The 248,569-nt window shown below is 35.8% G+C and overlaps 3 protein-coding genes across 6 annotated transcripts; 2 read left to right on the top strand and 1 right to left on the bottom strand.

Annotated features, from left to right (window-relative positions):
- The first annotated feature begins 22,034 nt into the window (after nucleotides 1–22,034).
- On the top strand, nucleotides 22,035–93,593 carry LOC148947839 (uncharacterized). 2 transcript variants are annotated; one of them, XM_089095480.1, is made up of 6 exons: nucleotides 22,035–22,168; nucleotides 37,330–37,440; nucleotides 65,943–66,100; nucleotides 74,630–74,950; nucleotides 89,447–89,670; nucleotides 91,011–93,593. In XM_089095480.1, the coding sequence occupies exons 1-5, from the start codon at nucleotides 22,044–22,046 to the stop codon at nucleotides 89,668–89,670; spliced, it is 939 nt and encodes a 312-aa protein (XP_088951606.1). In that variant the 5' UTR covers nucleotides 22,035–22,043; the 3' UTR covers nucleotides 91,011–93,593. The 2 variants fall into 2 exon arrangements, with proteins under 2 accessions (XP_088951606.1, XP_088951607.1); XM_089095481.1 differs by lacking the exon at nucleotides 37,330–37,440.
- A 10,514-nt stretch (nucleotides 93,594–104,107) lies between these two features.
- Nucleotides 104,108–158,260, bottom strand: LOC148947838 (RNA polymerase II subunit A C-terminal domain phosphatase-like). 3 transcript variants are annotated; one of them, XM_089095478.1, is made up of 10 exons: nucleotides 158,147–158,260; nucleotides 140,612–140,774; nucleotides 133,128–133,256; nucleotides 128,110–128,360; nucleotides 125,933–126,102; nucleotides 120,324–121,288; nucleotides 117,305–117,550; nucleotides 111,570–111,722; nucleotides 108,180–108,453; nucleotides 104,108–104,340 (listed from the first exon to the last, which is right to left on the bottom strand). In XM_089095478.1, the coding sequence occupies exons 2-10, from the start codon at nucleotides 140,729–140,731 to the stop codon at nucleotides 104,132–104,134; spliced, it is 2,517 nt and encodes an 838-aa protein (XP_088951604.1). In that variant the 5' UTR covers nucleotides 140,732–140,774; nucleotides 158,147–158,260; the 3' UTR covers nucleotides 104,108–104,131. The 3 variants fall into 3 exon arrangements, with proteins under 3 accessions (XP_088951604.1, XP_088951603.1, XP_088951605.1); XM_089095477.1 differs by having other exon boundaries at nucleotides 158,029–158,251; XM_089095479.1 differs by lacking the exon at nucleotides 108,180–108,453 and having other exon boundaries at nucleotides 158,029–158,251.
- Nucleotides 158,261–240,438: 82,178 nt separating this feature from the next.
- On the top strand, nucleotides 240,439–241,020 carry LOC148947837 (eukaryotic translation initiation factor 5B-like). Its single transcript, XM_089096021.1, has 2 exons — nucleotides 240,439–240,568; nucleotides 240,722–241,020. Exons 1-2 carry the CDS (start codon nucleotides 240,439–240,441, stop codon nucleotides 241,018–241,020), a joined length of 429 nt encoding a protein of 142 aa, XP_088952147.1.
- Nucleotides 241,021–248,569: the final 7,549 nt, after the last annotated feature.

Genomic DNA, 248,569 nt, shown 5'->3' with positions numbered 1-248,569 from the left:
TTCTTAGTGGGTGGAGGCGATTGGCATTCTTCACAATTTGCCTTAAAAAGAAGGGGAAGAGTTAGTATCTAAATAATTTGCCCCTTTTTTACAGAAAGAAAGTTATTAACTACAATTTTGTTTAGAAAAGTATCGCATTTTAGTAAAGGAGAAAAACAATATTCTCTCCCCCTAAATTTAGGAAAATTAACCCACCCTAAGTCTACCCTCTCATTGAGTTAATCATGTGTTTTATTCAAGTAAAAGCTATATCTTAATATCATTTATTTAAATGTTATAGTTAAAATCACTAAATGACGAAGAAGCAATTAAGGTAAGAAACAATTATATTTTCTATTTTGTCACTATCAAAAGTACTAACCCCCTCCCCAGAAAAAAATACTTGAGTGATGACCCCCGCTCGGGAATATAAAAGAAACTTAATCGAAAGAAATCTTGAAAATAATACGTATAAATTATCAAAAATATTGAATTACGTCTGCGCCTAATTATAACAATTGCCTCAAAGTGTTTTAATTTTGACGGAGAAACAGTTCCTTTTAACTTTGGCTGCCGCGTTTGTAAACACAGAGGGAAAAAGGGTGACAGCTAATTATAGGCCTCGCGCCGGAGAGCTTCGTGTCAAACCAGAGTGTGTTAATAGCACCATTGACGTAAGTAAGTAGATACTTTTATATTGTATATATAAAACTTAAAAATTAATAAATATAAAGAAGTGATAATTATTTCTTTTGAGAGAGTTTTGGTGTAAAAAAAGGTGGGGGGGGGGGGGGGGTGGGGGGGGTAGGTTTTGAGGGTAAAAGAAAATATTTTATGTATTTAATTTTGACGGAGAAACAGTGCCTTGGGACTGTGGCTGCTGCGTTAGTAAACACATAGGAAAAGGGTGATAGCTAATTTTAACCTCGCGTACAGCATTATATAAAAACCAGGTTCGTTAAATAGCAACAGTGACGGAAGTCAATGGTCGCTTTTATCTAGGATATAGACACTTAAAATTGCATAAATTTAACGAAAGAAAATTATTTCTTTTTGCTAGAATTAAGGTCGTAAACAGAGGGGGAAGGCAGGATGGGGTTTACGTAACGAAAAAAGAGCGTATTTTACACTTTTTTATTGAGTATAAACATCATATAGGGATGTTTGTATAGAGGGGGGGGGTTTACCCGAATACAGTTGAGGGTGACCACGGAAACAATTTTATTTTGAAAATAGAAATGAAAACTGAACTTACATTGCTAATTGTGGCTGCCAAGGCTTCAAGTTCATCAATAATTTCATGTGTTCTATCCATTGTGTTCTGGAACTTTCTGACAATTTAATCACATTGCTTGCCCGTTACATGCGAAATCTTAAGGGCGAATTGTTATGTAACGGGGAAAATCATATGTAAGCACGTCTCTGATTGGCTGAGAAGGAGGATGTATCCGACTCGCTGATTGGCTGAGAAGGATGCATGTACTTTCGGTTTCCTATTCCAGGACACATTCCTGTTTTTTCATTCTCACTGAGAAAACCATAAAACAGACATGAATTGCTGTTGACATCCATAAATGTGACAAAGTTCCTGTTTTTCAAATTCTCACTGACAAAAACCATTAAACATCCATGAAAAACATCAAATAAATCGAACAACACACATAACCATCCAAGAAAACATACATAAATGTGACAAAATTCCTTTTTTCAAATTCTCATTGACAAAAACCATAAACCACGTGGTTCTCGTGCTCATATATGGTGTTAAAAAAAGTTGTAGGTGGCAGCAGGGGTGGGCAATGGGGTCAATAGGGTCACTTCTACTCATGGCATCAACAGCTTAAGAAGCTGTAGTTGTCGAGTATTTTTATATTGTTTATTTTTATACCCCCCCCCCCCGCCTACGTTGTAATGCATCGTTGTAATATTTTTTTAATTTATGGATGCAATGGTAAGTTTTGGGTGAACTGTTCAAGCCCAAGGGGCTATTTGATATTTATTTTTCTATCAAGCGTCAACTTTAAAAAAAGAAAAAGTATAAGCTCCTTAAACGAAAGCTTTATAAGCGGGAGCTTGATAACACCCTTTCAAACCCTAATTAAGTCCGTGAGTCCATTAGTAGAAGTTCAGTTGAATTATGTTAGGTAAGCGAGACTTCTTGAGTTCACGTCGTTCACGTTTAGCCTATTATTACGACATAGCTGCGGCATTTTAAAAGAGGCTACTTAATATTTTAGCTTAATAATTGGCCGGTACAATATATCACTCCAGTATATGACTTGGTTCTTAGATACTTTTAAGTATCAAGGGCATCAAAATAAAAAAAAATTTTTTGTCCCTCGATCCATTTTGGGTCTTCCTATCTTAAAAATGTGATTTTTTAAAATTTAACTTACTAGTTGCTTCAAAATTGTGAAGTTTTTAGGGCAGTTCTGTGTTGACACGTTTGACTGTGGAAATAAATGGACAAAACTAATTAGTTTAATTTGACGAGGCTTTTCCTCCGTAAAAATCTACCATTAACTCTGTTGATTCCCTTAGACAACTACAGCAAGGCCGTATCCAGGGGGGTTAGGGGGTTAGACACCCCCCCCCCCCGAAATGTTTGTCCGACTCATAACAACGTAACCAAACTGAATATAAACAAATTTTTGATATGTTTTTTAAAGGTTTTTTGTAATCATAACGTCTTTTGAGTTTCCGCAGTCGAGCTGTATGCACCTCTGAAGTCCCAACCCATAATGTATGTTTCAGAGTTAAGAGTAAGCATCGGTACTGTTTTTGTTTTTAATTCTGTTTCTGTTTTTGTCTAACCTGTTTCTGTTTCTGTTTTTTTTTTTCGTTTCTGTTTTTATGAAAAACAGAAACAGTGCTGATGCTTAGTTAAGAGCAGAGTTCGATTTAACTTTCTTTCACCCCCTAGGTCAAGATTTTGGTGCCCCTACGTCAGTGACGGATCCAGGATTTTTTTTCATGGGGGGGGGCAAAATAGGCTGATCCGATAAGCTTGCGTTAGGAGCAAGTTTAATTAACGCAAACTTGTGTTAATTAAGTAAATTACCCTACTTTAGACTACTTTGAGGGGCCCTCTCCCACCGGATCCGCCACTGCCCTACGTTTTAGATTTTCCCTCAGAAGTCGATAGTTGATTCAAACCGTCATTGACGTAAAACTGATTTAAGAAATTTGTTCAATTTTTGAATGTTTTGATGCAAATATTTTTCGAAATTTTTACTAGAAAATGTTTTTGATGATTTTGAAGTATGGTTTGGTATTGGCAACTTATTCAAGTTTTCCTTTAAAAAAGGTACACATTTTGAAGAAATTGAAGAAAACATTTTTGAAGAAATTGAAGAATTTTGTGAAGAAAATGCAGATCATTCTGAATTTCAATTATGAGCTGTTCCTTAAAAATTCTAATACCCCCAATGCTCTCATATAACGCCCTGAAGCAATGGACTAGATTGGCCTCATTGTAAATAATACTGCCCCGTGTATTATGGTCACATGACTGTTTCCTCTCAAATCGTAAGCACATCAGGTTCATTTCTAAACTTTAGAAATGCCCCCCTCCCCTTTTTTTTAACATCTTACATTAAATTCCTTTTATTTTATATTTTTGAACTTTTGTGATATATTTTGCCCCGCCCGATTATATAAAAAAGAGGCAAAAGAACTGAACAGTATGAACAAATCGCAAAAACCCCAGTGGCCGCCCCTAAACACCGCCCCCTTGCCTGTTTGTACTGGCTGAAAGTAGGACGTACCATAAAAAAGAGAATTTGAACTCTGAAGGTGGAGATGGTTCATTATAATCATCAAACAACTTTATAGCCTGTCATCTGCTAAAAAACAAACAATTTTCTTCGAGTTATTTTCCTTGTCTGTGGTCAGATTTATTTTTGTTGACAATCATCAATATGAAAAAGCTGAATAACAGGTTTTACGATGTATTTGTCATTCATGGTGACATCATCGTTTCCCGAGCTGTAATAATTGGCATCGTTTCCCGTCATCTTGGAAGAAACAACTCGACTGATTTTAATACCAAATGACAGCCAACGCTTTTTCCCTGCCTTTGTCTTCTTTTTAATCTGGGTTGCAATCATAGGCATAAGGTTTGGAGGAGTCAAGGGCAGAAGTCTTTTCCAAAATGTTTCTTTTTTTGGGGGTGGGGGTCCAACGTAGCGAGATTGAAACGGTTCTACCAAAGGAAAAATAGAGATTACTCTCCTGAATTCGGTTGTGAAAAGTGTCCCTGAATTTTAGATGTGTTGCTCCTGTGACGTATTTCCGTAAGCCAATGACATCATTCCCTATTTTCTGCTATTTTTAGAGGGACAAATAACTTCGCCTTTTTAAAACCGGATTGGTTCTCCTGTATGAAATTAATTGAGTTAAAAGAACAAAAAGTAAAATTCCACGTGTCCGGCATGGAGGTTTCTTTTTGCCTGTTAAAAGGCGTGAAATTTTTCGAATCCCAAGGTGATTTATAAGCAGTCCCTTTACTTTTCCGTGATTTCTATAAAATCCTTAAACGCTGACTTTTAGTACCCTATGTATATCTATTTGTTGGGTTAACGACGCTTCTTTACTACTAAGGTCCTTGGGTCGGTCCTGCGGTGTGTTGCTGCAGCTCGAACTCTTGGTCCCATATTAGTTCCCGATCAGTTGCAGTCCTGGTTTACTTGGCTGCGAAGTGAAAATTAAACATTGTAATTGATTATCTGGAGGAGTGGGAGAGGGGAATCCACCATCTAGCCCTGTTGGCATGAAGACTATTATCAGTCTAGCTTACAGGCGCCTTCTTTGCTTGTGCGCAGAAGATGTATAAGCTTCAGCAGTCGTCCAAAATCAAAACATTCATAGCAAAAAAAATTACAATTGTAGTTTGAAGTCAAAGGTCATAACAGAACTTGGGCCAAAGAGAAAAAGAGAGCCTACTCTCTTATAGTAAAAATGAGTGCTTTAATTCCATTAAAGCACTGAGTTCGAACTCAGTTCGAACTCTTGGTCCCGTATTACCAAGCGGAGATCCAATCCACTTTTGATCCACTCTTTGATTTTGATAGATTTAAAATAATTAACCCCGCCGTAAAAAGGAAAACTCATTGGCCAAAATAGCGTATGTTAATAAATAAACTCACTTGCTTACTTACTAATGTGCCAATAATATGAGCGATTTACTAATATTAGATCCTTGGGTACTTGTATGATATAGCGCCGACCACCCCTAAGTTGTTCATCCATTGACGCATTGTAGGACGGGTTTTTTCGTTAGTTTCTTTCAGCTTAGCGTAAGACAAGACAAAGAGAAGTGACAGAATAGATGGAAAATATATAATTTAGGCTATATATTTGCACATTAAGGGTGGGGGTAAAATATTTGAACAGTTTGAAGTTATAAAACAATTCTTACTTCATAATATGCAGAATAATTGTACCCAACACATTAGGCATGCAGACCCGCTATACTTTACCTCTCCTCCCTCCCACCTAATGTGTAAATATATAGCCCAAATTTGTTTCCAAAGTAATATATTTTTATCGTACTTTGTATATTTCATTAGTATTGAGCGTTAGAGAAACAAGTTCCACTTAGATAAAAAATACGAGTATTAGGTCGGGGGTATATCATACGAGTACCTATTTTTGTACTACTGTGGGCTATAAATAAACCTAATTGCTTACTTACTAATGTGCCAATAATATGAGCGATTTGCTAATATTAGATCCTTGGAGGGGAAAATATACAAACTTTTGTACAGTTCGGTAGATAAATGAAACTTCTTTAGGAAACAAAAATTTTTTTTCGCCATTGAAACTTTGTTACAGAACCCTTCTCCGATAGATGTTGCTGTGAGTACCAATGACCCCCTCGCGTTATCCTCCAAGAAGGTTTTAAGAACCCCCTCCCCTCATAATTTTTTGCAGCCCCTATCCTCATAGATAAATTTATGGTGATATAGATAAGTCATAGGCTGCTTCCCCAAAGAATATTTAAGACTAATAAGCAAAATGTCCGAAGAACCCATATTTATAAGCAAAATTATTTTTTGTTAGATGCCCTTCTCACCAAGAATTATCGCTTGATTCCCCTTTGTACTTGATGCTATTTACATACTAGCTTGAGTAATTCCTAGCTGCTTGTGTGCATGCTGCTTAAATTACTAAGTAAAATCTATATTTCACTTTTTGTTTCAATGTTGTGTCAATGTTTAAATTTATATGGTTAACAAGCGCTAAACCACAAAAGAACCTACAAGGCAAAATTTCAATTAACGCGACTCAATTTGTTGCGTCTCTGTCTCATTTCGAAGTGGATTTGCTAAATTTAAACGTTTCCTTTCATATTTTGAAAACATATTATGCTGCCGTGTTAAAAACTTTAAACGCTGGTTTTTGGCCCAAAAAATGTTTGAATTGATATGGAAATTGTCGTTTTATCCAGCTATGGTAATAATTGAGATTAGAACCAGAACTCAATTTCAATTCTCAGGACTCAAATTGTAGTATCAGTCTCCCTTCGAATAAAATCAAAATGTCTATTTCCCATATTTTAACTAATAGTCCAAGTTTCTGCTTCAAACAATATTGGACAGTGACTTTTGACCCAGAAGCAAGTAAATCGAAAGTAGAATTCTGTCTCCATCTAGCTCTGGCGGAACTTGGAAGCTCATCTCATATAGACCACCGAGGACCATTGACCACTCTCATATAGACCATTGACCACTCATCTCATAGACCACTGAGACACTTACGGAGGGGCTCCTCCAAGAACCTTGTCTCTCCGAAATCTTGAGATACCTGTGATTTTCCATCCAGTTTCACATACTTTCCGTATAGTCTGCCTAATTTTGGCGTTATTTTTTAAGTTGCTTCACTCGCGAGGGTTGGTGGCTTACACAAAAAAAACCTTTAAAAATGCGTCAAAATTTATTTATATGCATTCTGTTGCTTTTTTTTTACGAGTGGGACAAAAATTTTTTTTTTTTTGGGGGGGGAGGGGTCTTTGTTCAACCATGGTATAATAAATTCTCAACTCTCCTGTCTTAGTTAGAAATAGTTAGCGAAGCATATATTCTCCGTCTCTTGCGTGCTAAAAGTTGCTTTTGGCTTTATAAGGTATTTGAGGTTTGTGAGTTTTGTTATGTTTACGGGGTTTGTTTTAACTTATGTTTAGTTGATCTGTCACTTTATTCTTTAGGGGAAAATCTTCCCCTAAATGGAAACTGATATCTCTCATTATTATACGGTCATTGAGTGCTATGAAAATGGTAAAAGTGGTGCTAATTCATGGAAATTAAGGGGAGGGGGGCAATTTTTTTAATCTAGAGGGACTGTCTGTTTTGTTGCTTTTTCAGTTTTGTAAATGAAAATAGCAAAAAAGCCATTTTTCAATGAAAATACCAAAAAAGGATATTTTAAAGCTAGGGAGGTGGAAAAATCTTGGAGGCACAGTACATCCACCCCCCCCAATTCACAAAACTGTTTATTTCACGTCTTGAGGACTGTGTTGAAACTTTCAGGATTTTTTTTTTACGTTGGAATAAAAGAAGTTCGAGTTTTATGTTGGGGGGGGGGAGCAAAAAACAATTTTCTCTGGTCATCACAGAAGAGAAAACACTGCGGTTTTTATTGCTTTTTATACCTGTCACCCAACCAAGACCGTATCCGAGGGGGGATAGGGGATTTGACCCCCCCCCCCCGAAACGTTTGTCTGACTCATAAAAACGTAACATAAATGGACATAAACAAATTCTGTACGAGTTTTTTGTGTACCCCCCCTACCACCAAAAAAAAATGAGTAAAACCCCTCAGGAAAAAAAATCCTGGGTAGGCTACGACCTTGCACCCAACAGAGTCTTCCGCTAATTTGAAATTAATCCTAAAACCTGTTCATGCTTCCATTTCATACTTGCACTCGCATCTTTTTTCCTTTGATCATCATTACAAAGATGCATGCCATAAAAAGAAATAATAACTATTTTTTATTTAAAAGCCGCAACTATACCCTTTCCCTTTTTATATACTTGTTATTTTTTACTAATTCATTCTAATCCGAAAGACACAACAGTCTGAAGACTACTAGAAAAGAAACCGAGGGTCGTAGGTTGACCACCTCTGGTTTATCGGCCAACAAAAAACCCAAACGTACTTATAGGAAACAAGTTTCGGAATTCCGGCCAGAATTTCTCCAACTTCCGATAAGACATATTGCCTAGAAGCACTTCAGAACGCCTACGTAATCTTAATCATTCTCATAGGAATTGCGTAAATCAGTTCCGGAAAAAAAGAGGTATGTTAAAAAATTATTGACAATATTGAAATTTCGCATAGCATCATTAGCACAGAACCAAGGCCGTATCCAAGGGGGTTACGGAGTTTGAATCCACCCCCCCCCCCCCAAAAGTGACACATAAAAACGCAACAAAATGTATTTAAACAGTTTTGTATGCGTTTTTAAAACTTTTTATTTGAACACTACCCCCTTCCCAAAGAAACATCCCCCCACCGAAGAAAAATCCTGGATACGCCCTTGCATAGAACAGAGACGGGATCGGGGGTATGCAAATCAATAAATTCCCATTTCAAGAGAACTAAAGGTTAACCAAAAAATCTTTAACATACAGCATTTGTTCCCAACCCCTGAAACACTGGTCTGGAGCCTAAACCACAGGGCCACGGTGGAAAGATAAAGGACAACGATCCCACCAATCATGCTGCACAGAACCACGCTTTTAAGTAGGCATTAGATCTCTTTCAGGGTTGGGAATTAGATGTCAGTACTAGGTTGACTCGGCACGAGGTATTCGGAAATTTGTTCATAACAATATGCGGACTAACAGAACATTGTTACAACTGTATTGTTAGGCTGCATAAACTATTAGTGAATTCACTAAACACAAATCTAAATATTACTGTAGTCCAGGACTTATAGCTCAAAAAAGTGTCGAACCCGGACAAAATTGCAATATAAACGAAAATGGTACCAAAATGATCAGACAAAAATTCTGTACAACATACTAAAAGTCCCCATATATCCGAGTGGGGCGAGTACCCGAAAAACAGGGGAAAAGGGGGAAATGCGGGGGAAAATGGGAAAAATGCTGAACATGCCCAGAAAATAGTTTAAAGTGAGTTTTCTGAGGTTTTCACATACGCTGATTGCGAAATTGACATCTAAAATTCAGTATAGAAAAAGAGTACTACGGAAAACGGGGGAACAGGGGAAAGAGGGGAGAAAAGAGAAGAATACAGGGTAGGGGTAGAAAGCTGTTTGAAAGATATTTTCTGGGGTATTCCTATCTGGTGATTACGAAATTGAGAACTAAAGTGATATAAAAAAATTGATTAACATAAAACGGGGAAATGGGGGGGGGAGGGAGGGGAAAAAGGGAAATATACAGGGTACGGGCAGAAAGCATGTGGAAATGTTTACAAATGTTAATACAGGAGATCTATAGAGGTTCGGCTACCCCATAGGTTCGGAAAAGGCAAAAAAAAAACTTGAGAAAGAAATACGGAAAGATACTGAAATTACTTTATTCCGTATTCCTCGCCGGAATACGGAAATATTGCAATTTTGTCCGGGTTCGACACTTTTTTGAGCTAAATGTCCTGGACTATATTGCCCGACGAAGTGATCGTTATTGGGCTGGATTGGCTCCAGACCTCGTCATCGAGACAGTGCTGATGAAGAGCCTAAAAACAGATGGAGGGCTGACAAGAGGAAAAGGTATAACTGAGCTTCAGAGAAACATATGGACAATGTCTATGCCAGTACTCGCTTCAGTGAATGATCTAATGCAGAAACTGACGGGCCTAGAGTACAGTTCTAGTGAACAGCACGTTACTGCAACCGCAGCACGAATAAAGAGAGATACTAAGTATCTACTGACATTTCTTGAATTCCTTCTAGAGAACTGTCCTTTCTCTAGTTCCACAGTGCTTAGAAGTATAGGTTCCGGGCTTATTGCCCAAAAAGGCGTCAATGCAGAGGATTCTAAAGCTGTAGGTGAGCTGATCTTCCAGTGCATGGATGGCCACTCCGTCGAAAGTTTTTCATTCAGGAAGAAAGACAAAGTCGTTACACTGGCATCCGATGGGAACATAAGGATAGATGGCGAGATTTTGCATATCGACCCTGCACTGCTTTTTCAACATCTTTCGACTGCTGCCCATACATCTGAAAATGACATGGCAGAAACTCTACGTTACGAACTGTGCAGTTATCCGCCCGCTTTGTTTGAGAATTCTGGCATAATGTGTCAACCAGACAAGCCTGCACTAGCGAAAGCAATATGGAAAGAAGCGAAAACAGACTCGATTCACCACCTTCCAACGTTCAATCGTGTCACTATAGTTGACGAAGGTTGTCTGCTTCAGCAAGTACCTTGGAAGATTGGTGATACTTATGATTCAATCTATGACAGCTATGTTAGTTTCGTTACTCGATGCTGTACCTCCCCTACTGTTGTCTTCGATGGATACAGCACTGGTCCAACCACGAAAGATGCTACCCACAACCGAAGGTGTAAGGAAAGCCAGCATCAAGTGATCAATTTCAGTTTAGGAATGAAACTCCAGAAAAAGAAGGAAGAGTTTTTGAGCAACTCTCAGAACAAACAGCGAATTATAAGCTACATCGGGGAAAAACTCAGAGCCAAAGGATTCGAAGTCGTCCATGCGAAGGACGATGCTGACTATATAATCGTGAAGACTGCCGTAACGAAAGCAGAAAACTCTGAAACAATAGTTCTTGGCAACGACACTGACCTTCTGATTCTACTCTTGTATCACCTCCCGCCTAATACAAAAACACTTTACTTCGAATCGTCAACGAACGCAAAAGAAGCGATAACACGGTTCTGGTGCCTCAACGAAGTTAAAAAAAAATGGGAGAAGTATCCAGGCTACTTCTGGTAGGGCACGCAACTCTTGGGATATGACACGACCTCACGAGTTTTCGAACTTGGAAAGCAAGCTGTGCTACCTCTTTTGAAGAAGAGCGAAGTGTTCAGAAAAAATTGCGAAGTGTTTCTGGATGAATCATCGTCTAAAGATGAAATTGTGAAAGCGGGTGAATATGTTCTCCTCAGCTTGTATAAAGCACGACCAAACGAAGATCTCACTAAGCTGCGACATCGAATTTTCTTGGAAAAAGTTTCTTCGTCAAATACTACGGCGTTTGTTAAGCCTGAAAGGCTTCCGCCAACCGAAGCTGCAGCTTCATTCCACTCCCAGCGAGTGCGCCTTCAGGTATCCCGTTGAAAGGGGAACCAGCTGACCTCGACCCGGCTGTTTGGGGTTGGGTCCTCAGAGACCATAAATACTCACCTGTTATGACTAATTTGGTGCCCGTACCTCAAACTCTTTTGAATGTCGTGATATGCAACTGTAAGACAGGCTGTAAGAACTCACGGTGCAGCTACAAGAAAAATGGATTAGCATGTACTTTCGTGTGCGGAGAATGTCAGGGTATCAACTGTTTGAACAGGGACAACGAGATTGTCGAAGACGAGGAACTCGACTAGTGACATCAATGCTGTGTTTTTCAAGTCAACTCTACTGCCTTAAAAAGTGCAGATTTTACCTATAGTTACTGAAGTTCTTTTTTTAGTTTCTTATTCAACGATATTGCCTTCGAAAGTACAAATTTTACCTATAATAGCTGGTTTTATACTGTGATCACTGCCAAGCGGTTGTTTTCTTTATGTTTAGTAATTCAAATGGTTGTAAGAAATGTCTGTGATTCAAGAAAGTAAAAGTTTGATACTTAAGCGAGTTATTTTGTCCATAGGCCTACTTATTAGCCATTAGTAGCTGGCTCAGGAGTCAGGCTTCCCTTCCCCTTTTCCGTTATTTCCTCCAGCTTTTTTCGGTTTTCATGGTTCTCGTTTTCTTTCTTTTATTTTAGGTGTCAGTGTCGTAATCAGAAGATAGGAAAACCCCGGAAAACACATTTCAAACTGATTTCTACCCCTGAATTCAATTGTTCCTTTTCTTCCCCTCTATCCCCCTTTTCTCCCGGTGTAGTGGGGCTCAGGTTCTGTCTTTCATTTTAGATGTCAGTTTCGGGATCAGCAGATAGAAAGACCCCAGAAAAAATATTTCAAAGTGCTTTCTACCCCTGCCCTGTATTTTTAAATTTTTTCTCCTCTTCCCCCTGGTCCCCCCGTTTTCCGTAGTACTTTTATTCTATACTGAATTTTAGATGGCAGTTTCGTGATTAGCGTATGGGAAAGCCCCAGAAAACTCACTTTGAACTATTTTCTGGGCATGCTCGGCATTGTTCCCAATTTCCCCCGCATTTCCCCCTTTTCCCCTGTTTTTCGGGTACTCGCCCCACTCGGATTTATGGGGACTTTTAGTATGTTGTACAGAATTTTTTTCTGATCATTTTGGTACCATTTCGTTTATATTGCAATTTTGTCCGGGTCAAACCCTAAAAGTCCTGGACTACTGCAGACAATTGTTGGTGGGTTTTGTGCGCTGAATTAAAAAAATCGAAGAGTAAAAACAAAAGTTGCACGTCATTTCATTATGACAGTGCAACAGCATGACAGTGCAAGCATGCCCAACACCAGAGCCTTTCCTAGGGGGAGGGGCAACTAGGGCAGTTGCCCCGGGCGCCGTGGTTTGGGGTGCAGCGGCTGGAGAATTGCTCATTTTCATCCAAGTTTTCATTTTGAGTCGTCTTTTTTTGCTTATATTTGAGTCGGAAGGGGGCCATTATTATTAATTTTTTCCTGGGAGCCACCAACACTAGGAACTTTTATGGGCAATAACAATACTGAATTGTGGCATCATGAATAGAGGCAGGTGAAGGGATGCACTGCTATGGCAGAAGGGAGACACTGCTATGGCAGAAAATATGCACTGCTATGGCAGAAAATGAAAAATGAGCCATATATAACCATAAAGGCAAAGATATGCTAAAGAAAACTGACCCGTTTCTCTGGATGCTTGAATTATACAGGCTTATCTTAGTTTTGACAAGATTTTGAAGAAATGGTACTTGTGTCTTATAGACACCACACTCAAGAAGTGAAGTTAGATTAATCAGAGTGAAATATACCAAAATATGATGAAAATATAATAGTTTAGTAGCAAAATTATGGAAACTACAACAAAGAATTATGGAAGGGGGCCGCCCAAACCGCATTATATTAACTAACCTAACCAAAATACCAACTAAATATTTCATTATAATATAGCTACAATGTAGTTTCCCACCGAGCCGAAACTTACATTATCTGGTATAAAGACCATGAAAGCCGGTTATTGTCTCATGTTCACAATACAAAATCTCGAGAGAACTTGAGCGTGGTAGCTTTAAGACACAAGTACCATTAAAGTTCACCTGGAAGGGCAAACTGGGGTCTGGGCGGGGCAGTTAGTCCCCCCCCATGGGCCATAGCAAATTACGCTCCTGGTTGAGATATTTTGTCATCTAATTATTTCTATATCAACTTGGTCCCCCTCCTCGTATTCTGTATAAACCTATTTACAATCACGTTACCTATACGGCTTGAGCTTGATAAGCAGTTTCTAACGTAAATTGACCTTTGAATACATAGCCTTTAGTGCAATTAGACGTAAACATGAATCACGTTTTTATCTTGTTTGTAAAAGCCATAGCCAGTGAGTCACTAAGGTGAGGAACTTTTTACGGTGATGATGTCACTACATATTCAGGGAGTTTTCAGTAATCCTGGTCTATTCTTGAAGTAGAGAGGTTTAATCAAGTTAATGGATAAAAAAGATAATTTACACAATAATACGACTGTGATTCATACGAGAAAACTTGAATTATTCGAAACACGTCAACCTCGAAAAAAAAACAAATTACACGAAAAATATATACAAAAACATGGGGAAGTGTTGAAAGATGTTTGTTTTAAGCGGAGAGGGGAATAACTAAAAGGTCCCCAATACTTGTTAATGTACATAATCGAAGCCACAGATACAGAGCCAGATGCCGCCTTGAAATCTGGAAGCCATTAACACTGAATACAAGCAGCATGTAATCCCTTGAACAGAACCAGATTGAATACGTGCGGGGCCCAACTGTATTTGATTTGCGGGGCCCAAGTTATATATCAAATATTTAAATAAAATATGCCTGCATAGTAGTTTACGTAAGTAAGTAGTTCATGTACGTAATGCAAGATCTCTCTAATATACGACTATCCCGATTAAATTCAATATATTTGAAATGAACTTTTACGGGCATCAGTTTTCTATATTAGAATAAAGTATATATTAAAAAAAAATAAAGTATATATTAAAAATAAATTTTATATTATACAATATTATACCCGTTAACAAATCTCATCCAGCAATCCAAACTTAAAATAAATATATTTTTAACATTTTGAATAACTCATAATATATCCCTTATCGTCAAAAACAGTTTATTTTAAATTTCAAAATCTTTTTTTGTGCATTTTGATAGTAACGTGGGGTCCTTTCAAATGCGGGGCCCGGTTGGGTCAAATCGTTCCAATCGCCCTTTTTCTGGCCCTTCCCTTGGAAGATTTTCCCCTAAAGAATAAAGTGATAGACCAACTAAACATAAGTTAAAACAAACCCCGTAAACATAACAAAACTCACAAACCTCAAATACCTTATAAAGCCAAAAGCAACTTTTAGCACGCAAGAGACGGAGAATATATGCTTCGCTAACTATTTCTAACTAAGACAGGAGAGTTGAGAATTTATTATACCATGGTTGAACAAGCAACAGAATGCATATAAATAAATTTTGACGCATTTTTAAAGTTTTTTTTTGTGTAAGCCACCAACCCTCGCGAGTGAAACCACTTTAAAAATAACGCCAAAATTAGGCAGACTATATGGAATGTATGTGAAACTGGATGGAAAATCACAGGTATCTCAAGATTTCGGAGAGACAAGGCTCTTGGAGGAGCCCCTCCGTAAGTGTCTCAGTGGTCTATGAGATGAGTGGTCAATGGTCCTCGGTGGTCTATATGAGATGAGCTTCCAAGAGATTCAGCTTACAAGATATCAGTATCAGTTAATTAATTAACTGATAGCTTGGTTTCAGTTTCAAGTACCCATTGTATAAGGTCATAGGATTGTTTTCAGAGCTGAAGATTAGCCATTGGCGGAGAGTTACCGAGATAGGCAATTATAAAGGCAGAATAGACATCTAAAAGTAGAGTTTCTGAAGTAGTAAATAATCTATTTTGTGACACATACTATCACTAATAATTAGTAGATAACGTAGTGAAGAAAATGTTGACTGTGACAAGTGTAAGTGAAGAGTGAATAGTGTGAGTTTGAAATTAAGTAGAGTATGATTTATTTCAAATTACACATTTTAAGGCAAAGTTTCTAAATATGTAGATTAAAATTGTTATTTCTATGGTGCATGCGTTCTATGGTGCATATACGGTGCATATACGCTTTATTTCTATGGTGCATATACGTTTATAGGGGTGGGGCAGGAGCTTTGGTCCCAAGTTCCTGAATCCAAAAAGATGTGCAATACCGTAAAGGGCCTGTACATGATTCTTGTTTGGGAGGGGGGGCACAAATAGACTTAAAAAAAATCAAAAGGGTGTTTATATGCATTTTTGTTGCGTTTTTACAAGACGGAAAAGAATTTCGGGGGGGGGGGGCAAGCCCAATGACCCTCCTGGATAAGGCCTTGAATACCATGTCCTAACTGTAGGGTCACTCCCCAAAGACAAATTAAGTAAACTTTCGTTACCTTAAATCTTAAATAATCTTCGTTACTAGGGAAAATCCTTATCATCATGCAAATTTAAGAGTCAAGCATGTACCAAATGTACTTTGACGGTAAAAATCTAAAAAATTGCAAAAACTGGATTTAATCAATTGGCTCTTTTTTAAGCAACTCAACAGTACTTTCTCTTTGTTTGTCTATGTGCTTTTGTTAATAATCAAAATGTCACACAAGTTCTGAAAAGAACGCTTAGTTTTACTAGATGACGGTCATATGTGACTGAAATATCTGGTATTTTTGTGAATTTCTATAAACTGTCTATTAAAAAGGATTTTATTCCTATTTTTGAACTTTTATTTTAACGTTTATAGCAAGGGGAAAGTCATAGAAATATAGTGTAGCCAAGGTTTTACTCCGAGAGGGTAAAACTGAATCAGGAGGGGGGACTCCAAATTATCATTACAGATCTGTCGGATAATTCTCTTTCTAGAGCCCAATTCGAAAAAGCAGACTATCATTACATTGGCTATTTTTGTGGACTTTGTCTTTTCAGCCATTTATATTCTTGGTAGCCTAGTCGTAAATCACATATCAGAAATGGGAACTTATGACATATTTAACACCGGGACTGATAAAATTTTCATTCGCCTTTTCTGTATTTAAGTTCAGGTATCTGTGATTCAAGCTTGTTAATATTTATCTGAGTTTTGAAAAGGGGCGTTTAATAGCTTGTGAACCACGTAGTGAACCAGTGCATCTCTGTGAGCCTTCCTAATGGAAAGGCTTTTAATCTCTTTTTTTATTTTACTGATCCAGAGTAATGTTTTTGAATGAAGCAATTTATAAAGGGCCAGTTTTCTTAGTTGCTTTCATATTTATTTATGCTACAGGAACGAAGATCCAAGGGCCATAACAATAAAAAAAAATCACATTATATCAAAATATGGCTAAAATGAAAAAGCCATTGAAAATTTTTCACGAGCTTTGTCATCACAAATCACCCATTTGTGCTCACAAGTCGAGTTTATTAGCATAAGTTTAGGTATGGTCCAGAGAAAAAATTCTAAAATTCTTTGATGATATGGGGGAGGGGAATTAAAAAATCCTTACGAGTCAAAACTAAAGTAAAACATAATTTTACCATGTCTTGGGGGGAAATTTGGCATTAATACCACATTCTTGTGACCACATAGTGTCTTGTGAACCACATAGTGTCTGGCCAAGTCTCCGTGTTGAAACCCTTCTCTTCCAAAAAATTACCCCTTCCTTATGAAAAATTTCCCTCTGAAATCACCCCCCCCCCCAAAAAAAAATCCTCATCTTAATAGGAGTTTTGCTACGCAAACCCTATTTATAGTACGATTTACTTGACATGATTGAGCTGACGTTGCACCAATTTGCAATAAGATTTAGGCCTATCCTGTTTGTTTAGTTTAAAAGTTTTTTGTTTTTTTTTACAGCGCTTATAGTTTTTGAATTAATTTTTCTTTATTCCATCCAGACCAAATAAGTCAATTAAAATCGAGAAAACTGGGCTAGAACTAAAATGATATCATTTCGGACAATGAAATCTAATTCTTGAGGCAGACACAAATTCATTAGTTAAGTTAAGGTCCTCAGAATAATTAAAATCTATTATCACTACTATTGATAACTCATTGTAGTTCACTATTTTTATTTTTCCTTCTTATTCATATTTTGGATTAAAAACAAAAAAGGGAAATTGTGATTGTGTAGGTAATGTTTTCGGATGCTGTTCTATATCGTAAATTAAGAAAACGATTTATTTTTTTCTAGCACTCTTAATTTTGTGTTGCCTAACGTTTTTTTTTTTTTTGTCGAATTCTAGGGTGCTCAAATACACAAATCTTTGCGAAAAAATGTTTATTAAAAACTGTGACTGCCAAAAAAGGAATAAAATTTTCGAATTTAGCTGCGGCATACCTTCATAAAACCGAACAATTAGTCGTGTTTGAAAACTTCAAAACATACAAATTAAAAAAAAAAACTTTAACAAATTTTTACTCAAAAGTTTGGGTAATAGAGAAAATATACATTTAATTGTTGAAATTTGGAAAATTTCTTAGTTATATCTTCTTCCCAGCTCCTCAAATAACTTTCAAGATAAAGTTTGTTGCAAATTATGGCATATGGAGCCATAAAGCTAGACCAATAGTGCCGAGAAGCGTAAGAAAACAGCATAATGGCTTTGACGCGACGACAGACATCTTTCTCATGAATTCATGAGTGTTCTAAATATTGCATTTCGTCACTTCAAGATAACTTTTAGAAGAAACAGTAGAAAGTCCTTTCCCATTTCTAAATCATTCACCACTTGAAATGTGTCTGGTTTTAAAATAAACGATCACGGCAGGTGACTCGGCGGGAGGTGTGGGGGCGCTTCATGTGAACCGTCGCCTAAATGCTACCCACAAAATTATGGCCAGCTATGTGGTTAATTATTTGTTCGTTCAAAACACTAAGGCTTACACAATGCAATTTACATGACAAGAAATAGTGCACAAATATTTTTGCACTATTTTTGTTTTTAATATTTTTAAAAATTAATTTTTATTTTCTTTATTCTTGTTTTATTTTTTATCGTATTTTTGATATTTTAAATATTCTTGTGCATAGGGAGAATAAAGCAAACACTTTCCCAAATATTTGTCACACGACCCATTCCATAGCAATTTTGCCTTACCCCCCCCCCCCGTCTGGGGCATTTAACCTGTTGGCAATCTTTCTGATCTTCCTGGAGCAGACATATAAACAGGATGCCCCCTCAGATCTTGAGATTTTTGCGATAATAGTCGCTTATCATTTTTATAGAATTTGCCTACGTTTGGCATTTTTTTTCTTTTAAATATGCCTATGCAACCCCTAAAGCTGTACGCTCTTTCTGAGATAAACTCCCACGTGTCTTCTCGATCTATATTGGACCTGGGGGGAGGTATTCGCTTTTCAAGTGGAGAAGAGCCTTGATCCTGCACAGAGGTAGATTTTATGGTCCAAAACTGTTTTAATTTTTGCCTACTTATAAGGTATGCACATGTTTCAACCTCGGGGAGGGGTCACATGATATTTTTGTGGAGGCAGTGGCGGGTCCAGGGGGGCGAGGGGGCGCCCCTACCGCAGTCTAAAGTGGTGTAATTTACTTAATTGACGCAAGATTGCGTTAATTAAACTTGCTCCTGACGCAAGTTTATCGGATCAACATATCTTGCGCCCCCCTAAAAATATCCTGGATCCGCCCTTGTGTGGAGGGGGGTCAAACCACAAGAAATGTGTATTTTTAGGTGAATATTTGAATTACTCCTGTTGGTTTTCCCCATCTGTCCTCCTCCCATCTCCCATTCTCAATGCAGAAGGACTCCTACTCCTCGTTGTGCTGATGTACGCTTATGACATGACATAAAGAAGTTGGCAGAAATATGGGTTAATATTAATGTCAAGGGAGATAAAGAGGGAGGGGGTCTTTGGACCAGCCCGCCCCTGAATTTCTCTGATTTTCTAGTCACTTCTTATATAAACTATCAAGTAAAATTGCTTTTTATTAATGCGCCCCCCCCTCTATCCACCCCAAAAAATCCTCGTATGTGCCTGCTTGTATCAATTGAGGTCGACAGTAAGTCAAATTCATCAAATTCATTTGAATTTCGTGTTAGCACTTTAGTTGTAATGAGAGTATAAGATTCAAATATCTATTTTGGTTTTGGTACTGTTCTGCACGATTTCCCGTCATTCATGGCAAAAATCCTGTGAATAGGCCTATCCATCTTTTCCGCATTCATAGTCGGAATTTTTTTGGGAGTATCTGGGAGCATGGACTCACACAACCTTTTTTTTCTGGTGGACCGTTTTCTTTGTGGTTGTCGGTGAACCGCCTTTTGCCCCCTCTTTTCGCAGATATCTGGGAGCATGGAATACACTTGCTTAAAGTAAAGGGTAGTAGACCTAAAATAATGTGAAATATTTTGAAGTTTTCCAGGTAAATCTAAGAAGAAAATAAAATTTTATGCTGGTGGCCAAGGCCAAATTGACATACTGGATACAGCGTTTGACTCCTCCCTCCCTAAATGTTTGCCCAACTCAAAAAAACGTAACAAAAACGCACATAAACAAATTTGTACCCCCCCCCCCCCCCGGGGGAATGATCCTGGGTATGGCCCTGCTTGTGGCTATTATGATTGAAACCTTTAGATTTGTTTATTCGATGTGATTCAGCTTTGTTGCCAATTACAGCCATTAGAACTATGCTAATAATTGCCAAAATCGGTTTGGGCCTATTTCATCATCAGGGGACAGTCATTAATCATCGTTGCCAATCGCCTATGTCATAAGGGTGAATAATCAATGAAGAATGATACGGAATTCAATTATTCATAACCTTCATTTAGGTTATTGGTGAATCAGTGGAGTCAATAAAAGTAATGTCATCTCATTCATTGATCTTAAAATGTGATTGGGATTGAGATGGGAAATGCCCAACGACATCTGTCGTCTTTGATTGATATCAAATCAACCGAGATCAACTACAAAATAGTTTGAGTTATTTCTCAAAAATATTGGTATTTCGATTTAATTTTCCAACATGAAAAGTGTTATTTTACCAGCATTTATTGGTTTTGGTTCCACGTATTTTTGAGCTGGTCGATACTTTCAGTTATCATATCGTGTCACCTATACTTTCACAACACTCCATGTATCAATAAAGGAATACATCTCCTGTCAGCTTTTTGTCCAAATCACAGCTCGAAGACAATAATAATCTGTTTTTTATTCTTCTCTAAAATGTGATATCGAGTATCTACCGCACATTCGAGTATCGAGTATCGCCCCACATTCGAGTATCGACACTGTGTGTCGAGTATCGATATCCCACATGCGATATCAAGTATCGCCCCATATTCGCAAGTCTTGTCAGTGTCATAAAAACATGACAACAGTTTAAAAAGGGACTTCAATTCATTTTCATGTATCGCCAATCGCGTACATAATATTTGTTGGTTACAGATTCTAGCTTTATGTTGCCCTACAGCATATAGGGATCGATACTTTTCGGAAGGTTTGCATCAGATGTCGATATCCGTTACTTCAGTATTTCCCAGCTCTAATTTTAATATCTCCCTATGTCACTGACGTTACTTATCCAAGGAATGCGCCGGCACTTGAAGTATTTTGTCAATAGCTTTGCTGGGCTACCCACCCTTCAAAGTTTTCTTTCTACTTGGTTCTAAAATCAAAATAAACTAAGCCTCTTTGCAGATTATCGGATCTTATCAGACTCGGGTAAGCCTTGGTCACTAATAACGATTGGATCGTTAAAATCGTAAATGATTTTCTGCATGTCTCCTGACTACGAGGATGGGCCTGTTTAAGGCTACTCTCTGTAATCTATGAGATCAAGGGCCGATGGTTGATCGGTACTTCACTTAGGTCAAGGCAACCATAATATGCATTGCCGTGACTAATCTCAGCTAAGAGATGAATCGACAATCCAAGGACTGAACCAATGAATGAACAATCCATATATGGTGCTACCTATGGTAGAGAGGATTCTGGTGCTTACCTACAGAGCCATGTTTTATACACTTGCCTGAATATCCTAAATTGCGAGGACAAAGAGGTGCTGTATATAAAATTAAATCTCCCTAGCAAGTCTGTCATTATTGGTACTATGTAAAATCCTCCAAATCTTCGGGTAACCAGCTACATTGAAGCCTCCCTTGATTAGATCACATAGTTTTGTCGCCATTGCTTTAATAAAAGATCTATTTATGCGTTACGTTTTATGAGTGTTTTTAGTGTTATGCAATAATGGGCTATCATAAGCTATGTATTATATATTCATGAGTTATTGAGTATTATGAGCTACTTGTTGTCGTCCTTTTTGTTAGAAGTTTAATTTTGTATTTTTTCAGTTTTCTTTTCATTTATTTCCTATACTCCTCTGTGTACATCATGTATGTATAGAGGGCATAAATAAATTATTATTATTATTATCATTATTATAAACTTTTTCCCAAATCAGTGATCACTCTACGTGAGGATCTCAGCATCCCCCGCATACATTGCTGGGATATCGGGCCCTGAGTTTTTAACAGCCTGGCGAGATGAATTTGTGATAAAAAACGCAATCCAGTACTTTCTACACCATCTTCATTCTTCTATGGCGCTAGTGTTGCTCTGCCCCATTTTTAAAACAAAGTTTTATTGCTGTAAGTAGGCTATATTTATGCTGTTCATAACCTCTACAATAGACGAGTTGTTAGCCACTGGAGATCTTGTTTGTCCAATCGTATTTCCTAAAAAAAAGAATGTTCTTTTTCAGCATCTCTATGAAATGGAGAAATGCCTTTATAAAGAGTCATTAGCGTCTTGTAGAAAAACATACTCAGAAGCATGTTTGGATAAGTCGGTGCCCTCGGATGAAAATTCTAAAAATAACCTTGTTTGCCCCAGAAGAAGGTAGGTTATATTTAATTTTATCGTTCTCGACAGCCCTTTAATAAGCGTGACTTTAAACGAACCTGAGGGTTACCGTTTTGTTGGGGAACTTGGACTTGGACCTTTTTCTATGGATTTATCATGAATGGGAAAAAATGGACTGATGGCCTATTTTTGAATGCATGCCTGGCTGTAGTGACTGAATAATTTCATCAATCAAACATGCACCTATGAACAGTCTGCGCTTAGCTAAGATATAAAACTGCTAATGTAGTCCAAATCACTGCTAATTTTTAGTTTATTTATTTGTAATTTTTTGCAACCCCTTTTCTTTGCTTATAACTTTATTAAACTTATTCGTCACTATTTTCTTTTGAGTATTTTTAGCGAGAGACGGATAAAATACTTGTTTTGGAGACAAAAAAAAGCAAAAAAGTGGAATCATTAATTTATTTATTATCTAAATAAAAATATTGTTTACTTTTGGTTTAGAGTAGTGTCAATACACGAAAATTTAGGAGGGAAGGACTTTAGCTCTCAATATATAGGGGGAGGGTTAATTTTTAAATTTTTTCAATAAAAATACCAAAAGGGCATTCTTCAATAAGAATATCCCCAAAAAATAAACCGAGGATAGAGAGGAAAACGTAGGGGGCCCATTCCCCTGACACCACCTTCATATTGACGTCAATGTAAATTACATTGGGCCCAAGGTAAAAGAAACAATTTTGGCAAAAGGACATATTTTGTGCATATAATTTGTTAACAAGTCTATGTTCTGGACTAACGCGCTTATTCTATAGGATAAACCAGAAGCAATTTAAAAAAGGAAAATTGCTCTTTTGTCAGTTTCAAATATAGGCCTGCTTAATATAATTCATAGATTTCGTATAATGCTCTTTGTTAAGTTTTGTGTAAAGGTGTGTGTAAATTGAAGATTACAGATATGACTGCGATTATAATGGGTACTACACTGTAGATAAAATTGTTATGGTAATGAACTGTTTTGTCAATAAAACTCTCTAATGTCTTAAGATAAATTGAATAAAACAAATTAATTTACATATTCAAACCATAGAATAATTTTCTTTGATTTTGTGAAGGTGAAAACAACGAGTATCGGAAACTGTTATAAGAGGAAACCCTTCCAATATTTTACCGACGATAAAATAAGTACTTATTTTTTTAATTTATTTGTTTTTTAAAAAAACATTTTCAAAGAAAGAAGTTTAAAGTTGAATCATAAAATATGTGGTTAAACTTTTTTGTAAAATAATTTAAAAAACTTTTTCCATAAAATAAGTTTTTAAAGAAAAGTAAAGAACTCCATTAAACTAGAAATGAGCAAAAATAAAATCAAATAATCTACCAAGCGTGAAATTACCACAAATCAGCATCGATAAATAAATGAAACCCAAAACGAACAGAAATTACAATAATTAACCGAGTCAAACTTAAAACGAGCAGAAGTTAACATAAGTTGGGCTCAAAACCCCTATGCCTTCCCAAGGCCAGAACACAATTTGCAATTTACTGAAAAAATTTAAATGTTTTTACTTTTATAACTATAATAAATCAAATAATACTAACATTTTGATTACTAAACATCAGTATATGTATATTAAACTGACAATGCACATTCATTTGAGTTTTTTCAGTAAAAAGCAAATTTTGTTTTGGCCTTGGGAAGGCATAGGGGTTTTGCGCCCTACTTATGTTAATTTCTGCTAGTTTTAAGTTTGACTCGGTTAATTATTGTAAATTCTCTGTGTTTTGAGTTTCACTTATTTATCAATGCTGATTTATGGTAGTTTAACGCTTGGTAGGTTATTTGATTTGATTTTTTCTATTTTTTTGTTTAATGGAGTTCTTTGCTTTTATTTTAAAAACCTACTTTGTTAAAAAAGTTTTTTTAAAATAATTTCTGTTCGTTTTATATTGACCACAGTAGACAGAATATACCATTAAGCTTATCGCAGATCATTTCTGGTCTTCGTTCACAAAAAGCTCCTCCCACTTATTTCTGCATTAACGGGAATGTGGGTTAGTCTGTTTCCGTCTGTTTCGATTGTTTCAATGCACTTTGATGGAAACAGACGTAAACAGACTAACCTGCATTCCCGCTAATCTGATTTCGCCTATGTTTATATCTGCAAAAACGTTCTCCGGAGCACTCGCACCCCGGTCCGGGTTTTTATAATGGGTGAGATAGAGAATGATCATACTGGTATATTCTGTCTACTGTGATATTGACATAGTCTATTCAGGGAAAAAGAAAATAATACTTTAAATCTTTTCGTTTTTTAAGACTTTATAGTTTGGCCTTCTATTTGTATGCTGCAGAAAATTTTTCAGCAATTAAATAGTACTGTTTAATAGGCCTTACGGGGGAGTTTATATTGAAGTGTATTTTGTTGTGTTTATTAATTGAATAAAAATTGATTGATTGATTGATAATTTAGTTTCATACCTCCTCTAGTTGCCCTGAAATGGAAAACTTGATACCATTCGCAAAAAAAAAATCTCTTTACTTTCTGTGATAGCTTGGATAAACTTACGCTATTTTGATTTGGTTAAATTTTCAGAGCTGAAAAGGGAGGGTGGGCGTGGGAGGGTGGGAGTGGAAGGGGGATTAGTTCCCCTCAATTCACTTTCGACTATTAAAAAGGGCATCAGCCCTTTCTATTTTCAATCGAATGAGCCATTTTCGAGTTCCCCCGACAACTCCTTCAATACGAAGTGCCCTGGTCTAAACAACAACAACAACAAAAAATAATACATTATACCCACTTCGATCTTTACTATAAAAAATGTCAAGCCTTCCTATCGCTTTCGAGTATTAAAAAAGGCACTAGGCCTTTCGATTTCCAATCGAATGAGCCCTTTTGGAAACGACAACGCTTTCTATAAACACCTTATATGCCCCAAGGGCATAAATTACAACCCTTACCCTAAGGTCTGTTAGGGTGGTTGTCATCCTCTAAGACCGAACTTCCAGAACTTTCAACTACGTTAAACAACATGGCTATCTCAAAATTTTTATTGGATGTGTTTGGGGAAATGGTGGGCGTGAGAGGGACGTTAGTCGCCTTCCAATCACTTTCGACTATTAAAAAGGGCACAAACCACTCCAATTTCCAATTGAATGAGCGCTTTTCGAAGTTTCTACGACAACTTCTTCCATACGAAGTGCCCTGCTCTAAAGGAAAAATTTAATAAATAATACATTGTGCCAACATCGTTCTTATATGCCCCCTGGGCATAGCTTAAAACCCTTGCCCTGAGGGTTGTTACCTCGTTCTCGAGTGTTCTCGTTCTTTACTTAGGCAGCGCGATCGCGCTGCCAATGATTATCCAACAACTTCCTATATAACCTTATATGCCCCCAGGGCATAACTTACAACCCTTGCACTGAGGGCTCTGAGGGGGTTATCATCCTAAAAGACCTAATTTCCAAAACGTTCAACTACGTTGAACAAAATAGATATCTCAAAATTTTGATAGGATGTGTTTTGGAAAATGTTGGGTGTGAGAGGGGCGCTAGTCGCTCTCCAATCACTTTCAACTATTAAAATAGGCACTAACCCTTCCAATTTCCAATTGAATGAGACCTTTTGAAGTTTCTGCGACAACGCTTTCAATAAAAACTTTAGATGCCCCCAGGGCATAACATACAACCCTTGCCCTCAGTGTTTTGGGGGAGGGGTTTTCATCATTAGAGATCTTATTTTCGAGACTTTCAAATACGTTGAATAGAATAGGTGTCTAAAGATTTTGACTGGATGTGTTTGGGGAAAAAGCGGGCGTGAGAGGGGGGTTGGTTGCCCTCAATTCACTTTCGACTATTAAAAAGGGTACTATCCCTTTGAATTTCAAATCGAATGATCCTTTTCAAGTTTCTACGACACAGGTTTCAATATAAACCTTATATGCCCCAGGGTATAACTTATAATCCCTGCCCTGAGGGTTGTGGGGGAGTGTCCTCCTCAAAAATATATTTTCTATCTGGAAATCAATTACGCTGAACAAAATGGCTATCTCAAAATTTTTATTGGATGTGTTTTGGGGAATGATGGGCATGGGGGGGGGGGCTACTTGCCCTCCAATCATTTTCGACTAATAAAAAGGGCACCAGTCCTTTGAATTTCCAATCGAATGAGCTTTTTTTGAAGTTTCTACGACAACGTCTTCTTTAAAAACCTTATATGGCCCCAGGGCATAACTTACAACCCTTGCCCTGAAGGCTGTGGGGGAGTGTCCTCCTCAAAAACATATTTTCCATCTTGAAATCAACTACGCTGAACAAATTGGCTATCTCAAAATTTTGATTGGATGTGTTTGGGGGAATGATGGGCGTGGGGGGGTTATTTGCCCTACAATCAGTTTTGGCTATTAAAAAGAGCAATTTGCCTTCGAATTTACAATCAAATGAGCCCTTTTGAAGTTTTTACAACAATGCCTTCTATAAAAACTTTATATGCCCCCATGGCATAAATTGCAATACTTTTTTGGGAAAGAGTCTTTCTCAAAAACATATTTTCTATCTAGAAGTCAATCACGCAGAAAAAAATGGCTACCTCAAAACTTTTATTAGGTGTGTTTTGGGAAATGATGGGCGGGGGGGGCTAGTTGCCCTTCAATTACATTCGGCTATTAAAAAGGGTACTAGAACTCTCAATTTCCAATCGAATGAGCCCCTTTTGAAGTTTCTACGATGACCCCTTCCATATGAAGTGCCCTGTTGTAAAGGAAAAAAAATAATGAATAGTACAGAGTGCAAACATCGTTCTTATATGCCCTCATGAAACAATTTAAATTCGTTGCCCCGAGGGTTGTGCGAGTGTATCCTCCTCAAAAACATACCTTCTATCTGAAAATTAGCTATGCTGAACAAGATAGCTATCTCAAAATTTTGATTAGATTTTTTTGGGGAAAAGTTGGGCGTGGGAGGGGGGTTAGTTGCCTTGCAATCACTTTCAACTATTAAAAAGGGCACTAGCCACTCCAATTTGCAATCGAATGGGCCCTTTTCGAAGTTTTTACGACAACTCCTTCGATAGGAAGTGTCCGGGTGGAGAAAAAATAAAAAACATTGTGCCCACATCGTTCTTTACTAATAATGATAAAAGACATGATAAAAAACAAGTTTTGTCAACTGAAAGTAAGGAGCAACATTAAAACTTAAAACGGACATAAATTTTTACGTATATGAGGGGGTTCGCTCCTCATCAACACCTCTCTCTTCACGCTAAAGTTTTTTAATTCTTTAAAAAAAGCTTCTTATCGTTCTAATTAAACGAACATAGTGTTTCAGGAGTCGCTCTTAAAGAATTGGCACGGAATTCAAACTTTATCGCAAAAAGCGAGGTGTTGAGGAGGAGCAACCCTCCTCATATACGTAACAATTTTGGTTAATTTCAAGTTTTGATGTTGCTCCTTACTTTTAGTTGAAAAAACTTGTTTTTTATTTAGTTTCTTTTCGTTTTTTTAGTAATGCCAGGAAATCTGGCTACTCCTCCACGGAAGAATCCCTCCTCCTCACGGATTTATTCTTTAGACCAGTGGTTCTCAAACTGTGGTACGCGTACCCCTTGGGGGGTACGCCAAAATTTTTAGGGGATACGCGGCCGGCCAAGAAAAAAATAATAGAGGATCCCCTTAACTCTTGGACTGGCAATTTTATTTATATTTTAGCTATAGTTTACTTAGTACCGGTAACTGGGAAGGGGTACCTAAAATTTTTTATGGGTTAAGGGTGCAGTGTCTAAGCAAATTTGAGAACCATTGCTCTAGACAATCCAATCCCAGTGAAAATTTACCGCGGACAGTTATCCTTAACATCTCCACGCGTAAAATTGATTCGGCAAAGAGAAAGCAAGACAGATAAAGCGAATTTCGTATAGGAATTCTGTCAAATTCCCCCAGTGTAAAATTTCCCCTGAAAAATTCACCCCCTGAAAACTTCCCTCTCCGAGGAGAATCCCACCAGCAGACAATTTGCCCCCCCCACCTGAAAAATATATGCATCTTTCCCAATAAAAAATACTATACGTAAACAAATGGGCAAGCTTTATTTTGATCGGACGATTTTGAGAAAAAGGTGCCATGGGAGGGGGTCATAAGAACTAAAAAGGACATTAGAACTTTTGATTTTTATTTGAATGAGCCCTCTCCCGATATTCTAGGACCAGTGGGTCGATACGATCACCCCTGGGGAAAACAGAAAACAAAAAAAGAAACAAACAACTAAACATGCATCCGTGATCTTTCTTCTGGCACAAAATACAAAATTCCAGATTTTTGCAGATAGGAGCTTCAAACCTCTACAGTAGGGTTCTCTGATATGCTGGATCTGATAGTGTGATTTTCATTAAGAGTATATGACTTAGGTGGTGTTTCCCCCTTTTTCGAAAATCAGGCAAATTTCCTGGAAAATTTACTTGTAACCTTTGACGGGTAGAATTAAACTTAATGAAACTTATTCATTGGAAATCAGCATAAAAAGCCGATTCTTTTGATATGCCTATTGGTATCACAATTCCGTATACGAACTGTTTGATTTCACTGTTTAATCCTCATTTTATTGGATATTTCCAGATTTTCCTAAACTTTATGTCCCTGACTATAAATACTAGGTGACAATGGTCAATTTCCTCCCTCACATGGTTCTGGTGTCCACGATTTTGTTTCTTTTATTTAATTCTCCTGCGTGAATAGATCCCCATATAAAAGAATTTTGGGAATTGATGGATTTACACTTCGAAAGAAAAGACATTCCATTTTTAAACGGATATTTACAATCTAAACTGAGGGGTTGCCCTCTCTGCCTTGTGATGTGCATCTCGAAATGCAATTTGTACCGCCACGCGGAGTTGCGCCATGCTGCATGGCACAACTCGTGTCCTTTCAGGCACACTTCCGCCATGCCGCGCCATCTGGTGTACAATTTGAAATAGAGCAATTAATTTAACGGACGGTAATAAAAATGCTTGTTAGATATGGCACCAAACTCTTTCGTATATGTTATAAGGGAAAATAATTTACATTTCTCTTGAAAATTCATAAAATATTCCAAGTTGTTCTTCAGCAAAATTTGAGATCGTAAGGCTTGATTTAATTACAGTGTCGAATTCTAATACGAAGATTTGTCTAGCAATATGTTTTACCGTTTAGTTGTAAAAAAAAATTCTGCCGAGCTCTTTGTCGTTCAAATTTGAATAAGCAGAGAAAACAATGGCAGATAAGAGTGTGATTACAAAAAAAAAATACGTTGGCAGGGTATACGTTAAATTAAATACTACTAAAACTACAACTCACCGCAGCACCAACCCGCCTGAGACCAACACAGCTACGCAAGATCCTCCCCCATCCCAATCTATTCAAAGCGTCTCTCTTTACACCCTCCCAGGAAGTTTCCATTTCCCTTAAATCTTTCTTTACGAAATCCTCCCACCCCAACCGCGGACGACCTGCTTTCCTTTTAGCCCTAGGAGGTTGGTCGAAAAGGACAATCTTCGTGAATCTGTCATCCTTTATCCGAAGAACGTGCCCTAGCCATCTCAACCTTTCTCACTATAGCCCTAGACACCGGGATTGAACCACACTTTTCGTACAGCCTATTGTTTCAAATACGGTCAATCAGCCGGGTACCCAAAACAATCCGTTGGCAATTTCTTTGGAAAACATCCAGAAAACCTTTCTTCCGTTTTGTAGTTTTGGAAATACTGATTTACGGAGAGAAAAGACTCCAACAGAAATTTTACGATGCCGATGATCTGTCATATTTTGATTTTTTTTCAAGTCTGTGGTGCTTAGCAATTATCAATTACCCTATTTGTGGTGACGTTAACTGATGTTTGTTGGATGACACATGCATGTATAATCAAAATTAAATAGGCACGCGTGGCCGCACCGTTATTTGTAAATAACTCTGCTCCACACAAACTATGATTGTCATGTCAGTGGACGTTTGGTAAACGGCGATGAAAAAATTTTGAAAAAAAAGAGCAGGAATTTTTATAGAGATTCCAAATATATACCTTATCGAGATTGGATAAACCTGAGAAAAGTTATGTGCACAAAATTAGCATGCTATTAGGAAATTGGATAGAAACCTCAAGTAAAACTCAATAAATGGAACATCATATTTTATCCCGCTGCAGGATCTTTCGGGTCAATGGTTGTCAATGGTTGAAACATGAAAACTGTGTGTTTTATTATTATTATTTTTTTTTATCAAGGGTGAGCGTCAGAACGTCATTTTTGTAATGATACCCAAAAAGCCTCTCAAAAAAATTCTTCCCTGTATTTGGCATAAATTTGCTGCTTACACTGAATAAACAAGTAAGCAAATATATCGAAGAAAAGAAGACTACTGTAAGGGTATGCAATAAGGTTTGAAACTTCCCATGTTTCTATTTTGAAAAAAAGAAACAACTTACTAGCGATTCTAACCAGTGGTGGTTTGTAGAACTATTTCTCAATTTTTGCACGTAAGAACGGTTCTGGCATCAAAAAGGGCTTATTGTTGATGCTTTTGTCATCTAGAAGATACTTTTTCCAACAACAGTGGCGGGCTATTTCAATAGGACCTGGACCACAAACACCACAGGGTAGAAGTACCCTCTTAGCTGCCCCCTGAAAAAAAAATCGTGGCTCCAAAACTAAATGAGCAGTACTATTTAACCACGTAAGAATTTTTCTTTTGGCTTTGTGGTACTTTTTCGAAAAAGAACAAGATCTTGAACTCCATTCTGCAGTGAACACAGATGAAAAAAAATTTTGAAGGAGGCTTGGCTGCTCGAAATTTATCATCTATTTTTGGTTTTCCCCGTTTTAAGTAAAACGTACTATTCGTTTGGTTCTGTGCCTACACTGCGCAGACCTCTCATAAGCCCAGGCCCTAGCACAGTTTTCAAACACCAAATGTGTTCGATTTGGCAGCCCCTGTGCCAACTTGCTTGGCTAGATAGTGTCGTGAGTCTTTTCAGGCATGGAGACTCCAGTCTGGCTAAGGAACTGAGCACAGTAGAAGTATATGTCACTTCTACTGTGGAACTGAGTTCAATTCGTGTGAATCTTGATCCCAAGTTGCTTTGGTCGTGACCTTACATTGCTAGTTTTTGACAATTTCATTATTAAACTGATCTATTAGCAATTAATTTAAAAAAAACAAAGTTTTTCCGAGGGAAGTAAAGAGCGAAGTTGAAACTTAAAACGGACAAAAATTATTACTTCACAGCATATTTAATATATATTAATATAACTAGTACAAATAAACCAACTAGTAATGTTTTCTTTTTTTATGCTTATACAAAACTAGCGCTTTACTGAAAACACAAAAGTCAAGTATAAAAAAACAGGATTATTCATTTAAGAGTCAAAAGTGAGTATGTAGCCTGACAACACTAAACGAATCTATAAAGCTTTTCACAGCCTTACACCAGTTGTGACATTAGGAACTTTCAGTATATTAAAATTATCTTAAAAACATAAGCGTAAAACTAAATATTTTTTAATAACCGTGAAGTAATTGAACAACATACAGAAATATTGGATTGATTTATCAAGCAGCATTTTGCTCTCACCAGCTATAATACCAATAGTGGGTAATATGCAGTCTTAAATTGTAAGAAATATGCTTTGTATCAGTTGAAATGAAGCTCAAATAAGACATAAAATGAACCCTGGAAATCCGATCATTTCTCTCTATACAAGAGTGAATTTCAAACTATGATACAAATTTTAAAGCTAGTCTATAATCCTAATTGTATCAAGATGGCCTTACTTCAAATTTGTGTACAAATTAATCATGACGTGTCCTTTTAAGAATCAAAACGAGAGCCAGTCATTGAACTGAGCCATTGTGCAGAAGTGATACCAAATTAAAATTAAAAAAAAATAAAGAAAACCCTAAAATGGATTGTTGCTTTATCTTAAAAGGGATTGATCCTAAAAGGGATTGATAATATTTTGGTTCTATGAAAATTGTCCTTAATTGGTTTGCTTTTACTGTACCAAAACTCCTATATTATTTTGTGTTTTCAGTAAAGCGCTAGTTGTGTATAAGCATAAAAGCATAGGGAAACATAATTAGTTGGTTTATTTGTACTAGTTATATTAATATATATTAAATATGTTGTGAAGTAATAATTTTTGTCCGTTTTAAGTTTCAACTTCGCTCTTTACTTCCCTCGGAAAAACTTAGTTTTTTTAAATTAATCTTTGTTAAAATTTAATGCAGAAACAACGCTGCCATGATCTTTTTTTATTTATACGGAATAATGTATGCTCATTTTAAGTTTTAGTGTCACTTCTTAGTTTCAGTTGAAAACTTATTTTTAATATAATTTCTAATTATCACCGATCTAGCAGAGATAAGACAGCTCTAAAAGAATACTGCAAACAACCTTGACAGCTAAGAAAAACTTTTAGTCTATAACATAAAGTTCATTATCCATACTTCACAAAAGAATACATTTTTTTTCAGGAACGTATGTTTTCCGATGAGCAAAAAGCTGATTTTACTCGGCCCACTTCGCCTGAAAAAGCCATATTGAAGACAGGCTTTATAAATCACCTACTGACTAGCAGAAACTAGAAGGCTACTCTAACAAAAGAAAGCTGTTTAAGGGCTCATTTAAAAGCTTATGTTAATACTTGACCACTTTTTATAAATTTGACTTGATAGCACCTTCCCACAAAGTGCACTTTCGATTGTTTCCCCAACTTTTTTAAATGAAACAAGTGCCTTTTCCAAAGAAAAGGCAATGTTATATTCCAATATTATATGTTTGTAGGTAGTTGAAGGAGACGATTTTTTTTTGTCAAATTGATCTCAAATTATAACATTCGAAAACAAAGTAAGATACAAAATAGGTCTTGGGAGGAGGTTTAGGTGCCCTCCAATCTTCACAGTCTCTTAAAAAGGACACGAGAACAAAAAAAAAAAAAACAAAAAAACAAATAGAAACGCATCCGTAATCAGTTATCTGGCAAAAACATAAATTCCACGTTTGTGCAGAAAGGAGAGCATAACCCCCACATTAAGATTATCTGATATGCTGAATTTGGACGTCTAATTTACATTTAAGATTTTTTTACTTTTTGGGGGGTGTTTCTCCCTTCTTCGAAAATAAGGCTCCCTGTTTTCAAAATCCCTTAATCCATCAAAATCCCTTTTTCTTCTGAGGCTTGGAGCCTTTGGTGGGTAGATATTAAACGTAATGAAATGTATATATTTGCAATCTGCATAAACACCCTATTCTTATCAATTGTTATCAAAATTCCATTTTTAAGTTTCGGTTTCAATTGAGCTGAGTCGCTCCTTAATTACAGTTTAACACTATGAACTGTTTGATAAAACTTATTTGGCTAACGTCCTATTTCTTAATTAATCCTGTAGCAAATCGGAGTTTTTGAAGCACGATTCATGCTATTAAAGTGTAGTATTTCTGAGTCCAGTTGAAATGTGCACCATTTTAGAAATTTCTCTTTTTTGGGGAAGCTTATTGTTCCTTTATGTGTGCGTAAAGGACTAAAATACCCTTACAGGCGTCTTCTTTTCTTTGATATATTTGCTTACTTTGTTATTCAGCGTAAGCAGCAAATTTATGGCAAATCCAGGGAAGATTTTTTTTGAAACGCTTTTTGGGCTTCATTACAAAAATGGCATTCATCTCAAAAACATAAAGTTGTTCCCACAAAAGGATTTCCGTTCTTAATTAGAAAAAATTCAATTCAGAAACCAATATATTTTCACCGGTAGTACTGTTAAGGTTAGGGTAGCATCTAAAGAAATTTTCTACCATCAGAAACTCACAAAAAATGTATTTAAAAAAAGCGATTGTAAAAGCTAAATGACAATTTGTGTACATAAATTTCTGCGTGTTCATTTTGCAGACAAGAAAGCTCAACTAATTTCAAAGTAAAAATATATTTCCTTATTTTTATAATTATCTTTTTACACTCAAAATTCAATTAGCATTCTCCTTTTTCTTAATTCAAATATTTGAATTGAACTTATACTGAACATATTACTTTCAATGGTCCTACAGTCAAAATTAAAATGATATTCAAGAAACTTCAAACTATTGTTGAAGTTCAAACCGTGTTGATTGATATAACCTATTTACGGTGAAAATTACCTTTTTTGTACTGAAAAGTACATAAATCTTAATAATTTCAATAATATGTTGGAATTCAATAAGCAAGTCACAATTCCAACAGAAAAATTGGATTTTTTTTGTGACTTGTTTGAATTAAATAAGCAAGTCACAATTCCAACAGAAAAATTGGATTGTTTTTGATTTGTTTGAATTCGAGCAAAACATTTTGTTGGAAATCAATTTTTTTTTTCCTAGTGAACCTTTTGCACTTGAGACACGACATCAAAAATGCCGTTTTTAGTGCCATTTGAACTTGATGATGTTGGAATTTATATGAAAGACGTGGATATGTACAATATCTCTTATGTGAGCTACAAAAGAGCTGTCAACGATATTCTGGTAGCCTGCTAGTGCCACCCTTTGAGAAATAGCACAAAAAGTGCCATTTTAGTGCCATATGGAACTTGCAGATGGCAGAATTTATAAAAAGCACGTAGATATGATGAATAGCTTTTGAATGAGCAATTAAGAATCTCCTGTGATGTTCTGGTAGCCCGCTAGACCTGTTTAAAAAAAAAGAAAAAAAAAAACAAAACAAAAAAACGGGAAACATCAGTGCTACCAATGCAAAAAAGTGATTTTCCTTGTTGTTCAGGGAGGGGGACTGTAACTTTCCTGTACAAGGTTTTAATCATGTTGATTCCAATGGTACACTTTTCATTTTGATATGACGCCATTTTCGAGGGATGTGAGGCTTTTTTTCGAAATCAACGTAAATTTCTTTTCGCAATAAACTTTTACTTTTAAGACGAACCTAAATATTACTTAACGTTCCTGAGTCAGTGTCAGATGGAATTTTTTTCACTAGGCAGTTTTTTTCAAAACGCGTTTTTTAAATTTTGGTTACTATGGGCTGTGGTTCGCTCTTTACTAGGTTGCAGCTGCCGCTGCAATGATGATACCTTGCCGGGACATGCTTTAAAAAAATGAGCCTAGAAAATGATTAAAAAAAAACACCAGCGGATACCGAGATCCCCGATACGATACATGCGATACAGATATGCACGATACCGATACGTGCGATATCGATACACCCGATACCACATACAGCCCTTCCCCAGGGACTATGGAGGGTCATATCATCATCAAAACCATATATATTGGACCTTTGAACTATGTTAAACAAAATGGCTGTCTCAAAATTTTTATAGGACTAATTGGGGGAGGGGGCCTGTATGTAGGGGGGGGGGGCTATTTACCCTCCAATGTTTTTGCTCAATTAAAAAGAGTACTTACAAATTTAATTCCCTTTCGAATGTGCTATTACACACTCTCTATGATGCTCTGGCCACCCCCTAGCCCTTCTAGAAAAAAAAAGAAAAAAAAGGGACAAGACACGTCAGTGCTACCCATGCAAAAAAGTCATTTTCCTTGGTGTTCAAGACGGAGGACTGTGATTATCCTAATAAAGGTTTTCGACCATGCTGATTCCAATGGTGCACTTTTTATTTAGATTTGACGCCATTTTCAAGGGGTTTCAGGCTCTTTTTTAAAATCACCATAAATTTCTTTTTGCAATAAACTTTTACTTCTAAGATTAACCAAAACAATAGTTACCATTCCTGATTCAGTGTCAAATGGAGATTTTTTTGTCACTAGACAGTTTTTTTGAAAACACGTTTTTTAACTTTTGATTACTATGGGCTGTGGTTCGCTCTTTACTAGGTTGCAGCTGCCGCTGCAACCATGATAATACGGCCAATGTAGGGGCCGCTTTATAGTGAAGTTATCTATTTTGTTGTTTCTAAGTTTAAATTTGAAAACCTGTTTTTAGGTACATCAATATAATGAAAAGGAATCAAATTTAAAAGGCTGGCTTTGAGAATGAATGCCTGAAGGTAAACTTTTTGTTCAAACGGATCTATTTATAACTCTAATCATCTATTGATGAGATTTATCCAATGAAATGGATACCAGTAGCTATTTTCGATTATCATTTTGCTCACATTTTTCATGCTAAGTCCAGGCAGACTAGTGAAACGCTTTCTAGTTTTTTTTCAGTCTGTATCTGTAATAATAGCCGGAGAAATACAGTATACACATGCAAATATATTCATGGCGATGGAGCTACAAATGGAGAGAAAGCGATGAAATTGATGGAGTGGAGATGATAATGTCGAATTTGGGGTTAGATGATGTTGAAGGGAAGTAAAGGTAAATAATATGGAATTGGACTTTATAATCTCTACCGGGGGTGCTGATCTCAATTTCGTAGCCCTTCAACCAGGAAGTGCAATGGGGGGCTGGGCGGCAGCCATCCTCTGCTATCGTACACCCTTCCTGTTTACCTTCCCCAGATTTCTCCAGGTAACCCATCTAGAGATGGTTCGACTCTGGCTGACCTTACAGAGTCACGCCACTTCCCCCCGATCTAAACCAAATAACGAGCAACACCAGGATTCGAACCCCTGTCCTCGCGGACAAAGGATTTCAAGTCTAGCGCACTAACCACTCGGCTAGGACGGCTTAAGAAATGAATCCTTGAGACACACGGGATTGAACCTGCAAAACGATTGTCGATTACATAAGTCTTCACCAAGAAGCAAAATTAGGTTTTCTGGACCAACAAGGGCTTTCTTGTTTCTACCGGCAGGGAGACTATATAAGGGTGTCTGAACTTACCCCAAATGATGCTTTTCCATTTGTCAAAACAATTGTTCTGTATGGCTAGGCTATTTTTAATTCATTGCTAGATTTCAGTAATGCTCGATTTTTATATAACTCTTTCTCCACGTTCATAGAAAAAATACACTACGTAAAAGTTAGGTTTAATCTTTTGCATCATTATTATAGTCTAGAAAAGTTGATACTAAATAGAAGAGCCATAACTGGAATTGTGAAAAATACGACACCTTTCAGGCAAAAAAGAGCCAGTTTTCAAGTTTTCATCCCCAGAAAAAATTTACGTGGGCTTCCCTTTCCCACTTCCTCCCCAAAGCGACATCATTCTCAATGTCTTTAAATGATAATTATTTTGTCCGTTGTATTTCTAAATGTTACTAATTGATTTTCTAGATGGAGTCTGTCCAGCAATAGTAGTTTGGGTGGGAAACGTTCCATATCGTCCAGTCCACTCCGGAAACAGGAAGCCTTGCAGACGGAACCAATTGATTGTCTTCCGACTAGGTTTGTTTTTGTTTTTCATTTATCTCCTCTGCGTCTAACGCATTGTTCTCATGTATTACGGGTCTTATTTTGCTTGCGGTCAGGGACATACACAGGGGAGGGGGCTCGGAGCCGAGGCCTCCCGAAATCCTAATCATCATTAATTTATTTGTACTTCTTATTCAAATTATGAAATTTGTCTTTTATTCTTGCCCCTCCCCCCGAAAATAATTTCGGTGTACCCGCCTATATGCGATTCTGTCGATGTCTCTACTTCCAGTTTTGTTTTCTGTAAGCTTGCGTATATATTTCTCTTGTAAAATATCTTCTTATTTTGAACATGCTGATGTTTATTTTGCAAACTGGTTGTGGAAATTGTCGGGATGTTTTCTTTGAATCACATGCTGAAATTTTGTAGTGTTTTTGGAAAAGTTTCTAGAAAGTCAGAGTAGTTGCACACTTTGGTGCGAAATTCGCATTTTAGACTATAAGAACCAAGCCTAAGCATTGGTGTAAATTCAATTTTTTTTTGAATTAATAGTATTTATTATTTGAATTACTTTTTTTGTTATTAGAAAGCACATAAAATGGGGTTCTCTCATCCAACATGCCCTTTTTATGTTTGAGAATTATGCTGAAAGGTATATTATACTGTTTTTATCATTCTGTATAGAAACTATACCTTTTAAATTTGTAGACAATACAACATCAAGATCAGTCTTAAGTGACCATTCACTTTATCTACGGTAGGGTGATAATTCGGTATTGATATCACTAAATCTTTTTAATATTAATAAAAAATTAGATTAATATTTTACTAAATCTTTGTCTAGATTAATAGTTTTTTTTTATAATTGAAAGTAAGAATCAACATTAAAACTTGAAACGAACATAAACTATTTGTGGGGGGGAGGCTCTCCCTTCCTCGCCCCTCGCTCTTTGCACTAAAGTCTTAAATTCTTTACAAAATACTTCTCATTCAAATTCAACGGCCCTTGTGTTTCAGCAGTCGTTCTTAACGAATTGTGACAAAAAGTGACTTTAGCGTAAACAGCGAGGGATTATGAAGGGGCACCTCATATACGGAACAATTTCTGTTCGTTTAAAATTTTAATTTTGCTTCTTTCAGAAACAATTTAGATTCGTTACCATGAAATGTTTCAGTGACTGTGCTAGCGTCAATAAAGGGAGAAAAATCAGCTTCCGTTTACTATATCAATACACAGTCTATCTCTACTAGGTCGTTTCTAAGGTTTGTTAGCAATAGGAATTTAAGAAAATCCTTCTACTGTGTGTAAGTCACGTTTTCTAAAATAAAACTTAAAAACAGCCTAATCTGCCTAACCTTAGGTTTGTTAGAAATTTGAAAAAAAGAAAATTCATCTGTTGTCTACAAGTCACGTTTTCCTAACACAACTTAGGAACAGCCTAGCAGAGTTCAGCGATTGTTGATATAGGAAATAAAACCAATCCCCTCCCCCCTTATTGGTGTATGTATAGTCACTGAAAGATCTAAAATTACCCGACGAGGCAAGAAAAACACTTGTGAAATAAGCCTAAGCCCCGAAATCAATGCCAGATTTACACCCAGTGAATCGTTCCTTTTTTGGGTACATTAACATTGTATTTGGACTCATGTTTTGAGCGGAAAGCTGTAGTGACTGGATTCTTGCCTTAGGCCTATATTATTATTGGCGTTGTCGGTCCGTTTGAAAAAAAGTATCTGATGCTCAGAACCGAGGCACGTATGCGAGAATTTATCTCAGGCTCAGGAGGGGCCGTACCTTTGGAAAACGCCAGAAATAGGGCAGTTACTTACGTATTATATCGAACACACTCAAGAAGTGAGGCTGTGTTAATCATAATGAAATATACAAAGATATGTTAAAATATAAAACTTTAGTAACAAAATTTTGGAAACTACAACAGAGAATTGTGGAAAGCAGGCCGCCCAGAACGCATTGTATTAAATCTAAATCGCATTGTATTAAAGCTAACCTAACCAACTCTACATATTAAATATTTAATTAATATATACCTGCATAGAAGTATATCTCACTCAAACTAAGCTAATTGTCTCCGAGTGCACACAGAAAACCCGGTTTTACAACAGATGAAGAACAACACTGTGGTCGACATAATACCCAAGCACCGTTGGGCAATTATGTGAAAAGTATATTATAAAAAACATAACAATATAAGTATTGTTATGATTTGTTATAAATATAAACAACTTATATCATAGGCAGTGCAATAGCTCTGCCTAAGTAAAGAACGATGTTGGCACAATGTATGGTACTTGGGCAGGGGCATTATGTGGGCCTATCTAAAAAGTCAAGTTTGGTTGATTCTAATGAAATAAAATAAAATAGGATGAATATATAATAGTTTATAAGTAAATTTGGGCTATATATTTGCAGATTAAGGGGGGGGGGAGTAAAGCAGAGCATATAATCAATACATAAGCGAACCTAGGTACCTTTTTCTCCCCCTAAACCCCAAAAAACAACAGTTTAAATATCGTAAACGCATTGAAAACCACGCTAAGCATTGCATGACTGTATAGCGAGCGATGTCTTGAATTAACCCGTCAAAAATGGGTTTTTCGTAACTGGTTTACTTGTAAAGGCCCATATAGTGCCGGCACTTCGTATCGAAGGAGTTGTCGTAGAAACTTCGAAAAGGGCTCATTCGTTTGGAAATTGGAAGGGTTTGCGCCTTTTTAATTAGCCGAAAGTGACTGGAAGGCAACTAACACCCCATCCACGCCCACCATTCCCCCAAACACATCCAATCAAAATTCTGAGATAGCAATATATTAATGGCTATCTCAAGAGGTTTTAAAAAACCTCTTTTCCATACCCCCTCTCAAGCCCACCATTTCCCCAAAAACATCCAATCCAAATTTGAGATAGCCATTTTTTCAACATAGTTGAGAGTTCTAGAAATCGGGTCTTTAAGGGCGACAACCCTCCTAAAGACCTCAGGGTAAGGGTTGTAAATTATACCCTGGGGACATATAAGGTTTTTACAAAAAGCGGTGTTCTAGAAACTTCAAGAAAGGGCTCATTCAATTGAGAATTGAGATGGCTACTACTCTTTTTAATTGTCGAAAGTGATTGGAGGGCAACTACCCCCTCCCCTCTTCACGCCCACCATTTCCTCAAACACATCCAATCAAAATTTTGAGATAGCCGTTTTGTTCAACGTAGCTAAATGTTCTGGAAATAAAAATACCCTCTAAAACTTTAATTGTTATTCAGTCGCGCACGTGATTTAGCATCTTCGATTCCTTCAAAATCGTGAAATTCTCTTGACTGGCTCGATAGTTTCTTATATTTTGTCTTTGTGCCTTCTAGGACCCCCCCCCCCGTTCAGTAAATGTTGCGGACCTTCTACGAGTATCTAAACACTTACATTCTCTATTCCCTAGTAAACTGGCTACTAGGCATTAAAACACGAGATTCAACATTATCTCGAGGTATTGCATGTCATGAATCATGCCACCTGGGTAATTCAGATGATATTTAAGATTAAAAAGATGCTTGAAGGGCAGTTAAACATGTTGACAGCTTCGGTAATGATCATAGGTTTGTCCCTCTTGAAGAATTATTTGCCGCATAAACTGTCAAGTTAAGAAAGTGAAATTTGAGTGAGTGAGTGAGGAATATGTCTCCAGAGTGAGGAAGTAGCCCTCTCCCCAGATGAGAATATTGACCTACACTGAGCATCATACTGAATTTTTGTTACAGAACGCAGCAAAAATTTGTTTACATGTATTTTCAGGTACCGGTGCATTATGCGGGCCACCGCTGGGGGGCTCAAACCGATTAATCCCCCTCACGAATACGGCCTGTAAGAAATACATAAAATATAAGACAATTTCGCCTGGGTTGATCCTGTGCATTTCTATCCAGGTTGATTGACATATTATTTTGAGCTATATTTGTGTACTACGGAGTTGCATCGTAAAGGTGTGTTTAACACTTGGTAAAAAAAACTGTACAATTTTTCTGATATAGGTTCTTCCCCATTGTGTATAGTTTTCTATTTTTATGTTTTTCTCTTGTATCTTTATTTGCTTATTCAATTATGTTTCTCACTCTTTTCCATTTATAAACGCTTCCGGGTGTGGCCCAAAAACTTTTCGATCTTTTTAGTGGTTTAAAATTTTCCACACAAGAACCAATCAAGTCTATTTGACTGTTTGTATATTTCAGTGGCTTAAAATTTCATACTGAGAACCAATTTAGATTTTTTAAGGTGGGGCTGGCCAATTGGCTGTCCTTTCTGTCATATGCCTAGTAAATAATATTGATATGAAACCATTTATTTATATCAATCTCAAACGCAATTAAATAAAAAAAAAAGTTTTTTTTAAATGAAAGTAAGGAGTAACATTAAAGTTTAAAACTAACAGAGATTATTCTGTATATGAAAAGGAACGTCCCCTGCTCAATGCTGTACTCTTTACGCTAAATTTTTTTATTGTTTAAAAAAATAAAGTTGTGAGACAGCGTCAAACTTTAGCGTAAAGAGCGAGGCCTTGAACAGAGGACAGCCCCATTTCATATACGGAACAATTTCTTTTCGTTTTAAGTTTTAATGTCGCTCCTTACTTTCAGGTAAAAAAAAACTTGTTTTTAGTTAATCTCTGAACGTTTTTGAATTAATGCTGCTTTGATTTTGGCTCACCGTACATGAATAATTAAAACAAAATTTGCATATTAATTTTCCTTTTTTGGGCTAATTGGCTTTCTCGAAATTTTGTTCAGACTTAACTTACAAATTAACTTACGTAGCGAATTTCTATATTCATATGTTTTTATTATGTATATTAGGGAGTTCGCTCCCTAGTCAATACATCGCTATTTACGCTAAAGTTCGAATTTTGATCGAATCCCAAACCCTTGAATCAAATAGACCGGTTAAATAGAATAGATATTTCTTTGTAAAGAACTAAAAAACTTTAGCGCGAAGAGTGAGCTACTGACTAGGGGGCAAGCACTCTCATATAGCCTACGCTATAATTTATGTTCATTTTAGTTTTTAATGTTGCTCCTTATTTTCAGTTGAAAAAAACTTGCTTTTTTATTTAATTTCTGCTCGCTTTTTAAATAATGCTGGGAAATCTGGCGCCCCCTTCATTGAAATGTTCCTTCCCCCAAGGAAATATCCTCCATGGAAAGATCCTCCCCCATAACTCCTACTCCGACCCCGACCCCCCACTAGAAAAAAATTCCTCCTGAAAACACCTGTATACGTCCCAATAACCAACACCATAGGTAAACAATGGGCAAAGTTTATAACTTGCAGCCCTTCCCCCGGGAACTGTGGGGGATTAAGTCATCCTCAAAGACATATTAATGAGATTTTCGACTATGCTGAACAAAATGGCTATCTCAAAATTTTGATTGGGTGACTTTGGGAAAAAAATGAGCGTAGGAGGGGGCCAAGTTTCCCTCCAATTTTTTTGGTCACTTAAAAAGGGCGCTAGAACTTTTAATTTCCATTCGTATGAGCCCTCTTACGATATTTTAGGACTACTGGATCGATACGATCACCCCTGAAAAAAACAACAACAAAAAAACAAAAAACAAACAAATAAATACGCATCCGTGATCTTTCTTTTGGCAAAAAATACAAAATTCCACATTTTTGCAGATAGGAGCTTGAAACTTCTATAGTAGGCTTCTCTGATACGCTGAATCTGATGGTGGGATTTTCATTAGAGTCTGAATTTTATATATTTGAAATCAGCATAAAAATCTGATTCTTCTGATGTATCTATTGGTATCAAAATTCCATTTTTTAGAGTTTCGGTTACTATTGAGCCGGGTCGCTCCTTACTTACAGTTCGTTACCACGAACTGTTTGATATTTAGTACACCTAAGAAGTAGAGCTTGTAAATTGGCTTACGAAAATACGTCACAAACATAAACCAATGAAATTAAAGCACTTTTCACAGTGCTATAAGAGAGGGATTTCTCATTTTCTCTCTGTTTGGCTTTAATATTGAAATAGCTTACTGCCTCAATTAATAGTTTTTTATTTATGCTTTATTTTATTTAAAGAATTTTCATTTTAAATAATGTACTAATCTTTTTTTGCTTCCTAAAATCTGATTTCTAACAACTCCGTATCCAGGGGGGAGCACCAGTTTGAGCACCCTCCCCTCGAAATTTTTGTCCGACTCGTAAAAACGAACAACAATACATATATCTAACCAAATCTATGATGTGTTTTATATATTTTTTAAAACCCCTGAACACAAATACCAAAAAAATAATAATAATCCTGGGTATGGCCTTGACTCCCATTGATCTAGTAGTAAATTGTTCTGCCGACACCATTCTTGACTCCAATACCCTATTTATAGAAAAAATTGCAAATGGTTTAATTACGCAAGCTGATGTCCATATTAGAACCCATATCCCCTACATAGGCATATATTTGAGGGGGAGGGGGGAGCTTTCGGTATGTGCAACCCTAAAACCACTAAACTATTCAGTTTTTTCTGTTAATTTCTTATATTATCCATATAATTCCCTGTTTTCATTCGAGGTTACACCTCCCCCCTCCCCGAATCTAATTCTTTGTACATGCCTGTACCTGTTTAATCATTTATTTGCATTCTTGGTGGTAGATCACCGTAATCTCATATCAGCCAGCTAAGCCTAAAACCAGCATTGATTTGGCACAATAATGATTCTCTGACGCATTTCTAGATCTATGTATTGTTAGCAGACAATGTCTTGGGCGTATCCCTGCAAAACTTATAAAGGGATTTAAAAGCATCCCATTACAAGATATAAACTGCCGAGGTTAATTCTCTTTCATCCATCTAACACGGGTTAAATAATGACCACTCCCATTGCTCTGTGAAAGCGCAACTGTTTAGGTTTTATTCTGACGTGCCGTTAAAGGTCTTCAACCAATTTCGCACATAAGAATCTATTTCGATGGGGGGGGGGGCATACACAAATAAAATGTAAAATAGGTGAAGGTACTTGTATGATATATCCCCTACCTAATGTTCTTCTAATTTGTTACTCTGATGCTCAATCTTAATGAATATAGGCTACCAAAGTAAGATAAAAATATAATACTTTAGAAACAAATTTTGGCTATATATTTGAACATTAGAGGAGATGAGGGTAAAGTATAGCGGGTCTGTATGCCTAATGTGTTAGGTACAATTATTCTGCATATTATGTAGTAAGAATTGTTGGCACCTATGTCTTATAGCCATCACACTCAAGAAGTGAAGTAAGGTTAATCATAATGAAATATGCCAAAATATGATGAAAATATAATAGTTTAGTAACAAAATTATGGAAAATACAAGAAAGAGTTATGGAAGGGGGGCCGGCCAGACTGGTATAAACACCATGAAAACCGTTTATTGTAGTGTTAGCGATATCAATTCTTAGCGTTTGGTCAAAAATGCTCCGGATAAATTTTTGCATTAGATATCTGTCGTACAGCATCACATGATTATTTTCAGATTAGTGATTGGCTAGATGTTATGGACACTTACCGATTACCGATCCTAGTTGCCTAGTTACCTGATATAAATTATCAGAGTGTGGTTACTATATAAGACACACGTACCGAATTGTTTTCTAACTTCAGACTGTCCAAACACTTTACCCCCACAACGCAACCCCCACCACCCCTAATTTGCAAATATATAGCCCAAATTATATATTTTCCATCTATTCTGTCACTTCTCTTTGTCTTGTCTCACGCTAAGCTGAAAGAAAATAACGAAAAAACTGGTTCTATAATGCGTCAATGAATGTACAACTTGAGCGGTACGGGCGTATATCATACAAGTAACTAGGTGAATTATACAGCAAATATAGGGAATTATGGAGAACTCATTAAAACTTTTAATTTTTTTGTGTATTGGTACAAAGCCCCCTCCTCGGTTACGTACTTGTCTACAACGTACCTATCCACAGAAGTAGATGCCATTTTAGCTTACTTTGAGGTGGAGGGAGGAACCATGAGCCACAGTGTATCCCTTGGGAAATTTCTATGGACAGTACTTGTATTAGGAATGTTGATTGTAACCTTGCTCGCTGCTTGCTTCCCAGTTTTAGATAATACAAATCAAAACAGGAAAAGATATTATTTGGGATAGTTCTGAACATGGCCCAAGACAAGCGTGCGTGGGCGGGCGTCTAAGTAATCACAAAGCATACCGTACTTTATCCACTAAGTTCTAACTTTTTACCTACTATATATATTGTTTATTTTTAATTAGATCTGAAAGAAAGTTGATTTTAAGCAAACACAAGGTATTTTGGCCTTTGATATTTTTATAAAAATAACTATATGCTCATTACTTTAACTAATGAGCTAGACGATTTTAATAACAGGAAGTTTCAAAGGATTGAATGGTTCGCTAATCTACGAGTCTATTGGTAAATAAACAAAGAAATGAACATAAAGACGACACACGGGTCTATGGCCAGTAAATGAAAACGAAGAGAAAAAAAAAAAAATCAAACGAATAGCGCCCGTACACAACACGGCGTCTTCAGCATAGAAAAAAAGGTACTGGTACATTATACGTAACACACGAAAGAAGTCAAGTTTGATTAATGCTAATGAAATAAAATCAAATAGGATGAATATATACCCGTTTGTCCTCTTTATATTCATTTCTTTGTTTTTTTTGTCATGACTGGTCAGTTCGACTTTAGATCTTTTAGTCTCCTGTAAATGCAAATGTTTAATGTCAAGAGAAATAAATACGTGGCTTGAACCAGGGTTGTTTTAGGTTTGGTCTAAGCCCTATGATCAAGCCCGTACCCAGGATTTTTTTTCGGAGGGTGTTTTGCAAAAAAAAAATGGGGGGGGGGGGTTACACATAAAAAGCCTCAAAAAAGCATACAAAATTTGTTTATTTCCATTTTTGTTACGTTTTTACGAGCCAGACAAACATTTCGGTGGGGGGGGGTTCAAACTCCCCTAACCCTCCCTTTGGGTACGGCCTTGCTTATGATTACAGTTACACGCCATTTAAACTTTTTTTTCTTTTTTTTTTTGGGGGGGGTCAGAAAATGTATATCTTCAATGAAAGTCTGATCCCTTGAAAGATTACTGTTTTAAACGCAAAGTATTCCGGTTTTTCCATTTAAACGTATTTCTTATGAGAATTTAAATGGGAAGTAAAGTTCTCCTGGGAATTTTCGCAACTTCTTGAAGAAGGCTTCAGACTCTCTTAAAGATTTCTCGAATTCTAGTTTAAGCAATCATTTTCATAGAAGCACGGGGCCAAATCTTTCGGAGATATCAGGAATCTTTCCGGGACTATGATCATACGCTAAAACAGGAGTTTGCTCTCTAAAATTTCGAGTTCGGAGTTTGCTCCCTAAAATTTCGAGTTCGGAGTTTGCTCACTTTTGCCTCTAATTTCCTTACAGTGTGCTTTTTTCTTGTTATGACAAACATAGCTCCCTGAAACAAATTCTGATATATTAGCCTGGGTGTGAATCCCAACAAATGGTGTTTTAGACCAAAATCTCCGGCGTTTTGCACGTTTTATCTGTTTTGCTAAAAATGTATTTATGGAGGAGGATGGGGCCTCAGACAGGTATATACACAAGAATTAGTTTTTGGGGAAGTCATTTCGGAAAAAAAGTGAAAAATTGGCAAAGTCTAGGGAAGTCCTAATGTTAAAACGCGTCGAAATCTCGAGAGAGAACTGACAATTTAGGCTTGTCTTTTGCAACACCAAAAATAGCTTGACTTCTTATCAAGCTGTGACTCTTCGTTACATGGATTTCTACAGGATTCTGGACAAGCTGGAATCCCCCCCCCCTGGAACGCCAAAAACAAACAAGCATGAAAAATTGCAGCTGTGTGTAGCATATGAACAAAGTTGGCACTCTCCTAGCAAAAAGAGAGTTACTCTAAAGTCCTTGCCCCCCCCCCCTCTCGCCGCTGAAATTTTTCTTGGTGTTCACCCATGCTACTTTATCCAACATGAACAACAAATCTGTAACTTTAATTATTCAGGTCACTTAGTACTTGGGGGTCTTCAAGTACATTCCAAAAAAACGTTTTTAAAATTTTAATTTTTTCTTTCTTAACAATTAAAGCTGTTTCACCAGCGCTGTGTTGATGCTTGAATTGTTTATGTTTTCGATTTCACTCTTTTTTAAATATTAGAAACTATTATCTCTCAGATAAACAGGTTTTAATTGAAGCCCATTTGTCCCTAAAAGAGCTGTGATTCCTTTAAACTTTTTTTCATTAGATTCAATGTGTTTAATAACTTCCTACTGTACAGACGAAGGTAGAACTTCATAAACGAGATTGTAGCCATGTCTATTAGCAGTCCTACTATTATTAAATTTGCCACTTTGTTACTGGAACTATAAGATTTTGAACTTAAGCAACTGAGTGCATTCTCCATCAATTTAATGTGCTTGTTCAAGGTACTATGATCAGTATAGATCAATATTTCAATCATATATTTCTGATCATCACAGTTGACTGGTCTCTTCAAGGAGGTAAGCAGGTGAATCTTCGAGCCAAAGCGCCCACCGACATCTCTTGATTGGTTCGGTTTTTCTTGTGATCCTCCATATTTCTCATAAAAAGTGTTCACTTTGTTTTGTATTTGCTCTCCCCATCTCCTCACTAAAACATATGTCTATGTACATGCTTGGGTCTTATCACATGACCCAAGACTCAAACTATGCTATTTTTACTCACAGGCTGATTTATGAGCTTCATGAAAGTGTCAGCCAAATCCTTATGGTCTATGTCTATTGACAGAAAATAGGTATTACTGAAGGTATTAGGAAAGTGTTTATTGAACGTTCTGAAATTGATCAAGTAACAGCTTGTCGGAAATTCTTTAAGCTGAGTTCCTTTTCCTGCCTCTTTTCGAAGAAGACGAAGCTCTTGTTTTGGGTGCCATCATAAACTTGAACTTTCTATGATGACATGTTAAAGAGAATGTACCATTGTTGCTACCCCAAAAGCAGATAAGAGGATCAGCAAGAACCCGGTAATAGTGTGATGTCTTGGCTGTGGTGTTTCATGCAAGATTAGATATCATATACGATACTGATACGGAATCAAGCTGGTGGTCGTGCAGCTACAACTCAAAAGCAGCCCATTTTCCCAACCTTTTAACGATGAAGCTGTAAAAAATGCTGGGTCAGCAAGTTGCTGCTGGCCGGATTGTTGAAATGCTACGCTGTCGAAAGTTACTAAGAAATTCTTACAATTTGTTGCTGCAACTTCCTGTGATAAATTCTTCTCATGAAAAGGACTTGAAAGTAGACCCCGAAGCCGCGCCGAAAAGTCGGCGGCGCGCCGCCGAAAACAAAAACGTGGCGCGCCTCGAAGCTTTCATCAGCGCGCTGACGCCGCCGCGGATTCTGTCGGCGGCGGGGTCACTAAAACGCCCCCGTTTTTTTTTTTTTTTTTTTTCTCTTTTTTGGTTATCGATATCGACCTCCGGGCTTCAACTCTCATCCCGGCTAATCTGTTTCTTAAAGATAAATACTGCTCGCCATGTATATCGGTTCGTAGGAAGGAGAAGAAGAAATTTTTCTTTAAACAAAAATTCTACCTTCCACTTTAAAATTCTGTTCATTTTCTTTCTGATTTTTCGGATGAAAAGAGGTAGGTAAAAGAACATTAGGAAATTCAGGATGTTATCATAGGCAGCGCAATCGAGCTGGCTAAGTAAAGAACAAAGTTGCCGCAATGTATTATTTATTTAATTTTTTTTCCATTCCAAGATACTCCGTATCGAAGGAGTTGTCATCGAAACTTCGAAAATGGCTCATTCGATTGAAAATTGGAATGGCTAGTGGAATAGCCCTTTTTAATAGTAGAAAATGATTGGAACGTAGCTAACACCCCTTCCGCGCCCACCATTTCCCCAAACATATCCAATCAAAATTTTAAGATAGCCATTTTGTTCCGAGTAACTGATTTCCAGAGAGAAAACATGTTTTTTGAGGAGGTTACTCTCCCACAACCCTTAGGGCAAGGGTTTTAAGTTATACCCTAGGGGTACATAAGAGCGATGTTGCCAAAATGTATTATTTATTAATTTTCCTTTTAGACCTGGGTACTTCGTATCGAAAAAGTTGCTGTAAAAGCTTCAAAAGGGCTCATTCCATTAGAGACTGCAGTGGCTTGTGCCCTTTTTAATAGTCGAAAATGATTGGAAGACAACTAACATTCCTTCCAAGCCCACTATTATTCGAAACAAATCTAATAAAAATTTTGATAAAGCCATTTTGTTTAACGTAATTGAAAGTTCTGGAAATTAGGTCTTAGATTATGACAACCACCCTAAAAGCCCTTAGGGTAAGGGTTGTAATTTATGCCCTGAGGGCAAATAAGGTATTTATTGAAAGCGTTGTCGCATATACTCGAAAACGGCTCATTCGATTGGAAATCGAAAAGCCTAGTGCCCTTTTTAATATTCGCAAGTGATTGGAAGGCTTGACATTTTTATAGTAAAGATTGATGTGGGTATAATGTATTATTTTGTTGTTGTTGTTGTTGTTTTAGACCAGGACACTTCGTATCGAAGGAGTTGTCGCAGAAACTTCGAAAAGGGCTCATTCGATTGAAAATGGAAAGGGCTGATGTCCTTCTTAATAGTCGAGAGTGATTGAAGGTAAACTAATCCCTCTCCCGCGCCCACCCTCCAATTTGCTTTCATGTTTAAAAAGTAGATGTTGGTTTAAGATTAAATAAAAATGCACTGTGTTAATGCTAATTACCAATAATGCATCTCAGCAGTATCCCAAGAACGGCTGAGGGTATTATGTTCAAACTTTCGGGGCTTCTTCTGCTCTTAAAATTTGACCAAATCAAAATAGCGTAAGTGTATCCAAGCTATCAAAGAAAGTAAACAGATTTTTTTGCGAATGTTATCAACTTTTCCATTTCAGATCAACTAGAGAATGTATGAAACTAAATTAAACACTACTATTTGATTCCAGATTTTTAAGAGGGTATGTGCTGTTAAAAATTGCTGAAATTTTTTTTCCAGCATACAAATAGCAGGCCAAACTATAAATTCTTAAAACAGACGAAAAGATTTAAGGTATTATTTTCTTTTTCTCTGAAAAGACTATGTCAATATAAAACGAACAGAAATTAATTTAAAAACTGTTACCACAAAATAAGTTTTTCAAGAAAAGTAAAGAACTCCATTAAACAAAAAAATGAGCAAAATTAAAATCAAATAATCTACCAAGCGGAAAACTACCACAAATCAGCATCAGTAAATAAACGAAACCAAAAACGAAGAAGAATTAAAATAACTGCCCAATTCAAACTAAAAAGAAACAAAAATCAACATAAGTTCGGCTCAAAATCCTTCTGGCTTCCAAAGGTCAAAATATAATATGCACTTACTGAAAAAAAATACAAATGAATGTGCATTGTCAGTTTAATAAACATATACTGATATTTAGTAATTAAAATGTTAATATTATTTGATATATTAAAGTTATAAAAGTAAAAACATTTATATTTTTTTAGTAAAGTGCAAATTATGTTCCGATAATCTAGGTCCTGGCATCGCTGGTTATTTGGTATGGAACGATGGTCAGTGACGTGAATATGTAGGCTCCGCCAGAGTCGAACAGCTCTAAGTGGGTACCTGAAGAAATCTAGGGAAGGTAAACAGGAAGGGTGTGTGAAAGCACATGATGACTGGCCCCCAACCAACCATTTCAATTCCCGGCTTGAGGGCCATGAAACGGACATCAGCACCGTTGGTTTTGACTTTAGAGTCTAGTACTGTATCCCTTTTCTGTCTCTTATTCTTGCGGTTTCTTGAATATATATTGTATCTTCATTGCCTGTGTTTTTAGCTAAACCTCAAGTGTATTAATTGAGCCATTCTGATCAAGTCCTCTTGGATTCTCCAAAAGATTGACAAGTTCACTTTGAACAAAAAGTCTAACCAAGACTTTGCACATTTATTAGTATTATTAACAAAAATTAAAAGATTGCCTGACTAGTCTTCCAAAAAGATAATAGAAAAGGTCAAAATACAAAGTAATCCATTCTTATCTAATCCTTCTGTTGTTCCGTTGCCGGAGATATTCCAGACTACATTATTGTAAATGAGAAATCGATCTTTGAACTTTCCTGTCTGACCTGGTAATAACTGAAAAACCGTTTCTGACGTGTCTCCAAGTATTTCAAGTATCTAAACGCGTTTTTGCATTAAATGTTCACGAATATTTGTGTGACTGGAATAATCAGACATGCAATTTATCAATGTAACTAGCCTAAGAGCGACAGGTACAAGAAAGAAACAAAAAATGTGGAATATACTCTTTTGCGAAGACTGAATAAGAATAATTGTGCATTCCTCTTTAAAAATCACTAAAGCCCCCTTACCCTCCTCCTCCAAAAAGCTTTTACTGAAAGTGTCACCTCTATTCCTCGACCGTGAGGCAAAACAGGTTAAACTTACCAAACCACGTAAGGATTCATCACTTTTTAATGGAACCTACTGACTGTTTGCAATCTAATGAGAAATACTCGGTTGCCTTCAGGCATCGAAGCCAATTGATTGAAAACCAATTGACTGATTGCAAAAAATGCTCCAGATAAACTCTCGCATTAGATATCTGTCGTACAGCATCACATGGTTATTTTCAGATTAGTGATTGGCTAGATGTTATGGACACTTACAGATTAAAAAGTAAGATACAAAATGGATTTGAACAAAATCAAATTAGTGTCGCTGTAGGAACGAACAGGGATGCAAGAAAAAAAAAACAAAAAAAAAGTTTCGTCTTGTTCTAGATCCTACCATTTAATAACGTGAAATGTTCACGAATATCTGTGGTACTGGATTAGCAAAGCACACAAGAGATCAATACACTTGAACCGATGAAGCTGATATAAAAATAATTGCTGTATTGATGCAGGACTGGACACGGTTGCAAAAAAAAACACTTTGTTGTGTTCTCATACGAGTATTTGTGACAAGGCCGTATCCAGGGTGGGGGGTACCCGGTTTGACCCCCCCCCCGAAATTTTTGACTGAGTCAAAAATAAGTCGAAAATTAGTAAAATCTAGGTAAAAATCCGTATAATTAGTCGAAAACTGAGTAAAAAATTAGTAACCCCCCCCCCCCGAAAAAGTAAAAAATTAGTACCCCCCCCCCCGAAAAAAAATCCTGGATCCGCCCTTGATTTGTGACATTGAAATAGTAAAGCATGTAATACATTCGAATAAATTAAGTTGATTTAAAAATTGAAAGTTCTCGTTGTATTGAGGAGTGACCATATCTATTTTACTTTAAATTTTTAACTTGATCTAGTACTAACTAAAAAAAAGAAGAAAGTTTGGTGTGTTTAAAAATGTTTTAATTCCTAAAGATCGGTACTATGTCTAAAAATATGGGATAAAAAACATACAATAGATCAATACAGAATAAATGAAATTGATCGAAAATTAAAAGATGATATTTTTTCCACTCAGGTGTGAACAGTTTTACCACACTTATTTGGCTCTATTTACCGTGTCTGACTTGGTAGTAACTGGAAAAAAGTTTTCCGTGTTCCCGAATGTTTTCAATTCCCAGATGTGGAATAGCATGTACTGTTCACGATTATTTTTGTGACTGGAATAAAATATAAAACCTACAGTAGATCAATACACTGAAATAAATGGGGGCTCATCTAAAAGTAAAACGAAGTCACTATGCTGGTGAAGGAAAGAACAGAGTTGCCGTATCTATTTGACTTTAATTTTCCCATCTGACCTGTTATTGACTGAAGACATATATTTATTGTGTTCTCGAACGTTTTTAGTTTCTAAATTCGGAATATATTCGGAAATACTTGCGAATGTTTTTTGTAATCGATCCAGTATGTATAATAAATTCTTAAGTAAGACAACTTGATTTAAACAGAATCTGGTACTTAAGTGTTATAGCGGACAGGTATTGTTCTAAAATCCGGGACACACGCATCGAGAAAAGCAAAAATCAGATAGCCATTACCTGGTAATTGAATGTCTGACGCAGCATAAACAAGGGTTTCTCATTCCTGTAACTATATCTAAACTTAAGTTTTTTGGGGTTTAGAGGAAAAAAGGTACCTAGGTTAGGTTGAATTCCGTATTTAATGTATGCTATGCTTTACCCCCACCCTCAATGTGCAAATATATAGCCCAAATTTGTTAATAAACTATTATGTATTCATCCTATTTTGTTTTATTTCATTAGCATTAACCAAACTTCACTTCTCGCATGCGTCCCGGATTTTAGAACAGTACCAGCGATCACACTAAAGAAGTGAAGTTAGGTTAATCCTAGTGAAATATACCAAAATATGATGAAAATATAATACTTAAGTAACAAAATTATGGAAAACAACAGAGAATTATGGAAAGCAGGCCGCCTAGAACGCATTATATTAAATACCTAACCCAACCACCTCTATATATTAAATATTTATTTCAAATATACCTACATAGTTAAAGAACACCCTAGACGGTTGATCATTTTGATCAAAAGCTTCCGTCAATCAATTGATTAAAACATGATTGACCAGTCTAGGAACCGATTGAATCATTCAAACTTTCTATCAATCACCAGCAATGCTTGACTCAAGCGTCATACAGGTTCCTAGACTGGTCAACGGCGGCTTGGCCCGTTGTTAGATGACGTTGGCCTGGCTTGGCCCGTTGTGGGCTCCCAGTTATATATATATATATATATATATATATATATATATATATATATATATATATATATATATATATATATATATATATATATATATATATATATATATATATATATATATATATATATATATATATATATATATATATATATATATATATATATATATGTATGTATGTATATATATATCGAACTGGCATAAAATGCCACGAACAGAGAACTGAGAAATTGTTTCAATAACTAGGATGATAACAGTGCAAATATTCCCACTAGATACCACTACTAAAAACTCACTAAATGGCCAAGCGGCCTACGTAGGTAAATGGCCAGGCCAACGTAGCTACACATGCCCCACCTCCACTTGAGTACATTCAAAGCTTCAGTTTTAATACAAGAAATTAGAATATTAATGCCCATTTAAAAAGGCAATAGACACGCGACCCCCCCCCTAGGATTCATAAAGTGTTAGAATAGGTTGAATTAGGGTAAAAGCGTGTTTTTATATATGTTTTATAATCACAAATAACAGCCTCTTAGCAGCACCATTCACTTGGCTAATATACTACTGGTAGAACTGAGTCTGGCCTTCGTTCAATTTTTATAGATCTGTTTGAAAGGACATTACTAAAATTTTACGTCAATTATCTTGTTCCAAATGTTGTCAAACCGAGTTGTTTTTTTCTAAGATTTTTCCCTAGTTACCGTATATCCAGGTGATTTCCTCTTAATTAGAATACATAAAGATCGTAATTTGGGTTTCTTAGGAATTCTTACTGGCTAAAACCTTCCTTTAAAGCATCATAATACAAGAAAAAGCCAAACAACGACAAAAATAAATGTGGCAGATCCCCTCGCCCCCTGGATCTGCCACTGGAACGTGGATGGATTATATAATTTAGCCTTGTTCCACTTTAGTTCCACCTTAGGGAGTACACAGTTGCCCAAATTTGTACAAAAAGTTTGCAAGTGCAGTAAATCTGGCTTTAATGGAAACTGTGCATCTTGAAAAGGTGCTTCGACAAGGATATCCGCGTACCCCGTTATTGTATGAATTTGTACACCCATTTTACAATACTTAGAAGATAGGTTAGAAGAGCTGACTCTGGCACCCCCCCCCTCCCAGACTTCGGAAACAAAAAACTTTTTTGGCAATTCACGGTCAATGAAAGAAAATAACATATATTTCGGTTGAAACATCCGCTTTGCCGTTTCAATGCAAAAAGAATAAAAAAAAGTCGATTAAGATCCACAAAATGAAATCAAACGACAGTCCTTAAAAAATAATTCAAAACATAGTCATCTTCTCAGATAAACAATAAGACGACTGAATAATGAACCCAGGGTTGCCACCGAAGGCAAAATACAATATCGTTTCCTGGTAGAAAAAAAAAAACACCAAAAGACAAACAAGTGGTGGAAAAGAATAGTATAGCGAATACATCAATATCTATCAAGTAAAGCAATTAGGATAGTGGCGTTTACGTCTTGTATCTGGTAGCAAGTTGCACTTTGTCAGACACTATCACAATTGCCCTCGTAATCTAAGCCTCATGTACTTAGGTTTAATGGAATTGAAACAGTATTTTCACTCGAAAATGCCTGTTGTCATGCATGTCCCAACATCTACATGAGTGCAACATCAAACAATTCATCTCAGCATTCTGAAATCTGCTGGGTAAAAATGTTTAAACATGGGTATTTTTGGCGTTCAGGAATGGGTGTTCAAGGACAATTATCAACCCCTTTTTCCCGAAGTTCAATCAAATTCCAGGGCGAAGGTTGGAAATATTTGTGACACTATCCAGCGAATGCATTTTAAACCTATATTTTATTTCACATATATTTTAATTCACCTGTATTTTAGGTGAATATATGCTTGCTATTGATATTTGCATATTTAGGTGTCTTTATAAGTGGCACTGATCTCTACTAGTCTCCAGACCGAAGAGAAGCAGGTTTCATACCAAATAGCTCTTAAAATGCCATATTAACACAAATTTTTTCCACAGCAATAATTAAAGTCCTCATTTTAAGTGTTCATTCCCAGATACTATAGACTCTTAGACATCAAAGACGAAGAGGAAAATTGGGTTCAAAAATGTTTCTTGGTTTTAGGTTTAGGTAAAATGATCGCCTGGCAATAACCTCCACTCCCTAGAAGACCTATACAGCATCAACTACTCCAACTCAACTAAGCTCAACTCAACTGCTGATCCCTCTAATTTTCATTTTCTTCTTTAGTGTTTTTTTTTTTCCTGTCAGCACTTCCCGTCATAAAACCAAGAATTCCATTAAACCAAAAATGAACAAAATAGAATCAAATAATCTACCAAGGATACAACTACCACAAATCAGTATCAATAAATAAATGAAACCCAAAACGAACATAAATTAAAATAAATAATAGTCAAACTAAAAACGAACAGAAATTAATATGAATAGGGTTCAAAACCCCTATGCTTTCTGAAAGCAAGAATATAATTTGTGTTTACTGAATAAATTTAAATAAATTTACTGGAAAAAATCTGCATTGTCAGTTTAATATACATATGCTGATATTTATTCCTTAAAATCTTAATTAATTTTGATTTCTTAAAGTTATAAAATTGAAAACATTAAAACATTTTTTTTCAGTAAATTCTACTTACTGATATATCTTACTTACTTTCTACTAATAAAAAAGGCACTAGTCTTTTCATTTCCAATTGAATAAGTCTTTTTTGAACTTCCTACAACAACCCTTTCTATAAAAACCTTGTATACCCCCAGGGCATAACTTACAACCCTTACTCTGAGGTCTGTGGGGGGGGGGGGTTGTCATCCTCAAAGACCTAATTTCCAGTCCTCTCAAGTACATTCAACAAAATGCCTATCTAAAAATTAGTACTGGATGTGTTTGGGAAAATGTAGAGCGTGAGAGGGGGGACAGCTGCCCTCCAATAACTTTCGACTATCAAAAAGGGCGCTAACAGTTTCAATTTCCAGTCAAATGAACCCTTTTTGAAGTTTCTACAAAAACGCTTTCTTAAAAAGAACTTATATGCCCCCAGGGCATAACTTACAACCCTTGCCCTGAAGGCTCTGAGGGGGTTATCATCCTCATAGACCTAATTTCCAAAACTTTCAGCTACGTTGAACAAAATGACTATCTCAAAATTTTGATTGCATGTGTTTGGGGAAATAGTGGGCGTGAGAGGAGAGTTAGTTGCCCTCCAATCACTTTCAACTATTAAAAAGGGCACTAGCCATTTCAATTTCAAATTGAATGAGCCCTTTTTGAAGTTTCTACGACAGCGCTTTCAATAAAAACCTTATATGCCCTCAGGGCTTAAATTACAACCCTTGCCCTGACGGCTGTGGGGGGAGTGTCCTCCTCAAAGACATAATTTCCAGTTTTTTTCAACTACGTTGAACAAAATGGCTATCTCAAAATTTTGATTGGATGTGTTTTGGGAAATGGTGGGCGTGAGAGGGGGGTTAGTTGTCCTCCAATCACTTTCGACTATTAAAAGGTTGAATTTCCTTAGAATTTCCAATTGAATGAGCCCTTTTTGAAGTTTCTACGACAGCGCTTTCAATGAAAACCTTATACTCAGGGCTTAAATTACAAGCCTTGCCCTGACGGCCGTGGGGGGAGTGTCCTCCTCAAAGACATAATTTTCAGTTTTTTTCAACTACGTTGAACAAAATGACTATCTCTAAGTTTTGATTGGATGTGTTTGGTGAAATGGTGGGCGTGGAAGGGTTGTCTTCCAATCACTTTCGACTATTAAAAAGGGCACAAGTCCTTCCAATTTCCAATTGAATGAGCCCTTTTTGAAGTTTCTACGACAACTCCTTCGATATGAAGTGCCCTGGTCTATAACCAACCAACCAAAAAAAAAAATATATAATTAAATAATACATTGTGCCAACAACGTTCTTTACTTAGACAGCGTTATTGCGCTGCCTATGATGATCTCTATCTCTTTCTCTTTCCCTCTCTTTCTCTCTCTCTCTCTCCCTCCCTCTCCTCAACCATTAGATTATTTGTTTGAAATTTTGCTCCCCTAAAATTTATGCGCCCGGGGTTAGTGTTTCTCTCCTGAAACCGCCTCTGTCTCTCTCCTCTCTGATTCTATTTTTATCTCTCTCTTTTTTCTCTCCGCCTCTTAAAAAAAATCCATAAAAAAAACTTCAATGGACTCAAACTAATCAACTGTATCTGTGTTCTTTTATTTCAATTTTTTCCACAGGAAACCAATTTTGTTTAACTAGAGTAAATATTGATACACACGTCAAATTAGGGTCGTATTGATAGCGGTTTCGTAATGTATAGTTTGTATTTAAGATAACGCAGGGTGCGTTCCATCCTGAACTCTCAACTATTCCCCAGTAATTCTACCATCTTCATGAGAATATCGACACATAAGCACTTTTTCACTTACTCTTAGAATGTTATAGAGCTAATTATTTAAGCTATTGGAAGTGGCGAAAGCAAATAAAAGATTTTAGGCCTTGCAACAGACCAATAATTACAGCATTTATTAGGCTCATGTGTTTTTGCAATTCGTTCACTTTCATTAGATGTGTCTTTTTAAATATTTTGTCAAAAAAATCATTTTATTTTAAATATTTTGTTTTGGTACTTAAAAAGGCTCTAGATATAGCAATTTCCTTTAAAATGAGCCCTTGAACAGCTCTCTGTGATGTTTCAGTGCCCCACTAGCGGTGGAAAAAAGAGGACACATAAGTGCTGCCCATGCAACAAAGTGATTTTCCTTGTTGTTCAAACCAGGGGACTGCAATTCTTCTTGAATGGTTTTCGGTCATGCGATTTCAATGGTGTACTTTTTGGTTCAGTCCAACACTTGTTTAGGGGTTTCGGATCAGATTATTTTTCGGAAGTACCAAAAATTTGTTTTCAAAATAGTATTTTACTGTTAAGGCTAATAGATATAATAGTTATCAATCCTAAATCAGCTACAAATGGATCAACAGCTTGTTGTTGGATCAATTTTTTTTTCTGCTAGTTTTAGGATTTTTTTTTATCCTCTGCGCTTGCAAAAAATACTTTTCTAACGCATTTTTAAGAAGTTTTAATCAAAACCGCAAAAAAAAACAGTCCCATTAAAATGTCACAAATGAAAATAAAGAACCTTTTCGATATACATAGTAGAACTGTTTCTAGAGTTGTTTTTCAATGCAGGTCTACCCTGAGTAGTTACCTTAGATAACTACTCATGTATCGTGTCTTTGAACAAATGTTGGGGCGAAAATACCTTTCAATTGACTATATCAAAAATAATAGTTTGAAGAACTTGGGAGACCCTTTCCCTGTAAGGAGATTTTAGTTTTTGGCCCAAAGATCTCTTTTCAATAAACGCTTGAAAGGGGCCATTTTCCAAGCATTTTATTGGGCTTTAAACTAATCTCTGTTGAATTCCACATCAGACAAGTTTCCAATTTGGTAATGGGATCTCTTTAAAAAGGTCAGTTTCCTTGACGACTGTGCTCTCCATCACCAGGGTTGCCACCACGGTCAGTAATCTGTGCTACGATTGCCAAAATTTGCGTGCTACACAGCGATTTTCGTCGCTAGAGTCAAAAAGATTTTTTTTAGCACAAGCCGTGACACGCGCTTGGTCCCTTTAATTGTACTTAGATTAGTTGCATGTCAATCTTTTAATCTCTTTTAATGTAGAAGAATAAAATTGTATCCATAAAAAATGTAGCTGATCAGAGCGCTGAATGGGAAAATGTCCGCGTATATCCCTTATTTAAATGTAGTTAGATTTTTGTCATAAAAAAAAAAATGTTCTGACATATATTTTGATGTGAGGCACATCATGTAATTGTATTTTATATTTCTATATTTTCAATTTGGTCATATAAGAGATAAAGTGTTACATTCAATGTAGCACGTGTTACAGTGCTACGCATGATGAAATAGTGTTAAAATAGCACTTTCGTGCTACAGGTGGCAACCCTGCCCCTTACGCCGAGTGCTATTTTGGTCCCATCGACAATTGACGTAAATTCAATTGTTGTTGTGTAGCTAGACCGAAGAATGACTGAACGAGATCCAATATATCCATGCTTCGATCACATTCGTAAAATCCTTCTGACTTGGTGCGCAAAAATTGCTGAACTGGCGTGACCACAAGGCAAATATGTTTTTTTTCGACAATAGGTATGTTTAGACATAGAGCATGGGTTCTAACCTGTCGATGACGTTTTTTAAAAATAAATTTCCGTTTTTGAGCTAATATTCCAGTATGTTGCTAATGTAAGGGTTTTGCTTTCAGTTCTCGGAACGCTCTACTTCTCATATTGCCTCTGATGTCGCACAAAGTAATCTAGTGCATAACCCCTTGTTTTACACTATGACGCAATGATTTATTTGTAGAATCATTTCCGTTTTGTCAAATTTTAACGCACATTCCCATGCGTGAAGGAATGTATGTTCTTCATTAGAACTGGATGGAGATTCCTGTCAAAACATTCAAATTGTTTAAATCAGAACCGTGTTGGCGCGAATGGAAATTTGAAATTAAATTTTCGAAACAGATGTCAGTGTTTGTCTTTAATTTTTTTTGATTTCACAAATAAATGAAATATATATATATATATATATATATATATATATATATATATATATATATATATATATATATATATATATATATATATATATATATATATATGCATAAATTCATTTATTTTAATACAAGAGAGTCTTCTAAATTATATTTTTCACATATATATATATATATATATATATATATATATATATATATATATATATATATATATATATATATATATATATATATATATATATATGTATATATATATGTATATATATATATATATATATATATATATATATATATATATATATATATATATATATATATATATATATATATATATATATATATATATATATATATATATGATATATATATATATATATATATGTATATATATATATATATGAAAAATATAATTTAGAAGACTCTTTTATTAAAATAAATGAATTTATGCATGTAAAGAAATTACTTGAAACAGATAAAAAAAAAACTTTTTAAATATTTAAAGCAGTGATAGATCTAGATGCCGGGGAAAGGGGGTGGGGTTTAAGTTTTTAAAGTTCTCAGTTAGGGTTATATTTATGGAGTTTTTGCTTACATGTTTACAAATTTGCCGGGCCTAAAAATATGATGCAGAAGTTATTAACATTCAATCCTACTACTTAGAGACTGGATCCTGAGCTAATGCTACATGTTAATGTAAACCCAGTTACGGCTTGGTATCTCCCCTAAATGAATACAAGACTCCCCGTAGTTTTTTAAAATAACCACATGAAAATGTGCGTTTCGCGTATTTTAATAAAACCCGTTTTAATAAGACCGTTAAATTCGCATTATTTCGTCCGAAGGTAGCTCTACCTAACAACCTTATTTGGTCTCAACCTACAGACCAAAGAAAAGCATTTTCCGGAACGTACACAGTGGAGAGGTCCAATCGCCAAAGACCCCTGGCGTTTTTCGAATCTCATATTTTTTATGAGTCTTTCATATTTCCCTAAACTTTCCGTATAATTCGCCTGTTCTATCCTGTTTATAAAATTTTTACCCCCATCCCCGAATTTAATTTTGCCAATGTTTCTACACAATTATACCGTAGAAGCCGGTTCTGAATTGAACCCGGGCGTTCTTCGAATCTCATATTTTTTTGTGAGTCTTCCAAATTTCCTTAAAATTACCATATAATTCGCCTGTTGTATTCTTTTTATAAAAATTTTCCTCTCCCCCCACCCCCACCCCCGAAATAAATTTTGCCAATGTCTCTGCACACTTATACCATAAGCATGTTCTAAATTAGTTTAGCCTTCTTTTTAGATGGGAACTTAAAAAAATAAAACTTCCTCGTATTCCCTCAGACAAAACACATGCTATCCGTGCCTTCAGAGGAGGGCGGAAAATCATAAGAATCGTGATCACAAGATCTCCTCTGTCTTGCTGCTCGGGTGGTGGGGGGGAGTCCGAAAATACATGGAATATACAAATATACAACGCAGGGTCCAAATCGGCAAAGTCTGTCGCTTCTTATAATCGTGAATGGTGGGAAGTCAATTATTTTCGACTGTGCTGCTCCAATTGAGTAACTCTTGAGTTTTCCCTATAACATTTTCCTGAATACCTGTTTTCGTATTGCATTTGATGGTTTACGTGTTTAAAATATTTTTTCTTCGCTGGTTTCCTGTTGCTAAATCTTGTTGCTCAATAACATTTAGTACAAAAATTACGAGAGGCATAATCACTATATGATAAGAAAGATTAAGTAAGCAATAAATGCCTTTAAAATTGAAAAAAAGAACATCATATAGTATAATGGAAATTCTACGATATGCAAATGAAGGGACGATGCCTTCACAGGTTTCTAAGCCTGGAAATTCTAAGCCTGTGAAGGGACGATGTCGATCTTGAACGAACAGTGCAAAAATCTGAGGGGTTGTTCACTTTCAAGAATTGCGTGCATCAGATGGTATGCATCCATACATAGTAGAAGTTAGTCACGCGTGGCACAAACTACGCCAAACATGGCACGAATAAGTGGGGTGGAAGTTTGGCAGTCCATACAACAGAGGTGTTTTGTGGATACCTCTCACAAAAAAATGCAGGTACTTATCTGTTATTGCAACAACACTGAAGAAGTGAAGTTAGGTTAATCCTAATGAAAAGTACCAAAAGTTAACAAAAATATAAAACTTTAGAAACAAATTTGGGCTATGTATCTGCACATAAGGAGGGGGAAGTTTAGGGGGTCTGCAATGCAAAATGTGTTAGGTACAATTATTCTGCATATTATGAAGTATGAAATGTTTTTAACTTCACACTGCCCAAATACTATACCCCCCCCTAATGTACAAATATATAGCCCAAATAATACAAGTCCCATGTATTCTGTCACCTGCCACTTGTTTTACACAGAGCGTAAGCTAATTGTCTCTTAATACAGACAGATGAAACCGGTCTGTTCTCGAGTTTTACACAGCGTAATTCTTGAGTGTTGTTGCTATAACAGATAAATATCAAAACGTAAAAATATAGGCTACAACCCAAAAAAGGGTGGGTGCCTGAGAAAAGTATGTTGATAGCGTGAAGTTAGAAAACAATTCTTACTTCATAAAATAGAGAATAATTGTAGCTAACACATTTTGCATGCAGACCCGATATGCTTTACCCCTACCCCCTCCCTAATGGTCAAATATATAGCCCAAATTATATAAGTCCAATGCATTCTGTCACCTGTCACTTGTCTTTGTGGCTATGAAACCGGTTTTCTCAGATCTTACATTCAGATCAAGAACTTGAGTGGGTTCTGAATAGTCAACAAGTACCAAAAAAGTGAAAATTTCGTTTGAATGTGTACATATTTAACTATCGTATTAAAAATTCATATTGAATAAAAAAATTGTTAACTTTAATATGTTTTTTTTTTTTGCGCAAATCGTACTTTTTTCTGGAAAAAAAAATTATATTTGCAGAGAACATGATTATGACACTGACAACCCCATTCAGAGACATTGCAACGGAGTGCAAGCTAGAATTTGCATTTTGGGACCTTAAGTCCATGATGCTCTGACTGATTTGCTCCCACTATTGAAAATAAATTTTTATGACTTGGTATCTGAATTTCATCGGATGTCTTTGACATAGTTAAACTTTTATCATTTTATTTGGCATATCCAAACATTAAAAACGAGCACTTTTTATTTCCCTATTGTTCTCTTCAAAAAACACACACAAATCTTGTTTTTTTTTTCTTGGGAACTTTCTAAAATCATCTTGTTGTTCTCGCATAGCTTTTCATGTCTGGGATTGTGATATAAGTAAACTTTTCGAGATAATTGGCAGTCACTCACTCCTTGCCTCTCCCTCTCTTTCTCTCATTCCTTTTCAAATTTCTCTTTCTCTCTCTCCCCGAACATGCTTTCTATTGATGACTGTTACTGGCCAGGGTTTTCAATTCATTGTTGCTGTCGTGTAAGCCTTCTATTCATCATTGTCTATTTTTACTACCTATCCTGTTTAAAAAGAATGGCTGACACTGCTATTAATTTTCGTTTTTAATTTTATTTACCATGCATCAAAGATTACCCACAAGATCATTAATCATATTTGTCGATTTTGCAGTTTTGCAAATTTTGTCTTATTCTACGAAGGTCAGAACTTGGAATCTTTGGAACAAATCTTTACCTGTTGTCAAGTCGCTTTTTTTTCAGTCTGGTAGAAAGGGGAAAAGAGACCTGTCTTTCCCAAGTAAATTCCCAGCGCCAAATAGAATCTCGGGAACAATTTCCTGTCTAGCCAATTTAGATGATAGGTCTCCCTGCAAAACTATCTGCAAGAAAAAGACAATTAGAGGTGTTCGATTTGACCAAATAGTTGAAATTTGTTTATATTGGTACGTCTTCCTTCAGTGGACTTTTGTTTACATACCGGTATTTCTTTTGGCAAAACCGTTCTAATTATTCTATACTATCACTACCAATACGAGAACTAAATATTTACATAGTTACATTTACTTTTACATACCAAATAATAACGGCCGTTTTGTTTCAAGTTAAATTTTACCCTGGGTAAATTTTACCAGTAAAAACGTAAAGTGTATGTCAAATCAGTTCTCTCTACCGGAGAGAACTGAAACAAATCTTTTTTTAAAATAAATCTTTAATTGCTTGAAATATTAAAAAAGCCGTTGGGCCGCCATGACCAGGGCCGTATCACGGGGGGGGGGGGTGTTTACTGGGTTTGCCCCCCCCCCTGAAAATTTTGTCAACCTCGTAAAAAAGTAGCAAAAATCCATATAAATGAAAGTTTGATGTGCTTATAAAATTTTTTAACCCCTCCCCCCCCCAAACAAAAATCTTGAATATGCCCTGGGTCATGACGCATCAAAAATCGGATGAAGTCTGACGTATACCCCCCAAAAGCCCTTTTTGCACGGTAACACAGATGTGTGAACTTAAGAGTATTTGTAATTTTGCTTCGTGTTCATGTGTCATGATGGTTCGACGGCCTGATTAAAATAGCCTACTGCAATTGAGCCAGAGAAAAGCGCAACCGCTAAAAGTAAATAAATTTCTTTCTGCGCAATTCCTTGTTTCTACTTTTATTGTTTACACTTTAACGAACACAATGAGCAGTTTTGCGTTTTTGCTGCAGCTGCTGTATTTTTGCTGCAGCCGCTGTGTTTTCTGCTGCAGCTGCTGTGTTTTCTACTACAGCTGCTGTGTTTTTGCTGCAGTTGCTGTATTTTTGCTTCAGCCGTTGTGTTTTCTGCTGCAGCCTTTGTTTTCTGCGGCGGCTGCTGTGTTTTTGCTACAGTTGTTGGGTTTTTGTTTCAGTCGTTGTGTTTTTGTTGCAGCCGCTGTGTTTTTGCTGCAGCCGCTGTGTTTTTCCTGCAGTCGCTGTTTGTGAGGCTTTTTGAGACAGAAAAAAACGTAGCAATGTGAATCTAGATAAGTTAGATCTTGTATACGCGATACCTGTAGAAATAGAGCTGGTTTAGGTAAATGTATGATTACAGCTAAATTTTGGAGTTGGTTCTTCGGAGCTTGTTGAAATCTGAATCATGGTTGAAGCTGGATTTCCAAAAATTCAAGAAATCGTAGTCGGTAGAAGAAATTCATCGGTAGAAAATAGCAGGCAACTGGTAAAAATCAGTAACGTATTTCTTTCATTTACTTTTCATCTTGAATTTTCCTTTGTCTTTTTAATTACATTATTGTTTGATAGTTATTTATTTGATTATTTTAGGGTTAAAGAGGAGAAAATTTTAAGCAAAGGATATTGTAGTTTATCCCCAATAAAAATGGAACCAATCAAAATCGAATACGACAGTGAGAGTTACGAAGAAGACAGCATTCCGTATGATACTTTAAGCGTTGGCTCAGTTGACTCTTGGGATAGTTTAGGTAAGTTGAAGTGGTTTTATTTAGCTCATCCCCTTTTGTTGGAAAAAACCCCACCCTTTTGTGCCAGGAAGTAACTTAGGCATAAAAGCCAGAAAATGATCCTCGTTTGAAAATTTTTTGGAATAATAGGAAATTGGAGCCCTTTTCAAACCTTTGAATAAGCTATCTCAAAGACCCTTACCTATATTTTTATATGTAGTGCTAATGATGTTCTTTGTCACGTCATAGGACCCAGCTCGTACGCTGTATTTTTTAGGGGAGGGGGACAACTTTGAAAAATACACAGAAATAGGCGACTTGTATGGCAATATGTAAAATATTAAGTAAAATTGTAAAAAAAAAATCTCGATATGTTTTTCGGGGGAGGGGAAGGGTTTGATTCCACTTGCTTTAACTCCCTGCTCCCGCACATACATGACCTATGAGACCACAGGATTGGAGTTTATTCCCAAGAAGGGAAGTTTTTTGCGGTAGGCTACTTAAGAAAATTAAATAAAAAAACAAGTTTTTTCAACTGAAAGTAAGAAACAACACTGAAACTTAAAACGAACAGAAATTACTCTGTGTATGAGGGTGCTACCCTTCCCCCAACCCTTGCTCTTTACGCAAAAGTCTTAGTTCTTTAAAAATACTTGTCATTCAAAATCAACAGCCCTTGTGTTTGTGTAGAATCTGCCCTTTCCTAAAGAATCAAGACAAAAGGTCAAACTTTAGCACAAAGAGCGAGGTTTGAGGAAGGGGTCCCACCCCCCCTCATATACAGAATAATTTCTGTTCGTTTTAAGTTTCAGTGCTGCTCCTTTCTTTAGGTTGAAAAAGCCTGTTTTTTACTTAATTTCTGGCCTTTCTTCAAATCCTGCCAGGAAATTCCCCCGTACAACATTTCTCCTTGAAAATTCCCCGGAAGCTCTCCTCGCCACAGAAAATGCATCTCATGGAAGATCCCCACCCCCTTTTCCGCAGCAAAGTACCCCGGAAAATGTTCGTATGTTTCCCAACAAAAACTATATGTGAACAATATGGGCAAATTGCAAAATTAAAAGCCCTTTTCTCAGGGCATATGGAAGGTCATGTCCTCGCCAAAAGCATAGTTATTGACCTTTCAACTATGCTGAATCAAATCGCTATATTATTATTTTGATCAGATGTCTTTGGGGAAAAATGCACATGGGAGGGGGGCTAGGTGGCCATCAAAAATTGGCACTAGAACTTTTGATTTCCGTTCGAATGAACTCTCTCCCGATCTTCCAGGACCGTGGCTCGTTACGATTACGCCTGAAAAAAACAAACAAATAAACACCCTTCCAAAAATACATAATTCCACAGTTTTGTAAGTAGAAGCTTGAAACCTCTATAGTATGGTTTTCTGACACGCTGAATCTGATGGTATGATTTGCATTAAGATCGCTTGATCTTTTGGGGAAATTTCGCCCTTTTTCGAAAATCAGGCCAATTCTCTCAGGCTCGTAGCTTTTTGATCAGCATCCTTAAACTTAATGAATTTTATATAATTGTAATCAGCATAAAAATCAAATTCTTTGATTTATCTATTGTTGTCAAAATCCTGCAATTTAGAATTTTGGTTATTATTGGGCCGAGTCGCTCCTTACTTTCAGTTCGTTACCACGAACTGTTTGAAAACAAATTTGTAAGCATATCGGAATAACATTAAGGCCTCTGTGATATTTTGGCGATTTGAACTAACAATAAGGTTTTCAACATCAAGTCTTAGGGAGCTGGGGGTGGGTGGGTAGAGCTTTCTCTGAAATAATATGTGTGATAAAAAAAAAACATTTCATAGGTTCAGATTTCTTGAAAACAAATCTATAGGCATATCGGAATAATTCAGGCTTCTCTATGATATTTCGGAGATTTGTACTTACAATAAGGTCTTCAAAATTCAAGTCTTTGGGGAGCGGGGGATGGGTGGGTAGAGTTTCCTTCGAAATAATATGTCCAATAAAAAAACACATATGTTGGGTTCAGACTTCTTAATGATTTAGGGGAATACTCTTGGAGAGCCTGCCGCTCTGGGCGAGCCATCCTTCCATCACTTCCATGGATAAGATATATCTAAATTTTAGAGAGCGTTTCTTTCGTGAAGAAAGAAGTCTTATCCTTAAGGAAGGGTAATTTGTATTCAACTAGTTATATAATAAAAAATATTTTCTGAGAAGACTACCACAGCCTCTCTCCCCTCCTGTATGCAGGTATTTTTGTAAACCATGTAGGCCTAGGTGCTCGCAAAAATGTATAAAACCTACCCTGAACTTCGTTATAAATTGATCGGTATTCTTGCATTTACCCAAATTGGAAGTCTTTCCTGTGTAGGATTTTTCATAGTTATGCAAAGTAAAATCTCCCTTTATACCTGTCTAAGTGGTCTATTGATTGGTTGAATATCAGTCGGTTATATTCAGTCACACTATATATGGGTAGGTCTGGGTAGTCAAAATTCTACTTCCATATCTGAATGCCATAACGCGTCATTCCTGATTTTGTCAGGAATTTAAGTAGGAGGTTTCGCACATCTTGAAGGTTGTAATATTTAATTTCACTGGGGAGAAGGCATATATATATATATATATATATATATATATATATATATATATATATATATATATATATATATATATATATATATATATACATATATATATACATAAATATATATATATATATATATATATATATATATATATATATATATATATATATATATATATATATATATATATATATATATATATATATATATATATATATATATATATATATATATATATATATGGTCGAGCTTTACTTTATCTCCCTGTGTACATGCATGGCTGCAATGGTTTCAGTCAGATTGCCCGCACAGAAAATCGAGCCCAAGAAGATATAGATTTCTGAATTCCAAGTTGGAAGTCTATAAAAGTATCGTAAATTTCCCTTGACTTTTGCCTATAAAAATAGCCCCATTTATTCTAGACTCGAGTTTTCTATATGTTCATTTTATGATATTCAATGATTTTTCTACGTGTGTTTTTTCTACACAATAGATAAAACATAACAACTCACTTAAAAAAGTAGAACTATAAGTTGTTCTACTTTGAGATTGGGTAGAAACCTTATGTCGATTAGTATATAGGTTTTTTTCAAGTTGTCAGTCAAAATTTTCAGCTCAGCCGTTGAACCATCATGATTTAGAACTTAGGCCAAAACTGTTGGGGGGGGGGGAATTCGTCAAAAAAAGAAGACTGGTAAATCACCTTAAAAATATAGGATATTTTGATAAGATTTGTAAACTCCTGATATTTAAGGGAGCTCAAGTCCGAAGACTTCCTTCTCCTATGGGCCTTAAAGTGGATGTGAAAGTATAACTACATAAAAAATTATGCTAATCGTTTGAGACTCCCGCTTGAAGCTATGGGAGAAACAAACTTTTATTAAAGACTGAATTGATGAGGAATACAGCCTTCACCCCTTGGTTACTCTTTTTAGCATCTATCAGCTGAAAGCAGCTGAATCATTCTCCCGTTTTATTATACTATTTCCCAGCAGTTTTAATACGTTTATATAGGCTGGCGTCATCATGTCGCGTGTGCAGAGTTTGTAACAATGTTATTCTAAATCGATGTTCTAGGCAATAAAAAACCCATGGGACTAAAGGGGCCCTTGTTTCCCCAGTAATTAAGTCAAGTATGGGAAATAAAGCCATCTGCTGGATGGATAAACATTTTTTCAGACAAGGGGGTGATATGTTTTACAGACTTTGGCATATTGAGGCATCAATTTATAATGTTCACTTTCTTTTTACGGATCCAAATAACACAAAGTAAAATCACCCCCTCCCCTAATTTTTTTATAAAGGCCTATTTTTCATTTTGAAAAAACAAGAAAAAAATTACAAAGGGAAGTTACACGCCAGAGAGAAAATACAGGAATTATAAATTGATCTTGGAGTTTCTAGCGAGGGGCTTTCCGCTTTTATTAATCGTTTATATCAGTTGGTCCGTACCACGCTTGGCCCAGGTGGTGGAGAGTGGATAACCCCTCAATGTGTAGTAAATGCTGTCATGGTATATTTCAAACTTGAAAAAAAAACAACTTAAATTAGTTTTATTTCTTGTATCTGGTCTTAAAAGTTGATGTTTTCATAATTCTAAATTTTTGGGGTATAAGAACCTTGAAAAGTAAATTTTAAGGGCTTATGCAGTGGCGTCGATTCACGAAATTGTAGGTGGGGAATGTATTTGTCAAGATCTAGCGGGAACTTCGTTGTTTTTCCAAAATTTTTAATGAAAATATAAAAAACGGCATTTTTCAACGAAAATACAACAAAATGGTATTTCTTTAAATTTAAGGGGATAAACGCCCACCCTCAATTGACGCAACTGGGCTTATGCCTACCAAAATACTTCAGACAAGACTTTTCTCTTTTTTGATAAAACGAATTCTTTTTATATCTGTCTTGTTTGTAACTTCTTAACACCTTTCTAATAAACTTGAAATTTTCAGACTTTTTTTTATGTCTTAGTTACGCCAATTCCAATTTCAAACTAAGTCTGGGCTTTGAAATAAAAATTAGAATAGTTCGTCTCAGATTCTTGAAGAGACAATAGCAAAAATTTGTATCATATTCAAAGTTATTGCTAATTGGCAACTGGATCATTGCCAAAAATGAGCTTCGAGAACTTATTAAATATCTAATTTCCCTCTAAACCGGTTCATAATTATTATATCTGTAATTATGCTAAAAAAATTTATATTATCAGAATATTAATTTATTTAAAGGCGCAAGTATTTCAACTTTAACCCATCTACTGGCAGTGGCGGATCCTGGATTTTTTTAAGGGGGTGGGGGCAAAACAGGTTGATGTGATAAACTTGTGTTAGGAGCAAGTTTAATTAACGCAAACTTGCGTTAATTAAGTAAATTACACTACTTCAGACTATGTTAGGGGGGTGCGCCCCCCTCGCCCCTCCCCTGGAGCTGCCACTGTCTACTGGGTTTTTATATTGCTGTGATTTTCAATGTAAATTGTCGAAGAATTTAGCCCAGCACAGTTGATGTCTATACAGGTCTAACCCTTGGAGAGAGGGGTGAAAAAGACGATTTAGGGTAAAAATTTTCAAATTTTTAATTAGGTTCTAATTTTTAACTCCTTTGGAAAAATATCAAGGGTAATTCAGTTACGCTGGAATTCGTTTCGGGGTGGTGCTGGTGGGGTTGGTTACAAATTTGAAAAGGCATTAATACAGCCAAATATATAGATAATAAAAGAAATTAAACGAATGATTTCGAAATTTCAACTTCGTAACATTAACAGTTACGAATCGTACTTCTACGAGCATATTGAAGCTATTTGCTATTTTCAAAATCTAAATTAATATGTGCTGTCGTAAATTACTAACATAGCTCTTGTTTTACAAACGGGTGTTTTTAGTCAATTATCAAGATCAGTGCAGCAAGAGATGTTATGTATATGGGGCTATTAAGCCCCCCCCCCCCCAAGAAAAAGAAAATAATAAAGTCATGGCTCATCTTACGTCATTATATCTTCATAAATGAATAGCCTTATAATAAATACGTCTCTGAAAGATGATAAATTAAGCAAGAAAAAACGAATTTTAATTTTAATAAAGCAGTGAAACAGTAAATAAAAATAAATTAACACTTTAATTAAAAAATATTCCGAATATTTCGGCCCCACGTCCGGGAGCCTTTCTCAACGAAAAAACAAACAACGAAAAAACGAAAAAATGTTTTTTTTTTAAATTAACACACATAGAAATACAACAATTAAACACACGAAGACGAAAAAAAACATGAATAAATAAGTAAGAAACATACTCGTATATTAAACAGAACTTCCAGCACTGGCGTTTTAACGCAAGAAACAAAAGCGAATGTCCATTTTGATACCACGTGTCACTCTCCTCTTACAATCAGTGTAGGCTATAAATGGAAATATATTGAACAAAACTTCCTGCAGTGGCGTTTTAATGCAAGAAACAAAAGCGAATGTCTATTTTGATACCATGTGTCACTCTCCTCTTACAATCAGTGTAAGCTATAAATGGAAATATATTAAACAAAACTTCCTGCAGTGGCGTTTTAATGCAAGAAACAAAAGCGAATGTCTATTTTGATACCATGTGTCACTCTCCTCTTACAATCAGTGTAGGCTATAAATGGAAATATATTGAACAAAACTTCCTGCAGTGGCGTTTTAATGCAAGAAACAAAAGCGAATGTCTAGTTTGATACCATGTGTCACTCTCCTATTACAATCATTGTAGGCTATAAATGGAAATATATTGAACAAAACTTCCTGCAGTGGCGTTTTAATGCAAGAAACAAAAGCGAATGTCTATTTTGATACCAAGTGTCACTCTCCTCTTACAATCAGTGTAGGCTATAAATGGAAATATATTAAACAAAACTTCCTGCAGTGGCGTTTTAATGCAAGAAACAAAAGCGAATGTCTAGTTTGATACCATGTGTCACTCTCCTCTTACAATCAGTGTAGGCTATAAATGGAAATATATTAAACAGAACTTCCAGCACTGGCGTTTTAACGCAAGAAACAAAAGCGAATGTCCATTTTGATACCACGTGTCACTCTCCTCTTACAATCAGTGTAGGCTATAAATGGAAATATATTAAACAAAACTTCCTGCAGTGGCGTTTTAATGCAAGAAACAAAAGCGAATGTCTTATTTTGATACCATGTGTCACTCTCCTCTTACAAACAGTGTAGGCTATAAATGGAAATATATTAAACAAAACTTCCTGCAGTGGCGTTTTAATGCAAGAAACAAAAGCGAATGTCTAGTTTGATACCATGTGTCACTCTCCTCTTACAATCAGTGTAGGCTATAAATGGAAATATATTAAACAGAACTTCATGCAGTGGCGTTTTAATGTAAGAAACAAAAGCGAATGTCTATTTTGATACCATGGGTCACTCTCCTCTTACAATCAGTGTAGGCTATAAATGGAAATATATTAAACAAAACTTCCTGCAGTGGCGTTTTAATGCAAGAAACAAAAGCGAATGTCTATTTTGATACCATGGGTCACTCTCCTCTTACAATCAGTGTAGGCTATAAATGGAAATATATTAAACAAAACTTCCTGCAGTGGCGTTTTAATGCAAGAAACAAAAGCGAATGTCTATTTTGATACCATGGGTCACTCTCCTCTTGCAATCATTGTATCTTGCTTAATTTTTCGTAAATGGAAAAGCAGTGTGGTCTAAGAAATTATTTATGAAAGATGATAAAAAGTCGTTATTCCCGTTTCTCTAAAATTAACGCCTCCGCTTCTGTTAGGACGAAGAATTTGGTGCAGACAGTCCATGTCCATTGTAAGAAAGGAATTGTGTGAGACCAAAGGCTCCTAGGCAGTGAAGACAACAACAGCTCTTAGATAAGCAATAGTATTGCCAGTAAGTTATTAGTAATAACTAAGAGGTATTGCCTATAATATTACCCTCTGCAACAAGTTTCATATACGTATTACTGTCAATAATGGGAAATTCGGTTAGTCTTTGCGTAGGCAATTCATCTTTTAACCTGATTAGATAAAAAAAAACTAGTTTTTTTTAACTGAAAGTAAGGAGCGACATTAAAACTTAAAATGAACAGAAATTATTCCGTATATGAAAGGGGCTGTCCCCTCTTCACCGCCTCGCTCTTTACGCTAAAGTTTTTTATTGTTTAAAAAAAAGGTTGTGAGACATAGTCAAACTTTAGCGTAAAGAGCGAGGCGCTGAGGAGGGGACATCCCCTTTCATATACGGAATAATTTCTGTTCGTTTTAAGTTTTAATGTCGCTCCTTACTTTCAGTTAAAAAATTTGTTTTTTTTATATTTAATTTCTGAACTTTTTTTAATCAATTCAGCTTTGATTTTGGCTCACCGTGCATGAATAATTAAAGTGAAATTTGCATATTAATTTTACTTTTTTTGGCTAAATGGTTTTCTCAAAATTTTACTCTGACGTAACTTACCAATTAACTTACGTAACGAACTTCTATATTCGTATATTTTTATTACGTGTATTAGGGAGTTCGCCTCCTGGTCAGTACCTGGCTCTTTACGCTAAAGTTCAAATTTTGTTAAATTTCTTTAAGAATGACCCCTTAATCACAAAGACCGTAAATTAGAATAAATAGCTCTGGTGAAAGTACAAAAAAAACTTTAGCGTAAAGAGCGAGGTAATGACTAGGGGGTGAACCCAATCATATACGTAATAATTTCTGTTCGTTTTAACTTTTGATGTTGCTCCTTACTTTCAGTTGAAAAAATTGTTTTTTTTTAGTGGTTCCCCCTCACTAGAAAAAACAGGTGCTTTCTGTTCCTACTACGAGTTCACATTTTTCATTGCAGAGGTTCTTCTGGCGACGCGAAGCGGCTTTATCTACCGCTCTCTCAGTGATAAGTTTCTGGATAATTTGTTACATTACTCTTTTATTTTTTATTAATATTGCTGCATCATTATGCTGTTTTAAGATTCATTGCCTTTTTTTTTACTTTTAGGACCAGAGGACCCAGTATTCCGCGATAGAAAATTGATGGCATTTTGGTGTCCAAACGAAGACCAAACTGACTCAGATTTAGACCTTACCCGGGGATTTCCGAGCCCACCATCAAGCCCAGAAACTATCCGAAACAGAAAATTTGTCCTAAGAACAGTTGATAGAGTGACTTTAAGGGCAATTCGAGTTGGATCTTTAAAAAAAGGGTCAGTGGTAGATCCGTTGAGTGATAAAAGACGGATACACAGATGCTCCTATCCTAGCTGCAAGAAAATGTATACAAAAAGTTCGCACCTGAAGGCACATGAACGGACCCATACAGGTACTTCATGAAAATTGTATTTAGGAGACTCAAGGGTAAATAAATAAACCGAATGGGGGGTGGTCTATGGCAATACAAACGGAGGAGGGAGGGTAGAGTTCTCCATAAGTATTTTCTAAGTGTATACAGCTTTATCCTTCAACACTTGCTCCTTAATCTTTATCCATGGCTCTGGTCATGCTTCTGGATATCTATAGCTTTGCTATACCCTATGCAGTCTAGTGCATAATCCCAAGCATTTGCATGTACACCGTGGGTGTCAACAGTAATATATTCAAGGAGGGGCAAATTTGCAAGCATTTTAGATTTTCTAATGAGGGAGTTCCGTTTTTGGAATAAGTAGATTCCAGGTGTGTCCTTCCCATGGTCTTTTCCCAGAGCTCCTCATATCACTATTTCCACCCTGCGTGGGCATTTTCATAACTCCATGGATGCTATGCATATGGCACAGCCAAAATTCCTCCAACTCCTTGATAAGGTGATCCGGGTTGCTTTTTCGTAACTAGAAAATCAGGGAATTCAACCTCTTTGTTTTCTAAATGGATGTCTTGCGATAAAGCTTGTACAAGCTTGTTTGGTAATGACTGAGAAAAGTGACATAGAAAAATCCCCAAGCACTTAAATCCTATTTGTTATTTTTATGTATTCTTTTTTTTAATGTTTTAAAACATCAGCCCCTTCAAGGCTCTAAACTTTTTTTCATTTATGGAGGGAGTGGAAAATATTATTTATTGAAGAGATAATGACGTGGAACTCTATATTTGGAAAATCTATGGCCATCTCGTGTCGTATAGGTAGTTTAGGTCTCAATTTTAGGTTATTATATTAAATCAGTACATTGCATTGGTAATATTAAGCTTTTACGGTATAATGATAGTCTTTAACATATGATAGTTTCCAAAATGTAGATGACAGCATTTGTGGCACCTTTCTTTTTCCATATTTGTTAATCCGAATTGCTGTAAGAGGCGCTCAAATCTGCTATTTGATTTAGCACTACGATATTCGAAGTTTCAAATCATCCCACTATCAATGATATTAAATAAAAACAGACACACATTCAAGTCTACTAGCCCTGTCATGAGCTCTACTCTCTGTTGGAGGTTAATGTTTTGTTGTAGTTTTAATTGAATTAAATAAAACACTTGAAATAGCCAGCATAACCCAAAGTATGCGCTCTGGTATCCTTCTGAGACGTAGTTCTCTGGCAAAGGGCCTTCCAAATATAGAGAATTCACATTTTCCTCTCAAATTGTGTCAATTCTTCAAATTTTTCCTGCTAGAAGCTGACTTGTGAGACACCTACTTTCATACCACAATTCAAAGTCATGACAGGCTACATGACATTCATCAGTATCTAAAAAATGTATCTAAAACGTGCGTAGTATCTAAAAAAAACGTGCGTAGCTGTGTTGGCCTCAGGCGGCTTGGTGCTGCGGTGAGTTGTTAGTAGTAGTATTGAAAGCTAAAAATTGTCCCTGTTAGTGTTTCTTTGTTCATTGAGCTTGGAAAATCTCAATAAAAGCTCTCCCCCCACACTTCGTATTGGGGGGAGGATTGAAAAATGTGTCTTGGTAAAAAAAGTGTGATATTTTTCCCTAGTCTCGCCAAACTCTGCCGTTTTATAGATTGTTCTTCCATGGACAGATAATGCATGGCCTTGCTCGAGGCCGTATCCAGGATGGGGGGGTATACAGAAAAACAACTTAAAAATACATCAGACATTTGTTTATATTCATTTTCGTTACGTTTTTACTAGTCGAACAAAAATTTGGGGGCGGGGGTTCAAACCACGTATCCCCCGGGATACGTCCTTTACTCCCTCCCTCCCATACCTTCATCCCTTTAGTGGGACCGCTCCCGACGGAAGCTAAACCCTTTTCGCCATGAAAATGTAGTTACTCATGTGCTTTTAAGTTTAGAATACTTCAGCAATTCCTTTTCCCCAGAGACATATAAAGCGACACAGTTCTGAAGCATTCTGATGACAAATGAAACTTTGAGAAAACTATTAACACTCCCCAGCCAAATTAATTATGAGAAATATTTCTTGGAATTCAAATAATGCCAATGTTTTGACTAGGAGCGTCATTTAAGATTACCACGGTGAGACGCTGTCTCCGTAAAGTCAATCCCTCTGGTTATGCCTATTTTGAGGGGAATATGGTTTTATTTATTATTTAACTAATAACTACTTGGATTGCTCATAGATTTACTACCTGAATAGATTACCAGATATTTAGCAAAAAATGTTGAAACGCGCGGGCAGATAAACTGCTTGCAAGAATAGTGGCAATCAAGATTAATAGTAAAGCAAGCCTAAATAACCTGTTTTGTAGTGGCGTAATTTCGTCAAAATCTGGGGGAGGGGGAGCAAAGTTTTGGCCAATTTTTCCAAATAAAGTGGAAATGGCACTGAAAACTGAAAAATAAGCCATATAGTACCATGAATGCAAAAGTATACTGAAGGAAACTGCCCCGTTTCTCTGGATGCTTGAATTATGCAGGCTTATCCTAGTTATGACAAGATGTTTTTGAAGAAATAAATTTCAGCTGGGAGTCAAACTGGGTTTTGGGGGAGGGGAGGGCAAACTGGGGTCATGGGGCACTCCCCCTGCCCCGTAGCAAATTGGGCCCTTGCTGTTTTGCCTCCCTTCAAATATCTTAGGAAACCGTTGCTAGTGGCATTAATGAAAAAAATGCAAGGAGCTTGCGAAAACATGCTGGTTGTAGTCTATTACAAATTAATATGTGTATGGGTTTACTGTGAAAATCGTTTATGTTCATTAGTAGACTCGGAACATCAGGATCAAGTTTAGCTTTGCCGGAACTTAAATTTGCCATCTGGGTGTATACGGGAGCAATATTTGCCTATTAAGGCAATTTAGATGCCAACTTTGGAAAATTTTAGGTGCTTTCTCAGTAGTATTTAATAATTCGGCAACTTTGGTAAATTTATGTGCTTTCTTCAATATTATTTGCCTACCAAGGCAATTTAGATGTCAAACTTGGAAATTTTAGGTGCTCAAGCAATATTTAGTAATTTGGCAATTTTAGGTGCTTTGTTCAACAATATTTGCTTATCAAGGTAATTTACATGCCAAATTTTTGAAATTAGGTGCTTTCTCAAGCAATATTTTCTAATTTGGCAACTTTGGTAAATTTAGGTGCTTTCTTCAACAATCATGATATTTTTTTTTTTTTTTTTATTTATTTTTTTTTTTTTATAATGCATTGTATCACCTCTTCTCAAATGCAAAATGCAGGGAACACATTTTCACTTTCTCCGTTATCCTTTAAAATTAATGTTTCTTAGCATAATGCCTTATGAACTGGCACAGGTGGTCTGTTGTGGGAGTCTAATTTGTTTTTGTTTTTTTCTAATTAGTAAAATAAAGCAGGTGACTATAAAAAAAACAGCAGTTTCAGTCACAAGTATTAAGTTTGGGTTTTTAATTTTGGGGTAATTTTTCCTGTTCTCTTTATGCGTGAAGGTAGGCCTTTACTAAATATTTTCGGTATGGATTTTCTTCTGGACTGCAGCCACATCTAAAGTTATTTCTATTCCTTACTTGCTTACGAGAATCTTACTTACAGTATTAATTTCACACCCTTCTATGCATATATTAATTTTTGTGTTGCTAATCCAGCATATCAGTCGGGCTATGTTCTTGTCTCCAAGCCCCATGTTGACGTCAGCATGCTGTACATGCTGCAGCCCCTCTAGAGACAAATAATATTGGTGTTTTATTGGTAATCCTAACTATTTCCAGTAGGTTATATTTCCAATAGGACTAGGTTTTTAATATGAGTGCTGAAGGTTTGAAAGCTCAACTCGCATTGTGAAAATATTTTGAGTGTAAAATAGAAATAGAAAATGTAAAATAGAAAGTGTAAAAGTGTAAAATGTAAAATAGAAAATTACATTCACATACTCCCTCTTCTCCCCTTTGAAAAATGTGTAGATTCTGAACTTAAAATAAATTTCGGTGTTTAGAATTTCCCCGTAATTTTTTTTTAAACTTAAATCAAAGAACAGATGCAAAGGGAGCGGCAGAGCCTATCATACTCACTTTTTCGGAGAACTTCAGGAGATTTTCGTTTTTCGTCAGCCGAAATTTTAGTTTTTTTTTCTGGATTCGTTTAACACTACAACAAATTGTAGCTGAGAGTGGAAGATGATCTGACCCAGGAAACATGATCCGATCGGAAAAACTTCGATTCAAATAAATTGAACGAACAAATACATTGTCAGTAATCGTTGCAGATTGACTCTTGATTCTCTTAAGTAATTAATACAGTATTAATGTCTAAGGGGGAGGGATGAAAATTTTGACTCACCCATCGGTATTTTTCCCCTTTCCAACCCTATATTTAGTGCTACTTTTGACCTTCTGGGGTGGCGCTTGCCTCTAAAACCACCCCTTACTGATCCGCCCCTGCTCACTTGTTACAGTTTGTGGCAAAAACACTAAATTTGAAAGCAGTTAATTTATAAAGTCCTTGGAGCTTATGTTGATACGGCCCTGTGGCCTAGAATCCGATATTTTCTTCTTTTTTTGTTTTTTCTAACTTTCTATATTTGCTAGTGAATTTGTCTGTTTCTGAACGAAGAAAAGATCAGTAGACCCCCCTCTTCCCGTATGGGCCCCCAGAGATCAAAGTAGCGAAAAAACAGGTGAATCAGATGCAATTTATATGGAAACATGAAACGGCTCTTAAAACATGAAACCTACCTGAGCATCCTTGCATGTGTAGGGTCGTCGGGGAGCTGGGGCTGCGGGGCGTATTCCTGGGTCCAAACCTCAAATGAACAGAGTGTGAACTTTGATTTCTTATTTTCTTTTTTGTTGCAGAATGTATGCCGCAAGGTTAACAGTTTTTTTTTTTTTATTCCTAATCGAAGCATTTTATATTTCAGATTTTTTTTTCAGAACTCATTTCTGCTGAATACAAAATTGATTATCAAAAGGTGTGTGTTTTAGGGGAGTGTTTGATTCATAATTTCGGAGTGTTCGAGGAAATTTAGGTTGCAGTGTGGGCTACAACCCAAAAAATGCAACTGCAGAAGATAGATATTGGGAAGTTGCGTGCTTCCAATAGCTAGAGCTACTACAATGACCTGTACATTTATTCACTGTGGTGAAATTGGCTTCACGAAAGATTTTGTATTTAATTTAGAATATATTAAGCCACACAGGAAGAAATGTAATTGGGAAGGGTCGTAATTCCTAAAAAAAGGCGCCAAAAATAATCAAATATGTAATAATTTATGTCACAAATTGTAAAAATCTTGGCATTTGAGAGGGGCGTTAACGTAGGGGATCAATCCCTTCCCCTCTTCTGCTGGTTACATGCCGGAATTCAACCATATATAAATTTCACCATTCAAGTTACGTCTCTCTTCACTACCATTGGATTTGCATTGTTCGCATTAAAGTCATGAAATAATTGCACTGAAAAGGATTTCGTTCTTTATTACCAATTTAGGGAGCACATAACTCTTTACGGGAACCGGTTTATTTTGATGTTATTTGTAAAACTTGCCAAAAATGTAGTGGTGCATTTGGATGATTCACACACATGTGTGGGCCGATTTGTTCAGTTTAATCACTGACAGACATTTCCATATATGGGTCGAGTTTTGGCGCTTGATGATACAATTGTAAAGGCTGTTTATAAGAATTCTTCTATTAGTCTATGATGTATGTAGCTGAGGATACCACAAGTATCCCATGTAAAGTTAATTAATAATTATGGCCTATGCGCTATTAATTATACGTTTATCCGACGAGTACTGCCAGGAATTCCCTTAATGCTAATCCGAAGGAACTGTAAAAAATTTAGAGACTGCAGCTACCCCCTCCCCCTCACTCCTCTCTTGAAGAATAGTATGATACCCAAAAAGTGTGGCTGTCGGCATTTTGCTGTCTCGAAAAAAAGACGTAGCATGCATTTCACCACTTGATCTTTTTTTATTGGAACTCTCTTCCAATCACAAAGTCAATAGGAGGTTTTATACTTGATAAGATGAATTTGAAAAAGTGCTTGTTAGGTATTTGATTTTCTCGCTTTTATTTTACTTTTGTTAGTTCGATACAACGTTCACCCCTTAATCTTCTTCTTTTAACCCTTTTACTCTTAAAATCTGTTTTCTCATTTTTCTTTTGCTTAAATTACTACTACTTCTGACAACTTACCGCAGCACCTAGCCGCCTGAGGCCAACGCAGCTACGAACCCTCTTCCTCCATCACATTAATTAGAATCCCGTGCGAATGCTGTGTCGTTTACTAGGCTATAATTTCCTTCAGGGCTGCCACTGCTCAAGCGGGAATAGAGTTGACCGTATGGTCTCCGGTCTTGCGGGTATCCCGATAGGGTCAAGGCAGCCCTTTAAAATCTGGGGAATGTTGACAAGTCAAAAGGCTAATGTGACTAAATTTATATTTTTTAGCTACAGCTCTTTAAATGCCCTGCTCCCCCTCCATCTTTAGTTTGAAAGCTGTATGTGTTAATATGTAGCTGTACTACTGCGGTGCCAAACCTTAAATAGGCTTTCTAATAGTAGTGCATGTGAACCAGAGTCGTAAATTAACAGCAACCTCGTATCGCTGCCATTTCACTTTTTTTCAATTCTTGCCAACGTTTGGATTTAGCTTCTCTGTGGTTTTCACCGATCTTCTGGGCTAATTCTGGGACATGTAAATAAACCATAAATTTCAGTCTTTGATGCTCTTAGGGTGGTTGCTCTATATTTAGCGGTGGTAACTTGTCTCTGCTTGTATTTTGCTCGTTGTTTATGTTAACATTAATAGCTTTTTGGCATTTTCTTGTAAATCTTTTTTTTTCTTTTGTCCATTAATAATCGAATGGAATTTTGTTACCCATAATAAATGCCATAATGCAAGAAAATTCCCCAGAAATACCAGTAATCAAAATTACAGTTCTCTACAAACCCTATGGTCTGTATGACTGGGAGACATAAATAGGCCTTTGATGCAAATGCCCCGTGAAGTGTTGCAGCAACTGCGACTAATAGGCCGCAGTTAAGGAACAACACAAGTTATAATGTCCATCGGTTTGGATTTCAACTCTAAAGGTACACAAAAATTGCTAGCTGCTGGTCCCTACCGAATCAATTGAGACAGCAGACGCCATTCATTTGGATGTGAATCACAATATGTAAACTTCCCCATTCAGTGACCCTATCCACTACAGACTCCTGATGCCATAACTACAGCTGTTTACCAGGTATTGCTGAATGAATTCCATCAGTCCGTCTAGTGATTAGGCTGATAAAAATGTTTTTACCCCCCCCTTTATCTGGTCGAATCACTTGGAGACCACAAAAAGACGTTTGAGCCAGCCTAGCTCTTAGTTCCCACCTGCTTTAGTTGGTCTCTAATGCTCTCTTCTGATAACTGTGTTTATGAGAAGCATTAATCGGATCCCTCCAAGGCCGTATCCGGGAGCGGGCTAGGGGATTTGACCCCCCCTTCAAATGCTTTTCCGATCCGTAAAAGCGAAATAAAAATGAATATAAACACATTTTTATGCGTTTTTGAAGTTTTTTTGTACCCCCCCCCAAAAAAAATTATTTTGTGCCCCCCCCCCCGGAAAAAATCCTGGATACGTTCCTGACCCCCTCCCATTATATAGGTAGATACCCTAATGATTATAATTCAAATACTGCTAGAATTGCCCCCCCCCCAAAAAAAAAGAAAAAAAAACAAACAACAAAAATAAGTAGAATGCTAATTGTTCCTTCTCGTTAAGTTTTATTTACCTTCCGGCTATGTCTTGATAACGACAATGCAGGGGCCTCTTCCTCCATAAAGGTAGGATCCCATACGGATCCTAGAAAGGCAGCACTAGGACGATCACCTTAATCTTAAATTATTTTTCGCCAAGTTACTCCAAACTCTTCCACAAAGATCCCATTAGAACCTGATCCCCAAAAAGGCATTACGTTAGCTCCTCTAACCACCAAGTTGCGTTAAGGTCCAACAGCCCTTTCTAGCAAATGTCCTAGTGACAAGAATTGGAACGGGTAGTTTGGAACTGGAATTGGTCGGGTACTGCCGGCATTATGGACAAAATGTGTTCCTAATGGTTCTTTCGCACTGCGTCGTTGAACCTTTCAGGCTAATATAACGTAGGACTTCACCTAAAGTTATGTAACCTTGCCGAGCAAATTTTCTCAGTAATGTAGGCAGTGCCAAACTCGAGTTTTATTTTACGTTACGTAAGCTTATGTTAAGTTATGAAATAGTCAACATAGTAGCTACAAAATGAAGCATCGGTTTGAGCTATTAATAAATTTTGAAAATAAACCTTTCATAGAAAGTCTTTCACAGATGGTCAGAGTTTGAATCTCCATCTCTATTCCACATTCTTAATTTTTTAACAATTTCCCAACGATTTCTTACGATGATTATAATGCTTTCATGGATTTTTACATGGATCAGCTTCGTATGAAACGACTCGTTGAAGTGTGAAAGTTTATACTTAACGTAACTTAACCACTTAGCATAAAAGTTACATGCGTGGTGTGAAAACCGCTTATGATTACAAAACGTAAGGCTATGCTAGCTAGCTTACTAGCAACCCCCTTCCCCTTCGCAAGGGTGCCAATAATTGACCAAATTGACAAGCCTATTTAAAAAAAGATTAAAAAAATGGAATGAGGGCGCCAGAAAAATCTTTGGGGTCTGGGTTCCCTCCAGCTCCCTGGATCCGCCCTTCCACGAATATACCTAAGTGAAATGTCTTTAAGATTTGCCGCTGTGCCTTTTGCAAAATTGCATCTTTTAAATTCTTGATAGTTCTTACTAGGCCTATAAATTCGAATTCAAAAGACAATGGCAGTCATGGTGAATTAATGACTCAGATAAATGTACCGTGACTAAATCAAACTTCCTCTGAGACGGGCATTAATTGAAAAATCTATAGTAACACTAGTTTATTTGAAGCGAGGTCTTTCCGCTCTTTCTTTACGGAATGATTTTGAGTAATTGAGGATCTAGTTCAAGTCGTTCTTTCTCCAAATGGGATTAAAGAACACCCTAGACGGTCAATCGTTTTGATCAAAACTTTCCGTCAATCAATTGATTAAAGCATGATTGGTCGTCTAGGAACCGATTTAGTCATTCAAACTTTTTATCAATCACTATCAACGCTTGAGTCAAGCGTCAAACAGGTTCCTAGACCGTCAATCATGCTTTAATCAATTGATTGACGGAAGCTTTTGATCAAAATGACTGGCCGTCTAGGGTGTCCTTAAGATTCAAAACTACTCCGACTGCTATGGAGAGTTTCAGGCAATTTTTGAACTAGACAGCAACATCGAGTCCATCAACCCAGTGAGGGGAGGGGGTGGTCATGTATATATCCAGTAATATGTTTCTGCGAATGTTTAGAGGTGGTTTTTGGCGAGGAGCAGAAGGGGCTATTGCCCTGGGCGTAGAAATTTTAGGGGCGGAAACTTTCAAATAAATAATCTAACATTCATAATCATTTTGTATTTTTTTAAATTTTATTTTCATAAAAATAAAGCAGTAAGCATAATCAAATTGAACCCGAAATTTTCATCTTTTCCCATATAAAGTAAGAAATAAATGAAAAAAAGTCATGTTTAAATAAATGAAAAATGTTGTTAATAAATAAACATTTTGTTAATATTTGGCCTGAAAATTTTTGGGAGACATGATGGGGAGGGGTGCTAATCAAGATTTTGCTTTGGGTACAAGAGAGGCCAGAACCGCCCCTACGAATCTTCAAGTTCTGTAAAATGTTAAAGTTCCAAAATAGTAGCTCTACAGAAGGAGACATCCTAGAACAAAAAGTGATACATTATTAGATTGTTAATTTTATGTTCTTTTTTTGTGGTTACAGTCGTGTTCGTAACACTTCCCCCTCCCCTTGATGGTCCCGTATGTAGCCCCTGGCTATATACAAACTAAGATAAAATAAAAATGGTAACATTAGATTCCTTATTTTATGCTCCTTTTTAACATAATAGTCGGTACCCTCACAATACATCCTCCCCCCCCCCTGTTTGACACAGACGTTTTGTTTTGTGTAGTTTTATTCAGTCTCATGCGAATTTGTTTTGACAAAGTTATTTGAAATTTTAACCATTATCCCCTCCTTTCTAAAAAAGAACTCTTAGATCCATCACTGACACCGGCATGTACGCAGATAATTGTGGTCCCATGCCTCTGAAAGCTCATGTTTTTATGATTCTATCCTATAATTTTCCCATTTTACTCATTTCATGTAATTTTTGTACATTTCGTCCGTTTTGTTCTATTTTAATAAATTTTGACTCCTCGAATTTTCTCCCTGAAATAAAATCCTGTAAGCATGACTATATTGGTGGCACCATGGTCTTCTGCATAGGCATGTACTATCCAGATTCCGGAAAGACTTAAAATATCTTCCTCGCATGGGCCAATAGCTGAAGAGAAATTTAGTTTTTTGAATTCAATAATCCTAGCTTACACACAAAAGGGGACTGGAGAGGTCCTTGATAGTTGTTTGAGAGGCAACTGGTTATTACTCTTTTCCTCTGCTGTGCAAAATGTGCTTAGAGATTGCACATATGTTATATTTAATGCTACTAATCATCTGTGCTTACAGCCAAAATTTTTGGAAATATCAGAGAATTTTCTTGTGAGTTGACTCCCAATTTAAACAAAACTTGAAAAAAAGTGTTTTCCAGCTGAAATTTTCTATTTCTTATAGTTCAATATTTTCCACCACCATTGTTGAAGGAGTATTAGAATCTTCGTAAGGATTTGGCATACTGAGGGGATCTGGCAGATATGCACGTGGAGGGGGACAGGGCTTGAGGTTCAGGCCCATCTCGAAACCTAAATTTCTTATCATTCAAAATAACAAATGAAACTCGTTTTTTTACTATTGCCCCCCCCCCCGAAAAACACCTGATTTGTGGGGTTCCTGGGATTGAGCACATCTCGAGACGCGAAAAAAAATATATAAACCGTAATTTCGGGGCTTTTTGCTAAAAGGGCAGCTATAAAAACTTTCTCAATGATTCAAGAACATCTGTATGGGGCATGAAATCTCCTTCACTAATCCCCAGCGTGTGTGGATAAGCTATGTTAAAAGTATGTAAGTCCTGGCATTTCTCCTACGATCAAATCACTCTTATTCTTTCAGATTTAATTTCAGCTGTACATACATCTAAGCCCCCTCGTGCCTGAGTAGGACCAAAATTAGGAACATGGAAGGGATTTATCCAGACTATTTCCCTTCCTTTCGTTTATCGGGGCAGATGTCTTCCAGACATATCTGACGAAAGAATTCTGCGGTTGGAAAGAGCTGAGGAAGTCAATTGTTTGTTTTAACAGCCGGTGTAAAACGTGTGCGTGTGTGATAGGGTTGCGCTAAGCATTCTAGTTTGGCACATATTGTAAAACAAAACTCTTTCCGCCATTCTATTAATATCATGTTTCCTGTTATAATAACTTAATAAGAAGTTGCAATGAATATTTTACCTTCCTGAACCAGGGTGCGGTGTGCAAAACTTGGAATTGTGAAAACACTTTTTTTCTCGTTTTTTAATAAATAGTTTTGGCAACCTTTAAGAGCCTTATAAGGACCCATATAGACCTTAAAATTTTGGGGGGACAACAGCACAGTTGCGATTAATGGTACACAGCGCTATATATTGTCGAAGGAAGGCAGTGATGGAGACCCGTAAAGCGGGTAATTGATATCTAAATATATCGAAGAGCGTGGTTTCTCATTGAATTTACAATATTTAAACTGTTGTTTTTTAGTGTTTAGGGGGGGGGAGGTGCCTAGGTTAGGTTAGGCATTTAATATATGGTATGCTTTTATAAACACAGCTAATCTTGCCGTATTGCAAGGGGGCCTTTAAAGAACTGACGATGACGAAGTATTTTTATAGGTATTTTAACTTGAAAAGGTATTTCAAGATTGTTGAAATTACTTTAAACCAGAGGCAAGACATGAGGCATAGATATTGGAAAAACGGCAGGTGAGAGAGGTTAAATCAAGGCATGAATTATGTAAACTTACATATCTGGCAATACGTGATCCTTGGGGCGTCTTTTCCGGAGCGCAACGGGCTGTATCTTTATTGGAGTTAAACTGAAACGTTGAAATGTTTTGTGAAACCACGGGAGTTCCTTAATATCGGTCCAATAGTCGGTTCAATCTTCCAAGTGAAAAATTTGGCCTAAAAATCATTCATCGTGACCCCCCCCCCCTGAAAAAATATCTTATGAACCCTCCCCCTTTTCCTACAAGCCTCGACCGGTATGAACTTATACTTCATAACAGAATCTTATTGTCATTAGCTACGTATTGAGCACTCAAGTTTGAAACAGAAGGCGAAAGGGGGAATTTTTTTATTCCTATATACGACTTACGACTATATATTGTCTCCTGGAAACAGAAAAAAGTGACATGAAAATCTTTTGTATGTTACCACCCCCAGAAAAAAATTCATTTATCTGCTTATTTTTCCTCCCCTACCTCTACCTTATGAATCCGACCTGTATGCATCTATGTTTAGGACTATTGATAAAAAGAATATATCTCGTCAAGGCTACATAGTCCTTTCTTGTGTGGGATTTGGCAACGTTTGCAGATTCCTTTGTCGATTCTCAGGCTTGCTGGTACATCAATTTCGCGAATGTCATTATGAATCATAATCTAGTTAAAAGCTCCATGTTTTGCATTACATCGACCTTGAGAATTCCTTTGGAATCTTAAAATGGTTTCTTCCAAAAAATTATATTTACTCGTCATTAACAAATTATCAAAAGTGTATATAATCTTTTCAAGGATTTATATGACCCTAAATGACCAAGAAATCCAAGAGTGGCAAGTTCATAAGGACCAATCTATGTCTTTGAGGTTTTACTCCCAAGCTAAAGACGGTTGGGGTGAGGAGGCTTATTTTAAATTTGGGTTAAATAAAGAGGATTCGAAGAATTTGTTGTTGGTAAAAGGGGATAGTTTGAATTTAGGTGAGAGAAGGAAATTTTTGGGGAAGTTTAGGCTGGCGGCTGGCCCTTATTTTTGCCCAATGTGTGAATGAGAACTTATTCCATTTTGTATCCGAGTGTGAAGACCTATCTGAGTTGTGAAATGAATGTTTTGGACGAGTGTTTGGGAGTGAGTATTGGTTAATTGAGCAAATGGCTGAGAGGAACACATGTGCTATTAAACAGTTGTGCAAGTTCCTTCATTTAGGAACTAAACTTAGAGAATCAGGTTTGAGTGAATAGATTGTTGTGGTTCATTGAATTTGGGTTTCAGTATCACTGATATTTACCAGTTAAAATGTTGAACCTTGGTGTGTTTCTTTTTTGTCATTTTGTTGTTCTTTTTTTTTTTTTTGATTTTTATTATCTAAGGTTGTATTTGTTCTTGAGCTTTGTTTGTAGACATTATTATGTTACTATGGCCCACAGACTTTTGCAATAAATCTTATCTATTAAAACAAGACTGTAGAAATGGGAAGATTTCTCATAACCAGGACATTTCCTGAAGTGAGGAATCATGTCCGGAGTGAAAACAGACCCGAATACTAAGACACTATCGCAGGGTTTTCAGAAATTTCCTGGGAATCCAATAGCGATCTCTGTTTGGTGTATGGTCAGTCACTCGGGGTACACTTATCTTCCTATTCTTCTAAACTTTTTCAATTGTGAAAAAACACCTTGGGCTCTTTTCTATTTTAGTTTTAACATATTGACTGCACCCACCAACTCTACTAATAATATTACCAAAGTAAGTGAAGCTATTAATAAAAAGACATAAACGTCAAAATTTACTATCTTAAATCTAGTAATTAATTGTTGTTTATTTTTTTTACTGTAGCCTTCGTAGGATTCAAAAGTGGTTCAGAGGGGATGTAACCTTTTTTTTCTAAGCTTTTCAAAGTTTTACTATGTCTTGTATATAATCTGATTATTTTGTTGAATGTAGACGGAACAAGCCAATTTAAAAAAAACAAAATCCATCAATATAGGTCGAGAACAATTATTTCAAATTACTAAGTTTGAAAGCGCAAAAAAAACAAGTATTAAGGCTGAGAAAAAAAACAGTCGCTTTTTTGTCTTTCCTCCTGTTTAACCCCCCACTCTCCCCCCCCCCACACACACACACTTTCGAAAAAGCAGTTGATTTCATATGGGCTAAATAAAGTGTTACATAATTGTATTTAGTTATGATAGCCTAAATTTGCTTGTAAATAGGTATCTGGACTGGAGCTGGAGAAGAAACATATATCCTTGCTTCTTGGCAAATTTACAGGGCTCATTCTATCTCCAAATTCCCATGGCAAATCAAATACTTCTAAAAACTTATTTCGAGGTTAAAATTTTTAATTCAAAGGGGGTGGGGTTCTTAGGAACAACATCGGGTATGTAGAATCTTCCCGTTTCTCCTATGTGAAGGCTCTTCTGAGCATGACTAATGTTATTCTTTTTCAGGTGAAAAACCGTATAAATGCTCCTGGGAAGGCTGTGTTTGGCAATTCGCCAGGTCGGATGAGTTAACTCGTCACTATAGAAAACATACTGGTGCCCGCCCGTTCAAATGTGTCCACTGTGAACGTACGTTTAGCCGTTCGGATCATTTAGCTCTACATCTAAAGCGTCATAATAGTGAAAATCCACCAGTTACTCTACTTTACCGTAAAGCCATCTGTGTTTAGGTAGGATATGTGCTTTTGTGTTCAATAACTCTGACATTTTTCACCGTGTTAATTTGGGCATTGTTGACTCGCCACGTCAAAACCAGGAGCAAAATACCCTTCTCCCCGGGAAAAAGAAAGATAAGGAAAACTTCATGTTCAGAACCAGACCTGCATTTACTGACCTCCTTTATCCTAGCTTCTATTTATAAGCAAGTCATTTTCATTTTATTGGAAACAAAACCATATTCGAAGGACTTTAATTCATTTTCATCATTTTTCATCGATTGGAAAAGAGTTCCTTCCCCCTGCCCCTGGCCAAATTTCTATCGAATTCATCTTTAGGGAGATTGGCTGGATGTCTGGCCGATTCTTTCGTATTAATCAATTTTTGCATATTAGCCAATTTTCACACAGCTCTGCAGAAAATATTTTTCGATTGCATTTTAATTTAATCAGTTTTACTCTTAAATCCGTGCGTGGGTTGGATTTGTTTTAAAGAAAAAATATTTTCCCCGTGTCAGACCCCCCCCCCCCCAACTAGATTTTGAATTTTTTTTGGGGGGGGGGCATTTTCATTGAAAATGCCTTTTATAGTATTTTTATTGTAAAAATAAAAACAAAAATTGTCCCCTCCTTAAATGCAAAACCTCTCATCCCTTGAATCTTTGTGAATTAATTCTACTTAGGTTTCTTTGTTCAGTAACAGAAAAACACTTTTTACTATATATACTCCAGGTCGCGCACATCCCACAACATTCTATCACCTTACCTTATGCCATCCCACCACAGTGGCGGATCCAGGGGCGAGGGGGCGCGCGCCCCCCGAACATAATCTAAAGTAGTGTAATTTACTTAATTAACGCAAATTTACGTCAGTTAAACTTGCTCCTAACGTAAGTTTATAGGATCAACCTATTTTGCGCCCCCCCCCCCCCATAAAAAAATAATCATAGATCCGCACCTGTCCCACCACCCTTTTTCCCTGCCACCCCACCTCTCTACTAACCTTTACCATAACAAACCATCGAATGCAAAACAACCCTCTTCCCCCCTCCCTACTCCCTACCCAGAAGAATCAAATTACTCATCTTTTAACCACTCAGCCAATATGCTTTTTGTCATTTTAATGATCTTAATGAGAGACTTTTCTTATGAATGTAAAAAGTTCATAATGGTTCGACGTTGCCATTCCTTAACATAAACTTAACTTAAGTAAGTAAAAAAACTCTTTGAGTGATCAGCTAAAAATAATCTAAAACGCAGTTACTTGATTTGACTTCTGAGGTGATTATTTTGAATCATACTAACATTTATTGTTATGTTTATGCTTATTTGTTTTATTCGAGTTATTTTTTAAGGTTCTCCTGCAACTTTCGGTCTTGTGGATTAAACTACAGCAAATTGGTGCCTTTTATTTGAAATTGCGGAAAAAGGTGCTCCAATGCCATCTATAAGAACGTAATTCGCTGTGAAAAACATTTGCAACTTAGTTTTTCTACAGTTTTTTTGTGAATCGAAGTGTTCATTGTGCTATTTAAAGACTCCGCATTTTTTGCACCTTTGCTATGTGTTTTATTTGCTTCTGATTCGGATAAAACAGAAGCGTACGTCTGGGCCAGTTTTATATTCGTCGTAAAAAGTAATATTCCAAACGATGATACCTGGATCGAATTAAAGTTTTTTCAAAGTACATATTGGCCCGTTTTCAATTTAAACGAAAATTGGCGTTTTTTTAACGCACTGGGCCCTTTTTCGGTTCTCCACAAGAAAGAACATAAGAAACGGCGAATATTCGGTCATAATTGGCGTCTTCCAATAATAATTCTAACAATACTCTATGCGTTATTGTATTATCCTAAACATTGTTTGATACCATTTCAGATAGAAAAGATGAATATTTGGTTAGGCATGTTGTTTTTTAAACTTAGGGAAGGGGATGCCTTAATCCTCCATGTCTTTGGCTACGCTATCTATGCTAAACCACTGAATGATGCTTAATTCTGACATCTTATTCCAAAACTTTCACTCAACCTATACAAATTAAACCTCAATTAAAACCCAAATTAATGCCCATGTAATTCGCCCCCTAGTATTTGTTATGTTTTTTTTGTCTTTTTTTTATTGTTCCTGAATTCTTGAGAAAATAGCTTTATTATAGAGATTGATAAGGTAATTCCCGATCATGCCCGGTCTATGGTGCTCTTGGTGTTCTCTAACCTTTTTTTTATTGTGAAAAAATAATGATAACCACGATTTTGCACCGCATTTTATAGATTTTATTGCACCAAATAGGATTAAAAAAAATTCCAAAAATAAATTTACATTAAATTTATATGAACTTGCATAAAACTTACATTAAAAAAGCTTAAACCGAGTCTTCCAAACAAAAATACTTTTCAAAACTTCTCCTTGGGACTTGAAGTTCCGTTTTCTGTGCGAACTTTGAAATTTCCTCGAATTTCGAATTTTCTATTCAATTTCGAAGATTCGGTTGAATTTCTCTGTAGAGCCACTGTGCACGAATCGACTCTTCTGGTTATTTTAGGAATTGTTTCACCAAGTATTGCACCAATTTAAAGTAGCATTTAAAGGAAAACCTGATAGGATATTCTGAGGATGTGCAAGACTGTGGTATAAAATTTGCAGGGGGCGCAGACAGAGGGGCGCAGGGCGCAGAGCGAGTTTCTTTTAATATGTTTGGTATGCAAACCTGGCAAGGCTCAGGCGTACTCTTACTGTTTTTCATAGCCTATACTGGACCAAATAGGCTAAATCACTGCCAGTATCGCCTCATTGTACAGGCTACTTTTTGTGATCTCCTAAAGTGTTCGCCTTGGCTATTCGTGTTTCTTTGCTTTCTATAATTTCAAGTTGATTAATGTCTTACTAGTCGCATATGTTTTTAATATTTGAATAAGTGATTTTCTTCCTCTTTTTTATACGTTAAAGGCGAAATTAGCTTTAGTGCAATTGTTGAGCCTACGTTCGATTTGAGCTTGGCCATGTTGATGAAAATGACGTCAACATTGACATCAACGTTTTATGTGTTTCTGTCATTATTCAATCAAGTTAACAACTTAAAAGTTTCTGAAGCCGTCAAACATGACAAAGATCAAAATTTAATATTAAATCAAACCGAATGAGGCTTAAATCTAGACAAAAATCTAGATCAGACGGTATTAGTTAGTTGTTAATTTTTGCTTCAAACTTAATTTGGCGCCAAAATTAGTCATCTGGGCAATAGAATTTATAATTTTCACCAAAAAATCTGTCATATTATTAATGAAAGACCATATGGAAATATCAATTATCCTTATCAGTAATTGTTAACAGGGAAGAGACTTCTTTGAATTGTATTTTTTCTAAGGCTTGTTCCCTTAATTTTCTAATCATTTTCTTAATCAAGGTTGGGAAAATTTTGAACATTAATAAATTGAACCAGCCATTAAAAATAAGACAGTGTTGACTAAGACTTTATTTTCAGAAGGTGATTAAAATTTCTCATATCTAAAGAAATGCCGTTTATGGAATGGATAATAGGAATGGGCTGAACCAAATCTATTCAGTATTAAAATTTGATAGGACAAATGTATATAGTTTTTTTGTAACAATTCTGGTCATCTATTCCTTATTGCAAGGATTTGATATGTTAACTATAACTCTGCAAAAGGGATATATTAGTCCGTGCTATTTGATATTTCAGCTTTTAGTTTTTATGGATATTTTTCTTAAATGATAAGCAGAAAGAGTTTGCAGTTCAATTAAAACGCAAAGAGAACTATATTTGTTAAGCAAAAAGTACTCCGTCTAATGACCAGTAAATTCTTTTATTTCAGTTCACAAGAAATTCTATTATTTTTCGGTTTTTCCAACATGATTCCACCAACGTTGGGAGTTAAGTTAATGTATGACTTCCTTTGTAACGGACGAAGTTTTTTACATATTGCGTTTCCTGTTTTCAACAAAAAAAATACATCGTTAATGTAATGTTAGAAGGCTTTCAAAATAGTGAAGAGGGGTAGAATCTAATATTGACTTTTCAAACAAAAAGATGGCCAAATTATGATAATCCCATTAGTAGGTAAATATAGTATATGTTTACGGGGGGGGGGGGAGAGGGGGTTCAAAAGAATAAAAACGTAATCTAACTTCCATTAGCGGTTACAAGTGCCCCAAAATAGGGACAGGGAGGGGGCGTCGCAAAGAAGAATATTGCTGATATAAAGCTACAGCTAAGACTTACCTCTGTCATGTGCACAAAGTCAGATTTAACTTGGCAAAAAGAAATGTCACTAAAATACACCAAAGATATGATATTGGAATCTAAAAACAGACCTGTGACAATACTTGCGCGTCTGAAAGATAAAGATATGTAAACACGTATCATTTGCTTCACCCCCTGGACAACTTAATTGCCCCTCCTCGTGCGATGTGCCTACACAGTAGCTGCGCTGGTTGGCATTTTACCAGGATTTTCATTGGGATATACTTGATATTTTCCTTGTTTTTATGCTATTGATAATATCCTCGTGCGAAACATTAAATTGGCATTTTAATCCAAAGATTCAGGCAATCATTTTTTATATTTTAATTCTAGCTAGTAGAAAGTTTGAACAGTATTTACCATCCCTTCCTTACCATCAATACAACTTAGTCTAATTTAGATTATCAGAGTGTATGGTTCAAACGTCGTATATTGTTAAAATATTGTTGAAGAGTAAAGTATGTAGGATGAGTTTTTTATTGCAGTAGGCCTATCCCATTTTTATTTGTAGATGATCACTATGGCTGTTGGGTGATAACTCTTTCATGTAGGTTGTTTACTTTTTAAACAGACTAATGCGTCCCAAAGAAAAGAAGAAAAAGTGGATTCGTCATCGTCCAAGGGTTTTACAAGGATTTCTTTCTAAACGAGGGGATGTGAATTTAGCATGCTTCATTTATGTAAAAAGGGAGGGGAGGGAGCAGGGGCCGAATCAGACCTCTGAAGGGTATTTTAGTCCTTGAAGAATTTGACGTACAAAATTGAAACGCACAGTCATTATTCCCATTCTGGAATGAGATACACTTTTTTCGGAGTTTCATTCCTTCAATGTGGTACAAAACTATTTTAATCCTCTTGAGGGTTGACTCTATGCATCCGTGACGTCATTTCGTTGGAGAAAGGGTACGGCATGCGCCTCCTTAGAGTTTTATTCCCCCGTCCCCCCCCCTCAGATTTTGAAAAATACCTTTTTGCGGGGTATTTTCATTGGAAAAGGACCTTTTTGGGTATTTTATTGAACAAATTGAAAAGATAAATTTGTGCCCCTACCCTGCTAAATGTTGAAAAATACATTATTGTTAGCCTCTAAATTTTTATGAACTGACGGCACTGCTTTGCATACCAACTAGATTTGTAAATACTAACCGTATTAAAAATGTCCTGATAATTTTTCCGATTGCTCAGATTTAGAGAATTCTAGAAATAATTCTGCACAAAAACAGAACTAAGAAGTTGCAATATATTTGCTTCTTTTTCTCCAAATTTTGAAGCCAAATAGAATCTTGAAAACCCTACTATGTAGGCTTCAGTTTTCTTTAAGGTAAAATAAATACTACCTAAAATTTTCACCCAAAACATAGACGGATTGGATGGTAATTCCTGTGCTGTATTGTTGCTTGTGTTTCTATGTATCTTTCCAATCTTATTGTATATTTTTATTTCTACGTAATGTGATTCTTTTGATCAAATTTATGCAAAATGTAAATGGAAGTCTATTTTTTATGCTAATGCTTGTTTTGTTATTTGGCTATATTGTTAGTAACTTGCGATGAAATAAAGCGACATATTTGTATACTATTTACATTTTTTCTAACTTTTATGGAATAGGCTAATTTTTTGTAAACTTTTTATCTCCTGTCGCATTGTAATGAAGTGCTTGCGGTAGAAGGTTCACGAAATGGCATCCACTCAACTATCTATACCCGACATCCAATCCGCGGAAATTACCCTTCCACCATAGAAGTCCTTGCCCCATTACACCCCGCCCGTTAAAGCTATAAATCATCTCCAATGTGTGGAGAAATCTAAATTTTCGGCATCTTAGGCTTATGAGTTTAAAATGTTCTAAAGTAGTTGCTCCCCTCCCCCATGGATTGTGGAAACAATTTTTGGGGGTTTTATTTTTTCAATTGAATAAATTCCCCTCTCCATATAACCTTTTTTTTTGTATTTTCATTAAAAAAAAGCGGAAATAAACATTGCCCAATAAATGCTAAACGCACAATAAGTAGGCTATAGACACAATTCGTAACTAAATATAAAGGCTATATTATTTACAAAAGGTCCAAAGTTTCTACTAAAATTTGCATTCGGGGTTTGACAACTTGTTGATCACAAAACTAAATATTGCTATACAGAACTTCGACGCTGTTTCCACTCTTACAAGTTTTCGCTGGTCTTTGATCCATTACAGAAACGAGCCGAAATTGTCTCATACGAAGATATTTTTTTTTCATTGGACAGACATGAAATTCGGTTGCCGACATAAAATTCGTTTCCTTTCAGAACTTACTTTTAAAGTGAATTCACCTGTATGTCCGGTACTTTTCATCGTTATTTGATCTCGCATCGTAGCTGACTAACAAACTGCGTACCAAACTAGTGTCTATTAAACACTAGTTGACAGGAAGGCTTGCAAGAATGTACTTGGAGGGCTGGAGGGGGGGGGGGCGGAATAAAAAAAAAAAATAGACAAATCAAGACAATTAAGCACCATGTTCGTCAATTTTACTTTCAGAAGAATATCTGGTTTTGTTCATTTGGACCAATTTTCGGATCAACTTCTATTTTTCCTCGTGTATAAGATGGCGCCTGGTACACTTCACGGATATGTACCACTCTGCCATTTGTTTTAAATGTAACCGAGTTTTCTGGTAATGGCCTGCCACTGTAGATTGGCAAAAATGCAATGAAAATGCAATGGATGCATTTTTTCATATACTTGTCCTTCCGTTCCAGATTCTCCTTGTTCGTTTACGAATGACTCGCACACTTATCATCCGTAAACAGATGTCATGTTCATCTCTTTTGAAGCGGGATAGATGGCGATAATGATAACGGACGATGCTAAATCTTTTGTCTTCGTCCTGTGAATGTTGTTTGATTACTGAGGGAAATCCAAATAATGCATTTTTCATATAAATACCCCAACCCAATTGGATATAACACATTCTTATTTACAACAACACTCATTTCAACATTCATAACTTTGATGCAGTGACAGCAGGTTGATTTAAATTATTCTCCACTTCTCGCATTTTCATGTAACCTTTGGCATAATTGCTTGTGTCTCATAATATTTCTTCCAAGAGATCCATTGGGTTACGAGGGATCCCATAATTAAAAGGATGTGCAAGGCGTTCTTCAATAGCTTCATCGGGACTTAAAAAGTACATTTAGCCATATGAAGGTGGTTCAAAATCAGCTTCAGGGGCTTGTGATGATGTGCTACTAAATTTATTTTGTGATAAATTTGTCCAGCTGTTTGAAGTTGAAAACATTATGACAGTTGATGGTTCGATCATCGCTTGCACTGAATGAAGCTGAAGCAAAACATGAATTCAAGTTTTGGATTTGTTTGTGGACCTCTAGTGAGCAAGTGACGTCCTATAGAAGGCCAAACCAATTCATTTCGAAATTATGGAGGTTGCAATGCATTTCGACAAAGCAAGCAGCAACCTCCAAATGAATCACCTTTGTTGGCTATTCTTTCTTTGGGAAAATGGAAGACTCCACAGTGAATCTATACAACCTTGAAGGACCTCAATGACTTCTAGCTAACACTCGCGTAGTTTACTATCCCACTACGCCAGTTTTCTTAAAAAAAATAAAAAAAAAAAATATGGAAAGCACTTTAGCATTGAGCATTGAGAGAATAGTAGTTTACTTGTAAACTATATCGTAGCTCAAAACTTCGCTCTGTTTTTGGTACCAGGTTCGAATCCACACCCCCCCCCCCTGGAATTTTGCTCAACTCGTAAAAAATTAATAAAAATGAAATTTAACAATTTTTCATGCATTTTGCAGTCTTTTTGTACCCCCCCCCCGAGCAAAAATGTTGGAAAAAATCCATCGCCCCCCCCCCACACACACACAAAATCCTGGATATGGCTTTGATCAGGGGAGTGGTGTTTGGCCCAATTAAGTTTTATAATAGCAGGGTTTTTTTTTTTACTTTTTTCCTATTATTACTTTTTATTTATTTATTCGTTAATTACTTTAATTTTTTAGCATTAGTAGTTGTAACAACATTAGCAGTAGCATCCAAATAGTGCCAAAAGGCACTATGTGAATACTACTACTGCTACTACTAGTACTGAGACTAAGGGGGTTATGAAAGAACTTTCATGGAATGTCGAGGGAAATGTTGAACAAATAAAAAGACACTGTGAGTCAGTAAGATTTCAAAGGGACGTTTCAGCAATACCTCAGGAACAGCACGGAGCATTAAGTTGAAATTTTCAGGACATGTTGAGTGGAATGTTGAACTAACCAAAAGTCGCCATGTGCATAACACAACTACTACTACTGCTTCCACCACTAGTACTACTCATACTAAGTCTAAGGCTATAAAAGTGAAATTTTCAGACAAATGCTGAGGCGGATGTAGAAATAAATCAAGACACGCTATATGCATGCAAGTTATCAAAAAGGCTTATTGGCAACATCTCAGGGACGATTTAGGATACTAAGTTGGAGCTTTTGGGATATTTTGAAGGAGTGTTGAATTAACCAAAAGCCATAATGTACATGATACTCCTACTACTACTGTGAATACAGCTATTACTGCTACTTCTGGTACTACTACTGCTGCTACAACTATCTCCGAGGATAAGAGTATTAAGGTGAAATTTGAAGGGGATGTTAAACTAGATCAAAACTCACTATGTACTTGCATCAGGACCAAGCGATTCCGCCTCATACGGTATCCGAACAAAGCTTCTGAATAAAGGTCTCCCATGATGGCAGGTCTTGTGCCAATTTTTTGGGCGAACTTTAGCCAGCACTTATCTCAATTGTGCCTGGATTTGTGGAAACCTCCATCAAGCTACAGATCTTGCTTAACTAGTGATCACGAATTTTTTAACTGCCCACCTTTTTTCCCAACGCCATTTTGATAAGAGTCCAACAAGGCTATGTAAATACAGGCTGTCAAAAGGGCGTAGCAGCAATAACTCAGAAACAGCTTAGATTATTAATTTGAAAATTTTAGGTTATGTGAAGGGGGATATTGAACTAACCAAAAGACACGTACGTAATGCAGAACTAATGGGCTTTTCGACAAATTAATAATTTTACCAGGCTTTCACATGAGATAGTCAGTTTAGATGCGGAGCAGTGTATTTCTATGATGCTGAACAGAATTTTAAAAAAGACTACATTTTAGAAAAATAAATGCTCTATAGTGAATACTTTCAAATTCATTGCTTTAATTTTCTACTATAATTTTGCTGGAAAGTCAAATCGAAGACAGCAGTACAAATTGAAGAACTATACCGAGCTGATCGTTTGCCATCCGTATGAGAAAGATATTTTTTTTTTGAATTTTTTTTTTGAAATTTCTTTCTAAAACTGGCAATTTGTATTCTTCAGAAGGGGGTGGGGAGCCAGTGATTATTTAGGACGTGGCCAGACAGCAGACAAAAACTAAATTATGATCTCTTATACAAGTTGACTAATTAAAAAAATGAAATATAGAAAAATAGGCATAATATTTTGAATAAAAAAGTTGGAAAAAACAGTCACACACGCTCCTCTTCCATCACAATCTATTTAAACCCTCTGTCTTTTCACTCTCCCAAGAAGTTCCAATTTCCATTAAGTCCTTCCTCGCGGTATCTACCCTTTCCACTCGGTGACGACCTGCTTTACGTTTGGCCCCAGATGGTTGATCGACAAGGACGATCTTTGGCAATTTGTCAGCTTTCATCCGCAGAGTGTTCTTGCCATCTATATTTTTCTCTCATTGCAGCCCTATAGAAAACGGTTGAACCATATTAAAGTGCGGTTTACAGAAGGCTAGTGATTACAGAGGGCACAGAATAATCGAGTGATACGAACGCATATGACCGATTGGTCGAACGCGTCAAACCCCAAACAACACAACAAGTGCGGTTTACTGCTTGAAATACGGTCAGTCGGTCAGGTACCCAAAAAAATCCGTAGGCTACTTCTCTGGAGAACATCTAGCAAATATTCCTCAGTTTTTTGGATTGCCCATGTTTCAGAACCATATTTCACCACTGTCATCAATGTTGCTTTTCATATTCTAATCTTGGTTCACAGAATTATACTCCTATTCAATTTGACGAGATAACAGTTAAAAACAATAAATTACATCAGGTGGATGATTCGAGTCTACTAGAAGCCTTGGGAAGAGAAATCTCAAGGAATTCTGCAGTTCTTGTGGTGTTTAGGCTTGACTTTTGGTAAATGTCAAATATTTGGCAAAACCAAGCCTTTTAGAAATAAGTTGAGGTTATACTTAAGTTTATAAGTCGAAGTTAATTTTAATAAACCTTAATCAATGTTTTCTTACTGTTTAACCATTTCTTTCAAATGAATTACATTGGCGGGTCATTTTTTCGTTTGTCAACTTAAAAGATTACATCGGTAAGCTAATAGATTGCTTAAAAACTAGCAGACTGGAGTTCTATAAATTCTGTTCAGAATAAGTGTCCTATGCTTCATAATAGAATGGAATCAAAGGGCAAAACAATGACGAAAAAATTACAAGAAAAATTGATGCCTATTTGGTAATACGGGGTTGGAGTTTGGTTTGTGTTGCTTCAAGATTTGGGGACAGGCCATGTTATTTTACCTGTCTCTACAAAAAAGACCAAACAACAGAAACGTCATTTCGACGCCCTAGACCCCATCAAAGGCCCTGGAGGATCTTTAGAAAAAACTCATAAATAACTCCATTCTGATAAATTGTTTATTTCCTATAAAACTGGTTAGTATTTTTTTATGATGTTATGGCACAAAAATACGTGTGTCAAATAATACAAGACATAATATGCACACTTATGTTCAAAATATGTATTGCAACACTCTTAATTTGATTATTAAGATGATATTAGTTTGATTATTGATTTAAGTTTAAATTTCTTTTTGTTACTTTTTATTAGTACTCCACTTGTGTTATGTTGTTTTGTAGCGGATTATAAACAAGTTATTATTATTATTAAGTGATATCAAGTTTTATAGTAGGCCTTAAATTGCAATAAAGTTTAGGTTTGTCCGAAGCAGAGGAAGAACTATCCTTTCAGAAACATGCTTTAATAACAAGACAAATTACAAATTATACTTAATCATACCAACTTGAATATATATTGCTGTAGATAATTATTAAAAGTTGAGCTAATTCAGGTTTCAAAGTGATTTGTTAAAACAAGCTATAGAAAAGAAAAGTTTTGTATATAGTCGTTTTTCTTTTTTCCAGATGATAATTAAAAAAATTTATCTTGAAACGAAAATTCCGTTCAAGGGCACTAGCATTAATCTAGCGCGAGTGAGGATCATCGAACGAAGATGAAGCTAAAGAAGCAGTTTTAGACAGTCAATACCTTTAAAATTGAGGACAAGGCCTGAAATACTTATACTAGCCAATCGGCATATAAGCAACAGTTTAATTCTGGTGAATAATGAAGGAAGATTAGAAAGAACTAGAGAGTTAATCAATACTCTCGAACCCTCTCGTCAAAAGATTCGGGAGAAGGATAAGCTTTACTTCTTGATGCTGCTAAAAACAGACATGTACCAGTTGCTAAATTACTTAAAAAAACGGCTTTTTTTTTAAAGAAAAGCCTCCTGATCCTTCAGAAAAGTAGAAAAGAAAAGCCTTTTGATCTTTCAGGAAAGTAGAAAAGAAAAGCCTTCTGATCCTTCAGAAAAGTAGAAAAGAGAAGCCTTCTGATCCTTCAGAAAAGAAGAAAAGAAAAGCCTTCTGATCCTTCAGAAAAGTAGAAAAGAAAAGCATTCTGATCCTTCAGAAAAGTAGAAAAGAAAAACCTTCTGACCCTTCAGAAAAGTAGAAAAGAAAAGCCTTCTGATCCTTCAGAAGAGTAAAAAAGAAAAGCCTTCTGATCCTTCAGAAAAGTAGAAAAGAAAAGCCTTCTGATCCTTCAGATAAGTAGAAAAGAAAAGCCTCCTGATCCTTCAGAAAAGTAGAAACAAAAAGCCTTCTGATACTCCTATTCACTTCGCTGTTACAATTGATATGAATAGTGATATAGAAAACTATAAACGATCTAAACTATCAAAATCATTCTAAACAAGGGTGCTAATATTTATGATAGAACTTAATACAGGGGAACTCTACTTCACAATGCGATTCAACGTCAGGAAATTGAAATTAGTGAGTTATTTTTAAAACATTGAGCTTGTGTTAATGCTACAGATGATGATGGTACAAGTTTAATTCATCTTGCACCTGAGACAAAACGTTTACAAATTGTTGAGCATCCTTTAAATTGTGGATCTTTTACACGATTTACATAAAGGTCCACAATAGATGGGGATATAGGCTTCATAGATTAGACTTGTACCGTCATGATCTGTAGAATTAACATCAACATGCTTGTTATTAACAGCATCATGAAGTTTCAGTTTCATTTATTTATATTTAATAACAAAATACATAACTTAGATAACATTCCTGCCAGGAAAGCACAAAAAATATGCTTGGCTAGGGCAGGACATTAAAGTCTGGAGTAAAATATTGTTGAGGATCTTTTAAATTATGGATCTTTTACACTATTTTCATAAGGATCCAAAATTTAAAGGATGTTCAACAATTTATAAACATCAGCTCCACTCTTTCAAAGCAATTCAGTAATTTCAATTTTTTGAAGTTGAATTGCATTTAAAGTGAGGTCCCCTATCATAGTTTTTAGCATCAAAATTAACCTCTTTGTTTAGTTTGACGGTTCTTATAATGACAGTTAATTTAGTAACTGGTGCTTGTCTATTCTTAACAGCACCAAGAAGTAAAACTTATCCTTCTACCGAATCTTTTGAGCAAGAGAGTATTGATAAACTTTCTAATCTTCTTAGATTATCTCTTTTTAATCTTCCTTCATGAACCGCTGGAGTTAAACTATAGTTTATGCCTTTGCTCCTTGCTCACAACTTTCAGAATATGACTGGTTAAAACCGCTTTTTCAGTTTCGTCTTCTTTCGATGACCTTCACTCGCTGTAAAGACTTGTTGCTGGCCTTGAATGGAATCTTTTTTGCAAGATAAATTTTGTTGATTACAATACAGTAAAAAAGAAAAGGGCTACATATGAATCGTTTCCTTTTTATACTTCATTAAAGCACATCAGGTTTGTTACATTGTTTTCATTGCGTTAGCAAGATGAGATATTTATTTAAAAGAAATTCTATTACAAGCCCAAAGGGCCGAATCCGACTTTCATAGTCATAAAAAATACGTTAGATGAACAGTGGATTAATAGATGAGTACCACCAGGAAGATGCCTGATGACCCCCTCCCCCTCACCAGGAACCAATATGACATTGAGCGAAAGAATCAGAAGAGGAAACTGAAAGATATTCTCATTCAAATCCCGGTAAAACAAAAGTCCAGGTAGTACTTGCCCCGTTCCCTCTGGAAAAATATTACGATATTTTTTTTAGCAGTATATTTTATGTCGTCAGGCATATAAGAAATTCAAAATACTAATTAAGCTTACAGTAAAGAAACCAACAGCTTCTTAGAATAAAACATTTATAATTTTTAATTTAGTTTTAGTATTTTAAAAGGACACTGTTTCTTCATGATTCTATTTTCTTAAAGTACCAAGGACACCTAAAATGAAAACTAATTCATTAAATTGGCCAAGTACAAATTTACACAGCCATACACGTTCTAAATTAGTGTGAAAAACCGATAATTCATTTTTTAAGGAGAAAGATCGCCAGCTTACATAATGTATTCCAATAGGAAAGTTCGTAGCCAATTTCAAAAATAAAGAACGTGTGCTGTGAAACAGCAGAAAATGAGCAGAAAATCAGCATATAGCTTTAGAAAGTGTTGTTTTCTTTTATGTTCTGGTAAAACCGAAATCGGAACCTAGTTCAGCAAAGCTCCTTTCTTTGAAAATACTTTAAGATTTTTGGCACTCCAGGATCTTTTAGGCTAAGGTAAGATACCGAGTAGGCTGTGTGATTTGCTTGAATATTTTGATATAAATCTACCTCATAGTTAATGTATATCATAGTAGCATATAGTGTCTAAAAGACTGATTTTAGCGAATACACTTACAAAAAAAATTTACAATTAGCAGTTTAATTTAACTTTTCTGCACAACAGAGTGTAATAATATAGCAAACTTCGATTTATAGGAAAATATTAATTAAAAGTTTTGTAAAAAATCATGTAAATTATCACAAAAACTCAATTCCCCTCACAGTCCGAGTTTTCATCATATTATTTATCAGGCTGTTCAAATTCAGATATGTCAGGGAGGTCTTCTCCTCGTCTAAACCTCTGACTGACTGTATCTTCATCATCTTCTTCATAGGGATCTCTCTTCCTCTTCCTAGCTATTTCCTCCTCCTCAGACGTATCTTCACCCTCTTCAAAATGACCATCAGAAGAATGATGTAGGCCCGCCTTATAGCCGTGTGGATGATCTTCTAAATAAAAATAAACAAAAACAATAAATAAAGCATTTAAAGAAGAAAATGAAAATTCAAAAGATTATCGATTCAACAAGGCATCAAATTAACAAAAGAATTACTAATTCTATACTTTTTAACCTTCGTCAACAATTATTTTCAATTCAATTTAATGCTTATTTCAACCGTCTGGTGACGTATACAGCACTATCGAATACACTTCCAGTCATGGCACAGTGCTGTCACTTCTTTGGCACCTCCAAAAGTCTGGTGGTTGACTTTTTAGATATTAATTTTAAATTATGTATAGTTATCTATCTATTATATCTATAATTTTTCTTTTCAAATTAGCTCATTTCTATTTTATGTTGGTTAGCAAAGGGTAGTACCACCTTTCTTTCATTTTTAATTTTTTTTTTCCGGGCCTGTGGAGTCCCGCATCGCCTGATTTGAGTTGATTAATGGTCATAATTCGAATTAGGTTTTTTTTATCGTTTGACGTATTTTTGTCTTTCTTCCCTCTCACTTTATTGGATCAAGACGCCCACTAGGGGCTTGTGTGTTTAATTTTATGTTTAAAGTTGTTTAATTTTATGTTTAAAGTTGTTTAATTTTATTTTTAAAGTTTTTTAATTTTATGTTTAAAGTTGTTTAATTTTATGTTTAAAGTTGTAGCAGATATGCTGTAAACAAACGAACTTGGACATGGAACAATACTTGGACATACTAGATGCCCACATTTGTTATGAGCGTCTGATTAAAAGGGTCAGTACATACATCTTTGAACAGGTAGTTAACTAACTAAAAGTAGAAAATTTCGTTGTGTGTTCACAAATTCACTTCTCATTGATGTTTTGACGGGAATATTCCAGTAGCTGCTGAAAGCCTAAAAAGCATTCTGATTTATTTTCATAGCAACTAAGAAATAAATCCACCTGGCTTTGTTTTACTTCATTGTTCTCAGATATTATGCAAAAATATCATAATATCACATTCGTTCATAATCCTTTGAACTTGTAACCGATTGGTTTTATAATCGTTTCGGCCTAAATCAGAATGGCAACTAGACAATGCCAGTATCAAAATTATTCTGAGCGAATTCAAAATTAATGGATTTTTTGGCGTATGTCTCTTTTATCCTTGACAAAAAAGGAGACAAATGCCAGGTTCCCATGTTATAACTCCATAGAATGATCATCTTCTGTCAAAACTGGCGTATGTCTCTTTTTTATCTTCTTAACGGTACAAGATAAAACAATTCTGACTGTCCCATTCCATTCCTCGTTCTAAATTTACCTGCGACACATTCCTAGCTCATTTTCGACCAAAAATGACATACGTCGCCCTTTTAATTACCACAGCCAAGCTTTTTAGAGTCTTCTGGGTATGACGGACTGTGATGATTGTAATGATAATATTATTACTGGTTGGCTAGAGTTCTGTCCTAACGGGTCCAATAACAATCATAAGGATTCTAAACCATAGCTTTTACATGAGATGATTAGAGATAGAACATCCCCCCCCCTTTATTTCTTTACTTATTAGTAGATACAAGGTAACCGAAAGAGACCACGCCTTCCTCTCCTTTCAAACCGGTGGCCGTTCCGAACCTGTCACCATGTAGCGCCTTAATACTAACAAAAATATAATGGCATTCTGCTTTAACGTTAATAGTACATATCTTTCACCTTATTCACGTTACTCCTAAAAACTAAAGGATTCTGATTACAGTCATTCCTTAATTAAAACAATCAACTACACCAATTAAGACGATGTATTTGCTGCTAAAATCAAATCGATACACCAACGACTAGTATATATAGAGAATCAAGCTAGTATCATGTAACACGATCATGTGTATGAAGCTGTATCTGTTTATTTAGCAAAATTAAACTGCAATACTATTAAAGCTAGAGACGTGAAAAGGTCTCCATCTCCATACCTCTTTAAAAACAAATGTACAATTTCCTATGAAGTAAAACGACTAAACGTCTTTTTTAAAAATTGTTCTCTTATTTGAAGGATTTTAGCAAACAAATTAATTGCTTGTTCATTTGATTTATGCAGATCTTCTCAGATTTGTTACGAAGGTTTTGCTTAGACAACGGGCTGGGATGCTGTTTTAGCAGTTTTCGAGTTAAATAAGATAAGGCTTATTGCTTAAAATGAGCCATCATTAACTATAACAGGGTGGATTCCTCTTTTTGAGTCAAAACAAACACAAAACGGAAGATTAAATTATCGGCTATAGACACAAATAAGGCAACGACGAGAGACAAAACGAAGAATCATAAAATCTAACAAAGAAAAGAGGAGAAAAATTCGAGAAGTAAATGAAAAATATTGAAATGGAGACACATTAAAAATATCAAAGAAGAGCCTGGGTTGAAAATAAAAATGGGAAAACTATAATAATAATAATAATTTATTTATGCCCTCTATACATACATGAATGTACACAGAGGAATACAGAAAATAAATGAAAAGAAAACTGAAAACTACAAAATTTCACTTCTGATGAAAAGGACGACAATAAATAGCTCATAATACTCATAATAACCCATTAATATATGATAAATAGCTTATAATAGCTCGATAGTACACAACAATAAAACACTCATAATATATAACACATAAACACTCATGATAAACAGTTCAGTTTTATTAAAGCTATGGCGACAAAACTATTTATCCATCAAACAAGATAGTCAAGGGGGAAATTGATTCTATTTTCTCTAGATCGTCTGAGAAATCGAACGTACTGTTGACCTATTTTAACAGTAATATCAAATATTCCAAATTTTCTGATAATATACTTATTTTTGAACCGTGTTGGGATTCCAAGAAAATAATAAAAAAAAGAACAGAAAAAGTACACGCGGATACGCTTTGAGGTGCAAACATTGAATTATAAATTTTAGCAAGATATTGTTTACCAAAACCACCTTTCACCTGAATAGCAGGCCATGAGTTTTTCTAAGTTTTTCCAATACAGACGATAACCCCAACTCGCGCGTAGCTTAGTAAGATAGGTACGGACGGAGACAAACAACGGCCAAGACGGACTCTGGGGGAGTAGTGTCCTTTGTGGAAAATTTTCTTGGTGCGAGGATTAAGCGCTGCGTTTTGTTATGAAAGAAATACAATTAAAACCGAAATTTCCATTTACTGAAAATTCATTGAAATTTTCAATTTATTGAAAATTTAATCGTATTCTAATATTCTAATTGTATTTTAATTCTTTTAATTTTCAATGAATTTTCTGATTCTTTTGCGTCATAGGATACATGCTTTAACCTCATAAAGAATTATTCTAGGGCTCATTTTTAGGGTGTACTCAATATAATTCAAGTATCCACTCAAAATGAAAGCTTGTCAAAATCGACACACAATATTCAAGTAGAGAAGACGAACAAAGGAGGCATAAGTCTTTTAAGGGAAATAGTAGCACTGACCAGATGATGGATGTTTCTGACGTGAGTATTTTAATTTAGGTTAGATAAATAGCAATGTGCAATATTTTTAAGGACATTCTTACAATATCAGAAGAGATAAGGTGAAGAGAAAGAGGCCATGGTCTAAAGAAACTAATTGACACAATCAAAGATTCAGATAAGTTGATCATCATGTGGTTTATAAGGTGGCCCATAGAACTTCATGGTTGAGCCTGAAATATAGGCTAAACAGGATTGTTTAGCCATCAACAAATTCAACAATTGCAAAAAATTTTGGGAGGCTGTAAAAAGACTGAAAATAAGGAAATGATTGAGAGAAAAAGAAAGAAAACTGCATCTAAAAGACAGAGAATATACAAATAAACTAAAATCCCCCCCTCCTCAACGAAGAAACACGTTTACCTTCATACACATCCTCTGTAGGACCAAACTCACTCTCATCTTCTAACCCATTAAAATTTTCCATTGTTTTGATCCATGTTGCGTCAGGGTCGTATTCTTCTTCTTCCTCGTCTCCCAAAAATTGTTCGTCGCCAGCAAAGACTGATTCTTTGTCTTCTTCTTCATCTAAGACACTTTCTACTTCTTCAGACATTTCATCTAACATTTCCTGGGTAATAGAGACGGGCGGCTTTTCAACAGCTAAATGTTTCAACGAGCGCGAAGTTTCGGCTTCCTTGCATAAATTACGATAATACAAGGACAAATTAACAGTGAAATTAGAACAATTGGAAAACAATTTATGTAAATTATAGAAACAACTTAAATAAATTAGGCTAAAACAGGTAATTTAAGTATTGGAATGTTACCAACTCATTTTGTCTTAATATTTGGAGACAGCGTGCCCTCAATTCTCTAACTTGAAATCAGAACAAAAACATCTATAAATGGAATCATCAAACTATTTTCAAAATCATCAAATCCCTCCAATTCAGCTAAAAAGACAAAACAGACACAGTGGTGTTAGCCCACTATGTTTCGCTAAGTGAATGTAAGCTTCTAGAAGAGCCTTCCGGACAGCAGTATGAGGTTTAAATTAGTCTCTTAATATAAGTCACAGTTCGAAAGTTTTTCCTTAGCCGAGATGCAGGGTGAGGGGATTCCTCGTGAATATCACAGTCTATTGTATCCGTTTTCTTCTCTCTCTACGGTGGTGTCATTATTTTTGGGCTATTCATTATGAGAAATAATTAATTAATTGGGCCACTGCGCACAGGTTACCTTCTAGTAATGGCCATATTTACTTAATTGATTTTTCTTTCTTTTACATGTTGGTGAAAATAAAGGAGTCAGTAAAAAGAGAAAGAAAAAGGTTTTCATAAAGACTCAGACTGACCTTAAATACTGATATTACGCAGGTGTCAACATTGACCTCAAATTTCGATGAAAACGAAACTACTAACATACGCTAAAAAGCGTGATCAAAGTTAGTTTTTTCTTTGAAGGATTATGGACGTATCTAAAGGGGAACGACATGGTAAAGTCCATTCTAACGAAGTATGCAATAATTGATGCTTACACAGCACACCGTCATGGTCCCTGATTTTTCTTTTAAAATATAAATTTCTGTAAGGATCTAAATTAGAAGTTGCTTTTGTGCAGCAAAATAGCCAAAAACTAAAAATAAAAAAGTTGAAATCTCAATTTGGGTGCTGTAGAGTAGAAAATTTCGATGGGAGAATTTAACTTCTTTTTGTTTGTCTCTAATCAATGATGATGAGCCGTCTTCTCGTTCTTCGGGTGCTTTGTTTTGGGGTTTCAAGTATCTGGAACCGCGGCACACTGCAAGGATTTCTGGCTCTACGTCTACATCTTGAAGACTCACGAAAACTTTATCGGGGAAAGACGGGTCCTTCAAGTCGTTGCCAGCATTTAAATTCTTCTTCTAAGAATGAGCACGGTGATCCTTACAATTTGCAATTATATTCGTTTAACCTATTCGACTCTTATGTTTGCCTCTAATGAATGATGACGAGATGTCTCACGAGAAGCTACCTTTCAAGGTATACACTTGATTGGTCCAAAACACTTTACCAAAGTTGGATTTGGTCCAAACCTGACGAGAAATAATTCTAGTTTATTCAGCGTTTCCGAAGTAGTCTTTTTGTCTATTTCTTCCGAGTCTTATTCATATGAGTATTTCACCAATCATTTAAGTTATTAATTTTTTTTTGCTATATTTTGCCTTTTCACACTAAAATCCCAAACTTTTTACTAAAGTCCATAACTTTACTTCTCTATTTTTTTTGTATTAATTAAGCTTATATTAAAAAAAAAACAACTTTCCGTTGCAACAAAAGAAAACTTATTAAGCCTACCCACGATTGAGCATCCCCCCCCCACAGCGGTTGTCAGAGAATCTCTGTCCCAAGGTAATGCTGTGGAAGATGTGAAAAATATACAAAGACTTGAATACTTGAAACAAAAGAGGTTTCCGAAGGAAAATCTAGTGACAGGGAGGAGGAAATAAAATTTGGTACATTGTATTTGAATGTAATGCTTTAAAAAGTTTCAACATACAACTAATAAAATTTACTATAAATTTAATTGTAAAAGATGATTTTTTAATTGTAGTATAGCCCAGACCGTGTTTTTGTTTCTTTTTATCGCACCAAAACTCCCTTTATGAGACTAACTACAGGATTAGCTCTTTAGCGTTTTACACACCAGGTGACAGTTAATCTTATTGAGACTTATACGGGAGTTATTGTGATTTAAAATGGGAGTACAGCCGTAAATATCCAGAAAATGGGTTACGCTATACAAGTTTTTCAAATTAGTATCTCTCTTAAACGTGTGGTTTCAACTTACCAGTCCTAGCCAACAGAAAAAGAAAGAAAAAAAAACTGTAAAACAATTAGCAGTGCAGAGCTCTTGTAATTCTAGATGCTATTGAGACACCTCCAATCAATGGGTAAGCCCCACCCAGTTGTCTTCGATCCCCCTCCCCAAGAGATTATTTATCTGGATTAGCAGGGATATTATTCAGGGATATTGATGCAGTACTGCTCCTTTCATGAAGGTTAAGATATAAGCTAAAAAGGGAACATTTTATACAGTAAGTAATCGTTTTCTGAGCAAACTTTCTTTGAATATTAAAGATAGTTCGCCAGCAAAACAATTGTTTATTCTAAATTTTTAAGGATAGTCTTAGAAACAGAAATTTTAGCCTTCCCCATTTCGCTATCCTCACATGGGAATCCATGGATTTAGCCCTCCCTCCGTAGAAAATCTGAAATGTTAAGTCTCGAAATTATCTGCCTAATATTCTATGAGAGAATAAGACCAGCAAGGATACTATTTAGGAGGGGACGAAGGGGCATAAGGAGCGAGGCGCCTCCTCGCCAGGAAAAGACATTACCAGCCAATGTCAAAACAAGAAAATAATGAGTTTCCTCAGCCGTATTATCCCTCGATGAAAATGGTCAGACTCTAAACATTGTATCACAGTAAGCATAAACATACTTAAAGTCAGGAAAAAATTATTATCTCGCCTATGGGTGCTTCTGAGGCAATTTGAGGTGACAATTTTTATTCGTCTTTTGTTTAGGGCAGATTGTTTCCAGCAGCTCCTGTTCATGCGCAAAATTTGATGCTTGGCTGAAGCTAATTACGGCTAAGTACCCAGGTCCAGAATCTAGAACTCTTTGTCTAGGATTTCAAATTCTACCAATCCCGAAGCTTCTAATACTTAGCTTCAAGTATGTATTCTAGTCTAGAAATGTTTAGCTAGAAGCTTATAGTAGGTTCGGTAAGCAGTCTCACCTCGTTAGATACCAAAGATTAACTCACCTGCTTAGATATCATTTGAGCAATCTGTGGTGTAACACAGTGGGAGGGTGGACGATATTTGTTTGATGCTTGGGTTTCGGTCACGGGGAAAAGAACTTCAGCAACATGCTCCCATCGCTCAGCACAAGTCCAAAGCCAATCTGGTGTCACGAGCTATAACAAAATTTGGCATTCAAAACACTTGAAATGAAGTAATGACAGAAAGTCAGTTTTTAGATCTGCTAAAATTACTTTACAAAAAGGGTACAATTCAAAACACATGGCTGCACCTTAACTAATGGTAATTAAATCAGCGCTAAATATATTGAGATATTTCTTTCCTTAAGCAAGGAAGAATATACCCTCATTTTGAAGGAAGGTGAGGCGAGCCCAGACCTTTTTGAAACAAGGTCACAAAGCACTTACCATAAAAAGAGGCACTTCTTTAAAATTGAGCTTAAACCACATTTAAAACATTCATAAAATTATCACTTTAGTACTGAGCTCTTAACTTATTGCTATTGTTCCTACAACGTCCATTTAAGAAGATTGCAAATCCCCTGATTGTCTCCATTAGATAGAAACCCTCTTCGATTTCTGTAACCTTGAGATCAAGAAAAACTTTGAGAATATTGAAAAAAAAAAAAATAACACATTTATATGGATTTTGAAACACACGAGACATATTTAATATAACTTTTCTTTGGACATATTTACGATTTTTTTTTTTTAGCCCAAAGTAGTTCCCATTAGTAATGGAAAACACAAAAATTAGCAATGGAAATTACTCGCTTGATTAGGCACTCTTTTTAACAGGAAAACGTCAATAGCATAGAAGTCTCAAAGGATTCCACCTAAGCTTGCACACTCAAATACTATAAGCAGGTATGTAGGTGGGGGGGGGGGCTCCAAAGTTATTTTTTCCCCTTGGAATATTTGGTAAAAGCATTATATGGATTCTATATTATTACTAAGAAATTTATAAGCCATCTATTATGTCACTTCGTTCGTAAAGAGATGGTCAATATTTTTCCTTGTTACAGAGCTCAAAAGGACTTTAAATAAAATATACACAAAATGCTAAAATATGAGAAATAAAACAATGACATACATTAAAACCAAGCCACAACCTTCATATACAGCCGAATTCAAGCTATAGACTTCTTCATTTGACAACACAGACTCTTAACTTGGATTATCTAATTATCAATAAAAAGTAAATCCCACAAAGTGGATTATTCCCACTTTAAACAACTGTACTATCGAAGATATTGGTGTTTTGACTTCTTCTTAATACTAATAAACAAGAGTTTAAACCATTTGCAGCTACATTCAACACCAACTACAATAAAAACCTCCATTAAAATCTTACGTTTTTTCTTTTACACCTAAATAAAAAAAAAAAATCAAAGAGGAAGAATATACAAGATTAAACAAATAGGAGAGAACAAACAATAAAACAACAGAAAGGGTTATAAATGTATCAAAACGTAACAAACACCCACCCTCTCTTCGAAAAAAAGTACAGGATAAGGTAATTCCAATAAGGACATACCAATGTCTAAGGACATACCAATAAGGACATACCAATGTCTTTGGTAGTTGGATTTTTTTTTTCGCCCCCTGAAAATTTAAAACCAATAGTTTTGCTCAAAAAGTAAATGGTTAAATTTACAATTAAAGAGAGCCACGATTTCAGAATCAATAAATTCTGCAACTAGATTAATTAAAAAAAAAATTCAAATGAATTTACTGAAAAAAATGTGCATTGTCAGTTTAATATACATATGGTGATATTTATTCCTTAAAATCTTAATTAATTTTTGATTTCTTAGTTATATAATTGAAAGCATTTAAAATAATTTTTTTCAGTAAAGTACAAATTATATTCTGGCTTTTAGAAACCATAGGGTTTAGAACCATACTCAGATTCTCAGGTTAATTTCTGCTCGTTTTCAGTTTGACTTATATTAATTTCTGTTTGTTTTGGGTTTCATTTATTTATTAATACTGATTTGTGGTAGTTGTATGCTTGGTAGATTATTTGATTCTATTTTTGGTTTAATGGAGTTCTTTAGTTTTTAAAAAAAAACTCATTTTGTGCAAAAAGTTTTTTGATTAATTTCTGTTCGTTTGATATTGACATAGTCTTCTCCAGGGAGAGAGACTGAGCCTCTTCTGAAGTTAAACAACCCTCCCTTCCATAAAAACCTTAAACACCCCCTGGTCATAACTTACAACCCTTGCCCCTAATCTCTGGGGTTTGTTTCAACCCCAAAAGCCTTGTTATATGATATTTAGACTATTTTGAATAGAATGGATATCTCAAAATTTATATTAGATACATTTTGGGACAATATGACGTGTGTGTAGAGGGGAGAGGGTAGCTACCCTCTGGTCATTTTGACTCTTAAAAAGGGCACTAGACCGGCTGATTACCAATCCAATGAGCCCCTTTGAAGTTTATATGACCACACTCTATAAAAACCCTATATGTCCCCAAGGCAAAACTTATAATCCTTGCCCGGAGGGCTGGGGGGATTTGTTATCCTCAAAGACATAATTTCTAGACGTTTTTGATAGGTTTATCAAAATGGCTATATTAAAATTATAATTGCAACTGTATTGAGATTTGCTAGGCACGGATTGAAACATTTGCCATCTGATGACTTTTGGCTAATAAAAAAGGCCCTAGTCCTCTCAGTTTCCAACCAAGTTAACCCTTTTTGAAGCTTCTATGACAAAAATCTAATTGTTGGCTAGTATCTAAATAGTTGGCTATTATTTATAATGGCCAGACAATACAAAAAGTGCCCAACTGAATGTGACAAAGTGATAGATTATATAGAAAACAAATGATTGATATAGATTATATACAAATAAAAAAACCGTTTATGCAAAATCAAAATGAAGTATCCAACAGAAATTAATATACGTTTAAAAATTATAAAAGCCTTTTGGTATAGACTCCTCGAGAAAGTGAAAGAGCTTATTATATAGATTCATTTCATGATTCTCACTCTTCCCGGAAAACTTGGAGTTTGATCAAGGATAAAACTGGACGAAATAAATAGTTATCACATCCCGAGGTACAATACGACATAAATAGTGAAGAAGATAGAGGACCTCAAGCTGTTGTTAGAATGTTTGGCGATTATTTTATTGATATCGGACCATCTATCGTTTCGGCAGTGATGGATTTTTCTTATCGCAGGATGTAAAAGCCTTATTTCCCTCCCTCTGAAGGTACGAGCATTTTTATGGCCCCAGTTAGTTTTGCAGAATTCTATAAGGTTATTAAAAATATAAAAGTGGTAGCTCAGTGGAATATGATGGAATATTAACAAATTTGTTAAAAATATTGTTGGAGTGATTTGTTAACCACTTATTCATACTTTTAATTAATGTATCACTTCAAGTATGTTTCCTAGTAGATGGAAATTGTCCGGGTAAGTCTGTTATATAAAAAAGGTGATAAATCTGATGTAAATAATTATGGTACCATTGCAAATTTATCACCTTTATCTAAAGTGTCTGAGAAAATTTTAAAAGAAAGGATTTCTAATTATTTCGATAAGATAATTTTTTTTTACCAAATACCGATTTGGATTTAGGGCAAGCCGACACAAAACACAGTTGCAGCTCTTTTATTAGAATTAGGTGGTTGTTTAGATAATGAGCTCCATGTGATTACTGTTTTCTACGATGTTAAGAAAGCATTTGACACATTAAACCATGAAATTCTTTCTGACAAAATGGAAAATGCAGGCATAAGAGGGATAGGACTAGAGAAAAATCATACCTGTGTGGTATGATTTCGGTAGATGTCGGTGGAAAACTATCTACTTTAAAAAACCTTAATAATATTGGTGTCCCTCAAGATTCAGCATTAGGTCCGCTCTTAATTATGATTTATATTAATGATCTTCCGCAAAGTTTGCAGGGGAATATTAGTCTTGCTGTTCTATTTGCAGATGACACAGCTATATCTGTTAAAGCGAGTGATCCAACTGCATTAATTGAAAATTTGATTGTAACTTTTGGTTCAGTTAATCTATGGTTTGCTTCTAATAATCTAGTACCAAATTTTTTGGTCGTTGAAAACGCGCCACTCAGTTGATTTCTTGCCAGGAGCTGCAGGTTGGTGAGAATAAAATTTTTAGGGTTCAGTCATATCGTTATTTAGGAGTTTTTCTTGATCCATTGTTGTCTTTTCGTAATCACATTGATCATTTGAGGGTTAAACTTGCTCAAAATATTGGGTTGATGTACCGTGTGAAAAATATTTTTCCATTTTCCATACTAAAAATAATTTACCAAAAAATAACTTACTATAATTTTATAAAATAATTAATTTTATAATAATTTACTATAATTTTATAAAAAAAATACTAAAAAAAAATACTAAAAAATAATTTAATTGCTTCGTATTTGAATTACTGCTCAATTGTTTATCTCAATACCTTCTGGGCGCATTTAAAACAGTTACAGGTACTACAAAATAGGGCAGTAAGAATACTTGGAAATTTTTTACATCAACCATCAAAACTTGAAAATACATCTGAAACGAAAACAAAGTTCTTTTTCCTAAATTTGTCGGATTTAAAACATATACGTGATGTAAATATTTCCTTATGGCATTTTCAAATTCAAAATCCTGAAAATTATTTCTATAGTAAGCCTCTGTTGATTTTACCCCTCGTTCGGCTCACCGGTGGGCGGGGTTTTACCGAATTCTTTTTATAAGATGTGAAAGGTCAAGGTTTTACTTAGGTATCTAATACCATTCATTGTGAATAAATATAAGCTAAATGATAAAACTCAGATTGATTAATCCCAAAAATCTCCGCTGTATTTATAAAAGCAATTATTAAAGATTGTTTTTTAATGTTTGTTTGTTTACCTTTAATGATGGAATTTAAAAAAAATTATCATATTTTTCTTTGTGTTTTGTTTTGGATCCACGGTGGGACGGCCTCCTATCCCCTTTTGCCCAGCATTTCTTTTCTCCCTTCTTTTTTTTTATTCCTTGTTTTCTAAGTTTTTCTTGTTATTGTTTTTTTCTGTTAATTAAGTTAATTTTGTTATTATTATTATTATGACGAGAAGTTTTGTTTTGTGTATGTTCCATTACTTACACACCCAACCTTACGAGCTCTGCTCTCTGCTGGGGGTTAATTTTTTTTGTATTTTTATTTATATTAAATAAATTCAAATAAAATAATAAAGTCATCTGAGACTTGGTCTCAATAGCTCCGAAAAAATATCATTAGAAATACAAAGTTATGAAACAATGAAACTGATAGCATTCTGAAATCCTTACTTATATCAGTCCTAAATGCAGGCTGCTTCACTTTACCTCCACCCCTCTTAATCGACAAACATTTAGCCCAAAATATATATACCCATTGTATTTTCAATTGTTTTACTTTTCTTTCCGCTGCTTGTTTACCGTTTGCTGTTAAATTAATAAGAAGAAAAGAGCTGTACTTTTTTGGAAATAAAATGACTATATATAATTTAGGCTAATGTAAAATGGAAAAATGCATGGGTTGATAATAAAAAATGAATCTAACCAACGAACAACGATACGTTTTAGCTAATTGGTTAAGTACTGATATGAAACTATATAAACATTTTCCCAAAAAGTTTGATCAGCTGATAGACGATTTTGCGAAGAAAAGAATAAGGAAACAAATTGAAAAATTGCTGGAAAAAAATGAAGAAATGGGAAATAAGTGCATTGAGAAACTTACTTTGATGTGTTTCAGCTGCTGGGCCTTTTTCACCTTTGCTGTCCCAAGAATTGGAGCAATGACATGTGTGGTGGCATCTCCTTTCTGACTAGGCCTTCTAGGAACTATATCTTTGGTAACATTGGCACCTAAACTTCGAGCAACAAGAAAGGGCCTGCTCTTCTCAAGAGCTTCGGTGTTCGGTATTACATGGCTGAAGACGATATTAACTCCAGCCAAAACTTTTGATCGAACATAAGGTATGACCTGTAGAGAATAATTTACAACATTTAAGAGGGTTGTGACAGCAATGCATTTTAATCAAGAAATATGCTAGGTCAAGGGAGTAAAGTCCTTGACTATATATGTCCCAAATATATCTATAAATAAGGGGACATTCTTTTTCTCAGAATAGACCTAATATAAAACCTTTTGTGCTTAAAATATTAGTTCAAGAATACACTTTGCATGCGTTTTCAACCTCACTATCCCTTTCTAGAAAACCCCTTGAAACTTCGATTCGTGCGCGCGAATGGTTTCAAGGACATTCTTTTAAGCGTTTGCAGCCTCTAGAGGTTATCAAAGATTAAAATTCTGTACCTGACGTGACTTAGCTGACCATATAGGAAAAGTAATAATTTAAAATGAAAGTGTAAATGCTCAAATTAAGACGTTTTTTGCTTATGGCAACCTTGCTAATAGCTCCCTGTTTTAGGATTTCAACATGACTAACGCCTGCATAAAGAACTAAATGTTAAGTGATTTTGTGTAATTTTTTGTTTTTTGAAAAAAAAAAAACGACAATGTTTTTAAAAAAAAAGTAAATTCATAAAGAAAGTTGGTAGTACGTTTTTTTTTACTTTTTTTTTTTAAAGTTAATGCTGTATTGTATGTTCTACCTTTTTCAGTACAGAGATACCACTCGTTTGGGACATTTAAGGACCATTTAGTTAAGAATCAAACAGATTTTTTTTCTCTGTGGAGTTGATGTCCCCTGAGAGTTTATTTCATGATATATGGTGGTCTTCTCTGAGCTTTGACTCCCATGCCTCAGGTATGGTCCTTTTTTAATCTTACATGTTGTTTGGTGATCGATCTTTTTTTTTTATTGTTACTTATATTGTATTTTTTTATTCCCCTTGTATCCCTGGCCATGGATTCTTTTGAGGGGGAATAAGAGTACTGTCTTTCCAATTGTATTTATTGGTGAATAAAAAAATCTGAACCTGACAAGAAAGATAAACAACCCCAGAAAATGCGATTTGGTAAGGACCAGAGTTGTCAATAATGAAAGGAAAAAAAACCACAAGACAAATCATTTGAAGTCATTTGGTCCATACTTCGTAAATCACTACAATGGTGACCCAGAAAAATTGTAAATAAATCAAGTTTGAATAATTTAATTTTTTAAGTGTTTTTAAATTGTTTGACTTCCGCTGTTATTTTTGTTGTTAACAAGAATATTAAGGGAAAAATAAAGTGAATTTGAATTTGAACCTGCTCGGCTAGAGAAAAAGAAATTCACAAAAAGCAAAGCTGCTACTGTTTGATTTGGCTATTTCCGTCAAAACAATCAAGCTCATTTTAATTTCTGAGAGTTTTCTATTGCAAATAACTGCACTTTCTCTTTTGGAGCGATTTTAGATGTAATATTTTTTACTCATAGCTACCCTAATCATTTTTCCTTACAATGGCAGTATAGCTTCCACCAGCGTAAAGTGGTAAATGCCCAACAACCTTATTAATTTTTTGTTTCAAGAAAAGATAGGAGCCTTAGTCTTGAAAAATGGAGCAATGAACAGTAAATATCTACAAAAGTCAATCTATTTGAGCACTATTTTCTCAACCCTTCTTGAAAGAGGGACCTCAGACATTTTGCAGAGTAATCCTTGCTAACCTTACACTTTGTCAAGAGCAGGTGCAGCAAGCTTTTTTATTTGGTCTTGGAAGAGCCCTTGCAAGATACAGAAAAAATATTTTTAGTATTAAAGTTTCAAAAAACTATTCAACGTACAGTTCTGTCCAGCCACAGTCATGAAGCAGTTGTCTTTCGACACTTGGCTAGTGTTGCACAAACATATGTTACGCAGCTCATAGCTTTACCAGCTCCTAGCTAACGGGCTTTTTCTCGAAATCAATAGGCTAGTTGGCTAGTGGGCATTTTCTCCATTAATTTAAATGGCAATTGGTTCCAATCGGTTAGCTACTACCTCTAATCCAACACTCATATGTGTTAGTGTTATACCTGCACACAAAGGGAGGGGTTAGAGTCCTGATTTCCCGTCCTAAGATCAGCCTAAGAATCTTCCCATCTGAAAATTTAAGGCTAAAGAAGGCAGTTTTAGAGATGCTACAAGCCTTCCACTTACATTTATATTTGTGCATCAATGATTGATATCATTAAAAGCGTCCTAAAGCAGAAGGTAATGGATTTTAAAGCATCATCCATTGCCTCAGACATTTTTTATAGATTATTTCGAAAAACTAAATATATGATTAAAATCAACTTAGTGGAAGTGATGAAAGACATGAGAGCCATGGCTATATGGAGTAAAGCCAAAAGAGATTTGAGAGGCAAAGCTGGCATAACCCTTCTTCAGAATTGTATAAAAATTATGTCATTTCACCTGTTGATAGATATTCTATCATCTATCCTAGGGTATAACTAAGGTAGATAGGCAGAGTAAGGGTGATTCAAATGAGCTTTGCCTTAATAAGAAAGACCACCGGAGTTACAATATCTGGGCTGACTCATGGCAGACAGTGTCCACTGGACTTGTATGCAAAACGGGTGACTGAAGTCACATGGACTCACACGTGGATACGATTAGGAATAGCTACATGATCAACTGAAGCCAAAATTCTTGAGAAACGACAGCTCTAAATTATTTAAAGGTAGTTTACTTCATGCTGAATGCATAAGTATATAAAAAATAAATAACATAAAATGCCTCTGACATGAAAAAATAACAGTGCTGCAAAGAGACCCCTTAAAATGAGGTTGGGATTAAGGAAAAGTGAATAAGCAAGAATAAATTACCGTTTTTAGGTCTGGGAGTTTACTATCCCCTTTTTTCACAAAGTCGTCATGCATTTCGTAGAATGTTTTGTGAATGGATTTTAAGATATCTTGTAAATAAATAAGATAGTCATCAGTGTCACTTGGGTCCTCAGCTGAATAATCAAACTGGACTGGTATGTTCCCTTCATTTGTCTCTTCATCCTTCTTCTTTTCTTCATTCTCACTTTCCATGCTCTTGCCAGTAAAAACATTGTCTTCAATTTGTGAACTGTCTTTTTCAGTGTTTTTAACTTCCTCTTTAATATCACCATTCTTATCCTCAAGGTTTTTTTCTCTATCTTCCTTTCTTTTCGTAATTGTATCACTGGCGGCAACGTTTTTTACTTCTGATTTATTCATATCAGTATTGCCACCTTCCACTTCGTTACCTTCTTCTTTAATGTCAATTTGCTCACCCTCGTTGACCTTTGTTTTGCTTTCATCAGCGTCTCCACTTGTTTCAGTTTTAACACTGTTTTTTGCTTCGGATTTGTTCATGTCAGCATTGTAATCTTTCATTTGATCAATAATTTCCTTCCTTTTAATTTTGTCCTCTTCTTTCTTCTCTTCCATGCTCTCACTAGTGTCCTTACTTTGTTCACTTGTTGTCTTGTCTTTTACTTCAGACCTATTGATGTTTGCATTGTCATTTTTTGTTCTAGTATCTTGTTCTTTCGTTTCTTTTTCATCGTTTTGCTTCTTTTCTTGGATTTCGCTCGTGCCTGTACTTTTTTCTCTTACACCATCTTTAAATTTAGATTTTTTGCGGTCAGGAATATTCTCTCTCGTTTCGTTAGCTGCATCGTTTTTGCTGTCTTGGCCTTCTTCCATTTTTCCAACTCTCTTTTCTTTCGCATCCCTGTCTACAACTGGTACTCTGATATTGTCGGCAATCTTTACTTCTGTAGCTTTTTTTTCTTGGCCTTGTTCTCTTTTAGGTTTCTCTAAAAAAAAAGGACGAATTTATTAAGCGGAAAAGATTAAGGTTACAGAGTCAGGGAAGTGAGTGCATTTTGATGAAAGAAACAACCAAACTTGATCACTGGTTCGAGACATAAAACATAGCGAAATTTCTATTTAGGGTTATCGGCAACGAACTGCTATTGTTGAACATCAAACAGATCTTGTTGTTCATCAAACAGATAAATGATCTACACGTAATGGCAAATGGTGCAATGGTAAATGGTGTAATGATAAATTGTCCGAATCGACAATTGTAAAATTAGGTTGTTTCAAGATTTTTCCATTTTAATGTCATGTGTTTTCGTAGCTCCATAACTCAATAAATATTTAATCTACTGTGCTGTCAGATATACTAAACGATAGAGAATTTTATACTCTATACAATAATTAAGTTTTAATTTTTGCCTCTTTTCAGCTTATTACCATATGATGTCTTTCAGCAATCCCCCCCCCCCAGGTTTTTTCAACGGCTTCAAACTGAACCAAAGCGCTTCCGGAACAGCCCAAAGAATCGAAAAGGCATTTGGCAATGATAGTGTTAATAAACGCACTGACGTTGGTTAGCAAAATTTCGTCCCTCAGATTTTAGTCTCAAAGATGAGTTCCGAAATGGTCGACCCAGAGTAATTTAGGACAATGATTTGAAGACTCTGATCGAGACTGAACCATGACATACGACTTGTGGGATGGCAGAAGAACTGGGCGTCCACTACCATCTGGTTTTGATGGTTTAAAACGTCTTCGAAAGGTCAAAAGGCTTGAAAAATGGATGCGCTACGATTTGGACGATCGACAAAAATTGTCACGTTCCGAGGTCTGTTCTTCTTTGCTTTTGCGCAACCAAAACTATCCTTTTTTAGATCAGATCGTTACGTGTGATGAAAAGTGGACCCTTTACGATAACAGCAAACGTTCAGACAATGGTTGGACACCGATAAGCCACCCAGGTAATTCCCAAAGACAAAAATCCACTAAAAAAGACCATCGTTACTGTTTGGTGGTCATCAGCTGGTGTGATTCACCATAACTTTCTACAACCGAGACAAATCATCAGAGCAGAGCCCTTTTGTGAGAAAATCGACGAAATGTACCGAAAATTGAGTCAGCAGCAATTCTGCTCCACGACAACACCAGTCCGTGCGTCTAACAAATTACCGTTCAAAAATTAATCGAATGACGCAATGAAGTTCTACCTCACCCACCATATTCCTCAGACCTTTCGCCAACCAACTACCATGTTTTCAAGTACTTTGATAACTTCCTCGCCGGTAGAACCTCCACCAGTCCGGACGAGGCAAATAAGGCCTTCGTCGACTTTTATTGAAAATCGAGCACACGATTTTTATACCGACGGAATAAATTGACTTGCGTTATGTTGGCAAAAGTGCATTGAATCAAATGGTGCTTGCTACGATTAAATGGAATATGTAATCAGTGAGATATTACAGTTTGAAGAAGCCTCATAAAATCGAACAAACTACACAACTGCATATTATCTCCCGCACGAAGAAAAATAGTTTCATCCTATTAGCCTGGAATTAGCCAATAGCCATCGGGACTCAAAACTCTTTTTCATGTGTTAAGCTACAAGTGAATATAAAATACGACATTCCATTCTGAATGCCTATTTAACGAGTTATACCGAACAAAGCCTTTTAATATAATATCTTTTAAAATTCAAATCGACAAAAAACAAATTACTGAATAATTTGATCTTTGAAATATTTGAAAAGTAACTGCCTGTATTTTCGCATAAAATAGTTAAAAAAAACCGCTTTTAGTTACCAAATTCTAGTTTCATTTTGGTTACTATGGGTTTAGGCTTGTAATATTGCGTCTGACGCCGAAACAATGATTCATTTAGCCTCCAAGACTACCAACCTTATTTTCACTTTGGCCTCAAATCCAAAACCACACCAGTTCAGGCAACTTAGCAGAAAAGGATATGAAAATATTCATTTTGTACCACATCCACTATAGATAGAATTCTTACGGAGGGTCATACACGTTTCTTGAATCAGAGTCTCCGCCACTGTTTGACCATGTCCAAATATATATTAGGGGATATAGCTCAATATAAAAAGGTGTACAAAAAAAAAAAAAAAATCTCGTCTTAGACAAAGAGACACATCACCAACGGCGGGGATTATGAAACACTGCGTATAAATTTCATTACAAAGAACTGCTAGCGATTATTGTACATTTTCCCCAAACTTTTATTCAGGTCAATTCTTCTGAAAAAATACAAATAGCTCTTCTCAGATTAGACAAACGCCCGAAAAATTCACCCAAAAGAAGTTCCATATGAACAATATTGTCAAATCAGAAAGGTATCTGTTTACAAGTATAATCCGTGATGCAAATAGAAAGCAACAGGTGAAAAAAAGATGGCCTAAAACATGCCAGGCAAACTGCGATGGGCGAAACTTGTTCTGTTCAAAAACTGATTGACTGTAATATTTTACGTAGCAAAAAAGCCCAACGTATATACGCATCACGAAGGCGACGGTATTAAAATAGAACAAATATTCACTGGTCGTCACCCAAATCACATCCTTCATGACATATCATGAAGAAAATAATGCTAGAAAAATAGATGCGATTCGAGAATGAGCTACCGATGCGACGGAGGGCAATATTAGCCATTTGAGGAGAGAGCATCTTACTTCTGAATACTGTGACAGATGTTGCGACAAGCAACGGAATGACAGAAAGCCGGCTGTTCTATTGAGTTCAGAGTGTGCCCGATGAAGCAGCACTTGCTGAGTAACAACTCGAAACTACCGTTTAAACAATCGAATGCATTCATAAGCAAGGAGAACAGAAATTCACAACAAACTGACATGTCAAATTTGACGGCGAAAAAATAGGTAAATTCTGGCGACTGCTATAGGAGAAATTTGATATGTGCAAAAATTCCACAACTGTGATATTATTTTGTACCCTCCTTCGATTGTCAAAACTAAATAGGCCACAATTCATTGCCCAAAGTCAAAATTGGGGCTAAATCAATTTTATCAATCAGTTCACTCCATCTCCATGGTCTTGAGAGCTAGTTGGTAATATAGTTGGAAAATGGCCCACACACCTTCAAGATCTCAACTACTGCTTTCACTACTACTACCCCTACCACTTCAAGACCCCAGCCAAAATGCACTGTTTCCGTGGCTACTGCTCGAGAGCAACCTTCAAGGGCGGCATTTATCATCGGCGCTTTCGAAACATAGAGCCAATGTAGGAATGGTTTTGAAGTGGTTTTTGAAACTGAGGTTCGTCACGAAGAGGCAGACCGGCAAGAAGCCTTTCAAGCCAGCTTTTCAGTAGGAAATAGAAACACGTACTTTACCTACGACACGAGACCTTTGTTTTTGCTATCTAATATTACCAAAGACAAGGGATCTGGTTTCAAGACTGTGGGTAGAGCTATTTTCGTAAGAGATTCCAGTCTAATGGATAACCAATCACATACAAAGCCTTTTTTCAATAAGAAATGGAGCAACGTAACTTTGGTCAACGGTCTTTTTGCAACTACAAGAATTGTGGTTAGTGACGTAAGTACAGAGCGGTCGGGAGGTGTGAAGTCAGTTAAACATGTATAAGGGATTCTAATACCTGCTGAGTGTCAGAACAGAGATGATCACTAGAGTGAATATCAAAGGTTGAGTTGGCTTTATTTCATTGTCGAACATTTCATGGTCTCGTATACAATTTGCTTTGTTTCACAGAACCCAAAATTAATTAAACAGTTTTTTCGTAGAAAATGGGCTTTATCCAAGATTTTACAAATCCAAAATTTTTTCATTCTGAAAAAATGTTAAGATTTAGATCTTATCTTTGTTCCTAAAAATCCCGGTGCATCTCATATCTCAATTGTTTTGTATCTCAGTCTTACGTTTCAAATGGACCAAACCTGCGCAGACACCAAATGAAATTATGCAACTGTGCATGATTATACATTCAATGAAATACCCAATGAAGTATCATCTAGTTCTAAAAAATCTGACTGATTTACAGTCACAGAAAAAACACTATTTTTAGTAATTTATGCATAAGCAACATACGTATTGATCAAAACAGTTAACTTATTCAGCTAATTCATGCTTTGAAGTGACAAAAATAAACCTCCCGTTGAATTGCTTTGACTAAATAATGTTAGAACAATTAAATCATTAATTAAATAATGTTAGAACAACAAAACTCTAAAATCACTTGTTTCTGTTAATTGGGGGCGATTGTATTCAACCAGCAGTCGCCACATTGATAGAGTTTCAATTGGCTTGAACGTTGTTTTGGAAGAAATTGAATGGGTTGGGTTTTACTGGATTGTGTAGAAGACCCTTCACAACGAAATTTTACTAATGCTGAGGTTTAACTAATGCTAATTTCAGCCAATAAAATTCTTCATAGAATTTTCTGATTGACTGATGTCAATAAGAAAGTTCTGATTGGCTTAAATCAGCGCGAGTAAAATCTCGGTATTAGAAAAAATTTCATTGTGAAAGGACCTTCAGCATTTTTGGCGCCATCATCGAATCCTGCTCGTTACGCGTACGATTACAAAAATTCCCCTGAATTCCCCTGCTTTTAGATAGACATAGAAAAAAGACGCTGTATGCCAAACTCACCATTGGGACTGTCTAACTCTTTCTTTTCAAGCCCTGGAGGTGCATGAATATCACCAGTTCTTTGGAAAAAATGATACGGCTTCACATGGATTAGATTTGGTGCAAAATTCCAGACCTCTTCTCTGTCGTCAACGATGCAAACAAAATTATCCCCACATGGAAACAAGGCCCTAAAAGTAGCCTTGATTAGCATGGAAAAAGAAACGATTTGAAGCATATTCGACTTGTATTTTTAGTAACCGATACAGTTTGGCTCATATCTTCGTCATAAAAAAAAAAAAAAACAAAAAAAAAAAAAACAAACAAACTATTGAACATTACAAATGTTTTTAAAAACTACTTCAGAATAGGATAATTGAATATAGGTTTATAAGTACGTAATATTCGTATCTGAGTTTTTGCGTTTGTACCATTCGGTTTTGATGAAAGATATTGCCTCATACATGAGTAATGCCTAAAAAAAGAAAGACAGAATGGTAGTTTCTGAACGGATGTTAAACGCACTAACTGTAGTCAATAAATATGCTTGCAATTTGTAATAAAGTTCCAAACCTTTTTGAGACTACTGTAAAACTTAATAAGAGCTACCGACCATGAACAGACACTAGTCCCATGAAGCAATGTTATATCTAAAAAACTCTTGATCGTTATTTGGCCTAATGATATTAAGAATGGACGATTACATAGTTGCCAAAACTAGCAGCATCTGGTTAAACAATAAGTGAAACCACAGATTTTGCTAAATCAAACTAACAAATATGCGTATAATTTTGTTTTAATTCGCTGTAACCAAAGTAACTGTTCCACAATGCGGCTGCATCTTGAAAGCCTGGCTTAAAATCATATTTACCGTTCTTTCTGTTTATTCTAGTGATTTGTGCATTGCACCAAGAATATGTCGTTTGGATTAATCTGACACGTGCACAACAACTAATTTTGGAAAGGAGCAAGTTCGTCCAAACGTCCTACGAGAAGATTGCACTTAATAAATATCAATAATCTCACTATCTAAAGGACCACACTTGGGGTTCCCCTTTCAACCTTGTCATTATAAGCATGCTACACCTCTTTTGAATAAGGGCCGACCGTGGAGTAATTCGGCAACCACTCACACTTACACTCACATTCACACTTAGACTTGCTTATACTCAGTTTCAAATTCGTTTTCACTCTCGAGCTCATTTTCCTATTCACTCTCATACAGACATCATAGAAACTTGAAGAAGTGGATATGCTACACATTGCTACGAGAGCATGATCACACAAAGTTTTAGCTTAAACAGGTATACCACGGCTATAAATCCAACAGAGGGCCGGAGCAAGATTACCAATCATACCAAACTTTTGTATGTAAAAAGAAATAGAGAGTCTAAACATAAGCCACTCAGTTGGATTTCCTTGAATTATCAAATTACCTTCACGCCAAAAGTAAGCGTAAGAGACCTGTACCCCATTACACTGTTGCCCCCCCCCCCTGTTTTTTTTTATATATTTTCATTGAAAAAAAAAAAAAAAATGAAATTAAAACACAACCTTGCTTTTTCTCTTAATATTGAACTATACATTCTCCCCTTAAGTTTTCGTAAATTGATACCATGCCACTGTCGTTGAAGCTGCAAATATTACAACAATGAGTATTTTTAGCTGCAAATTTGAATTTAATTTAATCTAAAATCTGCCTCTGAACAAATATACAACTAAAAAAATTGCATATCTGAATTCTAATCCAGTAGCGAATCGGAATTCTAATCAAATCCTAGTCAAGAGTTCTCCTTCCGACTACTTACGTGCTTGTTTAAATTGTATTTAATAGATGTACGTTTAGTTTGTAGGTTTAGAAAATAACTTACCCGATAATTCGCCTTATTATGAGGCCATCATCAAACCAGTGAAACAGAAAAAAAGATAGGATGTAAATGATAGAACAGAAAAATATAGTAAAAGAAAGGGATAAATTCATGAAACCTATGTTCTGTTCATAAAAAAAATCTATACCTCATTCTTTTTAGCGTTAATATCAACAAACTTCCACTTCCTCAGAAGTTAGCTCTTTGAAAACCAAAGATATATATCTAGAAAAATACAACGACTGCTGGAAATTGATTGACTCTGACCGTGACTCGAGTCTAAGAACTACAGCTCTGACAAAGGACAATAAACAGAGATATGATACTCACTTCAGGTTTGCTGATTTTGTATATTGATTGAAACATTCATCCCGTGAAAGGATTCGCTTCGAGAAAAGACGTCCAGAGGGATCCAACTGGCGTGCTATTTCGTGGGCATATGTTCTTGTTCCAAAAGTAACGATATGCAACTCAAAAATTTGGGACATCTCTTCCAAAAACTCTATCAAATGTGGTCGTTTACGGGTGTGATAAGAAGAACGCAATTGATTTGATGGACCAAGTTGAAAGTGAAAAACGTCCTAAAAGAAACATCATATAATAGACCCTGACAATAATATACAAAAATTTAATTAATCCAATATAGTAGTGACCCTTGTAATACTTTATAGCCTCATTTCATCACTTCCATCATCTTGATTTTAATTCAAAAACATTTATCTGAATTTATATGAAATACATGTACAAATTATATATATATTTTATTTTTATATGTATTAAATTATTCCCAATGATCGAAGTTAAGTTTTTTTTTAGTTTTGATTACAGTCGTCTGACAAAAAGGGGAATTCCTGTCTTTTCTGAAGATATGGCACCTTGGATGCAAGGATAAAAAAAATCATATGATTTGTGACGGAAATTTCCATTGGATTCGGAAGATCAAATCATAACTATTAATTTCAAGTCAACTTTCTATTGATTCATCTAGCCTACTGAAATTATACTACTCATTCCCTATACAGACAGTTTTGTATTTTTTTGGCAAATCTAATGGCCGTACAACGGGGACTTTTTAATATTGAGAGACAGCAGATGTCTCGCAGCATGTAATAGGAACGAAGGAAACGCCTCACAACACCTAATAGGGACAAAGCACATGATTTGCAACATTTCTTTTCCTATTGTATTTAACAACCCCCAAGAGAGACTATGTAATTGTTTCTAAGGGAAAAAGTGACAGACCACAACCTGATGATTACAACGTCAGTGAATGTTCCAAAAATATCTCCCAGCAAGCATTACCTTGCCAAGTCTTCCAAGTTGCGCACGTGTGACCTAACGCTGCCAAATTTATTACAACCCTTTTGAGAGAAAAATATATTTTTATCTTGTTATCGTCTGACTATCTTTCTATTATTTCCTAATCCAAATATTGTTCGTTCTGAGAAATGCTCGGTAAAAAACACCACGTGTGTCTCGAGCCTAACTTCTAGTAATTTCAATGACAGTGTCCACCCATTTAATTAAAATAATTCCTGTTCTATTCATATGTACGTCTTATTTTATTATATCGACATACTAATAAAAGAAATATTCTAACAGGTAAGTTTTCTAATGGTTGTTTTAATGAAACTTGGCTTTGATTTTTTTTCAAGTCCATTTCTAATGTTAGATTCACTCTTTAATTTTTTTTATCACAGTCCATTGTAGTTTGTACAAATTCTTCACCAGGTTTTCCACTTTTCTCTTCACTGTCGAATTTAAACTCCTCTTCTATGTAGCCTATTTGGCTTCCTTTTACTTCATTTTATGAACTGTCATTTTCTTCTGTTTCGATTTTAGTTTCTGCTCTAGTCACTTGTTTTACCGAACTGTTAAATAGCTTCTTTTGTAAAGACATTAAAGTTTCAACTTGATACCCTTAACCGTTCTTGAGTTGCAGACTATGTGGATCGGCTAAATGGATCCACATGGTGTCTTTTGATTTAGTTCCAAAACCATTCTAGATCCCTTGAAAGTTTCAACTTAACAACTATAGTAACTCCTTACGTAATCCAGTTACGTTTTTTTTTACAATTACCAATTTGCGTTACTTAAGGTCCTTGTCCCAGGGCCCGTGGGGGGGGGCTATATTTAAAGGTATATTTATAGAATTTTTAAACTATTTTGTTTAAATAGAATCTTTTTGAACAAAATAGTCATCAAAATAATGTTCGGGTATCAATGGAGGTTACGAGGGGGCGGCTAGCAAAAAACGACAAGCGAGAGAGGCTGTTTGTCCCCCGATTATTATAAAATTTTAAATAGGGCACTAGAAATTTCAATTTCCGATCGAATGAACCCTTCCAAAGTTTCTATGACCACCCGTTCCATACGAAATAGTCTTGTGAAAAAAGCAAAACATTAAAGGCTTATGGCCATTTACTACAGGCGTCCGATGAAGATACAATAAAAAAAATAATCTATTTTCCATAGTCCAAGGGGGAGGGGGCAGACATTTTCGACTTAAAAATAAAGATAAAAAATATTTCTCAAGATCCATGGGCCCAGGTCTACCACTGCCCTTTCCCCAATTTGCACCCCTGGTTACACGGTGCCCATTAATCAATTAATTAATAGAAAGAGTCAAAATAATCTTAGAAGTGAATTATTTATTCATTAATAAGACATTCAATACCAAGTGACAGGGAACGGTTAGGTTAGAAAATTTATTTCTGTCCAGCTGAAATACAAAAATTACACAGCATGCACTGGTTCGATAAGATCATACCCGATAGAGTAAATCCCTAAAAATATTGCATACATTTCCTACAATTAACACCTGTCTACTGAAAAGCGACACATATCTTGCAAATGAAACTTTTTAGGCGAAAAAAGCAATTTCCGTCTATTTTACTGAAGTTAAAAGCTACTGCCGAAAAATGTATGGATTTGATTTTAAAGTAGTATTTTTGTAAACGTCTTGTTTCAAAGAGAAGTTCTTTGAAGAAATTTTTAGCAGTACTTATTAGATTTAAGGATGTTCAATACCAAAAATGCCATTATACGAGCCTCAGCGTCGGCTGACAGTCTCAAAGACAAAGGACTCATTAGCATAAATTTCTCAACACCACAAGGAGCTCCTGAAGCCGTTTCGGTATAAAATGATAAAAGATCTTAGAAGTGTCAACAGTTCAAAAATCTGACAATAGGCTAATTTAAAACAAAGGAAACCTATAATCTCTATCAATTGTAAAGCGAAACGCTATCTAAGCAATGTACATACAGTATAAATAGTGTACATCATGTGTCCGCAAAGATTTCAATAAAGGCAGTTAGTGCAACAGAAAACTTCAAAAGCTGTCAGATAATTTAATGAGACTTCTTTTGAGCTGATTTTCATTGCTTTCCAAGCAGAAGTACTAGAATAATTTTAGGGACTGCCCTTTCCCAAAAAAAATTGTGCTCCATTCAATAAAAAAAAAAACTTTTTTCAAAAATTTCCAAGAAAGTAGGTGTGGTACGGTAGTCAGCTACAGCAACAGCTACAGCAACAGAAAATCGTTAGGAATTAGACCTGGTTGATTTTTTTAATGGAATTTGTTTGAAATGGGATCTTAAAGAAATTCTTAGACAGCATAGTATGATGGAATCAGAGGTCCATTTTATAAACGGAAATGGTTACATTCAAGATAAATATATTTAAAAGGATAGACAGATCTGGAAGGTATTTGCATACTAGCGCCTGCATGATTTTCGCATACAGTACCCACCTAGCTTTGGCCTCAGAGTTGAATGCAGAATTGAGGCTTAATGGGTTAATGCAGAATTTTGTTGCCGAATCTTATCAGAAACTGAGAGGTTTCGACGGAAGTTTTCAGTAGTTGTCAACCGACTAGCCTTTTCAGGATTTTCACTCAATAACACTTTGGTCAAAATTGCTGATATATTACACAAAATGACGGAAATCAATATCTATCGGGGACACAATCTCTTTTGCAGTGCGTAATTTAAGCTTCAATGAAATCACTCCCAAGATTTGTAACTAATGGTTCCATGCAAATACTTAACAAGAAACATATAAAATAGTCACTGCAGCCCTATTTGGGGGGTTTCCCCATTAAAAAATCAGATAAATTGTTTTATGCTGTTAAATTTTGATTCAAAACACCAAACTTGATACTACTACTACTGCTACAAACAACTCACTACAGCACCAAGCCGGCTGAGGCCAACACAGCTACGCACACTCCTCCACCATCCCAATCTATTCAAAGCCCATCTCCTTACATCCTCCCAGGAAGTCCCCATTTCCTTTGAGTCTTTTCTTACGATATCCTCCCACTCAACCGAAAACGACCTGCTTTCCGTTTAGCCCTAGACGGTTGGCCGAAAAGTAAAATCTTTGGCAATCTGTAATCCTTCGTCCACAGAACGTGTACTAACTAGGCATCTCAACCTCTATCTCATTATAGCCCTAGAAAGTAGGATTGAGCCACGCTTATCATATAGCCTACTGTTTGAAATATGGTTACTCAGCCGGGTACCCAGAACAATCCGTCGGTACAAGTGTACGTTTTTGTTATAATTTGGACACCTTGGTACAATTAGAAATGTTTCAGTACAATCAAATTTTCCTGTACATTTTAGTTTTACTGCCTCCTTTCTGACTCGGATATCTTTCACAATTTTATTAAAAATTTCCTTCTTGTTAGAGAAAATTTTTAGTTTGCTGTCCAGATTTGTACCATCTAGTTACCATTAATCTTTTGTGGTGTAATTTTAGTCGGAAAACTGGTACTGTTTATTTTAAAGCGGTAGCAACACTGTTGATGACACAGTCGCCGGGTCTTCTCAGGACATGGCCGAGCTAACGCAATTTTCTCTGTTGGATAATCGTGGTTGTGGGTTCAAAGTTGCAGCATTGAGTCCACATTCAGGGACATATAAAGAGCGACCGGCACCGTATTTGGAAGGGCCCGTGCTACCATAAAACGAACAAAGAAAAAAGATTTTGAAACCTAAAGCAAATTGTTTTTGACAATGAGGGATAAATTATGAGTTATTCAAATAATTATAAATACATTTATTTTAAGTATGTATTGCTGGATGAGATTTATTAATATATTTATTACTATATAATATACACTTTATATTGTAGAAGACTGATAACTGTAAAAGGGATAGTCCTATATTAGACAGATTTTGCACTACGTACTTGAACTACCTTACGTATGTATGTTTTATTTAAATATCTAATATATAGAGAGGGTCCCGCAAAAAAAAAAAATCCATAGGGCTCCACATTTATTCAGTCTGGTCCTGTCCAAATTGAATTCAAATCTAACTTAAAACTCGCATTAGCTTACCTTCATATTTGGATTTATATTTTCATCATTTGTTGTGTGGATTAATGTTAGATCCAAGTCCAACAATAATACTAGCTTCCTCTGTTTAAGAAGATTCCTTTGTTCTTCCTTTCCAATTCTTTCAGCCTCCTAAAAAAAATACAGAAACTAAGCTAAAAGCACTGACACTTACAAAAAGCCATAAAATGCTTAGAATATGTATTTAATTTCTTTCTTAAGTAACACAGAAAAAAAAGATTTTTCAAATGTTCTGTTTCTTTCTTGAATATTAGCATGGGGAAAAACCAGCTTAACTACGATCTTATGGTACTAAACTGAATTTTCATGACGTTCAAGTAAAAAAATTGATGTCATCACCATAATACATGGTGCCACCACCATAGTCACACTCATGCCAACATCATAATTGATAATTAAAAACTTTTCAAAATATTAAATTAAAAAACACATTGTTTCACCAAAAATAAAGAGCTAATTAGAAGTTAAAACAAGAATGAAGATAAATTATAATAAACAATGATGCAAATTTTAAACCAACTGAAATAACCAGAGATAAATGTGTTGTTGGCACCCCCTCAAAACTTCCAAAAGGTGAAAGTATAATTTGTACTTCATTGAAAACGTGAATAGATTATAAAAACTGATTAGAAGCAGGAAAACAGTGAGAAATCAAGGGCCTTTATTAAAATAGCTGCTACAAGCAATTTTTATAAACAAAATTTACCCATGAAAAAATACTATCATTTTGATTTTTTCATTTCAGCACAAATGACATTTTCACCTCAAGAGGGTGTTTGAATTAGCAGCATTCTTACTCTAATTTGATGAAAATTCTATTTATCTCAAGCCTGACATTCTATTCACAGTATTTTTTTTTTAATAGCATTATAAAATCCTTTTTAATAACAATTTTATTGACCTATCAAAAATTGAACTTAAAAAGAAGAAATCACAAATAAAAATTAGAGCCAGTAAAACTAAACTAGTTGCAATAACTTATTTCTTTCATGAAAATTTACTAATTTAGCACTACTTCCATTTTTTAAATGATAAAGGAGAAACGCTATTCAAAAACATTTTGTTTTCATTATTGTGCAAATAAGATTCAAATGAGAGGACAACAAGACCTCAGTTTTTGTTTCTCCGTTGATGGTAACTATTTAACTCAACATATGCAGCATATTCCCTTCTGGTTACAATAAGACATAACACGCCCACTATGAATTGAAAATTATCTAAAAACGGACTTAATTCATAATCATTACCTCTTGCTCAGGCAGCTAAAGTATGTTGCTAAAATTGAAATTCCGGCCTGCGACTTCGGACCAAGACCAAATTATAGCCCTTAAGAATGGTGGGAGTCATGATAAGGACAATTAGTTTAGTAATAGGCACAAGGTTTTGGCAAAAGAAATAATTTGCGCTATATTCCCAATTTTATAATTCAGAATCTTTTTGGCATTTGACAAGCAAACATCTAAGCTGGAGAAACTTTGAAACCTGTTTGGAAGTTATTACAAGTTAAGATATAAAAAGGAATCATTAGTAAAAATCAGTAGAATCATTTCAGTAAAAATACTGAAAATAGTTAAATCAGTGACCAACTGCTTGTAGCATTCTGGCTACGGATGAAACTTGACCTAATTTATGTGGTCTTTCAAGTTACACTCACAGTTGTCAATCGTGTGAGAAGCGCGCTTTGGATATTCTTGGATAATTTACAGGTTTTATTGACTTTATTTTTTCCATTTTTTTATTGATTTAAGGTGGCCACCATTGTTATTGGGGGCCGGCCCCACAAATCGATAAGTTGTTTGTTTAACCTTATATTGGGTCGTTATTTATTATCGAGATGAGCGACTGAAAAGTTGGAGATGTGGTTCTAGCAAATTCTGCCCGTTATCCACTGTGGCCGTCATGTTTAGGAGAAATTAAATCAAATAATAAGCGTAAGCTATAGGCTATTCGTTATGGCTCTCTATGGCTAAATCTATAATAGAACTTGGATGTCAATGAAATCGTATGTTCTCGAAGTTCGACACGATAATGGAAGAACTAAGCATTGCCAAAAGCCAAATTGACCTGCTGGAAAACATAACAGCTAGGATGGAATCAAGCATCAACAATATTGAGCCAGAGACAAAATTGGACCCTCTACTTTTTAATAGCTTAAAACATAAACATGGAATGAATGTGAAGGCTGCCGTTACATGACTAGTTCGTACCGTATGGAGCTCTATGATGTTATTCCGAATGACCTTGTTAATGCTACCAGATTCACATTGAATCTAGATCCAAAACAGCTAGATAAAATCGCCTATACAGTGGAAAATTTTAATTCTCGAGAAATAGCAGACTTTGTGTTCACTGCAATACGAAACTCGCAAAATCAAATATTTTTGTGCCGGAGAACCTTACAAAAAAGACGAAGATCCTTTGAATGCAGCACATAAGCATTTATGGTAATAGAAATGCGTGGTCAAGCAAGGATTGAATTTTTGATGAAATTTCAGGGTGGAGCTGTATGTTGATGGATCAGGTCACTAGATGACGTCGAATGATATTTTTTTTTTGTCTTTCCTCCCCCCTCTCTCTCTATTATTCTTCTTGTTTTGATATGTATTCTGTGTAGTAATGTCTTTTAGTTTTTGTTTTTCTTTAGTTTATTCATTATTCCAATTTTCCCTGTAGCCATTAAAATTGAGTCGCAGGAGTTATTTATATTTCAGTTGCATAGTTGGCAACCATTTTTTTTTTCATTTCCTTATATCCATCCTATAACTTCCAGCTTCAGTATTTTTTTTCCTTTCCATTCACTCCTGGCTCAAGTTTCAGCGTTTTTTTTTTCTTACTAAGTTACTTTCCTCTTATCTTCTCTTTCCTATTCTTTTTCTTGAATCTTGAGTTCAGTTTTCACATAGGTCTTTTAACTAGAAGTCATGTTTTCATTGATTCTGGTCAGGCAGGGCGGGGCTCTGGAGGAACCTGACAAAGTAATCTTCCACGTTTAGTCATGTTGGTCTAGGTAAATCCACTATTTTATTAAACCGACTCTGTGTTGTTGAATAATTTTGTATATTTCATTCGTAAAGATGTTCCTTGGAATGTGGAAAGAGTTTTGGAATCACTGTTGATTGAAGATTCAGTCCCAGGAAAAAAGTTGGTTATATGGGGAAGTTTTTCGCGCTTCAAGCGGTTCTTTTCCTAATTTTTTAAATAATTTTAATGAAACGATGGAGTTGGTTCAAAACCAGCGATGTGACAGGCTTATCACGGGTCATTTTTAAATCCATTGGATGATTCTGCTATGTCAATACAATTTCTAGCTGTAATGCTTTCTTATGGTACGCTGCCAACGACGCTTATACTAGAGCAACTGAGAAAACAGTTACTCTAACTGATATCATTGTTTTTATTCTTTACCATTTTCTGTAGCTGTGTCTAAGTTAACGACATTTCAGACCTCTTTCCATATTTTTTTAATTAGCCCTTCCTGAGCCTGCGTTAAATATACCTGCATTGCATACGAGCAATTCTTATCGTTTTTCTGAGAATAATTTATAACGTTTAACACTATGCTTGACTGAACAAGTGTGGGATGAGTCTAACCCTGAGTCAGATACAACCCCTAATCTTCCCGGGATCGGCAAAAAAATATCAGTCTTTAAACTCTTGGATGACTAAGGGTTTATTCAAAAGCTGGAAAAGAAAGAATTATTTTTGAAAAAAATGGAAAGCTACTTCTCAAATATGTCCCCCGAGATGGATATAAGAGTTACAGGAATATATTTAAATCAATAAGTGAATGTATTGTTTTTTATTTTGTCAATAAATCAAGTCAATCATTCGGTGATTAAAGTCTGATTTTTAGTTCGGAAAATTTTCTAAATGTGGGGAAGATGTTCCCCAGATGTTTCTTTTCCAAGTACCAAGGAACTTATTAATTTAGTTCTGAAAACTGGCTCTCCCAGATCAATTTTTACATGAAAGTCTATTAATCAGTGGCCAGTTGATGTCTAGTAAAGAAGTTGTCAAAAGTCAGCTAGCGTCTTATTTCTCTATTGTTGGGAAAACCACTGCAGCAGCTATTTCTTCAGCCCCTGCTGATCCGGATTACAAGTATTATTTAGGCCTACAATTCTACAAAATCAACGGCACTGGAACCCATAACATAGGCCAAAATCTGTAAGATTGCATCTCCCAATAGAGTGCTTCTTCGTCAGGCACATATAATTCCTAATAAGATTATCAAGTTCTTTTTACCAATAATTTTTTCGCCCTTAGCTGAGCTTGTTCAAGCTTCTTTCGATCTTGGTATTTTCCCAAAACAACTCAAAAGTGCAAGGGTAATAGTTCTTTAAAAAGTGATTCAAGAAGTGATTATTCAAACTAAAGACCAATCTCTATCCTGTATCTGTTCAACAAATTTTTGAAAATTCCAAGCTATCAAGACTCAAAATCTTTCTTGATCCAAACAATTCCTTCATGAATTTCAATTTGGGTGTTGTGACGGTCATTCAACAGAGCATACATGTGCTTCGCTCCTTAGTTTCATTTATTCGGCTTTATATGCTGATTTAATCCAAGCTGCTCTTTTTTCGGATGTAAAGAAGGCATTCAACTCCTGAACACATGGTTTTCTTCAAAGAAAACTTGGCCACATTGGAGTGCGATTGACCCCTCACTCTTGGTTCCATTCGTAACTTTCGAGTAGGAAGATTTTGATTGGCGAGAACCCCTTAAATGACTTTGAGGTTGTGACTGGAGTCCTACAAGGGGTCTATCCTGGGCCAAAAACTTTATTGACTTATATTAATGATCTTTTTATGCAATAAAAACGTGAATTCCAAAATTTTGGTGCCGTTTGTATCATTCCATTCGTGCTGCTGAGCCCAAGTTTCAGTCAGATTCCAATGACAGCATAGTTGCATTTGCTGAAGACAGTACATAATCTACGGCAGCATTTGATAAAGCTTCAATGGAGAAAAATTATTCTTTTTCTACTTGAGAGGGTTCTTTCATGATTCAATGTGAACTTTTTGATTCTTAATGTTTCCATGTCTAAGTTTTTTTCATGGATTTCTACAGCTTTCCCAAGTATTCACGTGACATATACTTCATGTGGTACTCTCTTTGGATCTGAAAGGGGTTATGTCAGATTCCTTGGAATCCGTCTTGATGAGAAGCCGCCTTACAAATTCCATATTACAGAGCTACTAAAAAAAGAATTTGAAAAAAGAAATCTGACTTTTAATGTCCTAAATTGACAAAAAAAAAGTACTTGGTAAGGTGTTTCAACTATTGTTATAAAAACGATGGTTAGTAATCTTTGGGTAAACCACTGCTTCTCCTTTAATTTTTTTTTATACCTTATACATGAATTACCACTTTCTCTTGTCAAGGGTCCTTTACCAGGCCTAAGTTTCTTTGGCCTTTGCTTGCTCCTCTTCAGGTTTTTTTTTATGCACCTTCTTGCATAGCTTGGGCTAGGCCCATTTCAGTGAAGTCTATTCTTAATGACTTTCTGGAGTCTCCCATTAGCCTCCTAAGCTAACTTCTCAGCAACTTTGCGTTTATCATGACTGACTTTCCTTTTCTCAAGAATATTCACTTCGAGCTCGTATAGTTTAACTTCTTCACCAGCTAACATCTCTTCTTCCTCCTTCTCAAGCCTCTCTTCTTCTGCTAGTTATTTCTCACGATCTTCTTATGCTTTCTCCAATTTTTCTACCTCTAGATATGCCTTGATGCTTGCACTGGCGCTGTAGGCAAGTTGAAATAGCTCCTTTTAATAGGGAGCGATTCAGGTCAATTTTTGACATTTCATTTCATTACAAACAATCATTCTGACATTAAACGTCTTAGATGCTTAACATATAAACATCTTAATGTCCACTTTACCATATGAAAAACTGAGGCAATATTTTAATACCTTAGCAGCAGTCAGATATTTTGCTTCATCAGACATTGCCTTGAACAAAAATTGCTCCAGAAATGGCTGATTAGAGCACTTTCATTATCAGGAAAAGGATGGAAAAGGATCATTGTTTAACTTTAAAAACCTCCACTCGTTGCAGAGTCAGTCAACAGGAGATTCAAAGGGCATAAATGTGGCAATCTTAACAATATCCTCTACACTTCTTTCTGGTTTTCTATTTTCTAGCTCTGGTGTAATGCAATGAAAATAGTTTAAACCGATCCTAAATTTAAGTGCAATTTTTATCAAAATATGCTTTGACGCAGCAACCTTTCGCCTGTGACCTAAAGTGTATTGTGTCTTCTTTGTTCAAATCTTTCAAAACCTTACTTAGTCCAACTTCAACTTCAATACTTTCAAGAGGCAGGTACGAGTTCCTCCAGTAAAAGACGCTCGTTTAAACTGCATTCTTTCTTTTCACCTCGACTAAAACTTCTGGCTTCATACATCTGCCCATCAGAACTAGTACAAGAAGATAAATCTCGTTAAACATTGTATAGATCAAAGGCTTCTCAGTCTGAGATGTACTGGTGAAACTTGTGAAGCCCTGACATTAAAACAGTAAAAGCGAAGATTTCCAGGAATCTTGGCATCTTACTTAAGCTGAAGCATACATTCCCCAGATCTATCATTCAGTGTCTCCTTGATTGTTTACCTTGATCCAATCTTTTATTTCTAATTGTCCTACGATATGGATGTCTACTTTTCAGTCAAATTTGCAGAGTACAGCAATTCTTCATGAGATGGCTGGACTAGCTTTAAAGTTGGAAATCCATCTGCTGTTAAACCACTCTCAAATCTTTTGCATCTTACAGCCTTTTTTGTATCTGGCAGCTTGTCATAATACCAGTGTTGTTCTGACGACACAGAAGTCCTTTCCACGGCTTGCCTTTGGTTTGATTCCAGACCTTTGATTGCATTTTCAAGAGTATGGGATACACTTCCAGCTGTTGCACAGGGCTGTCGTTTCTTCGGCTCCTTTAAACATAAGGTGGTGAATTTCTTAAAAGTCAGTTTAAATCTATAAATTGTTAAAAATAAGTTTTATTTATTTATCATGTTATTTTTGTTCCCTATATCTTGGATTTGTTTTTATCAAGTGTCTTTTTGCTTTCTTATAAGTATGTTAATTTATTTTAATTTAGTTGATTTTTTGAGTTGATTATAAAAATATGGCATTGTGTATGCATGTTTAAATAAAAATGTATATTTTTTTGGGTCTGTAGAATCCCATATGGAATAAATTGATTGGTAGGTTTATTAAATCTAAATGAGCTCTCTCACTCCCTCTGTCTTTTATGACCAAATGTTTTAAATGGTACGTGCTTAGATGTTTAATGTTTAAATATTTTGTTTCCTGATCCTCCTCCTTTTTGTCCACTGAGCCTTTGTGGGGATTGGTGACATTATTAATTGAATGATTTTGGTTATTTGTTTGAAATATGTCTATCTGCATAGGCTAGTATAACTATATATCTATCATCTCAAGATTCTAAACTACATTTACCTCCATGGTAATCATCAACTCTGGAATATTGTGCACCATAGCCACTGCAGGTGGATGCATCAAGCCTTTGTTAATCATGTCTCTGAAGTCCACTCCACAATCTGCACATATCTGTTTCATCACAATCGAATGATTGCAGGGTGCTATTCGAAACAGTTTGGACCTGAAACATAACAAATAAGCATAACATGAAAAACATAAACATCCCAAAAACATTAACATGAGCAAATAAAATCTTGTATCTAAAAGAATTGTTAGAAACTTTCCAGAGTTTAGCCTATAATAATGAAACAGTTTAAGTCCATACGTGACAACTTGATGGTAGTCTTGAGTATTCATTAAAGAGGGTAGGAGGGGGGGGGGTCAACACCATAAAATAAGTGTCTACAAAACAATGATTTTGGTGCTGGTTTTCTCTGTTGATGAAACAAAATCCACACGATTTTAAAAAATACATTTGGAAGGGAGGGGGGTTATCCTCATATCTGTACCAAAAAGGGGTAAAGATAAATATTTTTTGTCAGGACTGTCACTGAACATTTCTGGGAAAAACTAAAGAACGGACTATTTCACCAAGAATTTAAAAAACTTCTATCGGTACTACACTCAAATGCACAAACAAGTAGCTAATGAATGAACCTGCCAATACAGAGGGGATTAAATAAAATCTCTGAATACAGCTTTCATTTTCACCATTTCTCAGAATAACTTCCACCAAACTTCAAATATTGTCTTCTCCCTAATAAGCATTTGCAAAACTAAATCATTGTCTTTGTCCCTGGTCCTTGGACGATAGGAGCATTAGCCATTTTATAGCAGTAAAACAAGAGGACAAGTATTAAGACAAAGACAAAATTGGATTTCACATAATGATATAGCTTCAAACTATTCCTAGCCTCTGTGGTCCAAACTCCTCTGTAATGGTTTCGAGCCCATTTAGAGGGAAATCTCACTCCCATCTTTTTAAAGATGTGGAAGATATTCCATTACTTAATTACTTTGCTCTTTATAAATTCTAAAAAAATGCCTTATTTAGTATTTCCATTTCAAACTGTTTTTTTTTTGGGTAATTCCATTAAAAAGCAACAAAACTGCCCCCCCCTAGACTTTGAAAAGTACGCTTTTGTCCCTCTCCCTCACTTTTCGTGAATTATGTCACTTTAAATATTATTTGTAAAAACATATAATTAATATGCCATTATTTGAGGAAATTAATGATTCTGAGGGGTCCGTTTTCACCCCTCAGAAAACTTGAGAAAAGGATATATAAAAAACTATGAGAGCTTTTTCCATTAACATATTGTTATTTCCTCTTCACCCAGAAAAATTCTAAGGACATCCCATTTCTACCCTTCCAAGCTTTGACTTAGTATCCCCTTCATCCATGTTACAATGGCAATCCAGAGAAATGTGACAAGTTACACACAGGTAAACAAAACTTTGATTTTTTGCTTCAAGGAAAAATAATAGGATTATCCCAGAGGCTACAAACTGCAGATTTAGGCCTAAATTTTCAAAATCCATATGTAAGGTCCTTTAGCCTAACCATAGAGGGAGAATTCCCTATCATGCATGTATTATGGCAAAGTAACAACAAATTCATCCTTGTATTTACACCAATAGTATAGAGAGTTAGACAACCCTGAGCAAGGCCTCAACTCCCTAGCTGTTATGCTGTTTCACCACTCCATTCTCTATTTTAAACAACCTCTTTTTCTTAAATAAAAAAAAAGCAAATTAAAAATAAATTGTACCAAAATAAAACTTTTGGTACATTTGACATCCAAGGAGAATCCCTCTAATCTCTCCAAGGGTCACGCCCTTTGTATGTATATGGCCTTCTAACACATGTCCTTTAAATATTGCTTTATATTAGGCATAGATTTCCTTTTTGTAATCAACAACATGTCGCGTTCAATCTTTTTTAAACGCAGACACTGTTTCCACAAATCTATATTTTTAGCAACAAAAGGGGAGAGGGGGTTACATCATATTCAATTCTGAGATGGTCCCTTTGTGCATAGTCATTCACGAGTTATGAAGAGAATGGTTATAAATGTTTATATTTTAATGATTATAAATCATTAACATAAAAAATACCAAAAAAATAAATAAAATAAGCTCATATTTTGCAGATAATACTCAATACTCACCTAAGGCTTGTTTTAAAGCATAGATAAAAAAGAAAATGGTTAATTCATTCTTAATTAACAGTGGGCATTTCAAACCCAATAGAAGCCAGAATCACATAAGCATTTTCCAACAGTATGTTTGAGGCACCATAAATGAAGTCACTGAGCCTGCACCTCTTAAAACAACCCAACTTTGGTTAGATACATTATGCCTCTTACAACCCAGGATATTGAGGGATTAGTTAGGGAATGGTTCTAAACAATTAATTATTAACCATGATTACTCATTAAGATTGTAGTGTGGCTATCTCAAGTCAAAAAGCACAAAGTTAATATTTAGCAAATTGTGTTTGATTTCAACCAAAATATGTTTTAAGGATTTATGAGCTTGCTGATTACAAATATCTGGCTACCATTGAAATACACATGTCCAAAAGCAAAACAACAAACAAATTTTTCACAAATGTTGGATGTATCCTGTTTGTTGGAATTAAACTTAAGCAAAATTTTCAAATTGAAGGGTTGAAGGTGAGAAACCTGGGATAATGCCCTGTCCAACACTTCTCCCCACAAGTTTACAAATGCAGACATGCAGCACCTCTTTCAACTCATGATTCTTCAGGAAGTTTCTTACGGGATGGCCTTAAATGATCAAACGTTAATTATTACTAACCATTATGGTGACAGTGTGAATGTCCAAAATTAACATACACTGTATATCATAGGCAGCGCAATAGCGCTGCCTAAGTAAAGAACGATGTTGACACAATGTATTATTTTTTTTTTTTTTGGTTTCTTGTTCTTAGACCAGGGCACTTCGTATCGAAGGAGTTCTCATAGAAACTTCAAAAAGGGCTCCTTCAATTGGAAATTGGAGTGGCCTGTGCCCTTTATAATAGTCGGAAGTGATTGTAAAGCAACGAACATCCTTTCCACGCTCAATATTTCCCGAATCACATCGACTTATAGTTTGGAGATAGCCACTTTGTTCAGCGTAGTTGATTTCCAGATAGAATTTATGTCTTTGAGGAGGACACTCCCCCACAGCCCTCAGGGCAAGGATTGTAAATTATGCCCTGGGGGCATATATGGTGTTTATAGAAAGCATTGTCACAGAAACTCAAAAAGGGATCATTCGATTGGAAATTGAAAGGTCTAGTGCCATTTGTCATAGTCGAAAGTGATTGGAAGGCTTGACATTTTTTAGTAAAGATCGATGTGGGTACAATGTGGGTTCGATTGGAAATTGAAAGGTCTAGTGCCATTTGTCTAGTGAAAGTGATTGGAAGGCTTGACATTTTTTAATAAAGATCGATGTGGGTACAATGTATTACTATTAATTTTTTTTGTTTAGACCAGGGCACTTCGTATCGAAGGAGTTGTCTTAGAAACTTCAAAAAGGGCTCATTCGAATGAAATTAGAAAGGACCAATGCCTTTTTTAATAGTCGAAAGTTATGGGGAGCAACTAGTTCCCCTCCCACGCCCACCTTCCCATTTGCCCATTATGTTTAAAAACTAAATGTTGCCTTAAGATTAAATCAAAATGCCCTGTGTTAATACTAATTCCCAATAAAACATCTCAGCAGTATCCCAAAAATGACTGAGGGTATTATGTTCAAACTTTTGGGGCTACTTCTGCTCTTAAAATTGAACCAAATCAAAATAGCGTAAGTGTATCCAAGCTATCAAAGAAAGTAAACAGATTCTTTTTGCAAATAGTATCAAGTTTTCTATTTCAGGTCAACTAGAGGAGGTATGAAACTAAATTAAACGTTGTGTTCAGATTTTTAAAAGGGTGTATGTTGTTAAAAATTGCTGAAAATGTTTCTCCAGCGTACAAATAGCAGGCCAAACTATAAAGTCTTAAAAAAACGAAAAGATTTAAAGAATTATTTTCTTTTTCCCTGAAAAGACTTTGTCAATATAAAACGAACAGAAATTAATTAAAAACAATTTTTCCACAAAATAAGTTTCAAAGAAAAGTAAAGAACTCTATTAAACCAAAAATGAGTAAAAATAAAATCAAACAATCTACCAAGCGCAAAACTGCCACAAATGAGCATTGATAAATAGATGAAACCAAAACTGAAAAAAATACAAATGAATGTGCATTGTCAGTTTAATATACATACACTAATATTTAATAATCAAAATGTTAATATTATTTGATTGATTTAAGTTATAAAAGCAAAAACATCTATATTTTTTAAGTAAAGTGCAAACTATGTTCTGGCCTTGGGAAAGCATAGGGTTTTTGAGCCTTACTCATGTTAATTTCTGCTTGTTTTGAGCTGACTCGGTTATTTATTGTAATTTCTGTTCGTTTTGGGTTTCATTTATTTATTGATGTTGATTTGTGGTAGTATTACGCTTGGTAGATTATTTTATTTTTGCTCATTTTTGGTTTAATGGAGTTCTTTACTTTATTTTGAAAAACTTATTTTGTGGAAAAAGTTTTTTTAATTAATATTTAGTAAAAGATGTTTCATTTTCACAACAATTTAGATTGAAGGGTTTGTCAGCTTTTTGATTATAAATCTAAGGTCAAATTATTATTTAGAAGTAAAAAAATAAAGCATATTAAGTATTTATCTCACAAATGATCTTTGTTTCCAGCAAAGAGGGTTTTCAAATACTTATGACCCAGCTGCTTACAAGTCTGAGGCAAATACTGCAATAAAGATAACTAAAAAATTATTAGGAACATATTTATATAACATATAAATATACATAATACATATATATATATATATATATATATATATATATATATATATATATATATATATATATATATATATATATATATATATATATATTATCACTTTAAACAAGCAATAGTTGTGTATTTATGTATTTTTTCTCGAAAACGGCTCCATATTTTTGGGGAAAGTTGGCATCTTGGGATTTTCTGGCCTAAAAAAACGACCTACGTAGGTCACGAGTGAAAGAAAATTTGTTAAGAGCCTTTATTTTGGTAGAATAAAACCGTGAGTGACTTCATATTTATGAGCACATTTCAAGAACGTACATACGTCATACTTACCTCAGTAATAGCTATATTGTTTTTAGTGTTGATGTTGCAGGCGAAATTAAACAAGAAACATGATTGACAAGAAGAATCATATGACAAACATCAAATTTATGATACAATTTGAGAGAATAAATTACATCATTTCCACCAACACTACTGCTCCCTCCCCCAGGAAGAAATATGCAAAGAACAAAGAAATATACAGTTATGAGATAAGCGGAAGCGAAAATTACAAGCAATAGTGAGAAAGCCAGTATCAGGACATGTCAAAAATGGAGTGAAGAACAAATAATTGTGCTGTTATAAGACAAGCGACAGCAAAAACCAGAACGAGTCAAAAATGAAAGTGAACAAGAAAGAAATAATACGTTAGAAGAACAACGCCACCACAATCTTCGACGCCAACAAAACGCGGTACAAAACCGAGTGCAGACCTACAAAGATGCCATAAACTATGCAACTATTGTTTATAAGTTATTGGGACCCTTCAACGTAATATATATTCCCTGAGGAGCCCTCCATTTTCCAGAGGAATGAGTAGCAAACAAAGGTGATTCATTTTGAGGTTGCTATTTACAACAAGAATCAATATATATACAAGTCTGCCATATGCCGAGTGTCAGGGCCTGGCCTCAAAATCGGCTATAGTTTTTCTAATATTGGCTGTACATGTATGGGCCAGCTCTTGTAAAGAGCAGCATATCAAAGCTAGGACTGGCCAATGACTCGGTCATAGCACTAGTGTACAGAGTCTGATGAAACAACTGAATTCCATATAATCATCAGCAACACTTCACTTGCTGAAACATACTTACACCCACTAAATATCAGTGTTCCATGCTTGAATGGAAAAAGAACCACAATGATAGCTCCCACAATAGACCACTCATTGCTGAGAAGTTCAAGCTCTCTGATTTTAGCATCACAATCGTTTTAGTTGAAGAAGTCGCGCAGTGGCTCTCTCCAGGCATAATACATTTCTACCATGGTAAGTTTGTTGTTCCACTGAACATTCATGATCTTTGTGACGGCTGGACTAAGATTATATGTTGGGAGTTTATGCATGATAAAATTAGGGAGTTTTTGCATTCTAACGATACGATTTATAAGTTTCAGTATTGCTTCGTAGTCGTGAACAAAGAACATGATTTATTCACAAATGTAGTAGTAGAGGCCAGTGAAAAGTCCATTCCAATGTATTGTGTTAGAGAAGGTGTAAAAAAACAACAAAAAAACGTAAAAGCCTGCTAAAAACTGTCTTGCAAGCACTATTGATGAAAAACGAACTTTGGAGTTATTGTTTGTTGGTTAAGGATGATATATCCTGCTGTGCCTATAAGAGAGCAAGAAATGTTGCAACATTTCTCTGCAACCACACACTGAATCAGTAGTCATCTATCATTGGTTCCTTGCAAAGTTGTCCAAAAAGCTACTGGATGTATGTAAATAGGGATAGAAATGATAAATCACCATCATCTACAATCCTCAGTGATCCAGTCACTGATGAATCTGTCAATGATGATAAGACGAAGGCGGAAATGCAAAAGGCGTTAAGTGGCATTTTCCAAAATGTTCAAGAGAAGCAAAAACCTGGGGAAGATTTGTACATTTAAAGCTTTTTGGTCAGCGAAACTGGTCAAAATTTGGATATAATGAGTTTTGAGTGGATTATAAAATTGAGAACAAAAGGTGATATGTGCATTCTGATTATACCAATCAATTGAGCATGCCTAATTTTGGTAGGATATAAATCTCTTTTTTGACTAAAAAAGTCACTTTGACTAAGATATGTCACATATCCACATGCAGTAGCATACCAGTATTTCATTGGTGATGTAGTGGTATGTTGGGCTGATTCTATTAGAGATCTTGGAATTGTTTTTGATAATCCACCTGATGAACAAGTTTCATAAACAATCATTAGCAGTATCATATAAAGCAAACCAGAGTTTGCCTTGCATCAAAAGAATGTCTAGAAGATTTAAACTGCAAAGCTTTAATATATTATATAAGACAATGACGCCACTTATTGTTTAATACTGAACATATCTCTATGGTATAAAACAAGAAAATCTGGTTTGCAACTTATTGAAAAAGTGTGAATAGGTGCATTGAAATTTGTTCCTTATTTGAAATATTTACCTCATAAGTATATGCTAAGTTGTTTGATCCTACCATTTCTGCAAGTCAGGAGGGATAGACTAGACTTAATTAACACATTTTTAATAGTTAAAGGTGTTGATAATTTATCTTGTAGTGATTTCTTTCAGTTTAGCCACTATTCACCAATATGGCAGAACTCATTAAAATTGTACCAGCAAAGGGTTTCAAGAAAAGTTTGACAGGATTCTTTAGTAAATTACGTAAAAAAAAGTTCTTTCAACTGAAAGTAAGGAGCAAAGTTTAAACTCAAAACGATCATAAATTATTACGTGTATGAAGGGGATTACCCATCCTCAACACGTCGCTCTTTGCACTAAAGTTTTTTAGTACTTAAAAAAAAGCTTCCTATTGTTCAAATTAAATGACCCTTGTGTTTCAGAAGTGGTTCTTAAAGAATTGGGACAAAATTTGAACTTCAGCGTAAAGAGCGAGGTATTGAGGAGGGGGTAATCCCCTTTATACACGTACTCATTTCTCTTTGTTTTAAGTTTTAATGTTGGTCCTTACTTTTAGCTGAAAAAACTTGTTTTTTTTAAAATTTAATTACTGATCGTTTTGAAGTAATGTCAGGAAATCTAGCCCCACCTCGACAGAGAAATCCCCGTCCCTACGGAAATATCCTCTAAGAATCCCGGTGAAAATTTACCCTGGACAATTATCCTTAACAACTCCATACGTAAAAGAGAAAGCAAGACATTTAAAAAGAATTTTGTATAGGAATTCTGGTAAATTCCCCCAGTGTATAATTTCCCCTGACAAGTTCACCCCCTGGAACCTTCTCTCTCAATATAAAATTCCCACGTGAAAAACAGAAAAAATTTGCCCCCCCCACCCGAAAATGTATGCTAACTTCACAATAACAAGTACTATGTGTAAAAAATGGGCAAATTTTATGACTTAAAAACCTTTCCCCTGGGGCTGTGGGGGGTCATGTTACATCCAAAGGCATAGTTATTGGGCCTTTTAACTCTTATGAGCAAAATGGCTATCTCGAAATTTTAATCGGATGACTTTGGGTAAAAAAGGGGCAGGGAGAAGACCAGGTTGCCCTCTAATCTTTTTGTTTACTTAAAAGGGGCACTAGAGCTTTTAATTTCCGTTTGAATGAGCCCTCTATTGATATTTTAGGACGACTGGGTCAATATGATGACCCCTGAAAAAAAAAAAAAACAAGCCTCCATGATCTTTCTTCTGGCAAAAATACAAAATTCCACATTTTTGCAGATAGGAGCTTGGAATCACTACAATAGGGTTTTCTGATAAGCTCAATCTAATAATGTGATTTTTCATTAAGATTGAAATACTTTTATGGGGTGTTTAATCCTTTTTTCGAAAATCAGGTAAATTTTTGAAGGCTTGTAGCCTTTAATCTGGAAGACTAAACTTAATGAAACTTGTATGTTTAAAATCAGCATAATAAGCCGATTCTTTCGATATATCTATTTTTAAAGTTTCAGTAATACAGTCCCCCCCCCTTCTCCATAAAATTTGATCCTTGCTGAAATTCTCCTTTGCATAGTTTGCTTTAAAAGAGACTTTTTTTTCTAATTGTTTTTCCAACTAGTACAGAAAGCTATGGAATTTTTTTTGGAAATAAAACCCACTGAAAATTTCCCCTGGGGAATTCCCCTACAACATTTTCACATGCAAATTTGAGTTGGCAAAGTTCAGTTGAGTTCATTTAACATCAAAAATACATTTAACTAATTTTCCAATACCTGTCCCAAGAAAAATACAAAAAAGTACTTGCGACTGGGTGGGTACATACAACTCATCTACTAACTAATAATTAACTATAAACAAAGGACAACAAATAATAAAAAAAAAAACAAAAAAAAACACGCAATTATTTAGTAGATACAACTCATCTACTAGCTAATAATTAACTAAAAACAAAGAAACAACAAATAATAATAATAATAATAATAATAATAAAAAAATATGAACCTTGACCTAACAAATATTGTTTAAATTTATTTTTAAATAAACCTAGGTGCTCAGCTACCCAAATGCTCTCAGGAACAGAGTTCCACACATTAGATCCGGAAAATCTAGTATGGAAGCCGGCCCTGGTGCCACTTCTATTCAGAACAATGAAGTCACTAGCATGACGAGTTTCATAATGGAGCAAAGACATATTGTCACTAAAATAATCCCAAAAAACCTCTGGACTAATGTTATTCCAACATTGATAGGCAAAAATTCCTATTTGGTAGTCCCATAGCTGTCCTACATTCAACACTTGCAACTCATTGAAGCAAGCTGAAGTGTTATGGATACCTACAATATACCCACTAATAAGATGCATTACTTAATTTTGAAGAGTCTGAACATGTTTAAAATTCACATAAAAATTACTTGCCCATAACATACAGCCATACAAAGCATGTGGACGAATCAAAGCATGGTATAAAAGCAATAAAACTCTTTTGGGGTAAAAGTTTTTTAAAACAACGAATCACTCCAAGGCCACATGCAATCTTTGTTGCAACAACATCACTCTGGCATTTCCACAAAAAGTTATAATCAATATAAAAACCTACAGTACCGAATTTCCTGAACTTGAACTACAGGCTTATTATTAAACAGAATTCTACCATCAATATCACTGGGCTTGCCTACTCTAGAATATACAATAAAAATAGTCTTAGTAACATTTACTGATTACTAACTCAAACTAGTAAACACATTGAAATTTCTCAGAACACAATTCACTTTTGACACAAGACTATCCAAAAACAGAGTAGAAAAAGTAAGAGCAGTGTCATCAGCCAATGCCGTTAAGCAACAATCTGGAAGATAAAACCTCATACTATCCACATAAACCAGATACAGAAGTGGACCAAGGACCAATCCCTGTGGCACACCACACAACACTTGATAAGGGGAAGAAAAAACATCATCAATCATCACTTTAATAAACCTCACACACAAATAACTTTCAAACCACTTCAAATTCACTCCTTTAATACCTAAGCATTCTAATCTTTGCAGTAAAATTTTAAAATCTACTGTGTCAAATGCTTTCCTAAAATCAAAAAATACTGTTAGAGCGATTTCACCATTTTCCAAACAATTGTTTACAAAATCAGCAAGATGAATGGCAGCATGACTAGTGGAATGACCTTTTTGAAACCCAAATTGGGTGTCACTGAGTAGGCTATGTTTCTTGAGATGGTCATAGAGATAGCAATGAATAACTTTTTCCAAAATTTTTGACAATAAAGGCAGTATCAATATTTGTCTCCAGTTTCCAGCATCTGACCTGGCACCCCCTTTGTAAAGCAGGATAACTTTAGCTTGCTCCAACGCTTCTGGAAAGGTCCCCGTTTCTATAGATAAGTTCATAATAAGGAGAATACATGGTAGTATATACGTTAAAACAGCTTTAAAAGTTCTCAGATTCACCCCATCTATCCCAGAAGAATTCGATTTTATATTTTTCACCATTTTAATCACTTCATCACTTGTGCACTTTTCAAACTCGAATTCAACAGTATCTCCACGAGAGTCCACAAATTCCTTGCTAAGAAAATTTTCCCTGTCACACCTTACTCTCTCTTGAACAGACAAGCCAACCTGAGAATAAAACTGGCCAAAATAATTCGCGACTACATTCTTATCACTCACATAGCCATTTATATCAATGAAAGGCAACTGACTACTTCTCCTATTTCCCATAAACTCATTAATAACCTGCCATGTGGCTTTGGTTTCTCCCTTACTATCAGAAAACTTTTCTTCACACAGGCAAAGAGAGAGTAAGACAAACAAAAAGAATTCTGTATAGGAATTCTGCCAAATCCTCCCAGTGTAAAATTCCTCCCCCCATAAAACCCATCCCAAGCACAAAATCCACCCCCCCCCCCTTGAAAAATATCTGTATACTTCCCAGTAAAAACACTATATGCTGGCTATGGGCAAATTTCATAACTTACAGCCCTTTCCCCACAGGCTTTGAGGGATCATGTTACCCCTAAATTTTTTTGATGGGTAACACTAAATTTGATGAGTCTTGCATTTGTTATAACTTGGTTGTTATACCTACAACAGTGCAACAATCTGTAACCATTACTGTTTTCTTTTCTGACATCAAATTTACCTAGGCTAGGATATTATCTATCCCTATTTCTACTGAACAGGCATTAAAATCTCCTCATAAAAACACCATATTTCTACCTGGAACCCATCTATTTGTTTCTGTAGCTGTTAGTAAAATTCATCTGAGTCACTACAATCTCTATCAGTCAGTCCTACATGAGCATATACTATTGACTTATACTCTACACATCATAATATGAACAACTAACATTCTATTGTTAATACCTACTTAACCTAAACAAGATGTAGCAGCTTCCTCATTCATCTTGAGCCCTGTGCCATGTCTATGTACCCCATTGTTCCTGGCTGAGTAAATAAATTCAATATCACCTAATTTCTTGTTTCCTAACCCTAGAATACGAGTTTCTAAAACTCCTAATAAGTCAGTGCAGGATAGTAAGTTAGTGCAGGACAGGGACAAACACATCTTCTCAAGTCTACACAAATCACTCACACCAGCTTAGAACCAGAGAGCAAGAAGTCCCTGGGACCTCCAGTAGGATGGAGGCTCTGAGCACTTAGTGATGCTCTTTTATCAACTAGAGTTGAAATCCTGCACAGGAAATACTCAGCCTATTACCTCCAACTCAACTCCGTCTCCAAAATAGACCAAAGTTAGAAGAATGATCCATTATTCAGAATCCAGTGCAAATAGTGTGTCATTGAAAAGGTTATAATTTCATTGAGGGTCACCCCTCCTCAAGGTCATCCTACAGCACTGATTTCACAAGTAAAACTAGTGAAAGGTTTGCCCTGATGCCATGCAAGCAAGGATTTTGCTGTTGGGGATAGTTATGGAGAAAGAAACTTACAACAGAGCAGAGATGCCAAACCATCACATAGGACTAGAACAGGCAGTATATAGAGCCATAATATTTATGATCTTAGTATATGTTTTACTTAGTGCCCCTAAGAAGGGTGCCACTTGTTTCCTTGTATACTCTGAAGCATTTGTTTGTTTCCATAACATGATAAGCCTGTGGAATTTGTTTATGGTACCAATCAATAACCAGGTATTGAACTCTTGTTTATTGTCATTTTTGTTCATTCCAAAGTTAGTTTTATTAATTGCTGTTGTTATTCTTGTAATGGGAAGAGGCAATCTATGTCTTTGTTGCTTGAATCAGATGTGTTATCTCTTTTTTTCTTGTTTGGAAATGTCCATCAGATTGATACACTTATCATTTTGTTACTGTATTTTCCTATACTCTTTGTAACAAAACAAGTTTATGGCTTACTCTGTTTTTGTTTAAAATAAATATCTTCCAGATAGATTAAAAAATGTTATGATATTTGGAAGATACTTTCAAGATTCTAACCAGCTTGTCTTTTTACCAGTGCTGCTCCCATTGTCAATATTTTACTAGAGATGCCTCTTTATCTTGGTACTGAGTTCTCACTATTGCTGTGAAGGTCTGGATCATTTAATTTCAAGTTACTATCACCATTATTAATGCAGTCAGAATATCCAGTTACTTCAATGGCATCATCTTGTACAATCAGGCTGGGAAAGTCATCTTGTTCAGCAGCATCTACATTATCATCAGATTCTGAACTGGATCCCAAATCATTTAGCTGGGGAGCACTCACCAAGTCTACTTATTTTCAACATTCTCAAGGCTTAGGGGAAAGTATCCCTACTTGGGACAGGCCTATAAAGAGACCAATACCATCTTACAAAAAATCCCCCAAAATTGCACAACAACATCTTTGCAATAGGTGAAACTTATCAGTTATCAGTTGAAGCCATCCAGGTAGCAAAAGACAACCACATGATCTTGTTAACCTTGCCTCCACAAACATCACACAAACTGCAACCACATGATCTTAGGGTCTTCTGCTCTCTAAAATCCCATTATAACAAAGCTATTTCCAGTTTCTCTGTATTAAATCCCCCAGTTTCTTGGCATTGATTATCCCCTTTCATTCATCCCATAAAACATCCCTGGAGGTTATCAAGCAACAGGTATTTGTCCATTTAATGAGAAAATTTTTGTCAATGATGACTTTTTGCCCTCAGCTGTAACTTACTGACCACTGGGTGAACCTGCATCAGAGCCAAGAGATGAATACATGAATTCCTCAAATCCAGAAGAAGGGGGAGGTGTAGCCTCTAAACACACACTAGTCACCTGCACTTCATTCCAAAGAGTTTCACCTGACATGATAAGGCCATATCCAAAAGCTTGTCTGAGAAAAGAAGAGCCCTCCTTTTTCTGCTTTAAAAGTTGGCAACTTAGTTTTGGTTCTTGAAAAAGAAGTTCTGTATCAGGATAGACTACAAGACAAGCAGGACAATCTGTATTTCCTCTTGATCTGTCTGAGTTGGATATACTGTAAACACATGAACAGTGCTTTTCTTAATCCTTGTTTTACACATTTGTACTTCTTTTTTTCTGTTTTTATAGTTTTACTCCGTTATCTCTATCAAATAGCTGAGTTTTGCATCAAGAAAATATATTAGAGTCTGTCCAAAGTATAATTACCACTTGTCCCATCTATAGAGCCCCATAGCATACTTGGGACAAAATGAGGGGTTGTGAAATTAATGTCTTTCCTTAAAAACTGAATAAGCTCTCAGTTTTAAACCTTATGGATAACTTTCTTAGTGCATGCAAAAGATGGAGATTGTGCACAAAGCATGAGCTATGCATAAAATCACCAACTCTGAGTCTTTACTATATTAGCTCCTGAATCAGTAATTATAAAGTAGACTTTCCACAGAATTCTCAACTTCTGGAGGCTACTACAGATTGAAAAAGGAGTGCTGGCTCTAGTGTAAGCAACTTTTATTCTCTTTAAGTCAAGGATTCTAGGCACCATATGAGCTTGCCATTAGTATGTTTCATTATATAATGTGCTATAATACTTAGAGAGCCACATCTTGTTCTTGAAGACCAGCAGTCTATGATTAAATTCACTTTCTAGATTTTCTGGAGTTCAGCTTTGAACTGCTTGACTTTCCTTTTCTTTGCTGTAAATAGAAGTCTTGCATCAGTACAAGGTGAGAGGCCAGCAAGACCCCTTGACAAGCAAAAAGGCTAAATTTTAAGGGCTATGTGTATATCAGGGAGAACTGAATTGTAAGAAAAAACAAACAAAACCATGAACAACCTAAAAATGTCTCTTTTGTTACTACCAAGACTAACCAAAAGATGTGAATTGAGTTAGTCAATTTCAGTTACTTTAATGATAAGACTGCTTTAATGTTGGATTAATTTTTCAGTGGGAAATTGTATCTACAGAATGTGCAAAGACAGAACAACTCCCATGATGGCAAGTATCACAAATATAATAAAAGTTCCTAGAATGCACTAAATAATTTCTGAGACCACACTGACTAATCATGACATTTATACTGCCCTATTTATACTGAACTAATTAATTCTGATTGTTTATAGTTAAATCAACAAAATCATATGTTAGCTTTTAAAAATGCTTGGTAAAAATTTAAGAATTGAATTGCCATTCACTACTGTATTTTTATTCAGTTACACTTTCACTGTTACATGGAAAGGGTTGTAAAATTTTAGTTGTGTTGTTTTAAGGTTTGATTTTTTATATTATCCTTTGATTTTTATCAATAATTTTTAGTTTATTATTGTGCAATGAGGATGGTCAAGTGAGGTCTTGACCAAAACATTTGCATTTTAGTCTACATTTTTATGGTACTTAAGAAACAACTAGGCCTACCTGTTTTTCTATTTCCTAAAAAAAAAGAAGCATAAACAGTCTTAACTCCTATCAAGAGAACAATTCTTACTTCATAATATGCACACAAACATGAACTAAGAATTGTATTCTTAACCTGTTTCCTTCAAAATAGCTCAAATTCTAGGCTTATACCAAAAACCTTTATCTTGAATTTAGAAAAAAACCATGATTTGGCTTAGAATTCTAGTGAAATAATATATACTGATATTGCATTGATAAAGCCATAGCCCATAAACAAGAAACTGTCAATATTCTAAGACTTGGAAATAAGGAAGTGACAAAAGCTTTATTTTATTGAAAGCTTTATTCCCCTTACTCAGCTACTTTCCATGATAGCAAAAAGCCATCTAGCTAGAACTTTACCAAATTTTAAGCTACAGAAAATCTTATTAATTGAGAAATGACACAAAGTTCAAGACAGTTTTCTTATGCCTTATTAGAGTTAAAGATCTATTTCTCCTGGTTTTACTTTTGTAGCATAAGGATTATAAAAGGTCATGGTAAACTTACAGTTTACAACCTAATTCAGCTAGTATGAAAGTGAATACATCACTTGATACCTTTTCTTATATACTTTCACAGTTCAGTAATTGTTCTAGGGTAAATTCTCTTTTGAACCCCTAATGGGGCCCCAAAAGGTAAAACAGTCAATGGATACTTAAGTATAAAACATGTAAAACTGTCTGGAGAGAAAGAAATGCTATTTGCAGCAGATTCAGGAATGATAAATATAATTTACTTTAATCTAGATAATAAAATGTTATTAAGGAAACAAATTTGCAGAAATTTTTAAAAGAGCCAGAAACCCCTCAAAAATGACATCACAGCAAAACTGATGTAAATTTTGAAGGGTTTATAACTGTTCAAAAGTTTTTGCAAATTTGTTTTCAAAATAACATTTTACTAGGCTACTAATGACTAAGAAAAAAAAAAATAATTACCGTTCCTGAAACAGTTAAAAATGTCTTCTCACTAGCTTTTTTTAGAAACATACTTTTAAACTTCTGAGGATTATGGATTGCTTTGAGCCCTCTTAGCCTATTAGAAAAAAAAAATGGAATTTGCCCTAGCAATGATTATTTAACTGTGAAAGGGCCTAAAAAGGCACCAAGGGATATATTCACTTTCATTCTAGCTAAATTATGTTGTGAAATGCAAATTTATCCAAAATTATCAACATGTCTCCTTATGACCTGGCATGGTCCAAGAATAGAAACACAGCCTCAATGATATCCCAGGATGTTTTGAATCTTCTATCCATTTCTTTCCCTTCTAAAAGGCACTATTTGTAAATGGATAAAGGCAATGAAATCTGTTTATTTTTCACAATAAAAAAAATAAAAATTGTACAACAGTGAAAACAGAGAGGATAGAGGTGCTCCCCTGGAAAATATGTTAACTAAGATAATTTGCATATTATGAAGTAAGATTTGTCTTCTTAACATGTCTCCTTATGACCTGGTATGATCATTCATTCATACCAAATTTTGGTAAAATTATACATTAGCTACTTTTGGCTATCTTGGAAAAGGGTTAGGTTACAACAATGAAACTTTTGGGGATTAATCTACAGGCTAAAGTATGTTCCAGGAAGGTATTTTGAAGTATTTACCTCCACCCCTTCTCTCTCTAGAGGGTCCTGAAATTTGCCTACATGACAGGTCTATACCTATTGAAATTTTGACAAAACAACATTTTACTTTAATTTTCAGTTGCCAGGTTCTTTTTCTAGCCTATTCCTTTAGACCTGAAAATGCAATTCCTGTTATTTGAGTAGAATTTTAAGCCATAGGCTATCAATTTTTTTTTCAAAATTTGGGAAATTATTTGCATATCTTTAAAACCTTATAAATTGAGATTGACCAACATTGTGAAGCTGAAACATTTTTTTTTGTAGGCTACTTCATTTAAGCAGAAGATCTATTTTACAAGGTGTCACTTTTATAACAGACAGAATTTTAAAGGTCATTAAAGGTCAAGACCCTCTAGAGGGAGGAGTGGAGGTATGTATTTCAAAATACCTTCCCAGGACATACTTAAGCCTGTAGCCTCATCCCTGAGTTTCATTTTCCTAGCCTAACCTCTTTCTAAGATAGCCAAAAGTAGCTAAAGTAGAATTTTACCCAAATTTTATCCAACATTTTTGCTGGGTTGCATTTGGCTGCATAGCCTATGCAAAATTTACCTTGTTAGGCCTAATGAAAATATGCAAGGCCTAGAATCTATTATAATACTAAATGCTTAAAAATAATGAACGTAAGTAAATAGTACCCAACAATTATCTTCTCATTTGCTTTGATGAAAACATCTTCAATAAATCCAGCTATGGGGGAGCAAAAACTAATCTGTAAGTTTCCATTCTCAGGCTTGTAAGCAAACAGCTTATCACCTTTACTGATGAAGTTTTTAGGTTTTACACGTTTTGGGATATCAACGACCAAAACGGGGGAATGTTTCCCTCCATAAATAATAAAATTTGAATTATCCTCCATTTTAAATTCCAATACTATAAATTTATTTCTTCCATTGAATATTCGATATTAGGTAGATTTGTGTGTTAAAATAGATGACGCAAAAAGCTTTTGCGAGCTGGAAAGCCATGCCGGCTTAACTTCATTGTTAGTAACTAGCGGAAAGCTGCCAGGCTGGAATTTGCAAGGAGATAGAACTTGACTAGAGTAGGGGAACAAATCAAGTCCGCTAGTAGGAAGTGTTTCCGACAGTTCCAGTTTCAGTTCAGAATTTTTATAAGGGTATATTGACAACAGATAGTCAGCAATCCTTCATCATCTTCAGCCTTTGGAAGTGAAAACATCCTCCAATCAGCTAACAACGGATTCTCCCAATTAAATATCGTAATCCTAACGATGGGCCATGGGGAGTGCAGGTACTTGAGCTGCCTGTTCCCGGGAGTTTAAGGCCTATAGGCCGGTCGGCACCTATGCGGTTTTTCGCAGTCACTTCTGTAAATTCTAGTTCTATTAGAACCAACCCCTTTTCCATTGTCTTATTCATTATTTAGGGATTAATAATTGATTCCTCTCTATTTTAAAATGTCAAGAGATACCTTATATTTTTTTTTCAATGTGCCAAGGCAGATTATAAATCAGGATTGCAGCGTAAGTATTTGTTATATTAGCCGCAGAGGCGATTAAGAGCAATAGTCTCCTCACTCAGTGGCTGCCAATCAAATAATACATGCTGGATTGTTTCATCAGTTGCGAAGCAGACACCGCATAGAGGGGAATGATGCAACTTCCAATTAAATAACAAACTTTGGAGAAGAAGGGTACCTGATTTCAAACGGCGGTGTAGCATTGTATATAGCCTAGTATGAAAAGGAGATAAAATCAATTTCCTATTATTTATATTAGATCTTTGCTTGATAATATATCGTAAGTTGAGGTCAAAGGGAGGACTTGGGTTTAACGAGGAAGCCTTGGCTGCTAGAGAATCAGCATTATCATAATATTTGATACCTTTGTAACTTAGAAAATCATAGAGGCACACATGTGCCTCTTTAAAGAGGCGACCCACCACACAATGTTAAGCGATTTCCGGTCCTAGCAGTCGCCGAGAGACGGCAGTGATCGCATTTTGTAGCCTAAGCTCAACTAAGAAACATGCAAAATTTCATCCCCCCGCTCCGACTTTATCTTCATGGGGGAAAGTGGGCCGGAAGTTTCGACCCTCCCACCACAGCCCCCCTTTAACGCTGTCCGATCGGGCTGAAATTTCGAAGATAAGGTTTCCTGGGGCCTGGGAGCTTATCCTCAAAATTTCAGCCGAATTCGACCACTCCTTCCTTGTTTTCCAAAAACCAAATATAGCCACTTAATGTTCATCAAGTTAGTTTTTTATCAGCCACGCCTACAGGCCACAGTTGGCAACGGATCCGGGTGAATGAGGACTCATTCGAAGCGGAATTCAACCTGTTAGGGCCTTTTGATATTTTCAGACCGAAAAAAATATCCCCCGAATTTACATTTACGAAAAACCTCGTTTTTCAAAGAGGAAAGTGGGCTGGAAGTTTCGACCCTCCCACCACAGCCCCCCTTTAACGTTGTCTGGTAGGGCTGAAACTTAGAGGATAAGCTTTCCTAGGGCCTGGGAGCTTATCCTCAAAATTTCAGCTCAATCCGATCACTCTTTCCCTGTTTTCCAAATGTTTTTTAATATTCATCAATTTTTTTTATCAGCCACGCGTACAGGCCACAGTTGGCAACGGATCCAGGTGAATGATGACTCATTTGAAGCGGAATTCGACCTGTTAGGGCCTTTTGATATTTTCAGACCGAAAAAATTATCCCACGAATTTACATTTACGAATAACCTTGTTTTCCCGTAAGAGCCCATGTTAATTTTTAAAATTCCTAAAAGCATAGTATTTCATTATTAAATTAGATCAAAATAGTCCTCTTAACCTGACAAGAACGTCTGCAAGCTTCCAAAAATTCCAGCCCAGAAGTTTTTTTTGTCGAAAAACGAAAATCTTACTTTGTATTTGCTTGCGTCGAAAATAGATTGCAGAGACTTTGACAAAAGAAACCGTTGGTTTTTTTCTGTTGCCGAGCCAAAAAAAATAACTAAACAAGTCTCTGATAGTACAGTGGTCACTATTCTTGTCTGTCATGTGGAAGACCCGGGCTCGATTCCCCGTCAGAGTAAATTTTTTATATATTGAATTTAAAGTAGTATCTCTTAAATTTAAAGTTTAAAAAAGAAACTCAGTTTCTTTTTAAAATCCAATCTATTAAATCCTTCGGATCAACAGGCGTCTCCAGAAGAATATCATAGTCGGCCTTCAGCTTACAGGTAAGTCTCCACTGCTTTGATAACATGCCGTATACCCGCATGCTCGAAGAAAAGTTGAAAAAAGAAAATCTTACTGTGTATTTGATTTGAGTATTCAGGAATTAAAAGACTCAACACAAAAATCTTAAAAAGCAGGGGGTTTGGGAGGTGGCAGCCCCCCAACTTTAACTCCTGACACGATCAGCTAACAGTTATTAAAGCAATAATAAGTAATAAACTGTACAAAACGTGCAGAAATTATTTGAAAAAACTACGTTTTCTAAAGAGTTAAAGAGGCTGAGTCACAAATTCGAACCTTAAAACGTACAGGGACTAGAAGGTACAGTTGGGGGGCTGCCGCCCCCCAAACCCCCGCTTTTGCAGCCTCTTTTGTTAAGATTTTTATTTTGGGGGTCCAACCCCCGCTTTTTCCCTTGCAAAGAAATGCTTTGCAACACGAACAAAGTCCGCTTGAATTTTTTACCGTAAGAACATCCTATTGCATCTCTTTGATTAGAAACAGTACTGAGCCTGTTTGCTGGATTTTTTACAGGAGATTTTTCCCTAGTCGATAACAAGCTATAATGTGATGGACTTAACAATTTCGAACAGAAAAAACAGGGAACTGAAGAAGGGCTCAGCATAAACAAGCAGTTTAGGTTCAGGTACGTTCAGGTTCATCTATTTTTCCATTATTCATAATCACACTGAATACATAACTATACCTGGCACAGAGACAAGTTTGTAGTTATAACTGTAATAGACTGAGTTGTCATTGTCAAATTCTCTGAAGATTTTAAAAAAATGCCATTGAAACAGTTTTATTCGTGTTGGTACGACCAACTGATTGCAGGCTAAACGACTTAAAAAATCTTAACAAAAGAGGCTGCAAAAGCAGGAGGTTTGGGGGGCGGCAGCCCCACAGCTTTACCTCCTATTCCCTATACGTTTTAAGGTTCGAACTTGTGACTCAGCCTCTTTAACTCTTTAGAAAACGTAGTTTTTTTCAAATAATGTTGGAAATAAGCCTGGCTGTTTTTGGCCAGAAGATTCAGCAGCTGTCTTATAATATTGTATAAGTCCTTAACACTGGCAATTCTATCAATATTTTTGAGCAATACTATTGCTGATTCTGAGTCAGAATTGTAAAGAATATTAGACTTTACTTGTCAAAAAGTATCGATGATCTAATACACATGGACAATAGAATTTTGTTCCTGTGGTGCTGGAGTGCGTTTGATATCAGCATGGTAATTCAGGACCTAAAGTTTGAACTCAGCTGTAGTCATAAACTACAAATATGACGCAAGGACTTTTGTAGTCAAAAGTGTCGCTAATCTAATACATGCAATATAACTTTCAATGTTGATTTTTGTATGATATTATCAATTACTTCGAGAAAATGAACAGCTTTTTTGAAAATCTTGCAAGACAATGACTAAGCCCAACTACTAACAGGGGTTTATACATGAAAATTTATTATAACAAATGAAACTTGGTCAATTCTGTTTAAATAACTTGCATTTTCAATTGTTTTTTGTAACTAGCCGGTATAGCCTCTCGTATAAGACAGCTTCACTTTCCACTGATTTTTTTTGTGACTGACAATTTTTGCCACTAAGACATGGCTTGTCACAATAAAGGGCCTGTGCCTTTAATTTCCTGGGATGGAGATAAAGTAAGCAGTGTCTTTTTATTATGGCTTTTATTATGGCTTTTCAGGTGAAGGTGTCCGTGGTTTTAAATTTTTCTGGCAGCTCCAGGCTTGAGATGTAAACAAGTCACATTTGGAGTTGCTTCTTTTCAAGAGATGTATATTCCAATGAACGGAAGGCTTGTCGGATTTAAAAAATGAATACCGTTATGTAAAATAAAGTGACTCTAAAACTGAAAATGAATTTTAGATTATGTGATGATTACTACTGCACACACTTTCTTCTAATAACAAGATTCAAAACCAAACCACTGCCATAATTACTTATATAAGAATTCGAGGGCTTAATGGCTTTTTTTTCGCACTTACGGACAAAACCTGTATTCAAATTTTAACAAAGTAATGGGTACAGAAAAAACAAGAAAAAATTACATATTCTATTTTCTAAAGCTGATAGTAACAAACACTTCATTTGGTTGCCAAAACCACCTAAGACAACCTGCTGCAAAATGTCCACCAACTTTTCGTCGACATTGTCGTAGTTTTTCAAAAGTCTTCGGATTTTATGCTACCTTTTCCAAATTGCCAAAACAGAAATGTGGAAGCTTTTTCTATTGTTTGACTAAGAGGTTTTTTCATTCAAGACTATGCAGCAAGCTTCCCTGTTTTTCGTCTTAACAAGGAGCGCTGGTGTGTTACAGCTAATTGCAATTAATTTCTAATGAAGCAGATTTTTGGATTAAAGGCACTAGACTTAGGGTTGCCAAGTGCCAACTTCTCAAAAAAGCCCAAATCAAAGCCCAAAAAGCAGGGATTTTTCCGATGAATAAGTCTGTAATTCAAAAAATTTTCTCAAGCAGTGCCTTTCACCGTTCCGATCACTCTTTAATTTAGGAAAAACTTTTGACATGGTTAACAACTATACTAAAATAGCAAGAACTTCATTTAAAAAAACAAAAGCCAATGAAGAAAAGATTGAAACTCAAAAGTGAGGTAAAACAATTTTTGTAAGAAATATCACAGGATTAGAGTAGTATAGGAAATGTGCACGGCTTTCACACTCTGAACAACCAGTCGTGAATTCAATCATCTAAGATCAAGAAATAAAAAGAAGGTAGAAACAATGAATCGTAAATAGCTTTCCTGGTTATGCTTTTTGGCCTTGGATTCAATTATGAGAGCCTCACTCACCTAACTCAACTACTTTCCAAAATAGCAAGAAGTCTCTTTACTAAAATTTTGCCCCATATTTTTAAAATGTACCCTTTTCTGTAATTTTGCTAGAATGGGCCCCAGCCAAAGCAAGTTCTTGGACCCATGGCTGGAAAGGTTTATATTTCAGAAAAAATAACTATCACAAGCCAAGATGAACCATTCACTTTTTATAATTGTTCATAGTCTTTGGAGAATTTGATGAGTTTGAGAGCAGACTTTGAAAAAGTTTGTTTTGATCATTACTTCTTTGGTACCTTACTGCATACTCAATTTTCTGTTTCCATGAATAATGGTTTCGGCAAAATTAAAAAAAGGACTCATAGACTGTTATACTCAAGTTTAGGCAAAAACACACAATTTAATGACAAATACTATTTCCTCAGGAGTAAAAACATGTTGACGGCAATACTATAGTCAATCTATTTGTTTCGTTATGGCTAGCTCGCAATACCTAATAAGTCGATTTGTTGCTCATCAGACATAGTTTTTTTTAGATAGGTTTTAGCTCTCTTAAGCTTTGGATAAAACCTTATTGGAGGTAGATGAAATGGGTAGTGTTATGGCAATTTCAAAAGGCTTTGACATGATAGTAAAGCTGTCTTTGTTTGTGCAAGGGTAAGCAAGAGATTTGGTGAGCATTCTGGCTTCATTCTCTCTTAGTAATATTCTGCCAAGGCTAGTTATGACCTAAAGGTTAACTCTTTGACTAATGACGCGGAAAAGTCATACACGAAGCCTTGAACTAGAAGTACCTCCTTTAACTTCGGTGAGTTTAGGTCAAAGGCTTCTAAGCCATGGATGGGCGAAATTTTGTTTTTCCAAACAATTGTCTCAGCTCTGAATTTACTCGGTCGATTATGAAGTAATGAATATCTGACTTATAAGATTGAAGTTTGCAATGATTATTTTAAATCCAATTTTTTTACTTCAGTACCAATACTGCTTTCAAAATAAAAATTAAGGAAGCGTCTGCTTATGGCAATCGAAGGCGTTGACTCTTTCGTTTTTATTGATTGAAGCTCGCATAAGCGATTCGCTGCTTCAATCTTCTTAAACTAGTACTCTCCAGATCGGAGCTCTAGAACCGGTTGTTCGACTTCCTGAAGCAAAGAATGAACGTATGAAACTATGGAATTACTACACTCTTGGGCTGGAACTGCTTGAATACAATAGCTATCAGGTCAGGGATACTGCCCTTTATTTCGAGAATAAGCAAGAACTCAACATCAAGTGTCAAAAGTAATCCAGAGGCCTTAGAGTGATCCTCTGCTGAAATACTCTCGTCTAAAACAAACAAAAGTTAAAAATTTTCTGGTTGATTCTCCTGTGTAAATTAGACGGAAAAAAGAACACAAATTATACGAGTCGTAAAATATTTTCACATTTAAACACTCAGTTTCTCTCAAGGCCGTAGCCAGGATTTTTTTTGGGAGGGGGTTTTACTCAAAGTTTTTTTTCGGGGGGGAGGGGGGAGGGTAGACAAAAACCTCAAACAACGCATACAAAATTCGTTTATATCCATTTTTGTTACGTTTTTACGAATCAAAAAACATTTCGGGAGGGGGTTCAAGCGCCCTTTACACCCCCTCTGGGAACGACCTTTGTTTCTCTGTATTTTAGATCAGTGAGATTTGTGTCTAAGTGTTTTATTGCTGTTGATTATGCTAGAACAAAGAAAATATCATAGGCAGCGCAATAGCACTGCCTAAGAAAAGAACGATGTTGGCACACTGTATTATTTATTTACTCATTTATTTTTTCTCCATACCCGGGCACTTCGTATCGAAGAAGTTGTCGTAGGAATTTCGAAAAGGGCTCATTCGAATGGAAATTGGAGTGGCCAGTGCCCTTTTTAATAGTCGAAAGTGATTGGAGGGCAACTAGTCCCTCCCCACGCCCATCATTCCCCCAAATACATCCAATCCAAATTTTGAGATAACCATTTTGTTCAGCATAGTTGATTTCCAGATAGAAAATAAGTTTTTGAGGAGGCTAATTGAAATGGCTAGTGCCCTTTTTAATAGTCGAAACTAATTGGAAGGCAACTAACACCGCTTCCAGTCCCACCATTTCCCCAAACAGATCCAATAAAAACTTTGAGATAGCTAATTTGTCCCACGACGTTCAAAGTTCAGGAAATTATACCTTTGAGCTGGACAATCCCCCCACAGTCTTATGGGAAAGGGTTATGAGTTATGCCCTGGTGGCATATAAGAGTTTTATTGAAATCTTTGTCGTAGAAACTTGAAAAAGGGCTCATTCGATTTGAAATTCAAAGGACTAGTACTTTTTTTAATAGTGGAAAGTGATTTGAGGGCAACTAACCCCCTTCTCACGCCCACCTTTTCCCCAAACACATCCAATAAAAATTTTTAGATAGCCATTTTATTCAACGTAGTTGAAATTTTTGGATATTGTGTCTTTAAGGAAGACACCCTCCCCCAAAGCCCTCCGGGCACGGGTTGTTAGTTATGCCCGGGAGGCTTATAAAGTTTGAATTGAAAGCGTTGTCGTAGAAACTTCAAAAGGGCTCATTCAATTAGAAATTGAAAGGGCTAGGACATTTTTTAATAGAAAGTGATTGGATAGTGACTAACGCCCCTCTCACGCCCACTATTTTCCCAAACACATCCAATGAAAATTTTGATATATCCATTTTTTTCAACGTAGTTAAAAGTTCTGGAAATTAGGTCTTTTAGGATGATAACCCCCTCAGACCCCTCAGTGCAAGGGTTATAAGTTATGCCCTGGGGACATATAAAGTTTTTATTGAAAGCATTGTCGTAGAAACTTCAAAAGGGTTCATTCAATTGGAAATTGAAAGGGCTAGTGCCTTTTTTAATAGGTGAAAGTGAATGGATAGCGACTAACGCCCCTCTCACGCCCACCATTTTTCCAAACACATCCAATCAAAATTTGAGATATCCATTTTGTTCAACGTAGTTGAAAGTTCTAAAAATTAGGTATTTTAGGATGATAACCCCCTCAGAGCCCTCAGTGCAAGGGTTGTAAATTATGCCCTGGGGGCATCTAAGGTTTATATAGAAGGTTGTCTTATAAATCATATGCAGCGGGATTGCGCTGCCTAAGCAAAGAACGATGTTGGCACAATATATTTTTTTCATACCAGGGTACTTTGTATCCAAGGAGTTGTCATAGAAACTTCTAAAAGGGCTCATTTGATTGGACATTGGAGTGGCTAGTGGGATTTTTAATAGTCTAAAGTGATTGGAGCGAAACTAGTCCCTCCCCCACGCCCATCATTCCCCCAAACACATCCAATCAAAATTTTGAGATAGCCATTTTGTTCAGAGCAGTTGGTTTCCAAAAAGAAAATATGTATTTGAGGAGGACACTCCCCCGCAACCCTCAGGGCAAGAGTTTTAAGTTATGCCCTGGGGTATATAAGAATGATGTTGACACAATGTATTATTTATTAATTTTTTCCTTTAGAGCAGGGAACTTCGTATCGAAGAAGTTGTCGAAGGAACTTCGAAAAGGGCTCATTCAATTGGAAATTGGAGTGGCTTGTGCCCTTTGTAATAGTCAAAAGTGATTGGAAGGCGACTAACATCCCTTCCACGGCCACCATTGCCCGAAACACATCCAATCAAAATTTTGTAATAGCCATTTTGTTCAGCGTACTTTATTTTCAGATAGAAATTATGTTTTTGAGGAGGACAGTCCCCCATAGCCCTTAGGACAAGGGTTGTAAGTTATGCCTTGGGGGCATATAAGGTTTTTTATAGAAGGTGATGTCGTAGAAACTTCAAAAAAGGCTCATTCAATTGGACATTCAAAGGGCAAGTGCCATTTTTAATATTCGAAAGTGATTAGAGGGCAACTAACGCACCTCTCCCGCCCACATTTTCCCCAAACACACCTAATCAAAACTTTGAGATAGCCATTTTATTCAGTGTAGTTGATTTCCAGATAGAAAATAAGTTTTTGAGGAGGACACTCTCCCACAACCCTCGGGGCAAGGGTTTTAAGTTATGCCCTGAGGGTATGTAAGAACGATGTTGGCACAACGTATTATTTATTATATTTTTTCCTTTAGAGCAGGGCACTACATATCGAAGAAGTTGCCGTAGAAACTTCGAAAAGGACTCATTCAATTAGAAATTAGAGTGGCCTGTGCCCTTTAAAAGTCGAAAGTGATTAGAAGGCAACCAACACCCCTTTCACGCCCATCATTTCCCGAAACACATCCAATCAAAATTTTGAGATAGCCATTTTGTTCAGCGGAGTTGATTTCCAGATAGAAATTATGTTTTTGAGGAGGATACTCCCCCATATGTTTTTGAAAAGGATACTCCCAATAGTCGAATCGCTTTCGACTATTAAAAAGGGTACTAGCCTTTCGAATTTTCAATCGAATGAACCTTTTTTGAACTTTCTACGACAACGCCCTCTATAAAAAAAACCTTATATGTCCCCAGGGCATAGCTTACAACCCTTGCCCTAAGGGGGATTGTGGTCCTCAAAAACCTAATTTCTATCCGGAAATCAACTACGCTGAACAAAATGGCTATCTCAAAATTTTGATTGGTTTAGTTTCGGGAAAGGGTGGCCTTAGAAGGGGTGCTAGTTACCTTCATATTCCTTTCGACTATTAAAAAGGGCAAAAGCCATTCCAATATCCAATTGAATAAGCGCTTTTCGAAGTTCCTTCGACAACATCTTGGATACGAAGTGCCCTGGTGTAAAGGAAAAAATTAATAAATAATACATTGTACAAACATCGTTCTTATATGCTCCCAGGGCATAACTTATAACCCTAACCCTGAGGGGTTTCCCAAAGGCATAACTTACAATCTTTGCACTGAAGGCTCTGAGGGGGGTTATCATCCTAAAAGAGCTAATTTCCACAATTTTCAACTACGTTGAACTAAATGGATGTATAAAAACTTTGATTCGATGTGTTTGGGAAAATGGTGGGCGTGAGAGTGGCGTTAGTCGCTATCCAATAACTTTAAACTATTGAAAAAGGCACTAGCCCTTTCAATTTTTAATCGAATGAGCCCTTTTGAAGTTTCTACGACAACGCTTTCAATAAAAACTTTATATGCCCCAGGGCATAACTTACAACCCTTACCCTGAGAGCTGTGGAGGGAGGGGGTGACTTGAAAAAAGGCTCATTCTATTGGAAATTCAAGGGGCTAGTGCCCTTTTTAATAGTCGAAAGTGTTTAGAGGGCAACTAACCCGCCTCTCCCGCCCACCTTTTCCCTAAACACATCTAATCAAAACTTTGAGATAGTCATTTTATTCAGCGTAGTTGATTTCTAGATAGAAGATATGTTTCTGAGGAGGACACTTCCCCACAACCCTCAGGGCAAGCAAGCCCATCCTTCTCCCAAACACGTCCAATCATAATTTTGTGATAGCCATTTTCTCCAGCGTAGTTGATTTCCAAATAGAAAATATGTTTTGGAGGAGGACACTCCTCCACAACCGTCGGGGCAAGGGTTGTAAGTTATGCCCTGGGGGCATATAAGGTTTTTATAGAACGCGTTCTATAAAAGTTGATTTCCAGATAGAAAATATGTTTTTGAGGAAGACACTCCCCAACAACCCTCGTAGCAAGGGTTTTATGTTATACCCTAAGGGCATATAAGAACGATGTTGGCACAATGATTCATTGCAAATACACCGTCCCTCAAGAATTCTTCTATAGTTATAGTGATAGCCACAAAAAGAGTTGTACCAACGTGAATTGCAGTGGAAGCCTGGATTGCAGGTCAGTAGCAGCCACACCCTATTGATTTCAGAAAAATTAGCCTATAGCTGCTGTTTTTATAGCCTATCTTGAACTATACTACATGGAAATTTATTAGGAATAATTGTCAGAGGGCGACAATATTTGTTTTGTTTTGTGACAATATTTTATAATTTACCTTAGTTCTGAATATACTTCAAACTAATGTAATATTAACTGTACTCCAATCATATCTGAAAAGTCATCGACGTTCTCATCTCTTTGATTCCAGAAATTGTAATAATTATTGGTACTCAGTGTCTCTCTAATTCTCCTTTGTAAATTAAGAAATAATGACCACTTTCAAAAAGTTGTACCAACGTGGCAGCGTATGATTTCTTGGCCTTATCTTAAAGTAAACTATCTAGATAACCTTGAGAAAAAAGCCAAAGAGTGGTTTAATATCTTAGTTGCAACTCTTACTAATGTGAATCTATTTTCTATTCTACCTTAATTCTAAGCATGTTTTAACTAATCTATCTCTTATATGTTTCGTAATCCAGCTTTAACTTTATGGCTATCTCCATTAAAGTGACCAAACTTTGTATTTTCAATTTTTTTTTTCTTAAGGATATTTCTCAAGAATGAGAAAAGTTCTATACGATAGGTCAGCCGAATGTTCACTCTTGGGTCCCTCAAGAGTTTATTTGTAAACAAAGCAATTCTTCTATAAGACAAGGTAGAGATAACACTAAGATGGGTTAAATGAAAAATTGTCCATAATGAGAGTTCTGATAATATTTTATGATTTATCTTAGTTCTGAACATACTTTAAACTAATATAGTCTTAAATTCTATAATAATTATATCCGATAAGATACTGCTGTCCTCGTGATCTTGGTTCTGCAAAACATAGCCATTGCAGGTCCTCAACGTCCCTCCATTTCTCTTCTGTGAATGATGAAGTAATCTTCATCAACTTCCTTAAAGTGAACAAACATTATACTCCCAAATTGTTCTTAAGAGTGCTTCTCAAGAACAAGAAAAATCATAGCTGATAGGTTCAACTACACCACCGTCCCTCAAGTGTTCTTCTGTAGACAAAGTAATGCCCGCAATCAAAAGTTGAACCAACGTGAATTGCAGCATTAATAGTCTTATACATTTGTATTGACTTCGAGAATTCATAGCAGTTTTTGCCTATAATATTGGATTCATCAGTGGTTTCAAGACCAATTGAATCCAAATCGATGTCTACGATCTTTCTAGTGATTTTGTGCATCATTGTTCTTCGATCTAAATTAACTGCAAGAAAGTTGCTTGTTTTAGTAAATACAGTTTTATGTGTTAGATTTTGTTGATACGGACAGTCTTTACCCACTTGGTGTGGATTTAATACTCTGGAGAACTGAATGTCCGTGTTATCTATTTCTTCGTCATAAGCGGGTGCATCTGGGTTTGTAACTCCACGAACTGAAAAGTAGCGAAGTTTTCCATATGGGAATTCATCCCCAATTTGAGTCCAATGACAGGTCTCACACAGCAAAAATTTTTGATTTTTAAAATGGAATATGTCACTAAGTGTGCTCTCGTTGATTAGTGGATTTGTGATTGGTTTCTCATTGTCAATTCTTGCTAATAGGACTTCCCAAAATTCAAATAATGACTGCTGCCTCTGCTCTGAAAAACTTTATTGACTTGGAAGTAAGCTCCTAAGCATCTTCTTTGATTCCTTCTTGTGAAAAGATGACAATGCAACCCGTTCAATTTCTTTTGAAACGGGGCCTGTTAAATTGGTAAGCGTGTCAAAGAGTACTTTGTGCACGCTGAAGAGAAACTGGACAGCCGAGTTAGCATAGCACGAAACGCTGTCCAGGTTATCTAGTCCTTTCCTGCCTCATCCAATTCCAGACTTGTAAGAATTATGTAAAGTATCTAGTTTTTTTGCCCGTTTTGGTGATAATACTTACTTAAGCTTATTCTCCTTTTACTGCCTGCATGCTGTTGGATTTTTAAACTTGTTTTTTGTTTTTTCTGAGGTCCTTCATGTGTCTGCTCTTGTTTGCCAGTAGTGGTCTCTATGTCAACAATTGACTGCTTAGGATTGTCAAGAAGATAGAGATCCTGTCTGCACTTATTTCTTAGACGATTATATTCTATGATTGCATCATTGTCGACTATAATTTTTTTGGGATCCAATTCTATGACATATAATCCAGTACTAATACTTGCATTTGAGTATGACATTTTGACCTATCAATATATTACATCAATTTTAGCTGTCTGTGAACTAAAAGTTGACTTGAGAGATTTCATTATAGATCAATAATTCAAGTTTTATAACAGAATAAAATAAATTTTTTATTAGTTGTGAAAAAATTGTCTTTCAAACATTTTTCTGATCTTTTTGTTGTTGACATAAAAACTCGGATCAAGGAACTAATTTAAAATTCCAGGCCAATTCAAATATCGATTTTAATTAATATACATTAATTTTCAATTTATTTCATTTAAATTTTATTTATTATTATTTTTTTCTCTTTTTTACCAGAATGAATAAAAAACGAACATAAATTGATAAACATGATATTAGATATGGCCGTACTAGAAAAATTCAGAAATAAATATGTTAATTATGATTTTAAAACTTACTTTTGTTTTAATAATTAAAAATTCATGGCTTATTTAGATATCAGCTGATATTAGATATCAGAGATCAGCATGTCCTAGGATGAAAGGATTAGAATGGCTTTTGAGTCTTCGATGGAAAATTAATACAAAACAGAATGCAAACAGGGGTTAATGCTAAACCCTATACTTTCTAAAAACCAGAATATAATTATTACTTTATTGATAAAAATTCTTTTAAATGTTTTCACTTTTATAACTTTAAGAAATCGAAAATTAGTTAAGATTTTAAAGAATAAATATCATCAGATCTATAGAAAATGCATCTAATAGAAATTTTGAGACAGCCATTCTATTCAAAATAGTCTAAATATCATGTAACCTGGCTTTTGGGGCTGAAACAAACCCCATAGATAAGGGGCAAGGTTTGTAAGTTATGCCAAGGGGATATTTAGGGTTCTTATGGAAGGGATCGTTGTTTAACTTTAGAAGAGGCTTTATATTTCTCCGTGAAAAAGACTATGTCAATATAAAACGAACAGAAATTAATTAAAAAAAACTTTTCCCATAAAATAAGTTTTTCCAAAAAAGAACCCCTTTAAACCAAAAATGAACAAAAATAGAATCAAATAATCTACCAAGCATACAACTACCACAAATCAGTATCAATAAATAAATGAAACCCAAAACAAACAGAAATTAAAATAAGCCAAACTCAAAACGAGCAGAAATTAATATGAGTGGGGCTATAAACCCCATGCGTTCTAAAATCTATAATATAATTTATATTTTACTGAAAAAAAATCCAACTGAATTTAATGACAAAAATGTGTATGGTCAGTTTAATGTACAAAATAGAATCAAATAATCTACCAAGCATATAACTACCACAAATTAGTATCAATAAATAAATGAAACCCAAAACAAACAGAAATTAAAATATGTCAAACTCAAAACGAGGAGAAATTAATCTGAGTAGGGTTCTAAACCCTATGCTTTCTAAAAGCCAGAATATAATTTGTATTTATTCAAATTTTTTTTTTAAAATGTTTTCACTTTTATAACCTTAAGAAATCAAAATTAATTAAGACTTTATGGAACAAATATCAGCATATGTACATTAAACTGACAATGCATATTTTTTCAGTAAATTTATTTTAATCATTTTCAGTTCTTTACTGAAAACATTTGACACTAAGAGCTCAAAATCTTATTCTATGGCCAAACAAATGTACTCTTAATTAATTTTATTTCTAAAAATAACCTTGACAGCAGTGGCGTTGTTTCAGGCGGAAATGATTGGAGAAAAATGATTCTATAGCCCATGCTCTTGACTTTTCGGATGGAGATCTGTCTTGCCCCCCTCACACCCCCCCCCAATAAAGTTTTGGAGCTACAGCCCTGCTTGAGAGCTCTGATTCAACTTTGTAATTCCCAGTAATTTTAACATGACTGTTAATAAGGTAATTTTTAACATGAGAGAAGAATTATTATTGTAAGTTAGTCAATTTTCGAGCATAAATTATTACTACACGACCACCTATGTACGTATTTATAATTAGTCAAGAAAATGTGTCAAAAACGGTATTATTTTTTTCTTTTTCATTTTAATTTTTCAATTGCGTTTTTATTTCGCATTCACAGAATTTTCATTCAAAATTTTCTCAACTCTGTCTCGGCTCTGAATTTACTCGGTCGATTATGAAGTAATGAATATCTGACTTATAAGATTGAAGTTTGCAAAGATTATTTTAAATCCAATTTTTTTACTTCAGTACCAATACTGCTTTCAAAATAAAAATTAAGGAAGCGTCTGCTTATGGCAATCGAAGGCGTTGACTCTTTCGTTTTTATTGATTGAAGCTCGCATAAGCGATTCGCTGCTTCAATCTTCTTAAACTAGTACTCTCCAGATCGGAGCTCTAGAACCGGTTGTTCGACTTCCTGAAGCAAAGAATGAACGTATGAAATTACTACACTCTTGGGCTGGAACTGCTTGAATACAATAGCTATCAGGTCAGGGATACTGCCCTTTATTTCGAGAATAACCAAGAACTCAACATCAAGCATCAAAAGTAATCCAGAGGCTTTATTCTCCTCTGGTTGATTCTCCTGTGTAAATTAGACGGAAAAAAGAACACAAATTATTCGAGTCGTAAAATATTTTCACATTTAAACACTCAGTTTCTCTCAAGGCTTTAGCCAGGATTGTTTTTCGGAGGGGGTTTTACTCAAAGATTTTTTTCGGGGGGGGGGGGAAAGGGTGCACAAAAACCTCAAACACCGCATACAAAATTTGTTTATATCCATTTTTGTTACGTTTTTACGAATCAAAAAATATTTCGGGAGGGGGTTCAAATGTCCTTAACACCCCCTCTGGGAACGACCTTTGTTTCTCTGTATTTTAGATCAGTGAGATTTGTGTCTAAGTGTTTTATTGCTGTTGATTATGCTAGAACAAAGAAGATATCATAGGCAGCGCAATAGCACTGCCTAAGTAAAGAACGATGTTGGCACAATGTATTATTTATCTACTCATTTATTTTTTTCTCCATACCCGGGCACTTCGTATCGAAGAAGTTGTCGTAGAAATTTCGAAAAGGGCTCATTCGAATGGAAATTGGAGTGGCCAGTGCCCTTTTTAATAGTCGAAAGTGATTGGAGGGCAACTAGTCCCTCCCCACGCCCATCATTCCCCCAAATACATCCAATCCAAATTTTAAGATAGCCATTTTCTTCAGCGCAGTTGATTTCCAGATAGAAAATAAGTTTTTGAGGAGGCTAATTGAAATGGCTAGTGCCCTTTTTAATAGTCGAAACTAATTGGAAGGCAACTAACACCGCTTCCAGTCCCACCATTTCCCCAAACAGATCCAATAAAACTTTGAGATAGCTAATTTGTCCCACGACGTTCAAAGTTCAGGAAATTATACCTTTGAGCTGGACAACCCCCCACAGTCTTCAGGGCAAGGGTTATGAGTTATGCCCTGGTGGCATATAAGAGTTTTATTGAAATCTTTGTCGTAGAAACTTGAAAAAGGGCTCATTCGATTTGAAATTCAAAGGGCTAGTACCTTTTTTAATAGTGGAAAGTGATTTGAGGGCAACTAACCCCCCTTTCACGCCCACCTTTTCCCCAAACACATCCAATCAAAATTTTTAGATAGCCATTTTATTAAACGTAGTTGAAAGTTTTGGATATTGTGTCTTTAAGGAAGACAACCCCCCACCCCCAAAGCCCTCAGGGAAAGGGTTGTAAGTTATGCCCTGGAGGCTTATAAAGTTTTAATTGAAAGCGTTGTCGTAGAAACTTCAAAAGGGCTCATTCAATTAGAAATTGAAAGGGCTAGGACATTTTTTAATAGAAAGTGATTGGATAGTGACTAACGCCCCTCTCACGCCCACTATTTTCCCAAACACATCCAATGAAAATTTTGATATATCCATTTAGTTCAACGTCCTGGGGGCATATAAGAACGATGTTGGCACAATGTATTATTTATCAATTTTTTCCTTTAGAGCAGGGAACTTCGTATCAAAGAATTTGTCGAAGGAACTTCGAAAAGGGCTCATTCAATTGGAAATTGGAGTGGCTTGTGCCCTTTGTAATAGTCAAAAGTGATTGGAAGGCGACTAACACCCCTTCCACGGCCACCACTGCCCGAAACACATCCAATCAAAATTTTGAAATAGCCATTTTGTTCAGCGTACTTGATTTTCAGATAGAAATTATGTTTTTGAGGAGGACAGTCCCCCATAACCCTTAGGACAAGGGTTGTCAGTTATGCCTTGGGGGCATATAACTTTTTTTATAGAAGGTGATGTCGTAGAAACTTCAAAAGGGCTCATTCAATTGGACATTCAAAGGGCAAGTGTTCTTTTTAATATTCGAAAGTGATTAGAGGGCAACTAACCCACTTCATAGGTTTAGGTGTTTTCTCTTGGAAAATTCTCCAGCACCATTAAGAATACTCCCTGAGGAAACTTACCCACTCCCCAACTCATAGTTGAAAATAATTTTTTTTTAATTTAATTTCGACTTTTTTTTAAATTCATGCCCAGGTTTAACCAACAACTGATGTAACCAAAACTTAATCTGAATAGGGTTCTAAACACTATGCTTTCTAAAAGCCAGAATATAATTTTTATTTTACTGAAAAAATTCAAATGAATTTACTGAAAAAATCTGCATTGTCAGTTTAATATACATAAGCTGATATTTATTCCTTAAAATCTTAATTAATTTTTGATTTCTGAAAGTTATAAAAGTGAAAACATTAAAAAGAATTTTTAAAAAAAGAATTCAATATAAGGTAAGAATTAATAAAGAATTAAAAAGAAAAAGAATACATGTTTTGGCCATAGAATAAGATTTTGAGCTTTTAGTGTCAAACGTTTTCAGTAAAGAACTGAAAAAAATTCAAATGAATTTACTGAAAAAAATATGCCATGTCAGTTTAATGTACATATGCTGCTATTTATTCCATAAAATCTTAACTAATTTTTGGTTTCTTAAGGTCATAAAAGTGAAAACATTAAAAAAAAATTGAATAAAGTACAAATTATATTCTGGCTTTTAAAAAATAAATCTGAAGTCAATATTTTTTCATGGATACAAGTCCCTATGTAATACTATCAATTGATGTACTGATTATTATTGTGTAATCTTGGTTGAATAAGGCGGAATTCTAGTTGCATTTTTAAAACAGTAGAGAAGAAGAGTTCAGAGCAATAACCATGTGAACATAGTTTTACTTCGATTGTTATTTCATAAGTTCGATTTTATTCGATTTTTATTTATGTAAAAGGAATGGAGAGGGAGCAGGGGCTGCATCAGACGTCTGAAGTATTCTTCATTCCTTGAAAAATTTGACACATAAAATTTAATGCTCAGTAATTAACATTCTGGCCGGAGGGGACACTTTTTTGGAGCTTCATACCTTCCATCCAGTAAAAAATACTTTAATCCTCTTGATGTTTGGCTCTATGCATCCGTAATTGTCATTTGATGGGGTAAAAGGGTACGGCATGTGCCTTCTTAGAGTTTTTGCTTCCCCCTCCTGAGATGCCCCTTTCCCTCCTAAATGTTGAAAATGTGTTGTTGTCAGCCTCTAAAGTTTTGTGAACGAACGCCACTGCTATGCATAACAACTAGATCTGTTAATACAAACCGTATTAAGAATGTCCTGATAATATCTTTGATTGCTCAGATTTGGAAACATTTTGGAAATGATTCTGGATGAAAAAAAAACTATAAAGTTGAAATATATTTGCTTCTTTTTCTCCAAATTTTTACTTAAAATAAAATTTACTTAAAATGTTCACCCAGCGTATAGACGGGATTGGAATAGAGGGTAATTCATATGCTGTATTGTTGCTTGTGTTTCTATGTATCTTTCCAATCTTGTTGTATATTTTTTGTTTCTGCGTAGTGTGATTCTTTTGATCAAATTTATGAAAAACCTAAATGGAAGTCTATTTTTTATGCTAATGCTCGTTTTGTTATTTGGCTATGTTGTTAGCAACTATGTTAAGAGTAAAGTGACATATTTATATATTATTTATATTTCTTCTAACTTCTATGAAAAATACAAGTTTTTTTAAGTTTTTGTATCTCCTGTTGCATTGTCTTGCGGCAGGAGGTTTACGAACTAGCTATTCCCTCTCCACTAACTATCCCCAATATCTATCTGCAAAAACTACCCCCCCCCCGTGACATAGGACTCCCCACCCAATTACTCCCCCTTCCGTAAAAGTTATAAATCATTTCCAGTATGCAAGGAAGTCCAAAAATCTCTGAATATTTTGGTTACATATACAGTGACCGTTATCAGCAGATATACCTACGTCGTATGAGTTTAAAATGTTCTAAAGCAGTCCCTCCCCCCAAAAAAAGTTTTTGGGAACACTTTTTTGAATTTTTAATTAAAAAATGCCCCTTCCAAACATTTTTTGTATCTTCATTAATACAATCTTATACCACACTGGCTATACATGACTTATTAAAACCAAGAAAGGAAAGGATATAATAAATGAAAAATAAAATCAAATAGGTAAGAAAACGAGGAATTTGTCAGCCTGTAGCAGAACATGAAGACGAAAAACAAGCAAATATTTCGACAAGGACCTCCGCCAAGTCGTCCTCGGTGTTCAAAAAAGAAAAAAAAAGAAAAAAGAAGAAAACAAAATCTAACCTTTTGAAGTGAACTTGACAAGAGGAGAAAAGATACTGAATATAAAAAAACAGCTTTTATTGTTTATTGTTTTAAAAAATAAAGTCGTGAGATGGAGTCAAACTTTAATGTAAAGAGCGAGGTGTTGAGAAGGGGACAGCCCCTTTCGTATACGGAATAATTTCTAATCATTTTAAGTTTTAATGTCGCTCCTTAGTTTCAGTTAAAAATTTTTTTATTTATTTGATTTCTGAACGTTTTTGAATTTAGGCACCTTTGATTTTAGCTCACCGAACATGAATAATTAAAACGAAATTTGCATATTAATTTTACTTTTTTTTTGGCTGAATGGCTTTCTCGAAATTTTGATCTGACGTAATTTACAAATTAACTTTCGTAACGAACTTCTATATTTGTAAATGTTTATTACGTATATTAGGGGTTTCGCACCCTAATCGATACCTCGCTCTTTACGCTAAAGTTCAAATTTTTGTTCCAATTCTTTAAGAATCACCCCTTAATCGCAAAGGCCATTAATTAGAATAGCTCTGATGAAAGTACAAAAAAAACTTTAGCCTAAAGAGCGAGCTAATGACTAGGTGAACCCAATCGTATATGTAATAGTTTCTGTTTGTTTTAAGTTTCAATGTTGTTCCTTACTTTCAGTTGAAATTTGTTTTCTTTTATTGAATTTCTGATCCTTTTTTTAAATAATGCTGGGAAATCCGGCACCCACTTCATAGTAATGTCCCTTCCCCCATGAAAACGTCCGAATAAGTTCCATATAGTTTGTATGTAACCCTAGTTTTCCCCCTTAATATCCTTATTTTTCATAGCAGTAGCAATAGTAATAGTAGTAGTAGCGGTAGAACTAATTGTATTGGCCTAAGCTTTAGTGGCAGTAGTAGAAATAGTAATAACAGTAACAGTAGTAGAAGTATGAGTAGAAGCAGTAGCATTAGGCTGCAAAATTTTTTTTTGGTTAGTTCAACATCCCTCACAACAAACCCAGTTAGTTTCATCTTCACACACCGAACTGTTCCTAAGATATTGCTGTTACACCCTTTTGACAACCTGCATACAGACGGCATGTTGTGATTCAGCTCACATTCCCCCTTCAAAATTCCTTGAAAATTTCAACTTCATACCCATATGCATAGTTGTAATAGTTGTCAAAGTAGTAGTATTCATGTTACGAGTAACAATAACGGATAGCGGTAGTATTACCAGCAGCAGTAGTTTTAATATATTGCGTTTGGTTCGACAGAACACCCCTCTCATCAAGTCATGGAAGTTTCAACTTAATATAGCTGTTGCTATAACATGATGTCCTTTTGATAACCTGTATGTTCATATACTTCTTGAAATTTTAACTCAGTGCTCTTTGCCATACAAGTAGTTTCAATAGAAGCAGTAGTAGTAGTAGTAGTAGTAGTAGAAGTAGTAGTAGTAGTAAATGTAACAGTAGTTTACAAAATTTTCAATTTAACAGTAGTTTGCTACTAGTAGTTTGAAATCTAGTATTAAACTAGATTTCAAAACGAAAACACCTATGTGAATTGTTTCTATCTCTCAAGGATTAAAGTATTAAGCGACTTTCCATTCTGACGCGATGGTACTGCGTATATTTTTTGGACTGACTTGATGCAGCAATTAAGGTTGATGAAAAATAACCCTGAAGGTGGATTTTTGGGTATATTTTCGTGATTAATTATTATAAAATATAGACACGGAAAACATCATTTGGAATGCGGTGTTAAAATTTGTTTCAAGAGCAATGCTAGCCGGAATAAAACATCAATTAATTATTAATCCTACTGTGGAGTCTTTCTCCAGAGATAATATACTAAGTGCGAAAGAATTGATCCTACAAAAATCTGGCCTACCGGACCCCTTCCGTAAATCAGTTAAAGATGAAGAAAATGTACTGGAGATTGTGAAATTGTTTGCCAAATCAGCTAAAGAAAAGCGTCAACTTCCTACATTCGTCATTTTTGAGCCCACCGAGGTACCTGCATGCAGCGAAGAGATAACTGCATGCGTAACAATCAAAGTAAAAGATACGTGCCACCGTTTTGAAGACTTAATGGAGTGACTGAACAAAGGTGACTTAAATCTTTTTACTCAAACTAGTTTCTCTGCTCAACCAAATGCCCCCACAAAGCTGTCTTACTCAGTAACTGTTACAAACCCTCCGCCACTGAAAACCCCATCGGAGCGGAAAGCGTTTATAGAATCTGCGTGTGGTGAATCCCTTGATGCTTCTAAGGTTGAGCTCAGACCAGGAAAAAATGGGTGGCTGGTAGCCATTGCGCAGAAGGCTGCTGCGGACAAATTTGCACTTGGGATTAATAATTAAAACCAGGGTTCCAGCGCAAAAATCAGAACTCCCTCACATATCGGTATAGTTAAAAGGATTCCCGAGTCTCTTAGTGCTGAGGATTTACAAAGATAATAGCAAGCTGTGAGAAAGTCGAACAATGTGGGAAATCACGCACCTTCAAGATGTATTTTCATAGGCAGCGCGCTAGCGCTGCCTAAGTAAAGAACGATATGGACACAATGTGTTTTTTTTTTCTCTCCATACCCGGGCACTTTGTATCGAAGGAGTCCTCGTAGAAACTTCGAAGAGGGCTCATTCGATTGCAAATTGGAGTGGCTAGTACTCTTTTTAATAGTCGAAAGTGATTGGGGGGCAACTAGCCCCCCCGCCCCTCATTCCCCCAAATACGTCCAATCAAAATTTTGAGACAGCCATTTTGTTCAGCGTAGTTGATTTCCTTATAGAAAATATCTTTTTGAGGAGAACACCCCCCCACAACCCTCAGGGCAAAAGTTTTAAGTTATGCCCTGAGGGCATATAAGGTTTTTATAAAAGGCGTTGCCATAGAAACTTCAAAAAAGGCTCATTCGATTGGAAATTCAAAGGGCTAGTACCCTTTTTAATAGGTGAAAGTGATTGGAGGGCAACTAGCCCCCCCCCCACGCCCAGCATTCCCCCAAACGCATCCAATCAAAATTTTGAGATAGCCATTTTGTTCAGCGTAGCTGATTTACAAATAGAAAATATGTTTTTGAGGAGGACACTCCCCCAAAACCCTCAAGACAAGGCTTTTAAGTTATGCCCTGGGGGCATATAAGGTTTTTTTTTATAGAAGGCGTTGTAGTAGAAGCTTCAAAAAAGGCTCTTTCGATTGGAAATTCAAAGGGCTAGTGCACTTTTTCATAGTCAAAAGTTATTGGAGGGCACCTAGCCCCCCTCCCGCGCCCATCATTATCCCAAACACATCGTATCAAAACTTTGAGATAGCCATTTTGTTCAGCGTAGTTGATTTCCAGATAGAAAATATATTTTTGAGGAGGACACTCCCCTACAACCCTCGGGGCAAGGGTTTTAAGTTATGCCCTGGGGGCATATAAGGTTTTTATAGAAGGCATTGTCGTAGAAACTTCAAGAAAGGCTCATTCAACTGGAAATTTAAAGGGCTAGTACCCTTTTTAATAGTCGAAAGTGATTGGAGGGCAACTTACCCCCAACCCATCATTCACCCAAATCAAAATGTGATTCACGTCCAATCAAAATTGTGGGATAGCTATGTTGTTCAGCATAGTTGATTTCTCGATAGAAAATATCTTTTTGACGAGGACACTCCCCCACAACCCTTAAGGCAAGGGTTTTAAGTTATGCCCTGGGGGCATATAAGGTTTTTTATAGAAGGCGTTGTCGTAGAAACTTCAAAAAAAGCTCTTTCGATTAAAAATTCAAAGGGCTAGTGCACTTTTTCATAGTCAAAAGTTATTAGAGGGCACCTAGCCCCCCCCCGCGCCAATCATTCCCCCAAACACATCCTATCAAAACTTTGAGATCAAAATCAAAATTTTGAGATAGCCATTTTGTTCAGCGTAGTTGATTTTCAGATAGAACATATCTTTTTGAGGAGGACACTCCCCCACAACCCTCAGGACAAGGGTTTTAAGTTATGCCCTGGGGGCATATAAGGTTTTTTTTTATAGAAGGCGTTGTAGTAGAAGCTTCAAAAAAGGCTCTTTCGATTGGAAATTCAAAGGGCTAGTGCACTTTTTCATAGTCAAAAGTTATTGGAGGGCACCTAGCCCCCCCCCGCGCCAATCATTATCCCAAACACATCGTATCAAAACTTTGAGATAGCCATTTTGTTCAGCGTAGTTGATTTCTAGATAGAAAATATGTTTTTGAGGAGGACACTCGCCTACAACCCTCGGGGCAAGGGTTTTAAGTTATGCCCTGGGGGAATATAAGGTTTTTATAGAAGGCATTGTCGTAGAAACTTAAAGAAAGGCTCATTCGACTGGAAATTTAAAGGGCTAGTACCCTTTTTAATAGTCGAAAGTGATTGGAGGGCAACTTACCCCCAACCCATCATTCACCCAAATCAAAATGTGATTCACGTCCAATCAAAATTTTGAGATAGCCATTTTGATCAGCGTAGTTGATTTCTAGATAGAAAATATGTTTTTGAGGAGGACACTCCCCTATAACCCTCGGGGCAAGGGTTGAAAGTTATTCCCTGGGGGCATGTAAGGTTTTTTTTATAGAAAGCTTTGTCGTAAAAACTTCAAAAAAGGCTCATTCAATTGGAAATTCAAAGGGCTAGTACCCTTTTTAATAGTCAAAAGTGATTTGAGGGCAAGTAGCCCCCCTACCCATCATTCCCCCAAATACGTCCAATCAAAATTTTGAGAGAGCCATTTTGTTCAGTGTAGTTGATTTCCACATAGAAAATATCTTTTTGAGGAGAACACTCCCCCACAACCCTCGGGGCGAGGGTTTTAAGTTATGCCCTGAGGGCATATAAGGTTTTTAAGAAGGCATTGTCGTAGAAACTTCAAAAAAGGCTGAGTCGATTGGAACTTGAAAGGGCTGGTTCCCTTTTTAATAGTGGAAAGTAATTGGAGGGCAACTAGCCCCCACGCCTATTATTCCCCCAAATACATCCAATCAAAATTTCGAGAATGCCATTTTGTTCAGCGTAGTTGATTTCCAGATATAAAATATGTTTTTGAGGAGGAAACTCCCCCACAACCCTCGGGGCGAGGGTTTTAAGTTATGCCCTGGGGGCATATAAGGTTTTTTATAGAAGGCGTTGTCGCGGAAGCTTCAAAAAACGCTCATTCGATTGGAAATTCCAAGGGCTAGTGCAGTTTTTCATAGTCAAAAGTTATTGGAGGGCACCTAGCCCCCCCCCCCACGCCCATCATTCCACCATTAACATCCAATCGAAATTTTGAGATAGCCATTTTGTTCAGCGTAGTTGATTTCCAGATAGAAAATATCTTTTTGAGGAGGACACTCCCCCACAACCCTCGGGGCAAGGGTTTTAAGTTATGCCCTGGGGGCATATAAGGTTTTTATAGAAGGCGTTGTCGTAGAAACTTCAAAAAAGGCTCATTCCATTGGAAATTCAACCGACTAGTGCCCGTTTTAATAGTCGAAAGTGATTGGAGGGCAACTAGCCCCCCCGCGCCCATCTATCCCCCAAACACATCCAGTCAAAATTTTGAGATAGCAATTTTGTTCAGCGTAGTTGATTTCTAGGTAGAAAATATGTTTTTGAGGAAGACACTCCTCAAAACATATAAGGTTATGCCCTGGTTTTAAGTTATGCCCTGGGGGCATACAATGTTCTTATAGAAGGCTCTTATAGAAGGCTTTCTGCTCAAAACGAGCAGAAATTAACATAAGTTGGGCGCAAAACCCCTATGCTTTCCCTAGGCCAGAACAAAATTTGCACTTTACTGAAAAAATACAAATGAATGTGCATTGTCGGTTTAATATATATATATATACTGATATTTAGTAATAAAAATGTTAATATTATTTTATTTATTAAAGTTATAAAAGTAAAAACATTTATATTTTTTCAGTAAGGTGCAAATTTTGTTCTGGCCTTGGGAAGGCATAGGTGTTTAACGCCCAACTTATGTTAATGTCTGCTCGTTTTGAGTTTGACTCGGCTAATTATTGTAATTTCTGTTCGTTTTGGGTTTCGTTTATTTGTCAATGCTGATTTGTGATAGTTTCACGCTTGGTAGATTATTTGATTTTAGTTTTGCTCATTTTTGGTTTAATGGAGTTCTTTACTTTTCTTTGAAAAAATTATTTTGTGGAAAATGTTTTTTTTATTAATTCAAGTAAGAGATGCTTTTGATACCGCCGCACAAATGATGATTAAAATTGACTTCGAGCGTTTCAAAATACAAGAATTTATTCCCGAAACGTTGTTTTAATTGTCATGAAATCGGCAATATGTCGACACAGTGCAAAAATACCAAGAAATGCGGCCGTTGCGCCCAAAATTACCACGGTGCGATGAAAGAAAGCCCATGCCAGAACCCGATCTGCTGTCTGAATTGTCAAAGCACCAAACACACGTGCTACCATGCTAAGTGCCCGTTGAACAAGACTTTGAAGCCAAAAAGCCAATTGAGCCCTATATTAAAAAGAGCGTCTTGTCATGGAACGTAAATGGTAATCTCAGTCCAAAAATCGCCTTGGTGGAACAACTTCGCCTTACTAAAGAAATATGCATACAGGAACATTTTCTCTCTGCTGACAATATGAAACTACTGGATATAGTGCCATCACATGTGCTCCACTTTGTAGCCGCAAAAAGGCCCAGAAAACGAGGGCGCCCCTCAGGTGGACTTGCTACAATAGTAGATTGACATACTAACTCTGAACTTTTTGCAAAATCTGACCATTTCCTTGCAGTTAAAGTGGGTGATACTGTCATTGTTAATGTATACCGGCCGACAGACTATACAGACGAAAATTCTGCAGCGAAGTTTGCTCTAGCATGCAGAAAATAGGGTAAATGTTTGAGTTAAATCAGAGCCTCGCACCACCATTGGGTTCTGTTGGGAGACTTTAATTGTGACCTATTGAAAATTGATAATCAACATACGGCTCTGCTTCTTAGCCTGATTCCAAATGAAAGTGCTCTCTTGCCAAAATCTGCTGATTTCACATATATACGCCCCTTAGGATCAGTGTCAAACCTTGATCATGTGCTTGTTTCCGGTAGTTTTGCTAGTCGTGCAGTAAGTGTAAGCGTACTTAATGATTTTGTAGGATCTGACCATTTGCCGTTGTCTTTCAGTATTATGGCTCCATTTGACCGGGCACGGGTAATCCAAGATTCTAAGTGGCGTACTGTGGTAGAATGGAATAAGATTGATATACCCTAGTACCAGCATTGTATTGATAATATTCTCGCAAAGATAAAAATACCATTTGAGCTTCTCCAGAATTCGGTTCCGTCTTCAATTAATGAAAATCGTATTAAGTTAAATATATATCCATCACTTATTTCACATGCTTTATTACAAGCAGAAAAGCAGTTTGTCCCTCGCACTAGAGTACGAGTTGGATCCTAAGTGAGGTACTGGTCCCAGAATTCTTTACTTGTTGAGGCTTGTAATAGGGCCAAATTCTAGCTAAGTATCTGGATAGATTACGACCGTCCCAGAACTGGTATTGTAAACCAGATCCGTTTATCCATAAAACGCCGTTTTTCAAAAGAGTTAGATAAACATAGAGCTACTATTCGTTCCAATTTTTCTGAAAAGATTTTTAATGACCCAGGACTTTTGTGGGAAAATGAGGGAACGACATTTATCCAGAGAGTTTTCAGAACCAGACCCACTAATAAAAAATCCCTCCAAAGTTCACTCGAAAAGATACTTTCGATAGGGGACAAATCAATGTTTACTTTATCAGTTTTGGATGTTTATAATATAATTCGTAAAATTAAGAAACCTTTTTCAAGTGGCACAGATCACGTTTGCGCCAAACACCTCCTATATGGAACCCCTTTTCTTTTTTCCCACCTTGCCCTACTTTTACAAATGGTGTTTACAAAAGGAATAGTTCCTGCCTCGTTTTCAACTGGCATTCTTACTCCTGTCCCTAAAAATATAAACCCCTAAATGAGTGCTCATCATACCGGCCAATAACGGTAGCTACATCTTTTTGTAAAATTTTTGAGAAGTTGATAATGCCTGAGTTGGTTGATAAATGTTATATGCCCCCACACCAATTTGGGTTCCAGAAAGGAATAGGGTGCGCTCATGTAATGACGGCACTGTCTTTGGTCTTGATTGATGCTGATAAATCTGGAGAGCCGCTTATTCTAGGGAGCCATGATCTCAGTCGTGCTTTTGATTCGACAATTCACGCGCATATCCTCACTGAATTGTATAAACGCGGGGTCAGTACCTGTATTATTCGTGCTTTGCTAATCACTGTTAATCTACCTCATGGAATAATTACAAAGATAACCATATCTGCTCGTCGCAGAGTAAGGCAAGGCGCCCTTACATCCCCAATTGCGTTTAACAACTGTATTCTCGATGCACAATCTCAAGCAGTTTCTTCTTGTATTTTAGAAGGGATAGATGTGTCTCTTATTGCTTATGCAGATGATGTCTTTAACCCCAGCCGAACGGTATTGGCTTTTGAGAAAAATATTTTCCTGTTTGAGTAGAGAATATTCAAATATAAATCTCAAGTTTAACGCTGAAGAGTCAGAAGTGGTAATATTTAACTGGGGCCCAGTTCCCAAAGAATTTAATATTGATCTTAATGGATTATGGGTTGCTCCTAAATTGAAAATGATTTATGTTGGCCTCCCAATCGGTATCTCCCTTAAGCAACTAAAAAGCTTCTCATTCGCCATTTCCAGCGCCGGACGTCCAGTGCCTACGGTGGCATAGTTTCCAATAAACTTTTTTTGAATCGTCAGCTGCTAGCTAAATTAAATAACTCATATGCGCTCCCAAATTTTTTATACCTTGAGTAGTAATAGTGTATAAGGTTTCACCAGTGATTTCGTAATATGTCTTACCTCTACCATGTACCTATTGATCCGAACCCTACGCCTGAGGCATGAATATACACTACACTTTGAACAGTACATTGACTTACCAAGGACATTGACATATTACTACGAACGATACATGAGTTACCAGACGGGTTGCAAAAAGCGAGCAATCCTTTTATATTATAGACCAATAAAGTGATCAAACATGTTTTGAAACTATGTTTGAGGTTGTATAATGCAATCAGACTGGTTTCGTTTCACGGGTTCATTAATATAACATATAATGTTTTTGAAAAGGGCAATTATTTGGAAGTTCAATAACCAAATTAAACTTCCGATGGTTAAGAATGCGTCACTGGATAATTTCAGAACTGTGAATGATGAAAAGTTGTATCATTTACCAAAAAAAACCCTATTTGTGAAAAAAAGGGTATAGCATTTGCGAATTGGACTGTTTGAACGATATTAATTTTTGATTGAATAATAGGGGCGTGAATGATCCTAATTTGCGAATTGGATTGTATGAAGGTGGTGAAAAAATGGGTTAAACTATTTACCAGTTAAGGTAAGCCCGAAGGGTTTATTAACTCATAGCTTATTTATTATAAATTTGAAAGAGCATCAATCTATGGGAATGGTTAACAATGATAAAATTGTCTTGTGACTTGACCTCGCTTTACTTCTTCGATGTGTTCTGTATAATACACAAGTGGCGTTTGAACATTGTTGTCAATGTAAAATATGGTCTAACGTTATAGTATACTAAAAAGTTGATACTAAGAGAGATGTGGATGTCAAGAAAAGAATTTTAATAAAGAAATTCAGAACAATCCATAGAAATCCTTACAAATCAAGTAGTGAGGTGTATATGAGTAGGAACCGATGAGAATCATAAGCACCAATGACCCTAACCAACAGGGACCTTAACCCCTAAAGGTCCCCTATACCCAAACTCCAAAGGACCCTCCCCCCTAATTTTTGGCCCCCTCTCCCCCCATTTTTTTTGAATTTTTTTTTAAAGTTTTTTTTTATTTATTTTTTACATCTCTAAATCATATCAGAAAAATAGAATGACACTTTGATTTAAATTTTAAAACATATTCTTGTGCATACCCATACTCCTATTGATGAGGACTGATGGTTCTCATTCAACATTTTTTCATGAAAAACAAACTATTTTTTTTTTTAACTAAATTTTTTTTGGACTTTGAAATTATTTAAGTTTTTCACACTTTTGATTTAAATGTTAAAACATATTCTTGTGCATAACCATACTCCTATTTAGGAGGAATGATGGTTCTCATTCACTATTTTTTCATGAAAAACAAACTATTTTTTTTCAACTAAATTTTTTTTAGACTTCGAAATTATTCAACTTTTTGACACTTTTGATTTAAATTTTAAAACATATTCTTGTGCATACCCATACTCCTATTGATGAGGACTGATGGTTTTCATGCAATATTTTTTCATGAAAAACAAACTATTTTTTTAACTAAATTTTTTTTGGACTTCGAAATTATTCAACTTTTTTTTCTTTTTTTTATTTGTTATTTAAATTTAAAACATATTCTTGTGCATACCCATACTCCTATTGATGAGGACTGATGGTTCTCATTCAATATTTTTTCATGAAAAACAAACTATTTTTTTAACTTAATTTTTTTGGACGTCGAAATTATTCAACTTTTTGACACTTTTGATTTAAATGTTAAAACATATTCTTGTGCTTACCTATACTGCTATTGATGAGGACTGATGGTTCTCATTCAATATTTTTTCATGAAAAACAAACTATTTTTTTAACTAATTTTGTTTGGACTTCGAAATTATTCAACTTTTTTATTATTTTTTAACATGGTATATTTTCTCAACTTTTTTTTACATCTCTAAATCATATCAGAAAATTAGAATGACACTTTTGATTTAAATTTTAAAACATATTCTTGTGTATACCCATACTCCTATTGATGAGGACTGATGATTCTCATTCAGTATTTTTTCATGAAAAACAAACTATTTTTTTAACAAAATTTTTTATTGGACTTAGAAATTATTCAACTTTTTTTTATTTTTTAACATGGTATTTCTTCAACTTTTTTTTGCATCTCTAAATCATATCAGAAAAATAGAATGACACTTTTTATTTAAATTTTAAAACATATTCTTGTGCATACCCATACTCCTATTGAAGAGGACTGATGATTCTCATTCAATAAATTTTCATGAAAAACAAACTATTTTTTTAACTAATTTTTTTTTGGACTTCGAAATTATTCAAATTTTTTTTACATCTCTAAATCATATCAGAAAAAATAGAATGACACTTTTGATTTAAATTTTAAAACATATTTTTGTGGATACCCATACTCCTATTTATGAGGACTGATGGCTCCAATTCAATATTTTTTCATGAAAAACAAACTATTTTTTTTAACTAAATTTTTTTTTGGACAGAATTTATTCAACTTTTTTTATTTTTTAACAAGGTATTTTTCCTCAACTTTTTTTTACATCTCTAAATCATATCAGAAAAACAGAATGACACTTTTGATTTAAATTTTAAAATATATTCTTGTACATACCCATACTCCTATTGATGAGGACTGATGGGTCTCATTCAATATTTCTTCATGAAAAAGAAACTATTTTTTTTAATTAATTTTTTTTAGGACTTCGAAATTATTCAACTTTTTTTTTACATCTCTAAATCATATCAGAAAAATAGAATAACACTTTTGATTTAAATTTTAAAACATATTCTTGTGCATACCCATACTCCTATTGATGAGGATTGATGGCTCTCATTCAATATTTTTTCATGAAAAACAAAATAGAATGACACTTTTGATTTAAATTTTAAAACATATTCTTGTGCATACCCATACTCCTATTGATGAGGACTGATGTCTCTCATTCAATTATTTTTCAATGAATGCCAAAATATTTAACAATGTATTTTTTTCAACTTTTTTTTTACATCTCTTAGAATGACATGAAGCATACTTAAAACATAGAAAATTCACATTTAATTGGAATAAGCAAACACCCGTCCAGACACACAGGCAAAAAGAATGAGAGAGACAAAAACACATACAAATACGTAGATTCAGACACACCAACCGAGAAAGACATGCATTTGGGATAAGCAAACACCCGCCCAGACACACAGGCAGAAAGAGTGAGAGAGAGACAAAACCACATACGTAGATTCAGACACAAAAACCGAGAAAGACATGCGTTTGGAATAAGCAAACAGCCGCCCAGACACACATCCAAAAAGAGCGAGAGAGACAAAAACACATAAAAATACGTAGATTCAGGCACACAAACCAAGAAAGACATGCATTTGGAATAAGCAAACACCCGCCCAGACACACAGGCAGAAAGAGTGAGAGAGAGAAAAAACCACGTAAAAATACGTAGATTCAGACACACAAACCGAGAAAGACATGCGTTTGGAATAAGCGAACAGCCGCTCAGACACACAGGCAAAAAGGGTGAGAGAGACAAAAACATATAAAAATACGTAGATTCAGGCACACAAACCCAGAAAGACATGCATTTGGAATAAGCAAACACCCGCCCAGACACACAGGCAGAAAGAGTGAGAGAGAGAAAAACAAATACAAATACTTAGATTCAGACACACAAACCGAGAAAGACATGCATTTGGAATAAGCAAACACCAGCCCAGACACGCAGGCAAAAAGAGTGAGAGAGACAAAAAGACATACAAATACGTAGATTCAGACACACAAACCGAAAAAGACATGCATTGGAATAAGCAAACACCCGCCCAGGCAAACAGACAAAAAAGAGTGAGAGAGAAAACAAAACATACAAATACGTAGATTCAGACACACAAACCGAGAGAGACATGCATTGGAATAAGCAAACACCCACCCAGACACACAGGCAAAAAAGAGTGAGAGAGACAAAAACACACACAAATACGTATATTCAGACAAACAAACCAAGAGATACATGCATTTGGAATAAGCAAAAACCCGCTCAGACACACATGCAAAAAGAGTGAGAGAGACAAAAACAAATACAAATATGTAGATTTATACAAACAAACCCAGAAAGACATGCATTTGGAATAGGCAAACACCCGCCCAGACACACAGGCAAAAAGAGAGAGAGAGACAAAAAGCGCATACAAATACGAAGTTTCGGACACATATACCGAGAAAGACAAGCACTGGAATAAGCAAACACCCGCCCTGACACACAGCCAAAAAGAGTGAGAGAGACAAAAACACATACAAATACGTAGATTCAGACACACAAACCGAAAATGACATGCATTGGAATAAGCAAACAACAGCCCAGACACACAGGCAGAAAGAGTGAGAGAGACAAACAAACTTACAAATACGTATATTCAGACACACAAACCGAGAAAGACATGCATTTGGAATAAGCAAACACCCGCCCAGACACACAGGCAGAAAGACTGAGAGAGACAAAAACACATACAAATATATTGATTCAGACACACAAACCGAGAAAGACATGCATTTCGAATAAGCACACACCCGCCCAGACACACAGGTCAAAAGAGTGAGAGTGACAAAGACACATACAAATACGTAGATTCAGACACACAAACCGAGAAAGACATGCATTGGAATAAGCAAACAACCGCCCAGACACAGAGGCAAGAGAGTGAGAGAGACAAAACACATACAAATACGTACATTGAGACACACAGACCGAGAAAGACATGCATAGGAATAAGCAAACAACAGCCCAGACAAACAGGCAAAAAGAGTGAGAGAGATAAAAACACATACAAATACGTATATTCAGTCACCCAAACCGAGAAAGACATGCCTTGGAATAAGCAATCACCCGCCCAGACACACACGCAAAAAGAGTGAGAGAGAGACAAAAACACATACAAATACCTAGATTCAGGCACACAAGCCGAGAAAGACATGCATTGGAATAAGCAAACATCTGCCCAGACACACCGGCAAAAAGAGTGAGAGAGACAAAAACATATAAAAATACGTAGATTCAGACACACAAACCGAGAAAGACATGCATTGGAATAAGCAAACACCCGCCCAGACACACAGGCAAAAAGAGTGAGAGAGACAAAAGGACATAAAAATACGTAGATTCAGACTCACAAACCGAGAAAGACATGCATTGGAATAAGCAAACACCCACCCAGACACTCAGGCAAAAAACAGTGAGAAAGACAAAAACACATACAAATACGTAGATTCAGACGCACAAAACCGAGATAGACATGCATTGGAATAATCAAACAACCACCCAGACACACAGGCAAAAGAGTGAGAGAGACAAAAACACATACAAATACGTACATTCAGACATACAGACCGAGAACGACATGCATTGGAATAAGCAAACACCAGCCCAGACACACAGGCAAAAAGAGTGAGAGAGACAAAAACACATACAAATACGTAGATTCAGTCACGCAAACCGAGAAAGACTTGCATTGGAATAAGCAAACACCCTCCTAGACACACAGGCAAAAAGAGTGAGAGAGAGAGAGACAAAAACACATACAAATACGTCGATTCAGTCACACAAACCGAGAAAGACAGGCATTGGAATAAGCAAACATCCGCTCAGACACACCGGCAAAAAGAGTGAGAGAGACAAAAACACATAAAAATACGTAGATTCAGACACAAAAACCGAGAAAAACATGCATTGGAATAAGCAAACGCCCGCCCAAAACCACAGGCAAAAACAGTGAGAGAGACAAAAACACATAAAAAAACGTAGATTCAAACTCACATACCGAGAAAAAAATGAATTGGAATAAGCAAACATCTGCCACGGCACTCAGGCAAAAAGAGTGAGAGAGACAAAAACACATAAAAATACGTAGATTCAGACACACAAACCGAGAAAGAAATGCATTGGAATAAGCAAACACTCGCCCAGACACACAGGCAATAAGAGCGAGAGAGATAAAAACAAATACGTAGATTGAGACACAAAAACCGAGAAAGACATGGAGTGTACCCTGCGACGGCGCATACATAGCGAGACAGACACGCAAAGTCGACATAGCTTTATTTCGTTTTTAAGGTTGATTTAGACTAGGTTACGTGCGCGCACGTAACCTAGTCTAAATTAACCTTAAAAACGAAATAAAGCTATGTCGCCTTTGCGTGTCTCTCTCGCTATGTATGCGCCGTCGCGGGGTACACTCCATGTCTTTCTCGGTTTTTGTGTCTCTATCTACGCATTTGTATGCGTTTTTATCTCTCTCGCTCTTATTGCCTGTGTGTCTGGGCGGGTGTTTTCTTATTTCAATGCATGTCTTTCTCGGTTTTGTGTGTCTGAATCTACGTATTTGTATGTTCAGTTCAGTTCAGTTTCAGTTCAATATGGGTTTTAATTCAAAAAAATATATATAAAAATACACTTAACTTAGTTCCTTGTGCATTGATGCACGTTTGGGCCCGTAATAATTGCACACTCTAAATACAGCGTGGCCTCCTGTCCTCTTCAATTTCCACCCCAAACCGCCATCAAATAACAATAAATTTAACACAACTTCTCCTCCGCTCACACCCCTTGAAGTATCAAACTAAAATATGATAATTAATAATAATGTTCAAAAATTCTAAGCATAATAATAATAATAAAATAAATCTAGAAAATAAATATTTAATCTTTTAGATATTTTTTCACATTCTTTTTAAAGGAGCCGAGAGACTTATGTGACCTCAGCTCTTGCGGAAGTGCATTCCACTCTCTAGCACACGCAATTCTAGGAGAAAATTTTGACCTAGCTGTCGGTGTCGGGGGTTTGTAAGTGTATGATGAAGATCGTGTATTTAAACTATGGATTTGTGATGCTAGTGTGAATAAGCCTTTAAATGGTGATTGGAGTGTTCCTGAAAAATATTTGAAGCAAAAAACAGTGCAAGATAGTCTGTAAAGTGATGCCATTGATAGTCTGTTCGGTGCTGGGCCTAAAATTTGAATTGCTTTATTGTGAACTGAGCTTAGTGTCTGTAAATGTGTCTTGAAATTAGATTGCCAAACCGTAGAACAATATTGAATGTGAGGCTTGATAACTGCATTGTAAATCAGGATCAGTATTTTTTTAGGGATATGGTGACTGAGTTTTCTCAAGATTCCAAAGTTCCTTAAAAGCTTCATCTCGACACTTGCTTTGTGGTGTCTGAACGAGTTTCGTTGATTAAAACCCCTAGGTAACAAACATGTCCTTTTTCTGGTCTCTTGATAAGTCCACGAGAGGTTTCAATACTAATCACATCAGGAGCCAGCGAATCTATACGTGAAAAAAATAAAACACTCGATATGTCAATGTTGATGACTAGACGATTTGCGTCCATCCAGAGGTACGTTTCTTCAAGAATGTCTTGTAGCTTCGTTTTGAGAGACTTGATGTTCCATTCTGAGCTTGCCATAAGTGAATCATCCGCAAATGCCGTTAGTTCGTCCTCGGCTTCTACTATAGACCTCGGCGTCGTTTGTGGGTGACATAGTTTGCAGCAATAAGGGCTATGACTTGCAGGAGTCAGTACTTGCTGAAGATCATTTACGTGAACAAGAAACAATACCGGTCCCAATTTAGAGCCCTGTGGCACCCCGCAGTTAACTACGACATCATTTGTATGGTCATTTCCTGTGTAAATTTGACGATTTTCCATGTAAGACTTAAACCAATCTAGGACTTGGCCACGAACTCCAGTATGATCCAGCTTTCCTAGTAATATTTCGTGGTGCATGCTATCAAGCGCTTTCTTAATATCTAGAAGCACTGCTGCAGGTAAAGCAACCGAATCTAGGATTCTGTTTACGAACGAACTTAGTGAAGTAAGGGCGTCTTCAGTTGAATGGCCAGCCCTAAATCCGAATTGGTGGCTGTTAAAAACGCCTTTGGCCTCTAAATATTGGTAAACTGGTTTTTCATTGGCGTTTCAAAGACTTTTGAGAAAACTGATAAGATTGAGATTGGTCTATAATTTTCTGTGTCTGTATGACTTCCACCTTTGTGAAGAGGTATTATGTTTGTCTTTTTTAACATTTCAGGAAAAACCCCTTTATCTAATGAAAGATTTACAAGGTAAGTTAGCGGCTCAGCAATGGTCGTCACCACTGCTTTCAGTGCCTTTGTGTGGACCAGGTCGAAACCTGAAGCAGAAGAGCCCTTAAAATTTTTTACGAGTAATTTGAGCTCAACTGGTGTTACAGGACTCACTGCCATTGATTTCATACACTTCGGGCCAAGGTATTCTTTGTATGATTTAGATGGTATCCCGACGGAATTTGCTGTGGTATCGCCGATATTTGCGAAAAATGTACTCAGTGATGCGGCAACCTGTGTAGGTCCTGTAATTTCTTCATCATTCACTACCAATTTCGCTGGTAATGTGGAAGACTTAGTGGTTGGCCGTAGTACTGAGTTGATAATTGGCCAAACTTTTCGACCATCCTTCCCGCTTTCCGTCAGCTTTTGCTGCAGGTAGCCACGCTTTGCTCTTCGTAACACAGTCCGAAGGACTTTCCTGTATTGCTCATACTCCTCTAGCCGCGCTAAGCTCGGAAAGCGTCTATACTCTCCCCATAGGTGGTTTTTCTTATTCACACAGGCCAGAAGACCATCCGTCATCCAGGGGCTAATTGGCTGGTCTTTTTTTCATTTATTAGTTCTCGGGTTTTTCACGCAACATCTACTGTATACATCCAAGAACGTCGCGTGAAATGACCCAAATGCTTCGTTTACATCTTGAATCTCCATTACGTTGTCCCAGTTTAATTGCTCTAGTTCCTGTTTTAAATTCTTCAAGTTTTCCTCTGTTAAACATATAATCGGTAACTTAGGGTTGATTCGGGACCTTATCTTAGCTGGTTCTGAAAGGCCGAGTGTTGCATAAATGTGGAAGAGGTCTGATGTATCGCTGACGAGGACTGCCACTGAGTTTTGGACCAAGGTGCTGAATATTTTGTCGATAAGTGAATGTGTAATCTCAGTAGCCTATGTCGGGCTAGCAACGGCAGGGTATAGGCCTAAACCTACCATATTTCTTAGCAAATCTGCTGCTTCAGCCTTTAGCGGAATACTGAGGTTAATGTTAAAATCTCCCATGAGAATAAGCTCATTTTTTTACACTGGGCTAGCTCCAGAACTAGAGCCATATGTTCCATAAACTGAGACGTTGACCCTGACGGATAACTATAAATTTCACCCAAAATAAATTTTTTATTTGGGTACAGCCATACTTCTAGGAACAACGACTCGAAAATTCCTTCAGTATTTCGTGTAAGGTCTTGCCTAATTTGAACCGTGTGTGTGTCGCGGATATAAATTGCTATACCACCCATTTTCATCTGTTTTCTGTTGAGAAAATGGCTAGTGTAACCTGGAATATCCAAAAGGCTTTCGGTTTGTTGTGTAATAAATGTTTCACATAGACCTATACAATCTGGTCTAAGCTCCCGACATGTCGACTCTAGATCAGAAAATGAGGAATACAGTCCTTGGCAATTCAAATGAAATACCGAAAGTTGAGAATCGGAAGACCTCCCAGTAATTAAATTAGAAATTACATATTTACTTTTAGGGAAAATTTTTATCATCAAACAAATGGAAATCATTTTCTTGACCAATTTCTTGATCAAAAATAAGCCTGAGATTTAAATAAGACTCTTCTAAATTCTTTAATCTATCTATATCAAAATCTCTGATACCTCTCGGGGATGAAGCTGAAGAAAGAGTCATCACTTACCAACTGCAATCGCTGGTCCGTCGTGAAAATTCCAGAAGAGCGAGGAGTCAAAAACAATGAACATACCCAATTGAACTTCTTTATGGAACACTGAAAGGAAAAAAAACAAACTAGATACCTTTAATTTTGGGAACATGAAAAAAGAGAACAGAAAATTGAACAAATATGAAACAAAAAAAGAAGAAAACAAAATTTTCGCTTTACATCCTTCCTCCAATACAACTTAAAACATAATTACTGTGTTGCTTCAACAATAATTCAAAAAACTTCTCACGATATCACGTACATAAAAATTAAATATCGGATAAAAAAAAATGACAAAACTACTGGTCGGAAACAACCTCCTCTGGGTCATTTTTGGCAAACAGTTTTAGCGGATCGAAACAGTCATCATCGTATTTAACCCACTGCTGTGAGCTTTTTGACTTTTTTGTCTCCAGCCAGAGTTTCACATTACGCTGGACCACACGAGTCTCACTGACCTTCTCTGCTCCCTTTGCATTTTTTAGCTTGTAACCGAGAGCCAATAATTCCTTTCTTCGCTTTCCTAATTCAGCAGGTAAGTCAGTTGACACGCTGTAGCCCGTTTTCTTTAGTTTTTGTCTCTCTCACTGTGTTTCGCCTGAGTGTTTGGGGGGGTGTTTTCTTGTTTCAATGCATGTCTTTCTCGGTTTGTGAGTCTGAATCTACGTATTTGTATGTGTTTTGTCTCTCTCACTCTTTTAACTTGTGTGTCTGGGCGAGTGTTTGCTTATTCCAATGCATGTCTTTTTCGGTTTGTGTGTCTGAATCTACGTATTTGTATGTGCTTTTGTCTTTCTTTTACTTTTCGCTTGGGCGTCTATGCGGGTGTTTGCTTATTCCAATGCATTTTGTAGTAATTTGTGGCTACAGAATCTCCAAAGGTGTATTGTTTTTTGTCTATATCTCTCTTTTTGTCGGTGTGTCTGGGTGGGTGTTTGCTTATTCAAATGTATTTCTGTCTCGGTTTGTGTTACTTAATCTACGTATTTGTATGTGTTTTTGTCTCTCTCTCACTCTTTTTGCCTGTGTGTCTGGGCGGGTGCTTGCTTATTCCAATGCATGTCTTTCTCGGTTTGAGTGACTGAATCTACGTATTTGCATGTGTTTTCATCTCTCTCACTCCTTTTGCCTGTGAATCTGGGCGGTTTTTGCTTATTCCAATGCACGAATTTTACGGTTTGTGTGTCTAAATCTACGTATTTGTATGTGTTTTGTCTCTCTTACTCTTTTGCCTGTTTGTATGGGCGGTTGTTTGCTTATTCCAATGCATGTCTTTCTCGGTTTGTGTCTCTGAATCTACGTATTTGTATTTGTTTGCTTGGCGGATGTTTGCTTATTCCAAATGCATGTCTTTCTTGGTTTGTGTGCCGGAATCTAAATATTTTTATGTGTTTTTTGTCTCTCTCACTCTTTTTGCCTGTATGTTTGGGCGGGTGTTTGCTTATTCCAAATGCATGTCTTTCTAGGTTTGTGTGTCTGAATCTACGTATTTGTATGTGTTTTTGTCTCTCTCTCACTATTTCTGCCTGTGTGTCTGGGCGGGTGTTTGCTTATTCCAAATGCATGTCTTTCTCGGTTGGTGTGTCTGAATCTACGTATTTGTATGTGTTTTTGTCTCTCTCTTTCTTTTTGCCTTTGTGTCTGGACGGGTGTTTGCTTATTCCAATTAAATAAGAATTTTCTATGTTTTAAGTATGTTTCATGTCATTCTAAGAGATGTAAAAAAAGTTGATAAAATACATTTTAAAAAAAAAGTTGAATAATTTCGAAGTCCAAAAAAAATTAGTTAAAAAAACAGTTTGTTTTTCATGAAAAAATATTGAATGAGAGCCATTAGTCCTCATCAATAGGAGTATGGGTTTGCACAAGAATATTTTTCAAAATTTAGATCAAAACTATCATTCTATTTTTCTGATATGATTTAGAGATGTAAAAAAGTTGAATAATTTCGAAGTCCAAAAATAAATTTAGTTAATAAAAAATAGTTTGTTTTTCATGAAAAAATATTGAATGAGAACCATCAGTCCTCATCAATAGGAGTATGGGTATGCACAAGAATGTGTTTTAAAATTTAAATCAAAAGTGTCATTCTATTTTTCTGATATGATTTAGAGATGTAAAAAAAATTGAGAAAAAATTCCTTGTTAAAAAAAAGTCGAATAATTTCGAAGTCCAAAAAAATTAGTTAAAATAAATAGTTTGTTTTTCATGAAAAAATATTGAATGAGAGCCATCCGTCCTCATCAATAGGAGTATGGGTATGCACAAGAATATGTTTTAAAATTTAAATGAAAATTGTCATTCTATTTTTTCTGATATGATTTAGAGATGTAAACAAAAGTTGAATAATTTGAATAGAAAAATAGTTTGTTTTTCATGAAAAAATATTGAATTAGAACCATCAGTCCTCATCAATAAGAGTATCAGTATGCACAAGAATATGTGTGTTAAATTAAATAACAAATAAAAAAAAAGAAAAAAGTTTGTTTAATTTCGAAGTCCAAAAAAAATTTAGTTAAAAAAGCAGTTTGTTTATCATGAAAAAGTATTGAATGAGAACCATCAGTCCTCATCAATAGGAGTAGGGGTATGCACAAGAATATGTTTCAACATTTAAATCAAAAGTGTCAAAAAGTTGAATAATTTTGAAGTCCAAAAAAAATTTAGTCAAAAAATAGTTTGTTTTTCATGGAAAAATATAAAAATTTGAATAATTTCGAAGTACAAAAAAAATTAGTTAAAAAAAATAGTTTGTTTTTCATGAAAATATATTTAATGAGAACCATCAGTCCTCATCAATAGGAGTATCGGTACGCACAAGAATATGTTTTAAAATTTCAATAACAAATAAAACAAAAAGAAAAAAAGTTGAATAATTTCCAAGTCCAAAAAAATTTAGTTAAAAAAATAGTTAGTTTTTCATGAAAAAATATTGAATGAGAACCATCAGTCCCCATCAATAGGAGTATCGGTACGCACAAGAATATGTTTTAAAATTTAAATAACAAATAAAAAAAGAAAAAAAAGTTGAATAATTTTTAAGTCCAAAAAAATTTAGTTAAAAAAATAGTTTGTTTTTCATGAAAAAATATTGAATGAGAACCATCATTCCTAATTAATAGGAGTATGCTTATGCACAAGAATATGTTTTAACATTTAAATCAAAAGTGTCAAAAAGTTGAATAATTTCGAAGTCCAAAAAAATTTAGTTAAAAAAATAGTTTGTTTTTCATGAAAAAACTTTGAATGAGAGCCATCAGTCCTCATCAATAGGAGTATGGGTATGCACAAGAATATGTTTTAAAATTTAAATGAAAAGTTTCATTCTTTTTTCTGATATGATTTAGAGATGTAACAAAAAAAGTTGAATAATTTCAAAGTCCAAAAAAAATTTAATTAAAAAAATAGTTTGTTTTTCATGAAAAAATATTGAATGAGAACCATCAGTCCTCATCAATAGGAGTATGGGTATGCACAAGAACATGTTTTAAAATTTAAATCAAAAGTGTCATTCTATTTTTCTTATATGATTTAGAGATTTAAAAAAAGCTTAGTAAAAATACCTTGTTAAAAAAAAGAAAAAAAGTTGAATAATTTAAAAGTCCAAAAAAATTTAGTTAAAAAAAATAGTTCGTTTTACATGAAAAAATATTGAATTAGAACCATCAGTCCTCATTAATAGTATTATTGGTATGCCCAATAATATTTTTTAAAATTTAAATGAAAAATTTCATTCTAATTTTCTGATATGATTTAGAGATGTAAATAAAAGTTGAATAATTTCGAAGTCAAAAAAAAATTAGTTAAAAAAATAGTTTGTTTTTCATGAAAAAATATTGAATGAGAACCATCAGTCCTCATCAATAGAAGTATGGGTATGCACAAGAATATGTTTTAACGTTTAAATCAAAAGTTTCAAAAAGGTGAATAATTTCGAAGTCCTAAAAAAATTTAGTTAAAAAAATAGTTTGTTTTTCATGAAAAAATATTGAATGAGAACCATCAATCCTCATTAATAGGAGTATGCTTATGCACAAGAATATGTTTTAACATTTAAATCAAAAGTGTCAAAAAGTTGAATAATTTCGAAGTCCAAAAAAAATTTAGTTAAAAAAATAGTTTGTTTTTCAGGAAAAAATATTGAATGAGAGCCATCAGTCCTCATCAATAGAAGTATGGGTATGCACAAGAATATGTTTTAAAATTTAAATGAAAAGTTTCATTCTATTTTTTCTGATATGATTTAGAGATGTAAAAAAAAGTTGAATAATTTCGAAGTCCAAAAAAAAATTTAATTAAAAAAATAGTTTGTTTTTCATGAAAAAATATTGAATGAGAACCATCAGTCCTCATCAATAGGAGTATGGATATGCACAAGAACATGTTTTAAAATTTAAATCAAAAGTGTCATTCTATTTTTCTTATATGATTTAGAGATGTAAAAAAAGCTGAGTAAAAATATCATGTTAAAAAAATAAAAAAAGTTGAATAATTTCGAAGTCCAAAAAAATTTTGTTAAAAAATAGTTTGTTTTTCATGAAAAAACATTGAATCAGTCCTCATCAATACGAGTATTGGTATGGACAAGAATATGTTTTAAAATTTAAATCAAAAGTGTCATACTATTTTTCTGATATGATTTAGAGATGTAAAAAAAAGTTGAATGATTTCGAAGTCCAAAAAAATTTAGTTAAAAAAAAGTTTGTTTTTCATGAAAAAATATTGAATGAGAACCATCAGTCCTCATCAATAGTAGTATGGGTATGCACAAGAATATGTTTTAACGTTTAAATCAAAAGTTTCAAAAAGGTGAATAATTTCGAAGTCCAAAAAAAATTTAGTTAAAAAAAGTTTGTTTTTCATGAAAAAAATTTGAATGAGAACCATCAATCCTCATCAATAGCAGTATAGGTAAGCAAAAGAATATGTTTTAACATTTAACTCAAAAGTGTCAAAAAGTTGAATAATTTCGAAGTCCAAAAAAAAATTTAGTTAAAAAAATAGTTTGTTTTTCATGAAAAAATATTGAATGAGAACCATCAGTCCTTCTCAATAGGAGTATCGGTATGCACCAGAATATGTTCTAAAATTTAAATCAAAAGTGTCATTCTATTTATCTGATATGATTTAGAGATGTAAAATATGTTAAAAAAAAACTTAATAAAAAATAAAAAAAATGGGGGGGGGGGAGAGGGGGCCAAAAGTTGGGGGGAGGGGTCCTTTGGAGTTTGGGGATAGGGGACCTTTGGGGGTTGAAGTCCCTGGTGGTTAGGGTCATTGGTGCTTATGATCCTTGACGGTTCGTACTCATAAACACCACACTACTTGATTTGTAAGGATTTCTAAGAGTTGTTCTGAATTTCATTATTAAAATTCTTTTCTTGACATCTACATCTCTCCTTAGTAGGCTATCAACTTTTAGTATACTATAACGTTAGACCATATTTTAAATTGACAACACTGTTCAAACGCCACTTGTGTATTATACAGAACACATCGAAGAAGTAAAGCCAGGTCAAGTCACAAGACCATTTTATCATTGTTAACCATTCCCATAGATTGATGCTCTTTCAAATTTATAATAAATAAGCTATGAGTTAATAAACCCTTCGGGCTTACCTTAACTGGTAATTAGTTTAACCCATTTTTTTTACCACCTTCATACAATCCAATTTACAAATTAGGATCATTCAAATCCCTATTATTCAATCAAAAATTAATATCGTTCAAACAGTCCAATTTGCAAATGCTATACCTTTTTTTCGTAAGTAGAGTTATTTTTTTGGTAAATGATACAACTTTTCATCATTCACACTTCTGTAATTATCCAGTAACGCATTCTTAACCATCGGAAGTTTAATTTGGTTATTGAACTTACAAATAATTACCCTTTTCAAAAACATTAGTCGTTCTATTAATAAACCCGTGAAACGAAACCAGTCTGATTGCATTATACAATCTCAAACATAGTTTCAAAACGTGTTTGTTTACTTTATAGGTCTATAATATAAAAGGATTGCTCGCTTTTTGCAACCCGTCTGGTAACTCATGTATCGTTCGTAGTAATATGCCACTGTCCTTGGTAAGTCAATGTACTGTTCAAACTGTACTGTATATACATGCCTCAGGCGTAGGGTACGGATCAATAGGTACATGGTAGAGGTAAGACATATTACGCAATCACTGGTGAAACCTTATACACTATTACTACTACCTTGCATCTTTTTGGCGTACCTTTTCGGCAACGGAATAAAAGCAACTCCGACGAATTTATTACCTAAATATGCTAAATTATAATATTACCTAAATTATGCTAAATATCTTCTCAGCCTCCCCCCTAGGTAAGTAATTCTTGGGCCAATAGGAAATACGGCCTAATTGACCCCAATGCTGTCATCGGCAGATGCATTGCAGCTTACAATAGGGGAATAAATGGACACCCATGGTGTTCCATTTTAAAACAATAGGTCTTTCACGTCTACTGTTTTTGTGTTTGTTACATATACTGTATGATTTTTTGGTTTATTATTATGCTTGTGTGCTTATTCCATAAGTTTTATCTTTGTTTTATTCTTGTTTGTCTATGTGCTTGCTACTTTGGCTTGTGTTGTCATTTTCTGGTTTATTACTATGCTTGTGCGATTGTTCTATTAGTTATAATTACGTTTTATTTGTCATTATCCGTACTTTTCTTTTGCTTTTTCTTTTCTTCTTCTTTTTTCTTCTTTTTATACTCCGTTCATCATTGTATTTCAACGGGTTATAACTAAATTCAATTCAATTGCCTTTTAGTGAGATGATCTTCTTAACAACTTAATACCTTAATCTTCTGTTCCAACTTAACACCCAATCAATTCTTGTGAGAAAGCTATTTTGACAGTGTGCATGCACATAGCGTTCCCCTCAATATTGTAAATAGAGTAGTGTGGTAGTAGTAGTGCTGGTAGTTGTAGTAGTATTGACAGCATGCAAATGTCACCTGTTTGATCATCTGCCTTATCATTTCCTGAATTTTGCAAGACAGTTATTCTTGTGTTACACCTTTTTGACAATACGTATACACATAACGTGTTTTGATTTAGTTCAACACTACCCTCAACATTCTCTGAAAGGTCCACTTGAATGCCTTTTGTCTAATTATAAAATAAAGTTTAAACATGCATACCTTTCTCAATAATTTATTAAACAAACTTTCCAAAATATAAGTTTTTCAATGATAAGTAAAGGCCATTTTAAACTTAAGCTCAGCAGATACATAAACCTGTTAAAATTCAAACTCAAAACGACCAGAAATTACTATTAAACAATAAATGAAACCCAAAAAGAACAGAAATTATATAAACAATCATAGCAAAACACATACAACAAGCAATAATATAAATGAATGAATAGATCTCAAAACGAGTAATGCTTAGATTAAATATGAAAATTAAGCTTAAAACGAAAAAAAAATTTTGCTATTGAAGTATAAATGAAACTTAAAACGAACAGAAATTAAATATACAATCACTGCAAACAAATATACAATAGATATTAATGTAAATAAATAAATAAATCAGAAAACGAAGGAAACTTAAATTAAATATGCTAATTAAGCTTGAAACAAAAGAAAATCACTACAAACAAAAGTTTGGGTATCGCCTCCTTCTATCATAGGCAGCGCGCTAGCGCTGCCTAAGTATAGAACGATGTGGGCACAATGTATTTTTTTTCCTCCGTACCCGGGCACTTCGTATTGAAGGAGTTGTCGAAGAAACTTTGAAAAGGGCTCATTCAATTGGAAATTGGAGTGGCTAGTGCCCTTTTTAATAGTCAACAGTGATTGGATAGAAACTAGCCCCCCCCCACGCCCATCATTCCCCCAAACACTTCCAATCAAAATTTTGAGATAGCCGTTTTGTTCAGCGTAGTTGATTTCCGCATTGACAATCTGTTTTTTGAGGAGGACACTCCCCCACAACCCTCCAGACAAGGGTTTTAATTTATGCCTTGAGGGCATATAAGAACGATGTTGGCAAAATGTACTATTTATTATTTTTTTTTTCTTTTAGAGCAGGGCACTTCATTTGGAAGGGGTCGTCGTAAAAACTTCAAAAGGGGCTCATTCGATTGGAAATCGAGAGTTCTAGTGCCCTTTGTAATAGTCGAAAGTGATTGGAGGGCAACTACCCCCCCACGCCCATCATTCCCCCAAACAAATCCAATCAAAATTTTTAGATAGCGATTTTGTTCAGCGTAGTTGATTTCCACATAGAAAATATGTTTTTGAGGAGGACACTCCCCCACAACCCTCAGTGCAAGGGTTTTAAGTTATACCCCGTGGGCATATAAGGTTTTTATAGGAGGAGTTGTCGTAGAAACTTCAAAACAGGTTCATTCGATTGGAAATTCGAAGGGATAGTACCCTTTTTAATAGTCGAAAATGATTGGAGGGCAATAGCTCCCCCACGCCCTTCATTCCCCCAAACACATCCAATCAAAATTTTGAGATAGCCATTTTGTTCAGCGTAGTAGATTTCCAGATAGAAAATATGTTTTTGAGGAGGACACTCCCCCACAACCCTCAGGGCAAGGATTTCAAGTTATGCCCTGGGGGCATACAAGGTTTTTATAGAAGGCGCTGCCGTAGAAACTTCAAAAAAGGCTCATTCGATTGGAAATTCAAAGGGCTAGTGCCCTTTTTAGTAGTCGAAAGTGATTGTTGGGAAACTAGCCCCCCCACTTCCATCACTCCCCCAAACACATCCAATAAAATTTTGAGATAGCCATTTTGTTCAGCGTAGTTGATTTCCAGATAGAAAATATATTTTTGAGGAGGACACTCCCCCATAACCCTCAGGACAAGGATTATAAGTTATGCCCTGAGCGCATATAAGGTTTTTATTGAAATCTTTGTCGTAGAAACTTTAAAATGGGCTTATTCGATTTGAAATTCAAAGGGCTAGTACCCTTTTTAATAGTCGAAAGTGATTTGAGGGCATCTAACCCCCTCTCACGCCCACCTTTTCCCCAAACCCATCCAATCAAGATTTTTAGATAGCCATGTTATTCAACGTAGTTGAAAGTTTTGGAAATTAGGTCTCTAAGAATGACAAACCCCCCCCCCCACAGCCCTCAGGGCAAAGGTTATAAGTTATGCCCTGGGGGAATATAAGTTTTTGTTGAAAGCGTTATCGCAGAAACTTCAAAAGTGTTCATTTAATTGGAAATTGAAAGGGCTAGTGTCTTTTTTAATAGTTGAAAGTGATTGTTGCTATCCAATCACTCTTACGCCCACCGCCCCTCTAACACCCCTCTCACGCCCACCATTTTCCCAAACACATCGAATAAAAAATTTTGAGATATCAATTTTGTTCAACGTACTCGAAAGTTCTGGAAATTATGTCTTTTAGGATGATAACCCCCTCAGAGCCCTCAGTGCAGGGGCTGTAAGTTATGCCCTGGGGCATATAAAGTTTTTATTGTAAGCATCGTCGTGCAACTACAAAAGTGCTCATTTAATTGGAAATTGAAAGGGCTAGTGCCTTTTTTTATAGTTGAAAGTGATTGGATAGCGACTAACGCCCCTCTCACGCCCACCATTTTCCGAAAAATATCCAATCAAAATTTTGAGATATCCATTTTATTCAACATTGTTGAAAGTTCTGGAAATTAGGTTTCTTAGGATGATAACCCTCTCAGAGCCCTCAGCGCAAGGGTTGTAAGTTATGCCCTGGTGGCCTATAAGGTTTATATAGAAAGTTGTTGTATAAATCATAGGCAGCACGATCGCGTTGCCTAAGTAAAGAACGGGGACACCCGAGAACGAGACAAGAAACGGGGACTATGTAAAGAGGAGGACACTCTCCACAGTCATTCAGGGCAAGGGTTTTAAGTTATGCCCTGGGGGCATATGAGGACGATGTTGGCACAATGTATTATTTATTATTATTATTTTCTTTAGAGCAGAGCACTTTGTATCGAAGAAGTTGTCGTAGAAACTTCGAAAAGCGCTCATTCAATTGGAAATTGGAGTGGCTTGTACCCTTCTTAATAGTCAAAAGTGATTTGAGGGCGAATAAAACCCCTTCCATGCCCTCCATTTCCCGAAACACATCCAATAAAAATTTTGAGATAGCCATTTTGTTCAGCGTAATTGATTTCCAGATAGAAATTATGTTTTTGAGGACAGTCCCCCACAGCCCATAGGGCAAGGGTTGTAAGTTATGCCCTGGAGGAATATAAGGTTTTTATAGAAGACATTGTCGTAGAAACTTTAAAAAAGGCTCATTCGATTGGAAATTCAAAGGGCTATTGCCCTTTTTAATAGTTGAAAGTGATTAGAGGGCAACTAAGCCGCTTCTAACGCCCACCTTTTTCCCAAACACATCTAATCAAAACTTTGAGATAGTCATTTTATTCAATGTAGTTTTTAGTTCTGGAAATTAGGTCTTTGAGGATGACAACCACCCCCCCCACACAGCTCTCAGGGCAAAGGCCATAAAATATGCCCAGGTGGCATATAAGGTTTTACATAACGCATTGTTCTAGAAACTTTAAAAAGGGCTCATTCGATTGGAAATTGAAATGGCTAGTGCCTTTTTTAATAGTCGAAATTGATTAGAAAGCAACTAAAACCCTTCCACGCCCACCATTTCCCAAAACACATCCAATAAAGATTTTGAGATAGCTATTTTGTTCTACGCAGTTCAAAGCTCAGGAAATTATACCTTTAAGTATGACACTCCCCCCACAGCCTGCTTTCCTATTCCAAACAAACAGGATGTCGTGTCGCAACCAGGAAAAGCGCGGCCAACAAGAATAGAGTTACAAACCTGTCCCAGCGATTTTTTCTTATAAAGTTGATGCGCCAGTATTTATTTGACAGTACTCTTGACTTGATACTGGTTTCGAAGTGGAGACCCCTGGCTTCCGGAGGCAAATGATGGAGGAAAAGGATCAATAAATCAGTGTTGTTCCCGACTACTGCGGTTACCCTTTCCTTGGCCGCATTAAAAGCTGTAAATGCAATCAGAACGCCCGCATCTCTCTCTCTGCAAGAAGGACAGTGAGGCTGGCTTGGACTACCTTCTTACCAATATCTCAAATAATGTTCTAATTATTTTTGAGATTCCGCAAGAAGTTCTCCTTCTTCCTTTGCAGCTTCATACTCAGTGTGATGTAGACGGTCAGACACTGGATACATTTCGTTCGTCTAGCCTCGGTGACATCTTTGGTAGACCAACCGGAAGTGTAACCATCAAAGACGATGGAAGTGTCTGAGTACTTCTGTGTCATGAATGAAACGTAACTTCCAAATCTGTTCTAAAGGGTTTCCTGTTTTCCATGGAATATGCTGGAGGAGCCATCCGCCATCAATCACCTATTTTCCGGCTCTTTTGATAGGACTTTCACAGGTTCTGCCTTTGCTAATTTCCAAATAGCTTTCGCTAGCTCCACTTTATCTGGCTGTCGTGGCAGGCTTGCAAATTCGAAAAGGGCAGTAGGGTAGCTTGAGAGTCTGAATCTGAGAGTTTCTTCTATATCCTATCCGTCTGTAGTTGCCGCTTCTACAAGACGTTGGAACAGAGATTTGAGGCAATTTTTAAGTCTTCATCGTCAGCTTTGGAAATGTTGCCTTGATAGGCCATCATAATCGCTTTGCTTTTGCGATTGAAGATGTAGCGATTGGCATCGGCGTCGTCCAGTCACTTCATATTTTCTTTTTCTATTGCCTTTGCTACATCCGTGTTGACATCCCTTGCTGCTGTCATACCATTCAATATATTGCATAACTGAATGCAGTTGTCGTACGGACAGGAATGCGCAAAAAGAGCTATTAAAGTCTTAACGTCTTTTCTATCCAGGCTGGTATCTACCTTTCTCTTCCCATCACCCTCCTTCTGTGAAAAGAGGGGTAATAATCTCTTTAGTTGACAGAGTTTTAAAAATTTGTTCCCGTAATCTTACGCCAACCCTCCCATTTAAAACAAAATTTGTACTTTACTGAAAAAATACAAATGAATGTGCATTGCCAGCTTAATATACATATACTGATATTTAGTAATCAAAATGTTAATATTATTTGATTTATTAAAGTTATAAAAGTAAAAACATTTATATTTTTTCAGTAAAGTGCAAATTTTGTTCTGGCCTTGGGAAGGCGTAGGGGTTTTGCGCTCAACTTATGTTAATTTTTGCTCGTTTTGAGTTACAGGAGCATATAGACAGGGTCCCAGGTATATGATGTTTTTACTGGGAGATTTTAACGCCCAGGTTGGTATAAATAGGGATTGATGGTATCCTAGCCTAGGTAAATTTGGTGTATGAAAAGAAAACAGTGATGGATACGGACTTTTGCAATTTTGTAGGTATAACAATCTGGGTATAACCAATACGATTTTTGGTCATAAGATGACTTATAATTTAACATGATATTCACGTGATGGTATGACAACTAACCTCATGGGTTATTTTTTAGTAAACTGAAGACTGGCAGGATCAATACAAAATATTAGGGTATATTGGAGTACCGTTATTGATGTTAAAAGTAAAGATCACCATCTAGTAGTGTCAAGGGTTAATTTAAAGCTGAAATATCGGAAAAGTAACTTCCTCCCGGGAAGTTATGATGTTGGTAGACTCCAGGATATGAATTTGAGAGAAACTTTCCAGGCACAGTTGAATACTAAACTTGAGAGTTTAAAATTTGATAACATGGAAGATGGTTGGAATAATTTTAGAAAAATAATTTGTGAAGTTGCTGACGGTGCCTTAGGGAAGAAAGCTAGAACTGTAGCTAAGAATATTAGTGAAAAAGCTTTATGTTTTATTGAAAGTAGAAAGGACTTCTACCATAATTACTTTAGTGATAGATCATATGAAAACAAAATGAGTGAAAAGAAAGTGGAGAAAATATTAAAATTTGAACTAAGGAGGTGTGAAGTGGAGACCATGGATAAAATTGTCGAAGATCTGCAAGACGCAGCCACACGGCATAATAGTAAAATATTGTATTGGTATGTTAATAAATTGAGAGGGAATAGTCAATGCAGACTTGACCCAGCTAAAGATAGGAATGGCCCACAATTAGCGATAAGGAAAAAACTAAAGAGAAATGGGCCGAACATTTCCAGAATTTGCTTAACCGAGATATCCTAGAGTTGAAGGAAGAGATATAAAGGAAAATGAAAAAGTTTGTGATACCTTGGATGTGAAGGAAGATTTTTTTTGTGACGAGGAATTAGCGACAGTACTAAAAGGACTAAAAAATAAGAAGGCTACTGGTGCTGATAGGGTGGTAAATGAGTTTCTTAAATATGGTGGGTATGAGGTAGAAGATACGTTACTGAAGATTATGAATGTGATTTCTGAAAAGGGGCAAGTACCTAACGATTTTATAAAAACCTTAATTAAACCCTGTATAAGAAAGATGATAAGAGTGAGTTTGGTAATTATCAAAGGACTAGTCTGGTCTCTGTAGTTAGTAAATTACTTAGTAATATGATACTTTTTAGACTGAGAGATGCTGTAGACAAAGTTTTAAGAGAAGAACAGTGCGGTTTTAGAAAAGGTAGAGGATGTGTCGACCAAATTTTCACTCGTAGGTTAATAATTGAGAAGTGAGGTTCTTCAGTGAGGTCCTGTGTTTTCAAACACTTTTGGTCCTCAGTTTTATAGATTATGAGCAAGCGTTAGATCCTGTTGATGGAAGAGCTTTAGTAAAGGTTTTATCCTTGTATGGTATACCAGACAAATACATTAAAGTGATTAGTGTTATGTACGAGAATACCACTGCTGCAGTTAAGGTAGGAAATGAGGTTAGCAGCTGGTTTTGTATTAAATCAGGAGTTAAGCAGGGTTGTGTTCTATCCCCCTTTATGTTGATTATTTTGATGGAGTTTGTCTTAAAGAGCACAGGAAAGGCAATGGGAGACCACGGAATCAAATAGGGAGGAAAAAGTCTCCTGAATCTAGATTATGCTGATAATTTTAAGCATCCTAGATGAAAGTCTGAGAGAAATGAACGAAGTTTTAGAGGTTTTGCGAGTTCAGGGTGCTAGAATAGGCTTGAAAATTAATGTTAAGAAGACTAAGTCACTAAGGCTAGGAATAAGTGAAAATGAAAAGGTAAGGATGGGTAACGAAAAGATTTATCATGTGGAGAGCTACACTTACCTTGGTACCATTATTAGTAAAGATGGTGAAAGCAGTGAAGATGTCAAAAGTAGAATAGCCAAGGCTCAGGGTGTTTTTTCACAGTTAAAAAAAGTTTGGAAGAATAGGGAGATAAGTCTGCAAACCAAGATTAGAATATTAGAAGCTACAGTGATGGCAGTGCTCAAATCTAGCTCTGAAGCATGGGCGCTCCGAAAAGTAGATGAAGATTTGCTAGATGTTTTCCAGAGAAATTTATTAAGGTCTGTTGTGGGTATTTCAAACAATAGGCTATACGAAAAATGTGATTCAATACCGCTCTCTAGGGCTATAATGAAAGACGGGTTGAGGTGGCTAGGGCACGTTTTGCAGAAGAAAGATGACAGATTGCCGAAGATTGTTCTTTTTGGCCAACCGTCTAGGGCTAAACGGAAAGTAGGTCGTCCTCGTCTGGAGTGGGAGGACGTCATAAAAAAGATTTAAAGGAAATGGGAACTTAATGGGTGGGTGTAAGAAGGGAGGCTTTGAATAGATTGGGATGGAGGAGGAGCGTGCATAACTCTGTTGATTTGACGCGGCTTGGTGCTGCGGTGAGTTGTTAGTAGTAGTAGTAGTAGTTTTGAGTTTGACTCAAAACTACTTTTCATTTATTGGGTTTTATTTATTTATTGATGCTGATTTGTGGTAGTTTCACGCTTTGTAGATTATTTCATTTTATTTTTGATTATTTTTGTTTAATGGAGTTCTTTAATTTTCTTTGAAAAACTTATTTTGTGGAAAAAGTTTTTTAAATTAATCATTAGTAGAGGCTTCTACAACCTCGTCTAACAGTATTCATTAAGATGGCATATTATCTATTCATGTTTCACTAGAAGCACTTTTATTTAATAAAGACTCGCAACTGTACTTTTTTTACTGCGTTTTCTCTGGAAATTTTTCATTGTGACTCTGAAGGACTGTGATCTTCGGTTTGATTATAATATAATTTTGTCATATTTTCATGAGCAATTAAAATGGCTGACCGTTGTTTGATTAATTTGGTTGCTTCCTTTCGTCGATCTAAACTATGACTATTTTTAACAGTTCAATTGACAATTTGAAGAATAAACGTATTTTTTTAATTCCTTTACTGGGATTGGAAGCCTTGCAAATTTGCAAGACGATCTGAATAGTTCTATTAAATTTCGTTCTTATGATATTTTTTGTTGTAATTAATCTTTTCGTCCATTATTTACGAATAGAAAGAGAAAAACAAGACAATATCAATGAGTATGCAAACTAATTATTTCCTATTGGACTTTAGATTTATGGCATATTTTGTTGCTTTTTTTAGTCACACAGACATTTCATAAATAGGATTAAATCTAAGACTTTTAGTTATTTTCTTAACATGAACATACTAACTTTCAACGAGGAAAAATTAATCATATGGCACCTATGTCCTTTTGGCACATGTTCGTTTTAGATACTCTTGTAAGGAAACTTTAGATCCACGTCCTTTTCTCAAACAAAAATTAACTCGAAGTTCGCCTGGGGCGAATAGTGCCAAAGCATTTAGGTCAATCAGAGACGCAAAATCGTTGGCTCTCTTATCCCTCCTTGTCTAAATATAAAACTTGAAGTCGCCTATTCGTCTCTCTCCTCAACACTTCAGAACTTTTATTTCGAGCCCCACAAGTTGTTTCCGAGACGGTTTAGATATACCACATTGATAACCAGGGTACATAGTTTCTTTCAATTTAATATGCCCTTCCCGCGAAGTCAAAATTTGAGGTCCTTCAGCTCCCACTACCCCCAAAACTGTCAACTCCCATATCCAGTTTCTGAGATAATGTATATATGTTTTTTCGATAACCTTAGTACATTTAGTGTCTTTTGGTCCATTTTACTAATTACCGAGAATGGATTACAATCCTAGAGGGGCTTATCGTGCCAAAAGTTTTGAGCAGATGGGAGACCAAAATCTTTAAACACTTTCCCTCGTCCCTCCCCAGAGTCAAGATTCAAGGTCGACATACTGTTTCTCCCAGCACTCCCTAAAAGTTTCCATTTGATCACTTGGCAAATCATATTGTCTTGTGATTTACCAAGCTCTAACCATGCATAGAAGACAAGCCATATAGGAACTAATTGTACTGAGGAACAATTTTGCGGGTTGGAGACATAAATTTTTTAGCCCCTTATCTCAACTTCAGCCTCCGAGGCGTTCCCTAAATATGGCAGATATGCTATTTCGATGACTTGGACACACATTGTATCTGGATTTATCTTTATCCCATCTTCCAAGGCAGAACTTTAGGCCACTTGGTCCCCCAGCACTCTCCAGAAGTTCCAACTTGATCCCCCAATCCAATCTCGAGAAATTGCAAATACTCTGAAAAGTCGGGCTCTTTTAGCGTGTTTTAATTTACTCAGGTACGTTTCTGTTTTCTAGAATATACCCTTGAGAAACTATGGGAATCATGGCAAAGTAAACCAAACCTATGAGCTCTTAGCTGATTAGATAATGATGATAAGCATGCCTGCCTTTTGTACTAATTCTAAAATATACACTCAGCTCGAACTCCTCTGGACGAAAGTTCCAGGGATGGGCTAGAAGCCTATTCAGTTGAGAAGGCTGGGAAAAGGACTTGTTTCGACAGAGGTTTGTGGTCATAAATTGACGAGAAGGTCGGTATGACATTTTAAAGCATAGAGTCCATTATATATTTTGTATAACGGACAAATTATTCTCGCAGAGACAATTAAAGTTGACCGTCCAAGATACGCTTTAAAAATTCTCCCCTTCACAACATTTGACTTATACATTGACATGCTGTAGCCCCAATTTTAACGGATTGGAGAATGTCCCACACATTTCCACTTTATTTACTAAGTGTTTCAGACATCTCAATCGCTTATCTCGGCAGGGGGCACTTGGTAATGAATTTCTTTTTCTATTCAAAATAGATTCTTTTCTAGTAAAAAGAATAAAATGTACTACAAATGTAAATACTTCGTAATTTTTACTTCTAGCATGCCTTTAGTGCACTGTGGAGCCCTGCTAAATCTCCTGAACATGTAAACGAGGTCACTTAAAGAACTTTCATCTATAGTATTTACTATACATTTTGTCTCAATATGGCATGAATTTTATTCTAGTGATGGCAGTATGCTTACAAAGATCTAAACATTAGTTCTCAACATTAGTTCTGCTGTTTTAAAATATGTGGAACTTCGACCGCAATTCATTCGATTGATTATTATAGTATACACTGGTTTACTAGTTAAACTATTTCTTATTGTTCATGACTTAGAAAAGGCACTCGGCTCATTTCCCGCCTGCCTAACTTCTTACAACATACAACAGCTTATTCGTGACATCAGTCAATTTACATAAAAAAATAAATAACAGATGTTTCGAATACTGGATACAAAAGAGTTTTGCATGTACCCATTTAATCTTCGAATAAACTTGTTCAGTTTTTGACAGGTAATTCTGAGGATAAAGCAAATAATAAATAAACGACATAATAAATTATACGGAGTAGGGTATATAGAATGGACATACCAACTATTGCAATTTTTTGATGTACTATACCACATGAAATCGAATTAAATTCTCAATAAAATCTTTAGGGTAAAGTTGCAGTGGAATAGCTCCGTGTCGAAATATTTGACTTTACTGCATTAACTCATGATTCGACAAAGGGCAACTGAAGATTCATCTACATTAATGCTAACACTGCCCTCCTGAACAATGATAGCTTGACCTTTTCAATTCTTTGTGTCTTGCGTTACTGGTAATGAAAAGCTGGTGGACTCAGCTAATTGCAAACTCTTTGCCTGTGTAGTCTTTCAGTTTAATCCAGCCAATCAGACTGAGAGACATAATAATAACGCTTGCTGATGTTTTTGTAAGGTTTTGCTTGTTTCTCAAATATACCGTCAGAAAATAGTTTGTTATTTTCAGTAAAGTGGCACTGCTTAACTAGAATTTAATTTGGCATCCATGAATTCTTTTATTTATCAGGCCACTTTGTATATAAGAGGTGACTGCAGAAACAATGGAGGTGGTCTATGGTCTATCTGATTGGAATTTGAAAGCCCTAGTACCCTTTTTAGAGCAGAAAAAATTAAAGGGCAACACAGCTCCAGTCTAGCTGACACCTTTTTAACCCTCAAAGGTATTAGATTAAAATTTTGAGGTATCCATTGTCTTCCAAGAATTGTTATAAGGTCAAATGAATATGCCTCGAGGGATCATATGGCCCTATAATTTTTTGGAACAGGGGCTATGATTGATACAAACAGCCAGTTGTTTAATTATAAATTCTTAAAATGGATTAACAAGAGCAGTCTGTTTTCGTTGATGTATCTCTCACTGTGGTCGTGATTGCCAGCCGCTTGCTCAGTCATTCAATCAGTCGCAAATCCTGGTATCGAATTTGCCTCCAATCAACAGGGAGTAGGTCTTTTTCAGAGATTTTGTCAGTGATCATCTGAATCATAATAATTGCTGTAATTTAATAGAAGGAAAGTCATTTCGCTTTGAAACTGGTATTTAGCTGTTCAGCTATATCTTTTGCTCTGGTGTATCCACTAACGATGTGGCATAATCATGCTTTTTCTATGAGTTTTGAGTTAAATATCCACGGCATCTGTAGTTTCTGAAAGCACTGTCTTAAAATTTCAAATTGGCCATGCATATGTAAATAATCGACACCCTCACTGGGATGCCAAATGGACACTTTTAGTGCCTTTTGGACACTTTTCACTCTGAAGGACACTGGGACACTATTGGATCAAAAAAGGTAGCTTTTTGAAATGAAGGACACTTTTTGGACATTTTTCCAAATTAAATGTCTTTCTTTTATTCTTTTTTTTTACTTTTTTTTTAATTTGTACTTTACTTTTAAGCTTTTGTAACAGCTTGGGAATTTTTCTTAGGTGTTTCTTTACCATGCGCGAACAGCATTTATCCGATAAATATGACTTTCAGTTAAAACCAATATTGTATGCTAAAGTTATCGAGTCCATCCTCTTCTTCTATCTTACAATTGACGTTTGTCATCAAATCGGTCTACTTCAAAGACCTACCTACTGCAGGTGGCAAAGTCACCAAGGCCACTGAGAAGGCTGGAAAGAAGAAGTGAATGGCCATTCCCTGCTGGCACGTTCCGGGTAAATCCCTTTGGCGTGTAGCCGTGTGCATATGGCTGATATTATAAGCCTTCTGAAGCCTATTACTGATTCTAAGTGGGAGCAAAGGGATAGTTAAGGCTGGAAATTTCCACGGCGGTGGTGGGCAACCAAGCAATGAGGCTTTACTCTCCGTCCCAAGGCTGCATAGGAAGTCCACTAGCGCACCTCAAAGTGGTGAAGGGGTGTAAACATCACCGAGCTCCACGCCGAGCAAGGTGATGGCCAACGCGCTTTGGGTGACCGCAAGACTGGGGACCATGTGATGTACTTTATCCCCAAGAAACGCTTAATGACGATGACATATATGATGATGAAAAGCTTGGCTACGGTATTTTCGGTATTATGCAATATGGCGAGAATGGCGTTCTCGTTAAAAAGTAGGCTGGCTACCGTCTTATCAAGAAGAAAAGGCCTGATTATCGGCTGCTGGATCCTGTGCTCGATTAAACGTTTACTGACACAATCTTTTGTAGCTGATGAATATTATCTTTATAACTTTGATAATCTGTGTGTTTCTGACACGAGACTAAATGGACATAACATCTTGACCCTTGAATTCTCGGCTGGGAAGGCGGTCTTTTTTTTAACTCGGGACCATTAGATGGATCTGGCCGGGCAGGAGTAGGTATCCTGTTATCCCCCAAAGCAATTACTGGGCTCATCGAATATGACCCTGTGTCTGAGAGAATCGTACGGGCAAGAATTAAAGGTCGCACGAACAATCTGACTATCCTTAGCGTTTACGCCCAAATAAGAGATGCCACTGGAGGCGACTTCAATGCCAGAATCGGCAGAAAGCTGAATAACTTGGAACAGGCGATTGGCAAGCACGGCCTCGGAGACCGGTGCACAAATGGAAACAGGCTTCTGTTGTTGGCAATGCAGAACAATCTCGCTGTGGCTAACACCTGGCTTAGGCACAGTCGTGTCATACGTATACACGGGAATTTCGTGATGGAAGAGTAAAGGCCCAAATAGATTATCTCCTTGCATCCCGATGATGGAGATCTATAGTGTTGAACCCGAGAGGGCGCAGAGGTGCTAAAACGAAATCACAAAATGGATCTTATCGCTTCTTGCTGAAGACAAGGCTAAAGTACAGACTTAGCTCAAGGAAGACTACTATGCCGAACCAGAAAATAGACGTGTTGAAGATGAAAGTAGATGAGTACCGAGGAGCGCTTGTTCTTGAACGCTCAAACCGATTCGTTGTCCTTCGAGATGACACCGAGGAGGTAACCCCGACTGATCAGTGCCCCAACTGCCCCAAGATAAAGATTGAGAAGAAATGGAACAAACTCAAGGACCACATCAATGAAGCTGCCTCATACATACTTGGGTTTGTCAAGCGTAAAACCAAGAAATGGATCTCAGAAGAGACACTCAAACTCTGCCAAAAAAAAAGAAATGACCAACAAGAAATCCCCCACATACAAAGTGCTACGACAAGAATGTCACAAATCGGGAAGAGCTGACAAAAAAGCCTACTGGTCTAATGTTCCCAGTGATATGGAAAGAGCAGCATAACGGAACGATACACGAAAACTCTATCAGATACTTGGAGAATGCACTGGGAAGAAGAAGCAAACTACCATCCTCTCGCTTAAGGTGAAGGATGGGAAAATGCTCACAAGCAGCGAGGAGCATATCGAAAGATGGCGTGCTCACTTCCAAGAGCTATCGAGACCAGAAGACAATAGTATTCGAAAGCAACCACTTGCTGCACCACAGAACCCCCCACACAACCAGGCTTATGAAATGTATGTACGGACCCACCCTCCAGGGATGAAGTAATTAAGGCGATCCAAGTTTTTTAAAACCATGAAAGCCCAGGAATAGCTGGGATTCCTGCCGAGCCACTGAAAGCTCTCCCTGAGGTGGTGATGGATAAACTTCATAGCGTGATAACTGAAGGCTGAGACAATTAATACATCCCAGATGACTGGAAGACCTCAATAATTGTCCCTATCTTCAAAAAAGGATACCTAATGGACTGCAAAAACTACTAAGGTATATCCCCTATCCCCATTGCTGCCAAGCTGTTCGCAGTAATACCTTTAAATAGATTCAGAGACACCCGAAACAGACGAACGGGACTCAACCAAGCAGGACTCAGGCCGGGCATGGGTTGCTGTGACTAGATTTTTAGCCTGTGACAACTCCTTGAACACCGGTTTAAACACCAGCAGGAAACAAACCAAATCTTCATAGACTTCATTACCGCGCTTGATTCGCTCCATCGTGATGCATTATGGGAAGCAATAAGAGAGGACGGTGTGCTTGAGAAGATCATCAATCTGCTCAAGGCATACTATGCTGGAACAAAGGCCCAGGTAAGAGTCGATGGCCATCTTTCAGATCTGGTCCTGATCGAGGAAGGTGTACGTCAAGGCTGTGTCCTTTCACCAAATTTGCTCAGCTTCGTCGTCGAATGGATTCGCAGGGTCCTGGGCAAGTATAAAAGCTTTGCAATGAGTCCGTCCTTCTCCATCACAGATCTTGACTATGCAGACAAAGTGGAAACGCTTTCTGAATCTTATGCAGAAGCCCATGCTATGGTCAATGACATTGCAGTCAAGGCACTCTCGACTGGTCTCCAAATAAGCCAACTAAAAACAAAATCTATGCGAACAGATGGGATGGATGAAAACCCTGTTGCCCTAAATGTTAATCAGATAGAGGACGTCCAGTCGTTCAAATACATCGGATTGATGGTAAACCTTGCCGGCAAATCTTCAGAAGAAATCCAGAGCTGCATATCGTCAGACTGGAGTGTCTTCCTTCAACTACGGAAGCATGGAAGCAGATCGAAATATCGCCACGCACAAAGCTCCGAGTGTATGAAGCTATGGTTCTCTGTCCTCCTCTATGGATGTGAAACATGGTCACTTAAAGTAGCCGACGCGTTGAGCTTGAATATATTCAGCCACAAGTGCCTGCGCTATGTCCTTGGCATCTACCTCACAGATTTAATGCCGAACGAAGAAGTAAGGAAAAGATGTGGCGATCGCTCACTTGTCCTTGATATTGTCAAGCAAAGGAAACTTAGATGGTTTGGGCCACATAATGGGCAGACCAGTTGACCATATAAGCAAAAGATGTCTCAAATGTCTACCACTACCGGCATGGAAGAAGAGGGCAGGAGGCTTAAAAAAGACGTGGCTAGCAATAGTTAAGTCTGATCTGGAGCCAATCGGAGGATTCTGAAAGGTTGTTATTATACTGCTGTCATAGAAAGAAAGGAGTTTCGCAGAAAAGCTGTGTTGCGGCTCAATTTTATTTATAGCCGCTAGCAAATGTTTCTGTTTTATATTCTATACTTTCAGCTGTTACTTTTTGTCTAACACTTGCCTCCAGTTTCTACCGAGTATAAATCAAGCGAATTTATTTCAATCGGCCTTGTCTTCTCACTATTTTAGTTCTCGGAAACGTCATTTTTTCTCCGGGCTACTTCTAAATGTTCAGAAAACGACAAGATAGAGGAGTTGTTAAATGATTTTAACCCCTTGACCAACCAGTTGACTGAGTGGTTTAGGAGATTGAGGTATTTTGTTGAACTTTAAAACCATGTAGGTCAAAATAGACATTTCGTTGATACAGCCGTTTGGACCTTGTCGCAACCTAAGATCCTTAATAGCAACCGATTATCAACGACTCGCATCTTTTTTGCATAACTTATGAAAATGCCGAAATGCAAATGAATCTCTATGATTGGTTCTTTACTTTTCGAATAAGATAGGTAGCGGTATTGATAATCGATATAAAATTTTGCTCTGTTGACATTCTAATGACGAGTTTTTTACGCCAGCTCTTCAAATTGAACTAGTACTAAACTTAATTTATTGGTAGCGTTAATGACATAGATGGAAATACTTGCAGAACTCATGCAGGTAATAGACCGTGAGGAAGCGGAACAAAGAAGGACGAATTTCACAGTTTTTTGACACTTTTTTCACAGGCTTTGAAAATTCATAGTGGCAACCCTGTATATTGGCTAGTTTTCTTGAAGGACACTAAAAGTGTCCATTTTTGGCTGATTTGGACACTTTTGTCCTTAAAAGTTTTGGTAACCCTGCACCTTTAGGCCTCAGCCTGCCACCCGGATGTAAACGCATGGTAGGAATTTACATATTTATTAAAGTTTAGACCTATTATTGGTTATGGTGGAGCACCCAAAGCATTAGCCTTTCATCAAGTATTATCTTTGATTTATTTAATAGGCTTAGTGCCTTTTCTATATTTTGAGTTTCTGTGACCAATGTCCAGACCAGATCCACCTGACCAATCTTTGGAAGATTCCCTGGAATGATGTAGCTATTTCTCCTTCTCATGCCCCTGACCCTACAAACATTTAGAATCAAAAAAAATTGTAACAGTCATCTCTAGACTAGGCCTACTGTCAAGTCCATCTACTTCAAGTGATGGTGCAATAGCCTAGGCTAATTTCTGTAGGTTCACCCCTGTTGAGTGACCCTAAATGTCAATTACCAGGTAGTGAAAACCATCTGGCATGGGATAATGTTTAATATCTACCAAATCATATTATTGACTTACACATAAAGTGAATATACCACTCAATGCCTTTTTATGCTGATTACAAATATAATAATCATTTCTATTGGAAATGAATTTCATCCCCCCCTTATAGCCTATATGCCAATTCAAGGTATATATTTCTACATTAGGGGGGTGGGGGTAAATTTTGTTCCTGGTGTAAATGGGAGGTAAGTTTAAACTTTACCCCCCCCCCTAATGTAAAAATATATACCCTGAATTGGCATATATAGGGGGGGGGCTGAAATTCATTTCCAATAGAAATGATTATTATATTTGTAATCAGCTTAAAAAAGGCAAAATTCTACTTTAGCAACTTTTAACTATCTTGGAAAGGGGCTAGGCTAGGTTAGGAAAATGAAACTTTCAGGGATGGCTCTAGGTAAATTTTTACCAAATCATATTATTGACTTACAAATAAAGTGAATATACCACTTGATGCCTTTTTTTATGCTCTTCACAAATATAATAATCATTTTTTTGGAAATGAATTTTGCAACTATATAGGCTATACCCCCACCCCTATATAGGCTATACCAATTCAGGGTATATATTTGCACATTAGGGGGGTGGAGGAAAAGTTTAATCTTACCTCTCATTTACATCAGAAATAAAATTTACCCCCTAAAGTGCAAATATATACTCTGAATTGGTATAAATAGGGGTGGGGGTAAAATTCATTTCTGACAAAAATGATTATTATATTTGAAAGAGCATAAAAAAAGGCCTTGAGTGGTATGATTACTTTATTCACAAGTCAATAATATGATTTGGTAAAAATTTACCTGGCTCTACAGGCTAAAGTATGTCCTGAGAAGGTATTTTGAAATACCTACCTCCACTCCTCCCTCTATAGGGTCCTGACCTTTAAAAAGCTATGTGTTATAAAAGTAAAACCTTGCAAAATAGATCTTCTGCTTAAATGAAGTACAACAAAATTGTTTTCAGCTTCATAACTTTGCTCAATCCCAATTTATAAGCTTTTAAAGATATGCAAATAGGCTACATTTCCTAAATTTTGAAAAAAATTCATTACTTTAAATTACAGCTTGGAGTGAAATTAAGGATGTTCATCCTTGTAATACTCTGTTCTGACTTCTATGGGTTGTTTGCTAAATTTTGGTTGAGAACTCAGTAACTTCCCAGTTGTACAGGAACTCTTGCTGTAGCCTTTCTTTGTCTAGATTTTTCTTGAATGCACCTGTTGAATCAGCAGCCACTGTATTTTCAGAGAGCAGATTCCACAAGTTTGTTACTTGTTGGCTGAAAAAATGGCTTCTTTCTTGGACTAAGGAGCATTGCTTGAAGATCTTTTTGGAATGACCTCTAGTCACAGAATGTTCTGGGGGGGGGGGGGGTAAGGAGATGAGGGAGAACATTTTTGGAAATAATTTGGTGGGTCATTATCATGTCACCATGTTTCCTCCTATATGCAAGAGTAGGAAGCTTCAAGTTATGTAAATTCTCTTTGTATGGCATTTGTTTGAGGTCTTCAACCATTTTGGTTGCTCTTTGTTGAACTCTTTCTAGAATTTCTTTGTCTTTCTTGAAATAGGGCGATGCCAGGGACATTCCAACCTCTAGGTGCAGGCAAACTAGTGCCTTGTAGAGCTTCATTAACACACTTGGGTGTCTGCTAGAGATAGTTCTTTTGATCATTCTGAGAGATTTGAGGGCAGACAACACTACAGATTTTGCATGGGTGCTGAACTTTAGTCAATAATCAACAATGACTCCAAGATCTCTTTTATCAGAGACTGCAAAGAGGGGGTTACCCTGGGAATGGTAAAGTGGATTACATGACATTTGTCAATATTGAACAAGAGGAGCCATGTATCAGCCCAAGTCCCAAGAATATTAAGGTCCTTTTGAATAGATTGCTAGTCAGGGGTTGTGGCTGCTTTACCAACAAGTTTTGAATCATCAGCACAAAGAGTGAGGAGGTTTGAGAGAAGATTGGGTGCATTATTTATATATAAGTTGAAGAGACTTGCCCCAGAATGGTCCCCTGGGGAATGCTGCTTAAAACAGTTGTAGACAAGTAGCAATGAGGGACACCTTGACAGTTGTGAACTCTTACAACTTGCATTCTTTCTGAAAGGAAACTCTGTATCCACTGGACAATAACATCATCAACAGTTGCTGTTTTTAGTTTGGTGATGAGGAATTCATGGCAAACCCTGTCCAATGCTTTTGAGAGGTCCATGAGCACCATGTTGACAGGTACATCCTTATCCAATAGTGATGTAACATTCTCGCATGTGTGTATGAGATTAGTGTCAACAGATCTTAAAGATCAGAAGCAATGTTGATTGGAAGTGAGGATGTTATTAGTTTACAAGTGCTGAATTAGAGAAAGAAATTAATCTTCCCTAGAAACAAAATGAGATGATTATATAAACAACATTCAGTAAGTTTTGAAAAAGCTGATAAAATCAAAATTAGACAATAATTATTTGGATTTTCTGAATCAACTCTTTTATGTAATGCAACTATTCTAGTGGCTTTAAAGCAATCAGGGAATTTCCTGTACTTCAAACAAAGGTTCTAATATGATCTTAGCATTCCACAATGTCTGGGACAATTGTTTTCAGTAAATTTGTATGAGATCCTTCTGGCCCTTCTGAGTTTCAATTTTTCAAAACCTTCAAAATTACTAATAGTTGTGAAGCCAACAGAGGAGAAAGAAATATTGATAGGTCTTTTGATGGAGGTAAATACTTCTTAAAATCAATATCTACATCTGACAGCAATACAGTTGCTGGTGCTGAAGTCATTTCACATTGGTAGCAAAGTGGAAGTTAAATAGTGTAATCACTTCTTTTTGCCTTTCACAGTTGTCCCATTGGTTGCTGTCATTTCCTTGGGGGATTTCATTTTGTTTTGTCCAATTCAGACAATCATTAATTTATTTCTATGTCTTTCTATGTGAGCCTTCCACCTCCAGGAATGTTTATTTGTAATAACTCTGCTTTGAAGCCCAAATTAATTTTGTTAGTGTATTTTAATAATTTTTGAAATTTTACTTGCTTTCCTCAGTTGAATTTGATAACTATTTCTGATACAGCTTATTCTTTATATTTACATACTTGAATATACTTGATGTAATCCAAGGTTTAATAGGCTGTTTAAGTCTTCTGTTTATAACACAGCAGTAAGGGCATGGCTGTTTCTATGAGGAAACCTTTTCATTTCTGAAGGTAGGGGGTCCAACCATGAAAAACGTATTTAAACAGCTCTTTCGTGATCAGAAAGCAAATTCGTCTTGGAGGCAGGGGATCCTAAAGTTGTTTAAGTATTGATTTGGTTTTGCCATTGGTCATTCATGGATTCAATTGGAACAGTAAAATTCTCCTAGATTTAGATTATGCTGATGATTTAAGTATGCACACCAAGATAAAAATATTGGAAGCTATAGTGATGAAAGTGTTCAGGTATGGCTCTGAAGCATGGGCACTCTAAAAACGGAGGATGATTTGCTAGATGTTTTCCAGAGAAATTACCCATGGATTGTTCTGGGTACCTGACTGACTGACTGTATCTCAAACAGTAAGCTGTACAAAAAATTACATTAGGAAATATTTAAGGGAAACTGGAACTTTTTGGAAAGGTGTAAAGAGGGAGGCTTTGAATTAATTGGGATGGAAGGGAAGCATGCATAGCTGTTTTGACCACAGGTTCTTTGGTGCGACAGTGAGTTATTAGTAGTAGTATTAGATGTTTATAAAGCATCTCAGTTTGACAAACATAAATTTGTGACCTTGAACCTACCTTCAATTGTAAAAATTTAAACAAACACAAAAAACCCAAACCAATTTACTAATTAAAGAAAACTGAAACCATGACAAGAACAAAAAACAGAGGTTTGATGTCCTAATTAAATTTATTTTTAGGAAACTAGGAATTTGAAAATAAGACAATAGAAGAAATAAAAAGTTTGGACTCTCTAAAAGCAAACAAAAAGATGAAGACAGAAGGGAAAGAAGAAATTGTTATTAAGTTAATTTATCCATAATATTTAGATATTGCTTACTGATGCTATTAAGACTATTTGCTTACTGTTGCTTACAATACTATTTAGGGACTACTTAACCTTGTCTCATAAGTTCAAACCTTTTCCAAGAATCTTTTAAAAAAGGGCAAAGTTACAAGTAGCTTTGACTTATATGTAAAATGAAATTAAAAAAATAACTTAAAAATAAGAAGGGGGGATGTCAATTTGTGTGCTAGAGAATAGAAATCTTCTTCTGTTAAGTGTTACACGATTTTCATTAGCAACTATTTAGCTGTCTTCTTATTTCTTTGTATTTATTGTAATGTTCTGCATTAGAGGTGTTTTAGTACATGCAGAGATGTGTTGTTAGAGTTCTTTTGATCCCAGACACTCTAATATCAAGCTAATGATGGCCTACCATGTTTGAAATTAAAAAAAGAAGTTTTGTCAACTGATATTAAGGAGCAACATCAAAACTTAAAACAAACAGAAATTACTACGTATATGAAGGGGGTTCCCCCTCCTCAACACCTCACCCTTTGTGCAAAACTTTTTTTTAATACTTTTAAAAAGCTTTTTGTTGTTCTAATTAAGCAACTCTTGTGTTTCAGGAGTTGTTCTTAAAGACTTAGGTCAAAATTCAAACTTGTATTTTTTAATCTATGTAGTTTGCTATAAGGCTCATTTTCTGTAATTCTTCATTTTGAGGTATTATATTATATTTTATTATATATCAAAATAAAATTTATTTTATTATTGTAAAAGTAATGAAATACTGTTATTATTATATTTTTATTAGATTTTGATTATACTTCCATATAATCAAATTAACAAAGAGAGCTGTTTCTCTGATACGGTACTGATTCTTTATTATTATTAATGACATCTTTTAAGTGATGGAATTAGAACGGTCATGTGGAATGCATCTTTAAGTCTGAACTATTTGGGTACTGTTTCTGTTTTCTGTTGCGTTTTCAAAGTACCTGTTTCTGTTCTGTTCATGTGAAAAAACAGAGGAGAAACAGGTGGCCTTTTTTTATTTACCTGTTCTATTTCTGTTTTCATAATAGCTATTTTGTCCTGTTCCTTTTTTTCTACCTGTTTTTCTTCTGTTTCCAATTTTATTTATGTGATATGAGAATGAGATATTTGAAAATTTCGAACTTACAAAATAGTGTTTAAAATCATAATTTGAAATTGTGAAAAAGTAGGGTTATGCCTCATACAATTTTTAGAATTGGAACATAAGTAAAATGATGGAATTCAGTGTGTCAAACATATCCAATTGTGATGCTAGATTGTTTCAGCTAGACAGAATGAGGGACTAGGAATCAGATGAGAGCAGCTATTTGTGTAAATTTTAGCAGTGGTGGATCCAGGGGGCTGGGGCCTGTGCCCCCCCCCCCGAGATTTCTCTGGTTCCCCTGCTCCTTGTTCTTTAGAACAAATTTGTCAAATGGGTCAATTTGTGGCAAACTTGTCACATTGAACCCCCCCCCCTCCCCCCTAAGAATTTTCTCATTGGTACCCTTGTCACATTGGGCCATTCCCAAGTTTTTGCTTTAGATCTGCCCCTGAATGTTAGGACGGTAAAGGTGCAGTTTAGTTCTACTAAAACAACTTGTCTCTTACAGTACAGTATTCAGTCATTGAGGAGTAAAGTTGCATAGATACTGTCCAGGAGAAGCAGGACACAAACAAATCACTTGTTAATCTATAGCCTGGTTTTATTGGTAGGGCCTCTGCATCCAACATTACATAGAAAGTAATCTACATCTTTAGCCAGGAGAACTTTCATTTAACTTTTTTTATGGAATTTTTGCTGTTAAATAACAGTGACTTCCTATGATTACCATACTGACCTATACATGATAAATACTGATTATTAATTGCAAATTTTCTTAAATGCTTAGTCAGAGAGAAATTTAAATATATTCAAGTCTTTTCCAGCAGAAATATATGTTTTTTCTAGCAAATCTTTATTGCATGAACATAACAAGATAGCCAAATATACTTTTTCTCATGTTGCTTAAACCTTTTTTAAATAAAACTAGTAGTAACCTTTTAAAGGAAAAGCCTAAAGTTGAAAAGTGGCCTAACTAGCTGATTTTCCAGAAGGGCCAAAGTCTTACAAAATGCTGATACACTTTTCTCATTCAGTAGGATTCCAATCTTTGTCATTTTGCTTTTATTTGCAAACAGATTTCCTTGGCTTATTGCGCCAACAAAACTGCCCAGGAGGCAATTGACCCCTTTCCCCCTAGTTACACCAGTGAAGTAAAAGAGGTCAGATATTTGGGTGGAAGTGGAATTTTCAAAATGGTAGGCTACTGGAAGATGCTTCTAGTTTTGTAAAAAATCCTAAAATCAGCCTTTGTTTTAAGAAAAACATGATGTCATCTTCTGATGACAACTTGGAGATTCCAAGTAAAACTTCTAAGCTATCTCTCTGGGTATCCTACGGGGAAAAAGGAATCACAGAATGTATCAGGTGCAACTTCTGCAAAATGTCTCTAAAGGCTAAAGGAGTCTCTGCCACTACATTTATATACCATCTTAAAAGGAAACATTGTTGTGCACAAAATCAAGTATTTGTGGCTGGTGTACCAAATAACACACCCAAACCAACTAAAAAAAAAAAAAAAATACCAATCAAGTTAGACTGCTTCCCAAAAGGAAGCCCGCGATAGCAAAGCAAGTGACACAGCGGACAATGATTTAGTGAAATCTGGAATAAGAAGAGCAGATATACGATCATTCCTTTTTTCTGATCAATGAAAACGAGCTGCTCTGCAGAAGCTCTGCAGCAAACGCCTGTTTAAGGACTAATTGGCACTCTGAGTTTGATAAGCAAGATATAAAACAGCTTATTCAAAATACAACAGGGGGCTTGAAAGCACCATCCTGGGGAACCATCCATTGTCGCATAAATGTTGCAGCAAGAAAAAAAGGTAACAGAAGGCTGGTGAAAATGATTTTGACAGCTTTTCTGTTTTGTTTTTTTCTGAAAACTTTGGAAGTGAAGATAAAGAATCTGATGAAACAGATGCAATGTAACAGAAGAGGGTAGTGAAAGTAATGGGGAAGAAAAATATGCATCTGAAAGTCTATCAGAGAACGAGGTTGCAGCACAGGCTATGTGATGACCTGTTACACTTGCTGAAACATTTATAAAACCGCAAAACATTTTTAGAAAACTAAAAGTTTCCACTGTCGAGCATGGTAACTTTAAAAGATCTTGTAAAGAGAGTGGCATTCGTTCTCATATCCCTCTTGACGTAAAAGTGCGATGGAATAGCAAATTGGCAATGATTGAGTCTCTAAAAACTCTGGGCGTCTGGAAATAGTTTTTTACATTTGACTAATGCAACAATTCTATTAGGAATCTCAGGCTTATGTCTAATAGCTAAATTGTACTATAAGCTGCTATTACCATACTTTCTACCATGCACATTGCAACTGTAATGCAAAGTGCTTCTTCATATCCAACTGGCAGTCGAGCACAGATAGTCTTAGAAAGGCTTGGGCTTTTTTGTAATGCTAGAACTGGTCATAGTTTCAATGTTGCATCCCTCAAAGAATTCATAGTCGTGGAGTCAAAAAAGTATTTTACAACAGACCTTCACTTCGAAATTTATCTTTTGCAGAAGGCAGCTTGTCTGGATCTTTCAACATTCGAAAGGTTGTCACTTGGGGACCATTCTCTGGTCCCTCAATCTTTGACACCACTACTGTTTGATAAATTAATTAATGGTGCAGAAACTGCAAGAGAGCCCACTCCAACTCACCCTTTTACTGTTGAAGTCCTTGAGTCTCATAGGCTATGAGAGTCCTGTAAGGAAAGCTGGTTCCAGTCGTTTTCGATACAACAGGTTTCAAAATTGCAAGATGCTCCTGTAGCATTTGCAACTCTGCTGTAAATGCCTTAAAATCTTTAAAGGAAAACTGCTAGTCTATCTTTCAGAGTGACCTAGAGCTTTCTGGTGAGCTATTTTCTTTTTCATTAATTTGCATAAACACAGTTGTGCAAAATTATGTAATTCCGGGGGGGGGGGTGGTGCAAAAAATGCCTTTTTCTTGTATTAAACGTTTGAAATATTGACAGATCTGGAGTTTCTGGGGGGGGGGGGGCGCTTGGCTAAATAAAATTAGTATTCTTGGATTGCGTAATTATAGTTATTTATAGTTGAGGGTGTCATTACCCCTTCTCCTTTGGGAATGGACCATGAAAACATGCCTACATAATCAAAAGCATGTCTGCTCGCATTCTTAAAACAAAATTTTAAAGAAGTAACAATTTCTATGATAGATCAAGTGCATGCATTGGAGAAAGTATTTTTTCGAAATAAGTTTCTTGCATGCGTTGGAGGAAATTTTCTAAATAAATTGCTAAAAGTACAATTGTCCTTAAATTTCCATCCCTTAGAAAACCTACTTAAGAGAAGAGAATACTTAAAGAAAGTATTTAGAAGCATAGCAAAGAGTCTAAGTTTCTTTGAAATTCAGAATTTGAGATATTTCACATTACTTATTTTCTTAAGAATGAATTTGGTGGGGGGCCTAGAACAATATTTTCTAGTGCGAAGTGCCGTAAAAATATGCAAAGCACCCTTAAACTATTAATTTTTCTTTTGAAAAATTTTCACACGAATTGGCTAAGAAATAGTTAATCTTAAAAGACTGCTTTAAGCCGAGAAGTAACGAAAATTTTTGAATTAGCAGTAAGAGGTGTCCTTTTCCCTTGCATTTTTTTTCTTTAATACTTTCGTTTGAGATGGCTTCCAAACATCAGAACAGGGTGAGGAGAAGGCATTGTCTTGAGGGGAGAACTACCCCCTCTCAAACCAACTATATGTTATGCTTAAATACTAATGACTTTGAGTTGACTGCGTAATTTCATGCTGAAAATTATTTTACTTTCAAAAATGTCTCGAATAATTAATATGCATTTCCGGGAAGTTTGAGTAGATGCTGCATATACGTAAAAGTGAATTTTTTAACCGGGAAAATGGAAGAAAATAGCCATAAAGCAAAAAATGATTGCGATATTTCGCCCCCATTTACGTTTTCATATTGGAGACCCATTCATTTTATGGACTCAAACCAAGCGATCTTTCTGGAGCTGCCAGAACCGCTCTAACGCCTCTTAGCGTACTACAAGTGTATCGACGAACAGGCATTTTTGATTGCAGCTTATTTCTTGCGAAAACAATATGCCCGGAATATGTCCAAATGAGGGGAAAGCACAATTTTTGAATGATGTGTGTTATGCAAACGTTCAAGCATGTTATGGTATATTTGTTGCCTTGTATTGTTTATTTGATTAACCTTTCTTTGAAGAAAGGTGAATTTCCTACTCGGCTGAAAGAGGCTAAAGTTATTCCGCTTCACAAAGGGGGTTTCAAAGACTGATCCGTCTAATTGGAGGCCGATTTCAATATTGCCCCTATTTGCTAAGCTGTATGAAAAAGTGATACCCAGTTTGGATTCAGGAAAAACCACTCCGCAATACATGCAGTCCAGCACATAACAGATTTCATAAATGGCGCTCTCGAACAAATTGTACTGGTACTTTCAGTATTTATAGACTTTAGAAAGGCTTTTGACACGGTGGTTCATAAAAATTTATTGTGTAGGCTAAGCTGTTTAGGGATCCAAGGTGTTATTCTGAAATGGTTTGAATCTTATCTTAACCAGCGCATTATTCGAGTCTCTATTAAAAATTCTATTTCAAAAACTTTTATTGTTAATTCTGGTGTGCCTCAGGGTTCCGTGCTTGGCCCACTTCTTTATCTAATTTACGTTGATACCATGCGTTTTTATATATCAGATGCACTGATAACGTCTTTTTCTGATGACACGATGTTTACGATTACAGCTACTTGTCTGAACCAGTTAATTGAGAAGACAAATAAGGCCCTCGCTCAATTGATAAGTTTTACAAATTCTAATTATTTGGTAGTGAATATTTCAAAAACAAATTTCATGACATTTTGTAGAAATGGAGTTTCATGTGTTTTAGATAATAAAATTGTTTTTAATGGTGAATTTCTAAAGCATGTAAATGGTGTTAAATACTTGGGGTTTAGTCTTGATTTTAATTTAAGTTGGAAATCACCTTGTGATTTTGTGGCAGTTAAGATTTCAAGAGGGTTGGGTGTGATAAGAAGACTGAAAAATCAACTACCGTCAAATGTATTACATTTACTTTATCATTCTATTGCTAACCCTTATTTATCGTATGGTTGCATGCTATGGACTAGTAGTTTTATTTCAAGTTTTAGAAAGGTCCAAATTTTACAGAATAAAATAGTTCGTATTTTAGGTAATTATATTCAGTTTGAAAATAGCACGTTGAATTGCTTTACAAGTTTGAAAATTTTAAATATATATGTCAGTTACGGGATTACCAGTTAGCAATTTTTATTTATCAATGTTTGAATAAGTGTTCACCAGGGGTATTTTGGGAAATTTTTAAAGCTAACTCATCTCATCACTGTTATGAGACTAGAAATGCGAATGACCTGGCATCTGAGCTCCGGAATACTCAATGTGCTGCGTTTCTGCCTCGTTTTGCGGGACCGGGGGTGTGGAATTCCCTCCCAGATGCTATTAGACAAGCTGATAATGTAAGCCAGCTCAAGAGTAGATTGAAGCGTTACCTTTTGGGTGATAATTTGAATTATTAGAAATTTGAATGATTAATGTTTGGTATGAAATTTGTTTGGACAGACAAAGGTCGCATTTTCGCGAAATTACCCAGCCAAAGCGCACGGAGTCGGCTCTAAAGCCTAGCTTATAACTATTAATTTTGTAACATTTTATTTATTTGGAATTATATATTTTTTCTTTCTTTTTTCTTTACCTCTGTTGTTGCTTTTTTTTTTTTTTTGAGTGGATGTTTTAAGGATGATATGTGATATTTCTCACTTGTGATTCCTAGAGTGTAATCCTTTTAGAGTAGGAGATTCTTTATGTTGATTCAGTTCAAATGCTGATTTTTCCCCCGTAAAGAGATAGTTTTTATGTGGATACAGAGCTTTATAATAATGGATTTGCTGCCATCGTAAACAAACATTCGGGTTTTTGTAGATGGCTGCTGTAAATTTGTTTGTATTTTTATGCTGAATAAATTAATTTGAATTTGAATTTCATGAGCTTAAAGGCTCGAACAACTGATTCTATGATTAACTTTTTGATAATTAGCCAAACATTATCATTTACAGTTTTTTTTTCTTAACGTTTAAGCGTTTGAAAAACAGCTGTTTTCTGTATTTATCAAAAAAACAGTATAGAAACAGAAACAGGTCTTCTGTTTTTTTGTTGACATGTTCTGTTTCTGTTCTGTTTCATTCTAACCTTGCTTTTTTTCCTGTTTCTTCAGAAAAACAGAACAGTGCCCATTCTTAGTCTGAATTAACTTAAACTGGACTTACCATTGACTATGATTGTTTTTTACTTTCTTCATTTGTTAGATAGTTGAGTGGTGTTAACCTCCATTGGAGCTCTTGCTCAACTGGGATGCTGGGTGAGGCGTTCGTGTCAGTTCCAACATCAAAAGCAAAACAGATTCGGTTTTTTGTTTGGGATTAATTAAAAAAACTTTTTCCACAAAATAAGTTTTTCAAAGAACAGTAAAGAACTCCATTAAAACAAAAATGAGCAAAAAATAAAATAATCTACGAAGCGCGAAACTACCATAAATCAGCATCGATAAATAAATGAAACCCAAAACGAACATAAATTACAATAAATAACTGAGTCAACTCAAACGAGCAGAAATTAAAATGAGTAGGACTCAAAACCCCTATGCCTTCCCAAGGCCAGAACATAATTTGCATTTTACTAAAAAAAAATATAAATGTTTTTACTTTCATAACTTTAATAAATCAAATAATATTAACATTTTGAATTCTAAACATCAATATATGTATATAAAACTGACAAATTCACATTTACTTGTATTTTTTCAGTAAAGTCAAATTATGTTATGGCCTTGGGAAGGCATAGGGTTTTTGAGTCCTACCCATATTAATTTCTGCTCGTTTTGAGTTTGACTCGGTTATTTATTATTATTTCTGTTCGTTTTGGGTTTAATTTATTTATTGATGCTGTTTTGTTGTAGTTCACGCTTGGTAGATTATTTGATTCTAGTTTTTGCTCATGAGGGGTAGGGGTTGTCATCCTTAAAGACCTAATTTCCAGAACTTACAACTACGTTGAACAAAATGACTATCTCAACATTTTGATTGGATGTGTTTGGATAAATTGTGGAGTGAGAGGGGGGTTAGGTGACCTCAAATCACTTTCGACTATTAAAAATGGCACTAGCCCTTTAATTTCCAATTGAATGAGCGCTTTTTCAAGTTTCTACGACAAAGCTTTCAATGAAAACCTTATATGCCCCCGGGGGCATAACTTATAACCCTTGCCTGGAAGACTGTGGGAGGAGTGTCTTACTCAAAGGTATAATTTCCAGAAATTTCAACTACGTTGAACAAAATGGCTATATCAAAATTTTGATTAGATTTGTTTAGGGAAATGGTTGGCGTGGAAGGGGTGTTTGTTGCCTTCCAATCACTTTCGACCATTAAAAAGGGCACTAGCCATTTTAATTACCAATCGAATGAGCCCTTTCTGAAGTTTCTATTACAACGCTTCCTATAAAAACCTTATATGCCCCCAGGACATAACTTACAACCCTTGCCATGAGGATTATGGGGGGGAGGGTTGTCATCTTGAAAGACCTAATTTCCAGAAATTTCAACTACGTATAACAAAATGGCTATCTGAAAATTTTGATTGGATGTGTTTGGGGAAAAGGTGAGCGTGAGAGGGGGGTTAGTTGCCCTCCAATCACTTTCGACTATTAAAAAGGGCACTAGCCCTTTGGATTTCTAGTCGAATGAGCCTTTTTTGAAGTTTCTACGACAACGCTTTCTATAAAAACTTTATATGCCCCCAGGGCATAACTTAAAACCCTTGGCCTGAGGGCTGTAGGGGTGTGTCCTCCTCAAGAACATAATTTCTGTCTGGAAATCAACCATGCTGAACAAAATGGCTATCTCTAAATTTTGATTCGATGTGTTTGGGGAAAGGGCAGGCGCGCAAGGGGTTTTAGTTGCCTTCCAATCACTTTTGACTATTAAAAAGGGCAGTGGCCGTTCCAATTTCCAATCAAATGAGCCCTTTTCCCAGTTTCTTCGACAACTTCTTCGATACGGAGTGCCCTGGTATGGAAAAAAAAATAATACATTGTGCTAACATCGTTCTTTACTTAGACAGAGTGATTGCGCTGCCTATGATCACAGCAATTACCAAGAAGCTGATTTTTTTTTGTAACGAAAATTGGATGATTTTGGTCATCTTTGCGAAATTTTTGGCAACCTTGATTTTGGATATCTTTAATATGTAAAACACCATTCAACTGACATAACAATAATGGTTGCAACTCTTGGAAAATATATTTTGCCTGGCTTTTGTAAGAATATCCTGATGGGACATGTGATAGAGGGAAAATCCCTCCCCACCTCTGGGGATATCTCCAACAATCCCTTTCACTTTTTCCAAAAAATTATTGAAGAAAAATACTGCGCTGCTTCGTAATTTACACCCCTTTCTAAAAAAATGTATTTAAATCACCCACCCAGCCCCTGCCTCCTTTTCCAAAAGAATCAGACCTATGAGTATATAGTCCTAATGAATGACTTGTCCTGTGGTCTTTTAATGTTCTTCCAAAATCATAATGGAAACTACACGAATAACTTATGGTGTGTTTAAAATTGATAGTCTGCATCCCGAATGCTTCTTTTCAGGCAATGGTTCAGTTCTTTGCTCAACTCACCCAATCAGTTGAGATATTACGTAAAATAAACTTTATTTTTGCTCATGAGTGGAGAAGCTATAAATAAAAAATGTCCTCTTCATCTTGTATTCACCCATCTGTTGCTTTCTTTAAAAGAGAATTGAGCAGACACAACTCTATGGAGAAAACTTTGGTAAATTGTAGACATGGTGTATGATCAGAACCTTATCTTTTATGAACACGGAACATGGCCCTATGAATTTTTTCATAAAAGAAAAATTGGAATTGAAGTCTGTAAATTAGGACTGTAAATTAGGAATAAAAAATCAACAATAAATTATCAGCTTTCACCAAATTTATGCATTTTTCCCGGCCATTATGCATAGTTAATTTTTTTTCACGCATTTATTGTGGAAAAGCGGCACAAGATGGCAGGTAATATTTATTTCTTAGAATTCCTATCTTACTATCTACTATATACGACTAATTAACTTGCAATCCATTATATATAGTTTTCCACTTTCAGGACCAAATAGCGTGAAGCAATTTGGGAAAGTTTTCTTTGTTACTACGTAGTCAATATCATTTAAGAGGATTGTTATTAAAAGAAATGCATCAGATATTTGTAAAATAACAATCTAAGAAATAAATTTGTTAAGAGTACTTGTAATTAAAAAAAAAAAATTAAAAGATAATGCCTTAATAGTTAGCCTACTACTCTATATAAATCATTGCAGCGCCATCCTGCGTAAAGGTGACATAGTTATGCATTATGGTCCTTCATTCCACTCTGTTTAGAGCTCTGTTGTTTGGTATCTCCTGTACAGTTCTTGCTATATTTCCCTCTACTTTTGTCTCTGCTTCTATATGTGTCTCTTTCTCTTCTTATTTTGCTTAACTTTACTTTTTACATCTGCATTCTTCTTTCGTAAAAAGTCTTGTGTCTACCATTGCATCTAAACGTCTAATGTAAGCTTAAAACGGTACGTCAAAACATTTTGGCTTGCTGGAAAAACCAAGAATATATTCCAAATAATCATTTTTTGTTTTTTCTTCTAGGAGGAACACCAATCGCATCTGTGAATTCTCGAGCATCACTTTCAACTTTAACATCAAAATCTAAAATAGCAGCATACAAAGGGTCGTGCTCTAACATAGCGGATGCATTTTCGAAATCCTGTACTCCAACAGGACCTATTCCAAACTTAGAATATGGAATTTTGGATGTATTCAAAAACTCTACTAAAACAACTACGGAAGCTAACGTAGACGCTTGAACATAAACTCCACAACCCTGGAGCTGAATATGGCTCACAAGAGTTGACCTTAAGCTCACCATTGCATTATCCAAATCTTCCCAACTGAGTTTAGCCGTTGGCTCACCCTTCTTCTTTTTCGTTTTAGTCTCCTCCTCCTCCATAGTAGGACGTTCATCAGTTTCATTGGATTCGTTTTGTGCCTCTAGAATTTTTGAAGCGGATATTATGTATCATTTGTTGTATGACTTTGCAGGATATAAAGAAGAGCTAAAACAGATAGGGCGCGAGAAATTTAAAAATGTTGCTGTTTTTCCGTGCAAACTTTGAATTCTCCCGGATCATATTTACAATAATTGTGACCCCAGTGTTGTTCGTGTAGTGGTTGAAGCTGGTCTTATTAAAAAAGGGACTCCTCTATGCGTTGCATCGAAACAGTTTAAGGAAATTGGTGTTGTAAAATCTATAGAAAATAATAACGAGTCGGTTGAAATTGCCAGAGATGGATTAGAAGTTTGTCTTAGAATAGAGAACGTGAGTGTTGACGTCCCTAAAATGGTTGGTAGAGATTTTGAGGAGAAGTATATGATTATTTCAAAGTTTAGTAGGAAATCAATTGATGCGTGTAAAGTAATGCTTGAAATTGGATGAGTTTGGGAAAAGGTGGGTGTGAGAGGGGGGTTAGTTGCCCTCCAGTCACTTTTGACTATTAAAAAGGGCACTAGCCCTTTGAATTTCCAATCTAATGCACTCTTTTTCAAGTTTCTATGACAAAGCTTTCAATAAATACCTTATATGCCCCCAGGGCATAAGTTGTAACCCCTGCCCTGAGGGCTGTGAGGGGGGGGGGGGTTATCATCATAAAAGACCTAATTTCCAGAACTTTCAACTACGTGTTTTGTGCTTGGAAAAATGGTGGGCGTGCGAGGGGGGGTTAGTTGCTCTTCAATCACTTTCGACTATTAAAAAGGCCTTTACCCGTTTCAATTCTACATCAAATGAGTCCTTTTGAAGTTTCTACGACAACTGTTTCTATAAAAACCTCATATGCCCCCAGGGTATAATTTACAACCCTTGCCCTAAGGGCTGGGGGGGGGGTCCATCCACAAAGACACAATTTCCAGAAATTTCAATTACATAGAAAATAATGGCTATCTCAAAATTTTGATTGTATGTGTTTGGGGAAATCGTGGGCGCGAGAGGGGGATTACTTGCCCTCCAATGACTTTCGATTATTAAAAAGGGCACTAGCCATTTCAATTTCCAATCGAATAACCCCTTTTTGAAGTTTCTACGACAACGCTTTCTATAAAAATCTTATATGCCCCCAGGGCATAACTTACAACCCTTGCCCCGAGCGCTGTGGGGGGTTATCATTCTTAAAGACCTAATTTCCAAAACGTTCAACTACGTTGAACAAAATGGCTATCTAATAATTTTGATTGGATGTGTTTGGGGAAAAGGTGGGGTGAGAGGGGGGTTAGTTGTCCTCCAATCACTTTTGACTAATAAAAAGGACACTAGTCCTTTGAATTTCCAATCGAATATACCATTTTTTAAGTTTCTATGACAAAGCTTTCGATAAAAACCTTATATGCCCCCAGGGCATAACTTGTAACCCTTGCCCTGAGGGTTCTGAGGGGGAGGGGTTGTCATCCTCAAAGACTAGATTTCAAGAACTTAAAACTACGTTGAACAAAATGGCTATCTAAAAATTTTGAATGGATGTGTTTGGATAAATTGTGGGATTGAGAGGCGGGTTAGTTGACCTCAAATCACTTTCGACTATTAAAAATGGCACTAGCCCTTTAATTTCCAATTGAATGAGCGCTTTTTCAAGTTTCTACGACAAAGCTTTCAATGAAAACCTTATATGTCCCCAGGGCATAACTTATAACCCTTGCCTGGAAGACTGTGGGAGGAGTGTCTTACTCAAAGGTATAATTTCCTGAAATTTAAACTATGTTGAACAAAATGGCTATATAAAAATTTTGATTAGATTTGTTTAGGGAAATGGTGTTTGTTGCCTTCCAATCACTTTCGACCATTAAAGAGGGCACTAGCCATTTTAATTTCCAATCAAATTAGCCCTTTCTGAAGTTTCTATGACAACGCTTTTTATAAAAACCTTATATACCCCCAGGGCATATCTTACAACCCTTGCCCTGAGGACTGTGTGTGTGTGTGTGGGGGGGGGGTTGTCATCATTAAAGACCTAATTTCCAGAAATTGCAACTACGTATAACAAAATGGCTATCTCAAAATTTCGATTGGATGTGTTTGGGGAAAAGGTGGACTTGAGAGGGGGGTTAGTTGCCCTCCAATTATTTTCGACTATGAAAGAGGGCACTAGCCCTTTGAATTTCCAATCGAATGAGCCTTTTTTGCAGTTTCTACGACAATCTTTCTATAAAAACCTTATGCCCCCAGGGCATAACTTAAAACCCTTGCCCTGAGGGCTGTGGGGGAGTGTCTTCCTCAAAAACATATTTCTATCTGAAAATTAACTACACTGAACAAAATAGCTATCTCAAAATTTTGATTGGATGTGTTTCGGGAAATGGTGGGCGTGGAAGGGGTGTTAGTTGCCTTTCGATCAATTTCGACTATTAAAAAGGGCAGAAGCCAATCCAATTTCCAATTGAATGAGCCCTTTTCGAGGTTTCATCGACAACTTATTCGATACAAAGTGCCCTGGTCTAAAGGAAAAAAATCAGAAATAATACATTGTGCCAACATCCTTCTTAAATGTCCCCAGGGCATAACTTAAAACCCTTGCCCCGAGGGCTGTGGGAGAGTTTCCTCCTCACAAACATAATTTTTATCTGGAAATCAACTACGCTGAACAAAATGGATATTTCAAAATTTTGATTTGATGTGTTTGGGGAAATGGCGGGCGTGGAAGGGGTTTTAGTTGCCTTCCAATCACTTTCGACTATTAAAAAGGGCACTAGCCGTTCCAATTTCCAATCAAATGAGCCCTTTTCCCAGTTTCTGCAACAACTCCTTCAATACGAAGTGCCCTGGTATGAAAAAAAAATACATTGTGCCAACATCGTTCTTTACTTAGACAGAGCGATTGTGCTGCCTATGATCACACCAATTATCAAGAAGCCGATTTTTTTTTGTAACCAAAATTGGATGATTTTGGTCATCTTTGCGAAATTTTTGGCAACCTTGATTTTGGATATCTTTTAATATGTAAAACACCATTCAACTGACATAACACTAATGGTTGCAACTCTTGGAAAATATATACTATATCACTGAGCAACATGGATGATTTTTTTTTTCCTGGCTTTTGTAAGAATGTCCTGATGGAACACGTGATAGAGGGAAAATCCCTCCCAAACTGATGATGTCTCCAACAACCCCTTTCACTTTTTCTAAAAAATTATTGAAGAAAAATACTGTGCTGCTTCGTAATTTACACCCCTTTCTCAAAAAATGTATTTAAATGATTACCCATTCAGCCCCTACCTCCTTTTCCGAAAGAATCAGACCTATAAGAACATAGTCCTAATGAATGCCTTGTCCTGTGGTCTTTTACTGTTCTTCCAAAATCATAATGGAAACTACACGAATAACTTATGGTGTGTTTAAAATTGATAGTCTGCATCCCAAATGCTTCTTTTCAGGCAATGGTTCAATTCTTTGCTCAACTCACCCAATCAGTTGAGATATTACATAAAATAAACTTTATTTTTGCTCATGAGTGGAGAAGCTATAAATAAAAAATGTCCTCTTCATCTTGTATTCACCCATCTGTTGCTTTCTTTAAAAGAGAATTGAGCAGACACAACTCTATGGAGAAAACTTTGGTAAATTGTAGACATGGTGTGTAATCAGAACCTTATCTTTTATGAACACGGAACATGGCCCTATGAATTTTGTCATAAAAAGAAAAATTAGAATTGAAGTCTGTAAATTAGAAATAAAAAATCGACAGTAAATTATCAGCTTTCACCAAATTTATGCATTTTTCCCTGCCATTATGCATAGTTAATTTTTTTTTCACGCATTTGTTGTGGAAAAGCGGCACAAGATGACAGGTAATATTTATTTCTTAGAATTTCCATCTTACTATCTACTATATACGACTAATTAACTTGCATTCTATTATGTATATTTTTCCACTTTCAGGACCAAATAGCGTGAAGCAATTTGGGAAAGTTTTCTTTGTTACTGTATAGTCACTACCATGTAAGAGGAGTGTTATTAAAAGAAATGCATCAGATATTTGTAAAATAACAATTTAAGAAATAACTTTGTTACGAGTACTTGTAATTAAAAAAAAAAAATTCAAAGATAATGACTTAATAGTTAGCCTACTACTATATATAAATCATTGCAGCGCCATCCTGCGTCAAGGTGACATAGTTCTGCATAATGGTCCTTCATTCCACTCTGTTTAGAGCTCTGTTGTTTGGTATCTCCTGTAAAGTTCTTGCTATATTTACTTCTACTTTTTTCTCTGCGTCTATATTTGTCTCTTTCTCTTCTTATTGTGCTGACCTTGACTTTTTACATCTGCATTCTTCTTTCGTAAAACGTCTTGTGTCTACCATTGCATCTAACCTTCTAATGATTATGCTTAAAACTGAAGCGTCCAAACAGTTTGGCTTACTGGAACAACGAATAATATATTCCAAATGATAATTTTTGTTTTTTCTTCTAGGAGACACAAAACAAATCCAATGAAACTGATGAACGTCCTTCTATGGAGGAGGGGGAGACTAAAACGAAAAAGAAGAAGGGTGAGCCAATGGCTATACTCAGTTGGGAAGATTTGGATGATGTAATGGTGAGCTTAAGGTCAACTCTTGTAAGCCATATTCAGGTCCAGGATTGTGGAGTTTATGTTCAAGCGTCTACGTTAGCTTCTGTAGATGTTTTAGTAGAGTTTTTTAATACATCCAAAATTCCATATTCTCAGTTTTAAATGGGTCCTGTTGAAGTACAGGATTTCGAAAATGCATGCGCTCCGTTAGAGCACGTCCCTGTGTATGCTGCTATTTCAGCTGTTGATGTTAATGTTGAAAGTGATGCTCGAGAATTTGCAGATGTGATTGGTGTTAGAGTTTTTTAAGCGGATATTATGTATCATTTGTTGTATGACTCTGCATGATATAAAGAAGAGCTAAAACAGATAGGGCGCGAGCACTTTAAAAATGTTGCTGTTTTTCCGTGCAAACTTCGGATTGAAGCTGGTGTTATTAAAACAGGGACTCCTCTATGCGTCCCATCAAAGGAGTTTATGGAAATTGGTGTTGTAAAAACTATAGAAAATAATAATGAGTCGGTTGAAATCGCCAGAGATGGATTAGAAGTTTGTCTTAGAATAGAGAACGTGAGTGTTGACGTCCCTAAAATGGTTGGTAGAGATTTTGAGGTGAAGGATATGATTATTTCAAAGATTAGTAAGAAATCAATTGATGCATGCAAAGTTCACTTTAAAGAAGTTTTAACAAAGACTGACTGGCAGGTTATGAAGGAACTAAAAGTAATGCTCGATAGTCACTGAATTTAATGATGTGCATTTCAATTAATTTAACAGAAAACAGTTTGGTCTATATTTTTTATTAAAAATATTTTAAAATGTTACTATATTTTTTTACAAAGATTTTTAGAGTTTCGTTTCTTTTTTTTCGAACCGAAATTTAACCATTGATTAACTTTTTTGATAAATAAATTGGTCTAATTCGTAATTAGAAAGAGGCGAACCAAAACAGCATTCATTCATTGTTTACGTGAGGGTTTTTGCGCAATAAGTTAATTTGTTTCTGTGTTTTTTTTTTCTTCGTTTGTTGAAAGTATTGAAAAAATGGATTTTTCTCCTAGAAGAAGCCACCTTGAGTTCATATTGAGCTTCTTTTCAGTTCAGGTGATTTCTCATCCCCTTTTTGTCTTCTTTGTGATTTTTTTTTTAACTTTTAAGGCCTTGTCATTTTAATTATTTTTATGAAAAGCTAAGAAAAATGTAAAAAGAAAACCAAAAATTACGTCTCTTACTGCTTTTGAAGCGATTATTGAGAAATTAAGTCGTTTATTGTTATTTTTTGTTTCTAAATAAATTTTTTTGAAAGTACAGAAGAAATAAAACTACTTAACGATTTTGCTTTGGGTCTATTTCAAACTTCTTTTGGGTTCGAATAATTTTTCATCTTCTTGGTTAATTTTTCATTTATTTGAGTATTTCTTCTTGATTTTGCATATATATACAAAGGACTCCTCGTCAAGACTTCTTTGAATAAATGTTAGTGGACTGATTCATTTGCTGATATGATCCCGAATACAACGATTTGCTGCCAATTTTGACAAACTACCCAGTATCATCCTTTGAGGTTTTGGACAAATTTTACAAGAGAACACTGCAAACAAATACACAGAAGTCTTAAAAATGTAAATTAATTTGTGTATCTAATTATATAATTGAGTATTGGTGAGATGCAGCCAGCTAACGTTAAATCTGAAAACTATTTTGTTTGGTATTGTTTGTAAAACTTTTTTTCTTTATAACTTATATATTTATTTTTTGTTTTTAATTAAAAAAAGATAGATTTTTTTTTTCTTATTATTTTTAAACGAATATATCTCATTATAAATTTACAGGCAGTCAACAAATTTCATTGAAACTCAATATAATCTATAGATAGTTTGATAGGCATATTTTGTTTTTGTTTTTAAGAAAAAAACGGCTTTTTTTTAGTTGGCTTATAATTTTGAATGAATTGGTATAGTTATTATTATTTTGATCCAACAAAACAGTATACTCAAAGGATTCTTCTTCTTTTTATCCAGAAGGAGAAATCAAGCGCAAGTTGCCCACTTTGGGCTCTTTAATTGCAAACACTAAGATCCCTACATAGGTTTGATTGTAACAAGGTATAATGTATCTGCTTTTCAATTAAAATTTATCTTATAACAAGAAAATGACTTGTGAGATAAGTCTCTCTGTATTAAGCCTACACTATGATATATTCTGAAAAACATTTAGTAAGAAATCTCAAATAAGTTGCTAAATTCTGGGCCGTATTCTATTGTAGAATTTTTTGGTTTCTCATCGTTAGTTTACTTAAAGCGAGAGTTTTATTTTAACTTCACAAGAAAATAAAATCTAGGGGAGTCACTTCTGCATTTTCTAAAGGAGTCATTCATCTAAATTTTTTATATGAGTCTATTCGACGTATGTCATTAGGGGAGCAAGAATAACCCAAGTCTCTCTAAAAAAAACAATGAAAAAAATTACTACCTAAAATGGGAAGATTGAAAGAATATTCCCATTTAAATATTAGTGAAAACAAATCTCCTTATAGCAGTCGCTGGGAAACCTGAAATAGCAAAGTTGACTTTTTTCTGAACTTCCTACCTATTGTAACAAAACGTAACGAGCCACAGAATAAAAAATATATCTTTTTTAAAGTAAATAAAAATATCACACATAATTTCAGCAATTTGTTTGTTTGGATTGAAAAGTTAAATCTAACATTAATTTATTGGTCACATTGTTGTAGTGTTCAAACACAGGGCACTGGATTAAGCCCTCACCCTTAAGCACAACCTAAATAATGTATGTTTTCGAATAATTGATTAAAGACTGTCAAAAATATATTGTTGATCATAGTTACACCACCGGTGTTGGCGCCAGTGTTTCCTCTTCATATTTTTGAAATCGCGAAAAGACTGGCAGATAACCCTTAGAACTCCACAATGTCAATACAACAAGCCTTACAGAATCCTGCATTATCAGACTTATTTTTAATTCACGAGTACAGACTCGTAATGCTTACTATCAATTTTTAATATAATTTGTTCAATACTAATTATTTTGCAGCTCAAAGATATTGGACTCGTACCAAAATATCTTTTTTTGGCGTTTAAAACAATCCTGCGTATTTATCACTTCATAAAAATATAATACAGTATGATCATTCCCTATCTCAACCATTCAACCATATCTCAACTATCTCAACCAGTTACAGTAGGTAGGATTATACAAAGCCGGACCGAGATGCAACTGCTCCGGAGATCATCTAAACAAGTATAAAAATAAGCGACATTAAATTCTTTCACGGTTATACAAGTCAGATTTCTCTTCAACGCGAAACTTGGCTTCCCCTTTGTACCAATAAATTTCAAAGAATCTAATTTTAAATTAATTTATTTCAGTACATATATAAAAATCGGTCATTAGTAGTGCAATGTTATTATTGGTTATTTTTAAAATTACAAGTAGGTTTCGAACTCTCGAGTTGGTTTTGAAGGCATTTTGTGAAAGTTTCTGCGAAAATATGTGTTCCAGGGTAATATACACTGGACCGCTGATGGCAAATTAAATGGGAGGAGTTATTTGTACGTGCCGAGAATGTAGTAGTCAAAAATCACTGAGTTGTGATCTTACTGCTATATTGTTGATCTACAACGGCATTTACCGACTACTTAAGCTTGGTTTGTGTTTAGAGTGTATGATGCCAGATTTTGGATTCTGAACCATATGAAGATATATATAAACATTTTTTTGCCATTATTTTGTTCCTTATCCTTTTATATTTTCGCAACACAAAAATTATTTGAATTGGTACGATGGATTGGGATGAATGATATCCAGTCAGTCGCTATTTAATCACTATTTTTGGTTTGGCCTGTTTTCATATTGAGTTATGTGTAATTCTATCAAAATTGTTTGAGAGAAAAACCTAAAAGTTAACTGTCAACGGATATTTCATAAGGTGACTGAAAATATAAAATTTAAGGATAGAAAATTTCTTAAGATGTACTTTAAGTAATACTGAAAGGGTAAAAAATAAAACAGTTCTTGGCATTATTCACATTCGTGTAGGAATGTTCAACTCTGTTGTCTGTTGCGCATGACCAAGCTGAGTGCTTAATTGGTTGTGTCAGCACGGCATTGGATATGATGGTCAAAATAAATATTTATTTTATAGGGTTATTTATGTAATTTGGGCTATACGGTCACAATGCTTATCACACCAATGTGAACAATCCATTAGTTGCCTCAGAATACGGTTCTATTGAAAAAAAGAAGAAAAGTCTATTTTTTTTAGTCAGAATCAGATTCAAGACCTTCATCCTTTTTTCCGATGGTAGCTGAAGCCTTTACTCTTTTCATGCGCAGCAGTAGTTATTCGTCTCCATGAATGCATGGGGAACTTTCTTGGGCCTTCTTCATACCATATTTGTTTTCATAATTCCACGTAAAGTTTCCGTATTAAGCTTGTTCCGTCTGTCCATCTTTATTATTTTTACTGAACTAAAAGACCCTTCGACGACAATGTTGGAGAAGGAAGAGAAAGCACAAATATTCCTGCCGATTTTAGATTTGCGTATAGCTCGGTTCCGGAAGAGTTTTTCTTAAAAAAAAAAAAAAAAAAAAAAAAAAAAAAAAAACACCAGTAGGTAACCGCGTCCATATTTTCAACATTGATGAGACTGCTTTATCCACTCCTGTTTGATTTTGTTTCCATCCCATGACACTTTCCCATGCTTTCGAATATTGCACATATTATAGCTTGTCTTGAATTCTTCAATTATTTGCGACATGCGTTACTGGGAACAAAAAGCTGTTGGACTTAGTTGCAAACTCTTTGAAATTGCTGTAGTCTTCCAATCGTGGTCACGCTGATTATAAATCAAGACAGGAAATTGGTCATCAATCACACACGAGTTAAAATACTCAAAATTGTGTGATTGATCCAATCACAAAATTAATCCAACCAATTACAAAAGTAATCCAACCAATCAGACTGAGAGTCATAATAATGATGATTGCTGATGTTTTTGCAAGGTTTTGCTTGTTTCGGCATTAAACTGTTGAAAAATAGGTTATTATAGGCAGCAAAGGAGCACTGCCTAAATAGAAAGTAATGTGGCATTTATGATTTCCTCTTTTTACCAGGCCACTTTGCATGTAAGAAGTGATTGAAATAACTTTGGAGGTGATTTTTCTGATTGGAATTTAAAAGCCCTAGTGCCCATTTTTAGTCGAAAGAAGTTAAGTGGCAAACAGTCCCCCTCCCAAGCTCCTTCAAGCTAACAGCTCCCTAACCCTCAAAGGTGTTTGACCGAAATTTTGAAGTAGTCATTTTCTTCCAAGAATTTTTATAAGGTTCAAAGAATATGCCTCGAGGAATCACATGGCTCTCCAAAGCATTTGGAACAGGGACTGTAGTTGATGCAAGATTACCATTGTTTAAATATACATTCTTAATATGGACAGGGTTGCCATCGAGGTTACGTTCGTACCGTTTTTGGTACGTTTTAAATAAAACGGTATGTTTTACGGTCTTAAAAACGTTACATTTTTGTTACGTTTTTGAATTTATGTTACAATTATGTTACGCTTTTGAATAATTAGTAAGTTTCACATTTTCCGAGTAATCTATTTCTTTCCCTGTAAAAAAATCCGCAGTTTCCATTTTAATTACACTGACATGAGTATTGACATTCTTTCATATCGCGGTCATTTAATCTTATCACAGAATTACTCAGTTATTAGGATGAGAAAATACGCACTTCGCTTTCTCGCATTGTTAGTTAAGAAAACATCATGAGCATAAGATTAGCAATGGTTACCCAATCAAACTTATTGAAAATATCATAGATAGACGATTAAAAAAGATAAGACAACAAAATAGGGAGCTCGTCCCCCTTGATTCAGTTACCCCGGAAATTGAGAAACGAACTTTCATCGCTTTACCATACATCCCGAAACTTGGCGATAAACATACAATAAAAAAAAAAAACATAATCTCTCTGTTTCTTTCAAAACCGAACAAAAAGTTGAACACTTTTTCAACTCAGGAAAGGATAAAACTGATCCTGTACTGGGTAGTGGTGTCTACAGAATCCCGTGTTCATCAGGGAAATTTTACGTCGGTAGGACCCATCAACAACTAGGTGAACGTTTTCATGAGCACAAAATTTCAATAGATAAGTCCCGGAGATTAAAAAATAAAAATGACAACTTTGATTCGGCATTGGCTTCGCATATTTTCGTAAATCCGACCCATCTGGTTCTTTTTGACGAGGCAACCTTAATATCAACTTTAAATGGCCTTCCACAAACTTTTAAAGAGGTAATTGAGATAAAAAAAATACATGAACCAAAATTTAGCATTAAATGGTGACACTGGAGATATTCCATTAAGCCCAATATTCAATAGTTTAATTTTGAAGGACTCAATTAATATTTTCACCCGGTATAACTTAAAAGAACCTATTTACATATCCAATGAAAAACGAAAATGTAGACCAGCTAAAACTATTGCAAGGCAAAAGATTCTTGCTCATTCATCTTGGTAAATTCTTCTTTATTGATTCCCGCCTGGTTTTTATTTATTGTTTGTTCTGTCTTTGTCGGATAAACTTCAAAAGGTTAGATTTTCGTTTTTTTTTTCTTTTTCTTTTTTGTTCGGCCCTGAGGATGCTTTGGCGGAGGTCTTTGTCGAAATATTTGCTTATTTCTCCTTTCTTCATGGTTTTCCACTGGCTGACAAAATCCTCGTTTTTTCACCTTTTTTTATTTTATTTTTCATTTTGTTATTTTCTTTCCTCTCTGAGTTTCATTTGTCATGTGTAGCCAGTGTGGTCTAAGGATGTATTTATTTCAAGCTTACGGGGAGCATTGGACCAATATTGTCTTAGGTTTTTTAAATTGTGTTAAAAAACATGCAAATCTTATTTGTCAGTTTAATTTCTTAGAAACTTGCAAAACACATCGAATTCTTCGACCTTCTTTACGTTCCAACCTATATGTGGGCAAACAAACGGGAGGCCTGTTTGTCCTAAGAATGCGTATCAAAACTTTAAGGCACATTTTAACACACCAGAGATTCAAAAGGTATGTCCTTAGTAACAAAATTCTAAATTTCAAATCCTTATTATATCATATTTTGCCCCCTCATGATGTTCACCAGATCTTGAATCTCTGGCATAGATTTTTCCTGTTCGTTTTCCATTTAGCAACAACAAATCTATCAGAAAAATTCCCGAAATTAGAATACCGACAGTTTAAACTGAATTGGAGTTTTTTTTATAGGTTATTTCTTGGTCCTCCTTTGGGAAATATCTATTCTAAAGTTTTTACTTACAAGGGATTAAATATTATTCCAAAAGGATCAAAATTTGCATTGGCTCAAACACAAGTAAATACATCAGAAATTATTACGGGCGTGGAGTCTGCTATTTTTAGCTCTCATAGGAAGAAATTCAAATACTCCGAAACTTAAAACAAGACAAAAACACAGTGATTACGAGAGCGGACAAGGGAAACAGTTGTAATTATGAATTCTGCAGATTATGAATTAAAAGTTAACACTTTTTTAATGGATAAAAATATTTACAAATAAATAAAAATTGATCCCACGGACAAATACACACAGCAGTTGAGAAAAGAACTAGGAATTTTAGAAGGCACTAGACTAATTACCCCTCAAATGTACAGAAAATTTTACCCCAAAGGTTGTTCAGCCCCAAAGTTTTATAGTCTTCCTAAAATCCATAAGAAAGATATTCCGTTACGTCCTATTGTAGCATGTTATAGCTCTCCAGCTACGGGTATAGGAAGTTTTTTAGCCACCATTTTTAAGCCTCTTTTAAGCACACACAAATCCTATATAAAAAACTCCATAGATCTTGTTGAAAAGTTAAAAAAATCAATGTACAACAGAAAAAACTATCTTATCTAGTTTTGATGCAGTCTCTGTGTACACTTCATGCGATGTCCATAAATGTGAGCAGTCCTTACAAAGAAAATTTGAGGAAAATTCAGCTTGTTCGGATTACAAAACTTTGTAAATTGATACAATAATGACCCTTGTTCGTCTTTTCAACAAGTTCTCCTCGTATTTTAAATTCCGAAAAAAAATTTTCCTTCAAATCATGGGTTTATCCGTGAGCACTGTCTTGTCTCCTTATTTGGCAAATTTTTACATGGATTTCATAGAATAGTCTGCTTTGAATAGTTTCCACTTAAAACACTCTATCTGGTTTCTTTTTTCGTTGGTGATATCCTTTCTGTTTGGGAACATGGACAAGACTCTCTAAGAGATTTT

The sequence above is a fragment of the Artemia sp. Qi Xiang Cuo genome, chromosome 10 (genome assembly GCF_049724085.1).
Source record: "Artemia sp. Qi Xiang Cuo chromosome 10, ASM4972408v1, whole genome shotgun sequence".
NCBI lineage: Eukaryota > Metazoa > Arthropoda > Branchiopoda > Anostraca > Artemiidae > Artemia > Artemia sp. Qi Xiang Cuo.
Note: the sequence above shows the minus strand (reverse complement) of the source record. Positions and strands in the feature narration are given on the sequence as shown.

Coding starts and splice junctions, on each gene's coding strand:
- LOC148947839 (XM_089095480.1), top strand. CDS start 22,044: ATGGAGAAATGCCTTTATAAAGAGTCATTAGCGTCTTGTAGAAAAACA. Junction 37,441..65,942: donor ATTGATTGTCTTCCGACTAG/GTTTGTTTTTGT, acceptor TGATTATTTTAG/GGTTAAAGAGGAGAAAATTT. Junction 66,101..74,629: donor TGACTCTTGGGATAGTTTAG/GTAAGTTGAAGT, acceptor TTTTACTTTTAG/GACCAGAGGACCCAGTATTC.
- LOC148947837 (XM_089096021.1), top strand. CDS start 240,439: ATGGGTCCTGTTGAAGTACAGGATTTCGAAAATGCATGCGCTCCGTTA. Junction 240,569..240,721: donor AGAATTTGCAGATGTGATTG/GTGTTAGAGTTT, acceptor TTATTAAAACAG/GGACTCCTCTATGCGTCCCA.
- LOC148947838 (XM_089095477.1), bottom strand. CDS start 158,249: ATGGAGGATAATTCAAATTTTATTATTTATGGAGGGAAACATTCCCCC. Junction 140,775..158,028: donor AATGAGAAGATAATTGTTGG/GTACTATTTACT, acceptor GTTATGTTTCAG/GTCCAAACTGTTTCGAATAG. Junction 121,289..125,932: donor AGAGTTAGACAGTCCCAATG/GTGAGTTTGGCA, acceptor CTTTTTTTTTAG/AGAAACCTAAAAGAGAACAA.